The 288,358-nt window shown below is 41.2% G+C and overlaps 4 protein-coding genes and 3 long non-coding RNA genes across 14 annotated transcripts; 4 read left to right on the top strand and 3 right to left on the bottom strand.

Moving 5' to 3' along the window:
• Positions 1 to 73,071: 73,071 nt before the first annotated feature.
• On the bottom strand, positions 73,072 to 95,787 carry cwf19l1 (CWF19 like cell cycle control factor 1). The gene is made up of 14 exons (XM_069908049.1): positions 95,680 to 95,787; positions 91,915 to 91,999; positions 90,639 to 90,723; positions 89,878 to 89,979; positions 89,553 to 89,767; positions 87,983 to 88,101; positions 85,857 to 85,941; positions 84,293 to 84,433; positions 82,617 to 82,722; positions 80,091 to 80,170; positions 77,932 to 78,141; positions 76,640 to 76,759; positions 74,313 to 74,410; positions 73,072 to 73,709 (listed from the first exon to the last, which is right to left on the bottom strand). Exons 1-14 carry the CDS (start codon positions 95,700 to 95,702, stop codon positions 73,565 to 73,567), a joined length of 1,614 nt encoding a protein of 537 aa, XP_069764150.1. The 5' UTR covers positions 95,703 to 95,787; the 3' UTR covers positions 73,072 to 73,564.
• Positions 95,481 to 97,261, top strand: LOC138748228 (uncharacterized). Its single transcript, XR_011347884.1, has 2 exons — positions 95,481 to 95,903; positions 96,993 to 97,261. It is a non-coding gene; the product is annotated as an uncharacterized lncRNA (long non-coding RNA).
• Positions 97,262 to 99,197: 1,936 nt separating this feature from the next.
• On the bottom strand, positions 99,198 to 174,808 carry LOC138748227 (uncharacterized). 6 transcript variants are annotated; one of them, XR_011347878.1, is made up of 7 exons: positions 174,727 to 174,808; positions 143,510 to 143,583; positions 142,190 to 142,357; positions 141,032 to 141,116; positions 100,182 to 100,405; positions 99,440 to 99,822; positions 99,198 to 99,293 (listed from the first exon to the last, which is right to left on the bottom strand). It is a non-coding gene; the product is annotated as an uncharacterized lncRNA (long non-coding RNA). The 6 variants fall into 6 exon arrangements; XR_011347881.1 differs by lacking the exons at positions 99,198 to 99,293; positions 99,440 to 99,822; positions 100,182 to 100,405 and adding exons at positions 105,524 to 106,744; positions 106,975 to 107,020 and having other exon boundaries at positions 174,727 to 174,807; XR_011347883.1 differs by lacking the exons at positions 99,198 to 99,293; positions 99,440 to 99,822; positions 100,182 to 100,405 and adding an exon at positions 104,794 to 105,398 and having other exon boundaries at positions 174,727 to 174,807.
• Positions 115,633 to 122,071, top strand: LOC138748226 (troponin I, slow skeletal muscle-like). The gene is made up of 7 exons (XM_069908050.1): positions 115,633 to 115,791; positions 116,881 to 116,922; positions 117,027 to 117,158; positions 117,583 to 117,672; positions 117,766 to 117,942; positions 119,587 to 119,681; positions 121,700 to 122,071. The coding sequence occupies exons 1-7, from the start codon at positions 115,660 to 115,662 to the stop codon at positions 121,701 to 121,703; spliced, it is 672 nt and encodes a 223-aa protein (XP_069764151.1). The 5' UTR covers positions 115,633 to 115,659; the 3' UTR covers positions 121,704 to 122,071.
• LOC138748663 (troponin I, slow skeletal muscle-like) lies at positions 147,705 to 171,490 on the top strand. Its single transcript, XM_069909238.1, has 8 exons — positions 147,705 to 147,721; positions 152,701 to 152,721; positions 157,004 to 157,048; positions 160,644 to 160,775; positions 161,582 to 161,671; positions 161,769 to 161,942; positions 168,919 to 169,026; positions 170,856 to 171,490. The coding sequence occupies exons 4-7, from the start codon at positions 160,650 to 160,652 to the stop codon at positions 169,021 to 169,023; spliced, it is 495 nt and encodes a 164-aa protein (XP_069765339.1). The 5' UTR covers positions 147,705 to 147,721; positions 152,701 to 152,721; positions 157,004 to 157,048; positions 160,644 to 160,649; the 3' UTR covers positions 169,024 to 169,026; positions 170,856 to 171,490.
• Positions 174,809 to 174,863: 55 nt separating the features above from the next.
• Positions 174,864 to 200,146, top strand: bpgm (2,3-bisphosphoglycerate mutase). Of its 3 annotated transcripts, XR_011348385.1 has the most exons (5): positions 174,864 to 174,924; positions 179,602 to 180,233; positions 189,268 to 189,549; positions 198,936 to 199,035; positions 199,150 to 200,146. XR_011348385.1 is itself a non-coding variant. In XM_069910118.1 (3 exons), the coding sequence occupies exons 2-3, from the start codon at positions 179,636 to 179,638 to the stop codon at positions 189,453 to 189,455; spliced, it is 786 nt and encodes a 261-aa protein (XP_069766219.1). In that variant the 5' UTR covers positions 174,864 to 174,924; positions 179,602 to 179,635; the 3' UTR covers positions 189,456 to 190,492. The 3 variants fall into 3 exon arrangements, 2 of the variants coding, with proteins under 2 accessions (XP_069766219.1, XP_069766220.1); XM_069910118.1 differs by lacking the exons at positions 198,936 to 199,035; positions 199,150 to 200,146 and having other exon boundaries at positions 189,268 to 190,492; XM_069910119.1 differs by lacking the exons at positions 174,864 to 174,924; positions 198,936 to 199,035; positions 199,150 to 200,146 and adding an exon at positions 176,081 to 176,569 and having other exon boundaries at positions 189,268 to 190,492.
• A 45,090-nt stretch (positions 200,147 to 245,236) lies between these two features.
• Positions 245,237 to 253,859, bottom strand: LOC138748957 (uncharacterized). The gene is made up of 3 exons (XR_011348334.1): positions 253,794 to 253,859; positions 246,798 to 246,909; positions 245,237 to 245,718 (listed from the first exon to the last, which is right to left on the bottom strand). It is a non-coding gene; the product is annotated as an uncharacterized lncRNA (long non-coding RNA).
• Between the last annotated feature and the right edge of the window lie 34,499 nt (positions 253,860 to 288,358).

Here is a 288,358-nt window from a genome sequence, read left to right on the forward strand (position 1 = left end):
ACAGAGATGAGGAAAAAATAGTTTTTCCCAGAGTGTAGTGAATGTTTGGAATTCTCTAACCAGGGATGTGGTTGAGGCTGCTTCATTAAACGTATTTAAAATTCGGATTAGATAAATTTTTACATGATAGAGGAATTAGGGGATATGGGGAGAAGGCAGGCCGGTGGAGTTAGGTCATAAATTAGATCAGCCATGATCGTATTGAATGGCGGAGCAGGCTCGATGGGCCATTTTTGGCCTACTCCTGTTCCTACTTCCTACGTTCCTATGTTCCTTGAACCTGACTTCTAAGTTGGCAGCACTACAAGCTCTGCCACTGTGTCTTACCTTATTATTTCAGATGATTTGATATGCAGAAGTACCAGAATCTTAAATGTGATTTATTCATGAAAGCACTAAGTCTGTTATGAAAATTTATTTATTGATAAAGAATGGTTGGCCTGATGTGTGCTATCCCATTGGAAATGCCCAGCGGTGCATCTCGTAGAAATGATCACCGATCCAGCGACCTCTGTTCAATTCTGCTCTCGGGAGCTGACTGTATGCAGTTTAACAGTATGGGATCTCCCCATGATCCAGTGGGTTTCCTCCATATGCACCCGTTTCCTCCTCATGACCCATGAACATGTAGGTTGGCAGGTTAATTAGCCACTGTAAATTTCCCCGTGGTGTTGGTGGGTGGTAGAATCTGGGACCACGATGGGATTCTGATGATTCAAATTTGGGTGCGTAAATGGTCAGCCTGGTCATGGACAACAAGAGATCCTGTTTCTGTAATCTATGACAGACCAATTACTTGACTCTACAGTATAATATTAGTACAGGCCTTTCTTCTTTGGCTTGGCTTGGCTTCGCGGACGAAGATTTATGGAGGGGGTAAATGTCCACGTCAGCTGCAGGCTCGTTTGTGGCTGACAAGTCCGATGCGGGACAGGCAGACACGGTTGCAGCGGTTGCAGGAGAAAATTGGCGGGTTGGGATTGGGTTTTTCCTCCTTTGCCTTTTGTCAGTGAGGTGGGCTCTGCGGTCTTCTTCAAAGGAGGTTGCTGCCCGCCAAACTGTGAGGCGCCAAGATGCACGGTTTGAGGCGATATCAGCCCACTGGCAGTGGTCAATGTGGCAGGCACCAAGAGAATTCTTTAGGCAGTCCTTGTACCTTTTCTTTGGTGCACCTCTGTCACGGTGGCCAGTGGAGAGCTCACCATAGAATACGATCTTGGGAAGGCGATGGTCCTCCATTCTGGAGACGTGACCCACCCAGCGCAGCTGGATCTTCAGCAGCATGGACTCGATGCTGTCGACCTCTGCCATCTCGAGTACTTCGACGTTAGGGATGAAAGCACTCCAATGAATGTTGAGGATGGAGCGGAGACAACGCTGGTGGAAGCATTCTAGGAGCCGTAGGTGATGCCGGTAGATACTCTACAGTATAATATTAGTACAGGCCTTTAATAATTATCTGAATGGCCCAGCAGCATCCAATTCCCTATTTCCTGTTGCAATGCAAAGTGGGTGAGGTGATTTTCCAGTGAAAGGCAAATCATTTAAATAATTTAAATTTTGAGGGTTTTTTTTGTGTTTCCCCAAACCCTTGAGTCAGTGTTAAAGTTTATGTAAGTCATAAGTTACAAAAAGTAAACTTACCATAAAATAGAAACAAACATGGCAGAAAAAAACCATTGTGTCTATTTAGACCTCTAATAACTGCCATTCTCCACAGCATCCACCAGTATATATCCTCTCTGGAAACCTAGATATTTTCCCCATTTTTGTATATAAATGTCCAATTTATCGAACTGTAAGACGTCCGTTCAAACACTGCAACTTTGGCTATTTCTGAGACCACTCCTGAAATGATGTTCTGCCCCAAATTCTTCCACCCTCGAAGTATAAGAAATAACATAATTGCAGGAATCTTAAGTACCGAAATCTCAGTGGCTTCTTTAAATTAATTTTCATCTTTTGACGAGGATGGAATGGGATAAGTCGTTCTCCTTTTGTGGTGGCTAGCAGCCATGCCTCCTTCCCCCATGTCCTCGAGCCTCAGACAGGCCTTGTTGCATCCTGTGGTGTCTCTGAGTCAGCTGTTCAGGTGCACTGGAAGTTCTTGCCAAAGCATGAGGGATTGAAGGTGGAAACTGTCAACTGACATGAGAACAGGGAATTTCCAACTTCCTATTATCTGAGAGGTGTGGGGATCATTCAAGGTTTCCAGCCTAGAGAGTAGTCACATACATTGTACTTACAAAGATAATAACCACAAAGCAAAAATTACCCCTTTAACAACAAATATTGCATATTTCTATGCAGTAAGTGATTCCAGTTAATAATAAATTCAATTCACTTCTTTTGCCAAGGCTAGCAGAATTCCAGGAGAATGTTTACTCTGCCTGATCTAATGTCAGGCATCAGTTTTAAAGTAATGTAATGAATAATAGAGGCATTTTGACATCTGTAATAATACAGCGAACAAATTGTGTGTGAGAAAAATGAGCTTCTTGTGAACAAAGCTTGTACTGGTGAAACAGGTTTTTGCTGTAATGATTGATAACTACTTTGTATTCAAAGACCATGAACAACTGAGTGCTCTCACCCATGCCTCCACATAGCACCAGTAAATAGAAATTAACTATTTACTTAGAAATCAAACTAAATAAAGCCATCTTTTGAAATAATCTCCCTCCGTAACTTTTAATCATTTTTTTGTTATCACAGACATTTGCACACATTATTAGATCACCAGTTTATCTATGCAGTTACAAATTAATTCATGTAACTTAATATAAAAGACCAAATCTAAAATGTCAACTGTGCACAGATAACAATGTTTTTTTTTAACTTCCTTTCAAGTTTTGCAAAGCAGTCATTTAGCTAAATTTTATTCAATATCAGATATTTGAATATATAATATGGTGGAGTGCTGATTGGGGGAAAAAAATGAAACACAGTGAACTCACACAAAATATCTTTCTGATGGAACAAGACAGAACTAAAGTAAAAGTTGATCTTTCAGTCTCTCACGCCTGTTGGCCAATTCATCATGACTATTTTTGTACTTCAGTGCCATTTTCCTCCATTTATTCACTTAATATCTAAACATCAGTCATTTTCTGTATTGAACGTACTCAGCAGTTAAGCAATTTGAGTTAAAAGAATGTCTAAGGTTTGCCTCTTGCTAGATCTAAGTAGTGAATAGCCAAGCACTTGCATTGTGACTGGTAGCCTTGGTTCAAGTGCCCTGGCGAAGAGAAATATTCCTCCTTCCTACTCTGTCCAATCCTTAAGATAAGCTTCAATCAAGTTCCCTCATGGTGCTGTTCAGAGCGCAATTTTAAAAAAAAATTCCTGATATCAATAAGAATCCAATTGTTTGCAGTTGTCACTAAATTGGTGGAGTTGTGGATACTGAAGGAGATTGTCAAAGGATATAAATCGGTTGGAGACAGCAGCAGAAGGATAGCAAGTGGCATTTAATCTGAACAAGTGTGGGGTGTTCTTGAAAGGTAAAGTGTATAGTGAATGGCAGGAGTCGTAGGAGCACTGATGCACAGAGGGATCTTGAGATCCAAGGCCATAACTTGGTGAAAGTGGTCACACAAGTGGAAGGAGTGGTAAAAAAGGCACATCAAAAACATAGGGTGGACTTGAGGTGGCACAGACTTGTTACCATGATGTATGTCTAAATTTAAAATTAATATCACGTGCTTGTCTTCATTGGTCAGGGCATTGGGTATACAAGTCATTGGACAAAGCCGTATACTTCAGCCGTATAAAACTCTAGTTAGGGTACATTTGGAATATTATATACAGTCTCCAACCGTGCATCTTGGCGCCTCACAGTTCGGCGGGCTGCAACCTCCTTTGAAGAAGACCGCAGAGCCCACCTCACTGACAAAAGACAAAGGAGGAAAAACCCAACACCCAACCCACCAATTTTCCCTTGCAACTGCTGCAACCGTGCCTGCCTGTCCCGCATCGGACTTGTCAGTCACCAACGAGCCTGCAGCAGACATGGACATTACCCCTCCATAAATCTTCGTCCGCGAAGCCAAGCCAAAGAAGAAAGAAAAGAGAATACAGTCTGGTAACTGCATTACAGGAAAGTATGGAAGATTTGAAGAGGTCTGCCAGGATGTGGCCTGGTGTGGAGAGCATTAGCTATAAAGAGAGGTTGGCTAGTTTTCTCTGGAGATTTGGAGGAATAGATGAAATAGATGGTCTTTTTTCCCAGGGTGGAAGTGTCAAATATTAGAAGATGTAGCTTCAATGTGAGAAGAGGAATATTTAAAGGAATTGATTGTGGACTTCAAGAAGGGAAAATCAAAAGACTACAAACCAGTCCTTATCGAGGGATCAGCAGTGGAGAGGGTAAAAAAAAACTTCCTATCCTGGGACCATCATGTCGCTGCATTTATGAAGAAGGCACACCACTGGCCATATTTTCATTTGGTATTTGGGGAGGTTTGATATGTCATCAAACACTCTTACAAATTTCTACAGGTGTACCGTGGAAAGCAGTCTGACTGGTTGCACAACTCTCTGCAATGGAATGATTATTAAACATTGAAAAAGGAATGAACTGATGGTTATACAATGGAGTTAAAATTGATAATTTATCTTTCGACCCTAACACCCTGTTTTTTTTTAATCCAGATTTTTAACAAATGTTTCAATATCGGCATATCATATTGCTGTAACAAAATCAAATTCCAACGAAATATAAATTAATATATTTCAATTCTAGATATACATGCCATTTCCACTTTAGCCCAGCTGGGAGGCTGATCCAAATCCATCAATTTACTAATAAACTTCAACTGGGCCGCTTCGTAATAATTTTAAAAATTTTAAAAATGTGGTCATTGTAGTCTGCCCATTGTAAGTCTATGCAAAGCCATTCGGGCTAATTTACCTTTCCATAAAAACTCTCGCACTGCTTTACTAAATTCTTGACAAAAGACCTTAGAAATTAAACAAGGTAGTGACTGAAATAAATAATGAATCAAAGTTAATGGAAGATCTTTCCATTTAACCAAATCTGCTTTAATTCGTCTTAATATAGGTACATAATTTAATTGATATAATGATTGATAATTCATATCCGTAAATATACCTAAATATTTAATTTTACTTGTTCATCTTAATTTTGTAATTGTTTTCAATTCAGAATAATCTCCCACGCCAACTGGTAAAATTTAACTTTTATCCCAATTAACTTTATATCTCGTTAATTCTCCAAATTTCAACAAACACTCTTGCAATTGTTTCAACGACCGTTCCGGTTCTGTCAAATATACCAACACATCGTCCGCAAATAAATTAATTTTATATTCTTCATTCTTAACCCTCATCCTTCTAATTTCTTCATTTTGTCTAATAGCCTAAGCTATCGGTTCAATAATCAACACAAGTAAGGCTGGTGACAATGGTCAGCCCTGTCGAGTTGAACGAGTCAATTTAAAGATTTGGTATTCTAAAGTTATAAAGACAATATAAGATTGTTTTGTAGAGGGGAAACTTCTTTCTTTTAATCATTTGAGAGAAAGAATTGATATACCTGTCAATTTTTTGTTTGCGTATTATCAACTTAGAGCTTTGATAAAAAATAATTATGGTAGAGAGATGATTTTATCTACTTTGTCGAGATTTAAATCTTTGATTTCCTTTATACCGAAAAAGGGTTATATTTCAGTTATGTATATTTTGTTACAAGATAGTATGGATAAACCAGATTGGGAGAAATCTAAACTTAAATGGGAGAGTCATTTAGTATTTATTTTTCATGAAGATGATTGGGCAAATATGTGTCAGAATAATGTAATTAAATTGACTAATGTATGATATGGAATGGTTAATTATAATTTTTTACATCAATTATATTTGACCCCGGAAAAGTTAACAAAATATGGGTTTAGTAATTTGGATTCTTGTTTTAGATGTGGGTCATGTATTGGAACTTTTCTACATCCTGTTTTGACTTGTGTTTAAGTTCAATCATTTTGGCAAGGAATTAAAGTAGTTTTGGAGAAATTATATAATTTTATATTACCGTTAGATCCAACGATTTTGTTGGGAAATTTGTATTTGTTAAGGGGAATGGGATTGGATAAAATTCAAATTGCTTTTGTACATTTGGTGTTATCAGTAGTGCGTAAATGTGTTGCTAGTACCTGGAAAGATGATACTGAGATCAATATAGCTCGTTGGCACAATGAATTGAAAGTATGTATTGTTACGGAAAAAATTACTTATAATTTACATGATAATTTTTCTTTCTTTGTTAGTAAGTGGTCTCCGTATATTTTTTTAAACTTTATTTAAGATTTTATAACATGAATAAAATAGAAAGTTACAGTAAAAAGATTAAACGTAAGATAATAACAATTACTGTACTACATCGGCAGACTAAATAAACTAAACCCCCCCCAATAATTAGTACACAACATTAATGACCTAGCTTAAAATTAGTCTAACCCCCCCAAGATAAAGAGTGAAAGAGTGAAGAGTTAATAAAATGAACAATATTATATAAAAAAAGGCCCACTTACACAAAAAAAGATAAAACATAACAAATAAAGATACTAACAATAAAAAAAAGTTATCAATACTAAAATATCAGACTTAAAAACATATTTAAATCAAACTTAAATGCATATATTTAGCAAACGGAGTCCACTTCAACCTATAAAAAGACATTCCATCCTGAATTGAAAAAGATATCCTTTCCTTAGTCAAACAGGACTTCATCTCCAAATAACATCTAAAGTTAATATATTTCTATCTTTCCAAGTAAGAGCTATACATTTCTTGGCCACAGCTAAAGCTAAATAGATAAAAGAAATCTGATAATCCTGTAAGCCTAGATCAATTAATGATTGCATATTCCCTAATAAAAATATACCAGGATCTAATACAAGACAAATATTATATAAACTATTAAATATAGATTGAATACCCTTCCAAAACTGTTGCAATCGATCACAAGGCCAGACAGTGTGCAAAAAAGTATTAGCCGTCTGGTCACAGCAAAAACAGCAATCCGACTTACTAAGGCCAAACTTTTTTAGTTTCTTCGGTGTTAAATATAACTGATGTATAAAATTATAATTAATCATCGCTAATCTAGCATTAACCAATTTCCGAATACTATTCTGTGGTCTCCGTATTTGAAATATATGCATTTAGATATACTTTGAAATGTTATTAATATTTACAATATTTTTATATATAAAACCTAAATATATTTTTCTTTTATTTTGCTCCCCTTAAGGGAGCTGGCTGTAGGGGTGGGAGGGTGGGATGGGTGTTAATGTAAAATTTTCTTTGATATTTCTACATTGTTTGTTATGTCTTTGTTATCTTTTAAATAAAATTTGGGGGGGAAAAACTCTCTGCAATGGAAGTGACAAAAATTGCTACAGAGGGCTGTAAACTTATCTTGCACCATCATGGGCATTAATTTTCCCTCCATTAATGACATCATTAAGAGGCAGTACCACAGCCTCCATTATCAAGGGCCCTCACCATCTAGGTCATGCCCTTTTCTCTCTGCTACCATCAGGAAGGAGGTACAGGAGCCTGAAGATACACATTCAACATTATCAGATTTCTGGACTGACAGTGAACCGATGGACACTACTTCATTTTTTTCTCTTTTAGCACGAGTTATTAAATCTTTTATTATTGTTTTATGTCTTGTATTTACAAAATTGTTATTTATAGTCATTTTTGCACCTTGTTCTGCACAATACTGCTGCTGCAAAACAAATTTCATGACACCCATTCATGGCAATATGGTGTGGATTGTGGAGCGTCTTGTGACCTCTGTCTGGAACCTGGTTGTGGAGATGCATATGACCTCTCTGGGCAAGCCTGAGATGGGAAGTGGCCTTACCTGCCAATCAAGGGTTAGATCTGCCAACGGGTAAGGCTGACAGGCGATTGGTCCTCGCGGGTCATGTGGATGGGCCCTGCATTTGACAAAGCGTAGAGTTTTACTGTCTCTGTCATTGCTGTTGCATGGAGACCATCGCTGAACTCCAGGCCGCAGGCCAAGAACAGCTCCGGAGGGCTGACAACAAGGGCCCATCCCAATCCCAAGACATGGGTGATGCTGAAGACCAGGTTCATTTGATATATTTTTAGTTGTGATTCATTTGTTGTTTATTAGTATGCTGTGCCTGTGGGAAATAGAGAGGTTTGGTTTGTACTGTTGTGTTTAACTCTCGCACTCCCAATCAGGAGTTGAGAATTTTTAGCAGAAATTAATTTTCACCCTATATGTAGTTATTTGTGTATTATCCTGTGTATATGACCATTCCTGAACTCCAAGCTGCAAAGCACCTTAGGATGGTCGAATACAATGGGTCTCGACCAGCAGCGACACTGGAGAGAATGTTCATGTATATGTACTAATTTAGTTACGTGGTATTCCGTGCCTGTGGGTGGATGGGTACTGAAGAAATTTAACCCTTGCTTATTTGAGTACTCAGAGTGTGTGTGTGTGTGTGTGTGTGTGTGTGTGTGTTTTACCTTTGTGAATTCCCTGTGCATTTAAAAAGAAACTTTGTTAATAACACATGTCCAGCCTTGATTCCCCTTTGAACCCGTCGAATCTATTCTGAACACAACACTTGGCACTGCAGGCAGAGTCCATGGAGTTTTGACTGGACCCACACGGTAGCAATGTTTTTACTCAATACTAACTCAGAGAGTGAGTTTCCTTCATTCACAGGTTGACTCATCTGTGGCCCTGGAATTAGTGATGGTGGCACTGAACAGTTGGTTGTGTGGCTGATGAATGCTTTGACAGAGCCAACAACTTGAACTCTACTGAAGAACTGTCACTAGCACTGATTCCTGCCAGCACTCAGAGACTCCAGTGGGGGAGAAACTGTCCAGCTCTGTGGATTTTGGTATTCCTGTGTGGTGGATGTAATGATCGCCAGTCAACTTTGTCTCACACCAGTAACAGCCACACATCTGGTGACCCCTGGTGGGGTGGGTAGCTCAAGGGCAAGCCTGAGCATAATCTGACCAATACAAAGTCTAGATTCTCAGAGTGAGACCCCAAATGGAGAGCAGGTATTGCAAAAATTTGTGGAGATGGTACAATTGGCAATAGTCCAATAAGTCAGTGGGAAGGAAAGTAGGAACACGAAAGAGTCCGCAGCTGACAGCCCAGCAAAGGTGGGTGCTTCCAAGGGGCTGAGTGATATGTTCAGGATGAGGAACCTGGTCAGAGGCCCATGCAATCTCTCCAGCGAGCCTAAAATTGGAAATGACCTCATCCTTGATAGGGTAGATCCCCAAGCCATCGGCGATACTGGAGACAAGGTTCATTTCATATACTTGTTAGTTGTAATTCATTTACTGTTTAATAATGTGCTGTGCCTGCTAGAGATAGAAAGGGTTGGTGGGTACTGTGTGTTTATTGCACTCCCATCAGGAGTTGAGAATGTTTAGCAACAACTTATTTGCACCTGATGTGTAGTTATTTGTGAATAATTCCTGTATATGTATTCTTTAGTTGTGACCCTTCCTGAACTCCAGCCTGTGAGCCATGGGGAGCTCTGGAGGACCGAGTACCAGACCCCGAGCAGTGGCGACACTGGAGATCAGGTTCACGTTAATGTACTTGTTTAGTTATGCAGTATACCGTGCCTGTGGGTGAATGGGTACTATGGAAGTTTATTTGAGTAGTCAGTATGTGTGTGTGAGTATGTATCCTTTAATAAGACATGTCCAGCCTTGATTCTCTTTGAACTCGTCGAACCTATCCTGAATAGAACAATAAACCTGATTCTGAGATGTTTATTTTGACACAGAGTGAGACAGATGCCTGGAATGTGGTGAACATGCAGGGAATGGAGGGATAGGGATTATGTGCAGGTAGATAAGATGAGTTTAATATGTGCAGAATTTTGGGCTGGAGTGCCTGTTCTTGTGTTGTACTCGTCTCGTTCTGTTTATTGGGAGGGAACAAGACATTAGCTCTCAGCATGAATTGGATGGGAGATTTCATATAGTCATTTGAATTCCTAGTCAACTTTTCCAGTCAGACCAGACATCTGGGCACGAGTTTTCTGATCTTCACTACCAACACTGAGCTCTCTTAAAATGTAACTTCCCAGATTGGGAAAATTGACTTCCATGAGTTTGTAAAGGTAACATCTGGACCACTAATGTCCTTCAGTGAGGAAATCTGGCATCTTTACCCAGTGGGGATAAAGCGCGATTCTCGACTGGCATCTATTTAATTAATTACATTTAGCCTCCTCTCCAAAGGACAAGTATGCCACTCATTTCAGGGATCAGGAAGGAGCTCACAGCTACCCATATTCCATGGACAAATGAATAAAGAGAATAGCCCTCACTGTGTCTTCCTTCTGCCGGAAGGAGACCTTATTAAACTGGAAATTCCCAAAGCAAAAAAAAAGATAGATGCAAGATGATTTGTGTACTGGCCCCAAAAGCATAGCTCTGGAATTTTCAGATGACACTGTTCTAGGAGGTGTATTAATCCTAGGAAACCAATGAAACCATAAGGGAATGGGTGGGAATAGAGTCAATGGAAGCACATCAGAAAGTGTTGACTGGCAGCTGACAAGTTCATGTGGATAATACCAGCCAATCAACTCCTAGCAATCCTGCTGTTTCCTTTTGTGAGAGCAGACAAATTCTAGCCCCTCAGCTATGTGTAACATTTGAGTGGGTCTTGCTTTTCCAGAGGCAGGAAGGTTGAATCCACCGACTAACTGAAACACTACTACACGCAACACTTCTCCTGTCCTGCTCTGCTGTTCCAACACATTATTTTTGTTGTACTTGAAATTTCCATCTGCTAAATTTAGTCTTCTGAATTGGTCCTCCCATCTGAGTGGCGCTCAGATCCCACATAGATATCGCAATTGGTTGGAGAGAATCATTCGGCATCCAGCCCTGCCCTTCTCATTCTGCTTGTTCCCATATACTTTCTACCCAGTCAAACGAGTCCTGCTTCCAAGCTGACTTTCCAGCAGACATTACATCTGGAAATGGCTTCGTGTTTTTTTTAACGCTGCAACATATATTTTCTAGCAAATCCATTGCCAAGAACTATTTTAATTTAGCTTACAGATACAGCAAGGTGACAGACCCTACAAGCCCACACTGCCCAAATGCATCCATGTGACCAATCAACCTACTAACCCCATGCACCTTTATGACATGGGAGGAATCTGACACGCAAAAGAAACCCGTGCAGAGATGGAGAGATCATACAAACTTCTTGCAGACGACTGCATATTTGAACTTGGGATGCTAATGCTTTGATAACATTTGGCTAACTGCGCAGCCTTCTACTGTGACCCTGCCATCTTCAACGTAAACCGTGCCACCTTCCATGCGAACTTTGCCCCCTTCTATACTAACTGCATAGCCCTTTCTTTCATTGCTTTATAGTTGTCACTTTTGAAATTTGTAGTTTTGTCAAGACCCTCAGTCTTTAGCTGTTTCCACTGAAATCTGACATTTCAAGGAATATTTCAAAAGCTCTCTTACACTTTGTACCACGCCCCTAAGATAAATGGTGCTGCCTGAAGTCCTTTGGAGTGCATAAAATGTTGGAGTCCCAGAGCTCTCCAGATCAGGTTTGATCCTGACCTTGGGTGTCAATTGTGTGTATTTTGTATGGGCATCTCACAGGATGTTCCTGTTTCACGTTGAAAGGATGTGCTAGCTGACTATCAGCAGACTTGTGGGAGATTTGAAGTGTGTGGAGAATAGAAAGAATCAGTGAGGATTAATGTAAAATGGGGACTTGATCAAAGTTGACCATGGGTCAGTTTCTGGGCTATATGACTCAACACTAGAAACTAATGACCCTGCCACTCTTCCCTTTTAGTGACTACTGACAAGCCTGTAAACCGAGTTTTAGTCCTTGCACTGAATTATTTATTTGTAACATGTACTGAAATGTGGTGAAAAGTTTAGTTTTGAATGCTATCCAGGCAAGTCAACCCATACTTAAGTACACCAGGTGGTACAATAGTGAAAGTGTAGGGTGTAACATTACAGTATATCAAGAGACCAGGGTATAGAGGTACAAAGATAAAATGTACGATATAGAGAAAGGTAATTCAAACAATGCAGAGGCATCATCTTTTACCAATGAGAGATCTATTTATGGCAGATGACAGCAGGAAATTCCCCATCTTCTCCACACCCCCTACCACCTCCACTCCTACCTTCTCCACACCCCACCTTCTTCACACCCTCCACCTTCAGTACCCCCTCACCTTCTGTACAACTCCCACCTTCACCGCACCCACCAGCTTTTCCACACCCCAACATTTTCCAAAAGCCCCACTTTCTACACATGCCCACTTTCTCCACAACCCCCACATTCTCCACATAACCTTCACCATCTACACACACCCCCACCTTCTCCATACACCTCCACCTTCTTTTAACACCCAACCTCCATAATCATCCCTACTCTATAGCCCCCTGCTTTTCTACACAATCAACCTTTCCATACGCCACATCTTCTACACATGCCCCACCTTCTCCACACCCCTGCACCTACTCCATATCACAGTCCTTCACATCCCCGCCTTCCCGATCTTGAATCTGGAGATGTGTGTTTTCAAGCTCATACCTGCTGCCCGATGGATGGAAAGAGAAGAGAGTGTGGCTGGAGTGGGTTGAATCTTTTCATAGTTGGAAGCTTTCCAGAGACAGTGGGAGGTGTCAACTGACTTGGTGGAAGGGAGGTTGGTTTACATGATAGCATGAGCCACGCTCACAACTCTGAAAATTCTTTGCAGTCTTGGGCAGAGCAGTTCCTGTACCAAGTCAAATCGTTCATTGTCATCTGATTCTACAAGTACAACCCGATAAAACAGCGTTTTCCGGTCCTTGGTGCAAATCATGGGGACATACAACCAGACATAACACATGTACAGACAAATAATACATATGCAGGTCAAGTATTTTATCTATAAAAATAAATAAACAAATATTGTTTTGTACAAATGAGAGTCTTGGATGGTTAGCGAGGGCAGTTCAGCATTCTCACTGCCCGTAGTAAGAAGTTGTTCCTCAGCCTGGTGGTGCTGGCTCTGATCCTCCTGTATCTCTTCTCCAATGGGAGCAGGTGAAGGATGCTGTGTGCAGGGTGGAAAGGATTCTTGATGATTTTGCGCTCCCTCTTCAGACAACGATCCCAGTAGATCATGTCGATGGTAAGGTGGGAGACTCTAATGGTCCTCTCTGCCACTTTTATGGTCCTGTGGATTGATCTCTGATCCATTTCTGTGCAGCAATCACACCATATCGATGCAGCTGACCAGGATGCTCTTGATAGAGCTCCTATTTTCATTTTTTATTTATTTTTATTTTTTTAAATTTAGACAGACAGCACTGTAACAGGTCATTTTGGCCCATGAGTCCATGCTGCCAAATTACATCCAATTAATCTACAATGCCTGGTATGTTTTCAACAGTGGGAGGAAACCGGAGCCTCTGGGGAAAACCCACACAATACAGGGAGAACGTACAAACTCCTTACAGACATCGTGGGATTCGAACTGCTGCGCCAACTGTGCTGCCCCACTCTCTGTGACACAACTGGATAGGATACATCTGTAAAACTTGATGGGAAACTTTGGGGATGTACTGAATGTCTTTAGGCTTCTTAGAAGATAGAGCCATTGGTGTGCTTTCTTGGTTGTAATATCTAACAACTTAAAGCCCTCCTCCATCTCCACCTCAGCACTGCTGATCTGCACAAGGACATTGTGGTCCTCCACACTTCCTCAAGTCAATGATTAGCTCCTTCAACTTGGTGATGTTGAAGTGAGGTTGTTATCCTGACATCATGCCACCAGACTCTCCATCTCCTTCCTGTGCCCTATTTTGTCATTGGTGGAGATCCAGCCTGTGATGTTGGTGTCTTGTAGATGGAGTTCGAGCACTATTTGTGTCTCTGTTTAATTTTTTTTTTTTAAAACTCACTTCTGAGGCAAGTGTAAACCATGGATGGTTCTTATTTCAGTTTCAGTTTCATGCCTGAATCTAGGGATGCCTTCCCCTCTTGTCTTTTAAGCTGCAACCTGAATGATCATCGCATATTCTAAGCTCTCAAGCTTTCAAATAGATGGACCATTCTCATCCCTGTTTCATTTTCTGCCTTAATGGTTGTTTGCATTACGTTGTATTCTGGGGATCAGTAGGGGGTCGGCTTCTGAAGATGATATTCCAATAATAAGGTACATGTTGTGGACAAAGCCAAATCACAACTACTGTATTGCAGAAGATACCAGGAGCAGTATGGGTTTACTGAACTAAAAATTGTTGGACATGACAATAAATAGGCATAACAGCCAAAAAATGTAATAGGAAGATCTACCACTTCCCTGTTTCTAAAATCTGAATGAAATACTGAATAAAATGTATAATTCAAATGAAAAAAGAAATGTGAAAGATGCATTTTTTTTTGTAAAAGAGCTAGCTGAACAAAATTTGACAAATTTTCTCTCCTTACCCCCTTCAAAAATGTTATAGGTAACTAGTGGAGGGATGGACATATAGACTATATGTACACGATCAAATGTATAGTTGGTCCTGAATAAAATTGTTAGTTCTTGTTAAACCAGTGTAACGGAGAATGTTTTATCCTGTCCTGATTGTCTATAGTGTTGCAACACGTCAAGAGATGAGGGATTGGATTATTTATCACAGAATACTCAACATTTGTCCTACAGTTTAGACAGGTTTGCTTTAAGAGAGTTCCAGATGATGAGAGATTCCCTGATGATCATAGGTTTGAAGAATAAGGGGGATTATCTGGCGATTTTTGTGCTATGCAATGCATACCTGTCACTTACAAGCTCAAATTTTGATCTAGTTATATCCACCTGTAAAGCGACAAGGCCATCTCAACAGAGAACAAGTCAGAAATGAAGCAGTAGACTGAGACTAATCGCCTGATACTGTGACTATCTGAAGCAAGGTTGCCTTGTGAAGTGAGGTGTTATCAATTCTGCCGCAGAATTTCTTGTGGAATTGAAAGACATGGACCAGAGTTATGTCATGAGGTAAATCATAATCATCTAGTCTGTAGATGAGCACTAATGTGGTCTTATTTTGTTGTAAAATCTTTTTCCATTTGCTCTGTGGGCTTTGCAACTGTTTTCATTTTTCTTGTAGTAAAATTATGATTATTGCATTTTAGTGAGTTTTCTGAAATGGTCTTCTTCTTTGGCTTGGCTTTGTGGACGAAGATTTATGGAGGGGGTAAAAAGTCCACGTCAGCTGCAGGCTCGTTTGTGGCTGACAAGTCCGATGCGGGACAGGCAGACACGATTGCAGCGGTTGCAGGGGAAAATTGGTTGGTTGGGGTTGGGTGTTGGGTTTTTCTTCCTTTGCCTTTTGTCAGTGAGGTGGGCTCTGCGGTCTTCTTCAAAGGAGGTTGCTGCCCGCCAAACTGTGAGGCGCCAAGATGCACGGTTTGAGGCGTTATCAGCCCACTGGCGGTGGTCAATGTGGCAGGCACCAAGAGATTTCTTTAGGCAGTCCTTGTACCTTTTCTTTGGTGCACCTCTGTCACGGTGGCCAGTGGAGAGCTCGCCATATAACACGATCTTGGGAAGGCGATGGTCCTCCATTCTGGAGACGTGACCCATCCAGCGCAGCTGGTAGAGAAGCAAAAAGTGTATATAGTCGATTCTTCAATGTTGGTGAATTGTGTTGGTGGACGTAACCATGTAACTAAGCTATCGTCTTCATCTTTTGGATTTGTGAGTGTTTCCTTCTTAGTCATTCTCTTAAATTAATGATGTAATTTATTCCCTAGCCTCTTTGTGTGCATAAATGTCAGATTATTCTGCTGTGAGCAGCCTTGGGGCATTTTACTGTGGCAAAGGCATGACATAGATATTCTCCTATTACAGACATTTTTTTTTAAAGGGTTCTGTACATTACCCATTCATTTAATTCAACTTACCAAATGTGGTTTGCCAACTCCATATTTCACAACATCACAAAGAATCCATTGAATTAGCTCAGTTAGGAGAATGTTAGACTGAAGATCTAAAGGTCCCTGGTTCAATCCTAAGTTTTGGCAGTGGTAGGAGTTAGCACAATGGGGTTTGAATCTGGTGCTCTCTGAAAGGACTTTATATGTTCTCTCTGTGTCTGTGTGGGTTTCCTCTGCATGCTCTGGTTTCCTCCCACTCTTCAAAATGTACAGAGTTGTAGGTCAATTGTGTGTAATTGAGCAGAATGGGTTTGTGGGTCTGTGGACATGTTGTATGGCTAAATTTAAAATATTTCATGTATTGGTTTGCTGATATACTGCACTCAATGAACTTTTAGTTAAATTTGACATTGTTAATTACTTCCAAAGCCAGTGGCAAGATAAACAAAGTAAAGTCAGCACCCTCTCCTAAACCAACCACTTGGTCAGTTCCAATGCACATAACTTTTAGATCTCATGCCTAGCCACACATTCCTAAAACAGGCATTCTGTTCCAGATTCTGCCAGAACACAAGTGTATTTAGTTCCCAAATCCTCCTTCAAACTGTAAGTCCCTCACCTATGACTGGGATGTCTGGCCCATGACTGCTTGGAATGGAGAAGCATCATTTGGGATAGTGATTTGAATTTGAAACCTAAAGATATAGTAAAATGCATTATTCTCAATACTGCCTAAGAGGAAGAAGTATTTGAAAAAATAACTGGCTGGGTTTCAATCTTTATGTAAATGGTGAAGAAAAAGGGTAGAATAATCATACAGGGATGGTTATTGTTACGGGGGGGGGGGGGGGGGGGGGAACGGGACCTAGTAGAATTAAATATATCTATGCAAATATTATGTGATCATTGTTAACCACAATGGTGCCACAAGGGTTACATACATGGCTCCTGAGTCAATGTTTCTCTGCTTATGTAAAGAATTGCAAAACCCAAAAATGTCATATAATTCTCCAAATTGTTTCCTTGCAATTCATTCACATTTCTCCACAATGTTAAGCAGGATGTCATTGGCCAATTTTGGACCAAAGGATAGAGGATAATCTGGGGATTATGAATAGTGAATGAATGTGGGACCGACAAGATTTGCCACGAAATGGGGCAGGAGGTGACTAAAGGGACAGGGAAGGGGATTTTTCCTCAATTTAATTTTAGGCTTCCATGTTCCCTTGATACATGAATTCACATTGCTCCATCTCCACCCCTGGAGTGAACGTGGCCCAAGGATACCCAGAAGTAAATGAGAAAGTTGCATTTTTATTAGGAAGCTTTGAATCCTTTCCTCTATCTACCAGGTAATCGTTTGCTGTGGCAGAGCCCTGCCACACTCCTATTGAATGGCAGGACAGGCTAAAGGGGGAATTGGCTATTCCTTATATGATCCTGCTCCTTATATTAATTAGAAGCAGAATTTATTGGTATGAGCAAGTCACAAAAATTGTCGTTTTGTGGCAGCATCACAGTGAAAACATTCATATAAACCACTTAACAAAAATAAATAAAAACTAGTGCACGAAATGTAAGCCAGCGTCTGTAGTTCATTGATCATTCAGGAATCTGATGGCAGCGGAGAAGAAGCTGCCCTTGTGCTGCTGAGGGCTCCTCTTTAGGCTCCTGTACCTTTTTCCCTGATGGTAGCAGTGTGGGTGGTGGGGGTCCTTGAGGATAGAAGCTGCTTTCTGAAGACACTACCTCTTGTAGATCATGCCGACAAAGTATTATTAGATGAATGAAAATGGGGAGCATACTCAACTACAATTCAAATGTCTGATCTTGCTCATGCCAATTCAGTGGCCAAGTAAGTGTACTCACACCATAAGGAACACACTGACAGTGCAAAACAAACAGGCGTAATGTAGAATGCCAGCTGCAGGATCATAATTGGTTGCCTTAAAGAAACAAATATCTTTCTTTTTCAGTCTTTTTATTAATCATATTATAGATAAAAAATACATGAGGAGAATAGTACATAATCAAGAAGGTAAAAAAATCACAATATGATATAACATATTGCATTATACCACAATTAACGAATATGTTTTCATCTCCTCAAACTGAAATCTTCAAAAATCTAAGAAAAAAAAAGCCTTACAGTTTTCATCTCCTGACTGACCTAGAGCCACAGGACATCAGAGAAATGGAGCAGGAATAGGAACAGAAGCTTCGTGGTGGTGGCCTGCATTCTAAGGCTGCCATTATCTACAGGGAGCTGTGACTGAAGCAACTTACAGCCTTTAGCTCAGCATCTCACCAAGGGCATTGAGGCAACTAACCAACATCGCAGGTCAGAGAGCAAGGGGGATGAGGGAGAGAGGTTAAAGTAGATAACCTAGAGACCCAACTGGCCTCTCTACCCACTTTGGTTGGTGATATGATAAATTAGGGGCTCCATAGCTCCCAGGACTTGCACTCTGGAAAAGGTAGACCATGTAATACTTTTGGCCTGCCCACTGCTTGAAGCTGGCATGAGATCTTGTCGATGCCGACTCAAGAGATTATTCCCATCAATAGCAAGATAAATTGACTGGAAAAGAATGTTTGCAGAAGTATAGCATGGACTGGAATGCAAGATAATTATGCTTCTATGATTGATGACTTTAATTTTTGGTCCCTGTACACCTCTGCAGTGATAGCTTTCAATTCATATGTAGTCTATTTTCTGATATCATCTCACAATTGTAATGTGAGAGAACATTTTATTTAATGAAGTCACTCTCAACTTTGGGACTATGATAAATTTTCCACTGAAGAGTTTTATTTAGATTGTTGGTTATAAACCCAAGATTATTTCTTTAGCTCTCAAAGGGATGAAAGCTGGCTAATTTGAGAAGGAAGTGATTTCCTCAAAATAGTGAAAACTTTTATTAACTTAACATTTTGTCCAACACACATCCAAAGGAATATACAATAGAAGATAGTGGAAACACCACGGGCTTGTCTGATGTTGGTCCCCACTCTGGTTCGAAAAAAAAAAGATAAGACAGATATAGAAAAGCACAATGAGAGGCACAATGGAAAACTGAGAAATGGTGACTTTAAAGGGAACTTATCAAAGCAGCGATACGAAATTGATAAACTGTTTTTATATGTCTGACCTTATCAGCTTTTTAATATTTACACCAGGTCAGCAAATCTTGATCATTGGATTTATATTTAATATCTGCGATATAAACCAATAGGAGAAGTGGTAAGCCACTTGATCCATCAAGGTTGCCCTCGACTCAACATGATTATGGCCTCATCTTCTCCTATTCCCCCCATCCCTTACTGGTCAAGGATAAGTCAAACATTGAAGCCCTAGAGCAAATGTAAGACTGATAACAGTGATGCCCATGTCAATGATGAAGAGAAGCTTTATATTTAAAAAAAATGGCTGTAACGGAAGCTCTGCTGCTGGGGCAGACCTGGGAGATCGTGGAGAGGAGATACAGTGCTGCTCCACAGGGTCCTACTGCCTGGCCCTGATGCAAATGGTTCTGTACAGACTTTAAATAACCTGTTAAAGGAGCTGTCTGTTTTTTTTTAAATCCTGCAGACAATGGGTCTGTGGCCAGATGGCTGCACCTGTGCTGGGGCAGTGTTGAAGACTCTGGGAGAGCAGCAGTCCAGTGCAGGGCACCAAAAATGGAGAAAATACCGCCAACCCCCTTTGGAGATAGACCTACAGGACACTGGCCACAGCAGCAGAGAAGCGAAGGATTCAATACTGAAGGATCCAAACAGGATGCGGGCTGTTGGTGACTTACAGTCAAAGGTTATGGGCTACTGGAGACTGGCTCTTGGCAACCAAGTATTGAAACTGGGATTCAAAAAGTGCTGAGGGCAAGAACGGCTTTTAAAGGGCCTTGGGCACTAAAGACTATCATTTGATTAGCACATTCATACTGAGGTGAATGGAAGGAATTTGCATCCTTTACATGGTGTCAAAGACAGAATTCCTGTACTATTGCACTCAACGCACTCCTCATTTTTGTTTTCTTGAACAAAATTTGATGACAAATTGAATAAGAAAGTATTAGAGTGAATGATTAAAAGGTTAATCACAGAGGTTGTCTTCAGGAGTATTTAAAGGAACAACTTTAAATTTTAAATTTAAATTTAGACATACAGCATGGTAACAGGTCTTATCTCCCTTAAACTCCCCCACAACACAACTGTATGTGGCAACAAGTTCCACAAAACCATAACTCTCTGGCTAAAGAAATTTCTCCTCATCTCTGTTTTAAATCGGTACCTTCTAATTCTAAGACTGTGTCCTGGATTCACCCATGAAGTGAAACATCTCATTCACATCTACTCTGTCCAATCCCTTCAGCATTCAAAGTTTATATTCAGAGTGGAATAGACTGGAAATGCTGAAGGGGTTTTGGGCAGCGGTTGGCTCAAAGGAGGTGGAAGATTTGCAATGAAGGTCAGGGGTACATGGCCCAGTCCTCAACGAGGGCTCAGTAGTGGAGAGGATCGAGATCTTCAAATTCTTGGATGTTAATATCTGTCCTGGAGCCTTCATGTCGATGCAATCGCGAAGAAGGCCGGCCAGCGGTTATACTTTGTAAAGTGATCGAGGAGATTCAATATGTCCCCGAAGACTCTTGAAAACTTCTACAGGTGTACTGTGGAGAGCATTCTGGTTGGTTGCCTCACAGTCTGGTATGTAGGCACCAAATCTCAGAACAAGGAAAAACTCCAGAGGGTTGTTAACTCAGCCTGCGACATCACAAGCACGAGACTCCACTCCATCGAGGACATCTACATGAGGCGGCGTCTTAATAAAAGCAGCTTCTATCCTCAAAGACCCTCACCACCCAGACCACGTTGCTACCACTGGGGAAAAAAGTACAGGAGCCTAAAAGCGAGCGCTCAGCAGCACAAGGACAGCTTTTTCCCCACCGTCATCAGATTCACGAATAATCAATGAACCAAATACATTGCCTTACTTTTCATGCACTTTTTAAAAAATGTATTATTATGGTAAGATGGTTCATAATATGAATGTTTGCACTATGATTGCTGCTGGAACACAACGAACTTCAAGACAATCAATTCTGATTCTGATGTTTCTGTGATCGACACGTAGTTTTTATGAAGGTTTTCTCGCCCATTTGCCAGCTATTGTAGCAGAATGCAAATTCTCTGGGCCAGATCATTGTTTTTTTTTGGTTTTTTTATTTTTCACACTATAAACCACATTGATCAAGATACATACATTTTTCTTTTCAAATATATAGTGTCGTTTTCTCCCCCCCCCACCTCTTCCCATCCCACCCTCCCTACCTCCCCTCCCATTCATTTAAAGTACAGAATCTAAGATCCATTAAGTATACTATAACGTCATCTGCAAATAAACTGATTTTATATTCCTTGTCTTTTATTTTTATCCCTTTTGTTTCATTTTCTGTTCTTATCAATTCTGCTAGTGGTTCTATAGCTAACGCGAACAATAAGGGTGATAGTGGGCATCCCTTCCTTGTTGATCTGCTTAAGTTAAATTGCTTTGATATATATCCATTTACTGTCACTTTCGCCAATGGCCCCTTATATAATGCTTTAATCCAATTAATATACTTCTCTGGTAAACTGAATTTTTGTAATACTTTGAATAAATAATTCCATTCTACTCTGTTAAAGGCCTTCTCTGCATCCAAAGCAACTGCCACTGTTGGAGCTTTATTCCCTTCTACTGCATGAATTAAGTTAATAAATTTACAAATATTGTCTGCTGTTCGTCTTTTTTTAATAAATCCAGTTTGGCCTAGATTTACTATTTTAGGTACATAGTCGGCTAATCTGTTTGATAATAGTTTAGCTATTATCTTATAATCTGTGTTAAGTAAAGATATTGGTCTATATGACGCTGGTGCGAGTGGATCTTTCCCTGTCTTTGGTATTACTGTAATTATTGCTGTTTTGCATGAATCTGGTAAGCTTTGTGTTTTATCAATCTGGTTGATTACTTCCAGGAGGGGAGGAATTAATAAATCTTTAAATGTTTTATAGAATTCTATTGGGAATCCATCCTCTCCTGGTGTTTTATTATTTGGTAGTTTTTTTTTATTATCTCTTGTATTTCTACTATTTCAAGTAGTTCTGTTAATTTATTTTGTTCCTCTATTTGTAATTTTGGTAGTTCAATTTTAGTTAAAAATTCATCTATTTTGTCTTCTTTCCCTTTGTTTTCAGTTTGGTATAATTGTTCGTAGAATTCTCTGAAGTTTTCATTAATCTCCATTGGATTATATGTGATTTGTTTGTCTTTTTTCCTTGATGCCAATACCATTCTCTTAGTTTGTTCTGTCTTAAGCTGCCATGCTAGAATTTTGTGCGTTTTTTCTCCTAGTTCATAATATTTCTGTTTTGTCTTCATTATGTTCTTCTCCACCTTATATGTTTGTAGTGTTTAATATTTCATTTTTTAATCTGCCAATTCTCTTTTAGTTGTGTCTTCCTTCATTGCAAATTCTTTTTCTATATTTACTATTTCCCTTTCCAACTGCTCTGTTTCCTGATTGTTCTTCATCTTGGTTACATAACTTATTATTTGCCCTCTGATGAATGCTTTCATTGCGTCCCATAGTATAAACTTATCTTTCACTGATTCCGTATTTATTTCAAAGTACATTTTAATTTGTCTTTCAATGAATTCTCTAAAATCCTGCCTTTTAAGTAGCATGGAGTTTAATCTCCATTTATACATTCTTGGAGGGATGTCCTCTAACTCTATTGTCAATATCAGTGGTGAGTGGTTCAATAATATTCTAGCTTTATATTCTGTTTTTCTTACTCTGTCTTGCATACAAGCTGATAACAGGAATAGGTCTATTCTTGAGTATGTTTTATGTCTACCCGAATAATATGAATATTCCTTTTCCTTTGGGTGTTGTTTCCTCCATATATCCAAAAGTTGCATTTCTTGCATCGATTTAATTATAAATTTGGTTACTTTGTTCTTTCTGTTAATTTTTTTCCCAGTTTTATCCATGTTTGAATCCAAATTAAGGTTGAAATCCCCTCCTATTAGTATGTTCCCTTGCGTGTCTGCTATCTTCAAAAAAATATCTGGCATAAATTTTTGATCTTCTTCGTTAGGTGAATATACATTGAGTAAATTCCAAAACTCCGAATATATCTGACATTTTATCATTACATATCTCCCTGCTGGATCTATTATTTCCTCTTCTATTTTAATTGGTACATTCTTACTGATTAATATAGCTACTCCTCTAGCTTTTGAATTATATGACGCTGCTGTTACATGTCCTACCCAATCTCTCTTTAATTTCTTGTGCTCCATTTCAGTTAAATGTGTTTCTTGCACGAATGCTATATCAATTTTTTTCTTTTTTCAGTAAATTTAGTAGTTTCTTCCTTTTAATTTGGTTATGTATTCCAATAATATTTAAAGTCATATAGTTCAGCGTAGCCATTTCATACTTTGTTTATCTTTCCTTTCCGTTTCCTCATCATCACCTTTCCTTCTTATCCATTTCTGCTTTCTTGTTTTGAACAATTTATAAGACAACATTTCTAAAACATCAAACATTTCCCTTATTCTCCTATTTAAAATTTCTTTAACCCCACTATCCCCTCCCCTTCCTGAGTTGCCCTTTATCCCTTGTCGGGCAACCACATCTCCCCTCTCCATTTGGATTTGCGAAATCACTCGCAAGCATCAACTGATTTCGCAGTTACCGTAACTCCTCCCCACCCAGCACCACCCAGAAAAGATTTCAATTTTCATAAATAACCTTACTTCCTCTCTTCCCTTTCATTCCTTTATTAATTCTTATCTATACTCTATATATTTTCCTTTAAATATGGATGCACTCATGTACACACGTATATACATACACACACATATATATAGTTCGTGGTCACTTTTACTCTCGTTACATGTCTTCATCTCTCTGCCTGTTTTGTAGTAGTTCTGCAAATTTTCGTGCTTCCTCCGGATCCGAGAATAGTCTGTTTAGCTGCCCTGGAATAACTATTTTAAGTACCGCTGGGTACTTTAGCATAAATTTATATCCTTTTTTCCATAGGATCGTTTTTGCTGTATTAAACTCCTTACTCTTCTTCAGGAGTTCAAAGCTTATGTCTGGATAGAAAAAATTTTTTTGACCTTTGTATTCCAGTGGCTATTTGTCTTCTCTTATTTTCTTCATTGCTTTCTCCAATATATTTTCTCTTGTATACTTAAGAATTTTACTAAAATGGATCTTGGTTTTTGTTGTGGCTGTGGTTTCGGGGCTAATGTTCTATGTGCCCTTTCTATTTCCATTTCTTCCTGTAATTCTGATCTTCCTAGGACCCTGGGGATCCAATCTTTTATAAATTCTCTCATATTCTTGCCTTCTTCATCTTCCTTAAGGCCCACTATCTTTATATTATTTCTTCTATTATAATTTTCCATTATATCTATCTTCTGAGCTAACAGCTCTTGTGTCTCTTTAACTTTTTTATTAGATTCTTCTAATTTCTTTTTTAAGTCCTCTACTTCCATTTCTACGGCTGTTTCTCGTTCTTTCACCTTCTCCACTCTTTTTCCTATATCTGACATGACCATCTCTATTCTATTCATTTTTTCTTCTGCACTTTTAAATCTTCTTTTTATTTCACTAAATCCTTGTAATTGCCATTCTTTTACTGATTCCATATATTCTTTAAAAAAAATATATCCATTGTCTTGCCTTTCCCTTCTTCTTCCATTTCTCTGTGTTCTTCTTCTTCTTCCTCTGGGTTGGTCATCTGTTGTTTCCTTGTTTTCTTTTTACTCTCTTCTTTCTTGTTCTCGTTGTTTTCTATGTTCTCTTCCTGTTGTTGTGTTGCAGCTGTCATTCTCAGCTGTGGAGATCGACTCCTCAGCTGGTCCCCCCTCCCGCCAGTGTTTTTTTCTTCATGCGCGGTTGCGCACTTTTACTTGGCTCCGCGAGCCATTTTTGTAGTCCCGAGCTCGGGACTTCCACTGACCTTAGGGAGCAGGCTTCTCTCTCCGTGGCGGGCCTCCTCGGACAGGTAAGGCCTTCACCTTCTTCTTCCGACGTTCTTTCTTCTTCTCTTCTTCCTGTTGCTTTCGACTTTTCTTTCTTCGCTGCCATTTTCTTCCCACCTTTACTTTTACTTTGTTTTAATTTTTATTCTTGTGCCTTTGTGTTTTGTGTATTTTTTTTAAACTTTTCCGGAGAGGGCTGGAGTTCCCTGACCGGCCACTACTCCATCACGTGACTCCTCCAGATCATTGTTAGTGTAAGGTTATATTTTAATGGCACATGTGACATTGACACTGCTGGTAAAACAGGTTGTGAAAGAACAGATCTGCCTGATAAACAAGTTAGATCTGGTTTCTGTAATTGAGTTCACAGTACAAATAACAACCACCTGCAATGTTCTTTTAAAGATAAGTAAAGCTGCATGCTTGTTCCTACAGCAAGTAACTTCTGCAGGGAATGCAAGGAGAGGTGATAGGTTTGTAAAATTAAATAGTCACAGGAGAACTGTGGCCTATTAAGTACAAATGACCCATTGGAGGGGACTGACATTAACTGTTCAAATGCGGCATGTTTTAATAATCAGGGGCAGGGCCCTCATATTAGGGTTGGTTAAAAAGTATTGTTTGTAGACAGGTCAAAAATAGTGCGGATCACATATGGTTATGATCAAGATAAAAGAAACACGGTGTGTTTTGATTTTTAAATACACCAATTAACCTACAACTTGCGGAATGCTTTTTTAAGGGTGGGCAGAAATCCGAGCACCCGGAGGAAACCCATGCAGACCTGGATGAACATACAAACTCCTTGCAGAGAACATGGGATTTGAACCGCAATTCAGTTCGTTGGCTCTGTAACAGCGTTGCCACTACGCCACCCTGTAGCTCTCTGCATCTGCCTGGCTTCATTACGAACGCTCAGTGAGCAAAGGGAGTTGAGTTTTGTCTCTTCTTTATTAGCAGACCTAACCAGTCCCTCCACCTGGCAGACCTAGTAATCATCCTCAAGAATTTCTCCTTTGATTCATCTTATTTTCACCAAGTCAGAGGGGTAGCATAGATACTCGCATGGGTCCCAGCTATGCCTGCCTGTTCATTGGATATGAGAAGCACTCAATGCTGCAAGCCTACGCAGCCAAGGCTCCTCCTCTCTTCCTTCACTACACTGGCACTGCCTCCTGCACCCATGATGAGCTCATCAACTTAATCGACTTTGCTGCCAACTTCCACCTCAACCTCACATTCACTTGGACCATCCCAGACAATTCTTTCCCCTTTTTCGATCAACCTGTCTCCCTCTGGGGAGACAAATTATCTACAGACATGTTTTATAAACCCAGTAGCACCCACAGTAACAAAAATGGGATCACAACACCTCTCCACTTTCCAAAGGGACCGCTCTCTCTGTGACTCCCTCCTCCACCCATCCTTTCCCACCAGCTGCCCCCTTGGTACCTTCCCAAGAAATGCTACACTTGCATTACGCCTCCTCCCTCATAACTATTCAGAACCACAAACAGTCCTTCCAAGTGCAGCAACATCCTTCCAAATGCTCTTGATACAGCCTCCTGTACATCTGGGAGACTGGACGCAGGCTGGGTGATCATTTAATTGAGCACCGTTACTCTGTCCACTGCCACGGCAAGGACCTCTCAGTGGCCAACCATTTGGATTCTACAGCCCATTGCCATACTGATGTCTCTCCTTGACCTCATGTTCAGCCAAATCATGGCCACCTGTAAATTGGAGGAACAACACCACGAAAATCTCCAACCAGATGGCATCAATATCAACCTCCAATTTCCATTAACCACCCCCCCGTTTCTCTCTTTCCCTACCCTGTGTCCTTTCCCAACCCCTTCCCTTTTTTCTCCTATCAGAAAGCTCCCTGCCCTCTCCCTCTTTTACTTCTCAGCTTTGCTCTCTTCTACCCTTCCATCCATATCCACCTCTTAACTGTAAACCTGTTCTCCTCTGGCTCCCTTTCCTTTACTGCTTCGCACTCCCTCCATCTTCAGGCCCGAACCGTTGGTTATCTTTTACTTCCTATGGATACTGCGTAACCTGCTGTTTGTCCAGCACATTTGTGTTCTGCACCAGACCACAGCATCTGCAGACTTCCTTCCTTGCTTGAGTTCTGAGTATATCAAGAACACTGTCAAAACAGTTAGGCTCACACAAAGTTGGTGGTAGAAACTAAAGAGGATGGCTTTGCCTTTCTCAGTACTCAATTAGAGAAAAAAATTGCTGTGCCAGTGCTGGAAGACCTGGATTACACTGATAACTTCAACACAATGAGAGGGGAAGGACAGAGGTTGCCAACAGTCCTGGAGGAGACAGCCTGTATTTATTGAAGGCATTTCTGTCCTGTATGATACCTAACCTATATGTCAATGTATAAGATGGCATTTGAACCTTAACAATGTCACCTCAAAACCGGCAGTTGTCTTATATGCCAAGTATAAAATCCGAACCTTGATATCCTGTGGTTTAGAATGTCCTCCATGGTGGTGGAGAACAGCATAACATACTCACATAACTCCTGAGGTCCTACCACTAAATTATTTTTTTAACAATACATGTTTTGGAAGTTGGATTAATGGTAATATTATATTAAAATGTATTTTAAACCTGCCTGACCTACCTTAAAATAACAGCACTGAAAACAAAGCTCACAGCTGCCATTTGCCAGGGTCCCAGCGTGCATTTTGTTTACACTGCCTCATCCAGTCAATCACAATAAATCTTGCAGTGACCAGTTACCAATACTTTTAAAGACAGGGTTTCTTGGAAAGGGTCAAGTTTTCACTAATGTGCAGTGAGAGGAGGCACTGGACACTGGCCGATTCTAGAGAGATATTGTCCGTGAGCAGTGTCAAAATGGATACGTTGTATTAAGAAGTCAAATATGCATTTTTGCACTAATTGGGCTAAAGACAGCAAAGACCTCAAAGCCACTGCTTCATGGAATTGTCGTTTTATGAAAATAAATAATCTGGTATTGAGGCCGGAATCTAAAATAGTTCAGAAATTACCGGCAGATCTTGATGTTAAAATTACTAATTACCATCGCTAAGTAATACAACAATGCAAGAAACATGATTATCAATTAAGCCACATCGGATGAAACACCTATGAACTTGGTTGGTAATGGTCTATTCGGTAGTAAGCTCTCAGCAGTTAATGCCAGACTTGAGGTAGTCTTGTACAGCGGGTATAGCTCCAAACCTACATTTTAAGTGGAAATTCTGGTGGTCGTCTTACACACCCAGTCGCCTTATACGCCGATATGCATTGTATTTCCAGATACTTCTAAGAAGAGGTACATTGGCGTAATGCAAGTGACAGACACAGCATATGCCAATTTGGTTTAATTTCTCTCCTGCAAATGTGGCCTAACTAATCATCTGGGTACTGATGCGCGAGACCTTGGGTCCTATGATTTTTTTAAAAACATTGAATCTTACTTAAAATATTTTCTGCAAATAATTTTAAGCTCAACACTTCCATGCTCCTTCTGTCTACAGTAGAAGGCAATGGGAAGCACTGATAGATTCTCCACAATTCCTAATGCACCAAAAGTCTCTGCAAATGTTCCTCGGCAAAAAACCTGAAAGCAGAATTCTCTAAAATATTCACTCCATTACTTACTGCAGCAAGTGAAAGTGAGTCATGTTCCGCTCGTGAAATCAGGGCCTATTCCAGGACTTGCGATTGTAATGTTTTTTTGGCTCTGATACTGGAGCACTTTTGTCACTGACCAATATTTTCCAACCCCAGGTCACACCGTTGTGCCATTGTGAGGCATGTTTCTTTTAAATTCTCTGTAATATTCCTTCAAACGGTCTGATTTCCCTGGTAACCTTGGCAACTAAAAACACAATGTAATTACTGATAAATCATACAGCTGACTGTGCCCTATTTCTCATTCATTTACTGGCATCTGTACATAAGGTTTCCTTTGCCTGATTCCACTTAGTCTTTTGACAGAATTAGCACCAGCTTGGGAACTGCCTTCCTTCTCCCCCCCCCACCCCCCCCCACATGAACATTTTCTGTTTCCAGCTCTTCCTCGCTCATACTAATTTGAGATGACTTGTTTGGAAGAGATTTCTTGAATATCGAGCTGCATGTGGTTTGGGAATGCTTTCATAAATTCTCTTTCCCCCAGTCCTGACTGCAGGCCTTTCATTGAAGAACCTTTACTACCAATGCCCCTGGGCATTCTGTCAGCAGATCATCGCAAAGTGCAGGCAGGTGACCATCCTCGACTCCTGAGCATGACTCATTTGCCCAAACACCGTCCCCATTTACAACACAGATAATGAGAGTTAGACAGTATTGCTGATGTAGCCTAGGTTGTTAGACTAGCCCAGGTTTTGAATCATTATCATTTGAGTGTAACGCCCCTTCAAATCCTTGGCAAATAATGTGGTTAGAAACACTCCCTTCCCTACCCTATTTCTTGCAGCTGAAAGCAGCTCATGGCCCCTGACTCATCACTTGCTCTGCCATTTAGCTCGATCCTTCTCCAGTAGTTAGTATGTTTTGCATTGCTTTGAGAAATTACATAAAAATGTTAAGCACATTTGGTTAGTATCTCATAGCAACAGCAAGTTATGATTTTAGTTTATCTTCAAGGGAATTGGTCTTGTGACTAACCCCGTGCATCTGCCTTGTGGGTAGGAGGTACAATGCCAAGCATGGACTAACCTGATTAGGTTTAAACAGTCTATGGTCTATGAGAATCAATCTACAGTAAAATTCCCTGGTATCCAGCATCTACGGGGATTGCAGATACCCAACATGCAAATGTTCCAGTTGCCTGAGACACACTCACACAGTTGCTTCGGAGAACTTTTACAACGTTAAACTTTTTATTTAAATGTTTATTTATTTTGAATGCAATTTATTTATTTCCTCTTTTTTTCACTGGTTGCTTGAATTCCAGATTCTGGGGATGCCTGTGCTCACTCCTTTCACAACACATTTTTAAACTTTTTCAAGAAGACCCCCATTTAACGTGGCACCCACCCACGAGCCCGTGAGAAGGGAGCAATGAGTCACCTTCAGCGACTGCTGTCCAATGGAAGGAGCCAGTGCTATTATGCTGTTGTGTATGGAGTTCCAGGATTTGGAACCAGTGATAATGAAGCAGTAGAGGCATATTTCCGTATAACTGGGTGAATTGGAAGGGAAGCAGTAGGTTGTGATGTTCCCATGAACATGCTACTCTGCTCCTTCTTAGTGATACGGGCTGCAGGTTTGGTCTTGTGTTGCTGGAAAGGCCAAGGAAAGTAACTGCAGTACATTGTGCAGATAAATTTTATTTTATCATAAATTTCAAATTTTCAAAGCATCAATGTCGGGAAGTGCATGGTGATACACTTTAGTAGAAAAAAAATAAACAGCAGATTATTTTTTAAATGGGGAGAAAAATGAAAATACCCAGATGCAAAAGGTCCTGGGTGTTCTCGTGCAGGAGAGCCTGATGGTAAACTTGCAGGTTGAAATGGACTGAAGAAGGCAAATGCATTGCGGGCACATTCATTTCAAGAAGAATAGAATATGAGCAGGAATGTGATGCTGAGGCTTAATAAGGCACTGGTAAGGCCTCACTTGGAGTATTCTGAGCAGTTTTGGGCTCCTCATTTAAGCAAAGATGCGCTGATGTTGGAAAGGATGATTCCGGGAATGAAAGGGTTATCATACGAGGAGCGTTTGTCAGCTCTTGGCCTCTATTTGTTGGAATTTAGAAGAATGAATGGGGATCTCATTGAAACATTTTGAATGTTCAAAGGCGTGGATAGAGTCGATGTAGAAAGGTTGTTTTCCATAGTGGGAGAATGAAGGACAAGAGGGCACAACTTCAGGATTGAAGGATGTCTGCTTAGAACAGAAATGCAGAGGAATTTCTTCAGCCGGATTGTGGTAAATCAGGAATTTGTTGCTACATGTGATTGTGGAGGTCAGGTCAATGGGTGTATTTAAGGCAGAGATTTTGACAGGATCTTGATTAACCAGGGCATCGAAAGTTATGGGGAGAAAGGCGGGCAGTGAGGCTGAGTGGGAAATTGGATCAGCTCATGATTAAATGGTGGGGGAGACTCAATGGGCTGAATAGCGTTTTTCTGATCCTATGTCTTATGGTCTTAAAAATGCCACATTCTCGCAGACCATGAAATATTTCCCCTTCTGTTTGGGCGGGGCGGTTAGCGGAACAGTTAATGCAATGCTATTGCAGCCCCAGAGACCTGGGATTGAGTCTGTCGCTGTCAGTAAGGAGGTGGATGCTCTCCCCATGACCTGCCTGGAATTTGTCCAGTTGCTCCGGTTTCCTCCCCCCCTCCAAAAAAACATATGTTATTGGTAGGTTAATTGTGCATAATTGGACAGCATGGGTTTCAATGGCCAGAATCAGCTTATACCATGTGTAAGTACATTTTGAAAAATAATTAAAATGATATTTATTGTCTACTGACGGTGGAATAAACAAATATTAAGAGTAGTCAAGATGGCTGCATTATCCTGAGTGGCATCAATTGGCTTTGCTGCTGTGGAGAGCACTCCGTCTTACACCAGTCTTGTGTTTTCAGGTGATGGAAAGAATTTTGGTTGTCAGCAAGTGTGCCACTTACCGCAGAATATCTTGTCCCTGATCTGCTCTTGTGGCCATTGTATTTAGATGCCTAGACCAAATGAGTTCTTAGTTTAACTTACTGGATGTGGACAGTGGGGGTCTTGGCAAAGGAAATATAAAAGGGCAGTAGACAGCTTGTCTTGATGGGGATAGTCTTTGCCCAGCATTTGTGTCGTGCAAATATTTATTGCCACTTATTATCACGTCTGACCATGCAAGCAGAAATAGATGGTTCATTTGCATCAGAAAACATCCCCCCCCCCCCCCCCACCCCCTACCACTGAAGATGGTTGTGCCCTGGACACTGCTCCAAGGGAACTCCTCCACTGAGCTTTGGAAAGACACAGATAACATTGTGTTGTCAAAAATTATCCTCTTTGAAAATCTGCGTGGTACATCAAATGATGCCTGACTACATGTTTGCATTTTCTAAATTAGTAAATGAGTTGGTTTTTGTTCAGCATTATTTGATGACCAGTTGTTGCTCATCATTCCCTTGTTTTCAGCTTCGATTTCTAAACACTGAAGGGGTGCAGCGAATGAGTGCAAAGAAACACTGCCTGGAACATTAAGACAAGAGTCATAGTTATCCCTCGAGATCAAGGATGATGGTCTTCATTCCATTGATCTATTTTTGGGTTTTCAAGTGGTTTATGAGGCCAATCTTGGAAAGTGGCCCACAGAGCGAAGAGCCTTGTGTGTGTATTTGTTTAACATGTACTTAATGTTGCACTCCAAGAAACACACAATACTTCACAAATCAACCAACTAATTCCAATGGCATGAAAACCACGATGATTGGAGCTGATGGATTTGGTGCACCCTTCGTCCACCTTCACAGCTGTTGAGTTCAAAGTAACTTTATCCGCCTGTTCCACTGTTGAAGTCTTGGTTGGATTGTTCTTTGTCAGGGATCTCACCCCTCAACCTCACCACCATAGGTGGCCCTACTAGGAGCATAGCTCCAGACGGCCTCGCTCTCGGGATCTCAGGACCAGACAAGCTTCTCCACCGCAACAAGGTGACAATCCATGGAGAAGTCACAAGTATTGTAAATACATAAGCAGAATGAAGGCATTCAATGAATACAAAATATAAATTAATTCAACCATATTCCTTGGAGGTAGTCTTTGGTGTTAGATTTATGAATAATCCATTGTTAATGCAGCAAAGGGAATTTAAAATAAATCTATTGACAAATGAAATGCTTGGAATGAGGAAGTTTAGAAATGAAGTGTATCCTACCAGTCTATTAATGTTTGGATCCTGTTAACTAATTTCAATGATTGCAAACAAAAATTATTGGATAGTTTGAAGTTAACATGGCTCATATACTTGAGCTTCCTGTGATTGATGGTATTGCCCATGATCTGTCCACGTGCTGTACCCTGGGCAGCTATTTTGTCATCCCCATGGGGGATGGCTGGCAAAGGGTCCTTGTGGGGGCCGATCTAGGAGGCCTGGAACCAGAGCTGGAAGCCACGAGGCACAAGGTAATGGAGGAGGCAAGAAACTAGGAAGGACTCACTTTAGTCCCACCTCAACAAAACGTCTTATTTAAGGATCTTAAGAACCTGCACTGCATTGACCACGTGAAGACACCAGCACTCTCACTACTGCATCTCCGGACCTCGCTTGCCACGGCCAACCTTTCCTGCCTTGATCCTACATCGGGTCCACACCTTCAACTGTCAGTTCTACACTTACCTGGTGTCCATTAAGGATCAGTAGCCACCCTGGGGACCTGCTGCTTCTGCAACCTTTGATGCGGGTTGTCACCCTAGCCCCAGTCACTAACCTCGCAGTCTCACCCTGACCTTGGCTGCCCACAGGCTGGAGCTCCTAGCATCTCTACAGTTTTCATTGGCCCCAGCTTCCCAAAGGCCGGAGGCCTCCAGTGCAGGTTTGCACCTCAGTTCCAGCCACCCAGAGTTCCCGGCACCTCCACCCCTGACCTCAGTCATGGCCACCTACTCTTTGGAGCCCTCTCCCCTCCATCGATGCACGTACTTACCTTAGTCCTGACCACCTCAGTTCTGGCATCCATACTGACTCCCTTGCCAATTCCCACCCCAGCCACTGCCTCCTCAAGTCTGACACCTCGGATTCCTCAGCTTCTGGATCTCAAAGCCTCATTTCCTCCCATCACACCTTCCCCTTCCCTATCCCCTCATACTTCTCCCTACTCACCCCCATCCACTCCTGTGAGCCCCCTTTTCTTGCCAGCCCCTAGCTCTCCACCTCCCCACTCTGACCTCTCTTACCCACCATCTCCCCATCCAACTCCCAAACTTCACTCTACCCCCCTATCTTCCCACCCTCCTCCCCCTGACACCCTTCACTCCACTGACCCCTCTCTAACCCTTGCAAGTCTTTACCATCCCCTTCGACCTTCCCCTCTCAGAAATGGAACACTCTGTCCTCAGTAGAGGCCTCACCTTCCTCCCCCTTAACCCACACCTCAATGAGTTCTGTGCACACTACGATGCTGAACTCTTCTTTCATCATCTCTGTCTCCATGCCCACTCCTTCCACCATGATTCTCCTCCCCCCACTGAAGATCCCTTCTCTGGCCTTATGCCATCCTCCTCCCAAAAACATCATCCTGGCCATCTGTCCACTATGGATTTTCACGTTTACACATGCTGCCGAGACATCAACCCTTTCAACTTCACCACCCCCCCCCCCCTCCCTTAGTCTCATCTCACCTCCTTGGAATGCTCTGACCTCCATTCTCACAGCAACAATCCCGACCTCGCTATAAATGCTGTTATAGTGCTGTTGTGGTCTGGCGCACTAACCCCTACCTTGCTGAAGCCAGATGACAGCTCTCAGACGCCTCATCTTACATACCCCTTCAAATGAACCCCACCAAAGAACATCAGGTCACCGTTTCATGCACCATCTCTAACCTCATCACTTCTGGTCTTCTCCCTCCCACGTCCTCCAACCTCATTGTTTCCCAACACTGCAATTGCCGGTTCTTCCTGCTGCCTAAGATCACTGTCCCCTCTAAGCTGTGCGCGTGTGCACACTTGTTTTGCAACCAGCGCACAGAGTAAATTAACAGAAAAGGTTAGTAACCTAAAATAATGTAGTAATTAATAATTATATTGAAAATAATCTCTTCGCTAACTGTTTCTGTAAACTAGTTAGTTTTTAAATATTTTACAAGCCTACATAAACTGTGCTATGTATGAAGACTTTTACATTAAGCACCTGGATAGTTTGTCAACCAGTTTTGTAATTGCATGAGTTTTGATTTAACCATTTCCAGCAACTTCAATAATAATAATCTGTGAATTGATGGGTGTTTTGCTTTTAATTTATTTAGACATTGTATCACATAAAAATAAGAAATACTCATTGATGTTTTATGAAATGGAACAACAAACTGAACAAAGTAGTACAAAGAATAGAGCAAAATCTTAACTAGATACGTTACTTTGTAGCATGTAATCAGACTTGTTTTGTATTAAAACATGCCAATACAGCTTTATTAGGCATGAAAGATGGGCTGTGCCAAAATTATCTTGAAATAATTTTGTTGGTATTTGCACAAGCATTCACAGGAAAAAAAAATTGCACAACTTAAGACTTTTGCACACACTGACTACTAAATATTAGAGGCAACTTTGCCCAAGATCCACAAACCCATTTGTCTCAGTAGATCCATTGTTACCATGTGCTCCTACCCCGCTGAATTAATACCATCTTACCTCGATTGCATTCTTTACCCCTGGTCCAGTCCTTCCCGATAACTTCCAGTTCCCTGAACCCGAGCGCCTCATGTCCAATCTTTATCCACCTTCTACTCTCATACTGAAGCTCTCAAAGTCCTTTTGTTTCTTTCTCAATAACAGACCCATTCCACCATCATTCTCGTCCACCTGGCAGGATTTGTTCTCACCCTCAATAACTGACTCATCCCACTTTCTCCAAGTCAAAGGTGTAGTCATGGGTACCTGCATTGGTCCCAGCTATACAGGTACCTGTCTTCTTGTGGACGATGTAGAACAATTCAAGCCTACACAGGCAAGGGTCCTCAATTCTTCCTCTGCTACACTGACGTCTACATTGGTGCTGCCTCATGCACCCATGTTGAGCTTGTCAATGAGATCCATTTTGCTGCAAACTTTCACCCTGACCTCAGAGACTCTAGGTTCGTCTCTAGCAACAATCTCAAGAAGGGTGACAAGCTTTCCACAGACATTTTCTACAAATGCTCCCACAATTACCTTGACTGTACCTCTTCACACTCTGCACCTTGAAAGGATTCTATTCCTTTCTCTCAATTCCTTCACCTCCGTCACATCTGCTTGCTGGATGAGGCCTTCTATTCCAGGTCATCCGAGATGTCCTCCTTCAAAAAATCTGGATTCAACTCTACCACCATCATCTCAGTCCTTACCCACATATCTTCCATTTCTTGTTCATCTGCTCTCACCCCCTCTATTCCTCGATGTAACAAAAACAAGATTCCTCTTGTCCTCAGCTAACACCCCACCAAGCTCCGAATCCAACATATTATTCCACAATTTCCGTCACCTACAATATGATCCCTCCACCAGACACATCTTCCCTTCTTTTATCCACTCCACTTTCCACAGGGTCTGCTCCCTACATGACTTACTTGTTCACTCATCCCTTCCCACCAATTTCCCCCTTGGTATCTACCCCTATAACCACAGGAAGGGCCCACACTTCCTCCCTCATCACCATTCGGGTTCCCAAACAGTCGCTCCAAGTGAAGCAACACTTCACGTGAATCTGCGGGGGGACAGCATTGCTCCCGTTGTGGCCTCCGCTACATCAGAGAGACTGGAAGCACCTTTGCTCCATTAATTGCACCTGGGTCTCAGGAGGGCTACCCAGGTGCTGCAGCTTAAAAGTGCTTACTGTAACTGCATTGTGCTAACCTCTATGTTAACTGTGCTGCTCTAACAATTACTATTTGTTTGTTTGAATTCTTTGATTCCTTCAATAGCAACAGTTCCCATACTTTCAATGTCTATTACTAACTGAATATAAGATGTTGTTTGTTGGCATGTTTAATTGATTAAATATAATCATATCAGATTAGCACAGATTTGTCCAATTGCTGGTTAAATCATGGCCAAATTAAATGTTTTCATTGAGTGAGCATGTGACTTGTTTTGCAAGGTTTGTTCCCATAGGAGCATGAATGAATTTAGGCAAACAGTATTACAACCATATAACCATTTACAGCACAGAAACAGGCCAGTTTGGCCCTGCTAGTCCGTGCTGAACATCTTCTCCCACCTAGTCTCACTGACTCGCATTTGGCCCATAACCCTCCATACCTCTCCCGTCCATATACCTATCCAACCTTTCCTTGAAATTAACATCGAACTCCCTTTTACCACCACTGCCAGAAGTTTATTCCATACCCCCACCACCCTCTGCGTGAAGAAACTCCCCCTTATGTTTCCCTTAAACTTTTTCCCTTTTACTCTCAATCCATGCCCTCTTGTTTGAATCTCCCCCACTCTCAGTGGAAAAGGCCAACCACATTGACTCTATCCTTCCCCTTTATAATTTTGAATACCTCTAGCAAATCACCCCCCCCATTCTTCTACACTCCAGGGAATGAAGTCCCAGCCTCCTCAACTGTTCCCTGTAACTCAAACCATGAAACCCCGGCAACATTCTCGTAAATCTCCTCTGTATTCTCTCTATGTTATTTATATCCTTCCTGGAATTCGGCAACCAAAACTGCACACAATTTGACTTCCACCACTGCCTTATACAATTTCAATATAACATCCCAATTCCTGTGTTCTATACTCTGATTCCTGGGTGTGTCTCTGGTTGTGGAAATACATGGCTGACGGTTGAGTAAGAACATAACCGTTAACGTCCTTGCTATGTTCTATTGAGTCTGTGTATGCCTGAGGGGAGGCGACTGTCACAGTACCATCTACCCAAATGCCACAATCCTGGCAATAAACATGCAGTTGATACCGTGTATTTTGTCTGTAAACTTCAAACTTCGTAATCTGTCTCACATCAGCCACCAGCACTGAGCGCCCTCCGGTGTGCATGAATGGTGGTTCAGATGGCATACGATCCATCTATTTCTGAAGGACATTCGTTCAGAAGTTAAAGAATTTCATGTAAGTTACAGTTTAAATGTAGTATTATGCGACAATAATGGAACCATACACACCACATACATACATATACATATATATATAGATATCTATATATATGTGTGTGTGTGGGTGTGTGCGTGTGTATGAATGTGTGCGTGTATAAAATTAATCACTTGACCAATATTTTTTTTATTTGGCACCTCTATGTATTGTGAACATGACAGAAAATTATGTTAATATGCCATTTGTAGGGCCTTCTCTCTCTCTCTCTCTTTCTCTCTCTCTCTCACTCTCTCTCTCTCTAGAATCTTGTGATCCATTCTCAGCTTCTGTCTCTTGCCCTCCTTGTAATGCACTGCTGCAGCAGGAAGCATCTACCGTGTATTTTGTCTGTAAACTTCAAACAAAACTTGAGAAAGACTGCACAACAGGCTTTATTCAGTTAAAAGTCTTGGCTCCAGTGGTGGCTCCCGAGTGACTGGCTCAGGAGGGGCCGGGTCAGGATTATATCCCGGGCGGTTAATTGACAGCCAGTCGGGTGGAATTAGGTCTATTCAGGTTGGCTAATTGGTCTATCCTCCGATGGTCTTCCTGCAGGTACAGAGAGTGCTCCCTGCAGTAGGCGAATGGTGTAATACCACACTCCTATCCATGTCCATCTATGGCCTCTTGGCTATTGGTCTGTGCTCCTCCCCCACCCCTCCTCCCAACTTTTTATTCACGTGCCTGCCTGTTCTTTGCTCATACTTTGACAAAGGGCTTAGATCTGAACGTTGATCATACATATTTGCCTCCTTTGGATGCTGTGGGATCTGCTGAGTTCCTTCAGCATTTTTGTGTATTAACTAAAATCACTGAATCTCCAGACTTTCTTGTTTCAATTTCACTGTTCTGAAAGTTTTTATTAAAATTCATTTACACCAATGTCCATTTAAAGAATGGTTAAGATCAAGGCTTGCATACAGTGATATAACAGATGTCAGTGGAAATTAATTTCTGCACACTGCCAAGTTTGAGAATGATCAGTCTTTTGGACTCAAAGACTTTATGAGGGCAAAATAAAACATTTACAGATTGATCCTGCCTTCTGCACCTCTGCTGAAGTTGATGTGTGTGAAACAAGTGTGAACACTATTAATAACTTGAGAGTGAAAAGTTGGGAATGTTGACTTCCTGCTGTAGACTTTGTATCATCCAATAGTTCTCCACAGACAATTAGTCAGTAAGGCAGATTGGTAAGGTGGCAACAGGAAAACAGCTTCTTACTGTTGACGTTGCGGAGATGTCTGGTCTTAGTCTTGGAATTAGGTCACAGCCTCTGGGATTTTTTTAAAAAATTTGTTTAATTTATACATACAGCACAGAAACAGGCCATTTTGGCCCATGGGTCTGTGCCACCCAATTTACACCCAATTAACCTACATCCTCAGAATGTTTCAAACAGTGGGAGGAAACTTCAGCCCCCGCAGAAAACCCAAGCAGACACGGGGAGAAGGTACCATCCTTATAGACAGAACGGGATTCAAACCCTGGTCCCGATTGGTGGCATTTAAAAAAGCGTTGCACTAACCCAGGGGGCTCCAAAGTGGTCGATATCGTACCCTAGGGGCCGATGGGACAATCCATCAGATTGTCAATAAATGTGAGGGGGGGGGGTCAATAAATGCCGTTGGGGGTAGATTGAACTTTTGAGATTGAAAGCAGGGGCCATATCTATGGAAAATAGTGCCTATGGAAGGGGTTGCCAATCTCTTGCGAGAGCTGGCCTTGGTGATTGCCATGTTGTATTTGGCTTCGGCCTTTTAATAAGTAGAGAGTGAATGGGATGATGGATGAGTGGAAAAGAAAGAGCTATGTGTCCAACACCACCTCTGCACCCCCATCCAGTGCTGCAATCATCACTCCCCTGTCTAGTGCCATCACAACCACTCCCCCCGGTTGGGGGGGATTCCAAGCCTTGGGGTCTGTGAGGGGTCAAGGATTCCATGAAGGGGTCAATGATCTAAAAAGTTTGGGGGCTTCTGTGCTATCTGCTATGTAACCATGCCATCCTAAATATCTGAAAACATTTGGAGTATGGGGGGGAGGGGGTGTGGTGTGAAGTTTAATGTTGATACTTTTAGTGTTATGTGATCACCAGAAGAAGGCCAGTTATTTTAGATAAATGTTCAAGGCAGAGGAGTTTTTTTGACACAAAGTGATAGTTTCCTCAAGAATCTTATCAGTTTGCCTGTATAGTTGAGCTCCGGACATTGTGGGAAAAATGGACAAAACCCTTCCACTGAGAATTCTGGCTGAGGGGTGGTAAGTGTTTTTTATGCATGCTTGAGGGACTTCAATAAAAGCATTCCCATTTTGTGGTTTGGGATGAACTCCAGGATCCATATGCTCCACCATCTATCAACGTGACCTGCTATGAAAGCAATCACTGACAGTGGGACTCGGACATTTTGGTGCCCGCAATTTGGTGCTGGAAACTTTGGCCCGCCACCCCACTCACTGTCTCCATCCCACCAGCTGCACTGTGACCGTCCTGCCAGTCACTCTGTGACAGCTCCACTGGCCGTTTTTACCAGGTGAAGCAGTTTCCTAAGGGGAGGGGGTTTCTGTAATGCAGGGGGTTCAGGCTGCGGATTCTGAAACGAAGGAGGTTCAGGCAGCAGTTTTTGAAATGCCAGGGGATCAGGCAGTGCTGGAATGCCACGGGGAGCTGGGCCAGTGCCAAACGCGATCCCAAGTATAACAATAAATGCCAAAATGTTTGCTGGGGAGGGTTGAATTATTCGTATTTTTCAGTTGTCAGATCAGCACCAAACTGTGGGCACCAAAATGTCCAAAGGGCTACAAAATTCCTTTTTTGCCAAAATGTCTGTCACCAAAATGCGAGTGCCAAAATGTCCGATTCCAGCCACCATGTGGGCTGATGTTGCATGGTAATCCCTGGCTAATCTTTGCCAAGGTAGTACTTGAAAGCCAGTAACCTCTGCACCAACAAATTCACCATGTGTTTCTTCAGCCTCACTCACTGCCCTCCTGGTGACCTGAAGGAACAGAAGCTTGGATGAAGCTTATCTGTTTCCTCTATTGTTTCTAAAGGACAACTTCCTCAGGAGGAAAGGAAGGGAAATTAAAGATAGGAATAATAATATTTTCATCAATTTATCTGGACTGAAAGCAAACTTCAGAAGGGACAATATTCTGACCAAATCTGTTGATGTGAATGCAGTGTTTTTCAGTGCAAATCATAAAAAGAGGCATTTTCTGAAAGCAGAAGAAGACAGGTTTCAGTTAAATTTTAGTGTAAACGAGAGGGTTTCATGAGCAGTGATTCATGTAGGAAGTTTTGCTGAAAAATGCATCACATTTGTTGTAGAGCTTGTCGAAAGAACCAAAGGCTTGTTGATCCAAACCAAGGCTTTTATTAGCAAAAGACAGGAGCTCTTCACAGGTGGCCAACCAGTCCAGAATGATCCGACCTGGCTAGGGACACAACCCTTTAAGGCCCAGACAGTAGGCGTGGCTAAGCTCTCAGCCAATCGCTGTAAGCACAGTCATTACATACTCTAGATACTGTAACTATATATATTGGTGATAGGTCTGGACTATCACACATGGTATAAGTATATTGTACGTTGTCAATGGACTAATAAACCTAAAATTGTCAAGATGTTGAAATTATTCTCTTTCACTAATACTATAGAAATATAGAAAATCAGAGCAGCTTAAGGCCATTCAACCCTTTGAGCCTGTTCTAATACAATAATGGCTGATCACACAACTTCAGCTTTCTCTATCCCAGCATTCCCCCTTTGCCCCTTGAACTCTTTCGCTAATGGGGCCACATCCAACCTCTTTCGGGATAAATCTAGCATTCTGGCCTCCACAACTTTCTGTGATAGAGAGTCCCATAAGTTTCTCCTAATCTCGGTCCAAAGTGGCTTCCCCTTTCTCTTAGACTGTGACCCCCCCTTGCTCATGACTTCCCCAAATTTGGGAACATTTTTCCTGCATCTAACCTGTCCAGGCCTGTCAGAATTTCACATGCTTTTTCACTATATCAATCATGCCAGCTTCAAGGAAACCAGCAATGAAATTATTTTAAATACTTTGGCACAAAACAGATCTAAAAATATATTTTTTTAAACACAATATGATTCAATTTCTATGAAATATGCACATTTTCAAAAATTAGGGAAGTATTGTGTGAATTAATGGTCAGCAATTTCACCTGTCCCCAGCTCTCCATATACCTGTGCAAAGATGTATCTTATAGGCACCTAAACCCCTCACCCACAAGCAAATCTCTGTGCAATAGTGAAGCATCTTTTACCCTCTGAGAAGGTTCAAGACCATTAAGTCTGCCATTAGGAATCTATTTCAGGTATGTCCATTTCATGTTTAATATTTAACTCGAGGACTTTCTCCCTTTGAGACCACTCTGCTCGCACACCCATCACCACGAGTAATAAACCCCTCCTCCAACTGATGGTCAATGCAACTTTTCCCCAACTCAAACAGAACTGCCCTCCCAAAAAGTATGATGATAACCCAATACCCCCTTTCCTCAGGGTCTTAGGTCATTTGTCAAGGTAGTGATTTTCCCCTTGGTTACAGTTGAGTATACCATGCCATACTTCTCCTGGTTAGCCTTGCACCCTTTCCCATGCATTCTTCCCAATGCACCATGGACGTGACAGTGAACCTGTACCTCAAAATCAGGGCTGATGGAAAAATGACCTTTCAGCATGTTTAAAGGTGTAAGATTCATGCTCTCGTGTCAACTGTGTGAGCTTCATGACTGATCTCTGGCAAAAGACATCATCCAGCAAAATTCTTCCAGAAACTCAGCAATTCTGAGGTCAGTGCTCTTTGAAGGAACCCTGAGAGACTATGATAAAATTCAGCCGACAGCAAAGCACTGAGATAGGAGGATCAGGAGTTCCTGCAGCCCAATGCTACATCATTCCAGAGTTAAAATGCAGAGAAGGAGTTTTGAGTCCAGCTTGCAGCTCATTGAAATTAATTAGCAGAATTACAATCTTTCCAATACTTTTACATTTCCTCCTTAAAGATCCCAGGCTTTGTTCACTTTTTAAAAATAGCAAGGATGGAAAAAAGTGCCTGGTTTGTACAAAGGGGAGAATTAACTTTGTTATTACTTTGTGAACAGATGCAGAAGGCTGTGCTGATAGTGAGTGAAGGCTGTGGTGGACTTGCAATGCTTCAGTATCCAGTATATCAATGAGACATTCCATGGTGCACTGAGAAACACAAACTGCTGGAGGAACTCGACAGGTCAGGCAGCATCCACGGAGGAAAGTGGACAACTGACATTTTGGGTTGAAATCCTTTCTCTGTGGCATTGTTGTCTTCCCCATACCTTATAATGAATTGGGGGAACAAGGGAGAAAGTTCAGACCCAATGGGCCAAAAAACCTTCTCTGTTATAGACAAGGTATCAGTCGATGTTCTGTTAAAATAATGCAGGATCTATCTGATTAATAAGCACCGGGATTTCTATCTGGGGAATGGAATCACTGTTGTTCCTAAGTAAGCAATGTGGGCATGTCAAGAAGCCAGGGCTGGTCGATTCCCTCGTATATTGTGATAACATTATGGAAGATACAGGCGGAAACGAAAGTGCTATTGCAGATGTATTGTCACTGTTACCAGATGAGAACTTAGAAAAGGAAAATGAAAACCTAATTTTATTTATGAAGGTAACTGAATATGATTCAGCAAGGAAAATATAAAAGCATGTTGTTCAATGAGAGTAGTTGAGAAAACTTTGAAAGAATGGTCTGAATCAGGCAAATGTACAAATTAAGACATGAGACTGTACTATAATCAAAACTATATTCGGCTGGGACCATAGTGAAACCTTTTCATCCAGTGCCACTCATGAATTAAGATGCACTAGGAGCTATGTTGGAGCATTACAGTGAGCAAAAGCTGACACAAGGCAAGTGGATACACAAAGGAGATACTTCAACACAACTCCATGTGTGTAGGTTTCTAAATTTAACTCGGAATGGTTATGTTCTGTTGTCCTTTAATTGAGAATTATGAACAAGCAGGAGGTGAAATGGCCAAAACCTGGGGAAATGAAGAGGCAGGTGTCATTGGGGTATATGGAAATTAAGTTCTGTTGATTAGTAGCATACTTTGATGAATTCAAAGTATGCGGAAGAAGGGACTGTCAAGATTATAGCCTTCCTCCTGCATCTCCCTGTACATACGGTTGGTTGTGTCAGCAAGCTGTGAAGTAATGCAGTGTACTGCAAAACACCAACAGTCTTCTGCCCAGTACTTTTGGATCCCTCCAGGACCAACCAGATAATAGAGCTACTGTTTCAGTGTGCCAGCAGTCTGCTCTATCACCCTTTTGTGTTACAATGTATTGGACATTCATTTGTAGCTTGTGTGACAATGTCAGTGTTTTAACAATGTGAAGATTTTAGAATCAGTGATGACCTTTGGTTTGTGTTGACAAAAGGACAAGCTAAAAAAATACCGTATATACTCGTGTAATAGTTGATCCTGTGTAATAGTAGTTACCCCCCCCACCACCTTTTTTGGCCCCAAAAACATATGACCCAAGTAGAAGTTGAGTCCTTTTATTTTTGGCCTCGGCTGCTCACCAATCCGAGCTCACAATGCCCCAGTCACCCTCCCATATGAGCTCCCGATGCCCTGACTGCTCTCCCATCTGAGCTCCCAACACTCTGGCCACACTCCCATCTGAGCATCTAATACCCTGACCACCCACCCATCCGAGTTCCTTGTGCCCTGGCCACTCACCCATCTGAGCTCCCAAAGCCCCAACCAAGAATCCTTGGCCTGGCCACCACCAATCCCCAAGCACCCAACACCCAAATGCAGACTTTAACATTTTTTAATTAAATTATATTACTGTAACAAGCCAATTCTGCCCTTCAAGTTTATGCGCCAAAATTACACCCTATATCCTGGTACATTATTGAAGGGAGGGAGTAAACCAGAGCTCCCGGAGAAAACCCACGCAGACACGGGGAGAACGTACAAACTCTTTACAGAGAGTGTGGGATTTGAACTCAGGTCCAGTCGTGATAGTGGTGCTGTAAAGGCATTGCACTAACGTCTATGCTAACTATGCCACTCTACCACCTGGTCTCGGCCATCCAAGTTCCTGACCCCTTGAATGGCGTAGGTACTTACCACAGTCAAAAGTGTAAAATTCGCCCCCCCCCCCCTCAAATTTGACTGGAAAAGTTCGTCCAAAAAACTCGACTATTAGACAAGTATTTATGGTATTCCCTGGGAGCAGCAATTTTATTTAGAGGTTTTGTTAATAATTGCACCTGACCACTTGATAGCCCCAGCCAAACTCTTTCTGCCACACTATTGGGTGATCATTGTGTAAGTTCCCCAATCCTGCATTCTTTTGGTTTTACAGTTGGTCTATGGCAGGAGTGTTGTAACACAATGGAAACTGCAGCTTTTCATTCAAGTATAATATTCTGCAAAATAAACATTAGTAAAGTATTCACAAGGTCTCTTATGTTAGAGGACAAGATTAAGTCATGTGGGATCTTCAATAAGTTGGTGAATTGGGTTCAAAATTGCCTTGGTCATAGAAGCCATTAGAATAAAAAGTTATGGACCACATGCAGGCAAATGGGCTTAGTTTAACTTAGCATCATGGTTGGCACAGACATGGTTGACTGAGAGGTTTGTTCCTAAGGTGTACCATTCCTTTTTTTTACTGGGGGAGCTGTTAGTTCCTTGGCTCTAATCCCCCACCTTTGTTTCCTCCGATTTCACTGAGTTTGTTGAACAAACTATATTGGTGTTAATGACGAAGGACATTGCAACATCACCGTGTCATGCAATTTTATGACAGTCATTCCCAGCAACCTGTGTTGAACAAGTTCATACGACCTTACTACATAGCATGAGGTTATTCAGCCCATCGATTCAACACCAACTCACAAGCAATCCCATTCCCTTGTTCAATTTAGCCTAGTTCCATCAACTCCTCCCACATTCTACCATCCTGCCATGCACCAGGGGGATTTTATGGTAGCCATTTAGTCAACTAATGCAGAGCACCTGGAAGAAACACAGACGGAGAACGTAGAATATCCACATAGACAGTATCGGAAGTCAGGAGTGGACTTGCATTGCTCTACTAGCTGCACCTGGTCAGCACCAAATAAGGTGCCTTGCAAGCCAACGTCCTGGGTACTGGTTCAGTGCTGCAGATCTCCTCTCCAGTCATAAGCTCCCTATGAATTTATTCTGAAGATAAAAGACATGAATTGTTTTGGATCAGTCTCCTAGAAAATTCATGTGTGATTCATGTCAAAAATAGCACATTGTCAATAATTCTGGCAACTGTGCCTTCCATAGAATTTAATCATCTGCATAGCAGGAAGGCTAAAATATCTGTCAGCCTCCTGATAGTATACAAGTGACTGTAAACAGTTATATAACAATGTGCCAAAAGCTTTGATGTTGATGTGTATTTACTGTTGGTGATTTTATTCAAATTTAAAAGGAATATCCCTGCGCTATGAGTTGAGTGAAGTATGTACGATTCTCAGGGAGCTTGAAGAAGTGAAGCTTAATCTGACACACGAGAGGATACAGGTGGTGGAATTATGATCAAAAACCAATCTGCTGGAGGTTGAGCAGAATCAGTGGAAGATAAATAACGGTGGACATTTCAGGTTGGAAACCTTCATCGAGACTGAAGGGTGTTACCTTTGTGAAAGAATTTGGAACCAGGCTGCAGAGGTTCAGCAAGGAGCCACCCATTTAACATAGGAATGAGGACACGTGATGTGAAGAAATGTGTAGGGTGGTGGTTTGAACGTTGTAATCAGCTTGAGGTTACGGATGCCTGGAGCTTGAGGGTGAACAAGGTTGTGGGTTAGAGCCTGGTGATGCTGACTGGAGAGTGCAGAAGGGGCATCACTATAGGTGGGAAGGAGAGTATGTAAGAAATTGAAGGATTTACCCAAATAGGGTTTCCATTTCCAGTCAACCCAGGGTCGCCCCCTTTAACTGCCATTAATACAGAAGTTGTTTGGACAGTTCCCAGTGATAGGAACATTGTGTAAAAACTGTCCAAGAGAATATGCAGGAAGTGACAGACATAGCCAACTCCATCGCAGGCACCCGTCCATCAAAGAGATCAACATGAGGTGATGCCTCAAGAAAGCCTCTAACATCATTAACTCTGATTACACCCCCTCCTCACTACCTTCTGTACTGAAAACAATTTTCAGTGGTACAATGCTGGGCAACAAAGAGCAGCAGCAAGTAATTGAGTTTCTTGTCCTGACGTAAATCAATTCTTCATTCTGTCCTTATGAACTCAAACACATTCACTGTGTTGTCTACTATGAAGAAAGATTTATTTCACCCATTTCCTTATTTCCTAATATAATTTCTCCTGCTTCTGGCTGCAGATTAATTGTTGATGAACTTTAAGAACCTTATACCATACTTTCTGTCCATGCTCGTCATAATTTTTTTTGCTGGATGATATTTCTTTGAGGCTTATGCCAATGTACATGGTACTGCTGACTCCCACAGTTTACCCCAACAGGATGCAGTGGCAAATAGCTTGAATTGTCTAATTCTTTTTGGCCTGATCCCAGCAAAGACAAAGAGAAAGAAACCACCAGAGACACCCCTGTAGACATGGAGTTAAACTACTGATGCTGGTGTTGAGTGCAGTGGACAAAAATGCTGGAGAAACTCAGCAGGTCGCTTAGCATCTAGAGGAAGTAAAGGCTGACTAATGTTTTGGGCCCAGGCCTGAAACATTGGTCTATACTTCCGATGGAGGCTGCGTGACCTGTAAACATGGATGAGGTTGATACAATGACTTTGGAATCCATCGTGATTTTTTGTTAAAAGAAACCCAACAGCAACTTATCAACTCTAAATCTAAACAGATTGTAATTTGACATGCGAGCCCTCCTTCATGAAGAGTTAAGAATTCGATTTTGGTAACCCAATGCACACCTGAAGAGTCAGTGTCAGATAATGGGCCTCAAGTTACATCTTTGAAAGCTCATGAGGTGATACGTCATTGAGCTTTTGTTCAATTCCGTAAACCACGCAGCTTCGAACAGTCCCATTTGTCTGTGTACATTGTGAGGACAAGCCTTTGGACACAGAACCAATTGTCGAAGAACAGATAGATGAGTTGAGTCAGGATGGTGCACATTTGAAAAGAACTAAGTAGCCTGTGCAAAAGCTTTAATTATTGTCCATATATGGAAGACTTTTGTTATTATGTAACTAGGTTGTGAGAATGTAATGTAATGCTACAGCATTAGTACTACTTGTTAGGCTGCTATAAAGTGTATTTTGAAACTCCTGGTGCCTCCCATAAATTATTATGGATAAGTACTTATCAGATAGGCTTTTTTCCCCTTGAGAGTAGGAGAGATTTATACAAGAGGTCATGAGTTAAGAGTTAAGGGGCAAAAGTTTAGAAGTAACATTTCTTCTTTACCCAGAGAGTGGGAGAAGTAGTGGCGGCAGGGTCTATTTTGGATAGGTGTATGGATGGGAGGGGAATAGAGGGTTATGGGTAGGATGCAGGTAGGTGGGACTAGAGGAGAGGACTTGGTTTGGTGCGAACTAGAAGGGCCGAGATGGCCTGTTTCCATGCTGTAATTGATATATATACATGTAATGCAAGACTAGATCATAGACACCTTCAAATGCATTACAATAAATAAAGCAGACTTTAATATTATTAAAGTACTTACATTTTTGTGGGAACTTGCAGTTCAAAGTTTTCCTACTGCCAACATCCGAAGAAATGCCACCAGCTCAACAAATGCTGAAGGACCTCAGAATACAGAGGAGCAGAAGATCATCTAATTCTGATTAAAGATGAAGCTGATAGCCAGCCATATTCCACGTGCCCACAGTTATAACCTCACTAAGGACTGGAAGCACCTTAAGTGTTCTGCATATCTGATTAAAGAGAACACCACAGACTAAGCCGGAGATTATTTTCAGCCTTGATTCACTCTGAACACTGTGTCACTGATAACCAAGAGTGCTGTTAAAAGACAAGCTAAAAAAAACAAACTACCTTAGACTTCAGGGAACTTTGTGATGTCAGCCAAGTTTTTATTCACTCATCAGCTAAGCAGCTAAGCTAAGCAGCTAGTTTTAAGCTTTCGGGCTGATATTTTGATGAAGGTGAGGAACCCTGATAGATTGGATAATTATATTGGAATTTGACTCACAAGTATTCTGCAGCGACCCCTCCCGAATGGTCTCTTCATTTGAGCTAGCAGACATTTTAACATCTGAAGTCATATTCCAACCCCTCTTTACTGTAATCGTGGCCTAGCCTCGAATAGCCAATGTATTGTGAAACAGTTTTTTATATATGTTTTATGTAGTCTGTGTGTAATTGGAGATGTGTGTGTAAAAGAATTGGCTCATTTTTAATGATGTTTTATTGTCCTGTGGGGATAAAGCAGCAGCCAAGCTCCAAGTTGGCGACGCAGCAGTCGCTTGTAGCGGCCTCTTCAGATCTGGTGCTTCTGTTCCTGCACTGTTTTGCTGTCTCTAATAGTATGTTGTCTTTATGTAGCACTGCGGTCAAGGGGAAATGTATCTTGTTTTTCTTTTAAAGGCTACTACTATTACTGCAATTTGATTGGAGGACTTTACTCGTGGCATTGTCGAGGCCATGTGCTTTTATTGTTTTCTTGTGTAATTAGAGGAGATTTTTTTGTAATTCATAGTTTCCCTACACTTTTTCTTTCTTTATATCTGATTACATTGCAATATAAGAATGAAAGATCATGTTTATGAAAAATTAATATGATCGATTTTGATGGATTTATTGCTTTCATGATCTTGAAAGGTATAACTAGGAGGATAAGTAATATTTCCAAATTCTACACCATTGTCAGGAAATACAGCTTTGTTGACTATAATTTTCCATCCAATTCCTTTCCTGAAACAAATTTACAGTTATTAATAGTTAATAAAAGGACAGTGTTTGGAATCTCTCCTTTCCAAGACTGGAGTAAGATTCCATTGGGAAAGCAGACAGCTTTCACCAAGTGTGCCTAAAGTGAGAGGAACAAAAAAGTACCAAAAATATTTATTGAATGGCAAGACTGTTATTTTTGGATGAAATATAAAGAACTAATGGCTAATGAAAAGGCAAAATGATTCATCCAAAAATTTCCTGTGTTCAAAAATTATTTCCAGAGGTTCACAACAAAACAACAAACACGTGTCAGCCCAGCAGCATCTGGCAAAAGCTGACTTGCAGAGTCATAAAGTCATGGATTTTTTTTGAGCACTGGGATAGGTCGTTCGGCCCATCGTGTCCATGCTGACTACTTTGTCCACATAAGCTTACCTGTGTTTGGCCCATATCTCGTTAACAATTTCTTATCCATATACTTGTCCAAATTTTTTAATATTTTAAAGTTTATGATTTACTCACCTCTCCCATTTCATCTGGCAACTTGTTCCACATATCTACCATCCTCTATATGAAAACGTTGCCCCTCAAGTCCCTTTTAAATCTTTCCCTTAATTTTAGATTCTCCTCCCTGGGAAAGAGTTGATAACTATGTTATCTTTGCCCTCATTATTTTAGGTATCTCTATGATATCACCCCTCAGTCTCCTACTCTCCAGGGAGAAAAGACCCAGCCGATCCAACCTCTCCTTATAACTCAAGGCCACCAGTCCCAGTAACATCCTTATAACTCAAGGCCGCCAGTCCCAGTAACATCCTCATGAATCTTTTCTATCTGAATTACATTTAGCCCGCTGAGCCGAACTACAGGCAGTGATTTAAGTGTGGTCTCAACTGGCATTTTGTCCAGTAGTATCATGACGTCCCAGCTCCTGTACTGCTGCCCTGACCAATGAAACAGTTTCTCACAACCTGTCTACCACTTTCAAATAACTATATACTCAAACCCTTTGGTTTAAAATTCTCTCCAGGGCCCTGCCATTTACTGTTACTTCTGACCTGCTTTTAACTTACCAAAATGTGAAACCTTGCACTTGTCCAAATTAAATTCCATCTGCCATATTTTTGCAGTGTTGATTGGGGGATATAAATTGGCCTGCACTCCAGAGATGAGGAGTCATCTCTTCTCAATAATAAATCTATAGGGTCCACAGATTTAGATAGAAAAGTCTACAGGCTACTGACGTTTGGAAACTGAAGCAAATAAATGTGAAAGCATCCAGTCATTGCCAAATCCTATAACAAGGACTAATATCCAAAATTTCCAGGACAATGGAGTCCCATTAATCATTCTTCTTCACAGACTAGAAGGAGGCCACTCTGTCCTTCAGCTCTATGCTAGTTTTCAGATTGTATCGATCAATTCCATTCGCTTATTCATCTCCCATGCCCACTACCTTCCCCTTGATTTTCCCTCCACCCAGCTATACCATTGGCAATTTACAGTGGCTAATCAACCTGCCACATCTTTGATCAAGGTTCAATTTATTGTCATGTAATAAAAACCGTGTCATATTACACAAAATTCCTTTTGACTGTTGTTCAGTCAGAAATTGCCTGAAGTGCCTCTTACAGTGAGAAAAATGAGAAGCAAAAGAGTGTGCCCCCCAGGGTCACCAAGTGTCTGTGGATTCGCCTCCAGCGCTCCCACATCCTCCTCAACCACACAGAATCCAGTCGAAACTGTCGGCTACCCGAGCTCCAGATCAGAACCTCTGATGTAACTAGCAAACCTTCAGCACCTTTGGCACCGCATCCTGGCTCCGATACCTGGCACCCCTTCAGCCAGCTTCAAGACAGCCTGCAGCCGAGTGCGAGTCCCTTTTGACTGCAGTCTCCAGCAGCCCACAGCTTCCTTGGATTCCTCGGCTCGAGTCTTGAGCAGCTCGCTGTCTGTGTGGTCACCGGTCTGCCACCACGGTCACTGTTCTGGGGCTCGTCTCCTCTGCTCCTTCTCAGACGGTGGCGGGAGGGGTGGGGGAGGGGTCTCCCCATTTTCTGGTGCCCAGCACCAGTCCTCTGCTTCCCTGGAGTCTGCAAACCCTAGTGGCCTGCTGATCATGGGCGCAGACCCCGCGGTGGCACGGTTTTAAATAAAAGTATCAATGGCTCCTTTAACGGGCCATTCAATGCCTGTATGGAGTTGATGGCAGGTGGACTGAGCGGTTGGGTCCTGCGGGTGAGTGTTGAGACCACTCCCCGCAGGTCTGCACCGGTGGCAGGGCTGCCATTACGGCAGTTTGGCAGCGCCACCATTTATTATGGCATGGAGAAAACTGGGGCACCCAAGGGAACCGCAATTAATCATGGGGAGATCAACCACACTTCATGCAGATAGCAATGGAGGTCAAGATCAAGTCTGAGCCACTGAAATTGCGAATTGTATCACAGAGAAAATATTGGACTTTGAATCACCCTTGTTTATTGTCATGAACATTACAAAATTTGTTTTTTTTTGTGGCAGGTATCACAGTGCAAACATTTCTATAAACCTCAGTTCAAATAAATAAGTGCAAGGAAAAGAAAAAGACAAAGTGAGGCAGTGTCTGTGGTTCATTGTTCATTCAGCAATCAGACAGCAGAGGGGAAGAAGCTGTCCTCGTGCCGCTGAGCGCTCATCTTCAGTCTCCTGTACCTTTTCCCCGATGACAACAGAGTGAAGAGGGCATGGCCTGGGTGGTGGGGGCCTTTGAGGATAGAGGCTGCTTTCTTAAGAAACCATCTCTTGTCTATGAAGTGAAAACCGGTGCCCGTGATGTAGCAGGCCTCCTTATCAACCCTCTGGAGGTTTTTCCTGTCTTGTGCATTGGCTCCTCCTTACCCGACAGTGACGAAACCAGACAGAATGCTCTCCACAATACAACGAAAGAAGTTTTTGAGTCTTTGGTGACATACCGAAGACTTTAAAATAACATGATTTATGAATGTTATTGTATATCTGCAAGTTAAAAAACACAGTGAATTCCAGGCTTGAGTCATTTCCCTTTCCACATTGTTTTAATGCCAAGAATATGATGTTTTATTCCAAAGACAGCAGGAATAAAATGGCCTCTGGATGTCGATGTAAAATAAATATATTCAGGCAGCACAGTGGTGTACAGCCTCTCCCCTACATATGACCTTTGTGACTCTTGCTGGATTAAACCACTATTGCATTAAACCCCGAAGAATTCTGTACAGGTATACAACTTCTACATACCATGCTAACATATGTCCAACTTACATCCATTTCGAGATCCGACCAGTTGGTCAGAACAGAACTCGGACTATGTCAGGAAATGGATGTAGCTGTTTAAAGTTATAAATTTAATCCTGACCTCTGGTGTTAGCTACGTGGACCTTGCACCTTCTCAATGTGGGTCCCTTGGCTTTCTCTGGGTGCTCAATTTTGCAAAGACATGGTGGTTGTAGGTTAATGGCAACTGTAAATGGACCCCAGTGAATGGAAGAATCTTTGGGGAAATGAAGAGGATGTTGGGGTAGAATCTAAAAAATGTAGAATTAGTGCTGTGTGATTGTTGTCATGGACATGGATGAGTCAAAGATCCTGTTTTCTTGGTGTATCCTCATAATGATGATGATAAAGGAATTGCACTCACTTCAAACTGGTAGCTCGGTGGATTAAAAGAGCCTTTGTGATTCTAGTGAAGGAAAATTTTAATGACACGGTCTAATCCTATTTTAGTAAGTCTACAGGAATTCCCTTCCATTCAGAAAGATGGAACATTTAGGAACTAGTCTGGAGCTGGAGTGGGGGTATATATGTTGCGATTTATATAAAGGAGGGTCTTGACTGCCACAACATCATCATGGCAGATCATTCTCAAGGACCTGCCCATGGGAGCAAGGACCTAAGCTTCCTAGGTCAAATATCGGTTGGTCAGTTTCTTGAGCTTTCTCTGCTGCTCATTTGGATCCTGAGTGATTTTCGCCTTAACTCCATTTATCCCTGGGCATCCTGACTAAACAGAATACTGCTGTTCCTTAGTGTGAAGGACTGTTTCCTGACACTATTCCACATTTTGCTATTTTAATATTGCTTTTTTACTTTAATTTCATACTTTCCGGTCGATTTTGTTTATCTCTTGGCCAACTCCTTTATCCGTTGCAGACGAAACAAGAAATAGGAGCAGATGCAAAACATCCTGCCAGTCGAGGCCACACTTGTCATTCAATATAACCATGGCCGTGGACTCAGCTCCACCTACCCAACTTTTCTCTATAACCCTCAGTTCTCCTACTATGCAAAAATTTATCTGCCGTAAATACGTAAATGAGACTACCTTGGGTTGAGAATCAGATAGATTCACTTCTCTCTGGGAGAAGCAATTCTTTGTCATCTCTGTCTTAAATCTACTTCCCCAAAATTTGGGACTATGCTCCCTCGTTTTAATTTCACCTGCCAAGTTTGCTGCCTTTCTCTTATCTATTACTTTCATAATTTTATATATTTCTATCAGATTCTAAATTCCGGTGAACATTGTCCCAGTCTACTCAACCTCTCCACATAGGCTCATCCCCCTCATCTCCAGAATCAATCCCCTCTGCACGACCTTCCAAAGCCAATGTATTCGTTCCCAAGTGAGGAGACCAGAACTGCACACAAGTACCCCAGGAGCAGCCTCACTTGGACCCTGTGTTGTTGCAACAGGATCTCCCAGCTCTTAAATTCATTCCCTCTTGCAATGAAGGCCAACATCCCATTCAACTTCCTAATTACCTGCTACACCAGCGAACCAACGTTTTGCAGTACATATACAAGCACTCCCACTTTCTCTGCTCATCCACATGCTGCAGTATTTAACTTATTGTTCAGTTGACTATTTTTCTTGCCAAAGTGGATGGCCCCACATTTACAAGATCTGATAAAGCCTCGCCAACTCACTCACTCTTGTGTCATTGGCACAATTTACTTTACCACTCACCTGCTCATTCTGCTGAACCCGCACCCTGCCCCAAATGACCTCCAACATAAACCATAGCTGGTATGGTTTCTCCATGCAGTAATTAGTCCCCTGCTCAGTGCTGGAGAGAAAAACAACTACAGGGTAAACGGCACTCCCTTGGATAAAGTTCAATGTTTCTGATTTTTCCTTAAGCTTTTTTGTTTGGACCATTCTTGAATTCAAAGAAAGTTTGAATTCTTACCAGATTAAACAACAAAGATCGCTTAACAAGATGGAAACTCTTGAGAGAAAAAAAAATGTAAATAAGGCAATCTAATTTCTTTTTCCTGATTGGGTTTGACTGAATCAAAATAAATTAATAATCAGCGCAATGAGGCCCTCAACAGATCATGAGATTACAGGCAGCATCTGTGGGCAGCAGTATCGGCAGAGTAGATTTTTTCCACTAAAGTTAGCTGAAATACAAACCAGAGGGTGTGGGCTAAGGGTGGAAGGCCAAAAGTTTAGGAGGAGTGTTAGGGGGAACTTTTTCACACCTAGAGTGGTGGGAGTGTGGAAAGAGCTGCCAGCTGAAGTGGTGAATGTGGGTTCAATTTTCACACTTAAGAAAATTTGGATAGGTACATGGATAGGAGGGGTACGGAGGGGTACGGACTGGGTGCAGGTCAGTGGAACTAGGCAGAATAGTTCGGCATAGACTAGAAGGGCCTGCTTTCTATAGCTCAGCGGTCAGTCAATGTTTCGGGTCGGGACAGACTAGAAGGGCCTGCTTTCTATAGCTCAGCGGTCAGTCGATGTTTCGGGTCGGGACACTTTATTGAGACCGGAGTAGGAAGGGTGATATAAAGTATATCAAGGCAGGGAACAAAAGAAGAAAAAAAATAGGATGGGGAAGATGTTGAGGAGGGGTTTTCGAGAGAAGAGACAGGCGGAGAGGAAGGCCATTGGAAAGGGGAAGATTCCATGATCAGCAGTTTCTGTGTGACCCAGCATGACATTCAATTCCGGCCAATTAACAAGAATCAGAATTCCGAATCCCAAACAAGACTTCAAAAAAGAAATTAACAAAATTATCAAAGTGAAAAGTAATGGATACTTTCCAGACAATATCATAAAATTGTTTAATTTCCTGCAAGTGATTAATGTGTTTTGTTACATGGTAAATTCCCAGAAAAGATGACTGAACAATTCTGCCCAATTTACACCCAATTAATCAATTAGCCAACAACCCCGGTTCGTTTTGAACGGTGGGAGGAAAACAGAGTCCCCGGAGAAAACCCACGCAGACAGGAGGTGAATGTACAAATGCCTTGCAAACAGCGTGGGATTCAAACCCCCCGGTCCCAACCGCTGGCGCTGTAAAGGCGTTATGCTACATCAACGAAAATATTGTAAAATAAATAGTAGAGTCTCTGACGGTTAGTGCGAGCAGTTCATCAGTCATTCAATGGTCTCACTGTCCCTGGGAAGCAGCTGTTCCTCCGTCTGATGATGCTGTCTCCGATATTCCTATATCTCTTTTTTGACAGTAAATAGATGCAAAATTATATGTTATGTAGGGGTGCTCAATGATTTTGTGAGCCTTCCTCAAACAACAATCCCAGAAGATCATGTTGATGGGGGGGAGGAGGAGACCACAGTGGTCCTCTCTGCTGCTATTATTTTCTTACGAGAAAGAAGCAAGACCATACAACCTTAATGTCAGAGATGATGACGTCTCACAGGATCAGTTCAATCAAAGTCAAGGAAATCTCATTGTGATTTTTCTCGTATTCCCAAGCTTCATTGAAATCTATCTGGCTCATCGAGTCGAAGCCAACTCTCAGAGCATTTGCATCCGCCCCATTTCCTCATTTATTTCATTGTAACCTATGCACTGTTATTTGACCATCCACTCCTGTAACACCGAAGGTCACCTCATTGGTTGGCGGTAATAGGACGAAGGTCACTTGTGCCTTAGTAATCAAAATAGATTAACCCTCCCCTCCCCCTTTTAATTGGTCACCTTCCAACCTGAAGTCATGTAACCCGATACCCAGACTAACCAACCTTCCGAATGGGCTTCCTCCTCACCTGAAGTCATGTGACTCGATACCTGGGCCCAGGTTTGGATTAACCATGAAGCAAAATAAGCCTGTACTTTGGGCACCAAGGGAAGGGGCTGCCACAGAGTTTTTATCGTGCCGGATTTACCAACGTTGATTTCTGTAGAAAGAATCATTTTCAATAAATTTTTGTATTTTTCCCTCATAACTTTTTTTTAAAAATGATTTTAAAAAGTGTTGAAAATTTGCATTTTTTCCTATTGCCCTAGTTAATAATTTGCTTATATTACTTCCTGCTATTTAGTGTTAAACAAATACATTTTAAAAACAGGTTATATTTAATATTGCTGTGGGGTCTGGCCTGGAAGAAAACTGAATTTTTAATCTATCAGTTCACATTCAACCCTTACTAAATCTTAACATCTTGTTGAGGAGGAAACCATTGTTGGGCTGCACTTACAGTAGGGCTAAGACCGGAATCGTACGAGGTGGTGCTCACAATGGTAGTTCTTGCGATTGGAGTGGATGGTAGTTCTTGCGATTGCAAGATTGTGGCATGTGTGGCTGTTATGCGGGCAGTGATGTTAGGGGAGCATTCGTGGAAGCCAAGCCACCTGCCCCTCCAAGCTCCCGATGCCCCGGACCCCCCTCCTATCTGAACTCCCAACATCCCAGCCACACTCCCATTTGAGCTCCAAACACCCACCTATGTGAGCCTCGAACTCAGACTTACCACCTGGTCCCGGCCGCCTGTCCATCCCCAAGCTCCCAATGTGGACTTACAACCTGATCCTGCCTGCCCATCTGAACTCCCTACGCCCTGGATGATGCCAGATACTTACCGTGGCCAAAACTATATGCATCTGAGTTCTTGATGATTATTGAAACTAATACAACTTAAGCCATTTACATACATGAATATTATTACGACCATGTATTTCTTAATATTTTTATAATTTTTTGTAACAATTGTGCACATAAGAGTAAAACGTGCGTATTTTTTTCATGCGACCCTCAAACATCTGAAGTTTAATGTATGTGGCTCTTACATTAAGCATGCCTAGCTACCTATTGATTTATGGCAATCAATTAACCCAGCAGTCAGCACATCTTTGGGATGTGGGAGAAACTTGAGTACAATGTTGTAGGGAGAGCATGCAAACTTCACACAGACCAGTCATCAGGATTGAACCTGGGTCATAGCTAGAGAGCAGAGGGGTTCATCGCTGCACCACTGCACCAAAGTCACTGTTGAATAGCAAGTTTGAACTCTGCCTCAGTCGTGCAGCAGTATGGAAATTGGGGGTTCGGACCCAACTCCAGGGACCAGAGCATTGAACCAGCAATTCAAGGTAACACAGACTTTGGATGACACCAACAAGATCCTTTCCATCCTCTTAGGCGGGCACACGACGACCACATCAGTTCAAAGAAGACCAGTCGACAATAATAGATGAAGTTCACCAATTAATATTTACCTCTCAACTAATGTGGTCATTATCTGAGTAGCTGGATCAGTCTGTGGGGAATGACAAGCATCATGTGGGAGAATACACTGAGTTCAAGAGCATTTCTAAGCTGAGGAACTAGATGTATCTAAACCCTCGAGTGTACCCCAATCATATGTCACACATCCTGACACAATGTGGTTATTAGAGTTCACTGAAAAGATGCTGCTTGATTTATTGTACTTAATTTCAATTAATATTTGAATCGATTGTTATAGCAAAGGTCATTTTTTAAATTATTATTAGCAGTGTTGAATTATTGTGTGTTTTAAATGATTTTACCACCTTTTCTAAACATCTGATCACTGGTGATGTTTGCAGACAGTGCAATAACATCGGATAGAGTGAGCTGTCAAAAGACTAAGCCACTGACTCTAGCCTAGCCATTACTTCTGGTCTGTTCCGACTGGTATAACAGGTGCAGCTTCAAGGTTGAGAGGACTCACGCAGCCACATGGTTACAAAAGTATATGTAACTGCATAGATTACAAAAGTGGTGACACCTAAAAGGATTTTAATCTTCTGAAAAGACCTTTGGGCATCCAGAGGCTGTGAGTTAGATGTTAGAAATCAATTATCTGACCATTCTCTTGGCCTATGCACATATCCTTTGATCCTCTAATATCCAGAACTCTATTGATATCTGTTCCAAATGCAATCAATGGCTGCCCTCTGTGGCAGTGGATTCCGAAGGTTTCCCAGCCTTGGTGTGAAGATATTTCTCCTCATTTCAATTCTTACTGACCTACCTCCCGCTTTGATTGTGCACCTTGATCCAAGGTTCCCCCGAATGGAGAAATATCCTCACCATATCGATTTGACTGAGCATCTCTGAATATGGTAAAAGTCACATCAGATATGTTATACATTTTTTTGGGGATCTGGGCATCACTAGGAAAGGCAACGTTTATTGCCAATCTGCAGTTGCCTTGAGTAAATGGCTTGAGAGGATATCCGAGTAGCCATTTAAGAACCAGTCATATTGTTGTGTGTGAAGTAATCTGAAATGGACCACGGAAGGATGATAGGCTTTCTTCCCTGAAAGATATTAAGACCCCCCCACCCACTTCCTATCCTTTTAGTCAAAGCACAACTGACATTGAAAGAATAAAGAAACACCATGTTGTGTTCAATTGTCACAACCTAAAAAAAAAATCAAAGGCCAGTGTTTGAACATGAGGAGTAGGCCATTCAGCCCATCAAGTCTGGCCCACCACTCAATAAGATCTTGGCTGATCAGGCCTCAACTCCTCTACATGAATCTCAATCCCTAATCCTTCAAAAATATATCTTCCCCCTATCTCAATAATTCTTAAGATCTAACCTCCATTATGTTTCGTGCTAATTAATTCAGCCAGAGGAAATTCCATGCATGCCTGATTTAAACGATTGCCCCAGGTCCCCTTATTTGAGACTCTCCACTTGTGGAAATATGTCAATATCTACCCTGTCAAGCCCATCTCTCCCTTGGGACCTTATATGCTTCAAAAAGATAATTACTTTAAATGCTAAAAAGTGCAGAATATTGTTTTGATTGACACCAAAAGCTTTGGTAAGTTTTGAAAACTACCTGTGTTACAAAAGGACGATGAGCTAACACTTCAAGGAGAGGTTCCGAGTGAGCACAAGGTCTAAATATTTTAGTCTGTGGGCTTGTGAGAAAGGACATTTTTATTGATAATATATTTTGTTCTTTGAACCAGAGTGACAAATGGGGCATGGCATATTGCAAACAACAGAAGCTTCTGAGCAGCCATGTATGCAGCCTTAGATGTTCCAGTCAAGGTGACCACAACATGTGACATTGTATTCTGCATTCTATTTTCGGTCCAACAAACGATATGATTCCTTGCAAAACTGTTACTGCCCTGGATTTTAACTAATACTCTCACCTTTAAACCTCACAAAACAAATGGCTTCTAGTGTGTGCACGCGCATGTGTGGGGGTGGGTGGGGGTGGGTGTGCGCGCGCACGTGTACATGCACGCTCGCATCTGCTTACCTGTTTGTTTTGTGTGGGTGTATATTAATGTATCTATGTACAGTAAATGTGTACATGTGTTTTGGTGTGTTTCTTTGCATGTGTCCATGTGTATGTGTAAGGGGTGTGTGTATGTGAATCTGCATGCTTTTATGTAGTGTTTGTGTGCGGACACGTGTTTTGGGTGGACATGCATAAATTTGTGGGTGTATGGATATGTTGATATGTATTTGTGTGTCTGTAATGCGTTTGTGTGTTCTGAGTGTGTTTCTATGCATGTGTCTGTGCTTATGAGATGTATGTGTGGGCGTGTGTGTTTGGGGGGGGTGGTCTGTGAGGAAGACTGAGGATTGCGTGAGACCTGATGAAGGTGTGCATGTAGGGGGGGAGGTTTACAATAACATGTAATGTTTATGAGAAAGAACACATAGGAAGTTATAATGTCTGTCAGCTATTCTATTGTTACCTCTCAACTCTGGAGCAGAGTAACGAACTGGGTGATGAGAAAGAGCTTAGAAAGGGGTTAGAGGAAGTACATACACATGACTCGGGAAAATTGGGTCAGCCAGAGACTCTTAAATCAATTTGTGAACAATGAAAGTGATCACATTAGATGTTTACAGGAAGAAACCAAGCAGAGAAATGGGGAGGAAGTAGCTGAGCAAGAAGATTTAACAGTTACTGCTTCAACAGATACCAGACAAAAGCAGGCAGACGGACTCTAGTGCAAGCGATAGACCAGGGATTGTACTTCCGTGTGCAGAGAGGGTTAGTGTATGTCTCAGGGCTCAAGTCAGTGACCACTGTGGGACCTGGATATGGAAGTCTGGAGCAGATGGACAGAGCACTCTAGGGAGATTTTTGTTTGCTTTTCAATCCAATGGGATGGAACCCAGACAGGCAGCAGACACCAGTGACCACACCAAGTTCATGGCTGCCATGGATTCTATTGAACTCTTCTCAGAGGTTGATAGGTAGAACCTTCTGAATTCTCTGCATTATATTCTCTAGGATCCTATTTTCTCTCTTTGACGACAACAGGATATGAGGAGGAAAGGAAAAGGCTGCTACTGATTCACGCAGTTTCCTGACATAGGAGGGGCTTGCTCTTATCAAGGTGGGAAATAGGAGGCTTGAGAATATAATGCAGAGGATCATCATGTGCTTAGAGGGTTTGTTGAGGTTAGGGTTTATGCTGAAGATGTAGTGAGGGTTTGACGGAGAAAGTGGGCAATGTTGTGTCTGATTATGTCAGACAAAAGTCTTAGACATTTTGATTCTAGTAAAAGCACAGAAACTCTGTAGGAGCTCAAAGGGTTTTGCAGAGTCCATAGGGGATAAAGATGGATAACTGACATTTTGGGCCTGAGCTCTTCTTCAAGGAATGAGTAAAAGTCAGGCCGGCACCTGAATTAAAGGGTTGGGGAAAAGAGAAAAATGAGCAGGGGGAAGAGTGCAGACCAGCAGGCCAAAGGTGTTAATTGGCCATGGAGACAAAAGCAGGAAAGGTAAGAATTGATTGGAGGAGATGAGGTTTGCATATCCAACACCCTTCCCCAATCAATTCTTACTTTCCTCTCTCCTGTCTTACTCTCCACATCCAATGAACACCTTTTGTCTGTTGTCTATGCTGCTCCCCCCTGACCTTTTCCCCAGCCCTTTAATTCTGGAACCTGCCTAATTTTTACTCATTCCCTGAAGAAGGATTCAGGCCCAAAACATTGACTATATTTCTTTACCTCCTGTGGCTGCTGCGAGACCTGATAAATTTCTCTAGCATTTCTGTGCTCTTCCTATAATGTCAGTGGCCGACGAGATGTCATGTGAGTGAATATGCAGGCATTATGGGGAGTAACTTGAAGGTAATCTTGAGATTAAAAAAGTGGGTTTGTGTGTGTGCACGCGTGTTCACTTGTGCATGTTATGAATGTGACTGTTTGATGTCTTTTTGTACAAGTGAGCATGTGGACATCTGTGTACAGTGAGTATCTCGGATGGGATATTTGTACATTGGGTATAGTAGAGAATGAGTTGGTGTGAGTGGGTTGTGGTGTGTTAGATGGACCCAAGAACATAATTTGGCTGCGTGTGGAAGGGGTGTACTGGGATGTGAGTTGTGGGGGAAATGGATGTGGGATATGTAGTTGACTGTGTCCGGTTGTGAGTGGATGTGCTGAGCAGCAGAGGGGTGGGTGGTCTGTTGAGTGTGTGACTATGGGGGGATGGTGTGGGGAGTGGACTTGGAGTTAATTGGTGAGTGAATCTGTGTGAGGGCCTGTGGGTCGGCACTGTGTGTGCACTTTGCATATCTTCCTCAAATTGGAGGGGCAAACCTCACCTGCTCTGGCTGTCCTGAATACACCTAGCACTTTCTGTTTCAGTCAGAGTTGTTGAGAAACTGAGATCCTACTGTACAATGTCACGGAGAAGTGCAACCAGAGTTCAGTAACCAAGCCCGTTCCCACTCCTTTGTAATGTTACACAATCAACCCATTCAAAGCTTCAATAACTAACTGACAAGGCAAATTGTCTTGGAAAACTGCCTCAGCATGAGATTGCTAGCCACCAACCACAATGTGGTTGAAACTGAAGTAGCATCAACTGTGTACACATCCCACTCCCGACATTAGCCCTGCCTTGACAGCAAGTGGCGGCAATAGATTATTGCGGGTTGAAGAGAATAACAAGAAAAATAGCAACAGGCCATCAGGTTCTTCTAGAATATGCTACCAATCTTTATAGTTATGACCGAACTTGGCCTCTGTTTGGAATGAACACAATGACTGAGCCTCCTCTATCCTCCAGAATAGGGAATAGTTTTTTAATATATATCCCTAATCCTCCCCCCATTCTCCCCCAGCCACCCCACCCCAAGCATCAGATATGCAGTGTAGATATGTGAACATGAAGAACTGTGTTCTGTCAGCTTCCCAAGAGGCCGCAGGTGATGACTACTTCCCTTACACATACACATGGACACATGCATTGTTGTTGGGGGGGGTTCAGAACCAGAGCTGGAGAAGGTGCGACTTGGATACGCCAAGCCTTCGATTCACTGTCGAACACTAGGCCTTGCAACTGCAGAGGTTACGGGAGTGTCAGGCTCCGCAGATCAGTTGAGAGTTACTGCTTTTGTAGAAGGTGCTTTTGTATGTAGCTGTCATTCTTTATTTGCTCGTGAAGCACGATTACAAAGGAAACTGCAGAGCAGGGAGGTTGACAGCTTTCCCTTTCCATTAGGGGCTGGTATTCTAAACCTCAGATGGCTCTGCATTGTTGTCACCTTTTGCAATTTGTCAACAAAATCTATTGCTTCTGAAATTGACACGTGAAAAAGATACAGGGAAAAGTAGGCACCGGGGGTTTTTTAGTGCATGGGGAAATGGCTGGAACATAGGAGGAGGAATTAACTAGTTCATGGTTAATCTCCTACTTCTGTGCCATTTTCTTGCTCTGCCTCAATAATCTTTCCTGTAATATTCCTAAATGTATCAATCTTTATTTCAAATGCTCTCAATTCCAGAACTTTCTGGGGTGAAGAGATCCAAAGGTTTACCATAAATGTTTCCACACCTCATTCCTAAACACACAACCCCTGATTGTGACCTCTAGTTCTGGATTCTTTAGCCATCCTACTTGCATCTCAGAACCACCGAATTTTTGTTCTGAAGCAAGAAATTCATAATGATCCAATCTTTGTTTAATCGAACTGCATCAGAAGGTGCAACGAACAGCAGGCTGGAAGAACACAGTGGGTCCAGAAGTATCTGATGCAGGATTCAACCAGAAAAATCAACACACACCTTTCGGCTGCTCAGATGCTGATTGACCGGCTAGTTTGTCCAGCATTCTGTTGCTGTTCCAGATTCCAGCCTCGACAAGAACATAAAAATCTATAGCACAGTGCAGGCACTTTAGCCGCAGTGTTGTGGCAACCTAATCGACAACTGCCCAGAAGTTCCCTGCTGCATAATCCTCCATTTTTTTCAGCTTTATGTACCCATCCAATAGTCTCTCGAAAGATCCTGTACCCAACCTCCTCAACCATCGCTGGCAGTGTATTCCATGCACCCACCAGTCACTGTGTGAAAAATGTAACTCTTCCATCCCCCTCTCTGTACTTACTTTAGTCAATAAAATGGTCTTTAAAACATTTAATACCCAATCTGTGCCTGTCATTAAAGGTAGAGTCTTGCAAAGGTTGAATGGGCTGGCAAAAAAAACCTGAAATCCAAAAAACCTTCCAAATTGTGCCCATATTCTCAAATTTGTGCTTAATATTTAGAGTATCAGTTTAATTTATATAAAGGGGATAAAGAACTTTAATCCTTTAAATTTCAACATACAGCAGGCCCTTCCAGCCCATGAGCCCGTGCCGCCCAAATGCACTAGTTAACTTACAACTCTGATACATTTTCGAAAGGTGGGAGGAGTACCCAGAGGAAACCCACATAGATGCGGGGAGAACGTACATACTCCGTACAGACAGTGCCAAATTCGAACCCGGGTTGCTGGTGCTCTATTAGTGTCTCTCTAACCGCTTTGCTAACCGGGCCGCCTTCTGGTTAGTCGGATGAATTTAAGATTATGTGCCTAAAAAGGACTGTGCCAATTATATAATAAATAAAAAAGTAGAAAGTTTGTGATTTTTAAAAAAATAGAAACAACCACAGCACGTGAAAGGAACATGGAAATGCTTTCCCAGTCAAGTGTTTCTGCTAAACAAAACATTATTTGAATTTTACATCTTCCATCGGTATCTGTAAAAGAATTTTGACCTTTATTATTATTCTCTGTGCCCTGGTAGAAAAGATAAGTTAAGAATGATGAATGGAGTCCAAAAGCCATGTACACAAACAGGAACTAGGCGGCAATGTCTTGTGAACTGAAGTGGGCATGATTCATTTGAGGGAATTGCAGTGTTTTTAAACCTTAGACTGAGGAAATTGCAGCAATGGGTGTTAACCTTATAGTGCTTCTGTCATTAAGTGACTGTAATTTGGGCTCTTTAATTTGGTTTCCTGAATATAATAAGTTCCTGCAAAAGCTGGAGGTAGCACATCACAAACAAGTTAGAAGCTTACCAGGCCAGTTGTTAATGTAGTAAAATATGAAAGTTCGTAGACACTGTGGTTGAATTAAAAACACAATACTGGAGAAACTCAGCAGGTCAAAGTGTTTTTTTAGAGTAAAGATAAAGATACATGACCAACATTTCAGACTTGAGCCTTTCATCAAAGTTTTTTCTGTCCATATTTGCCAAGTGTTTGTCATTGTCTACTGAGACTTGAATAGTGGGTGTTACAACTTGAGATCCAACATGATGCAGAAAAGGAAGGAAATCTCATTATTACCACTGCAACTCTTCTGTTACTCTCCCAGGTTGTCACATTGAGAAATAGAACTGAAAGGGAATGAGTCATTCCAACTTCTCTTCTTTCCCACGTTCCAATGAAAGAGTAAGGATGGGAAGAACATTTTTAAAACACATTGAAATTTCAACATTTCCCAAAGCACTTTGCAGCCAGTGACATTATTTAACAGTGACATTATTTAACAATGTAATCAACGGCAAATAGCATGCTGGCGTAACAATTGCACTTGCCATCCAACACCCCGGTGATCCTCTCTGCCCATGATCATACACGATACATAACAGGTTTGGGGAAATGGAGGAGGCGCGGGTAAGGGTGGAGGGGAAGTCATATATGTGGAAGGAGGTAGATATTTCAGATGATCTGGACTGGAAGATCTTATCATGGGAACAGATGAATTCTGAGAAAGGAATAGAATCCTTGCAAGGGACTGGGTGTGAAGAAGTGTAATCAAGATAGTTGTGGTAGGTAGTGGGTTTGTAAAATATCTCTCTATCTCCCAAGATAGAGATAGAGAGATGTTGCAGGAAATGGACTAGATGAATTTGAGATTGGGGTGTAAGTTTGCAGCAAAGTGAATGAAGATGACGAGCTCATCATGGGTACACGAGGCAGCCCCGATGTCGTCTCAATATAGCGGAGGAGTAGTTGAGGGGCATTGCAGCATGGATTGCTCCACAAAGTCCACAAGCAGATAGGCAAGGTTCTTTCCAAAATAAATTGTTCTTTTCAGGCTGGAGGGGTGCATCCAGTGGATTCCGCAGGGATAGTTCGTGGGGCTTGTTTGTTTAGTATATACATTAATGATCTGGAGGAAAATATGTTTCCAAGTTTGTCAATAATACAAAAATAAGTAGAAGGGCAATATTGTGATTCTGCAGCAGGATGTAGACTGACTGAATGATTAAGCAAAAAATCTTGCAAATGGAGTTTAATGTGGTGACGCAAGCGTGAGGTTATATACTTCATTTGTCGTAGTGGCTATCCCTCGTAGTCGAGGATGATGGCCTTCATTCCATTGGTCCACAGAGCGAAGGTGCCTGTGCGTGTATTTGTTCAATGTGTACTTGATGTTGCCCTCCAAGAGGCACACGATGCTTCACAAGTCAACCAATTCCAATGGCATGGAAGCCATGATGATTGGAACTGACAGATTTGTTGCACCCTTCGACTGCCTTCACAGCTGTCGAGTTCAGAGTAACTTTGTCCTTCTGTTCCATCGTTGAGGTCTTGTTTGCATTGTTCTTTGTCAGTCCTTACCCTCAGCCTTACCGCCATAGGTGACCCTACCAGGAGCACAGCTCCAGCTCCAGGATTACAGGACCACACAAGCTTCTCCACCATGACCAGGTGCAATCCACGGAACAAATCAAAGAGCAGATTATTATCCAAGTGGAAAGAGGCTTCAAATCAGTGAAGGTCAGAGGGATCTAGGTGTTAGACCATGAGATGTAGGAGCAGAATTCATCTATTCAGCCCATCGAATCTACTCTCAAATCAAGACTGATATAGATTTCCTCTCAAATTCTAGTGCATGAATTACAAGTCCAACAAGTAATTAAACACCACACTGTCCTAACCATTGCAGTATATTATATGTTGCCTTGCTCCCTAGCAGAAACTGCTTCCTTGCAATACAAATGTTGCATTGACACTGCACCCTTAATGAAAAGTATCAGCCTGTGGGGTTTAAAATGATAACATTTTCTTTTACAGGAATAACACTTGCGATCCTCGTAGAAGTCCAACTATTAAAAGTCTTTTTTCATGTTTAGACCTCTTACTGTCAGTAGGCGGTGTAAGTAATTTGGAGTAACTCCTTTCCAGCTTTCCTTTTCTCTCTTTGATTTAAATTGTAAAGAGTTTAGCATTTCCTGGACATTCCCTGAGGATAAACTATAATTGCCTGAATAAATGACATTTCAAGTGGCATTCTAAACATCCAAGGACTCTCTTCCATGCTCCTACATACAAATCACTTGGATAATTTATCTCCATTTAGTTACTGATGAACTGCACTGAATTTGCCCAGTGTCAGTTCTCGGATGACTTCCAGCAGTCATTTATCAATAACTAGTCTAGAGCCACTAACCACAGGAATAAAATAAATGTAAATGGCTGTTTCAAGTTAACAGAAGTTCTTTTAGTGGCTAATGGTGCATATCCATTAAAAAATATGAACTACAATCCATATTGATGTGAAGTAAGATAGAAGGAGGCTCACACAGAACATTAACACAGGACAAGTTTTGCAATACAAATAGAACATACTAAAGAACTTCCTGTCTCCTTATAAAGGGAAGCCTGACACTAATTTAGCGCATATGCGTTTGGAATCTGGTGTAGCAGCCAAGAACAGTGTTTAAACAATGACAGCATCTCCAGACTTTTCTTATTGAACAGACTTTATAGTCTTTTTCTCAGACGCATCTGGAGTAGGTGGTAGTGAGCTGCTGCAGGCCTTCTGGTGAAGGCAATGCTACAGTACCATGGGTTAGGGAGTTCTGGGACTTAGAACTATGGTGGCCAAACAACATGACTCTGACGACTAAGACTAGTACCAAATCATGCTTTATTTTGCTTGTACACGAGAGTAGTAGGCCCCATGTCACCAAACTGCTCTAAAGAATTCCACACAGTTCTATAAAAAGTTTATTTGTAAGTCATCAATCATGACATAATTGCAATTATTATTGATTATTCATGCCTTCAACCTATTCAATCCTTTATTTATGCTATTTGATCAAGGCTCCTAGAACGCTTCCACCAGCGTTGTCTCCGCTCCATCCTCAACATTCATTGGAGCGACTTCATCACCAACATCGAAGTACTCGAGATGGGAGAGGCCGACAGCATCGAATCCACGCTGCTGAAGATCCAACTGCGCTGGGTAGGTCACGTCTCCAGAATGGAGGACCATCACCTTCCCAAGATCGTGTTCGATGGCGAGCTCTCCACTGGCCACCGAGACAGAGGTGCACCAAAGAAGAGGTGCAAGGACTGCCTAAAGAAATCTCTTGGTGCCTGCCACATTGACCACCGCCAGTGGGCTGCTATCGCCTCAAACCGTGCATCTTGGCGCCTCACAGTTCGGCGGGCAGCAACCTCCTTGGAAGAAGACCGCAGAGCCCACCTCACTGACAAAAGACAAAGGAGGAAAAACCCAACACCCAACCAATTTTCCCTTGCAACCGTGTCTGCCTGTCCCGCATCGGACTTGTCAGCCACAAATGAGCCTGCAGCTGACGTGGACATTACCCCTCCATAAATCTTCGTCAGCGAAGCCAAGCCAAAGAAGAAGAAGAGATGATCAAGGTGACCAATCACACCTAAGTTTTATTATGGCAAATACTAATTAGTTAGTCTTGTTACTATGGTGTTAATTGCAAGTTATTACAATGTTCTTGTTCATGTTATCTGCACTGCAAGTCATTCTTTTGCTACTTACATCTATTATTGTGAGTAGCACTCCCTCAAGGGCATTTTTATCTCTCATCTCATAAACAAGTTTAGTTATAGCCAAGTATAGCCTGGATATCAATCCAATATATAAATGAACTTTTGATGCCACCTACTGGCCAGATTTCATCAGTGATAAAATTACCGTGATGAAAAATGGCAGTCAGCATTTATTCATTGGGCATTTAAACAGACTTAATGAAAGAGGATGCTAAAGTTTTAATCATCCTCGTATTTGGTTACTATCTAACCAAAACATTCCTTGTTCAAAGTGTATTTAGCTGCATCAAATTTAATGGCAATGTCTCTATCGCTTCCTTGGGCAGAGAATTTCACATATTCACGACACACTGGGAGAAACAGTTCTTCCTCATCTGTCTTAAATCTACTTCCCCAAACCTTGAGACTCCGTCCCCTAGTTTTAATCTCACCTGTAAACTTCCCTGGATCTATCTTATACTCACTTTACATCTACAACTGTGTGGTTCAGTATGACAGCAACACCCTCTACATCAGGGGTTCTCAGCTTTTCTCTTTCCACTCACATCCCACCTTAAGTAATCCCTATGCCATCGGTGCTCTGTGATTAGTGAGGGATTGCTTAAGGTGGTATTCGAGTGGGAAGGGAAGGTCGAGAATCATTGCTCTCGACCCAATTGTTACTGAAATATTTGGCTTGAGAAAAATTGTGATTAGTCCATTTCCTTTGGAGTTATGAACAGAGCACATAACAAGTCAATTAAATACAAGTAAAACAGTGATATTCAACCACATCCCACCTTAAGCAAATCCCTTACTAATCACAGAACACTGATGGTGTTGCTGTCATGCTGAGCCACACAGTTGTAGGTGTGAAGAGAGTAGTGGAGGGGGGCCAAGAACACAGCCTTGTGGTGCTCCGGTTCTGATGGAAATTGTTGAGATGTTCATTGATGAGATGAGGAAATCCATGATCCAATTACATAGTGGGGTGTTGAGTCCCAGGTCATGGAGTTTGCTGATCAATTAAAAAAAAATTAGACATTCAGCCCTATGAGTTCGTGCCACCCATATTACACCCCGTTACATTTTTGAAGGGTGGGAGGAAACCTGAGCACCTGGAGAAAACCCACGCAAACACAGGGAGAGCGTACAAACTCCTTACAGTCAGAGCAGGATTCGAACCCAGGTCCCAATTGCTGGCACTATATCGTCTTTGGCTTGGCTTCGCGGACGAAGATTTATGGAGGGGGTAAAAAGTCCACGTCAGCTGCAGGCTCGTTTGTGGCTGACCAGTCCGATGCGGGACAGGCAGACACGATTGCAGCGGTTGCAAGGGAAAATTGGTTGGTTGGGGTTGGGTGTTGGGTTTTTCCTCCTTTGCCTTTTGTCAGTGAGGTGGGCTCTGCGGTCTTCTTCAAAGGAGGCTGCTGCCCGCCAAACTGTGAGGCGCCAAGATGCACGGTTTGAGGCGTTATCAGCCCACTGGCGGTGGTCAATGTGGCAGGCACCAAGAGATTTCTTTAGGCAGTCCTTGTACCTTTTCTTTGGTGCACCTCTGTCACGGTGGCCAGTGGAGAGCTCGGCATATAATACGATCTTGGGAAGGCGATGGTCTTCCATTCTGGAGACGTGACCCATCCAGCGCAGCTGGATCTTCAGCAGCGTGGACTCGATGCTGTCGACCTCTGCCATCTCGAGTACCTTGACGTTAGGGGTGTGAGCGCTCCAATGGATGTTGAGGATGGAGCGGAGACAACGCTGGTGGAAGCGTTCTAGGAGCCGTAGGTGGTGCCGGTAGAGGACCCATGATTCGGAGCCGAACAGGAGTGTGGGTATGACAACGGCTCTGTATACGCTTATCTTTGTGAGGTTTTTCAGTTGGTTGTTTTTCCAGACTCTTTTGTGTAGTCTTCCAAAGGCGCTATTTGCCTTGGCGAGTCTGTTGTCTATCTCATTGTCGATCCTTGCGACATTGCACTAACCGCCACGCCAACCGTACCGCTCCATGAGGTGGTGATGGTGTTAAATGCCTAATTGTAGTTGATAACAGCATCCTGTTGAATCCAGGTGTTCCAGGGATTTGGGTAAAGCCAGTGACATGGCATCCACCTGTTGCTACAATAGGTGAATTGGAACAGATCCCTGTCGCTGCCTGACAGGAGCTGATATGCTTCAACACCAGCCTTTCAAAAAACTTCACTGATGATGTGAGTAACACTTGTCAATAGTCATTTAGGCAGGTTACCACTCTTCTTGAGCACCAGTACGATAGAAGCCTGTTTGGAACTGGTAGGGGCTACACCCTGTTGGAGAGAGATGTTTTAAGACATCTGTGGAAACATTGGCAAGTTGGTCAGCACAGATTTTTAATTCTCAGCTGGGTATTCCATCCAGAGAGTTACAGCAGACCCTCCCTACTGCAACATTCAATTCACAAGGAGGTGCCCTTTCAGGTGTCCATCATCACAAATGGAAGATCGACTGACACTGGCATGAGTTACCTGTGGGAGAATAAATTCAGACGTGGAATGAACTACAGTATTTGTGCAAATGATTATGTGCAGAAAATCTCTGATTGCACCACAGCTCTCAGGTGCAACTAGGCAACTGTCAGGAATGTAAAGGATCCACAGTAAAAGGAGAGATCTGTTGAGTCTGCTGCACACAGTGTGAAGCCATTACTGAGGGTTTAACCGATGATCCATTTAGACTCCAGGCAGTCTTTTGATGTTTGGAGAGGGATTTGGAGGAAGATTATACAGACTGAGTGTGAGTGAGAGTGATACCAGAGCCATGACGTTATTCCTGGAGCTGGTTAATTTTGGTCAATGAGTTGTAGCCTTGCAGCAACCCCATTGCATCTCCAATTCTGTCCTCAGTGGTTTGTGGGTCATAAAGGGACAGGTTACTGGACTGTACTAAGTATGTGTCCCATGGTCATGGAATTAGTTAAATGGTGAAAGATTGCATCGTGCTGTCATTCACAGGAACTTGGGTGTGCAAATACAAATAACGCAAAAGAACGGTTTGCAGAAGCAACTGGTAAACAACAAGGCAAATGGAATGCTGGCCTTCATTTATATACAGACTGAATGCAAGAGCAGAGAGGTTGTGCTGTGAATGTACTGGGGAAGCTGCATCTGGAGTATTATGCTCAGTTCTGGTCATCTTAATTGAGAAAGAATACACAAGCTTTGGAAGCAGTGCAAAGAATGTTCACCAGGTTGATTCCAGAGATGAGGGAATCACTTGGGATGATATTGGTGGGATTCAGAATTTAAGGGATGACTGGAGGCCAAATCTTGATTAGTAAAGGTTATGTTGAGAAAACAAGAGAGGAAAATTACTTCAACCGTGATTCAAATGGTAGAGGTATTTCAATGGGCCGAACGGCCTAATTCTGCTCATTCATGGTTTCAGTGATAGACATGCAGAGAGGGAGTTATTCATAAGCGAAGTATTGTAGTGCAACTTTTGGAGAACCAAGTTCAATGCTGACTTATGCTGACCGTGTGGAGGTTTCACATTGTCCCCTTGACTGCTCTGGTTACTGTACCGTCATAGTACAGTCATAATTTTTTTCTTCTTTGGCTTGGCGGACGAAGATTTATGGAGTCATAAAGTACATTACAAATAGTACAGACATTAGTGATGGTTGCCAATGCTTTCACTCAACACAATATGGTGATCTGTTACATGAAAAAAAATCATGAGAAAATGCTCAGTCAGATGAAGGACCTATTTCTGAGCTGTATAGTTCTGTGACCAGAAAGCCACATTTTCTTCCATACGTTGGTATTGAATTATATTGTATCATGCATAACCTTGTGTTTATTGTATTTCTCATAGTTCTGGAGCATAGCTTTTCCCATCGTTATTGAATGAAGATCTACCGGGACCAATGCCTGAAGAGGGCGCACAAAATCTATGAGCCGGTGCGGACTCGAAAGGCCAACATGGCCTGTTTCCGCTCCGTAAATGGTTACATGGTTATATTACAGGTGCACACAATTAATGAGACTGATTCTGTAAATTAAGTAATTGTAACGTATTTTTATTACATCAAAATCACAAGAGGAAAAATGCAAGTGAATCTACTGGACAGTGTAAATATACTTCCTACAAAAGTAATTTGCTCATTAAAAAAATGTAAAAATCCAAGTACGGTATTGCTGAACTAGAACTGCATCATCCAGAATCACATTTAGCCAATAATTTCCAATGACACCTTTTAAAAAGTTTCCATACAATTATTTATATTAGTAAACCAGAAGGGATGAATTCTGAAAAAGGAACAATGGGTTTAAATCTCATTCGGGGAAAAACGAGATCCATTTTCACTACATTTTACAAACTGACCTTTGTACACAATTGGTCTCAAAGTCCACCATAACAGAACATCTATAATTCTGCATGAAAATATATCTGTATCAAAGTTATAGCACCTGGAATAATTCCTCTCAAATAGGTAACTTTCAGAGAAACTGACCAATGCTGTTGAAAGCATTTGCAATAAATAAATCAATTTAATCAAGCAAGGAAAAATCATATGGTTGAAAACCCTCCCTGAAAGTTTTGGCAAATTTTTCTTCATCTTCTCGGCTATATTTACATTCCCTCCAATTTGCTCTATCAGGTATATTCAGGACAGCTTCACTTGCCAAAACCTCTCTGTAAGAAATTCAGAAAACATTGTTTAACCACCAAATACTGAGATATCACTGACCAGTCATAAACAGTGCAGAACAAACATGCACACAATTATTCAGACATGACAACTTGTAAGATACAGTACATATCCATATATACAAAGTTAACGGTTACAAATGTGCATAAGTACACAGATAATTCATATTTACTTTATATAAAAAAACATTCTCTTCACAAATCAATTTTTTAATTTCTGATAAAGCCCCACTAGCCTCAATATATCAAGATCTTTTGTGGAAATAGTTCAAAGTTCTGGTTTATTGCCAGAGAACGTACGTGGATTGCTTTAGACATTTTCCTGCCTAAAGTCAAATCAACCACCAAGAAAATTGTCACACACACTCACTCACTCTTTGTGATGCTTTATTGATGTTTATGGTCCAGGTTATATTTTAGATACTTTTCAATTGGAATTAGTTATACTCTAACAAAAAATTACAGATCGCTATTTTAGACTGCAATCCACTCTTCCAAGATTCACCCCTTGATTCAGTTGAAGTATATTAAGCAACATGAGCTCACCCAAACATTAGATACTCAAGACAAATAGCAAACTCTTCCTACCTTCCAAACTGCAAAGGAAATTGTTTTTTTATTCTGTGAAATAACTTCTCTCCATTGTCCAGCTCAACATAGAAATATGCTGATCCAGGTTGAATTATCTGTACAAAATAGATGTACAAATTGTAAACAGAATTTTTCAATTACTTTTAACATTATTGTCTAGGTTCAGAGGCCAAAACAAAAGCTTTGGACAAAAAAATGTGGCAATCTGATCAATAGTAAATCAAAGCTTTCATGACTAAAACCCATCTTCAACTCATCCAGATCAATATTTGCAACACCCCGAATGAAATAAAATTTGGATCCAATTCAATACCTTCAAATACCCATATATTCTCTTTATTCGGGCTGCTGCTATTAATTAAGGATGGCATGAAATTGCAAAGGCATTTCACAATTTGTATTGAATTGGATATGGGCTTGTTATAGATTCAAATGAATTTAAATGATACATCTATATTGGTTATGATTACCGTAGGAAATTGTTTTAAAAAATCACCTATACTATCTGCCTAAGGCTCCTCTCCTCTCTTTACCATCCATATTCTCCCACTAGATACCACAATTTATGCTGTATGAATACTGCTTTTGTGACCTTCAGCTCGTAATATTCATGGTTCTTCAGGAAACATTTGCTGCATAGACAAATACAGCATTAACATTCCACAGAAGGTGGTGACAATGAGTGTTACAAAGCACAGGTGCATTAACCACAAATCACTGATCTGCCATTTGCACTTTTCAGGACTGATTATTAACATGACCTACAAACATAATTCCAAAACAGCTGCAGTAATATTTGTTGCAGGGTTCCAAGAAAAAAAATATCATGGCCATCTTCCAATAATTGACACATCTTTTTCCATGACTACATATATAGTATAAGCTCACAAATTTAATATTCACAGCCTTCAAAAACAAAAATGTAGAGGTTCAGGAATATTTTAATTCAATTTTTAATTTAGAAACCCAGCAGAGTAATTAAAGCCCTTCTGGCCCACGAGCCTGCACTGCCCAAATATATGCAATTAACCAACTCACCCTGTGTGTCTTTGGAACATGGGAAGAAACAGGCACAGGGAGATCAAACAAATTCCTTACATACAGCTCCGTATTCGAACCTGGGTTGCTGATCCTGAGGTAGGGTTGTACTCTAACTGTGCAGCCCCAAGTTTTCTTTTAACTTAACTGATATCATAGCCACTTAGAACTAATTCCTAAATCTCAGAACACCAAGAAATAGATTTAAGAGGCTTAACATTTATAAATTACAGTTGTTTTGATGATTAAAAGAAAGTAGATTACTGAAGATAAATGAGCAAGTTGTAGAGCAGAGTAATGAAGATCACATACAAATATGATATTTATTTTTGGAACCTCTCCCAACCTTAAAATACTCTAATGCAATGCTAGATTATTAAAGACATCAATACAGCTGAGAAACAGGTCCTACAGCCCATCAAGTACTTAAAAAAAAACTAATCTGACACTAACATTGACGTTTGAATGAACATCTTTCAATGCATACTGTACACACTGAAATTCAACTGAAGATTTTAGAGTCCAATTAATCTACCAACACCATCCAAGATATGGGAGAAAACAGGAGCACTCAAGGGAAGGAAGTCCATGTGGACACTGGGGAATGTGCACACTCCATACCGAGAGTACCAGAGGTCAGAATTGAGGCTCTAGGTCAGAATTGAGCCTAGATCACTGGTCTGTGAGGCAACACCTCCAAGAACTCCTCCACTGTGCCATCCTTTGTTTTGTTGCCAGGATGATAGAAAACAGTTTTAAATGGATCTCATTATACCCAGAATCTGAGCTTGAGATTAGTTTACAGTGCAATTAAACAGGATAATTAAACAAAGCTGGATGAATAGATTGGTGCAGCTGGGGTTTTACTCCTTGCAGAAGTTGAGGGAACCAAAAGTATTTAAAATAAGTCAGAACAATGTCAAGAGTCAGAGAACACAGAGTGAAGGCAATTTCATAGAGAACTAAAACATTTCTGTGACTGGGAATGAGAAAACACTGGGGACGGGAATGGGGGAGGCAGATTCAAATGTTCCAAGTTTGCTAAATCTGCCCTTAAATGGAAATAAAGTTTTAGTCCTCACCATAATGCATTTGCATATTATTTTGTCAAAGGGTATCCAACCCTTAAAAGTAAAGATTTTCTGAAAGTTATCAACCTCTTTCTTTATCCTGCCTTTTAATTTCTTGTACATACCATCTATTTCTCTGGAAGAAAAAAAACGTTGCACTTAACTTAAATACTTTGGAATTTAGATTACAAGTATCTGAAGGTTTCCAGAACTCACTTGCTTCAGATCTGAATGTTCAGGGATTTCCAAGAGCTCCATCTGTTGTTCCTCAGCTTGTACAACATAAGCCTCTTTAATTTCATCAGTAGTACAGCACAAAACAGGAACAGGAACCACCTAAATGGAAATATTATTATTTAATGATGTTCAATACAATAAAAAAGGAATTTATATGGAATGCTTAATTTTTTGATCTAGTCAACAACTAATTTAAAGTGTCAGGACAAAGTACATCACTGGGATTTTTACTCCCTCAGGAAAGTTTGTCGTCATATCAAATAGAGAATATCTGGGATTATTTCAGACTTAAACTAATGAAATAAAAATGTACGAGTTAGCAAAACTAAATGTCAAAGGAATATGCTGACTTGGTATTCCTTTACTGCAGTCTTCTCCTCAATGTTACTGTGTGTGGTGTCTTTAAGACTGGCCTGGTGCTTTCAAAACCAATCAAGTTAAGAGCAGCCACAACATCCATACAGTAAATTTTAAAATGTGTTTAGACATTTTTAAGGGTTGAATGATTCAATTTAGAAAATAAATGACAAATGCTACTTTCTTTTCCAATAAAAATCCATCTTACATTCTTCTTTCTTTTTCTTTGGCTTGGCTTCGCGGACGAAGATTTATGGAGGGGGTAAAAAGTCCACGTCAGCTGCAGGCTCGTTGGTGGCTGACCAGTCCGATGCGGGACAGGCAGACACGGTTGCAGCGGTTGCAAGGGAAAATTGGTTGGTTGGGGTTGGGTGTTGGGTTTTTCCTCCTTTGCCTTTTGTCAGTGAGGTGGGCTCTGCGGTCTTCTTCAAAGGAGGCTGCTGCCCGCCAAACTGTGAGGCGCCAAGATGCACGGTTTGAGGCGTTATCAGCCCACTGGCGGTGGTCAATGTGGCAGGCACCAAGAGATTTCTTTAGGCAGCCCTTGTACCTTTTCTTTGGTGCACCTCTGTCACGGTGGCCAGTGGAGAGCACGCCATATAATACGATCTTGGGAAGGCGATGGTCCTCCATTCTGGAGACGTGACCCACCCAGCGCAGCTGGATCTTCAGCAGCGTGGACTCGATGCTGTCGACCTCTGCCATCTCGAGTACCTCGACGTTAGGGGTGTGAGCGCTCCAATGGATGTTGAGGATGGAGCGGAGACAACGCTGGTGGAAGCGTTCTAGGAGCCGTAGGTGGTGCCGGTAGAGGACCCATGATTCGGAGCCGAACAGGAGTGTGGGTATCATTACATTAACATGTAAACAATTGCTATTTTGCAGAATAAGAGCGTTCAAATATTGGAAATTACCTGCAGCTGCAAATGTTGACTCCTGTAGTTCCTCTCAAACATTACAAACCTTTTTCCAATGTTCTTGTAAAACTTCTTCAAAGCCAGTTTACACTTCTCTACTTCTTCAATGGCTTCTGATGGAAGCTCTACCATTGACTGATAATGCCCAATGGGCAAAATGAGCACATGATCAGGGGATAAGCCACCTTTGGCAAGGGCAATATAACACTAAAAAGAGAACACAAGTAGTTGCTAGAAGATGGTTAATGACAAATTTCTCTACATTCAAAATTATCCTACATGTGCACAGTGAAGTAAAGAATGCATGAGGCTATGCACAGGCAATTACATTGTGCAAATATTCATCATGGTTTTTTTTTAATTTTTAGAGATACAGCACTGTTACAGGCCCTTCTGGCCCATGAAATCATGGCACCCAAATAGGCTAATTAACCTACAACCCCCATACATTTTGAACGGTGGTGGACGAAACCGGAGAACCTGGAGGAAACCCATGCAGACACAGGGAGAACGTACAAACTTCTTAAAGACAGCGCTAGATTCGAACCCAGGTCATTGGTTAAGCATAGTAGAAGATACATTTCGAAGAGCATAAACAGCATCTTATTGAGACCAATTCCAATAGCAGGAATACAAACAGAAAGCAAGCAGGATGGTAAAGTTGCCATGCAGTTCATTGGACCAATGAAAATCTTAAATATATATGCGTGTTTGATAAAACACAAGCTGCAGAACAAGGTGGAAAAAACCCCCCAATAAATCTGAGAGAATTGTAGTTAGCTTGCATGATAATTATAGAGTACAAATCCGATTATCCGAAATGGTCGGGACCGGCCTATTTTGGATAAGCAATTTTTTCAGATAATTGGTCATTTATTTTAAAAAAACAGCCCAGTAGCAACAGCAAATCACGTATAACAGTGTTTAAACAACAAGGGAAGGCTTTTTAAGCATGAAATAATGTTTAATTCTCACTTTTAAAAAAACCCTGAACAAAATAAGTTAAATCGTTCGGCTTCAAATATTTTCAGATAAATGAGGATTTTTGATTTTTCAGAGCCAAACAGACATCACTTCCGGGACCAGAAAAATTTCAGATAAATGAGAATTTCAGATAATCTGATTTTGGATAATTAGAGTGTTGGATAATTAAATTTATACAATTTAAGTTGTATTTGACAAACTATAGCACGGATAGACAAACAACCATTTTATACAATCAGAATTAGCAAAAACAATATCAACATCAAACCATTGCTTAAAAACTAATTTTCTATATCATAAAAGCATGCACCCAGTCCTCATTATCCATTAATTTGCTTCTAAATATCCACAATTTTTTTTTTGTTATACAGATTTCAAACAGCCTCAAAACCAGGAAAAATAGCACATCCCATGCACTTTTCCTGCCACTATCTCCCAGCCTTCTTTACTCAAGGCAACAGTGGTTGGTCCCAAGAAGACCAGGCATTATACTCATCTCCATCAATACAAGCAGCATTTGAGAAAAGCTCAAGCACCACATAATCTCTCAAGGTGTGGAACTTTTTTTCTATATTGTTGTGATAACTTATTTCCTTTGAGGTGTTTAACTGCTTTACTGTTTATTAATCTGTGTTAATGCTATTAGAATGTTAAGGAACACATTTATAGATTTAAAGAATGTAACAGGAAGATGAGAGAGGACCTCAGTGGTAATCACATTAAAAAAGATGAATAGGACCGTGGACTTTACAATCGCAAATTAGGTTCATTAGCACAAGAAATTCTCTGGAGGGTCCAATTGTTAAGGAATCAAAGCCACTTAAGCCGGCAAAAATAATATAATTGTAAATGCATAGCTATCCCAAAGTCACAATTTTATTTTCTCACCACTAGTCTGTACTAGTAGGTCAAGCGCCTAGTTTACATGCAGCCTCGACAGCTGACAAACATTACCACTGGATGCAGGGTGATTTCAGCAAAAAAGATTGCATTTTGCCTAACTGTACAGTTACAGAGAGCAAATAGTGGCTTGGCATCAGAATGCAGGAAATGCCATCACAGCAGATGCTCAAGTAATTAACTATGACGTTAATGACTTTTCTTTTACCCCAGTGACAACTAACCTCAAAATACTCAGGCAAAGGGCATTGAAACAAATAAACAGTACTTACATGTGTACCAATACTGATTATCAAATGTTTTTCTACCTCAGGACTAGCAAGGCAGAACCAGCAAGGGCTTGTTGGCTTAGCTAAAGAGGAAATAAAATCCCAAAGTGAAATTAACCTTGCCACATGCATAAACCTTGAACAAATGCATAAAGTACACACACAGGGAGTTAAGAAACTCACAATAACCAATATCTTCAAATAATAAATCAAACATTAAGATTTATGAATTGACACACAACACTGTTACAGTACAGGTACTCCTGACTTGTGACCTATGTGACTTGCATCCATCCACACATACGACCAAATATTTGTTAAAAAAAAGAAAAATATATAAAATTTATACAATTTAAGTTGGATTTGACAAACTATAGCAGGGATAAGGCCATGCAAGAGCCAAAATGTTCATTCTTGTCAGTTGGTATCCAGAGGTGCATAGGCTGGGCATAGCCATCTTGATTCCTGTGCTCATGTATTGGAGTTCAGTTGGCACATGTGCGAGAGTTAAGTGCCCTAACGATAGTGAATTCACGCCCTTAACTCTCGCGCATGTGCCAACCAAACACCAATATGCAAACCTACCATGTACGCACCAATCGAAGACTCGTGCATGCGCACAGAAAAAAAGATGGGCATGCCCAGCCGACAGACCCTGGGACGTCGACTAACATGTATGCACATTTTAGCTCTTACATACCCAGTATATCTGTTATAGTTTGTCAAGTACAAGATAAATGCGTAAATTTTATATTTTTTAAACAAATGTATGCAATTCCAACATGCATCCATTCTGAGATACAACCAATCCTTTGGTCTGAATTACGGTCGTAAGTTGGGGAGTACCTGTACTTTTATGTCCTCCCAAAGGTTTTTCACCCATCCTAAGTTTTATCCTTTCAAGAATTTTGAACATGTTTAAGATGAGGTTTTGCACAAATCAGTACATGTCCTGTGTTGCATGGAAAACCGTCTTCAGAGTACTATGGATGCAGACAGCAGTGATGGATTCCTCCATACAATATTTCTTGGATTACTGCAACAATAAAGCTAGAAAGATTTAAAAATGCTGTTTTGTCACTTTCCATGCCGATTAGGTGATGAATGAAGAATGTGTATTCCTCCTGCAGCAGCTTTGCGAAGTAATAGTTACCACCACAGGAAATGTGCTTCACAAATCAACAATCACAATATCACAAGAAAGGGAAAAATTAAATATTTCTTCAGGGTGCCACTATTTAAAAATTGCACGACACCAAAAAAGTTGAAAGTAAAAAGTAGAATTGATAAATCATCTGGTTTCAGAAATTAATGAAACATGAAAATATTCTCCCAAACTCCACATTTTCTCCTCCCATTTAAAAAAAATTGATGCAAGATTTCCAAATCCATAAGAAAATATATCCTTATCCATAAAGGTATGATTTTTTTTTAAAGTGTAGCTTCAATTACACTTATATTTTTTTCCTGGGGAGGAATACTTGAAAGCACAATCTATTCGATGATACCTTTGATCAACAAAGTTGGAATTTAAAAAAAAGTCACAAAATAAAATTCATCCAGCTAATAAGATAACAACCAAAACTGAAGTACGATGTTTATTTAGGTTCACACCCAAACAGCTGAAAAGAGGGCAAGAATTTGCACAGGCTGGGAAAACATTTGAAGAAACATAACAGAACTACTTGGAGAATCAAAAGAATGCAAATGCTGGAATCTGGAGCCAAATATAAAAACCAGTTCTTAAGGAACTCAGTGGGATGACAGACATCAATGGGACTAGGAAGAAAGAAAAGGAATGTTCAACGTTTCAGGTCAAAACCTTGCATCAGGTCAGAATTATTGAACTTCTCAATTACTCTGGCTTTTGTTCTGCTCAAGCTCTGGGTTTCTTCTTCAATTCAAATTGCATTATGGTGCTCAGCATTGACAACCCAGGAAAAATGCAACCTGCCCAATCATACATCATGCGAGGCAATATGTCTTGTTTTTTTAAAAAAAAAATTTTTAATCAAATAAACAGCTCAAAGTTGTAATCGCCCATTGAATTGAAAGAGCCACAGGATTTAAACTGTAAATCCTACAAGCAATTTAGCTCAACTTTAAGGCAAATTGAAAAGATGCCCAAGTCTCTTTTGGAATAGCTGAAAACTATGGCATATCTCAGATTTAATTATGGATATCACAAGTCATAGAGTAAATACCTAATTCTTAGTTTTTAATTTATAGAGTGTAGAATAATGATTTAAAAGAGAATAATATCCATCACTGCTAATAGACAAAGTAGAACAAAAAGTTGACAGGTTTTGTACAAAAGTAGATGGTGATCACACTTTTTAAAAAAAAGTACTTTTAAAAGATTTTCCAACAATTGTTTTCAAACCTTTGCCTCTCATATCAATGGGATATCATGTTATTCTCACAAGACAGAAACATCAAAATTTTCATGGATTTCCTTTGAACATTTTACTTAGCTATTAATTTTCCTGATTGGAATAGAGAAGGACTCAAGGTCCAAAGTTTACTTACGTGGCTTTCGAGGCTGTTTTGATTGATGAGAGGGAGGTCCTCCTTCTCCGGATGATCTTTTCTTTCCCTCTCGTTTACTTAAGTCAAAGAAGAACTGAGCATTCTCCTGAGCAATAAAAATGTGATTTAAAATACATCGATCAGAAGACATCAATCAATAGAATCTTTTATAGAAAAGGAATAACACAAGCAAGTGGACTTTGTCCTAATTCGTTCTTATGGCTATTAATCCCCCAGCAAATCCTCAATATTCTGCTATTCTGAAAAAGCAAAGATGTCAAAAACACAAACACTGAATCCTGCATCAATCACAGCCTGTCTGTCTAAAAAAGATGTATATTTCTGGGTTTTTTTTTTGCATTAACTGTCAGTTTCTGCTTGAATATTATCCACAATTCCATGTACTCTAACTTTGTGCATCAAGCTCTTTTGTGCAATTTGATCAAATGTCTTCTGAAGATTCAAAAATATCACATTTACTGGTTTTTCCATATGTATTCTATCCGATTTCTACCTAATAAATTAATCAAATACGTTCCCCTTCTCTATTTGTCAAGATCTCATGCTTTATTACAATTTCCAGTATTTTCCCTATTCCTAATGTCTCTTTTGACAAGCCTTTTATCACAGCTATAGGCTCTAATCCCAAGACATGTCAAGAGACCGTTAGCCACAGAATGTGAGAAATGTTAATTTACTCTAATTTTGAGTGCAGATTAGAGAGACTAGGCAGAAAAATAGTTCAGCACAGACGAGAAGGGCCAAAAGGGCCTGTTTCTGTGCTGTAATGTTCTGTGATCCTCTCTCTATCATTTAGCCTCCACTTGACAAGATGGATCTTTTTTTTAATTTTAAATCTTGAAAGAAATTTCTTATTGGCCACTTTTGAAACTCCAAATTTATTACATCCACTGCATTCCAATGGACTTAATAAGTATCATATTCATCTCAACTTTAATAAATACATAGATTAATTTTCAGGATAAATAACATGCTATAGACATTTTCCATGTATTAATTTGGTTCCATTTCAAATAGACTTAAAAACAAACTTTGTTCTAGTCATTTTCTCAAATATTTCTTTAAAATAACATTAAGTGTATTAAGAGTGACAAAAAAAGCCAATAATATTATGGATCAAATAAGATGAAATAAAGGAATTTCACATCAGCGTACAAAAGCAAATGAATCTAGAGTAAGTTGAAAACAATTTTGTTTCAAAGTTCACAGAATTCAGTAAGCTATGATATTATACATGGTTAAAAAATATATAGATTACATTAGGGACCCTGGAGATGAAAAAAGTATTAATTGCCTTTAAAATTATTGATCACATTACACTACCAAGAAGCAACCAAATATTTAATATCTTTCAGGACTTGTTCCTGAGGAAATGGAACTTTACAAAGTTTAAGCTCTAACAAAGGGTTATAGACCCCAAATTTGGACTGTTTCTCTTTCTATAGAGGCTGCCTGACTTGCTGAGATTTTCCAGCATTTTCTGATTTTGTTTAACCTAAGTTCAGTTAATAGGACTTGCTCTAATAGACACACACAGTTGGCAGTTTTAGAAAATTTTGTGGCTCTCTTTTGTTCTTTTTAAACAACTTTTAAATTTTTTTAAAAATCTGGCGCCAAACCTGGCAACCCTCACACACACGCACACACACACTTACGGATGCAGATTCTCCTAATTTTGTTTTTTCAAATTCCTTGGCTATTTTCTTGTATGGACTTTCTGTGACATCAAGAGGCTGTTTCACTAATTCAGTTAGATCCATGGAACTTATAGGTATAATATTAAATGCATACAAGTACTGTGAATGGAAAAAAAAATAAACAATTAACATGTTAACACATTTGATCTTGTGATTATCCCTGGAAAAAAAATCATACAAAAAACAGAAATGTAAACAGGGACAAGTTCTAGCAAAATGTTTAAATTTCCATCAGTGGTTACTTAGTAACAAGTCACTTTAAGGCTAGAACAGTGACATATCAGGGAGGGGGAGAATTATTTGGATAAGGTATTTCAGGAGGCATTCATATTTCCTTTGATTAACTCCCTCTAAATTGGCAAATGGTTATAGAAAAAAGTTTGACTGCTAAAGAGCCAGGTAGGGATCTGGAGAACAGTTCCAGGTGAATCTTAGCCCTTTACCCTGTCCAACAAGTTCAAAATTCCTGCTCTGTCTTGTTGAAATTTGGGACTGCAGGGGACACAAAGTCTCCAGTAGCACAGGGAGCAATTCAACTGGAAAAAGAAAAATGTAATCGCCAAATGTTGTAGAAATTATGAACCCATTGACTGAAACATTTTATAACTTTCTGAACTAGGAGGATATCACAAGATTGAAATAGTCAATTTGACTCCCTTGTTCAAAAGCTGTCGGAAGCCAAAAACTACAGGCCAGTTAGATCAACAGTTGTTATTATTGGAAAGATGTTACATTCAAATATCAAAGTGGAAATAGCTCATTATTTATGATAGCTGAACATAATTAAATCGAGTCAAAATAGTTTTAAGAAATCATGTTTGACAAATTGGTTTGAATTCTTTGACCATGTAACAGGAAGGTTTGAAAGGAATTTGTAGTCACAGTGTATTTAGATTTCTCAAAGGCATTTGGCAAGGTGCCATATGGGAGGTTTTTGTATAAATAATAAAACATGGTATTGGAGGAAGATTGTTAGAATGGATTCAAAACTGGCTGTCACACAGAAAACAGAGTTAGAATAAATGGAAGGAGTTACTATCAGATTATTACAGGGATCAATTGTTGGTCCACAATTATTCACATTAATCACTCTGAGGAAGGAACAGTATACAAGGAGAAAGGAACAATATGTCATATGCATATCCTCTCCTTGTCTGCCTTCCCATAATCCATCACCTCCCATTTGTTAGGATTAAATTCCATTTGCTCAGTTTTCAGCTGATAGTAAACTCTCTATAGACACCCAAGTTATTAGATTACACAAAAATTGTGCTGTCACAAGCCTCATATGCTTAATGAGCACATGTGAGGTTTCTCTTCACTATTTAAATTGATCCAAAATGAGTTATACCAAAGAGTGCAACTACTTTATAAGCATATATTATTAGAATCAAATGATATTTTATGTGCACTAATTTAGAAAAAAAATGAGAAATAAACTCACTACGAACATTCAAAATGCAAATAGACATGTTCTGCCAAAGCTTAATTGTGATAATAATTCAGGATCTTGTTTACTTGCCTTCTTCTTACTAGAATTGGTGATATTTGCCAATGCTATGAACCTGGTGACATGCTGTGCATTTTCCTGTAGTATTACATGGTTTCTAAATTAAAAAAAAAAGAAAATTGAATCATAATTTGTGTTCAGAAGGATACGCACCTCGAGCTCCAATATAGTATCAATATTAAGCTATACAGAGCAAGATTTAAGGTTCAATCATTGCTGGCTATTGGTTTGCAGCTGGCTGTTTTGGTTCATGTACAATTTTCCATTTGGACTAGGTAACAGAAGACAAGGATAGACATTCCTTCTTATCATCCATTGACCTATAACATACAAAGCTCTAACAGACAGATGGCTTTCAAGGTCGAAATCAGACATGGCTGAATTAATCCTACAGTCCAAACGTACAGCAGTGCTCTGATACTTAAAAACCAATGGACCTGTATTCTTTTACTTCAAATGGCAATATACCACATTATTTGTCTTCAAGGATGTATAATGGATGTCAGGACAACCTTTGAATAATTCAGTTTCTGATTACCTACAATTGCCAATTTGAAAATTATATTCAAAAATGCAGATTTTATGGTTAAGTTTCTGCTCAAACTAATAGCAGTTTACAAATGATCCATTGTGTGACAAACTGTTATTATTAATCTTTAATTATCAAATACTATATATTTTTTAGCAAAGTTATTTTGTGGTTTTGGACACAAACACACCCTTGCACACAGAAACCATTTTCAGAATCACAAAATCTGGTAAAGCAACCCCAATAAAACTAGAAGAGTTTGTTCATTGGAATATCGAGAACATTGGGGTTGCTCAAGGAGGACATCTAATTAAACAAAAGACTCTGCTTGTTTACCTATGTTGTTAGAATGAAAACTCAGATGGAAGCTGTGCATACAAGGAAGCCATTTGCTAGATGGTTCGCAGACATATTAGCTTCTAAAACGTTTGGAAGAAATAAAGTCATATGCTTGCAGCATATAGATGTGAAGTAATTTAGAAGAAACTTCAAAAGACAAGAATGATGTCATGTCATATGGTAGACACTTCATTTTTGAATATTAAGGAACTAATTTCAAACTGAAACCAGAAGATGCCTTACCATCCTGAAGGTGCTTGCCTATCATGTAAGTCACACAGGATTGAAGATATGGTAACCAGAAAGGTACTGTTACATGTTACCTCTGGTCAAAGGAGATCACAGAATAAGTGGCTTTCGAAAGAGAATGACCACTTCTGACTGTCTCTTACATGACACTTCATGTAACCCTTACCTGGGTTTGTGAAATCAGCGTGGAAGAAAAACAAGTACTCAAACCTCCATGCAAGAGGGGGAAATTATTCGTATGAATAATGAATTCTCTGGAAACTACTCTACAAGAAATTTGTGAGTTTTGAGGTCTGATGTCTCACGTCTACTCCATAATTGCTGTTGAGCAACGATTTAAAGAATTTGAGTTTTAACACAAAAGCTTTCTGAGACTGAACTTTAAAATCATGTCTTCAGAATTAAGCTTAAACTGTAATGGTTTGGGATTTGACACAAACACACACATTTGTGCATAGTGGGGTTCAGTTATAGTTAAGTTTAGAGTTAAGAAGTGTGTTATTAATAAAAATGATTCTGACGATATCATTGTCTTGGTGAATTTCCATTGTTGCTGATCTAGTACATAACAATTGTAATGTAATTGCAGTAGTTATTTATTTCATGTTAAGATGATGCAGTTTATCTATTGAGACGGGTTTAAATCAAAAATTATACTCATTTGTTATGAGCATCCAATTTACTTCTCATAAGCAGCCAACATTAAATAACTTTAAATAATTTAGAAACTAGATTTGTTTGTTCTGTTAAAACAACCAAATTAAATAACTACATTACAATTCAATATACTAAAATTCATAAGAATAATCTCATGTTGAAGTGTTTCTACTTAAATAGCTTCAAAAGTGCAGATAGTTTCATTTCAGTTTCATTTGTAGTGCAAAATGTATTTAAACAAGGTTCTGTTAGCTCCCACACAAAAAACAATGGCAAGTGATGAATGCAGGAAAACAACTGCAATTAATATAGGAATTTACAAGTACATTTCAACAGAATGAAATGATTGAATACACGATGATACCTGTAAGGTAATCTTTCATAGTTTGCTCCTTCCAATGCAGCAAAATGATATCTGGGTTTTAGCACAGATGCAAGATCTGCTATGGCCAAAGAGCCACATGATTTTGTATCAATATCTTCCTGTCAAAGATATTGACATAGTTAGCCATACATATGTTTTAAACATTATACATGTATTAACAATTTTCAATACATATTAAAATATTCAAATTATTTCAATGTACACACAAATGCAACCCCAAAAAGTGGAAAAAATCTAGTTGTATGAAATTCATCACATGCTACAGTAAACCATTGATAATGCAGCACACTTGAGACTTCAGTGCCAGACTGGCTTATTTTTCAGACTATTGTTTACTATTCCTTATTAAGATATTATTTCATGAAAATATTTTCTAATAAACTTGAAGCAACAACATTTCCTGGAGGAATTCAATAGGCCAAGCAGTATCAGTAGGACAAAAAAAAGTCAGTTTTAGATTGGAAACCCTCATCAAGACAGTGTCAAGAGGAGACAGCTAATATGAGGAAAGAATGGGAGGGGTTCTACAGGGGCCAGTGAAGGATTTGTGAAACAGGGAAGAATGAACAGTTGATTGGAAGGTGAGAGAGCATGCGAGAGAGAGACAAACACAAAAGGGAAGATGAGTCATGCAGGGTGCGGGAAAAGAGGGTGGCGATGAAAATGTCTGAGCTGCTGGATGGAGGAAGGATGGAGGTAGCTCAGCAGGAGTGAGAGGGGTCAAGTTACCTGAAAGTGGAAATTTCAATGTTCATACCACTGGTCTGAAGATTGCTCAGGCAGGAAAAGGTGTTGTTTACAATGGAACCCACTCTGGTAGTAGCAAAGGCCAAGGATGGATAGGTTGGTGTGGGTGGGAAGGAGAGCTGAAATGGCATTTGACCGGAAGCTCTGGATGGCCACTGCTGTGTCAGCCCAGATACTCTGCTCAATGGGCTCCAAGACTGTATTTGACTTCACGTAGAGGCTTCCACATTGCGAGCACCAAATGCAGTAGAGGAAGTTGCACACAAATCTTTGCCTCGCCTGCCCACTCTTCTGAGGTCCTATTCTTCTCGCACCCCATTTTCATCCCTCTCCCTCTTTAGTTTCATCCTTTTTAACCCACATTTCCTTCCCCCTACCTCCGGTTCCATCTAGTATCTCAATGTACCACTATTGTCATTTTCTCTTCTTCTCAGATACCAGCACTGGCAGCCTACATCTCCAGCTTCACCATTTTGCCAAACATGGACAATCTCCTTTCAAATGTCTTCTATGATATATTGTCCCTTATTATCACAGTTTTACTGTAGTATGCAATTTTCCTTAAATTTAGACAAGCTACTGGGAAGGTTCACAAATACAAAATTTATTTTCTTGCCCAATGATTCTACTTTATTTTAAATAATGCAATTAATAAATATATTCCAGCTTGAATTCTACAATTACTTCATTTAAAATACTCGAGTACATATATTTAATAAGCTTTCTTTCAATTTGATGCTATTTCAATTTTCAGTTGCTCTTTTTAGAAAATATTTAAATCATCTGAAGGTAATAAACTGACCAGGCTGTTTCCATATCGCCATACTCCTTTTGGCCACTGTGATGTCAGTAGAATATCCACACCCTTGAATTTGGAATTAGCAGTTAGTGACCTCTTCAATGTTGTCAAATCTTCAGATGTAAAGCAGTAAGCAGGGGCAGGCTCATTTGGGGCTTCTGTACCACTCAGATAAGCAATGTGTAAACCTGATGTTCCTGTAAAAACACCTCTCCGACCTATAGGAGTGTAGTATTCCAAAGCTAACTGGTTTGGCATTAAATATGTTCACTGGATCATAAAATGCTAATGTAAAGCATGTCCACATCTACAAGAATATTAAACATACCTAAATATGTAATGTTTTCTGCCAAATCACATCCATCTATATTTGGGAAATACTTTGTGATTTCTTGAGTGTTGGCCCCCAGTATATACGTTTGCATTGGAGCTGAAAAAAAATCCATACATGTCAAAAAAGTAGAATCCAAAAAAATAAAATCTACAGATAAGGAAATGCAGATCTACCATGTTGTTTGTACATTTAATAACTTATTAAGCTTTCTTCCACTCTTCCTTTTATATTAATAACTTTTTTTGGCGGTCTATTATCATTATTGTTAGCAGGTCTATGTACTTGGCAAGCTGCAATACCTTGTGTACATAACAATAAATGCTTCATTCATTCAGCTGACAGCCCGTTGAAACCAGTAACTATTAAAGAAAACAAATTGGGAGTATCAAATATGCACAGTAGCTTCGATGATAGAGATTACTTAAGTAGCCAAATTTTCACTCACTTAAATTATTATATTGCACCTCTCAGTAGAAATTCCTCCCACCTTACATTGACATTACTGTTATGTTTCAACATCACGCTATCAGATCCAGAATTTGCTATGAGCACAAGGTGAAACTTGATGACACTGATGACAATCTGGATTTTGTTGCACAGTTCACAAAACAAAAGTGGTCTAAAATGATTTTCTACCCCCTTAGCAAGGTCCTTCACTTAGGTCGGATGTTCTGCAACATTATGGAATCATGCTCTGGACACCAAGACTCATTCACAAAAAGAAAGCAGATATGTTCAAATAATTGTTCATTTACCTTTCTTGGCTCCAGATTTGTATTCAGCCCATTCTGATTCTGCCTCTGCTGTGGTTCCAAAGAAGTTGCCTACACACAATAGTAGCTACAAATATAAAAGTGAATATGATGAAAGCATAATTTCTCCCCCCTCCATAATGCTGATTAAAATAAGTTAACTGAAATGGTTTTGAACATGTCCAGTTTTTAAATCAGATTAGCTAATTCATAAATGTACTTGAACTTTGTAATTACTGAATTTCCAGTCCAAATTGTGTATTCACCAGTATACCACTAAAACAAAACTTTTAACAAATTTTTCACACAAATTCTGCTCAATGCTGTTAAAATTTTAATTGCATTGCTAGTGTACCAAATAGAGAGAAAAGAGAATCATAAACAGAAAGTTGTTGTATTTCGGTTTGTCTGAAAGGACAATTAAAAACATCACTGCTCATCAGCTCATCTTCAAATGCAATGTATTTTCTTCCCAAATCAGATAAAAACCATAGAATATATTCAGAAGAGCAGCTTGCCCTATTTTTAAAAATAAATATTTTTAATGTGGTCATGAATCCAGAATACAAATCCTGCAATACTTTCCAATTCAGGTATTGCAATCTCCAGAACATGCTAAGAATGAATTCAAGATTTAGCTACAACATACATTTGTATAGAGAATATGGTGTTAATACAAATGCCTGCCAAGCCCCTTTCACACTGTCAACCCTCCTAGGAAGCAGGAAAACTTACACCCTTTCCCACTGTACCATGATTAACCTGGCTAATCGGCAACCCGGCATTTGAAGGGGAGACCCTCCTCCAGCAGTGACAATGCGAGGGCAGGTTGTGTTTTCACACCGCCAGAAGGCGATTAGTGAGTCAACTCAGCCAGGCTCTGACACTTGCCCCCACCAACTGTCAGAGCAAGGCTGAATTTAACTCGCCAGGTTGGGATGTTTCACCACAGACCCGCTAAATTAGCCAGTTAACCCACATGGAATCGGCAGTGTGAAAGATTACCATCCATAATAAAACTGAATACTACACCAGTTAAGGACAAGCTTTGGATGTTTTGAAATGCAACTTACAAATTACCTTTTAACCAAGGCAAAAGGAAAAAAAAAATCCTAAATTAAAGTAAAATGTACATGTTTAGTCATGACCAGCACAGCTTGGCACAAAATTACAATGAAATGCACAGTAACCAGCTTGATAATACATGCAATATTTCTATATTTACTTTTAGCACAATATCACTTAACAAAACCAGTTTATAAACAAAAAATGTTCTCACATCAAAAGCTCCACTTTTCTTTTGAATTGACCGTACTCTGTTGAACAATACATTCAATTTCCCTTCAACATCGCCACATGCCAATCTGAAATGTTAAAGAAATGTACACCGTTATTTTGTTACACTAATGCATCCTTGTCATTGGATAAAGCAGAAAATGGTTGTCAATTACAAGTAAAATTAAAAAAATATTGTTCAATACAAGCCAAAATACCAATTTGGTAACAGGACTTCTCATCATCAACTATTCAGTATGTTAAGAAGCATTAAATAAAATGACCAATCTCTCCTGATGGAGCAATTTCCAAAACTTTTCAAGGTTCAAGATCTTTTGTCATGTAATATAACAGCAAATGTAATATTACACAAAATTTCTTTTAGTCTACCGCAAGGTAGACAAAGATTAACCATCAGAAGAAATTGCTACAGCCAGAGAAAGAGAAGAAAAAGAGGGTCCACTCCAGTTACTGTGTCCATGGATTTGCCTCCAGTGTGTTCACAGCCTCTGGAGTCACACAGCCATGAGTCCAAACCATTGGCAACCTGTGCTCTAGATCCAAACCTCTGACACGATTAGGAAGCCCTCATCACCCTTGGCACCCTCTTGCATCTTGGTTCTGATACCTGGTACCTCTTTAGCTAGTCTTGAGCCAGTCCCAACCTGGTGTGAGTCCCTTTAATGCAGTCACTAGCTGCCTGCAGCCTGCGTGGGTTCCTCGTTTGGAGTCACTAATAGTTCTTTGCCTGCATGTTCTTCAGCCTCAGAGCCCTTTGCTGGTCCGTCACCACTATCACTGTGCCCTGAGCCAGTCCTCTGCAACCCCTCATGGCTGCTGCCAAACATAGGCGCCGCCATCTTGGGCCCAAATTCCGCAGTCACAGAATTTTAAAATAAACCATTCACTCAAAAAGTAATAAAGTAGAACTACCTGTCATTCATATAAATATGTAAAGGATGTCATTGAAGACAAGGAATAGAGGAAGAAGTAAAAACACAATGCTGGAGAAACTCAGCAGGTCGAACAGTGTACTTTGCATAGCAAAGAGAAAGATACATAACCAACATTTTGGGCTTGAGCCCTTCATCAAGGAAGGCATAAAGGATGTTATTGAAGACAAGAAGTAACAAACACATGCTGCCCTCATGGCAAAATATACTATAAATTATACATTCATATAGTTAATTCAAGCAATTCACAAGCCATACCACTATATCTCTTACAATCTGAACAAATGCAAATCAGGGACTGGATGAATGTACCAATAAACAAAAGTGCTGGAGAAATTCAACAAGCCACGTAACATTTTGGGCCAATTGCGTGACCAGCTGAGTTTGTCCAGCACTTTTGTGCATTTCACTCGACCCCAGCATCTGCAGCTTTTCTTGTGTCACTGGCGGTTACATGGGCTTTCTGGATATACCCAAGCACAAACAAGTTTTTAATTTATTGATCAGATTCATAAACACTTTCTCCAATCAACGAGACTTTCAAGCCTATGCCTCGTTTCTTTCAAGAGTTTTCTCCTAGTTGCTCTCAGCAGCAGGATAAGATTTTAAAGCCTCAAATCTATCTTCGTGTTACTGCCTCCTATTTCGAACATAGAAAGCAAAGATAGATATACTAAAGAGATGATGTGTTGAGAGGATCCACAGGAGCATGGTGTAGGCACATGTCACCCTGCTCCTGGATAGGCTCCTGGCCTACTGGCATGTTGGTCATTTAAATCTCTCCACAATAAAACGCCCCAGACGGTCCGACCCGGGTCAACCACATGCGCCCCGTCTGACTCTGGTCAACTACAAGCGCCCGGTCCGACCCGGGTCAACCACAAGCTCCCGGTCTGACTCCGGTCAACTACAAGCGCCCAGACTGACCCGGGTCAACCACAAACGCCCCATCCACCTCCAGTCAACTACAAGCGCCCGGTCCGACCCGGGTCAACCACAAGCGCCCGACCGACTCGGGTCAACCACAAGCGCCCGGTCCGACTCTGGTCAACTACAAGCTCCCGGTCCGACTCCGGTCAACTACAAGCGCCCGGTCCGACTCCGGTCAACTACAAGCGCCCGGTCCTAACCGGGTCAACCACAAACGCCCTGTCCAACTCCGGTCAAATACAAGCACCCAGTCCTACTCGGGTCAACCACAAGCGCCCTGTCCGACTCCGGTCAAATACAAGCGAAGCGCCCCATCTGACCCGGGTCAACCACAAGCGCCCAGTCCGACCCGGGTCAACCACGAGCGCCCGGTCCGACCCGGGTCAACCACAAGTGCCCGGTTCGACTCCGGTCAACTACAAGCGCCCAGTCCGACTCCGGTCAACTACAAGCGCCCGGTCGGACTCCGGTCAACTACAAGCGCCCTGTCCGACTCCGGTCAAATACAAGCGCCCGGTCCTACCCGGGTCAACCACGAGCACCCGGTCCGACCCGGGTCAACCACGAGCACCCGGTCCGACCCGGGTCAACCACGAGCACCCGGTCCGACCCGGGTCAACCACGAAAGCCCGGTCCGACCCGGGTCAACCACGAGCGCCCGGTCCGACCCCGGTCAACCACGAGCGCCCGGTCCGACCCGGGTCAAATACAAGCAAAGTGCTCCGTCTGACCCGGGTCAACCACGAGCGCCCGGTCCGACCCCGGTCAAATACAAGCAAAGCGCCCCGTCTGACTCTGGTCAACTACAAGCGCCCGGTCCGACCCAGGTCAAGCACAAGCTCCCGGTCTGACTCCGGTCAACTACAAGCGCCCAGACTGACCCGGGTCAACCACAAACGCCCCATCCACCTCCAGTCAACTACAAGCGCCCGGTCCGACCCGGGTCAACCACAAGCGCCCGACCGACTCGGGTCAACCACAAGCGCCCGGTCCGACTCTGGTCAACTACAAGCTCCCGGTCCGACTCCGGTCAACTACAAGCGCCCGGTCCGACTCCGGTCAACTACAAGCGCCCGGTCCTAACCGGGTCAACCACAAACGCCCTGTCCAACTCCGGTCAAATACAAGCACCCAGTCCTACTCGGGTCAACCACAAGCGCCCTGTCCGACTCCGGTCAAATACAAGCGAAGCGCCCCATCTGACCCGGGTCAACCACAAGCGCCCAGTCCGACCCGGGTCAACCACGAGCGCCCGGTCCGACCCGGGTCAACCACAAGTGCCCGGTTCGACTCCGGTCAACTACAAGCGCCCAGTCCGACTCCGGTCAACTACAAGCGCCCGGTCGGACTCCGGTCAACTACAAGCGCCCTGTCCGACTCCGGTCAAATACAAGCGCCCGGTCCTACCCGGGTCAACCACGAGCACCCGGTCCGACCCGGGTCAACCACGAGCACCCGGTCCGACCCGGGTCAACCACGAAAGCCCGGTCCGACCCGGGTCAACCACGAGCGCCCGGTCCGACCCCGGTCAACCACGAGCGCCCGGTCCGACCCGGGTCAAATACAAGCAAAGTGCTCCGTCTGACCCGGGTCAACCACGAGCGTCCGGTCCGACCCCGGTCAAATACAAGCAAAGCGCTCCGTCTGACCCGGGTCAATCACGAGCGCCCGGTCCGACCCAGGTCAACCACGAGCGCCCGGTCCTGCTGCCCATGAGCCCGGGCGGCGGCGGCACCATCACCTGACCCGGGCCGGGTCCGCTCCCGAGCGCAGGCCGCCAGTGTTGACCAACCCGAATGAGCAGGCACTGACGGCAGTGGGAGTGGGAGTGGGAGTGGGAGCCCCGAGCCCCGCCGCCCACCCGGGCCGCAGCCTCACGCACTCACATTCGAAGCGGCTTCGCCGACATGACGCACCCGCGCGCCGGCTCCCGCGGGCGGGCGTGCGGCCTGGGTTCAAAGTTCACGCCGGCGACTGTCCGCCAGCCCGAGGCATTGTGGGTAACGGCGCGAGAGGGAGACGCGGACGTTGTTCCTGGTAGCACCATCATTCCCCCTGCTTGACATGGCCGGAACTGTTGATGGAAGTGCAACGGCCACGATGATGCCAGGTTCAGACAGAAGGGCGGCATGTCAGCACCGGCATGGGGGGCACAGGGCGGGGGGGGGGGGCACAGGGCGGGGGGGGGGGGCACAGGGCGGGGGGGGGGGCCACAGGGCGGGGGGGGGGGCACAGGGCGGGGGGGGGGCACAGGGCGGGGGGGGGGCACAGGGCGGGGGGGGGGCACAGGGCGGGGGGGGGCACAGGGCGGGGGGGGGCACAGGGCGGGGGGGGGCACAGGGCGGGGGGGGGCACAGGGCGAGGGTGGGAGTAGAGGAAGAGGGTGGGTGTGTGTGGGCACAGGGTGGGGTGCACAGGGCAGGGTTGTGCAGGCACAGGGCCAGGGTAGGTACAGGGATGGGCGCAGGGTGAGGGTGGGGATATAAGCACAGGGTGGGTGTGAGTATGGGCACAGTGGGGGATGGAGGAGGAGGTGTGAACATGGGGCTGGGATGGAGGAGGGGGTGTGAACATGGGGCTGGGATGGCACAGGGTGGGTGTGAGTGTGTTGACACAGTGTGGGTATGCAGACATGGGGTGCGCAGGCATGGGCCATGTCAGATTAACTACCACCCAGGCCCTTAGGCTGAGCTTTAGTAAGCCCCCCCCCCAACTTTGACCCCCCAGGTGATGCGCTCCCCTCACATATTCTAAATTTATCCGCTGGGAATGTACTCGGAGTGTGTGTGTCTACACTGTACTCGGCGATGACAGCTTAGAATTTATGGGCTGGGTGGCAATAGTCTGGTGAAGAGGGTGCATGAGGAGGGGAGGGGTTGGGCCAGTAGTGGGGTGCATTGGTGCTGGCCGTTGGCAGGGACCTCACGCCGGGCTCAGACACAGGGCTGCATTTGGGGCAGTTTGTCCTTGTTCAGCTCTCTGCTGCAGATCACACCCCCACCACAGCTTGTACCACGGTGGTTTAACATTAATTAGTAACTGATGTGTCTTGCTCTTCTGCACAAGAATCAAGTAGTGTGTAACTCACCATGTAACTTGCCACCACTCAAGAAGATCGATAATATACACCACACAGCCATTCACTGACTCCACCACGGATGCCTGTCAATAATAGTTTGTAAATTTGTATCATCTGCAGGCTGCAGCCCCCACTCAGAAATACTCCTTGGGCAGGATCTTTTAACCCACCACGACGTTCCATGAAGATGGAAGGACATGGTTAGCAAAAGCATGGGGATTCCAGCAGTGGATGTTCTATAACAAGCTACATACAATCTGACTTGAAATACCCCTGCCTTTCAACCATTCAGTGGCCATTGCAATTTGCAAGCTCTGGGTACAGAACAATTTCCAGAAACTGTTCTGTCATCCGTAATTTAAACAGCATAAATAAAATAATTAAAGTGATCACTTACTTCGCTCCCATGGCAGAGTCCAGGGTTAATTAAATCAGTTGTCCCTGACTTTTCCGTGAGTGACGGTAGCGCTGCAGGAGCCGAGCTCTGCTACAGGAGGCAGCCCTCAAGCTCAGACTTGAGTGCGCTTTGTACAAACATGCAAGCAATGATTAACAGGTAGCATTAGGTCTGGTAGAGCCCGAGACCCTGCTGCAGATTGGGTGAATGCGGTACTTCCGCTACTGCGAGGCCTGAGCCTTGATTGAGCGATGAGATGAGTAGTACAACTATACTACACTTCTATGTATAATGTTGTACTAGTACTACATGCATAATAAAATATAAAGACAGGTTATATGAATCAATTACTGACCTGTTATTCCATCAGTATTCCCTTGGTATGGAAAGTGAGTGTCTTGTTGGGGCCCAGTATGCTGGAATAACAAAGAATAGTTTAGGAGCTCCCCCACGAGTCCCGATGAGCATGACATGACCCAACTGCAGGCTCCGGACTACCTATTCCCCAGGTGGTAGTTAGTTGCCTGCTGCCGGGTCATGTCGTGTTTGTTGTGGTGAGCTTCTAAATTCTTCCTTGTTATCCAGCATAGTGGAGTTAATGGGCAGGATTCAACCCCCACACCTCACCCCACCCCCACCCCAATCCTCCACCTTTCCACCAAACTATTAGATTTTTAACATCTCTGACCAATTGGATGATAAAAATGTAAAAATATAGTTTGGTGGGTAGGTGGTGGATCGCACACACGCTGCAAATCTTCATGCTGCCTGCTCCCAGAAACATCCATAGGCCCACCTGCTTCACCCATGCAGGCACAGTAAGTAGAAACCAGGTGCCTCCCCTTCACTGAGTAGGCTGAACCATATTGGCTTTCCTGCTGGGCCCCTGGCCTTCAGCCTACTCAGCCTAATGATTAAACTGCCACTAGGCACAGGGTTTGCAGGCAAGGGGTGGGTGCCCTCCTGTAGGTTCTCGTAAGAGTGGGTGATGGTGGGGGTGTGGGGACACAGTAGGTGTGCGTGTGGTTGTGGGCACAGGTTCGGTTTGCAGGCATGGGGTTGGTGTGCATGCACACATTTGTGTATGGTGGGTGGACAGACACGCAATAAGAATGTGTATGGGTGTAGGGTGCGTGTGTGGACATGGGACGGGTGGTGGTGCGGGCACAAGGCGGGTGTGGGTGTGAGTATGGGTGGCCACAGGGTGGATGTGGGTGTGAGTATGGGTGGGTGGGCGGATATGGGGTGTGGGCACAGGGTGGTTGTGGGTGAAAGCACAAGGTGTGGGCAGTGTGTGCATAGAGTATGTGGGCTTGATGTGTGTGTGCAGGAGGTTGTGTCTTGGCAGAGGTGTGTGTAACTGGGCAAGCTGTGTGTGTGCATTGGGCGTGTGTGAGTGGGCAGGCATCTGCAATGTACATGTGCGCTGTCTGTGTTTGGATTGTGTGTTTATGTGTGGTTATGTACTCGTGTGTATGAGGGAGGGTGAATGTATATGGTGTGTGTATGCATATGCATGTATGTGGGTAGGGTATGTATGTCTGTTTGTGTGTGTGTGTGTTAGGGTTGGTGGGAGTGGGAGGAGGTGGTGTGTGTGAATGAGAAGGTTTTGAGTGTATTGGGGCTTGTGGATTGAAGCAGTACGAGTTGACTGTACTCTTTAAGGTTCTGGCATCTCTCATGTTGTTGGTTTTAGTCGCCCTGTCAATTTGATACATCTTTGTGACTGAAGATTATTAAACATATCCCAAGATTGCTTGGCATCATGCCAGGGAGATGCCAAAAAAGCAGCTACCCAGAAATCCCATTCTCCAGCTGTCATTTCTGTTCTCGCCCATTCACCCTGTACTTGACGACAATAACTGAGGATTCTTGAAAAGTGCAGTGTTTTTATGCAACACACAAAACTCTGGAAGGACTTCAGCAAGTCAAGCAACATCATGGAAGGTAATAGAGTGTTTTGGCCTGTGACCCCTCATCAGGAAATACTTCTTGCAGTATTCTTGTATTGTATACAATTTCTCCTAATGAAGTGGAGACATTTAAAAACAATTAAAATATTTTAATAGTAAAATTAATGAATGAAGTTATAAAATATAAAATAATTTTAACCATATATAGGGATTAGAAATTAATTAAGACAAAAGAAAGAAAATTAAAAAGCACTTACTTTTACTTAGCTTTATAATTGGTCAGACGGAGTTGCTCAAAGCAGCTATGGAATGGAGGAGTTAGGTACAAGGTTCATCCAGTTTCCCGGTGTATCTCAATTATGCCACTTGATGAAGATTCCTGTAGTGAGCAGACGGTGAGGTGCCTCCGATCTTCAGCTTGTCTACATTGGGAAGGCTTGATGTCTGAGATAAGCTCTTCCACGAAGGGTACCTCTCCAGTGGTTTTCCACACACCATCTGTTCAAGCCAAGTACTGTATTTATTTTGCCAATTATCTCTTTGAGGATGCAGTGTTGTCTCATTGGTCCCAGTTCTAATAAAGATGTTTTGATCTGAGATGCTAATTCATTTTCTCTTTTGATGAATGCTGTCTGGCCTGCTGAGTGTTTGTTAAAAAAAAAATCCAGAATTTTCTTTTATATTTCAGATTTTCAGCATCTAGTTATTTATTTATTTGTTTCCTCACCTGTGATATGAACTTGTTCATGTAGACTCAGGCAGCTTGAACAAAAAGCCCCCATCAATCTGCCAGGACTTACTTGTGCCCACCTTAGTCAAGCCCCTCTTACTAATCTGCCTGCTTCTCCCCACCAGAAATCAAGTATCTGGGTGTTAAGTGCAATTAAATGAATGAGGTGCCTCAACTTTTCACAAGGTGCATAGCTAAAGGATATTTAGGCATTTGTATATCTGATATAAATCACTTGCTGATTGATGGCATGAAAGATAACCCCTCACCTGGAGTAGTTTGCTCTTCTCCATGGAAGACGGAGTTTCAAGAATTATTGAAGTCATTGGAACAGATGGCTGCATCAGTGGATTTTGGCAAATATTCTTGAATCTAGGCAACTGAACAGTTCTTGTGCAACAAATTGTAGTACTTTGCTTTCAGGCATACTTAAAGTCCTTTAATACTTCAGACACTTTACAGTGTCTTTAATGTTAATCAATGATCCAATGTGCTATGTAAAAGATAAACAGGGAAATGAATTATTTCTTCCAGTTTTTTTGTTAAAGATAAAAAGTATTGAAAGTCATATTTTAAGGAAAATTGTTAATTTACTTTATATTTGAGTTTACCTGACACAAGAAGGAAAAATCACCAAAGCAAACACTGAGAAGGAAGATTTACATATCTTTTTATGATCTTCAATCTATATGATGCAGTATATAATAAAAAAATGTTTAAATAACTGCAATCACACTTTTTTAGCTAACACCATGAAATAAACTTTTTCAAATCTTTAACTTCTTCACATGTTACTATTGAAATAGTTTGCTGACTGTTTAAGAATATTAAAACTCTGGGCATTTTACAGTGAATCAATTCTCTTTATGCTGGGCTGAATGCCCAGAGTTAAAAGAATAGTGATCTAGATTTAGCTTCACACGGCAGAATTTCCAAGTTAGTAACAATGTTGACACCCTGCAATGTGCTCTACCCTCATTGGAATAAAACTACCACAAATACAGTGACTTCCAGAAGGTAGCCAAAGGTCATATTTGAAGCAGCTGGTGCAACTCAGGCATTTCAGACATTGTTGAAAGTTACTTCTCAGATGACCTTCATTTTTGCTTCTGGTTTATCTACGAATGGATAGAATGTATGTCTCTAAAACTTTGCTCTAAGGTGACCATGTTTTAGGCATGAAGGGTGTAAATTTGGTTCCAAAACAGTGCAGTTCGAGATGATTAAATCTAGGCAAAAGTGTCACCAGGTGATTACTGATACTTGCTAGTATTATACAGAATAGATTGTGACATCATTTGGAATAAAATGCTGATTTCATATCCTCATCCAGAAAGCCCTCCCCCCCATTCCTATCTTTCCCCCTCCCCACAGCAGTATTTAAAGTAGAATTCTGTGCTCCTTTGATTGCTCCTTTAAACAAGTCTTAAAAGCACAGTCTAAAGTGTTCTTTAACTTAAAGGCTTTCAGTTGTTCACTGATGTGCATGCTCATTCCCATTAAAACAACAAGTTATATATTTTACTGAACCCTGAGTCAATTTTGTCCTATCATTGCAAAAAATCACTTGGTTATCATAAAACACACAAGACTGATAAGAAAAGACATGTATTAGAAGTGGAGAGAGAAGAAGAAACCTGTTCTGCCATTCATAGGAATGAATGCATGTATGTTAGTCAGACTTTTGAATTTATTAATATGGGAATTCATTCCTAAGGACAGGTGAACAGAAGTCTGTCTTCTCTTTGGAGTCCAGTATATTTGGGAAAATTAGCAAAAGCAGCAAAGAACATTTCTAGCTGTTGGAAGAGGAGACAGGGAGAAGGTCTGTGTTACTTATGACTTTCAAGGTGACTTGGTCAATTATCTTGTATAAATTGGGCTCCTCCAAATTTAAGTGGAGATATTGGCAACACTATTGTTTGCACCCTCTGTTGCCTAAGAGACATAACTGATACTCTGTTCAAAGGGCTGAGTACATTTAATCCTGCTTTGTCAGACATCAGGTGAAAACAATATGGAGTGTCACAAAGGTTGCCATCCTCCATGATGCACAGTGCGATGGACTGAACACATGACACATTGCAGATGCCAAATAGCTCTGACTTGACTTCCATGAGCATCAAAATATATAGGTTATTGCTGGGTGTCCTTGTAGTTGTCATTTTGTTTGCATTTAAGTAAACAAGACACCCAAAGGATAGATACTGGGGAAACCAAGGACTACTTGCTGGTTACATGCTCAAACTATCCTCAAGTAGAAAATAAATCTCACGGAAAACTCTGCAGTTTGAATGTGATGATTAAAAATAATTGGCATGTTAAACATATATTCCTGTGGCCTGGAGAAAGAAGAAGGGAAGTCTTTTACATATATATATAAATCTTTAATGGGTTATCCATGAATAATTCATTCAACTCCAACATTCATAATTTCCAATGTCACCAAGATTAAGGAGCTGATAGTGAACTTTAGGAAAGGAAAACCAGAGGTGTACGATTGCGGATAAGAGGTGAAGATGGTGAGCAGCTTTTAATTCCTGTGGGTCACTACCTCAGAGGACCTCTCCTGGACCCATCATACTAATGCCATCATGAAGAAAACACATCAGCGCCTCTACTTCCTCAAGAGATTGCGGACGTTCAGTACGTTGTCAGAAAGCTTGGCAAATTTCTACATATGTGTAGTGGAAAGTGTGCTGGCCAGCTGCATCACAGCCTGGTAGGGGGGGGGGGGGGGGGCACCAATACCTCTGAGCGGAAAACCTTGCAAAAGGTAATGAATACAGCCTAGTATATTAAATGCAAACCTCTCCCCACCATCAAGAAAATCTACATGAAATATTACTGTCGGAGAGCGGCAGTAATTATTAAGGATCCCCACCACCCAGGACATGCACTGTTTTTGTTGCTACCATCAAGAAAGGTACAGGTGCCACAGGACTTGTATCTCCAGGTTCAAGAATAGTTGCTCATCTTCAACTGTCATACTCCTGAACAATATAAATTCAAGGATTCATTAAAGATCTCTTTGCTCATTATTTATTACTGAATATGGGGTGGCATGGTAAGCATAGAAGTTTACAATGGCTGTCTGTAAGAAGTTTGTATGTTCTCCCAGTGTCAGCATGGGTTTTCCCCGGGGGCTCCAGTTTCTTCCCACCAATCGAAAGTACTGGGGGTGTAGGTAAATTGGGTGGCACGGACGTGTGGGTGAAAGTGACCTGTTACTAAGCTGTATGTCTAAATTTAATTTTTTTTTTGCATTTGCACAGTTTGTTTACATTTCTTTCTTCTTGAGTAGTTCACAGTTACTAATAATTAGAAATTCTGCATGGCTCACAGAATAAAGAATCTCATGGTTGTATGTGATGTCATGTATGTACACTGACAATAACTTTGAACTTTGCTACCTCACTTCACTCAGCATCAACAATGCTTTCTTTATAGTGACCATTTCACCTCAAAGCAAAAATAAAAGCCAACAGAAAATAAATACCTCAAACCAAGTTTGAGAATCAGAGCAAGAGGTGCTGCACAGAAAAATGCTATCTACTTTGGTTACAGGTCATTTATGTCCTGTGTTTCCAGCATATTTCTAAATTGCTTACCACTCATTGGCTATCTGAAAGGAGAATTAGAGTAGACATATGATGAAGGGAGGGTGCAAAAATAAGAGCTTTGAGTATAAATAATTTGCAATTTGGAGGCGATTGAGCGAGTGTGAGATGTAAGGAAGTGGAATTGTTATGGGGATACTGTCATCTATCATTTCAATTCTTTGGCCAGAGCTCCAACAATGGACAGTTCTGCAATAGCTTGCATTACCTCTTTCATGGAGGAAGGGCATCCAGCTATGCTGCTCTTTGTTGGTTAGCTGCCCCTTCTTCCAATTATATGCCATCTTTCCCTGAAGAGAGGGGAATGCGTTTTAAAACACTGTGTTTGGATATGTTGAGTTTAATCTAACAGGGTAGCTAGTGTTCTGTTCCAGCTGTAAGATACAGTTGTGTGGATTAAAACCATGCTAATTGAATGATTATATGGGGGAATAATGAAAATTAGTCCTGAATTTTTATTGAAAGAAATTGTTGGTGATTGATGGGACGAAGCTCTAAACTCTGTCATATTGAGCAGTGTATGAGATAAGTAGTACTGGTGGAGGGATGAGGCTTTTGAAAGTCTGTTCATTGACCTTATGTCAATTCATTGGGTCAGATCACACTGGATTTGTCCCACATGTATTGTCGTTCATTGCATTAGTTCCATGGACACATGGTTTCTAATGGCATTTGCTTTAGCAGTGTGTGAGCTGCAGGTACCACCAGACGCAAGTAAAAATCTCCCCAAGGATCAGAGACATTTGGAAACTTGAAACTCTGAATAATTACAAAAAATAAAAGTTATTCATCAATTTGTTTTAAGATGAGTTGGGATGAGAGTTTATTGTCATATACATAATAGGAATGTATAGATGCGGCACACCACTAGTCACAGGCCTCCAGTCTGAGAAGCTATTGTCCACGGCCACTCACTGGCTTCTCCCACACAACCAATGTTTTTGAATATTTTAATATGAGATTTCACATCCAAAGTACAGAGTACCTGTGGATAGATGTTAAAATTCTCAAAGATACACTACACTTAAAATCACCAATGCCTGAAGAAGGCACACAAAATCAGTGAACCGGTGTGGACTTGAAAGGCCAACATGGCCTGTTTCCGCTCCGTATATGGTTATATGGTTAATAATTTAAAAACTCAGTTAAGATGCAAATTAATAATAATCACTCAAAAAGAAGTCAATTACTTTTATTTATCTTTTTGTTTCTTTTATTTTATTTTATTTACAGGTACACTGACAAACTGAACTGTCTGGCCCCTCCCCCCACCCTGGCTGATGTTGTATAGGATGGACTTTTTTGCATCATTCATACCACCTTGATGGAAAGCATCGGAGTAAATGATAGGACACATTAAACAAAAAGCAGCAGTGGTGTGGACCCACGGTGAGTGAAGTACAACTGGCCAGTTCAACTGCTGTTGGCTCTGTACAGGCCTAAACAGCCTATTAAAGGAGCTAACAATAGTTTATTTTAAAATCCAATGACCACAGGGTATGGCTCAAAATGGCAGTTGCAGACTCTGGGGAAGCAGAGAACTGGTGCAAGGCCCCAGAAAATTGGAAAAGCAGAGGAAATGGCCTATGGGATGGTGACCTTGGTGGTGGACCAGTGAGCGGCTCCGAGGCTGAAGAACACACAGGAGGGGGCTGTTGGTGACTTGAAGCAAGGTGCCCACGTAGGATGCATGCTTTTGGCAACTGCAGTCGAAAGACTTCTATCAGGCTGTAGACTGCTGGTGACTGGCTCAGACTGGCCAGATATCTGAACCGGGATGCAAGAGGGCACTGAATGATTCCTGATCATGTCAGTGGTGTGCATTTGGAGTTCAGGTGCCGATAGTTCAGACTGAAGGTTGTGTGGCTGCAGGAACACAAGAGGCAAAGCCATAGACATTCAGTGACCCTGGGTTGGGGGGTGGGGGGGGGGGAGGGGGGGAGAATCTCTTTTATTTCTCTTTCTCTGGATACAGGGGTGCTGGGTATTTTTGCTGTTAATGAATCTATCTTAGAGTAGACTAAAAGAAATTTTGTATAATATCACATTCTCTGTTTTATTACATGACAATAAAATAATCTTGAATAAAAATTAATATTGAAAAAAGCCAACAAGTAATTCTTTACTGACCTGCTGTTGTCATCACCACACTCGGCCCACTGACATGCGGATGGTGCTGACAACTATTGTGATCTCTGAGCTATTTTTAAAGACTATTTAATTTAATTCACAACCCTTCCCCTTCATAAATGCAAGAGAGAACATTTAATTATTAATTTAACGACCCATCTTAAGAAAAATCCTTAAAGCTGCGCACTCACCTTTGTTACATTGGAATCCCATTTGTGGATACTGTAATGGTAGTAGAGTGGGAGGACCTCCAAAAGAATAAAGTTGTTCTGCCTGTCTAGATAATTCAGCATATACCATGGAAAAGAGTTTTCCTCTTAACTAACAATATTCAAATAAATATTAAATATTGTATAATGTTCTGTTTTTGTACCTGGCCATTCACAAGATTACTGAGTTGGCTCATTAATAAGGCACTGTAATTTAAAAGTAATTGATTGGGTGTGAAACATTTCTGGTCAACTCAATAACTGCAGGCTTTTTTTCTTTGATAGGTTTCTTGAAAGATCCAATAATGTTACAAGAGGGAATCTTATCGTCCTCAGTTCTTTTGTTGATAATGTTTAGTTTTAGATTTGTTTTTAACCTTTAGCTAGGTATTTCTGTGAGTAGCAAAGAATTCCTGCCTGTTATTGATTAGTTTGTACTTGTCCACAAACTTTCTATGAGATTTTTCTTTGTGATTTGCTATCAAAAGGGGCATTTGAACTAGCAACAGTCTGCCACATTAAGCAATCTTAGCAGTATATCTTTATTAGCAGTGTCAAGTCTCAACGAGGAAATGTCAGTTCAAATAGTGAATTTGATGCCAAATCATACACAGAAAGAAAGTGTGAAATGAAAGAAATATTTGTAAAATGTCCAAAATATAATTAACTTGTGAAATAATTGAACTATTAACTCGTGGAAGTTCATTTTCAATGACAGAAATTAAAACATAATTCTGCTTCATTTTAACTTGTATCTACAATGTCAATGCAAGAACATTATTGCTGTTTAAACAGGAGTGACAGTTCATATGGCAGGGTACCCTTTAGATTGGAACTGTTGAACTTAACTTCACACCTGGCTCATTGTAATACCTGCACATTAAAAACAGTAAGGGCTGTTAGTCTTGTTCATACATGAACAACAAGATCTTGAGCATTATCTGTAGATAAAATGTATCTATAAATTCTGGCACTAAATAAAAAGTGTATCAAGTTTGTATTATACCTTTTAAAAACACAATATGTACTAAGATGCCAGAAGTTAAGATAAAAACAAGTTTAATATAGACAACTGAATGACAATTGATTAAAAGGTGGAATACCTTGGATGAAATGATATGATTTAATTGTGACTTTTAACATACATCTCTGTGGACACAATGTGAAATTTTAATGTTAATAAAAATATTGACAGAAACAATAAAAAAGACAATTGAAATAAATACTAAGAAAAGACTTTCAGACTTAAATTCCTTAATTTGATAACAGCATGCCTTGCATTCCTGAATTATCAAATATTTTAGCAAAACCTCATCACCCCAAATTATCCAAAGTATTCAAATAGTATGCTCTAAAAAAACATTCTGATTGTTAATATATTCAGACAAGAGATATTACCAATGAAGTATTTTTACCTCTGACTGCAAATTCTGAATTTGTTTAAATGCCATCTTCTCTTTCTCAGAATGTTTAATTAAGATAATGAGACAAAGAATTGCATTTTTAGATACATTTCATTCAGGTAAACATCCAGTGAAGTACATGTTGCACCCTAGAAAATCTATATCTGAAGTCTTAAAACAATAGCTGTGATTGCATGGATCATGCTTTTACTACTTCTTCATAATTGCCTAATTTAAATAAATTTATATATTTAGGCAAGCACTGATCTACTTTTGCAGTAACAACCAACCATTTTTAAAATTTCATCTCATCAGTAAAAATAAATAAGCAAATAGATTATTGCTGAGACAGCCTTTCATTGCTTTTGATAGGTCACATCGCCCTTAGTTGTACTAAGATGGAAGGCTTCTTTTGTTCTCAACTCGTGTATTTCCATGGGTTGTAACTTAAAGAATTTTCTTCAGAACTATAAAATCTATTAGAAATTTATCACTATGTGCAAAATTATATTTAATTTAATTTAGTCATATAGCATGGTAATAGGCCCTTTCGGCCCAAGAACCCATGCTGCCATGAATGGTGGGAGGAAACCTGAGCACCCGGAGGAAACCCACGCAGACACAGAGAGAACGTACAAACTCCTTATAGACAATGCCAGATTCAAACCCAAATTGTTGATGCTTTAACAGGATGACACTAATCACTACATTAATCTACTGCCCTGCAACAATACAACATCCAAAATGCTGCACCCAGATAAATAGAATAAGATAGATTTCTTAAAATACTTAGAGTGCATTAAAATGGAGTTCTTTTTCCTCGTGGATGGAAAGATGTAAAAATTACTTGCACAAAGAACTTGTAATGGAAAGGTTGATCGACATCTCAGATTAATGATCAAAGAGTTTTCCTCCTGGTGAAATAAGTATCAAAATTCCCTGATGCAAAATATTATTATTTCAATGTGTCAAAAAATAGGGGATATTTTATTGTATTTTAAATGCTAATTTACATAGGCTTTAATTCATTTCAAGTCCTCTGTTCAAAGACTTCTCATTAAAATAGTTTACATGTTGCCTGTGTAAATGTATTAGAATGTAAGCAAAAGATAACAAAGTGTTTCCTGAGTCCATCTGACAATTGTGTGTCAGATGTTGAATGATTGCTAAAAATAAACTATGACATCTTTTCATGTGTTACTGCTAAAATTATTATCCAATCAGTTAATGGTTCCATTTGGGGTTTTATCATAAAAACCACCATGTGTCCTTTCACTCTTAGTTTTGTTTCCCAACTAAGAGAAGTCTGATAAGTCCCAAGGAAGGTAAGAATGGTTCCAACATTTCTTACAATGAGAACTGAAGTTAATAACAGACAAATCTATTCATTTCAGAAATAAAAAGCTTTATACTATAGTTTCTTGGTGGCTATTGAATTGTTAGTGTTATATATCTATATATAAATCTATATATAGATATATATATAAATATAATGTTTATAGTACAAGTTGTGCATGTCTGATGTAGATAATGTTGTATAATAGTGCAGCCCAACTAAACCTAATGGACAAAATACTTTCGAAGGAGAATTATGTTTAAGCAGCTGGGAAAAGTATGACAGATGACAGTACCAACCAACATGCCAGCAATCCATTGTTAAAAGATTGCTGTTAAAACTGATTGCTGAGGGAAAAGTTTTCCTGTGGATTTTAAGTCAAAATAGATTTATTAAGTAGCTACAAAGTAAGATGTGGTGAACTTAAGTCATCTAAACTAAAATGTAAGAGTTCCAGAGTCTACATTGTAACTTTAACAGCCTTGTTTCGCCACATACAATATTGGTGAGTGTGTGTGTGTCTTGGAATTTTGAAAAGGATTTTATGGTCTTATGTCTTTAGAAACACAAATATCAACATGTGCAAACATCAGGATTGGAAATATGGGTTTAAGCTTTTTGAGATCCAGAGATAAATATTGTAGATGTGTGGTGAGGCATAACTACAGATTTTAGTTAAAACATTGACATTTTCTGTGAGAGATATTAATGACATTAAATAATGATTCGAACTAATCCAGCTGAGATACAAATAGCTACTCATATTTAGCAACTATTGGTGAAATCAACCAAGTGTTTTCAGCACATATTAAGTTTTTCTGTTTTGACAAAAGGAGAGGATATCTACTTGTACTAGATTCTAGGCTGATAATAAAATATCCTCAGCGTGATATTCATCAGTACCTTCAAAGGAAATCCCTGCTTTAAACAGTGAAGCTCATTCTAATGTGCACGGTCAGCGTAGCGATTAGCGCAACACTTTTACAATGCCAACGATCGGGATTGGACCGAGGTTCCCCCGCTGTTTGGAAAGAGTTTGTACATTCTCCCCGAGTCTGCGTGGGTTTTCACTAGGAGTTCTGCCATCCTCCCACCATTCAAAACATACCAGTGGTGTAGGTTAATGGGGTGTAAATTGGGCAGCATGGACTCACCGGCCAAAACAGCCTGTTACCATGCAGTAGATCTAAATCTGCAAGCTATCATAATATTAGTATTCTTCTTTGGCTTGGCTTCGCGGACGAAGATTTATGGAGGGGGTAAAAGTCCACGTCAGCTGCAGGCTCGTTTGTGGCTGACAAGTCCGATGCGGGACAGGCAGACACGGTTGCAGCGGCTGCAGGGGAAAATTGGTTGGATGGGGTTGGGTGTTGGGTTTTTCCTCCTTTGCCTTTTGTCAGTGAGGTGGGCTCTGCAGTCTTCTTCAAAGGAGGTTGCTGCCCGCCAAACTGTGAGGCGCCAAGATGCACGGTTTGAGGCGATATCAGTCCACTGGCGGTGGTCAATGTGGCAGGCACCAAGAGATTTCTTTAGGCAGTCCTTGTACCTTTTCTTTGGTGCGCCTCTGTCACGGTATTAGTATTAGTATTATCCATTCCTTAAACAGCAATGCATAGTACATGTATTAGCTGAAGGGGATCCTAAATTTGTGATACTTTCATCTTACATTCTAGATAAAAAGCCCATAGAATGGTTTTACACATTGGTTAATATTATTCCCTATTGATTTAAATGGAGAATAAAATGTAAAGGCAAATAAACCGAGATTAAACTTTATTATATATTTTCAGATTGCTGAAATTCCATGAAACCCTCAAATATGTCACTGCAGACAGAACACACACAACCTTTGGAACTGAAAAATATTAATCCAGCAAGTTGATGATATAATTAAGCCATTCTCCCTCCACCCCCGCCTGAGGGCCACACCACATTTAAGTAAAAGCCTTATTTTCTTTTACTTTTTATGGTTTTTTGAAAAAGATTTAGTCAGTACAAGCTAAATACAGAAGATTCCAAAACTGACAGCTTCCCACGGAAAGGGGCCCATAAACTGAGCAAAGTCCTTGGGGGCCCATAGCTGAAAAAAGGTTGAGAATGGCTGATCTAAGTAATCTGAAGGTTCTCAGTCATTTATCTGAATTGAATAAACAGGATAAGGCTGGGGAAATACTAGGAAACAGCATTTAGCCTCAAAGTCCATGGATTAGAAAATATATTGCCCTTCAATGTTGTCCTTCTGGATTTCTATTCAGTGACCTCTGCTGGAATGGTGTGGATGTCAACAGCAGCAAAGGGATCTGTTATGTTCCATGTCTACTGATAGTGTAATCAGGGCAGGCAAATATCTCTCAAGATGCGTACATGAAAAAAAACTATTAGAGTGAGGCATCAACCTAAATAAAGAGCATGTTTGGCAGAGGAGAAAGAATGATGTGATGGATAGCCTTGTAAAATTAAAGGGAATTGGCAATCGCTCGTTTTATATAGTGAATATTGAACTATTTAAATGAGGAAGTTACTCATTCACCCACCTTTTTGTGGTACGTTATTCCATGTCAGTGAAGACAATAATTGTTGGTCAGTAGTTGATTCTTCTACATACTTTACTCAAAGGACTGAGCTAAACTCCTGTGGTTTGGTGGTCTCAAAGGCAAAGCTGACTTAATGGGTACTTTCTACTGGGTAAGATGTTAGTGTGAACATTTGGGTTTGACTGGAACATTGGCTTCCTACTTACATGGTAGGAGGTCATTTGGGCCATCCAATCCATACTTGCACCTAACAAAAGAATTCCACCTGTCTCATTCTTCCCTCATTATTTTCCCTGTTGCCCTGCAATTTATTTTTACTCAACATATCCTTAACACCCTTTAATACCATTGTTACTTTAATTCAAGTTCATTATCATCTGACTGTACATTTACAGCTAGATGAAACAGTGTTTCTCTGAAACCCCTCTCTCACACACACACAAAATACATATATTAGAATCACAAAAATATAATTTAAAATAAATATATATCTATTTTGGAATGATTTACTCAGTTACAGGATACCGTCCATCATTCTCACAGCTTGCAGGAAGAAGCTATTTTCCAGCCTGGCATTCCTGGTTTTGATGATCCTGTACATCCTTTTTAATGGTAGTGGGTCATAGAAACTGTGTGCTGGAAGGAAAGGGTCCACATAATACTTTGAGCCCTATTTAATCAATATTCTTGCTGAATGTCAATAGAGGAAGGGTGTCCCCAGCCCAATAATATAGATAATTTACAGTAGCCAATTCACCTATCAACAAACGCAAGAGAAGCAGATGTGGGAATATGGATTTTTTTTAAAGTACTGGAGAAATGAATTGAGCAGCATTTACGGGAGAAAATAATTGTCAACAGCACTTTTTTTTTCGAGTTCACCTACCAACACATCTTTGGGAAGTGAAAAGAACAGGAGCAGGCATGCACTCTCGAGAAAATCCAAAGCCACATAGCGCAGGAGGTTCCGACAAATTATGCAGTAGTACTGACTACATCACTCTCCCCTTCTTGCCCTCAGCTGAGTAGAGGAGAGACAGCAAGAAGATACAAAAAAATAAAACTCAAAAGAAAACTACGTTTCAGTTGCCTGCCATGTGACTTTCACACTTATAACAATAGAAATGAACTGAACAACAGTTCTATCTGCCACTGACAGTTTGAAGCTGATGAGCATCAGTTTATGATTGCACAGGTTCATTCATGGTTTCCAACCATTGCCCATACTGGAGGTAGTAGCATGCTGCACATTACAGTTTAAGAAAAGACACTTCATGGAAAATATGGGTATCTGAAACTTTGTTCCAGGGCTTTGGACTGTTACAGTTCTACATCAGAAGAACATATTTCTCTGCAGGAATTGCAGCTTTTAGAATATTAAATAGGTCCTATTAGTTGCAATTTCCAATGGGCAAAACAAGATGATAACAATTAAAAGTCTTGCATTTAGGTAGTGCCTTCCATCCACTCTTCCCAAAGAGCTTTCCAGCCAAGGAAATAAATTTAGTTGCTGGTATAATCAAGATCAAGGTTCCTTTGTCTGCTTAAGGCAGACAAAAACTTGCCGTTAGTATTGCCCAGCACTCCCTACAGTAAGAGAAAGAGAAGCAAAACTGAATGTCCATGGATTTGCCTCAGTGCTCCCACAACATCTGCAGCCACACTGGTTCCTGTTTGATCCATTGGCAATTCAAGCTCCAGATCCAAAGTTCTGATATGATCAGGAGGTTTACAGCACCTGAGGCCCTTCGGCAGCCCTTCTTGCCCTCAGCACCCTCTTTTTTTTCTATTTTTTTATTGGGTGTGGAGTTGCAGGGGGTTAGCACCCTCTTGATTCCTGGTTCCGTTGAGTCAGTCACCAACGGCCCTCAGCCTGTGTGGAGTCCTTCAGCCACTGAGCTCCTTGCTGCTCCTCTGCCTTGGTCACCATCAAGTAAGGTTGTCCCTTATGCATCTCTTTCTCAACAGGAGGAGTTCCCTCCATTTCTGTTGCCATTTGCTGGTCCGCTGGTCCCCAGAGTCTGCACAGGCACCATCATCTAACATACAAATCACTCTTAGAAATAGCAAAAGGACAATGGCTAAAAATTGTCTTGGATTGAGTGAATTTTTATAAAAAATATGATTGCCAGATGTGATTGTACATATAGTGTGCAGGTAGCACATGTCTGACCTTGAAATTTTTCCCATGCATGCATGGAAGTTGACAGGTATGTGCCACAAATATTCTCTGCAGACCCAAATTTAGATGGTTCCTGTAAGTCTTCATTTTTGTTACAAAGAATCATACTCAGCCAACAAATCATATTTGGTCTTATAAGAAGCAGCAATGTTAAAATTATTTTTATTATTGAGATGAATGCACTACAAAGATAAAGGATGGGGAAAGAACGAGGAATGTATTTACCTGAAGCAATTAAGATATTTATGTCTATATCATATGAGACATGTATAGCTGGTTAGAAATGAAATATGAAGGCATTTCCATGCCAGTCATCAATTTCCAGATTATGCTGCAATAAACTGCATTAAGACCAGATATTCTACCTTAATGATGCCAAATTCAGAAAGTACAGCCACCTCTAAAATTGCTGGTACTTGTCCATACTGTGACTTGAACAATCTTTATTATATTAAGGAACTTAAAACCATTAGAGGCCAGAAAATAACAAATAATGCAAACAATTGGAGGAAGAATGAATATGACAAATGAGAAAACTTTCATGTTTCAGGGAAATATAGGACCTGGGGTGGTTTATGAGGTGGATTTTTGGGGAAAAAAAGAAAGGTTGGTGGGGGGGGGGGGATTTCCTAAATGCTGTCAAATGTGGTAGATCATGACTTGAAATAATTCCACAAGTCAAAGAATAAAAATTGCTAATAACAATTTAGTTTAAAAAAATTGACTCATTTGGGAATTATCAAAAAGAAATAGATTGACTGAAAACTTGGTCAAGTGTGATTTACTGAGCTGTTTCGAACTTGTTGCAAGAATTTCTCAAAGCATGGCATTGTGCAGTGAAAAAATAAACTTCAACAGTAAACTAACTTCTCTCTTTGCTGTTCCAGGTTTAAAGAAGTAACTCCAAAATGTCTGAACAGTAAGTTAAATTTTGCTTCAATTTTGAGATTAGATTTGTGCCTTATTTTATAGTCTGAATGCCAAACATTGAAGTATCAGCACACAGTTCCTTTGTATCTACCATTTCTTTGCAAAAGAAATCTTTTTTTTCTTAAACTCAGAAATTACACCAAGTATATGTTTTGTTTTTATGAGTTAATTAACACAAGATTCTTCCACTGTCTCTTTAGAGAATTTTTTTTCACAATATCTGGCAGACAATCTGTTCCAAAAGATGCATGCCTCTAAATTTCACTGAGCTGGATGGATTTTAATATTGTGATCCAACTCATTCTGCTCCCTTTGTGCTTCATCCTATGTTTAGCACTTGCTGCACTGGGAATTTATATCGTAATTATAATTTTAACAATTCAGCCTGGTGGAAGGCCCTTCCAACACACGAAACCCGTGCGAGCTGAGTATTTAGTAGCTAACAACCAGTTTTGTTCTTAGATTCTAGGGCTTTGAAAAGTCTCTCAGTTCACAATATGGTACCAGAGGACATTGTGCTTACGTCCAATGCGCTGACACTAATCACTGCTCAAATTAGAGGACTCCTCAACTTGAACTGCTGCAATTTTACCATTTCTTTAAAATGGTGGCCTTTGAAGATTTTATTTAACTTTAACTATTGTCATCTCATTCAGTTAAGTTGGGTATATACAAGAATAACGATAGCTAAAAAAGTACAGATTTTAAAAATTATGACTAAATATTGACAATAGTTGAATAGTCTTGTACCCTGAAAGATCAAGTATAAAACTGATACTTAATAACCGATAAAATTTGAAAAATGTCTAAATCACTATATAGCTGGTACTAAAATGAAATTATAAATAGAAGTAGGAGAGATTATGGTTATATTTTATGTTGTTAATCTAGTTGGAATGATAATTATGATGTTTTTTTCTAATGAACATATCTCTCTCCCTCTCTCTCTCTCTCTCTCTCTCTCTCTCTTTTTCAGGGAAGAGGTAAGGCACATTGATAGATGTGGAGTTACTCTCTGGAGCAGTTCTGTTTACTCACCAATTTCTTATTTAATATCCAACATAGGAATCACTTTTAAATTTAATTTTAGACATACAGCATGGTAACAGGCCATTTCGGCCCACGAGTCCGTGCCGCCCAATTTACACCTAATTAACCTACACCCCCGGTAATGTTTTGAATGGTGGGAGGAAACCAGAGCCCCCGGGGAAAACCCACACAGACACGGGGAGAACGTACAAACCCCTTACAGACGGCACAGGATTCGAAGCCCGATCCGGCTCCGATCACTGGTGCTGTAAAGGTGCGGCGCTAACCGCTTCGCCAACTGTGCTGCCCTTGTTGCCTATCTGATCATTTGCCTCCTGATGTTTTAGCAGTATGAAGAAGAAATTGTGGAGGAAATGGAAGACGATGAAGAAGTTCTTGAACCGGAACCGGAGCCAGAGCCAGAGCCTGAGCCCGAGCCACCAAAACCAGCGCCTCCTAAGCGCATTACTCCTCTCTCAAAATATCATCATGAAGTTACTGCTAAAGTAAATACCCCATTTCTTTATCTCCTCTTTAATACAATTGTTTTCCTATTTCCATGCATTTGTTATTTTCTCACAATTTTGGTCGGATTAAATTTGAATGGACTTACTTACTTAATAACTACTAGTAAAGTCTCTCAATCTCAATATAAAATCTGTTAAATATTATAACACATGGTCCTGTACTAGAATTGTAAAATGCAAGCTTTATTACGATTTAATTTAAAGATTTAATAGAAACAATCTTTCTGCAAACTTGTGTGTGGAATTCACTCTGGACAGATCCACAATGATTAAAAGAATAATCAGATGTTTTTCATCCTATGATTCATTGCAGGAATTATTGTTAAACTAAGATTAGATTTTGAGTGATGTAATATATATTTGTTAACAATTTATCCTTATTTACTTTGGAGAGCTTAGAGGTGGGATCGTGGATAAGGGGCTGCTTCATGGATTGGGCAAATGTGGAGCTCATGACATTTGCTAACTGATGGGAAGAGAGGTGGGGAAGACGGTTGCAACAGTCAGATCAGTGATGAAGAATAAGAGATAAATATGGGACTTACCTTATTGAGGACCCCATCTATTACTGCATTGTGAAGTCCTAGTTGACTCTGAAATGCCCTATGGTACTTTGCTCCTGGAACAACTGGTACAATTTCCTCCACGGTGCCCTGATAAATTTCTGAAGTGGAACTGTTCAACCTGTAAATGGTCACAAATCTATTCCACTCCAGATTTGATTGATTTTCAGATGTAGCATGCTGTTAAAAAAAGACCTTTCAATTCAGAATTTTTGGCTTTTTGTTTGTATTTGGTCCAGCCCATAATGATGAATCCAAATGCCTTCAGGAGAATCCTTTAAGGCAAATAATGGTTATCTTGAATATCTTTGTATCATAAGTTGAAACTGAACAAATAAACAGATACAATTAGGAGAATGCTGGATAAATGCAGGGGGGGGGGGGGAAATAAATGTGAGTAACAATGTATATCCTTTTAAAGTTTCTCATTCCATTGGTTGAATGGTCAAATGTACTTATCTAATCATATGGACCTAACAATGTGAAATTTTATTGCCCATAACAGAAAAGTAGCAAGATCTCAGCATCTCGCAAACTCCACCTAAAGGTGAGATAACTTATGTTTTTTTTTCCTTTTATTTGGAAGATAATTTTGGAAGGTTAATCTTGCAATTTGTTTTACTGTGTGAATTAACAACATTTCTTACACAGATCTTAATGCTCGGCAAAGCCAAAGAAGACCTGGAGAATGAAATAGAGGAACGGAATGAAGAGAAGGAAAAGTTCCTAGCAGAACGTGTACCTCCTCTCAACCTTCATGGTCTTTCTCTTATTGACTTGCAAGTAAGAGCATTTTACATACTGGTAATTATTCCATTGAAACCAGGAACATGTAACATCTACAATTACAATTTAAGTAACAATTGTTTTTCCAGAGAATGTTCAATGAGCAAGCATTTCAATGGTTACCCATCTCCAAAAAATGTTGGGAAGATGCAAGCTCAAATCTACTTCAAAGTCAGATTAACATTTTAACAGTTAAAGGAAAATTTCTGGCTTTAACTCCAATAAAATGAGTAGCCCATGAACCATCAAACTAGCAATGAACTTGTGAACAGAATGAGCTCATTGGAGAGGGATGTCTGGGATAGTAACTGCCAAAACTTTCTTCATAGTGCCCTCTCTCCAGGAAATTTTTAACTGACTTGACTGGGCATTCACCATATCTTGCAGTCACTAATATTTACCATAACCTATATTATTCCAGAACTTGTGCAAAGAACTCCATCAAAAAATTGAAATTGTTGATGAAGAAAGGTATGACTTTGAGTTTAAAGCCGGCAAGAACAGCTATGAGGTACATGACAAATTTTATGTTTTAACCTGCATCTTATCAGTGTACCATGGATGCATCACCTTGAACATTTTACATCCAATTTTCTGCCAACAGATTCATGATCTGTCCCTGAAAATTCTTGACCTTAGAGGGAAGTTTAAGCGACCTCCTTTACGCAGGGTCCGTGTTTCTGCTGATGCTATGTTGCGTGCTTTATTGGGATCCAAGCACAAGGTGTCTATGGATCTGAGAGCCAACCTGAAGTCAGTTAAAAAGGATGATACAGAAAAGGTAAGAATTAAATAACATCTCTATATTTTCATATTAGGATTTTTATTATGTTTTGTTATCTGCTTCAATGTTCATTTTCAGCAATACTCAGATGCAAAATAATTCTACATTTGGAGTTAATCATCATTTGTTTGGTAATGCCAAACAAAAGTTTAATAAGTACACATATTAATATTGAGAATATTTTTGGTAATTATCATACCTTTTAAAATGCATAAATGCATACGTACTCACAATTTGTGGTTAAATAAAAAAGCAGAGTGCCCTTGATCGGCACTGTAGAAATACACAGCTTAACACTGTACTCCAGATGTTCATCCTTGGCTCTCCTTAGAGTGCCCTGCAGTATTCAAATCTGGTACAGTCAACAGTTCTCTGCCAATTACCAATAACAATCTGTGTAAACTATTTTATTTAGAAAAGAAAAATGTTAGGTCACGGAGTAGACTGCACAACTGAGCTTATTACAGTTATTATAGTTTAAATAACAATTTTAAAATGTTATTTCTTGTTTTTTTTTAACTTCGACCTTATATGCCTGTCCCAATCTCCATTTCACTCCCTGTCAAATAATTTAAATTTGATTAAAATTAATAAAATTTCAACTTCTGGCTCTTTGTGAGAAATTATTCATTGGTTAGTTTGCATCATGACATCATTGTTGATGGATGCCAGATGTCCTTTGCAAGTAACAGCAGACAAGAACCGATATACAAATGAAAGGGGGATGCTGCACTGCAATGGTTTTAGTATCTGTGGCGAGTGTGCCTTGAGGTCACTGATCAGCACCATCCCTTCTCTATGCTTTTACCGAAGGGACCAGAATACTCTTGCTCTGCCCCTGGTCTCACCACTGAGGCCAAAAGTATTTTGTGACGTTGTGCTGAGGGACAGATGTGCTTCATACCAGATCCTTAATGCCTGATACAACCAATTAATTTCAATGGGCTCACTGGACTTTATTGAATTATATTTTTTTTTGTTTTTCTTTAATTCACTGCAGTTTCATGAGGTTGAAAATGCAATATTTATAATTTAAAATATTTTCTTTATTATTTATTTTATCAACTGTTGTAAATCATCAACGATCTATGGAAATAGTAGTGAACAAGCCTTCACATATCATATATTGTCCAGATTGACTAGACAACTTTCTTCTTCCTGTGTCCCAGTCACCACTGGCTTTACCTCACAGAATGGCTGTTCCTCTGACCCCAGCTCTGCAATGGGAACAACTCAACAGTAAACATTTTGTACAGCTACAGCCTTTGTTCTTTTTCAGGGGGATTAGTTTTTATTTGCATTTTAATCACTAATAACTAGAATCCTAAGCAACTTAAAGCTTTCACCAGATGTAAAATGGACCAGGATGGGCAGGTTGATTTAGCCATCAATTGGTTTGTTTATGAGATCTTGTAATTTAATTCCCACAATAACATTTTAAAGAGCTTTAATTGTCTCATTGGATTGTAGTTGGATCATTATCCAAAATTAATAGAACTGAGAATCAGCCAGGGTGTATAAACAGTTGTATAATATGGTATCACCTGTTTTACACTAATGGTCATCTAAACTTTATCTGGGCTTGATCCTAAACACCTGCCCTTTACTCTAAATGTACACTGTTTTGCCAACTCTTAACAGGAACGTAATGTTGAAGTAAGCGACTGGCGTAAGAATGTGGCGGCCAAATCTGGCATGGAGGGCAGAAAGAAGATGTTTGACGCTGCCAGTGCACAGTAAGTATTGGATGAATTGAAGCACTGGTTTTGGTTTAAATTCAACATCAGGGATCTGAAAACTCAAGTGGTATGTCAATTCTCCACTGGAGAAGGGATAACACTGGAGATCCTGCTGCCAAAAGAGCTTGGGAAAGTGACTAGAGTGTCAGTCGGGGAACACTTTAGGACCAGTGATGTTTAAATTAGTGACAGGAAAAGATAGGTCTGGTCCAATAGGGCAGACTGATTTTGATGGCATTAGTTAGGAACGTGATGGTTCGTCAGAAGAGGCTGTTCCAGGTAAAGGGACAGCTAACAAGTCGGAGGCTTTTGAAAGTGAGATGGTGAGACCTCAGGGGCAGCATATTCCTGTTGGAATGAAGGGAAACATTGGACAGGGTGAGGGAACCCTGGTTGACAAAAGATATTGAGGTTCTGAAGAGGAAAAAGAAGAAGGCATATGTCAGGCACAGGCAGCTGGAATCAAGCAGATCCCTTTAGGAGTTAAGAAATGCACGAATAGACATAAGGTGGACATCAAAAGGGCAAAGAAAGGGGATGAGAAGAATCATAAGATTATATAAGTATAGTTGGAGCAAAAGGGTAACTGGGGAAAGAATAGGTCCCCTTCAGGATCAATGTTGTTTGTCAATGTGTGCAACCATAGGAAATGAGTGTAGTTTTAAACGAATATATTTCTCATCCATATTTACTATGGAGAAAGTTATGGAAGTTAAGGAATTAAGATTAAAAATTCAATTTATTGTTATAGTAATAAAACTGTGTCATATTACATGAAATTTCTTTTTGCCTGCTGCAAGGCAGACAGATTCACCACCGGCAGGAATTGCCTAAGCACGACTTGCAGTCAGACTTGTGGTCAGTGAGAGAATCAAAAGAGAGTCCGCTCCAGAGTCACTGAGTGGTCGTAGATTCATCTCCAGTGCTTCTGTAACCCCTGTGGCCACACAGAGTCCAGTCCAAACCTTTGGCAACACAAGCTCCAGATCCGAACTTCCGACCTGGTCAGGAACCCTTCAGCGCCCTCGGCACCTCATCGCATCCTGATTCTGATACCTGGTATCTCTCCAGCCAGTTTGAGCCAGTCTCCAGCAGTCCGCAGTCTGGTGCGAGTCTCCTGACAGCAGTCCACTGCTTCCATGGGATTTTTGCCTCGAGTCACTAGCAGCCCATTGCATGCTTGGTCCCTCAGCCGCAGAGCCCCCTCACTGGTTAGCTGCGGTGGTAACCGTCCCTGCGGGTCATCTCCTCAGCTTCTCCTTCTTCTCAGACAGGGGTTGGGGGGGGGGGTGGTGATTCCCCAGATTCTGCAGCCCCTCGTGGCTGCTGCCGATTAATAGGCTTTGCCATCTTGGGCGCAGACCTATGGATGCGGGATTTCAAATAAAAACCCTTGTTGGCTCCCTCAATGGGCCATTCCAAGCCAGTTCAGAGCTGACGGCAGTTGACCCCGCAGGAGCGCTGCATCTGCTCTCTCTCCCCCCGGGTCTGCCCAGTGGCAGCGCTGCCACTGCAGTGGCTCTGTCAGCACCACCATCTCACATATTAAAGGAAGTGAACAGTGATGTCTTGAAGCTTATCTACATTACAAAAGAGAAGCTCTTGGCAGATGTAAAGAGTATTAAGGTGGATAAATCTCTGTGGCCTGACCATGTGTATCCTCGGACATCATAGCTAGGGAAGAAGCCACAGGTGAGGAACCAGAACATTGGAGGGCGGCTAATGTCCCTTTATTTAAGAAGGGCTACAAACCAGGGAACTATAGACCAATGAGCCTAACATCAGTGGTGGAAATTTTACTAGAAGTTCTGAGTTCTATCAGAGGAACCAGTTCATTAACAACATTTAACATACATCTTGACAGCTACACAGTTAAAGAAGGTTCAGATAGATATGGGCAAATGGGAATGGACGAGTTGGGCCAAAGGGCCTTTGTCTGTATTGTGTAACTCAATTAGTCTATGATGTAATTTGATTTTGATGAGAATACTTATTTATGTTTTGCTTTTCTACAGGTAATCCACATGGAATATTGCAAGTGTTAACCAGTAACAACTTTTAACTCTCCAGTGTTTGGTTTATCATTTTCATACATGGTAAAAACATCTTGGTTAATAGTTTTCTTATTCTCAACCATCCTACTGAATTTTAGGCGTAGTTTTAGACTTCTTGCATATTTGGTGATTAGATTTTGGAAATAATCAACTTTGACAAGATATGTTTGCAATGACCTTCTATCCTGTAACCAAAAATGAGCAGTGAAATTGCTTCTCCCTGGATAATGTCATTGTCTAATTTTTGTTACTAGAGTTTTAATTTCTGGAAAGAGAATTTCAAATCCTATTACCACAACTGGGATTAAAAAAAAAATAAAAAGCTTCTATCAATAGTGGCTTATGCTGGATTTTTTCCACATCCTCTGAAAGAAAAGGTAGAAGAGACTGCAATGTCTTAGTTCAAGAAACCTCCTATTGACTGCAATCAATTCATAAATGTTATTTGGCAATAATAGTCTTATTTACTGCATCAGACTCAGAAAAGAAAATCAGAATTTTCATTAAATATGATCGTAGAATTAAAGATAAACATCAAAGACACAAGAATCTTCAGATTCTGTGCCTGGAGTAAAATCAAACTGGAGGAATTCAGTAGGTAAGCAGCATCTGCGGAAGCAACATTTCAGTTCAAAACCCCGCAACCTAGAGTGTAAAGAGGTGATAGTCTGGGGGAAAAAAAAATGGGCAGATGATAGGTGGAACCAGATGAGAATGGAGATGCTGGACAGTTGGAGCCAGATGGAGGGAGGGAGGATGGAAACAGAGGGTGGAAGATGGGTGAAAAGAGGAGGCTGAAGTTGCGTATAGTTAGAGTGAGTAAGGTAAATGGAAAGTGGAACCGGATAGGGGAGGTTGATGGAGCCACAGATAAGCCCTGTTGGAAAACCAGAAGGTGTGCTGTGTGAGTGACCGAGAGATGGAGTCAGGTGGAGGAGGGAACCAGGAGGGAGAAAGGAGCACAGGAAGTAAAAAAAAAAAATTAAATGTGAACAAACCCCATACGTTTTTGGATGGGAGGGAACTCCAACAGCCACAGGGAGAATGTACAAACCTCACAGATAGCATTGGATTCGAACCCAGGCCGCTGATGCTATAATATTATTGAGCTAACCGCCACTTGATTTGTTCTTTCGCAATCCCCTTCCAAAAACAAGTAAACGAAACTCTTAGCTGCCACAACAGTTCAAAATGGAGAAAATGCAGCTGTGTTGGGCAATGTCACCTTTTGGATCTGAAGTTAAACCACTGCCCCATCCTTTCCTGCAGACTATTTCTGAAGAGCAAAGGAAATATTGTTGATGTCCCTATCCCACATTTACGCCACATTAAACAATCCCACAATAGATTATCTTGTTATTGCACCAAAGAAAAGGTACAAGGACTGCCTAAAGAAATCTCTTGGTGCCTGCCACATTGACCACCGCCAGTGGGCTGATAACGCCTCAAACCGTGCATCTTGGCGCCTCAGTTTGGCGGGCAGCAGCCTCCTTTGAAGAAGACCGCAGAGCCCACCTCACTGACAAAAGGCAAAGGAGGAAAAACCCAACACCCAACCCCAACCAACCAATTTTCCCTTGCAACCGCTGCAATCGTGTCTGCCTGTCCCGCATCGGACTGGTCAGCCACAAACGAGCCTGCAGCTGACGTGGACTTTTTACCCCCTCCATAAATCTTCGTCCGCGAAGCCAAGCCAAAGAAGAAAGAAAGAAACCTCATTATTACTGTTGGAGCCTGACAGCAGTGACTACTTTTTAAAAGAAGTGGTTCATTATCTATAAGTGGTGAGGAATGTTGTGAAAGCTGCTTTTCTCTCTTGTTACAATAGAATAAGATTTGGAATGTGCTAAATATAATTATACCATTTTGGGGAACAACTGCACAAGTCCTATCCATTTAGTTTATTTTAAGCACAACAGATGTTTTACAATTAGCCACAAATGGCAGAATCTCAAGAAATGTGTTCACATGCAATGCTTCTATAAAACCGGAATATTTAGGAGGAATGCAGAATCTGCTGTGAAGGCTTTTTGGCCAGACTGACAACAGATGCAAAACAAAGTAGCATTAATGTCCTCAAGTAAATCCGTTCAATGAAGTAAGGACCCATTTGGTCTATTCGTTACCAATAGAGATAAGAGTCAGGATCATAGGCGTTTCTAGCATCTGGCAGCCATGGCACAAGCCCTGGGTGCCACTTGAAGTGGCGGGGGTGGGTGGCAGGGGTGGGGGGCGGGGGGGTTGCCACTGTCCTCGCCTCGCCTGTTCAATATCAAACTCCCGAGCCCAACAGAGAATCTCCATCTGACAAAAGGACTTTGAAGTATGGATCTGATGTTCTTTAATGACATTGTCACATTTGGAAATCAAGCCAGTGTCTGTGTCAACGAGTTGAACTGATTTGAAAAAAGGGCAACCATGAGACCCTTATCAACTAGTCTCATTGCAAAGTTAATCCTAGCCATGAATAGATCAACAAGCACATGTAAATGTTAGATCACAAATCATTATCACAGTGTTAAGTCAAACTCCCAATCAAAATTTCATTCCAGGAAGTCGCGCCACACTTTTATGTTTGCATGGATTATACCTTATTTGTCTTGAAGCTAAGGGATGTGGTCTGTGGCTGAAAATGCTGAAACTTGGTGGAGACGCTACACCACGCCACAAATTATGTCACATCTATTGTCCAGATGCTAAACTGTGCAAGCAATGCTTCATTAAGATAATAAATAATCTATGTGTTATCTGAAGGTGCTCTCTTTAATTATTAATAAAAATATTTAATAAAACTTATAGTCTGTGCAAAACAAACTTTAGGAGTATTAGAAGGGACTCCGAATGTTTACATTCATACACATTACCACATAATGTTTCCAGGAAAATAGGTGGCGTTTTACATTTAATTTACAGTTCAATACGTACAGTCAATATAAAGCATAGCAAACATATACACAATGCATTACCATCTGCTGGAATGAACAAAATGGCTTTGACCATCAGGACCGTCACTCATCTGGGTGAAGATCAGCTGCCCTGTGATGCTCAGGATGGCGGAGCTCTTCATCTCTGGCACCCATGCCCTCCCCCAAGTGTTGACAAAGTGGTTCACCAAGGAACACACCAGTGCCAGGAGAAGTGGCAATATCGCCACGGCCAGGCCAACCAGCACCGATGCTGAGTGCTGGGCTATGATCGCCGTGCGTGTGTGAGTGTTGCCACCTCCCCTCGTCGGCAAGGGCTCATCATCTCCGCAGTGCCACGTGAATGCGAGCTGAGTGAGTGCTGTCTACACTCACGTTTCCAGTGTTTTTGAATGCAAGTGCCAGCGGCTGATTTCATGGCAGCTATCTGTTGTTATAAAAAGCGTAATCTATACTTGCGCAAAACAATTTTTAAAAATGTATTTTCATGTGATTAGACATCACACGTACAGGCACAGGTCATCTTGTGAGTGAACAGATTGTTAAAATGTTAATCAAAGTGTGCACATTGGAGACAAGAACATAGAATTGAAAAGACAAAAAAAAATGTATGTTAGAATTCAAAGGATTCTGTCTGCGATTTTTAATTTTTGAATTGAGATATTCACATACCCCTGGGCATGGGTAAACTGAGCAATGGCCATCTTCTTTATCCATAATCCCCCACGCAACTGGAACCGCTCTGCCAGTGCCAGGGAAACGCATAGATTGTAGTGTACGATGATTGTGATTGGCTGAATGTGTAGCCACACCTACTGGCAGGTCTTAAAGGGTTGCTCCTAGCCAGACCAGATCATTCTGGACTGGTCGACCTACATGTGATACGCTCCAGTCTTCTAATTAATAAAAGGCTTGGTTTGGATCAACAAGCCTTTGATTCTTTCAACGTGCTCTACAGTGACTGGGTCAGTAATGTCTAAAACTAGTGGTGCAGTGGTAAGATAAGTCAATCACTGACCTTGACACTCTACGTGTGGCAGAACTGCATTCAGGTCATCTGGAATTGATTACCATAGCTGCTTCCTCCCACAGAGTTGTACGGACGCTCTCTTGACCCCTGTGTAACAGTTCACACTTTTGCTTCTCTCTACCTCCTGCACCAAGGACACCAAGCTGCACTCTGGGAAAAAGGTCAGACTGCCTTCTTTTTCAGTGCAATCCCAGCCATCTCTCATCTGCCTGGGAGCAGTGCTGCCAGCACAATGCACATGACCTCTTGAAGTAATGCAGGGCAGCTTTGACTAATGCCGGCTGACAATAACTGGTGATTAGCACTGGCAATCTTCCCAGCAATTCCAGTAAAGAGCAATGTGACTGGTGCTACTAGCATACAGCGATTGGACAAAAAAACATTCAGGGGTAAATCGAACATTACAACCCCTCATCTATTTCCAGGCTATCAAATTTAACCACTTTTCTCTGAAGGTCTTGTGCAGATAAATCATGTCCATATATTTTTTTAAATCACTTTTAATAGTTTCAAATACTTTTGAACATTAAAATCCTTTCAGCATTGATGGATCTGTAACTGGTAAGCTTGGGGATAATGGACATGCTCTCCAAAATGGGCTTTAGGGTGGAAATCCGAATTTGGATTCCAGTGCTCTAGGGGACATCCATAGTGCAAGGTAAATCAATGGGTGGGAAATGGATAGCTTCCCCATCAAGTCTGGAGTCCAGCAGGATTGCACATGCTCTTCTGTCTTACGTGTATTTGCTGAATCCATCAGAAAGGATAAATGACTTTACCAGACAGTGGAGGGTCCCAGGTCAAAGCTTTCCTGTAGATGGACGATATCACCATCATCTGTTCAGGTCCATGATCGGTCCGCAGAAAGGAGTATCAGAGCCAGCACCACCAGGCTGAGGAGCAGCTTCTTCCCATGGACAGCGAGAACTCTGAATGACTGTTGAACTGCTAAAACAATTTCCTGTGGCTCTACTATTTATTAAGAATATTCTAATGTAGCATGTATGTATACATATAGTATATATATATATGTATTGTCTGTTTGAGTGTTATGTCTGTATGTGTTCTGCACTGTTCTGCACCAATGACCGGACAGTGCTGTTTCATCCGGTTATACTGATACAATCGGATGACAAATAGACTTGAATTTGAACTTGATCAGCATCTATGGACAGTTTGAGTTTTCATCGGAGGTGGAGTTAACTGGAAGAAGAGTGAGGCTATGTCGAACAAAGCAGGAAAGTATGGGTAATGGGCTCGAATCACATTACCATGGCTCAAAACCATACTTTCCAAAAAGCTAATCAAAGCTGGATCATGGAATGGAGAAAGAAAGGATTTGAAGGGTGGTTTGTTTAGTCGCGCTGATTGCAGAGATTCCAGTTTCAGACTGTTGACAAGGGCAGTAAAATTCATTGGGAAGCCTCAAGAAACAGTTTGCAACAATAAGAAAATATAGCGATGGAGAGACTGCCGAAGGAGCCTCTTCTGAGAGGAAAAAACCCCTCTTTGCCTTTCTCCCAAGACAATTGTGCCTTGTTGACTGTAGTTCAAGAGTATGAAACAATGACATCTGCTTGTCAATTTATGTTGCCAGTTTACTATCTTAATTGTATGTTCCTGTCTGATTGGGCAGTTCTGAATTTGAAATGCTATTCAAAGGACACCTACTGTGCTCAGGCGCTCAATGTGTTATCAATGTATTATCAATATGTTAAATTTGGTTCCTAACCAGTTACTTCCTAGAATTTTTCTACATGATGAGCAACATCATTATTACATCCTCATGGATGTGTTTTATCACCACAGATAGAATAGAAATGCCCCAAAATGCAAATAACATTTATGCACAGTAAACTTTCACCGACTCTAGATAATCAAATCTTGTGATAGTGTTGGAGTGCAAAATATTTGTCAAGATTTAGGAAATAACTGCCCTGTTAGAACCATAGAACATTACAGCACAGAAACAGACCCCTTAGGCCTTCTGGTCTGTGCCAAACCACTTTTTTTTTTGCCTAGTTCCATTGACCTGCACCCAGTCTATGGCCCTCAATACCTCTCCCATCCATGTACCTGTCCAAATACTTCTTAAATGTTAAAATTAATCCCACATTCACCACTTCAACTGGCAGAGCATTCCACGCTCCTACAACTCTGTGTGAAGATGGTTAAATTACCTAGGGTCATTATTGGCTAGGTGCCCTGATCAGAATTGTATAAAACATTGATGCAAAGCACATTTCTTTCTCTCTGCCTTGTAGTCCAAGTCCCGGATATCACTCCATACCAGGTCGCTACTGTGGACATTGCTGGAAGTGTTGTGGGTAAGGTATGGACTACTTTACCTTACGACTGAGCCGTAGTACTGTGACAGATCAGTATTTGCAGAGAGCCACACTCCCATTGGTACAGGGAACCGGGAGTGTGTGTGAGCGTGTAGTGTACAGGAAGCCACCAGTATTGGAGTCCAACCTGAATCTGATGTGAATGTCTATGTGCTTGTTTAGTAGTAGAGTAATTGGGTACTTCTCCCCTGTTTGTATCCTGTGTGTTCATTAAAGTTACCTGTGATTGTAACACTTGTGTCCAGACTCGTCTCTCTGTGAACCCACCAAACCTGATACTCTTCCAGTACACAACAATGTCTTCTTCATTGCTTTTGAACCCACCATCAGTTTGACCAAAGTGTCACCTCTAATTCAAATCTATGAGACTGTCAGCAGCATACAACTAGGGTATGAATGGATGTACTGTATATACATGTGCCATACTATGCACTGTAGTTGAATTTTGTTGACCAGTTTTTAGGGTAAAATTTAGGGGGTTGACTTTTGCAACCATATCACTTTTGATCGCAGTTAATACCTGCGTCACTTGAGGCGTCGGAAGTGGATGGGCAGGCCGGCGGTCGGGGCCGGGTGGTAAATCTGTGGCAGGACCTAGGAGAGAGTCCTCAGTTGGGGCCTCAGTTGGTGGCTGAGGCGAGGTTCTGTGGTCAGGGCATTGGGATCTCCAGTTGGTGGGTGGGTGGCCAGGACCAAAATTGGTGAGGGGAGGAGTTGACTTTTACACACAATATATGGAAAATATCAGATTTTTGGGCCAAAAATAGGCAGTTGACTTTTAAACAGTATTGGCTACTACACGCGTATATATGGTGGTTTGTGTAATGGTGGTGAACATCTCCTTCCTGTCTTTGCAATGGAGAAGATATGAGTCACAATCCAGTTTGCGATTATGGACACAGTGACCTTGACAGCCACTGGCAATGTGGTTATCACGTGCTCTGAGAATGAAACAATAACTGGATTGGAGGCATGTTGCAGAAAGGAAGTCCCTACTGAAACTCAGGTGTCTCACATGCTGTTTCTTGCAAGGGTTTAGAAGCTCTGAACTCTTCAGATTTCAGATTTATTGTCAGAGTACATACATGACATCTCATACAACCCTGAGATTCTATTTTTCCTGCTGGCAGGGCAGAATCACCACTAATTGGGAGTGCAATACAAAAGACTGTACACACCATATACATGCAAACAAATAATGAACAGTAAGTAGATAATGAATGTAAACAAACTGACTGTGCAAATTGGAGAATGAAAAAAGGGAAGAAAATCAATTAATTGCACAAGTAAGCATCCTTAAATTAGACTCTGATTGAGTTTGTTGTTGAAGAATCTGATGGTGGAAGGGTAGCAGCTGTTCCTGAACCTGGTGGCATGAGTCTTGTGGCACCGATATCTATTTACTGAGGGTTTTGCCTGTGATATCCTGAGCTGTGCCCACTACCTTTTGGAGGGCTTTATGCTCAGGGGTTTTGGTGTCAGCACACTTTCCACCACACCTCTGTTGAAATTTGCCAGGGTTTCTGGTGTCATACCAAACCTTTGCAAACTCCTGACATGCTTTCTTCATGATGCCATTGGTGTGTTGGGCCCAGGAAAGATCCTCCGAGATAGCCACAAGCAGTACACTTGCAGCAGTTGTGAGGCACACTGTGCACCAATGAACGCAATGATATGACATCAAGGGCCACAGTAGAACTGTTTCATTATTTACAGTGCCCAAGAAACCCATACTATAGAAACAAAGTTTGCATCCTGAGTTTACCAGCCAAGAAGCAACATTAACACTTTGCATTTCACTCCTCCCAGAATAATGGTGCAATGTAATCTTTCCCTAACATGATTCTAAAGTACATTAAGTTAGGCAAGGTAATTCATGGCAATGACAAGTATCTCAATATAAAGGGTACTAAGCATTATTTTCAAGCCACTATGTGCAGCTGTTATAAACCACAGCATTTACAACTGTTATGCTTTCTATAAACACACAGGGCAAGAATACATAGCCTTGAATGTCATTTTGGGAGCTGAAAGGCAATGTGTGCATATTGCTTTTTCCAGTTGGCATTCAAAGCATGTCCTGGCTCAACATCGGAAGGCTGGGATTAACAGCTGTTGTCTTTTTAATAAAAGATCAGCATACATCAAAGGGAAGAGTCTGCCTGTCTCCATTCAAATCACTTGTTCTCAAAATGTAAAGACCCCATCATCGCAATGGGACATTTGTCCATGTTTGATCTCTGTAGAGGGTGGTCTGGGAATTTATCATCTCCTGATTCTGAAGATAAAAAGTTAAATATTTCAAATTAAATGATCTGGCATTCACTGTCTGTAATGGAAATGGGAACAGAATCATTCAGTAGCATCAAAATGGTATTGGACAGGCACTGAATTCCCTATCATATAACTTGAGGGGAAATGATTTGCAGGACACTGGGGAAATAGCATTGGCATTATCCAACTAAGAGCTGGCATTGACTAGATGGACCAAATGGCCTTTAACAATTCTATTATATGTCACTGTGCAGTGCATTCATGAGAATTTTGACAGTGGACCATCATTTTAAAAAAGCAGTAGTGTTTCAAGACAATATGATCCGCTGAATCAGGCCCACTTTCTTGTGGATACTGTGGCTGTACAGAATATATGAAGGGAAACAGACATCTGGCTGGGAACAGTTTTTCTTAATGACTTAAATTTTAAAATTTTTTTAAAATTCCCCAAACCTTTTAGTCAGTGTAAAAGTCATGTAAATCATGTTACAAAACATAAACATATGCATAAAATAGAAACAAACATGACAGCAAAAACTATCAATTATAATAACCATGTGTCTATTTAAACCTCTAACAGAAAAAAAACTTTCATTCATTAATATGCTTCACCACAACATCCCCCTCCCCCAACCCCCCAGGAAACCTAGATATTTGCCCCATTTTTGAGTATAAATGTCCAATCTATCAAACCGTTTGTAAGACATTTGTTCAAACGCAGCTACTTTGGCCATTTCTGAGACCCACTTCTGAAATGATGGTTCCCCCCGAATTCTTCCAACCTCTAAGTATAATTTGTCTTTCCTATCATTATACTTGTCTGAATCCAATTTTGAGAGTTATTTATCCCCAAATAACCCAAGTCTCCCAAGATAAAAAGAATACCTGAAACTTCACCTACATACTTATGAAGATTCAATATTCAATTTATTATCATAGTAAATAAAGTGTTGTATTACAAGAAATTTCTTTTTGCCTGCTGCAAGGCAAACAGACTTGGCACTGGCAGGAACTACCTAAGCACCTCTTACAGTCTTACAATCAGACTTACAGTCAGAGAGAGAGAAGATAAAGAGAGCCCCCTGCCCCCCCCCCCCCCCCAGAGTTACCAAGTGTCTGTAGATTCACCTCCAGAACTTTCGCAGCCTCCGCAGCCACACAGAGTCCAGTCCTAACCATTGGCAACCTGAGCTCCAAACCTCCAACACGGTCAGGAATCCTTCAGCGCCCTTGGCACCTCTTCGCATCCCGGTTCTGATACCTGGTACCCCTCCAGCAGGTTAGAACCAGACTCCAGCAGCCCATAGCCCAGTGTGAGTCTCCCAATAGCAGTTTCCAGCAGCCGGGAGCATCTGTGGGATCCTCGCCTCGAGTCGAGCCGCATACACTGGCCCCTCAGCCGCAGGGCCCCCTCAATGGTCCGCCGCTATGGTCACTGTTCCCTGTGGGTCATCTTCTTCTTCTCAGATGGGGGGTGATCTTCCTGTCCTCTGCTGCCCTGCTCCCCGGAGTTGTCCACTTCCCCGGAGTCTGCAACTTCTCGTGGCTGTTGTCAATTAATCAGAGCCACCATCTTGTGTGCAGACCAGTGGTGGTGGTGGGATTTCAAATAAAACCACCGTTGACTCCCTCAATGGGCCGTTCAAAGCCCATGCAGAGCCAGCAGCAGTTGACTGGGGAATGGACCCCGCGGGAGCTTCATCTCCCATCCCTGTGGGTCCACCGCTGCCGCTACAGCGCCCCAATTTCCATCTGATTATGTATCATAATCCAAAAGTCTTGAATTCTGGGACAAGACCAAAGCACACGTACTAAGTGTCCTAAATCCGCCTCACGGCGCCAGCATTCAGAGGTATTTTCAACCCTACTCTATATAACCTTGCTGGAGTACAATATATACAATGCAGAATCTTAAAATGAATTAGGAGCACTCTCAGGTCTCTTGACATTATTTTATATTTTCCCAAATTTTGTTCCATTCTTTGGTCTCAATGGCTGAGACCTGTTTTGATAGTGAATGAACAGAGATGGAGACCAAGGAAAAGGGATGTAAACTTCATGGGGGGGGGGCAAGGTGAACGCCACCTGCTGGCAGCCAGGGGTAATATGCCCTTATCAAATACTGCTTATAGAACATAGAACATTACAGTACATTACAGGCCTTTTGGCCCACTGTTGTGCTGACCTATATATACTTACCAAAAAAAAACGAAACCCTCTCTATCTCATAACCCTCTATTTTTCTTTCATTCATGTACCTGTCTAAGAGTTTCTTCAATGCCCCTATTGTTGTCATGGGATCGAGGAGGGATGGAATCACCCCTGATTCAGGGGTTTTCATCCGATAGGGGTTAGGGGAGGAGTTGCCCTTGGGTGGCTTTGAAGTGGTGGCCAAGTTGGCAAGTCAGAGGGAAGTGAGTGAATTGCTAAATGTTTTGTTGCTCAATGGAGGGTAGCTTTGGGCTGCCAGATGGTGAGGTTGCAGGGTGGAACAGTCAATAAGACACAGGTTTGAGTGGGGTGGAGGAGCATCACGTAATCAAGGGCCTAAAATTGGTCATTTCTACTCAGCTTGTGCTCAATAGAGTGCTTGAGTAAACTGAAGGGAACTGGGTCTTGACCTGCTCAAGCATAACTGGTTATGTTGAAATGTAAGACATTAAGACATAGGAGCAGAAACAGGCTATTCAGCCCATTGAGTCTGCCCTGCCAATTAATCATGAGTTGATCTATTTTCTCACTCAGCCCCAATGCCCGGCCTTCTCCCCATAACCTTTGATTCGCTGGCTAATAAAGAACTTGTCAATATCTTTCTTAAAAACACCTACTGACCTGTGGCAACAGATGCCGCAGATTTACCACTCTCCGGCTGAAGAAATTCCTCCGCACCTCTGTTCTAAGCAGACATGCTTCAATCCTGAAGCTGTACCCTCTTGTCCAAGACTCTCCTACCATGGGAAACAACCTTTCTGCATTTCCACACATTTCAACATTCAACATGTTTCAGAGAGATCCCTCCTCAACAAAAACAGGAATAAGATCCCTTAACAAGATGATGCAATAGCCTTGTTGCTTCCCTCGGATGCAAGGATCGACAACGAGATAGACAACAGACTCGCTAAGGCAAATAGCACCTTTGGGAGACTACACAAGAGAGTCTGGAAAAACAACCAACTGAAAAACCTCACAAAGATTAGCGTATACAGAGCAGTTGTTATACCCACACTCCTGTTCGGCATCACCTACGGCTCCTAGAACGCTTCCACCAGCATTGTCTCCGCTCCATCCTCAACATTCATTGGAGCGACTTCATCTCCAACATCGAAGTACTCGAGCTGGCAGAGTCCACAAGCATCAAATCCACGCTGTTGAAGACCCAACTGCACTGGGTGGGTCATGTCTCCAGAATGGAGGACCATCGCTTTCCCAAGATCGTGTTATATGGCGAGCTCTCCACTGGCCACCAAGACAGAGGTACACCAAAGAAGAGGTACAAGGACAGCTTAAAGAAATCTCTTGGTGCCTGCCACATTGACCACCGCCAGTGGGCTGATATCGCCTCCAACCGTGCATCTTGGCACCTCACCGTTCGGCGGGCAGCAACCTCCTTTGAAGAAGACCACAGAGCCCACCTCACTGACAAAAGACAAAGGAGGAAAAACCCAACACCCAACCCCAACCAACCAATTTTCCCTTGCAACCGCTGCAACCGTGCCTGCCTGTCCCGCATCGGACTTGTCAGTCACCAACGAGCCCGCAGCAGACGTGGATATACCCCTCCATAAATCTTCGTCCGTGTGAAGCCAAGCCAAAGAAGAAAGAAGAATAAGATCCGTTCTTATATTGTGTTGGCGCTCATCAAAAAACTTATGAACTAATTTATCTCAGCAATGCTCTACAAGACAGCTCAAGTGAATTCCACTCCAGAGAATTCCATTTTTGTACACTGAGTACTGGGGAAAAAAAACAGGAAAACAATATTGAATTTCCTCTTCAAACCAGCATGTGATTGATACCTTCTTGTTGCACTAGGTGGTGGTCTACTCAATGAAGAAATAGTTAACTGTAAAATGAAGATTTAACTGTCATAGTTTAATTATACAATATATTCTCCACTTCTGATTGTAACATTTCTTCAAGATATTACACACGTTGGATTTTTTTTCAAATATTCTTTTTATTTGTTCTCTCAGACTAAACTTGAAACTTAACAAGATGATGCAATAGCCTTGTTGCTTCCCTCTGTCCTGGCCCACCTGGAAAATGGCACCTCATATGCCAGGTAGCCGTTCATTGACTTCAACTTGGCGTTTCATACACTCATTCCCCAGAGGCTGATAGAGGAGCTGTCCTCGCTGGGACTGAACACCCCTCTCTGTAATTGGATCCTGGACTTGCTAAGAGAAAGACCACAGTCTGTCTGGGTCAGTAGTAGAATATCAAGCACTGTCACACCAAGTACTGGCACACCTCAGGGCTGTGAGCTCAGCTCACTCCTGTTCATGCTACTGACCCTTGACCACAATGCCAGATCCAGCTCCAACAGTGTCATCAATTTGCAGATGACACAATAGTAGGTGGCCTCATCATCAACAACGATGAGTCGCACCACAGAGAAGAGGTGGTAATCTTGTGAAATGGCGTAAGAGTAACAACCTGAGTCTCAACGTGGACAAGACTAAAAGATGATCTTGGACTTCAGGAGGATCAGGAATGACCACACTCCACAACACAACAACTTAACTAGTGACCAATTGTGGAGACTCAACATCTCCTCACTTGCCAGGAAGGCGCAACAGCGACTGCACTTCCTGAGAAGACTGAAGCTGGAAAGGCTACCAGCCACCATTATGCCAACCCTCTATAGGAGCTCTATCAAAAACATCCTGGCTGGTTGCAACCCTGTGTGGTATGGTTGCTACAGAAAAATGGATTGGAGGTCAATCCACTGGACCATAAGAGTGACAAAGAGGATCACTAGATCCTCCCACCCAACCCCACTGATGTGATCTACCAGATGACTGTCTGAAGAAGCCACATTAAATCATTGTGGACCCATTCCACCCTGCACACAGCGTCTTTCAACTGTGCCTCTCAGGGAAGTCAATATATAGAGGTACCAACTAGTGAGAGTACAATATTGGATCTCCTACTAGGGAACAAGATAGGACATGTGACAGAAGTACAGTATGTGTATGGGAACATTTTGGGTCCAGTGATCATAATGCCATTATTTAATTATAGAGAAGGACAGGTCTGGGCCTTGGGTTGAGATTCTAAATTGGAGAAAGGCGATTTTGAGGAAATGAGAAAGGATCTAGAATGCGTGGAATGGGATAAGTTGGCTTTAGTCAAGGATGTGGAAGACCTTCAAAGGTCAAATTTTGAGAGTATAGAGTTTGTATGTTCCTGTTAAAGGCAAGGTTAGCAGATATAGGGAACTTTGATTTTCAAGGGATATTGGGAATCTGGTTCGGAAGAAGAGAGAGCTGTACAGCAGGTATAGGAAATGTGGAACAAATGAGGTACTTGAGTATAAAAAATGCACGAAAAACCTCAAGAAAGAAATCAGGAAGGCTAAAAGAAGACATGAGGTTGCTTTGGCAGACAATGTGAAGGAAAATCCTAAGGGTTTCTACAGGTATACTAAGAGCAAAAAGATAGTTAGGGACAAAATTGTTCCCCTTGAAGATCAGAGTGGTTGGCTTTGTATGGAACCAAAAGAAATGGGAGAGATCTTAAATGTTTTTTTTTCATCAGTATTCCCTCAGAACATGGGCACAGAATTGTGGGAAGTAAGGAAAACAAGGAGTGAGATCATGGAACCTATACAGATTAAAGAGGAGGAAGTGCTTGCTGTCTTAAACCAAATAAGGGAGGATAAATCCCAAGGGCCTGACAAAATATTCCCTTGGGCCTTGAGGGAGGCTGGTGTAGAAACTGCAGAGATTCTGAGCTGTGCTGAAGATTTGGAGGGTAGCTCACGTTGTTGCCCTGTTTAAAAAAAGCTCCAAAAGTAACCCTGGAAATTATAGGCCTGATATCAGTAGTAGATAAATTAATGGAAGGGATAGTCAACATGGCTTTGTGCTTGGTAGGTTGAGTTTAACCAATCATATAGAGTTTTTTGAGGAGGTTACCAGTAAAGTTGACAAAGGAAAGACTGAGGTTGTTGTCTACGTGGACTTTCGTAAGGCCTTTGACAAGGTCTGTGTTGGGAGGTTAGTCAGGAAGATTCAGACGCTAGGCATTCAAGGTGAAGTAGTGAATTGGTTTTATCAATGGCTGGACGGGAGAAGCCAGAGAGTAGTGGTGGATAATCACTTCTCAGACCAGAGGACTGTGACTAGTGGTGTGCCTCAGAGAGTGATACTTGGACCATTGTTGTTTGTCATCCATATCAATGATCTGGATGATAATGTGGTAGATTGGATCAGCAGGTTTGCTGATTTCCAATCTAAGATTGGAGGTCTTGTAGACAGTAAAGGCTTTCAAAGCTTGAAGAGGAATGTGGACCAGCTGGAAAAATAAGATGAAAATGCCAAATGAAATTTAATGCAGACAAGTGTGAGGTGTTGGACTTTCGAAGGACAAACCAAGAAAGGACATGTGCGGTAAATGGTAGGCACTGAGGAGTGTGGTAAAACAGAGGGATCTGGGAATATGGATACATAATTCCTTGAAAGTAATGTTACAGGTCAATAGGGTTGTAAAGAGAGATTTTGACATATTGGCCTTTACAAATGAAAGTACTGAGTATGGGTGTTGGGATGTTATAGTAAATTATGATAGAAAGAGTGCAGAGAAGATTTGCTAGGATGTTTCCCAGATTTCAGGAACTGAGTTACAAAAAGAACGAGGAGAGATTTGGGCGGCATGGTTGGCATAATGCTTAGCGCAATGCCTTTACAGCTCTAGTGACTGGGGCCAGTGTTTGAATTCCGTGCTATCTCGAAGGAGTTCTTTCTGTGTTTGCGTGGGTTTTCTCTGGGGGCTCTGGTTTCCTTCCACAGTTTGAAATGTACCAAGGTGCAGTTTAATTGGGTGTAAATTGGGTGGCACAAACTCATGGGCCAAAATGGCCTGTTCCCATGCTATATGTCTACATCGAAAAATAAAATTCTAAAACATCTAAATTTGATAGAGGTACTGTATTTAACATTATGAGTGGGATAGACTGAGTAAATGTAGGTAGGCTTTTTCCACTGTGGATAGGTGAGATACAAACAAGAAAACATGGGTTAAGGGTGAAAGGGGAAAAGTTTAAGGGGAATATGAGGGGGAAATTCTTCACACAGATAGTAATGGGAGTGTGGAAAGAGCTGCCAGCTGAAGTGGTGAAAGTGGGCTCAATTTTAACATAAGAAAATTTGGACAGATAGTAATGGGAGTGTGGAACGCACTGCCAGCTGAAGTGGCAAATGTGGGCTCAATTTTAACATAAGAAAATTTGGACAGGTACATGGATGCGAGAAGTATGGAGGGCTATGGATTGGGTGAAGGTCAGAGGGACTAGGCAAAAAAAATAGTTCAGCACAGACTAGAAGAGCCGAAGGGGCCTGTTTCTGTGCTGTAATATTCTATAGTTCTATGATAGAGATACAGGAGGATCAGACCCAGCACCACCAGCCTGAGGAATAGCTTCTTCCCACAGGCAATGAGAACGCTGAACGACCAATGGAACTCCACACACTAACCAAGCGAGTCGATCATTTGTACAAAGCAATATTTATTTATTTATTTATAGCGATAAAATACTTGTCCTCCATATGTGTGTGTGTGTTATTTCTGGTTGTGTGTCTGCATGTTTTGCACCGCGGACTAGAGAATGCTGTTTCGTCAGGTTGTACAATGTCCCCCAAAGTTCCTCAACATGATTATCCAACTGCACGAAAACCAACAAGGTCGGGTCAGATACAGCAATGAGCTCTCTGAACCCTTCTCCATTAACAATGGCGTGAAGCAAGGCTGTGTTCTCGCACCAACCCTCTTTTCAATCTTCTTCAGCATGATGCTGAACCAAGCCATGAAAGACCCCAACAATGAAGACGCTGTTTACATCCGGTACCGCACGGATGGCAGTCTCTTCAATCTGAGGCGCCTGCAAGCTCACACCAAGACACAAGAGAAACTTGTCCGTGAACTACTCTTTGCAGACGATGCCGCTTTAGTTGCCCATTCAGAGCCAGCTCTTCAGCGCTTGACGTCCTGCTTTGCGGAAACTGCCAAAATGTTTGGCCTGGAAGTCAGCCTGAAGAAAACTGAGGTCCTCCATCAGCCAGCTCCCCACCATGACTACCAGCCCCCCCACATCTCCATCGGGCACACAAAACTCAAAACGGTCAACCAGTTTACCTATCTCGGCTGCACCATTTCATCAGATGCAAGGATCGACAATGAGATAGACAACAGACTCGCCAAGGCAAATAGTGCCTTTGGAAGACTACACAAAAGAGTCTGGAAAAACAACCAACTGAAAAACCTCACAAAGATAAGCGTATACAGAGCCGTTGTCATACCCACACTCCTGTTCGGCTCCGAATCATGGGTCCTCTACCGGCACCACCTACGGCTCCTAGAACGCTTCCACCAGCGTTGTCTCCGCTCCATCCTCAACATCCATTGGAGCGCTCACACCCCTAACGTCGAGGTACTCGAGATGGCAGAGGTCGACAGCATCGAGTCCACGCTGCTGAAGATCCAGCTGCGCTGGATGGGTCACGTCTCCAGAATGGAGGACCATCGCCTTCCCAAGATCGTATTATATGGCGAGCTCTCCACTGGCCACCGTGACAGAGGTGCACCAAAGAAAAGGTACAAGGACTGCCTAAAGAAATCTCTTGGTGCCTGCCACATTGACCACCGCCAGTGGGCTGATAACGCCTCAAACCGTGCATCTTGGCGCCTCACAGTTTGGCGGGCAGCAGCCTCCTTTGAAGAAGACCGCAGAGCCCACCTCACTGACAAAAGGCAAAGGAGGAAAAACCCAACACCCAACCCCAACCCACCAATTTTCCCTTGCAACCGCTGCAATCGTGTCTGCCTGTCCCGCATCGGACTGGTCAGCCACAAACGAGCCTGCAGCTGACGTGGACTTTTTACCCCCTCCATAAATCTTCGTCCGCGAAGCCAAGCCAAAGAAAGAAAGACAATAAATTTAACTCGACTTGACTAAATACATCCATTGATTAGTTTGAAATCATTGATCAGTTGAACTTTTATTTCTTTCCATATGGACAAAAGGGATAAATTTAGATCAAATTAATATGAAATGGAGACCACAATAACTTTGTGAGTAACCTAATAACTTAGTGCATGAGTAGTTTTGTATGAAAGGTTTATTCTTTCCTGACTGTCACAAACAATCTTAGGACTACCACAATCTTCCAAGTTCACATATGAAATCTTCTAAATCTTGTAAAATGTTCACATATGATCCTGTACATACTAAAATTAATGCTAAACCAGAAAAGTCCCACAGAAGTAGACCCCTGACCTGACATTACCTGAGACATAATGAAATATGTTGATTCTTTTCAGATAAAGTGACAAAAAATAATGCAACTGTCCACACCAACTGCAAGCTATAAACAATGATATAACTCAGACCCTCTCTGTAACCCCTTTTCCACTGGCACCCTTGCCCAAGAATTAACTGGGAATTTACTGGGACAGGGTCCAGTGGAAAAGGAACATTGTCCCATACCAGCATCAAATGACATCAATTCACACTGGGGATTAACCACCTCTACCCCTACTCATTTCCCTGGCGTTTGCTGATGCCTGCGTACTGATGAAACCAGTGGAAAAGGGACAGCAGAAAGTCACCCATTTCCAGTTGAAGGTAGAACACTCCAATCCCCGGAGATGAGTTGTGTTCAGTGGAAAAGCAGTTAGTGTCCCAGTTAAGGGTGGGCCAGTAGAAACTGCACAGCCAATTAACTGGGATGCCAGGGGAAAAGGGGTTTGTGATTGCTATCTGGCATCATCTGGATTAATAGCACTTGCATTTCTTATATTCAGCCATTGATAGTCATTTCAATACCAAATTCCTTCAAAATCAAACTCCATTTGACAAAGATATCCTTTTAAGTATTTTCAACAAAACATTTTCATTTACGATGCTACCAATTACTGATCTTGCAATGCCAGAGTTCAGGACCATAAGACTGATTCTACTCAGTTGCAAATGTGTTGTAAACTTCCAGAGTTTTACTTTTGAAAAGTAAAAACAGAATTACAGATGCTGGAAATAAAGGGAGAAAATGCTGGAGATATTCCGCAGGTCAGGCAGCATCCATGAAGAGAGAATGATAGGTAATGTTTCAGGTCAATAATCCTTCATCAGAAGTGATAAAAAAAAAGGTGTTTAGTTTGCAGCAGTAGGGCTTGAGTGGAGAGGAAAAAGGGAAGATCAGTGTAACAGGGAGACCAAGGTTAGCCAGGCAATGTTGTGGAGGGGTATATATGTAGAAGAAGATAGAAAAAAATGTCATCCACAACATGCTGGGACTGTGAAGATGGAAAACACAGAGGGAATTTCAGATGTACTCTGGAGATTAGGCGTGGAGAGAGAAGACTTGGCATCTCCAGAATTTCCTGACTATGTTGGCGATATAAAATGATTTTTTTGTTCTCTGGAGACATGGACCAAGAAATTGCATTACATAACCTTGAGAGATACATGTAATTGAAGATTGATTTAACATTAACTTACCATAATTTCTAGGTGCCTCACTGGGAAGTTTGACTCCTGGTGAGATTTTTGTTCTTAGAGGCACCTTCTTCCCAAATAATGTCCACTGTAGAACAGAAATGAAAATTTATTTTAGTTGAGTTTTAGTTTATTTGAGTTGTAGTAAGAAAACTGGTTTTACTAAATCCCGTTTCTCTGAAAACTGTATTGGAAGTGCAACACTCAAACTGCATTTGTTGTTGTCACTGAGATTTGTGACATCCTGGACCTCAGGTATAATCTTCTTTGCCTCTGAGGATAATGTCATTGGCACCATCAACTTTCTAGCATCAGGGTCATTCCAAATGACTATTGCCAATCTATTACATGCCTTGGTATCTTTGGGGACGATACCCATACTGAGAGAGAGGAAACCTTAATTATTTTTCAATCAGTCCTGAGTAGGAAGAGGGATGTCTTCATTGCTTGTTCTCTCAAAGTGCAGGTCTTCATAGACCATATTCATGTACTTACAGAGGGTCACCAAAGAAAATACTTCTCGCAGGCATGTTCTTGACCATCTACCTCTGGGAACACTCTCCCATCATTGCAGCATCCCTTCCTTAGAAATACTCTCTGAAGTTGGAAGAGCATCACTTGTATAGTGTTATAACCCAGTCAGTACCAGGAGTGCAGTTTGCCAAAATGCAAAATGCCAGCAACTATGAGAAGTTGCAATCGATACAAAAATAGGAATTAAGAATAGGAACACATTCCTCAGCCTCTCCAGCCTGTTGTGAGTCCCATTAAGATTGAGGGTGATCTGATTGATACCTTAGCTCCATGGTGTAGTGTTTAAAGCAGAGACAGGTAGAATGGGGTGTATTTCCAATGCCAGCATGTCCTCTTCAAGTCATGCTGAAGCAGGCAGGAATATCAAGAGAAAAATATGAGATTCGTGTAGGATTTGTGCGAATGGATGTTTGATGTTCAGCACAGAATTGGTGGGCTGAATGGCCTCTTTCCGGGCTGTGAGAATCCATGGCTTTCACATGAGAAGTCTGTGGATGGCACGTGTACCTAAACAAGGACCAACTGCACATCACTGGATGTCAGAGTGCTTGGCGCACCCTTCTGCACAGTAACAGGTCAAAACACAGGGGACCGGAAAGGGAAATCCCAGAATGAAGCACCACTCACAGTTGCTGATTTTCCATCCTGTTTTACTTTTCATTGAAATACACAGCATACAAAAGTGCCATGGAGTGATATTTCCAGGCTCTTGAGTTTTCAGGACAAAATATTTTGGTTCCAATTCTGTCTCCAGCTATGCTGAGAGATGTTAATAATTTTCAGATGTCAGGCATTCTATGACAAATGAAATAAATACAATTACTGAATATCATTACTTTCAAGCAAAATAATTTAAATAAATAACAGCCTTCTCTTCACCTCCCCATTCACAATTCCTATAGGGACCTTGGATCCTGCATCAGCTCGGATCTGGCATGCGATCCATGAGGCCATTGCTCAGGGATCTGCGCGAGTTAGACCACAGCTTGGCGACAGGATATAGTTCCAGTCACCATGTTACAGGAATGATAAGACTGCAGTGGAGTGAGCACAGAGATTTTTAGGGATGGAAATGTTTAGCCATCAGGAATGATTGAGCAGACTTTGATTGCTTTCTTTTGAATAGTGAAAGCTGAGGGAAGACTGCATTGAAATATGTAAATTCATGGAAGGTTAAGCTGAAATAAATAGGAAAGGACTATTTTCCTTCACAGAACAGTCAAAAACCAGGGAGGCATATGTTTAAGTAATTGGTAGAATAGCTGAGAAGAATATTTTCTTCACCCAGAGGATCTGGAACTCATTAGCTTCAAGGCGAAAGGGTAAAAACTCTTTTCATGAAAAAAAAATACATTTGCATTTGAAGAGCCTGCAAAGCAAGAACAAAAACATGTGATCAAGCTGGGTAGTCTTGTTGGGCTATCTCAGGCACCATATGATGAATGACCACTTTCAATGTTGTAAACTTTCTATATTTCTATTATCATGAGAAATAAGAAATAATTGGAAGTGTTAGGAAATGGATGAAGCCATTGATGTAAAATGGAAAGAATGCTGGCTCATGTTATTGAAGAATAGAGGTCAGCATCACGGAAGTAATTGTTGGAGAAAAAAAATGTCTATCTGTTTGCTACCATCCTGGTGGAGGAAGCAGCATTGAGTAGGTTTCATTATTCACCTGCTCGACACCAGACGCCAGTCACAAATACTCTATTCCATCCTGTGTCATGGGAAGAGATTACCAGATGGTCAGAGGAAAGAGCTTCCTAGGAGAAATGAAATGTCTTCATTGATTCCTCGGAACCTCTGGATCATGGTCACTCAGATTGGAGAAGGAGAATTTGTGATGGAGAACCTTGAAACCAGGCAGCAGGAGTGAACAGAAGCCCCATTGTCAAAGGCGTGCACAACATCATGATGTACCTTCTCAGCCATCACAGCACTCACCATTTTTTCCATCCTTTGAAGGGGCTATGGCTCCTATAGTGGCTTTATCATCCAACTTGGAGTCACCCTCACACCTGAAGGATTGTCAAAGAGAAGAACAATTTTATGACTGACTCAAATAAGTAAGTGGACCTTCAGGTTAGGGTATAGAATATTGATAAAAAAATATCTATTTGTGGAAAGACTGAGGACCACAGGTCCACAAATCATCTGTTCCTCCCAAACCTGCTACATTTTCAGCATTTTGCCTCTCCAGTTATTCAAAACATCTCACTTGAACTTGAAAGAATTAATACTATCTGCTTCTTAAAGCTGTCAATGCAGAATGTCCATTCCATGAATGTAACACTCAATTGCTATGTTAATCTTTACTGGAAATACAATGGAACCATTCCAAACCAGGGAGAAGAGCAAACCTGCTGCAAACTCTCGTGGAGTAGACAATTACCAGAATTAATCCATAAATTACACATTCAGTTTCTTGACCTGTAGATCAATCTAGCAAATTCCATGTATTTTTAACAAAAAGAAAATGCAAATGAATTGTTTCTACTTTTCACTCAGGGAAATGTTACCAAGTACACTCTTTTTAATTGTAACTTTCTTCTTACAATAGGCAAATTAAAACATTGTCTCTGGCAGCTTGTGCTAACTATTTGTGCTCTTTGTGATTTTTATAAATGGCCCGGGATGAAGAAGTAAAGGATAGGTCTGTAAGTTTGCAGATAAAGATGTCATGAGAAGATTTGTGGTGTTATGGATAGCGTAGAAGATTGTTGTATGTTACAACAGGATATTGACAAGACCCAGAGGTGGCAGAAAAGGGGCAGAATGGAGATCAGTCGGGATAAGTGTGAAGTGATGCATTTTGGAAGGACAAACTTGACAATTGTTGCCAATCTCCGATGGTGGTGTTCCACATAAATTTTCTTGATAGTGGGGAGAGTTTTGCATGGGATGAATTGGGCTGTGTCCACTATGATCATATGGCTTTCCACTCAGAGGAATTGGTGCCCCCACCCCAGGCCATGATGCAACTAGTCAGTGTACCTTCTATTACATACCTGTGGATGTTTGCCAAGGTTTTCGCTGTCATACCAATCGTCCGCAAACTCTTGAGGAAATATAGATGCTGATGTGCTTCTTTATGTAAGCATTCATGTGTTGGGTCCAGGAATGATCCTCCAAATTAGTGACTCCTGAGAATTTAAATTTTCTCATCCTCCACACCTCCGATTCCCCAATGATCACTGAATCGTACACCTCTGGTTTTCCCCTCCAGAATCAGCTTCTTAGTTTTTGTGACATTGAGTGTGAGGTTATTGTTGGTGCGCCATTCAGCCAAGTTTTCAATCTCCCTCCTGTATGCTGTCTTATTGTCCCCTTTTATACAACTCACTATCATGGTATCGTCAGCAGATATGTAGATGGTGTTATCGTCGTTACAAGCTACACTGTCATTGTATAAAGTGAATAGAGCAGAGGGATAAGAACACCACCCTGTGGTGTTCCAGTACTGATGGAGATTGTGGAGTTTTCTTACCAATCCACACTGATTGAGGTCTGGAGGTGAGGAAATCCAGAATCCAATTATACAGTGGGATACTGAGGCCCAGATCTTGGAGTTTGCAGATCATTTTTGAGGGAATTATGGTGTTGAATTCTGAACTTTAGTTGATAATGACCCTCATGATGTATGTGTCTTTGCTGTCAAGGTGTTTCAGGGCTTTGTGTAGAGACAGTGAGATAGCATCTGCTGTAGACCTGTGGCTGTAGAAGTCAAATTGGAACGGATCAATTTCGCCCCCTCAGACAGGAGCTGATATGCTTCAACAGCAGTTTCTCAAAGCACTTCCATTACTATCAGTGCCTCTAGTAAGTTGTCAGGTTGCCACACTCTTCTTAAGCACCGGTACGATTGAGGCCTGTTTGAAACAGGTAGGTACCATGCCCTGTTGGAGTGAGATGTTGAAGATATCCATGAATACAATGGTAAGTTGGCCAGCAAAGGTTTTTAGTACTTGGCCAAGTACTCCATCTGGATAGGATGCTTTCCTTAGATTCATTCTCCTGAAGGCAGCTTGCATGTCATTCTTCGATACTGACAGAAGAGGATCATTATTTCAAGAGGTATTGTTACAGATTTATAAACTCTGGTTAGCCCACACTTGGAATATTGTGTTCACTTCTGGTTGCCTCATTACAGAAATGATTTACCAGGATGTTGTCTGGATTGGAGAATGTGTCTTATGAGGCAAGATTAGCAGAGCTAAGGGTTTTCTCTTTGTAAAATGAGAGGCGGCTTAATAAGATTATTAGAGGAATAGACTGGGTAGACAGTCGGCATGTATTTCCCAGAGCGAGGGTAACAAGCACCGGAGGACGTCTGAACAAGGAGAAGGGAGGAAGGTTTAGGGGAGACGTCAGGGATAAGTTTTTTTTTTCACAAATTGTAGAGGGTACCTGGAATGCATTGCCTCAGGTGAAAGTGGAGGCTGGTACAATGGGGACATTTAAAAGACTCTTATTCAGGCACATGGATGAATGAAAAATAGAGGGTCATGGCTGTGAGGTTTAGTTTGTTGAGTAGGTTTATATTGATTGGCACCACATCATGGGCTAAAGGGCCTGTACTGTGCTGTCATGTTTTATGTCCTATCGGACGGACTCCCTTCCACCCTATTGATTTGATACGAATTAAATAGTCTATAATGGATGGAGGTGATTATAACCTATGGTCATTATCTTTCCATAAATTTATATCCAGTGAGCAACCTCCAAATTTTTTCTCTAATTGTAACCCAATTATGGAAGATTTAACAAAACTGGTTCTGAGGGAGAAGGGGTATGAGGATTTCTGTATGAGATCCAGGCTGGAGCAAGGGTGGTTTGTTTTGTACAAAATCTCTCAAGTATAATGAATTTTACTGATAAACCTACTCAGTAAGAACTCTTTATGGACACAACCATTGAGACACCTGGTTGTCAGTTCAATATATACTGAGGCACTCATTAACACTTGATTTTGAGTAATTGGACCTTATCTACATTGACACACTAACCAATATTTGCATCTAATTACATTGGACAACAATTTTTTTTCAAAAGGTTTGCTTCCTGAAAAATAATTGGGGACTTTTTTCAAGCTGAATGCCAAGATTTTTTCAGATTTGCTGAAATTGTAAGAAGTTGGAGAAACATTAAATTAACTTTTATTGAATTTAGCATGTTTAATTGCATAATTGTGTGAGTTCAACGGATGTTTTGCCACTGATTGTATTCAGTATCTGATGCCTCTCATGTCAGTGTCAACAATAGTCGGCCAGCATTGCCCTGATATCACTTTTCCACGTCCACAATGTCCTGGTGAAACCTTTCACCATCTTCATCACTGATCAGTATCAGAAACAGAGTTTATTGTCATGAAGAAGTCACAAAATTCATTGGTTTGAGGCAGTATCACAGGGCAAACATTCCTATAAACCACCTTACAAAAATAAATAAAAATAGTGCACGAAAAGTCAAATTAAGCAGGTGCGTTTGGTTCATTGACTGTACTGACATGGGTTTCTGATGAGGAAGTCAAGGATCCACTTGCAGAGGCCCAAGGTTTGGAGCTTCTTGACCAGCTGTTTAAGGCTGAGCTGTCGTCGATGAAGAGCAGCCATATGCTGATATCGAGGTGATCCAGAGCTGAGTGGAGAGCCAGCGATATTGCATCTGTTGTGGAGTGATCGTGACGATAGGCGAATTGCTGTGGGTCCACATCTCTGCTTAGGCCTGCGTTAATTCTGGCCATGAACAACCTCTCAAAGCATTTCATCACAGTAGATGTTAGTGCTACTGGGCGATAGTCGTTGAGGCAGGTTTTTATTCATACTTTCACCAAGGGCTCAGGGTTGAAACGTTGGTTACCCTTTACTTCCTAATGATTCAGTGTAACCTGCCGAGGTTCTCCGGCACATTTGTGTATTGCATGCCTATATAAGGCATGGGCCTGAAAAATGCTGGCAGGTATTTGCAGATCATTGGACTACATGAGAGAAAATCACGTTCTGCAATGTCAGGACAAAGCAATGTCAATCATGTGGCGCTATTTTAACCAACCACTCATGGAAGGTTAGAAGTAAGAGCCACAACAATAAATGCACAAGCTGCCCTTATTACTCACTACATTACAATTCTTCATTAGTCTTCCCAACACAGAACGAGGTAAGATTGACTCCTGCGAAGGGTTGCTGGTGTTTGTTAGATTTAACCATGTCAGGGTTTTGAAACAATTTTTAATACATCAGTTATGATTAACACATACAGGTGTAAAATTTTGCAATTCATTTTTGAAATTTGACACGTTGTTTAATTTGGTTTGGAATATGAAGTGACAAAAGAAAACATCGAGCTTGGCCACAAACAACAAGAACCTTTCAGTTTGTGGGCAAAAGCTATTAACTCCATTAACAACTATTAATGCTTGGAGTTAAATATTATATTGAAACAATCTGCAAATAACTGTTTTTATGACATGAATCAGTATTTTCCTGCTTTAGCTACTGATTTTTTACGTGCAGTGCTTGGTTCTGAAATAAAATGACTTGCATGAAACATTTAATGGGGACATTGTACTTCAAAAGCAAACTAACTTACCTGTAGAGCACCATGTGGATAAAGGTAAATAACTAATTCTTTCTGGTCTAAAGGAAATTAAAATCTTTGAATAATCGAAAGAGTTGCAGCCCCAACGTGGGAATTTTTCTAAAGATTGTTAGTAATAATAATAACTATGAATGTGATTTTAAAGGAGAACAAGTGAACAGCACGGGCATGGGGTTCATGATAACAAGGATGCAGGTGATTGGTTAAGATGAAGGAGAAACTAGGCAGGTCATATAGCATCCATAGAAAGAAAAAAGGCAGTCGATGTTTTGGGCCTGAGCCCTTCTCCAGGAGAGCCTTCCATGACCTGCTCAGTTTCTGCATTAAACCCCAGCATCTGTAGATTTTCTTGTTTATTCTGTCTCTACATGTTTGTGTAGCATAAAACTGCCTATATTAGAGGAGCAATCATTCGGTATCCATCCCATCAACTGTTTACAAAATCTCCATCCCTCCAGGAAAGCCCAGATAACTGCAATTTTAAATGCCAACATTTTACAAGCTCCTTGGCCTCTGAAAACCTGGGTTCATGTTCAGTATGGATTTTTAAGTCTCTTCTGATTCCCCTCTCTAAGGGTCATTTCCATGAGTTCTCAACAGTAGAACAAACCCACTTAGGCAAATTCTGATGCCAGCATGAGGCGTCCGTCAATATTGTGGTGTGTAAAAGTCAGTTGTCAGACCTTTCTGTGTTAGACACTCGAGAGAGAGGTCACCAACCAAATCAGAGCTGGAACCACCATCCAGAAGATGAATTAAAAATTAAGGTTTACAAATACGTGTAAGTACTCTGGGGAACAAAGGAAAATCTAACAAATCATATTCTGTTGGAGTTAATGGCAATGTTTACTGAATTGAAGCAATGTCATCAGTGAATGAGAATGATGGGTTGGCCAACATTTGAAACATGAGTGACCTTGAACTTTCCTAGCATTTTATCACATCATCAGGTTGGATCAAACTGTTTTGTAGTCAATTACTTTTGGAAAACAGTTGCTGGTGTTAGATATTTAAAATGCTGCCCTTAATGGTGCATAATTACCACAAACACTCCCTGATACTCTGTTGCTATATGAGATAAGAACATTAGCCAAAATAATAAGGGAATTCTTCAAACAGTGCATCATCCAACTGATCAAACATAGAACATACAGCCCCTTTGGCCCACAATGTTATGCTAACCAATATAAACCTACTCAACAAACTAAACTTTCCTTCCCTTTCTTGCATCATGTGATTGCACGTTGAAGAGTCTTTTAAATGTCTCTTATTTTAACCAGCCTCCACCACTCCCAGCAATGCATTCCAGGCACCCACTCCTCTCGATGTAAACAACTTACCATTCTTGTCTGTCCTTAACCTTCCTCCACTTTCTTTGTATAGATGTCCTCTGATGTTTGCTATGCTCTCATCCAAGAAAATGGTGTTGGCTGTCCACCGATCATGAGAGACTATCCATGTCTCTCATAATTTTGTAGTCCTTTCATCCTTGATTGCTCCGAAGTGAAAAGCCCTAGCTCTGCTACCCTTGCCTCATAAGACACGTTCTCTAATCAAACATCGTGGTAAATCTCCTCTGCACCCTCTCCATAGCTTCTATATATTCCAGAACTGAACACAATATTCCACGTGAGGTCTAATCAGAGTTTTCTAGACTGAAACATTACCTCGAGACTCTTGAATTCAATCCCATGGCCAGCATACCATAATCCTTCTTAACTACACTGTCAGACTGCATGGCAACCTTGAGATTTATGGATTTTGACCTCAAGGTCCTTCTGTTCTTCCACACTGTTAAGAATCCTGCCATTAATCATATAGTCTGCCTTCAAGTTTGTCCTTCCAAAATGCATCTCTTCACATTTATCTGGATTGAATTTCATCTTCCACTTTTCTGCTCAACTCTGCAACCTGTACCAAATGGATAGTCAAATGGATTGAACATTGGCTGAAAGGGAGAGGCCAGAGAGTGGTAGTGGATAATTGTCTGTCAGGTTGGAGGCCAGTGACCAGTGGTGTGCCTCAAGGATCTGTATTGGGCCCATTGTTGTTCGTTATATACATTAATGATCGAGATGATGGGGTGGTGAATTGGATTAGTAAATATGCAGACGATACTAAGATAGGTGGAATAGTGGATAATGAAGAAGGTTTTCAAGGATTGCAGAGGGATTTGGGCTGCTTAGAAAAGTGGGCTGAAAAATGGCAGATGGAATTTAATGCTGATAAGTGTGAGGTGCTTCATTTTGGTAAGAAGAATCAGAATAGGACATACGTGGTAAATGGGAGAGCATTGAGGAATACAGAAGAGCAGAAAGATTTAGGAGTAACGGTACATCGTTCCCTGAAGGTAGAAACTCACGTGAATAGGGTGGTGAAGAAGGCTTTTAGTATGCTGGCCTTTATCAATCATTGCATGGAATATAGGAGTTGGGAGGTGATGTTGAGATTGTATAAGACGTTGGTGCGGCCTAATTTGGAGTTCTGTGTGCAGTTCTGGTCGCCTAATTATAGGAAGGATATAAACAGAGTGGAGAGAGTGCAGAGAAGGTTTACCAGAATGTTACCTGGGTTTAAGCATCTAGAGTATAGGGAGAGATTGGACAGATTAGGTCTTTATTCTTTGGAGCGTAGAAGGTTGAGAGGGGATTTGATAGAAGTATTTAAGATTATGAAAGGGATAGACAGAGTGGATGTGGATAGACTATTTCCGTTAAGAGGAGGAAAGATTAAAACAAGAGGACATGAGTTAAGAATTAAGGGGCAGAGGTTTAGAGATAACATGAGGGGGAACTTCTTTACTCAGAGAGTGGTAGCCGTGTGGAATGAGCTTCCGGGAGAAATAGTGGCGGCGGAGTCAATTGTATTATTTAAGAAAAGGTTGGACAGGTATATGGATGAGAAGAAGATGGAGGGTTATGGGCATTGTGCAGGGAGGTGGGACTAGAAAGGGGTGTTTGGTTCGGTGCGGACTAGAAGGGCCTAATGGCCTGTTTCCGTGCTGTAATTGTTATGTTATGTTATATGTTATGTTATGTCTATATCCCGTTGTAACCTACCACAGCCTTCAGCAGTATCTACAACACTTCCAACCTTCGTATCATCTGCAAACTTACTGACTCATCCTTCTTCATCCAGGACATTTATAAACATCACAAAATGCAGGGGTCCCAAAACAGAACCCTGCAGAACTCCACTAGTCACTGATCTCCATCTACTACTACCCTCTGCTTTCTGTAGCCAAACCAATTCTGAATCCACATAGCCAAGGTTCCATGCCACATGACTTTCTAAATGAGTCTGCCATAGAGGACCTTGTCAAATTCCTTATAAAAATCGATCTGCACCACCCTATCTTCTCAAGTTCTTTTGATACTTCTTCAAAAAATTCAATTGGACGTGAGGCACGACCTACCCTTCACAGAGCCATGCTGACTATCTCTAAGAAGACAATACTTCTTTCAATGTTTGTAAAAGCTATCCCTAAGAATCCTCTCTAATAATTTTCCCATCACTGATGAATAACTCACTGGCCTCTACTTCCTAGGATTCTCCTAATTTCCTTATTTTAAACAAGGGGACCATATTTGCCCTCCTCCAATCCTCTGGTACCTTCCTGTGGTCAGAGAGGATGAAACGATCATTGCCAAAGCCCCAGAAATCTCTTCTCTTGCATCCTGTAGTAACTTGGGTGTATCTTTCTGGTCCCGGAGACATCAATTCTACTGTTTTTAAGAAGATCCGGCACTTCCTCTTTCTTAACCTCAACATGCTCCAGCACATAAGCCTGTTCTATTCTGACCTCACACTGACCAAGATCCCCCTCTATAGTGAAGCAAGGTATTCATTTAGGACCTCCCCTACCTCCTCTGCCTCCAGGGTGGGGTAAACAGGAAGGCAATTATCCATGCCACCCCAATCCCTTATCTCATGTAGACTACACTGAGGCTATTCTTTCTGGGTTGGATACCTTCCCAGCAGTACAATGCAGCAATAATGTGCCAACTGGAAGTTCAAACGGGAATTTCCATTAGGAAATGTTTAGGTAAAGAATTTGTGCATGATTTAGGCTTAAGACCAGCTTAATGGTTGAATTTTCACTGATTTTCCAACAGTTTGCTGGTCACCAAAAGCGAGCACTTCAAATAAGGGTGAACTCCAATTTTTCGGCACGCATGGTCAATGTCTGGAATGTGGCTTGAATCAACAACTACCTGACTTGATAATGGGAATGCTGAGCAGAGCCCCAAATACCGTATATACTTCTTGATGCATGTGTATTCCTCTAGAACTGGTGCTCCAGAAGATTCATATTGTTCAAACTTGGTACAGTAATGAACCTGTCTGCAGGCACTTTCTGTTTGAGCAATAGGAAAGTAGGATCCAACCATTCTATACAATTCTAATTGCTCAGTAGTACTTGTGTCATAGAATATAGTGTACTTCTTCAGGTTCTCTGAAAGCAGTGCTGCAAATATTGGAAGATAAAAAAATTATCTGAAATGAGTTTAACAGGCCACTATTTTATTGTTGTACAGGTTCAAAATGTCAGAAGGAAAGTAAGTATAGATTTCAATTTAGCATTTTTTAATTCTCTGTACAAGTACAGTTTTTGATCAATTAAGTTCCAAAAGTGATATTAATGGCAAATATCATCTTTCCTTTCCTCCAAATATATAGCAATGAACAGGTGAGTTTTGGAGTTCTTTCAATTCCTCTCTGTGAAGAATATTTTCAAGGTCAGGGTCAAGATTGCCTGCATTGTCCTGTAATAAGTCATTAAAAATATAACATACATAATAGACTTTAACTTTTGCCTGACTTAAGGCAAACAAAGAGTCGCCGTGAGCCTGGCACCCCTAACGATAGGAAAAAGAGAAGCTAAAGAGAGACCCTTCTGAGTCGCCTCCAGCATTCCTGCAGCCGCACAGACTCCCATTCAATTCATCGGCAACCCACACTCCAAATCCAAACCGATCAGGAAGCCTTCAGCACCCATTGCCCTTTGGGACCCCTTCTTGCCCTCATCACCTTCTTCAATCCTGGCTCCGACACCTGATTCCCATGAGTCAGTCTCCAACAGCCCGATCGTAATTCACTTGCAGACTGTGCGGGTCCCTCAGTGCTGAGCTCCTCGCTGGAACACTACCGTGGGGTCATCTCTCATCTTCCTTCTCAATGGGGCGGGAGGAAGCGTTCTCCTCATTTCTGGAGATCTGCACTGGTCCAATGCCCAACACAAACACTGCTATCTTCGGTACAGGACCTCGCGGTTGCAGGATTTTACTTACAAACACCGGCAGCTCCTTTAACAGGTCTGTGCAGAACCACTAACATTAGGATCAGGTAATTGAACCCTTCAGAGCAGCAATGTGTCACTGCTCCCCACTTTCCCAGGACTGCACCACCTGACTATAAATTACAGCTGAAAATAAACAGGTATAGTTACTTGTAAAAATAAATATTTAATAATAATCAATAATTGGCATTTTATTCATAAAACATACTGCTTTTTGATGCTCTCATTTAATTTGAAATCAGAGAATGGAATATACAGGTTTGAATTCCTGGGGGAGGTGTTCCACCAGTTCATTAACTGGGGAACCCTGTCTATCCTAGGCCAAAACTCTAATGCATCAACTTCCAAGGACAAAGTAGATACACCTATCTCAGGCTGCAGTTGTTAGATGCATTGGATCACATCTGTTTCACACAAGATGCACTGAGGCCTTTCCAGACCATAAAGAAAAACTCCACAAATGTCAATGGAAATTAAGACAAGATATAATCAGTTGTCAGCTTCAGGATCATTCAGAAGTCCTCAGCAGAACCTGAAGCAGCTCTCTCCTTGCAAGAAACATACTACCTAAATACAGATGGTGTGCAGAATTCCTGGAATAGTCAATCCAACCCTTGGCATTAAGGGATAGTATGCAGAAAAACCATCCTTTCCCGACCTAACTGAAAATGACAACTGAGAAAATGAAAGCTCCAGGATCGAACTGAGCTCTCCTTCTAAACTTTGGACCCAACAAGTGTCTGGCTAAGTCTCCACACAGTGTCCTGTCTGGAATGTTGGCACTTCACTGTAATTTACAGCTAGTAAAGGAGAAAGAGACCCAAAATAAGTTTCTTCTTGACTGGTTATAAAAATCACTAACAAAATCAGGAAATAAAGTGCGATTAAAAAGGAAGAATGGCCAAATTACACCTCAGGAGATTTTGGCAACAACATTAGAGAGGAATATCTATCATGTACTTGTCTAAAAGATACATCACTTTATCCTTGAGTAAATGACTAAACAGATAAAATTATGGCTGAAAAGTTAAGCGTTGAGCAATTATTTAGATGTTAGGTTAAGGAACAATGGCTAGTTCTCTGGAGTTTTATTTGAGCCCATAACTTGGAGAGCTAATATGATAGTCAGCACTCTTGTCTTTTCAATAATGAAAAGCTTTGGCTGTGCATTACATCATTAAGAATTCAATTGATTCTGTCCAGTTATTTCACTTACAAATGGCATTGGAGGGGAAACATTCCATTCAATGTTAGTCCATGCCGTAACAAATCCCCACCCTCCTAGTCCCACTGACCAGCACCCGGTCCATACCCCTCCAGTCCTCTCCTCTCCATGTAACTATCCAGTCTTTCCTTAAATGGAACCAATGATCCCGCCTCAACCACATCTGCCGGAAGCTCATTCCACATCCCTACCACCCTTTGCGTAAAGAAATTTCCCCTCATGTTCCCCTTATAATTTTCCCCCTTCAATCTTAAACCATGCCCTCTAGTTTGAATCTCCCCCACTCTTAATTGAAAAAGCCTATCCACATTTACTCCGTCTGTCCCTTTTAAAATCTTAAACAGCTCTATAAAGTCCCCCCTCAATCTTCTACGCTCCAGAGAAAAAAGCCCTAGTCTGCACAACCTTTCCCTTTAACTCAAACCTTGAAATCCTGTCAACATTCTCGTGAACCTTCTCTGTACTCTCTCTATTTTGTTTATATCTTTCCTATAATTTGGTGACCAAAACTGTACACAGTACTCCAAATTTGGCCTCATCAATGCCTTGTACAATTTCATCATAACCTCCCTACTCTTGAATTCAATACTCCGATTTATGAAGGCCAACATTCCAAATGCCTTCTTCACCACACCATCTACCTGAGTATCAGCCTTGAGGGTACTATTTACCATCACTCCTAAATCCCTTTGTTGCTCTGAACATCTCAATAGCCTACGATTTAATGCATATGACCTATTTAGATTTGCCTTTCCAAAATGTAACACCTCACACTTATCTGTTCTGTAGTGGATTCAACCTCAAGTTTTGTACAATGCGTACCCTAATCATATTGAGTATTTAAGGGCTATAGATAAGGAAAGGTTAATGGTCCTTAAGGCCTTCATGTAAATTATTGACAGAAATTACTGAAAGTATAGAATCATTCAAATTAGGTTCCCAGTTTAATATAAACATATTTCTTCAGAGGGAATAAAGAGTATATACTGTATAATAGCCTCAGGATAAGATGTTTCAGCTGAGATTGGAAATGACCCGTTGATGAATAAGTTCAGGACCGAGTCTGAGAGATGGTGGGACACAAAGGGAATTTAGGGAAGTGGTGATTGGCCAAGAAGCTGATCTGTGATCTTATTGATTGGCAGATCTAATTCAAGAAGCCCAAAGGCACTCCTGTGCTGTTTTCATCTGTTTCCTATTATGTGGGAACTCGACTGCAAAAAAATATAGGATCACTGAGCTCTTGCTGAACTCAGGTTTAAGGGGAACTTCGTTAGACTGGAAATAGTCCCATCTATGGTTCAGGAATATACTGAATGTTCTTGTTTAGGTTCCACCATACTGGCTATTGGATAATGGAGGTAGGTCATTGGTTTCTGAATCAACGACACTGAATAACTCCAACAATGAAAGATGTCTGATGGTTAAAAAAAAAGGTCAGTCCAGACAGTGCTTCAGCAGAGATCAGGCATCCTGAAAACTAAATACTCATCCCTACTAGTGCCACCTGAAAGAACAGCTTTCAAGGCCATCACCTTCTTAGTCAGGGGATGGTGGTGTTTCAGTCCACAACCAGTTTGACTCTACAACCAATCAAAAACATTGATTAGAGAGCCATCTTAAAAATAGCTGAACCAACCTGCAATTTAAAAGATACTGCTTTCGATGTATCCAACATACTTATAAAAAGCATATTCATGGAACATAATTACACCCCATGTGGAATATATTTCTAAGGTAAAAAATGCATTTTGCCAGTTGCAGTCCATTAATATCTCCTCCTAGATGTCAAGACAATCCTACAGGAATGTGAACTTGTAATATTATCACTCAATTACAAACACTATATTATACGACTATTCTTTAAGGCTGGTTCTGCAGCAATAATGATAAAGAAATCTTAATTTTTTTTAAAGAATGTAGACATACAGCACGGTAACAGGCCATTTGGGCCTACACGTGTCTCTCAATAACAACCAATTAACCTCAACCCCCAACAATGGGAGGAAACCCAAGTTCCCGGGGAAAACGGGGAGAATGTACAAACTCCTTACAGACTGCCCGGGATTTGAACCCAGGTCCCGATTCCTGAACCTGAAATTGCATTGCTCTAACTGCTATGCCAACTGTGCCACCCCAATAAATTGTCTACCAAGTTTTTCAGAGCAGCTCCTCCATAAAATAATTTAAGAAAACATAGAACTCTGAGAGTCTGCAAGATAGGGATCTGGTGATATTTCATCCAACTTACTTCTGATTTATTTACACTTCCTTATTTTTGTGTGACTAAATAAATATTTATTTTTTAATTTTATAGCAGAAAAGAACCAAAATCCCAACTGCACGTAAAATTCATCTCAAGGTAAGAGCTTGACACATTTCCTGTGCTGTACATTTGTTGATGGGTTGTTATTCATTCCAGGAATAGAGACCATCCCAAAAGAATACTTCTCACCATCAATCTGAAATTCTGCTCTGCCAGACATTACATCAGCCTGTGGGTATTTAACAGACAATGTTGTCTATTAAAGAAACCCAGAAGTTTTTAATTCCAGAGTTATATCATGAAGCAATTCTATTGCCGATGCACATAAACATTCACTACTGAACATTATTTCAACTAAGGGTGGATCAGAAGCAGTGATAACAGAGTACAGCTTGATTACTGCAGATGTCAAACTGGTTCAAATAATGGTTACTTTTAAACAGGCACATTTATGGTGCGAGTCATGCTGGTTTTCAAATTGGTAAGGATTTGGTGAACATGATTCTAAGGGGGGCAGAGGTTTGTGGAGTCACAGTAAAGCAACATTTTGGTGGGACTGTACTGGAGCTCAAATCTTCTACTTGCACATAATTACTGAGAGGCGCTAGTGGTTGTGTGGGTTTCCTCCGGGAGCCCTGATTTTATTTCCATCTCCCCAAACCCTGCGGGTTGGTAGGTGAACTGACTACTGTAAATTAGCCTGAGTGAGTGGTGGAATCTGAGGGGGGCAGTTGATGAGGATGTGGGGAGAATAAAACATGTGGGATTAATGTAACTAGGTGGATGATATTTGGACTGGATCCGATGTTCTGAAGGGCTGGCTTCTGTGCTGTATCTCTCTATGACTCAAATACTGCAGCTGTCGTCATTCCACATTTGATGCTTTGTAAAGATTTCTAAAATTGCTAAAATGTGTTAGGTGCTGAAGAGCTTTGACTTGACTTCAAGGTTTTTGCACAAATGAATCAGGTCCACACTGTAAAGTCTGCCTAAATAAACAACATTCGCCTGCATTACTCTGTATCTCCCATTTTATGACCAATTGCTTAACCTATCTATCTTTCTTTATAGACTCTTAGTCCTTGTCACAACCTGTCAGTAAAATATGCAATCATTAATATTAATAATAAATAATTGAACTCTCAGCACTGTTCCTTGTCACACCCTATTACTTACAGCTTAACAACCTGAAAATAATCCATTTACCCTTACTCCGTTTTATGATCATGAGCTCGTCCTGTGTTCCCCAATCTCATGACTTTGTCCATGTATGACAGCTAGCCCGAGATGGGTGTCAACAGCTGGCCAAAGATATGTTAAGCATATGCAACTCGTGCAATAGTCGAGGCCTTTCAAGGTGACTCCTGGGTTGGTGTTGATCCCCTGCCATCTACCTGTTCTGCTCCTTACTTTGACGTGAGTTTCCATTCAATGCATACTTTCCTGATCGTGTCCACCCATCTCTCTCTCTCTCTCTCTTTCCTATAATATCACCCCTTTTCCTGTCTCATCATTTCCCAGCCTGTTCAAACTTTTTGATTGCCTTCTCTTTACTTGTCATTTTTATCACGTCCTTTCTTTGACACCTTATAGCACGATTCAATTACCCTGTTACGCTTTATTCATCCTCTGCTCACTTTTCAATAACCCCCCCCTCTTCATTTTCCCCTTGCCATTTATTCTGATCCCCCCTCCCCTTCTTATGCCTTCACTTTCTTCTACTAGATTCGCCATTGTCCGCTTCCCCCATTTCTCCACATAATTTGTTATCCTGGGCCATTCTTCTCTTCCACCCTTCTTTCACTTCCCCCGCCCCTTGCAATCCCTATTCTTAGTACTCCAGCTACATCTATTCAAATCCAAAAGCTAATGCACAGTTAAGCTGCTTGTCTCTTCTCAACATTACACTGGCTATGGTTTTCGAAGCGTCTCTAATAATTGAGAGAATGGGTTCATGAATTAGGTTACTACAATATAATCACATTAAAACAGCACTGTGCGTCTCTCGAATGTTGATTTGTATAATTCCCTTAGAGACAGTGGTTTTCATCTGCAGTATTCACAAAGCAACATTTTTGGATTTCCATATAAAACACTATTTTCTGTCAGCTTCAACATGCTGAACTATTAATTTATGGCAAGTTATCAGCATTTACCCCAGCACTAGGACTCTTAGTGAGATACTCCATAACTCAAACAGCCCTCTTCCATCTACACGGGAGTACTGAAGCTTAGAGTAAATGTTCCAGTAATGTAGGTAATGTAGACAGCTGGCTCCTTTTCCCAGAGTGGGAGAGGCAAACACCAGGGGATGGAAGTGTGTGGGAGAGTGCTTCCTGGGTGACCTGGACAGGCTATTAGGAACAGTGCTATCAGAAGGCATTTCTTTTGCATATGGGAACCATGGAGACCTACTAGATCCATTCTGACAGTGGATAACCAGGGACACCTCTGTAAGGAATAACATTACATGAGCACAGTTGATGATCTGCACTTTGAGGGAGCCTGTAATTCTAGCAATTCGCTAAACATTCTCCTGTGGGCTGAATGAAAAGTAGGTGAAGTTTTATCTTCTTGAGGCTAGAGCTTTTGTACTCTCAGCAGTGAAAAGCAAACAGAAATGGAACATTGATCACGGCAAAAGGTTGAGATGACGCTGAGGATACAAGGAACCTGGGAGAGACTGTGACAATGGGCCAGGCATGTGTGTGAAGTTGTATTTGAGGTCAGGGAAAGCAAAGAAAGCACTTTAAGTGTTGCTCCCCCCCCCTCTTAAATAGCATGAACTCAGGGAAAAGGAGAGCAGGTTAGCAGAAACCAGAAAAGTCGATATTAATGCTATCTGGCTGGAGAGTGGCCAGATGAAAAATCAGGTGTTCCTCCAGTTTACCAGTAGTCTTGGTGGAATAGTGCATGAGGTCATGGACAGACGCACTCCAATTTACAGGTGATCTTCTCTGCCTATTACCTCTTGCCCTTGCGACTACGCCTCCCCTTACCCTTTTATTTGGATGGGCACTCTCCAGATGGATGGCATTAACATTGACTTTTCCTGTTTCCACTTAACTTGCTCTTCTTTCCTCCCTGTCAGCTCTCCACCTCTTCCCTCTCTATTCATCTAGCCATCCCTCCTCCCCGTGCTTGCTGCTTCACCTGCCCTCCCTTCTCCTGCCTTTGCAATCACGCCTTCCCCCCTTACCCTTTTATTTGGATGGCTGCCGACATTTTTCCGTACCTTGATGAAGGGTTCAAGCCAGAAATGTTAGTTATGTATTTTTATCTTTGCTATATAAAGTACACTTTTTGACCTGCTGAGTTTTTCCGGCATTATGTTTTTATTTTAACCAAAGTGTCTGGAGACTTTTGTGTTTTACCCCTGATGCTTCCCATAAACCTTCTTCCCTTCACTTTGTAGAGATATCCCCTGGTGTTTGCCTCTCCCACTCTGGGAAAAGGAGCCAACTGTCTACATTACCTATGCCTCCCTCTATTAGCTTCACTGCTAATCTCGCCTCATGAGACATATTTTCTAATCCAGGCAACATCCTGGTAAATCTCCTCTGCACCTTCTCCATAGCTTCCACATCCTTCCTGTGACGAGGTGATCAGAACCGAACACAATACTCTAAGTGTGGTCTCACCAGAGATTTTTAGAGTTGCAACATTAATATTTCTGCATGTTTCGTATTAGAGTTTGATGCTTGCAAATGCATCGAAGAATCTGGAAAAAGAAAAGATTGAAAGAGATTCCGAAAAAAACCGTGTGCTTAAGGAAACTGTGCCACAACTTAACACATCGAGCCTTTCTGTTCAGGAATTGCAAGTAAATTATGGATTATTATTCTGTGAAAGCTGCAATCAGTATGAGTTCATAAAAAGGGGATAACTCCACTGTTTTAAGTGAGTTAGTGTCACGGACTCTTTGACATTTGGCTCAGAGAGCAGTGTAGCCCTCTTCAGGTGGCATGCTTATTGTAGCAGTTAGCACAACGCCGTTACAGCACCAGAGACCCAGGTTCGAATCCAGTGCTGTCTGTAAGGAGTCTGTACCTGCTCTGGTTTCCTCCCACCCTTCAAAAGAAAAAAAATATGGTGGTTGTAGGTTAACTGAGTGTAATTGGGTGGCATGATATTGTGGGTTGGAAGGGCCTATAGGTCTAAATTTTTTAAACTTGGAAGTATAACACTGGAGAGTCAGCAACTTACTGATTCAAGATAAAATTGTCCACATAGGCAATAAATATTGAAGGTTGGTGATCTTAAATATCTTCCCTGTTTGTTCCTCTGATCTGCAAAATATTTCCCCTACTTTTTGTTTAGATGTCAGGTTGATGCAAGGTAAGAGGCAGGGAAGTTGTCATTAGTAAAGAGGAAAGGTAAATTGAACGGGATCGCTATAATCAGTGTTGTTTTGTGCATTCCCATATAGATCTGGCTCTTTTGAGAAATAGACCATTTCACCATTATCACTTGGGTTGTTATATGATTGGGCAGATCCAGCAATTCTTCCTTTTGTAGTCAGGCACTGAAAATGGAAAATATCTTCTTTTGAATGATATAAACCTCGACTTTTGATGAGGCTTTTGGATTTTCTGACCTTCATGTTCATGTTGTTTTGGAATATTTCAGAATATGTGCAAGCAATTCCACCAGATGATCGATAGTGTTGATGCAGAGCGCTATGATGTTGAAGTTAAAGTATCCAAAAATGCCAATGAGGTAAATCTGTTCGTTCTCACTTTGTCGAATAAAAAAAAAACCTGGAGCTGCAAAATCTCACGGATCGGTTAACAGAATATGTTTCACTGTTATTTAGATTGAAAGCTTAACCCAGAAAGTCCTTGATCTTAAAGGCAAATTCAAGCGCCCCACCCTGCGTCGAGTCAGAGTATCTGCTGATGAAGTGCTGGGTGCTTTAGCGGAGACCACCTACAAAACTTCCTTGGATTTGAGGTCAAATCTAAAATCAGTAAAAAAAGAGGATGAAAAGGTATGATACTCTTCCTCAATCTTACTTCAGCTTACTCTCATTTAGTTTATTTTTTATGCTGGTTAACATGTTATCATCATTTTAAACACCATTCTTGGAACATATTTTGCAGATTATCTCATACCTGTTTTGATTAAACAACCAGACTTAATTTTCTGCTCTACATATTTTGTCAACGGTTTAATACAATGGAAAACTTCTACACAGAATCCGTCTGCACTGATGGAAGCAAATAAGTGTTCATTATTCTGTACTCTTCACCACCTCATTTCACTTTCTCACCATCTTTTTTTTTGTGAATTTTTTTTCAATGATACAGCACAGTAGAAAGCCATTCTGGCCCATGAAATCCATACTACCCAATTCCATCCAATTAACCTATCGACCCAGTGGAAACTGGAACAACCCATACAGGTTGCAGGGAGAATGTGCGAACTCCCTACAGACAGTGGTGGATTAGAACCCAGGTCACTGGAGCTTTATTCTTTCTTTGGCTTGGCTTCGCGGACGAAGATTTATGGAGGGGGTAAAAAGTCCACGTCAGCTGCAGGCTCGTTTGTGGCTGACAAGTCCGATGCGGGACAGGCAGACACGGTTGCAGCGGTTGCAGGGGAAAATTGGTTGGTTGGGGTTGGGTGTTGGGTTTTTCCTCCTTTGCCTTTTGTCAGTGAGGTGGGCTCTGCGGTCTTCTTCAAAGGAGGTTGCTGCCCGCCAAACTGTGAGGCGCCAAGATGCACGGTTTGAGGCGTTATCAGCCCACTGGCAGTGGTCAATGTGGCATGCACCAAGAGATTTCTTTAGGCAGTCCTTGTACCTTTTCTTTGGTGCACCTCTGTCACGGTGGCCAGTGGAGAGCTCGCCATATAACACGATCTTGGGAAGGCGATGGTCCTCCATTCTGGAGACGTGACCCATCCAGCGCAGCTGGATCTTCAGCAGCGTGGACTCGATGCTGTCGACCTCTGCCATCTCGAGTACTTCGACGTTAGGGATGAAAGCGCTCCAATGGATGTTGAGGATGGAGCGGAGACAACGCTGGTGGAAGCGTTCTAGGAGCCGTAGGTGGTGCCGGTAGAGGACCCATGATTCGGAGCCGAACAGGAGTGTGGGTATGACAACGGCTCTGTATACGCTTATCTTTGTGAGGTTTTTCAGTTGGTTGTTTTTCCAGACTCTTTTGTGTAGTCTTCCAAAGGCGCTATTTGCCTTGGCGAGTCTGTTGTCTATCTCATTGTCGATCCTTGCATCTGATGAAATGGTGCAGCCGAGATAGGTAAACTGGTTGACCGTTTTGAGTTTTGTGTGCCCGATGGAGATGTGGGGGGGCTGGTAGTCATGGTGGGGAGCTGGCTGATGGAGGACCTCAGTTTTTTTCAGGCTGACTTCCAGGCCAAACATTTTGGCAGTTTCCGCAAAGCAGGACGTCAAGCGCTGAAGAGCTGGCTCTGAATGGGCAACTAAAGTGGCATCGTCTGCAAAGAGTAGTTCACGGACAAGTTTCTCTTGTGTCTTGGTGTGAGCTTGCAGGCGCCTCAGATTGAAGAGGCTGCCATCCGTGCGGTACTGGATGTAAACACCGTCTTCATTGTTGGGGTCTTTCATGGCTTGGTTCAGCATCATGCTGAAGAAGATTGAAAAGAGGGTTGGTGCGAGAACACAGCCTTGCTTCACGCCATTGTTAATGGAGAAGGGTTCAGAGAGCTCATTGCTGTATCTGACCCGACCTTGTTGGTTTTCGTGCAGTTGGATAATCATGTTGAGGAACTTTGGGGGACATCTGATGCGCTCTAGTATTTGCCAAAGCCCTTTCCTGCTCACGGTGTCGAAGGCTTTGGTGAGGTCAACAAAGGTGATGTAGAGTCCTTTGTTTTGTTCTCTGCACTTTTCTTGGAGCTGTCTGAGGGCAAAGACCATGTCAGTAGTTCCTCTGTTTGCGCGAAAGCCGCACTGTGATTCTGGGAGAATATTCTCGGCGACACTAGGTATTATTCTATTTAGTAGAATCCTAGCGAAGATTTTGCCTGCAATGGAGAGCAACGTGATTCCCCTGTAGTTTGAGCAGTCTGATTTCTCGCCTTTGTTTTTGTACAGGGTGATGATGGTGGCATCACGAAGATCCTGAGGCAGTTTTCCTTGGTCCCAACAAAGCTTGAAAAACTCATGCAGTTTGGCATGCAGAGTTTTGCCGCCAGCCTTCCACACCTCTGGGGGGATTCCATCCATACCTGCTGCTTTGCCACTTTTCAGTTGTTCGATTGCCTTATATGTCTCATCCAGGGTGAGAACCTCATCCAGCTCTAGCCTTAGGGGCTGTTGAGGGAGCTGGAGCAGGGCGGAATCTTGGACTGAGCGACAAACGAGATGTGCTCCACACCAGGGTCATGCCTAGGACTGAGTGACAAACGAGATGTGCTCCACACCAGGGTCATGCCTAGCGCGGAATGCCACACTGACCACCGGATGGTTCGCTGCAAGCTCAACCTTCACTTCAAGCCAAAACCCAGGAACAATAAAGCCCCCAGAAAGAGGTTCAATGTTGGAAACTTGCAGTCAGACGAAGCGAGAGGAAACTTCCAGGCAAACCTCAAAGCAAAGCTCGACGATGCAACCCGCCTCACGGACCCGTCCCCTGAAACCCTCTGGGATCAGTTGAAGACTACCATACTGCAATCCACTGAAGAGGTACTGGGCTTCTCCTCCAGGAAAAACAAGGACTGGTTTGACGAAAACAGCCAGGAAATCCAGGAGCTGCTGGCAAAGAAGCGAGCTGCCCACCAGGCTCACCTTACAAAGCCGTCCTGTCCAGAGAAGAAACAAGCCTTCCGTCGCGCATGCAGCCATCTTCAGCGCAAACTCCGGGAGATCCAAAATGAGTGGTGGACTAGCCTCGCCAAACGAACCCAGCTCAGCGCGGACATTGGCGACTTCAGGGGTTTCTACGAGGCTCTAAAGGCTGTGTACGGCCCCTCACCCCAAGTCCAAAGCCCGCTGCGCAGCTCAGACGGCAAAGTCCTCCTCAGCGACAAGATCTCCATCCTCAACCGATGGTCAGAACACTTCCAATCTCTTTTCAGTGCCAACCGGAGCTTTATTAACAGTGCACTAAATGCTCTGATAATCACGTTAATGTTTCTGCTCTTTATCTTAGCCACCTCTCTACCATTGTTTTCTTTTGCTTTATATTTTCGGCTTACTTAAGCATTCTCTTTCCTCACATGACTGGAGGATAATCAATCAACGTGCTAATGAGGGTAGAAATAGGAGGATAGGACAGATAAATAGTTGGTGAAAGAGCTGGTACAGAAGGAAGGGCTTTAGGTACATGGATCATTCTGGGGTAGGTGGGACATATATAAGAAGGACAGGTTGCACCTAAATGGGAAAAGGCCGTTACCCTTGCAGGAGGTTGTTTCATGCTTCCATGGAGGTTTAAACCAAATTAAGTTTACTTGTCACAAAATATCAAGTACAGTGAGAATGGTTCTTCTGTGAGCAGACTAACAGGTCAGCTGTAACACATACATCTGTGTAATGAGCACAATTAGAAGGAAGCTCAATTTGCCATGAAAAGGAAAATAAATTAGCACCAAGAAAGGGCAGCATAATAGCATTTATATAGGAATTATTCAGGAGTCTGATGACTGCAGGGAGGAAACTGGAAGCCTTTTGGTGCATCATACTTTCACACTCTTAAGCCCTCACTCCAGAAGGAGGAGTTCAAATTCTAGGGTGTCAACATCTCTGAGGATCTGTCCTGGAGCTTCCATTTTGATGCAATCGTAAAGAAGGCTCACCAGTGGTATGTCTCATAAACTTCTACAGGTGTACCGTGGAGAGCATTCTGGCTGGATGCATCACTGCCTGGTATGGAGACGCCAACTGTCAGGACAAGAATAAACTCCAGAGGGTTGTTAATTCAGCCTGTGACATCTCAGACTCATGGAGGACATCAATATGAGCTGGTGTCTTAAAAAAGCAGCCTCTATCCTCAAAGACCCCCACCACCCAGGCCACGGCCTCTTTGCTCTGCCACCTTCAGGAAAAAGGTACAGGAGCCTAAAGACGAGCACTCAATGGCACAAGGACAGCTTCTTCCTCGCTGCCAGCAGAATCCTGAATAATCAATGAACCAAAGACACCGCCTTATTTTTCGTGTACATTTATTGTTATTATTATTTTATTTTTTATAGTAATTCATAAGATGATTATAATATGAATATTTGCACTGTCATGACAATAAACTCTGATTCTGAGAGGAGAGGAGAGTCTGTCTATGGTGTGACGAGTAAGTTGGCTGCTCTTCCTAGGTAATGGGAGATGTAGATGGAATCCCTGGAGGGAAGGAAAGTTTCCCTTACCCGTATAGTCTAAGCAGTATTCTCTGTGTTCGGTACCTTCTTCCATCTTGAGCAGAGCACTTTGTGGTTCATCCAGCAAATATGTTTTTGATGGTGTATCTGGAGAAATTGTTGATAACCAAGGAGGCCATGCTGAGATTTCTAAGAAAGTTGAGGTCTTCAGCTGCTTTCTTGACATGCTTGACCCTGGTCAGGTCATTGAAAATATTTATTTAAGCTATCTACGCTTTTGACTTTAGCACCATTGATGGGCACAGGAGGGTCATTGATCATCTCCTTTGGATTATTGGGAGAGAGAGAGAGGTCATTATCTTGGCACTATGCCACTAGACTTTCAATCACTTTCTCTACCCCGCCTATTACTTTGGTCGAGTATCAATTCTTTTCAGTGGAATGGGAAGCATAGTATTATGGCAGTAGGTGGGGAGAAAACATGGATAGAGCAGGCAGAGGCAGGTTAGGTGCCATGGAAGGGATGGCAGGCTTTAATGCAAGGAGAGTCACGAGTAATACATATGAGCTTCATGTGTAGATCAGCACTTGGAATTATATTATTCCAGTCATGGATATGCATTTGAGGGAAGGGTAGCCAGTGTTCCATCGAAGCTGTGCACGTGCACAAACAGTCTGTGTGCGCGCACACTCACGCTGAAAGCGAACCGTGACCGCATGCACAAACGCACAAATGTGTGCTCATTGATGTCCTTTGTGCGTGTGCACACAGCTTCTTTGAGGGAACACTATTGGCAGCTTAATATTCTAAGGTACAGAAGCTTCAGATATGACGGAAGGGAATGCAAAAGAGAAGGAGGAGAACATATGGGCAGCAATTAGGGACTATGAAGAAGGGCAGCAGGAATTAATCATGTAACTATGAGCCAGTAGGCCTTAGTCAGCTGTAGGGAAATTATTGGAGAAAATCCTAAGAAATGGCATTTACCTACATTTATTTGGAAAGGTGGGGCAAATCGCAATATTACAAAACAGACACTGTTAGGCTGCCCTTGGAGTATTGTGTGCAGTTTTGGTCACCACACTTTTGGAAGGATGTGGCTTCATTAGAGGGAGTGCAGAAGAGATTCACCAAGATGTTGCCTTGATTGGAGGATTTTAGATATGGGAGTGTTTAGATAGGCTTGGCTTCTTTTCTCCTATTTCCAATATTTTTCTTGAGTTTTGTGATAGTATTCGTACATAGGTAATAATAAGAATATATATCCAACAAAGTAAAACATATATTAACATATAGCTGTAAGCAACCTATGAGACAAAAAAACCCCAAAATGTATATAAAACAACAACTATTCTAATGATCTAACCCCTCACTTGTGAAGTTATGAATGTAGATAGGCAAAAGGATTGGCGTGAATTTGGTGGATCAAAGAGCCAGTTTCTGTGTTGTTCAACTTTCTGATTGTGACTTAGAGCTCTAGTAGAAATAATAAGACTGGGCATCTGAATGATAATGTGGTGAAATTGGATCAGCAAGTTTGCGATGACACAAAGACTGGAGGCATAGTGGAAAGTGAGGAAGGTTTTCAAAGCTTGCAGAGGGATATGGACCAGCTGGAAACATGGGAGATGGAATTTAATTCAGACAAGAGTGAGGTGTTGCATTTTGGAAGGACAAACCAAGAAAGGACATACACAGTAAATGAAAGGGCATGAAAGAGTGCTGTAGAAGAGAGATCTGGGAATACAGATACATGATTCCCTGAAAGTGGCGTCACAGGTGGATAAAGGTTGTAAAGAGAGCTTTTGGGACAATGGCCTCCATAATTCAAAGTATTGAGGACAAGAATTGGGAGGTTAGGGTAAACTTGCATAAGGTATTGGTGAGGCCAAATTTGGAATACTGTATGCAGTTTTGGTCACCTAACTACAGGAAAGGTATCAACAAAATTGAAAGAATGCAGAGATTTATTAGGATGTTGCCTGGACACCAGGAACTGAGTTACAGGGAAAGTTTAAACTAGTTAGGACATTATTCCCTGGAGAGTGGAAGAATGATAGAGATATTTAAAATTATGAGGGGGATAGAGTAAATGTCGATATGCTTTTTCCACTGAGGGTAGGCGAGATATAAACCAGAGGACATCAGTTAAGGGTGAAAGGGGAAAAGTTTAGGTGGAACATTAGGGGGAATTTCTTCACACAAAAAATGGTGGGAATGTGGAACGAGTTCCCAGCTGAAGTGGTGAATGCCGGCTCAATTTTAACATTTAAGAAAAATTTGGACAGGTACATGGATGGGAGGGATATGAAGGGCTATAGATTGGGTGCAGGTCAATGGGACTAGGTAGAATAATAGTTCAGCACAGACTAGAAGGACCAAAGGCCCTGTTTTCCGTGCGGTAATGTTGTATGATTCTATGGCATCACCACAGCAGGAAAGGGTGCATCTTGGAACCCTCCAGCTCTGAGCCTCCCAAAGACATTCTGCCTCCTCAATCTTTACTCTGGAGAAAGGCATCCACAGGAAAGAAGCAATCAGCTCAGATGTTGTAGTGAATGATGCATTTATAGTTCAGCAATAGGCATGATTATGCTAATTTTTTATTCAAATTTTGATTTAATATATATGTATACAATATACATATGTTCTATTCTATCTAAAGGAACACAAACAGGTTGAAGTCCATGATTGGCGGAAGAATGTCGAAGCCATGTCTGGTATGGAAGGAAGAAAGAAGAAATTTGATACTGGTGCTCCCCCTCAATAACAGGTACACACCCAGAAAGGAGCCAGCAGAATAGGTTTTCAGCCTCCACTTTGCAAAAATGCATGCTCTCAGTTAAGGCTCAAAGCAGAGGATTTGAAAGTTCACTGTGGGAAATCTATATTTCTTCCAACTCTGTACATTCTGACTATCAAATTAGTCTCCTATGTTTAAGTTTAAAAGCATCTGATAGAATAAGTGAGCATGAAAGAAATGTTGAGCCCCATTCCCTGAAAGAAGATCAGTGTCTTGTGCACTCTCGAATGTTTTGAAAGCAGGGAGTTGTACCGAACATGAAAAAGCTGCTTGCTGCATTGTTCCTCTACTATCTCCTTAAAAGGCAGGCGAGTGGCACAGAAGTTTGTCCTATTCCCACCCAGCTCTACCTATCTGGGTTCGCCCCTCACCTCGGGAGATGTCCGTGTAGAGATGGAATGTTCCTCCTGTGATCGTGTGGGTTTCCCCTGGGTGCTCTGGCTTTCTCTCACATTCCAAAGGTAGATTGATGGGAGAAGATTTGAGGCGTAAATGGGCGTGTAAGAGAAAATAGGTTACAGGGAAGTACAGGGAATAGGACTGATAAGAATGCACTGAGAGTTGGCATTGACTCATTCGGTTCAATGGCCAACTTTAATGTCTTATGAAAATATGTTTCTAATTAGTCCCACTCTCTCACTCTTTCCCTATAACGCTATGATTTAGTATTCTGTAAATTTATTTATTTATTTAGTTTTCAGGTCTGAAATTATTTTAATTGGTTTGTAAAGCCATGTGGAATCTTTTGAATATTGAATATCCTTTTTTCTAGTCTTGCTGAGTACATCAGTAATTTTCAGACTTTGTCTCATCACACTTCTTATTATAGTCAGTGGCTGATCATACTAGTGAATCGTACATTGGGTCAAGAACAATGCTTACATACTAGGAGATCTACAGAATACCTGCCTTACAATTTTTTTCAATATGCAGAGCACATAATGAATTGGAATCCTAAACCGTTGTAGAATTTTCACCTTCGCCAAACGTCTACGCACTCTTTGTGAATCTAAACTTTAAGTTTCCTGCAGCCAACCTTTTTTCTTTGGCTTGGCTTCGCAGACGAAGATTTATGGAGGGGGTAAAAAAGTCCACGTCAGCTGCAGGCTCGTTTGTGGCTGACAAGTCCGATGTGGGACAGGCAGCCAACCTTTTTAACACCCCAACAAATCCTGCAATGACATGCCTGCTCTTGGCCTCATTCATTGTCGAGGTGAGACCAAATTAAACTTGATGAGCAGCAGATCACATTCCTTCTGGTCACCCTTAAACGTATAAACATTGATTTTTCTACTTTTTAGCAACTCCACCCTCATTGATTCCACTGTTTCTATCTCTTTTTTTTTAAACCAACTCCTGTTAGTTAATATTTTCCCTCTCTTCTTCCCTCTTCCCCCACTCCCACAATGGTTTCTACCCTCCCTGACTCTCCACATCGCACAACTTGTGTCCTATCCCCTCTGGGCTCCTCCCCAGCTTCCTTTCCCCTTTATATACACAATTATACTCTCTCTCCTCTAGTCTTGATAAAGGTTCCAGATCTGAAACATTAATCTGAATATAAAGGTTCCAGACCTGAATATTTCTTCCCTGCTGAGCTCCCCCAGCAATTCTTTGCTGGACTGTGTCCATTTGTTTGGATGCAATTACATAAGGAAACACTGCCTGGTCCTTGGTTCTGGCAGCTAATGGTTATTTATTCATTATTTATTATTTATTCCACCAGATCTAGAACGAATAGCTTGAACATTATTCAGCTATAATTCACAATTCATTACAATAAATCTCTTTTCTTAAAGGTCATCTTGGAAGGTGGATATTATGAGAAGCATATCTGAAAGATAATAATCCAATTGAGATGGAACATCATTGTGAAATGTTGAATGAAACGTTCCACAAGAAGAGGCTCTCGTGAGACTGTATTTGAATTTATGTTAACGGAAATGAAGAAAGACTGTGAACAGGCAGCATTCATTTCCTCAGCTCCAAGACTTTTCAACTTTGGAAATAAGAAAGGACTTGCCTTTAATAGATGTTAACTCATGTAGCTTTGCACTGAGAAATGTCCTAATGTTAGAGAAATTCTAGAACCATAGAGAACTAGTTAACTCACAGCCTTTAAAAATAATCCAAATACTTGGTAACATTTGGAAAGTTCAAAACCAGCCAGTGTTAAGGTGGACAAGGGGGTTGTGAGATCAACATTTGCTTCGGTCTCTTGAAAAAATTCAGGATTCGTGAAATATAGGAACGGATCACAGTTTTCATTTAGTTTTTACAAGGCACATATTTATGACATTTCAGCACAAATAATTCAGAAAATATGTGAAAATGGTGTCTGTTGTGGTTAGATTACCTTAACAAAAAACAGGCTTCTATTATTTAATTTAAATGCATACATTGTTTTCTTTGTAATAAAGCTATGCGCACATTAGACATCTTTGTGTTTTGTTTAACAGAAAATATTTTTCATGAAAATTTTGATTTTGCTCACTTTGGAGAAGGCAAGTATGTGTTAAGGACACAAGTGTCATGCCCCTCAGTGCACAGTATGGACATAAGGAGAGCAAGTGGAAGTCCTCAATTAGACTGAAACCATCCTTTCTTTTTTTTTCTTTTTTTTTAGTATTTTATTTTACTGGACCATCCTTTCTGATGGCATTTTAACCAGGGTTGGCGTCAGAACAAATCTACTCAATGATCCCTATTTTAAGGAAATTTTAAAAGTAAGTTATCTTTACTTAGAACTCAATGATAATGGAGAGGCTTTACCTCTTTATTATGGAATACTCTGAAGGCTGTCTTAAGAGGGAAAATTATTGCGGTATCTTCATATAAGAAAAACATAAGGAATAAAACATGAGAGGAATTACAAAATAAGCTGAAATAAGTGGGAAGAAAACACAAATTGAGTTTGGTACAGGATACATTAGAGGAAATTTTTAAAAAGGAATGAAATTAATAGTTTGGCTACACAAGAAATCAGGAATAATGTACTGTTTCTGATACACCGAAAGAAGGCAAGGATAAAATGGAATGTACGGCATACAGACAATATCTGTTCTTAATGTAGATTATGTTATTTACCTCCATTATGACCAAACGATTAGAAGAGTTTTTACCTACACTGATACATAATGATCGGACAGGTTTTATACAACAACGCCAAACACAAGACAATTTAGGAAGGACACCTCATTATGGATCATATACCAAAAATAATTACATCATTAGTTATTAGCGTGGACGCTGAAAAGGCATTTTATTTGGTTCATTGGAATTTTCTTTACAGAGTTTTACATAGATTTTGTTTACATGATACAATTATTAAATCCATGCAGGCACTATATGACAATCCTACTGCTAGGATTAAAATCAATGGATATTTATCAAATAGTTTTATACTAGAAAGGGTCTGAGACATGGTTGTGCCTGGTCACCACTACTTCTATATTGTGCATTATATTTGGAAGCATTTGCTCAATTCATCAGGCAGGATGAGGATATGAGGGGAATTACTATTAAAGGATCAGAGCATAAATTGGCCTGTTATTCCCGTTAAAAATAAGGTAGTAAGAGAGGGAAAAGTCAGCCTCGGTTAACTAAGGAAATAAAGGAAAGTATAAAATTAAAAGCTCGTGTACAAAGTAGTCAAGAAACTGAAGGATTGGGAAAACTTTAAAAAGCGTCAAAGGACAAATAAATGGAAAATAAGGAAAGAAGAATTATAAAAGTAAATTAGCACAAAATATAAAAACAAATCTTTGTGGTCAATATGGCCAGTCCATACTTTGCAATACCAGGGACAGCCAGGTAGAAACTTAAGCTCACGGCGACACTTGCTCCTTGCATACTTTGGTGCAATGCACAAGATGCAGCCAAACACTAAGGGGACCATCAGAGTACATGTGTACCACCTAAAAAAAGCACTGCAGCTCCACACCTAGCTGGTCCAAAAGCACCGTAGACTTTCAATATTTATCATAAAGTCCTGGAAATGGAACTGATGGTGGTTTTATTTTAAAATACTGCAACGGCAAGGTATGCGCCCAAGATGGTGACGCCAAAGATCTGCAGCAGTCTATGAGAGGTTACAGACTCGGGAGAAGAAGAGGACTAGTGCAGGGCGCGAGAAAATGAGGAGACCACTCTCACATTTGAGAAGAAGCAGAGGAGACGACCCATGGGAGGGTGACCATGGCGGTAAACCAGTGAGGGGCTCTGAGGCTGAAGAACACACAGGATGTGACTTGAGGCGAGGAAATCATGCAGGCTACGGGCTGCTGGTGACTGCAGTCGAGAGACTCACATCAGGCTGTGGACTGCTGGCGATGGGCTTGACTAGCTGAAGGGGTACCAGGTATTGGAAATGGGCTGTGAGAGGGTGCCAAGGGCGCTGAAGGGCTCCTGATCATGTTGGAAGTTTGGATCTGGACCTCGAGCTGCTGATGGTTTGGATGGGACTCTGTGTGGCTGCGGGATCACTGGGGGCAAAATGGTGAATCTGTCTGCTTTCCGGCAGATGAAAACAAATTTTGTGTTATATTGAACTGTCTTAATGTAAACTGAACCTTGAATTTTCAATTACTAGCCTCTCCACTGTTGGGTACATCTACAGGGAACGCTGCCATCCGAGGGCAGCAGCAATCATCAAAAACCCACACCACCCAGAACATGCTCTATTCTCGCTGCTGCCATCAGGAAAGAGGTCTACGTGCCACAAGTCTCGCACCACCTGGTTCAGTAACAGCTGCTCCTCCTCGACCATCAGAATCATCATTGACGAAGTCAATCAGAGACTCATTTAAAGACTCTTACTTGTGCATTTTATTGATTTTTCTTTACTCTCTCTCCCAGTCATTTGTTTACATTCGTTACCTGTTCACCGTTCTTTTGATTGTTTACATACTTTATGCTGTGCAGTTTACTTTTTGCTCTACCAATTAGTGGAAATTCTGCAGGGCCCGCAGGAAAAATCTCAGGGATGCATGCGATGTCATGCATGCACTTTGACAATAAATTTCAAATCAGATTGCACAAAATGAGCAGAGGTAGGTGGGCGATGGGAGAAACAGTGGAGTTGATGAATCTGTGATTACTAAGGGATTGCTTAAAGTGGTATGCGAGTGGGAAGAAAAAGGTTTGAGAACCACTGGCTGACATAAAAGTGAGCAATGGGATGGAGAGGAGTTCTCTGAAAGCTGTATGGACAGTGGGCCAAATGGTATGAGAAATGTGAGGGTGCTGACGAGTATCAGGCACGACTCAGCGACCACCTGATAGACTTACAAGGTGCTCTTCCATTCTGAATTGGCTGCAAAGTATCCAGTGCAATGGTAGAGTTAAGTGGGGAACGATGAAACCACAGGTTTGGGATGCAATGTCAGCCTTTGAACCTGTCCAGGATTTTAAATAGACCACATTATTAGAAACGCTTGTGGCTGGAGTTAGTGCATGAAGCCTGCAGGCTCCAGGTCTCGGATAACAAGCGTCCTCCAACGCCTAACACCGTTTGAACTTGAAGCGCGGGCGGAATAAGGAGTTGCTGAGGGTTTGCAATACTTTCTGCTTTCATTTCAGACACACAACAACCGTCCTCTTCCCTCCCCCCCCCCCCCCCCCCCTCCTTCCTTCCCTTCCTTTTATTTTCAGAGCCCAACACTCACGTACAAAACGGAACTGTTTCCAGTACTCAGCAAAGCCGCCTTTGTAATCTGCACGCTGATTCGTCCGTTTCGGGGGGGGAGGGGAAACGCTGAGAGGCGGTCTCTGATTGGCAGCGATGGTTGCTGGGAGACGGAAACAAAGGTTTTAAAAAGAACCCCACTGCGCATGTGCGGTGCCCGTCGAGAGCAGCGCGAAGGCGGGGTAGGTGGCTGTGCTCAATCTCCGGTGACGGGATTGAGGAGGAGGAGGAGGGAGGGAGGGAGGTAGAGAGAGAGAGAGAGAGAGAGAAAGAGAGAGAGAGAAAGAGAGAGGGGGAGAGGAAGGTAAAGGAGGGAAAGGAGGGAAAAGAGGGAGAGGGGGGGAAAAGAGGGAGAGGGAGGGAAAAGAGGGAGAGGGAGGGAAAAGAGGGAGAGGGAGGGAAAAGAGGGAGAGGGAGGGAAAAGAGGGAGAGGGAGGGAAAAGAGGGAGAGGGAGGGAAAAGAGGGAGAGGGAGGGAAAAGAGGGAGAGGGAGGGAAAAGAGGGAGAGGGAGGGAAAAGAGGGAGAGGGAGGGAAAAGAGGGAGAGGGAGGGAAAAGAGGGAGAGGGAGGGAAAAGAGGGAGAGGGAGGGAAAAGAGGGAGAGGGAGGGAAAAGAGGGAGAGGGAGGGAAAAGAGGGAGAGGGAGGGAAAAGAGGGAGAGAGAGGGAGGAGGGGAGGGAGAGATGGAGGGAGGGGAGAGGGGGAGGGGAGGAGAGGGAGAGAGACGATGGGATGCAGGGAGAGGGAGAGAGACGATGGGATGCAGGGAGAGGGAGAGAGACGATGGGATGCAGGGAGAGGGAGAGAGACGATGGGATGCAGGGAGAGGGAGAGAGACGATGGGATGCAGGGAGAGGGAGAGAGACGATGGGATGCAGGGAGAGGGAGAGAGACGATGGGATGCAGGGAGAGGGAGAGAGACGATGGGATGCAGGGAGAGGGAGAGAGACGATGGGATGCAGGGAGAGGGAGAGAGACGATGGGATGCAGGGAGAGGGAGAGAGACGATGGGATGCAGGGAGAGGGAGAGAGACGATGGGATGCAGGGAGAGGGAGAGAGACGATGGGATGCAGGGAGAGGGAGAGAGACGATGGGATGCAGGGAGAGGGAGAGAGACGATGGGATGCAGGGAGAGGGAGAGAGACGATGGGATGCAGGGAGAGGGAGAGAGACGATGGGATGCAGGGAGAGGGAGAGAGACGATGGGATGCAGGGAGAGGGAGAGAGACGATGGGATGCAGGGAGAGGGAGAGAGACGATGGGATGCAGGGAGAGGGAGAGAGAGATCAGTGGGAAATGTTATCGCATGTCCCATTGTGTAAGGTTCTGTAATGTGCAAAAGAGGTTTCAACTTGCTGAAATTCTGATAGGAGAACAGCTATAATGCATTTAAATTTAACAGCAAATTATGACAGATGTTGGCTATCTGAAGTGTCAGAAGGAGCAGGTCAGGTCATGCTTTGTGGAGGAAAATCTTACAATGTCAGGTGAAACAGGACTCGTGAAAATGAGGAGAAAGCATTGCTTTACGCTACAGAGAAGGACAGGTAGAGAGAGCCAATACAGATCAGGAGAGGCTGTGGTGTTGCTGTTGTGTACTCTATCTCACAGTCTTGCAAGAAATTGCAAGAAGAGGATCAAAACAAACTGATAAAACCATTTGAAATAGAGAAAGTACAGGATATATTAAAAAAGCTGCCGAACAATAAAACGGCTGGAGAAGATGGATTCCCAATAGAATTCTATAAACCATTTAAAGAGTTATTAATTCCTCCTCTCCTGGAAGTATGAACCAGATAGAAGAAACACAAAACTTGCCAGATTCATGTAAGACAGCAATAATTACAGTATACCAAAGACGGGGAAGGATCCACTAACACCAGCATCATGTAGACCAATATCTCTACTTAATTCAGATTATAAGATAATAGCAAAATTATTAGCAAACAGATTGGCCGACTGTGTATCAAAAATAGTAAAACAAGATCAAACTGGACTTGTTAAGAAAAGACCAACAGTGGATAATGTCTGTAAATTTATTAATTTAATTCATGCAGTTCAAGGAAATAAGATGCCAACAGTCGCTGTTGCTTTAGATGCAGAAAAAGCCTTTGACAAGGAAGAATGGAATTATTTATTCAAAGTATTACAGAGATTCAATCTACCAGAAAAATATATTAATTGGATTAAAGCATTATATAATGGACCATTGGTGAAGGTAACAGTAAATGGATATGTATCGAACCAATTTAAATTAAGTAGGTCAACTAGGCAAGGATGTCCATTATCTCCCTCACTGTTCGCTTTAGCAATAGAACCATTGGCAGAACTGATAAGAACAAAAAATAAAATGGATAAAAATAAAGGAGAAGGAGTATAAAATCAGTTTATTTTCAGATGACATCATAGTATACTTAACAGAACCAGAAATATTAATAAAAGAACTACATAAGAAATTGAAGGAATATGGAGAAATATCGGGGTACAAGATTAACGCAAATAAAAGTGAAATGATGCCCCCAATGAGTAATGCGGATTATACAGAATTTTTAAAAGAATCACCATTTAAATGGCAAACACAAGCAATCGATACCTAGGTATTAGGTTAGATAATAATTTAAGCCATTTGTACAAATTAAATTATCAGCCACTAATAAAGAAATTGCAGGAAGACTTAGAACATTGGAAAGAATTACCGCTAACGTTGATAGGGAAGGTAAATTGCATTCAAATGAATGTCTTCTCAAGGATACAATACTTATTTCAATTGTTACCAATTCCCTTGACGGATATTCTTTAATGAACTAAAGAGAATAATAAGGAAATTTTTATGGAAAAGGAGGAAACTGAGGATAGCATTAGATAAATTAACAGAGAGGTACAACCAAGGTGGTTTGCAGTTACCAAACTTTAAAAATTATTATAGAGCAGCACAATTAAGGTATTTATCAGATTTTTATCAGATAAGGGAAAACCCAGATTGGACTAAGATAGAGCTAGATAAAATAGGGGAGAAGGTACCGGAACATATAATTTATAAGTGGGATGAAAAGCTGGTACAATATAAAAGCTCACCAGTATTGCATCATTTACTCAATATATGGAAGATCAGTCGGGGTAAGTGTGAAGTGATGCATTTTGGAAGGACAAACTTGAAGGCAGAGTATATGGTTAATGGCAGGATTCTTAACTGTGGGAAAAAAATAGGGGTCCAAATCCATTGGGGATCACTCAAGTTTAATAGAGTAGTGAAGAAGGTTTATTGTATGCTGGCTTTCATTAGTCAGGGGATTGAGTTCAACGTTCAGATTTATTGTCAGAGTATGTACATGACATCACATGCAACCCGGAGATTCTTTTTCCTGCAGGCCAGGCAAAATTTCTACTTGTCAGTAGTGTAGAAAAAACTGTACTCACCCCCTAAAATGATAAGAAGACAAAATGACTTGATCTAGTGTGTAAAAGCATTTGACACATGTTTATTTTTCATTATGTGATGACATTGTTTAATGGTTTTATTGTATTGTATATGTTAAAGGTTTATTGGTTTTGGAGGGGGGTGGGAAGGTGGTGGGGGGGGAAGGGGAGAAAATCCCAATGTCACTTGTGATGTTCTTGGTATAATTGTCTTGTGATTCCAGGCCCTCAGCAATCTGGATGACTGTTAATTGCCTTTTGAAATAACAAATCAAGCCATTTAATATTTTAAACCATTATGTCAAAACTTATCAACGTTTGGCATGAAATTTGAAAATGGCAAAAGCATGCCCTTCTCATTGACCCCTTGCGGATTAACGTGACATTTCTGGGGATCAAGCTTGTATTGGGAGAGTGTCCCACAATGAATGGCATGATGATCTTTGACTGAAAGATACAATTCTGTCACAATGTCCCACACTCTTCTATTGCAGTCAGTTAGTATCAACAGTCTCAGCAGCTAGCTCGACCCACCAATGTTTGACATTGTGGAACACCGTTAGGACTAATTTGCCCTCTGTGACTTGAATAATGAGTCTTAGCCCTTTTAAGTTCCATGTCATTCAAGTTGGTGGCATTTTAATGTTGGATTCTACTTGAAAGTACTGAATGGCAAGGACACCAGATGTTCACTGTCTACTAGTATTCTTGCTAGCCCTTCACAGGACCTCTATTCAGTGTGAATCCCTTTGAATGAATCAGAGTTCCCTTCTCTTGTTGAAGGGATTGAGCCCAAAATGTTGGTTATATATCTTTGCTATACATTTTGACCAGCTGAATTTTCCCAGCTTTGTTTTTACTTCCCTTCTTTCTCTACTCTGCAGCAGCCCTGTTTGCTTTACTGGCAATGGGAATGCATTAAAAGGACGGTCTCTTGATGTGCATCAAACAATCACCAGCTTGGTCTAGAAAGAAACTCTATACATTTCAGTGCCCTTTTCTGGTTGTAGACCACCCTTGTCTATATCTACTGTATTTTGGGGCAGTTTTACTTTTTTTGTAACACGTCCAATGTGTAGGCATTCATTTTCTAATTTGGCTGCTGCTTCAAAGATCACAGTGGGACTAAATTGCATGGGAGAAATTACACAAGACATGAGTGGAGGGGATATATTGAACCTAAACTAATAAGGTACTAAATAACTAACTGGATGAACTTGGATCTTGTCCTTTTAACCAGATCTAAAATAGCAAACTGTTTAAATATAGTATGATTGAGATATTTGCTGATACAAGAATAGCTGTCTCCATTCTCCCCAGAAGGAAGTCTCTCTGTATCTTAAACTGCTATGCTTTTAATATATCAAGTGGCTATGCCTCCAATCTGTAATGACTGTCATTCTATGCAGTACCTCTAATAGTTTGTATTGTCTATTTTTCAGAATCTTTGAAGTTGTGCGCTCAATTTGGATCAACATGACATTCAAACTTGTGTTGCTTAGGCACGGTGAAAGTGCTTGGAATAAAGAAAATCGGTTTTGTAGTTGGGTTGATCAGAGGTTGACTGAAAATGGTATAAAAGAAGCCCAGACATGTGGAAAACATCTGAAAGAAGCTGGATTTGAATTTGATCTTGTTTATACATCCATTTTGAGTCGATCTATTCAAACTGCATGGATTGTATTATACGAGATGGGGCAAGAATGGGTAGAGACAAAAAGTTCATGGCGTCTAAATGAACGTCATTATGGTGCATTAATAGGTCTCAACAGGGCAGAGTTGGCCTTGATTCATGGTGAAGATAAAGTCAGACTTTGGAGAAGAAGTTATGATGTCACACCTCCTCCAATTGATGAATCACATTCTTGTTACCATGATATTTACACTGACAGAAGATACAATGTTTGCGACGTTCCAAAAGACCAACTCCCCAACACAGAGAGCTTGAAAGAGGTTCTTGATAGATTGTTGCCTTATTGGAACAATGTAATTGCTCCAGAAGTAAAAAAGGGAAAATCCATTCTAATCTCTGCTCATGGAAACAGTGCCAGGGCTCTTCTTAAACATCTGGAAGGTAAAATTACATTTGTTCTTGTATTGAGATTTAAATAAATTTTTAGTTTGCTGTTGAAGTACCAGTTGATGAAGTAGACAAAGACGATGAGGTCAAACAATAATCATGACTTTTATTAGCAGAAACTCATGGTACAATAAAGAAAGAGAATAGATGCATATACAATTATATCCAAGGGGAGTGTCCTTAGCAGTAGAGATAAAGCACAGCCAATGTTAGTACAGCAAGGCTCGCCAGAGGGGAGACCGGCAGCTTGGCAGACATTCACCACAGCTATGAAAAGGATCTCAGGGTTGTATGTGATCTCATCAATGCACTCTGACAATAAATCTGAACTTTGATTTTTAAATTGGATGGAATGTTGAAATGTAGATTTTTTTTTGATGGCCTCTTTCAACTATGGCTGACATGGGGAAACTCTGGTTTGGATAGAATTGGTGGTGGAACTTTTCCATTGGCCCCCAGGATCAAAAGGACCAGAGGGATTAAAAAGGAAATGAGCAAGACATGATTTGGGAATTTTTACCACTTTATAGGCAATCAAATTGTATAGATTAGCTTCAGAGCACCATGAATGAAATGAAACTTGGTAAATCCTGTTATGGAGATATTGCTGAAAGTTCAGCTGTATTACCAACTTGTTGGCTACTTAACTAAAATAATTATTTCGAAAGTTAGGGAGCAAAAGTTTACAGGAAACATAATGGGGAGGGGGGCATCTTTACTCAGTGTAGTGGGTGTGTGGAATGAGCTTCCAGATGAAGGGGTGGAGGCAGACTTGATATGTATATGGATGGGAAAGGAATGGAATGGAGAGTTATGGGTTGAGTGTAGGTCAGTGGGGTTGGGTGGGAGAAAATGTTCGGCATGGACTAGAAGGGCCAAGTTGGACTGGTTCTGTGCTGTAATTGTTCTATGATTATAGAAGCTGGTAGGAAAGTTGTTAAACAAAACCAGTAAAAAATGCTAGCTAAGATTAGATTATCTCCATCTATTTGCTGAATCCCTACACCAGCTGAGGATTGGTTGTTTCTTTAACTTTACCTACTTCTCACTTTTATGAACAATTGATGAAAATGTGAAACATTCCTTTTATATGAAACTGCTTTGTTTTTCTCTTCCTTCTGTCTTGTATCAGAGTCAAAATCAATTCTCACCCTCCCCTTATCCAATCATCACCTTTTGTTGGTCTGAACTCCTCCACTAGCCAGTCTTCATTCTCTTTATTCTTGTGCCTTCCTGCGCTTTGCTTATTTCTTGAAGGGCTCAGGCCTGATACATCAGAAATGTATCTAGCTTTGAATGCTGTAAGACCGGCTGAGTTCTTCCAGCATTTGTGTTTTTACTACAATTATAGTGTCTGCAGACTTTTGTGTTTCATTACATTGTCTTTAAGAAGCACTTGAATGACTGCATAGATGAGAGGGGATTGGAAAGATGTGGGTCTTGTATGTGTACAAGGATGTAAAGAAAGCTTTTGGTATCCCTAGCCTTGAAGTTGAAGTTTAAGACATTGGTGAGGCCAAATTTGGAAGATTGTGTGCAGTTCTTGGTGCCTAATAACAGGAAGGATATCAATAAGATTGAAAGAATGAAGAGAAGATTTACTAGGATGTTGCTGCTGGGTCTTCAGGAGTTGAGTTATAGGGAAATATTAAACATGTTAGGACTTTATTTCTTGGAGTGAAGAAGAATGAGGGGAGATTTGATGGAGGTTTACAAGATTGAGGTATAGACAGTGGCTTTTTCCATTTGAATTGGGGAGATGAATGGCAATCTCCCCCATTAAGCTGAAGGGGAAGGTTTCGAGGGAACATTAGAGGAAGTTCTTCTCTTGGAGAGTGGTGGGAGTGTAGAATGAGCTGCCATCTGATGTAGTGAATGTGGGCTCGATCATGTGCTTTAAGAATAAATTTGATAGATACATGGATGGGAGAGATCTGAAGGGTTATGGAATGGGAGCAGGTGAGTGGGATGAGGGAGATGGTTGGCACAGAGTAGAGCAGCAGAATGGCCTGTTCTATTGCAGACAAGTGGGATGAAACCACTTGGATAAGCTAAGCCTGTGGACCTATTCCTGTGTTGTAAGCTGGGTTGAATCAGTGTGGATGTTATTAATAGTGGATGCAACATGACACATTTCCAACTTGGAAGGCCACTTAATCCAAATTTCAACAGAAATGTCACAATAGCTTGTATTGGCCTTAAGAATGGAATTGTAGTTCAAGAAAGCAGCTGGTCACCTGTAGGAATAGGCCCTCTTCACATTACAGGCCTACGTTTAGTGCTCTCTTTGGATATTGTCCCTCTCCATTCCTACCCAACCACCCCAAGTTAATTATTGCACCTCATCCAGCCCTCTGATATTAGCTTTTTTAATTTTTGTGCATGCTCCAAATTTTAATTCTGATAATGGTGGCACTGATGGCTGTTTTCATCAAAAGCTCAAAGTAGGGAAGCCTAAATATTTGGTCTTTTAAATTAACATCCTTGACAAGGTTGTTGATCATCTGTCCTGATATCTTGTCTTGTTGCTAGTGTTGTATGTATGGGGGGGGAATTGTCTCGGGATTTTCTTTACATTATGTGGCATCTTTAAAGATGCAGTGGTGCAGATATCTGTGGCGTGTAATAGATGGTAAGATGGCCATTTTATTGCTCGGACTTGGTTGTTCGACCATTATTTTGTGAAATTAAATTTGAATTTAAGACTGTAGTTTTCAGCTTTGAAGGCATTAAACAGTCACACTTTTCAACCCAAGTCAGTAATCATTTGGAAATATTTTCCTCTGCTGGGTCAGGAGTCATTTTGGCTAGAATGGGGGCATTTAAATCAGTAGGTGAGAATTTAAAAAATCTACTGTAGATTTTTACTGTACAATCCAATTTTTGGTTTATTAAAATCTAATGTTACCTGGCATCTTAACCTTGCATGCTAAACTCAAATCTATTTAAAAGATTGTGTAAACTGTCTGCATTTTAACATTTGGATATGCCATTACAGCTGATATTAGTGAAATGGCCTTTGACATTTAGAGATGGCAGTACATCCGAAACCATGCTTGCTTAACCTTTATTAATAGATTACTGTGGAAATGTAGGCAGAGAGAAATTAAGTGCTGGTGTGAGAAAAGGCCAATGAACCAAAGTTTATTTTAAATTGTTCTTTTGCACAAGCACATTTAATTGCTTTAGAACTGATCATGCTATAGATTTTCAGTGGCATTGATTTTTCTCCTATCCACTGACTTTCCTCTATATTCTTGAACATACTGCAGACTTCGTTAAAGTGAATCAAAAACCTAAATTTCTTTGAAATTTTTAAAAATTATAATCTTGGTGTGAGAAATCACATTATAAATGACTAACTGGATTGAATAGGTGTGATGAGCTGCTTTCTTAAGCTTAAAGACCAGTACAAGCTGTTGTAACCTCTCTGCTGAAAGTTTGGTTAAGTAGACTCCAGAATTAGAAGCGTGTTATGTTGCATCCAATGTTAAGCATTCACATGTCAATTAGCTTGTTGACTTTCTCCACTTTGCTGCCAACTTGCACCCTGACCTTAAATTCACATGGTCTCTCTTTATTCCTCTCCTCTTCCCCCCCACCCCCCCCAACCTCATGCATCTTGGGAGACAAACTCTCATCAGACATTTTCTACAAACCCACAAACTCCCACAGCTATCTCAACTACTCTTTACACCTGGTACCCTGTAAGGATTCCATTCCTTTCTCTCAATTTCTCCATAGCATTGCCTCCCAGGGCAAGATGTTCCATGCCAGATCATCCATGATGTCCTCCTTCAAAAAAATGGCGTTTTCCCTTCTACTCCCAGCAACCCTGCCCTTGCTTCCATCACCCACATATCTAGCCTGGCCCCTTCACCCACTACATTTAACATGGACATGATTTTCACCTGCCACCCCATTACCCTCTGCACCCAGCATATTATCCACTGTCATTTCCACCACCTATTGTATGATCCCAACATGATACATCTTCCCTTTCCCTCTTCCAGGGACTACTGCCTCTGACTCCCTTGTCCACTCCTCCTTCCTACTTTCCCACCAATTGTCCCCTTGGCATCTACCTCTGTGACCACAGGAAGTGCTATACTTACACCCACACCTCCTTCATTGACACCATTCGGAACCACAAACAATCCATTCAAGAGAAACTACGCTTTATTTGTGAATCTGCAGGGGATTATCTTCTGCATCCAGTGCTCCCATTGTGGTCTCCTCTATTTCTGAGAGGACTGGATGCAGACTGGAAGATCGTTTCATTGAACAACTCTGCTCTCTCCACCATAATAGCAGGGATTTATCAGTGGGAACCAAATTCAATTCCCTGCCAATTTCCATGCCAGCATGTCTATCTGTGGTCTTGTGCACTGCCGGACTGAGATCACCTGAAAATTAGAGGAACAATGTCTCGTATTGTGCCCTCGAACCAGATGGCATTAACATCGACTCCCCTGGTTTCTGTTACTCCCTGCCATCTATCAATTCTATTCCTATTTCTCCTTTCCTCTAACTCTTCACTGTCTCCTTTTCTCCAGCTCTGCATTCAGAGTTGCCCCCTCCCCTGATTGTTTCACCTTTCCTCTCTCCTGTCCTATCCATCTCCTTAGTCAGTTGATCTGTGCTGCTCCTCTTGCCCTTCCCTTCTTCCCAGCTTTTTAATTCAGGTGCCTGCCAGCTTTCTGCTCATACCTCGAAGGGCTCAGGCACAAAACATCAGCTATTTATCTTTACCTTCTATGGATACTGCAAAACCTGTGGAAGTGCCTCCCGTTTGTGTCAACTATTTGAAAGGTTTGCAACGTTCTATTCTAAATCGCTTGTTTTGCAATATTGATGTTTTCTGTTGCGGAGTATTTGTATTGAACAAACCAGGGGATGAAAATATCAACTCTAGCTTTGAAGCTGGCTGTGAATGAATGGAAAAATGAGGAATGCATCTTGGCCAAGGTTAAAAGGGTGGCAAGGTTGGTGTAGCAGTTAGTGCAACACCTTTACAGCGCCGTTGATTGGGACCGGACTGGGTTTCCAGTCCTGCACTGTCGGTAAGAAATTTGTATGTTCTCCCCATGTTTGTGTGTGTTTTTTCTCCAAGGGTTCCAGTTTCCTTCCACCATTCAAAACATACTGGGGGAGTAGGTTAATCGGGTGTAAATTGGGTAGCACAGATTCATGGACAGAAATGGCCTATAACCATGCTGTATGTCCAAAATTAAATTGTGTAAAAGACACTGTAATCTGTCTGCCACCAGAGGGTGACAGAGTATTATCACAATATCATCAAAGAATTTTAATTGCTCTGTGTTGGTCCAGGGTGAATTCTATAAATGAAGGAATACTGCAGTTTCATTGGGAAGGACAATAATGTCTTTACTCCATAAATGAATTGAGGGAAATGTCAAAGGAAAATGACTGTTCCATTTAATTCTCTGGTTACCTCCCTGGAGAAACAAGAGCCTGAACTACTTCTGAAGTGAAAGTTGCCATTTGGTATGAATATATTCACAGCAACCACTTCTGAGGCAGCCTGCTATATGATAGGCTATATGGTAGGTCGTCATGAAAACGATGATCAATTGTGTAAAGTCTGGAGACCATGTGTTGAGGGTAGTCTTTAAGATTCCATGCTCTCTACCCTAGACTGAGGGTGGTATTAAATCAAAATTTGCATATTTTTTCTAGACCATACTGGCCTGGAAAGTCTGATCTATTTGGTTTTACTAAATGGTAACTCGGCCAGAGGAAAATTTATTGCAGATTTCAAGTGAGGGCACATTTTCAAAGCTAATTTTTGCAGACTAACAGAATGGAGAGCTCCATGGCTACAAACATTCATTAATAAGAACACTTGGCACTGTCCTTTGAGTTATCAGTGTCTTGTGGTTGACGTTATTTGAATGATTCATTCCCGATTGTGATACTTCATCAAATCTGTGGTTCAATATATTGACATTTGTTTTGGTTCTTCCACCCAAATCCAAGACTGGGGAAGAGTCCCTGTACATTCCCAGGGTCTTGCTTTCAATACTCGGTATTCCAGGTGTAGCATAAAATGGAGCCTGCCTTGCCTGCCGATGCAAAGATTGGGAGACCAGTGAACTGACAGTCTAATGACCTTCTCACCTGAAAAGAGCACATGCAGTTATGGTGGTGACTGCTAGTTGTCTGGCTAGAGATTCTGGGACTATTTGCTTCAGCTATTCAGGAAGGGTTTGGGTCCCACTTGAACATCACTGAGACATCAATCTAGCTCATTACTAAAGGAATTTTGGATGAACATGTTTGATTGCATTGTCCATTAAAGGGTTAACCTTGATTATGAACATTCAGTGCGATGGCCAACTGGTTTTCTGGGCAATAGTGATGTGGCCTTTTATGGAAATCATGCTTCGTCTGATGTTTACGGCAGATCGTGTTTGCGAAATTCTGTACAGAGGGTTATGCAGGAAGTATTTAAATATATTTAATGTTTGATTGCAGCAAATCTGAAATGATTTTTGCTGTTACAAATCCTCCACTTGTGAATGCAAGTTTATTAAGTGTTTGTTTCAGACAGTGTGAAAGACCGGGGGCGTTTCAATTAAACACACTTTTTGTTTTCTGAATCTGAGTGTTTGTAGCTGAATAACTACTTTATCAATGTCATTATGGCACATTTAGAAACCAGTTCAAGACCTACCACTGCAGCTGTCAAGTAATTAAATCTATAAATTAAATGAATTACGAGTGAGCATGAAATCACTGGATGCATGAGTTTCAAATTTTGCTTAATGCCTTTCCTAACAGGCTTAGGACCTCTTCATATGGACTTTGGGTTTGTGTGTCAAGCCTCATCGAATTGAGGTTCCACATTCAAAGTAGTTACCAGCAAAGTTTGGACTTGCTTCATTTATGTACATTTGATCTATAATGGAAAACCATTAAATTACAGAGTGTTTCAAGCAGACTAAAATTGTCTTTTTGTTGAAAATGTGACTTGTTAATTTTATTAACGTGTGTTCTGTCACCTACTTGCTGTGTGTTTTCAACCATTTTCATATTTATGGACTCTGCAGGCAGTATATAAAACTTTCAACAAGTCTCTGAATTGTATTTTCTGTTTTCCATCTATGAACAGCATGCTTGACTGGGAGGGAAAATACATGGTGCAGGCAATATTTTAAGCATGTTGTTGATTGTAGTTTAAATTCATTCTAACAGTGTATATTTTAAATAGCTTGGAAAAATGCAAAGCTATGTCATGCAGTATAGAGCCACATCAAGCTGTGGAGTTTAGTGCTTTCATATTTAGCTGTCTCAGTACTTTGTGCTTTACAGGTTATTTAAACTTTGTGGGTTTTGCAGCATATGGCTTGTTCTGCAAGCATTACCAAAAAAGCACTATTCTTTTTAATCTGGGCTAGTGAGGTGTTCTATTTTGGGAGATGAAATGCAAGGGAAATGTATACAGTTGATATTACAGAAGGTCCTAGGGATTCCGATCCATAGCTCATTGAAAGTAGCCATGCTGGTAGATAGGGTGGTTAAAAATGGTGCATGGGTAAAATGAGAGTCTGCAGACATCATAATTGAATTGAAAACACAATGCTGGAGAAACTCAGCTGTAAAACATTGCAAAGATAAAGATGCATAACGAACTTCAAGCTTCAGTCGTGATTTATTGTCGGAGTACATACGTGACATCACACAACCCTGATTTTTACTGCAGGTGAGGCAGAATTACCACTTATTGGTAGTGGGGAAAAAAACTTACTCAATATAGGCATGGAAACAAACTGAGTGCAAACCTGAAAAAAATCAATGAAGTGCTAAATTAAGGAATATAGTGTTTGTGAAAGAAAGTGAGGCAGAGGTAAAAGCTGACTAATCTTGTTGCATGATGGAACAAGATGGGGTTAATGCCACACTCTATTCTATTTCATATTTTTGATTTTTTTAAATTGGGATATTCATTTTATCTGGATCGTATTCTGTAAAATTCAAATCCTTTTGTACTTGGGATGTTAGTAGTGGACTGCCAAATTTTCCATACTTGTGAATGCTACTTCTATTAATTTCAAATACCCTAAAACTTTTGATATGTTGCTCAGTATTATTTCACAGTGAGCGAGTTGGTGGAAAGCATCTATTAAAAGCCAGATAGAGAAACAATGGAATTTCTGAGCAGTTTTACTGTAGTCCAATTCTGCCCCTGAAAGCATCTTTTGCCCTCGTTGTCCTTTAAGACACAACTTCCTCTTCGACGGTGGCATGAAGAATGATGTCAAATCCAAAAATGAAAATTGTTGGAAATGCTCAGTTTCTTGGGTGCCATTCATAGAGAAGATAAATCTGAGCTTGTGTTGGTTTATAACTTTGGGTTGTGTTTTGCTATGTTAAAGATGCCAAATAATGAATCAAGTGTAAATATCTCTTATTTTAACACATCATAAAATATCTGAAATTGAACAAGGTTAATTTGAATTTCTGTACAGGCAAACCATGCATTATGGCCATTTAGATTGTAGAAAATTGTCTTATCAATTTGCAATCATTACTCAATAATTTGACTAGAATTCAAATTTGCTCTCAATTGTTGGAAAGAGAACTCAACAATCTATTTTCTTTAACTTGCATCTCTTAATGTATATTTAGATGACACTGCTGTAGATTACAGAAAATTATAATGTGGAGTATTCTCTAGGAATGCAACCCCCTGCCATAAAATTGGGGCCACCTGTACATTTGTGCATTTAGGCTTTTCCCTTGTATGAATGACTTGGTTTTTGAAAACAGCTAATTTTTTTTATAGGCGTAATTGATTTTAGTTGCAGGTGTGAATCATGCAAGTCTGAGAATTAGTTGGATTTTTTAAAAATCGGAGTTTATTGACAGCTTTTGCAACTGCAGTCCACATACGATGAACCTCTGTTTTAAAAAAAAATTTCTAGTATAGTATTCTTAATCATGTCTCTTTTCAGGGATCCTCTGCTTAATATTTATTTTAAAGCTTCTTCTTGCTATTTTCCAGGGATCCCAGATGATGAAATAATTAATTTAACCTTGCCCACTGGAGTTCCAGTTCTCTTGGAGCTAGACGAATCCCTTCGTCCAGTTAAGCACCATGAATTTCTGGGTGATCGACAGGCTATTGAGGCAGCAATCAAGAAGGTGGAGGATCAGGGCAAAGCAAAGGCCCCACCTGCTACTGTCAATTAACTTTTGGAAGAGTTTATAAACTGAAATCCAGTGCCACCTCAATTTAACACCCCTTGTTGGATTACAGTTTTAAATACAGTATATCCCAGTACAGGTATTGTCATATCTCCCAGGACATGAGTGAGATAAATGTTAGTTTCATTTAAATAGATGTTCACGTTTCAAAAACTATTGTATCAAGGTTGGATTGTTTGTGGCAGAAATGTTCTGCACAGTGAGAATATCCTTGCACTGAATGATGTGGCTGTGTTGTTGCCTTGTGCCAATGCCATCAGATTATTTATTTAAATTATAAATAATGTCTTAATGTACAGTTACAGTATTGAAAGCATTCTAATTGCATGATAAAAACTGAGTACTATTACACTTTGAAATTGCAGTATCTGCAGAGTTCTTGTTAATTGGAATACAACATTTAGTCTGGGCTATCAGAGACTTGGAAGTTGTAATCAATGCCAGATTTAGTGTTGGGGAAATGGAACCATGTGAATGTTTCTGGATCTCTGTAGCTAGTCTGAGGTAGATTCCCTGCAGGTTTGACAGTTTGACTCAAAAGTAAACAAGTATAAGCATTTCTATGGACTTGTCACCCCTTTCATTCAATAAAAAATGCCAAATTAGTGTAGTGTGTTTGATCCAGGCACCCTCAAGAGAAACCAGAGGAAATTTTTGGTATTGACTTCCTTTCAGCTGGTGGTCCTGATTGTATAATACACATTGATAGACTTGACTATCAACAACTGATTGGATGATATGGTTCATGCATCTTGGGCTGTAGTCCATGGATTATGCTTTTAGGTGTGTAGGGATAAATAAGAATTAACACCTTCAAATAATGGACACTGAATTGTAAAAAATTATGATTGATCTATTATACTGTTTAATTCTGTACTTTACGAAGTGGCTCTTGCATAGTTGTAGTTGACTGGTTCATGATGTGCTTTAAAGGCTAACATTTGTCCTCTTTCCTCTTTAACTTGATGGAAGAATTACCCATGTCATGTCTGTTGAATAAAAATAAAGACTTAATCTCTTGACTTGTTCAAAACTTTTAATTCAATCGCACATCACAAGAGTTCAAAGTCACCATGATATTTTCAAAATTTAGAATTTAATTTAAGGAAATGTTGGCTACATAAGCCCTTTTCACACTTTCATTTGACTGAATTGGCTGTTTAGTATCCTGGGATAGGAATGGGGGTTTCACTTGACCACTCCTAACTGGGACACTGAATGCTTTCACATTTGCAAGGAGCCATTCCTGGGGTTAAGACTGTTCTACCTTCTGATGATGTCATGATGCATTGAGTGATGGTGGACCTGCCCTAAATCCTGATCCATATGATCTTATAATTAGGCATGATTAATTTTGTACAAATATAACATAATTAAGCTTTATGTACAGCAGTTTGAGCCCTTCAGCCCTTTGTTGTGTTTACCTAAGGGGGTGTGGGGAAAGAGCAATAGCAGACTAATTTTAAATGGTTGGAAAGTTGGTAGCACTGAGTACAATTTATAAATACCATGAGGGAGAAGGAAAGTGATGGTGGAACTGCCCTCCCAGAATTCCATGTGGCAGAGAAAGGGCTACATGCATGGAGCATTCATGAAGGGGTTTCTCTGCTGCATGGTGTTCTGGGAAGTCGGGTCTGCCAATGCTTCTCCCCCCCCCGCCACCACCACTACACTGTGGTGCTACCAATTTTCCCATGCTGTTTAAAAATTGTTCTCTATTGCCACTTATTTCCTCTCTCTCCTGCTGCAACTTTCCCATGGCAAAGTTTATACCTTTACTTTCATCTTTTCTTCCTTCATGGTCCTGGACTCGAGCAAAAACTTGGCTCATTTCATTCCCACAATGTAATTGCCCATTTCACACTTGCCTGATTGCAACCCTGGCATCTGCAGGCACCAGGGATTGTAATAGGGGTTGAGGCCGTCAATCCCTAGTGTGAGATAACAACGCTGGGATATTAGGCACTTTAAAGGCCAATGGGCAATTAATTCCTGGAATCACTTGCTAGTGTGAAGTGGGGGGGGGGGGGGAGAAAGAGGGGGGATAGTGATCACTGAAGAGTTGGTGAGTTATTGAAGCAAGCAGTTGGATTTTTGATGTTGGAGGAAATGTGTATGCCTTTAGTACTGCATTTTGAAGTAGTCGAACAGGCTGTTGTGCTAAAGCTCTGGGCACCTACACTGATGGCCAGGGTGAGAGAAATGTCAACATTTTCCCCACTTGTCTGCAACAGTAGCCATTTAGCCTTCCCATTTGATTAAAAATTTAAGTGTGAGTATTACCACAGCTATTCAGTATTCAACTGTCTTCAAACTACAGTAAAATCCCTATTATGTGGAATTCAATCAACCGGCATGAAAAAATTCAAATAAGACTCCCCGGGGGAGTGCTGAGATTTTGTTGGACATGCGCAGGTTCGCCCCACTGAATGGGCAATACCCCTCAATTCACGCATATTTTTTTCCCACTTACACGGAGGTGAGCTGGGTTGGCGGGAGGAAGGTGCGCCCTGGGGGACGGGGGGAGATTCGGGTTGCGCCAGGGGCCTGACCGGGACACCAGGATGAAGAGTTGGTTGATGCTGTTGGGGCAACTCCCGAAGTGTCTCTATCCCTGCCTAGTAAATGTGTTTACTTTCATTTCTATTTGGTATGTTAGTAAGGCTTTGTTGTGGCATCTAATGCAACAATTTTGCAGCGCCTGCAACAGGGAAATACTTGATTAAAGTGAACTTTACATAATTAAAGACTACAATGCAGATTTTTTTTCAAATTACATTTTGCACTGTCTTTTAAATAGTATATTCTTAATGCAGGGATGTGTTGGTTAGGCATTGTAAGCGTGAGTCTCAGTCAAACAGAAAATTTGTATAATTCCTGTAGGTGCCAGATAATGGAGATTTTGCTGTATTCTGTTTATACAGAATGTCTGTACCTGTATGATTTTTGTTTAATGAATATGGAAGCTAACAAGTAAAACTATTTATGATAGCTTTGTATGAAGCAATGTGATTTGCCCCCCCCCCCCCCCCCGCCGCCCCAGTCAAATAATTACTGGTAAAATCATTTGGGTGGCAATTTGATCTAACGTTTTAATAGGGAGCTTCAAAATTTGTTCATATGTTTTGTTGAATTTAGACATACAGCCCAAGAGCCCATGCCGCCCAAATACCTCAATAAACCTTCGTCTCCTGTACGTTTTGAAGGGTGTTGAATATTCCTGGTACACCACAACATATTTTAGGGTTGAGAGCTCCTGTGTCTGGCCCATTTCGTCCAAGGGTCCTACAACCCTTTTGCTTGTGCAAAAATCAACCTTCATGAAGCTAATCCTAGTCTTATTATCAACAGAAAAATAAGGTGAATTATCCCTATGGAAGGAAGGGATCATGTGTTTTGACAAATATTTTTGCAGCATTGGAAAACTCCTCAATTCAAACAATGTTGGGAAAATTATTAAATGTCAGGTAATTGTTATGAGATTGCTAGTCTGAGAGAAATGGAAAATAAACAAAATTTGTTCCTTTTTCCGAAAGTTTCATAGAACTTAGAACATTACAGCACACTACAGGCCCTTCAGCCCTTTATGTTCTACCAAAAAAATACAAAACCCTTCCAACCTCAACCTTCTATTTTCCTTTCATCCATGTGTCTGTGTAAAGACTCTCTTAAATGTCCCTAATGTTTCAGCCTCCAACACAACCCCTGGCAAGGCATTCTAGGGACCCAGAACCTTTTTTAAAAAAAAACACAATTTTCCCCTGATATCTCCCCTAAACATTCCTGCCTTTACTTTGTACAGATGTCCTCTGGCATTTTTTCCTGCCCTGGGAAAAACATGCTGGCTGTCCACCTTATCTATACTGTTCAGAATCTTATAGACCTCTATTGGAAGACTATAAATTCTTGTCTGTTTTTTATCAAACAAACACACTTCATCTATCTGCTTCAGGATCCAGTACAAAATCAGGTGAATTTTTAACATTTTAAATTAAAACACTGGCCAGACTTCAGCTGAAGTAATGTATACATTAAACACTATAATGCTCCACTTCATGAAAAGCAAATACCTTGAACTGCAAAGGGGAGGCTTGCTTTGGTATTAAAATCTGAAATTTTAAAACTTCAATTTCACGAGGTAACAGGTTGTTCTCCTTGGTGCTGAAAAAAAATATAAAGGTTTGAAAGTTTTGATAAAGCAAATGTTTCTAACGTCACGATAGTCAATCATTAAAGTTAATTTGATTGAATATTTTCTGCCACCTACACCTTTTCAAGTTGTTTCTGAAATATGAACTGCATTCAAAAGGAAATGGGTACAAACCTGATGACGAATTTTCAAGTCTATCAGATGAATAGATGTGAGGCTTATTGGATATTCCAGTCAAAGAGATGACATCGTCACAAGGCACCAAATGGTCGTCTGAATCAGTACCTCCCTCCAATCCTGATGAGAAAATGTAAAAAAAAATGATTTGTGGTAAAAGTTGATAATGAAAGTGAATATATATATAAAATATAGGAAGTGGGGTGAATCTGTACAGGAACTAAATATTGTACAAGTGTTTTATAATTGATTTATTTGGTTGTAAGTATTTCAATAAGGATCTCTCAGAGCAGAAAAATGGTAATTGTTGATAGTCACTTATTCTGATCTTCCTTTTGTGGGAATGTTCTTATCTTTCACAAAAAAAACTGGAATGCACTCTGATGGCCTTTTATCTGGTTATCAGCCAGGCACATTTTCCTTGAGCTCTCTTTGGAATCTTCAAAGTGAGTATTATCAAAGCTGATTAAATGATTTGATTTCTTGGAAAAAGGCAAAGAAGGTGAAGGTCAATTTGCTTCCACTCTAGATATCGGCACTCAGATAGCTTCTTGATAGATGATGGTTGAGTTCTTAAGGAATTCACTAATAACTCAATACATCAACCAAGTTGAATCCTCATTCTCACCAACCACCATGACTGTCTGTGATATGACTGATTAACAAATTGAGTTCTTTCAATTCAGTGTGGTCTGCAGTACCCATAAACTGTCTCTATAATCTTTTCAATTAATTGGCAATTTTAAATAATTATCTGGAATATTATTTACCTTTTTTTCAATCATCATAACTTTGGATATTGAGTTAATTTAACTTTTCACAACCTTTTTAATCTTTTTCTGAATGTTAACACTGTTCTGTTATAATTATCAATTTTTGAACCTCTAGTCCTTATTCTTTCAAAATTTGGAAATTTGTCATCCTTTTTTTATAAAGCAAGTTGCAATGCAAATTTAAAGTTATTTCTGAACTTTTCTTGAATAGACTAATGCTTTGACTCCCATTTAAGGGCTTACCTATCTTACAATTAGAATCAGAGAACACTACAGCACACAAAGAGGCCTTTTGGCCCATCTAATCATTGCTAAACTATTCTTCCTAGTTCCATCAACTGCACTCAGACCACTCCTCCTATCCATGTACCTATCCAAGTTTCTCAAAGTCGAAATCAGACCTGTGTTTACCACTACACACATCCTCTAGTTCTCTCGTCCAACCTCTAGGAAAAGCCTAGTTGCATTTATCCTATCTCTACACCTCAATTATGTACATCTCTAATGAATCTCCCCTCATTTTCTGATGTTCCAGGGAATAAAAACCTAACCTAGTCAACCTTTCCCTAAAGGTCAGATCAAGATCTAGCAACATCCTTGTAAATTTTCTCTGCATTCTTTCAACTTATTGATATCTTTCTTGTAGATGACCAAAACTGCACACCTTACTCCAAATCTGGCCTCACCAATGTCTTGTCTCACTAACATTAATGCAACCCCCAACTCCCGTACTCCTGATGAATGATGGCCAATATGCCAAAGCTTTCTTTATGAATGTTAACACAGTACCATTCTATGTACGAATACAGCCTGGGAATGCATCCTTTGAGCCACTATGTATAGGCCAACCAAAACCCATTCTTCCAATTGATCTTATCCCATATTTCCTTTGATCACTATTGATTCTCCCTCTTCCCCATCCCTTTTCATCCTCTTGCCCTAAACTAGGGAAAATGTTGTGGTAGTCAATTAACCTATCAGCCAGTATGTCTTCAGCTTGTCCAGAACAGTGGTTTTCAAACTCCCCGCCTAAACTTGCATACCACCTTAAGTAATCCCTATGCCATAAGTGCTCTGTGATTAGTAAGGGATTGCTTTAGGTAGTATGTGAGTGGAAAGTAAAAGGCTTAAAAACCACTGTTTTAATCATATCTAATTGACTCATTATGTGCACAGATTTGGAACTCAAAGGAAATGGGCCAATGACAATTTTTCTCAAGCAAAATGTTTCAGTAACCATCGGGTCTAGGGAAGTGGTTCTTAACCCAGCACTTAAGGCATAGGGATTGCTTAAGGTGGCATGTGAGTTTAGGGGGTCAGTTTTAAAATCGTGGGTGTAGAAGGAAAAGGAGATTCATACAAATAGATATTGCTCTTTAGATTTGAAACAATGCAAAGTTCAGGTGAGTCAAGATTAAAATGGTCTCAGGAGGCAGTAGCATAATAGCTCAAAGCTTTTGTTAGCAAAATGAAAAGTTGCATTAACGAAGCACACCATTGGTTGGAGGTTCATGAATGGAAGCTGACAGCATATACATTTGTCCTTGTGCTCCACAGTTTTAAATTTGTAATCACACAATTCACATGTAATTAAAGGGCACATTCCAGAATTTATAAAAGATTATTTATATTTCTTTTCTTTGGCTTGGCTTCGCGGATGAAGATTAATGGAGGGGTAATGTCCATGTCAGCTGCAGGCTCGTTTGTGGCTGACAAGTCCGATGCGGGATAGGCAGACACGGTTGCAAGGGAAATTTGGTGGGTTGGGTGTTGGGTTTTTCCTCTTTTGTCAGTGAGGTGGGCTCTGCGGTCTTCTTCAAAGGAGGTTGCTGCCCGCCGAACTGTGAGGCGCCAAGATGCGCGGTTTGAGGCGATATCAGCCCACTGGCGGTGGACAATGTGGCAGGCACCAAAATATATATTTTGGTTTAACCACGTATTACAGCACTTCTTAAACATAGTTCCCTCATTTCATAATGTTTGCGACATTTGGCTTTACAGGTGTGTGTGACTAAACAGGTTTCTTTCATTGCTTCATTGATGCAGGTATAAGAGAGCTTGGATTGGCTTCTAAGATTTTGATCTCCTTTGGAATCTGTAGTTGCCATTTTTCAACAATGAGGGCCAAAGTTGTGCCAATGAAAGTCAAAGAAGCCATTAATGAGGTTGAAAACTAAGGATAAAACAGTAAGATACATCACCCAAACCTTGGGATTACCAAAATCAACACTTTGGAATATCATTAAGAAAGAGCATTTTGGTGAGGTCAAATCACAAAGGGATTGACCTTCCAAGGAAGGTCTCTACTGATGATGACAGAAGAATTCTCAATGGGGAAAAAAAATCCCCAAATGGCTGTCTGATAGATCAGAAACACTCTTCAGGAAGCAGGTGTGGATGTATCAATGACTAATGCCCGCAGAACACTTCATGAACAGAGATACAGAAGCTACATTGCAAGATGCAAACCACTAATTGGACACAAACAGTATGGCCAGATAAGTTTGCCAAGAAGCTTTTAAAAGAGCCTGCAGAATTCTGGAAAAAGGTTTGTGGGCAAATGAGACCAAGATTAACATGTATCAGAGTGATGGCAAGAGCAAAGTGTGAAGGCGTAAAGGAATCGCCCATGATCCAAAGCATACCACCTCAACTGTGTTGGGGGTGCTATGGTCTGGGCACGTATGGCTGCCACAGGTACTGACACACTTAGTTTTGTTGATGTAACTGCTGATGGCAGTAGCAAAATGAATTCTGAGTGTATAGAAACATCTCATCTGCTCAAGTTCGAGGAAATGCCTCCCAACTCATTGGACTGCACTTCATCCCATAGCAAGACAATGATTCCAAATATGTTGCTAAAGAAAGGAGTTTTTCAAAGCTAAAAACTGGGAAATTCTTGAACAGCCAAGTCAGTCACCTGATTTAAATCCAATTGAGCATGTCTTCCATATGTTGAAGAGAAAACTTAAGGGCCAAGAAGGCTGCAGTAGAGAACTGGCAAAGCATCACCAGAAAAGATACTCAGCACCTGATGTTTATGAACCACCGATTTCAAGCAATCTTTGCATGTAAGGGATTTGCAACGAAGTATGAAACATGTCTACTTTAATATACATATCCATTGCTATGTCCCAAATATTATGGCCCCCTGAAATGAGGGGACTATGTATATTAAAAAAAAGCTGTAATTTCTACATGGTCAAACCAAAATGAACATAAATATCCTTTAATAAAATCTGGAATGTGCGATATAATCACGAGAATTGTTTGATTACAAATTTAAAACTGGAGCACAGGGGCAAATGAAGGAAGAAAATGTGCCCTTCACCCAAACATTATGGAGGGCACTGTATAATCTAGAAAGTGATAAGTTGATCACAACTGTGTTTGGAATCACAGTCGTTTGAAGAGGAAATGCAGTTATGATTTGGGAATGTGCACAGAGGTGAGGTGGGCAGATGGGTCACAGCCTTGTAATTTGATACATCAGACACCTGGGTAGTTTGTTCAGAACAAAGAAAGCATGACAAATCTGTGGGAATCAAACTCCAAACAGAAGTGAATGGAGATTTGAGTAGGTGAGCTTGAAGAGAGATGATATAAAGCAGGAAATTTAGCTCAGCTGGTAAGCTTTTCTCACCATTGTGACCTGAATTGAAGCAAAAGTGTTATTGTTTTTAATTTTTTTTAAAGGGGATTTTGTGTGCCAAGATGTTAAGCGGGGGGACTGGTGTCCTTTCTTTTGAGGGCAATTATTTCTGTGAACAAATGTGAGAGCATTGGAAAATTTCATCCTTAATTTTTTTTATTTCAAAAATTATACATGGTCACATTTTAAATACACAATATATTGGATAAAGGAGCTTTTTTTTAAAAAAAAGACTTGGATGAAAAGTGATAAGGTGAAAACTGCTGAACTAATATTGACGTGTATAATGGCATTTCGCAAAGGTAATGCCAGCATCTTCATCCTGTTAACTTCACACAGATGCACATTCTATTCAAAGCAAAATGAAAACAACAGAAAATGGCAGAAATATACAGCTAGTTTCCAACTATCTGATAGAAAAAGATTTGGCAATAAGTGCCACAATTCCTACAAATAGCTGTCCAAATGGATTCCTTCTATTAAAGATGCAGTGACAAGAAAGAAGCTCTTTTTCTATCAACATTCCAGTTACAGTTTGCAGCTTAAAATCTTTCTGTGCATAACTGCCCAACCAAACAATGTACATCTTTCTAATGATTCAGTAACTGAGGATTGTTATTAATGCAAACCTAACTTAAGCAAAATGATAATGATTGTGCAGCAATAAGATGTCTTAGTAAAATAATTTATCAGCATTATTTTCCATTCTCCAGATACATTGGAAAAGCAGCTATGTTTTTATATTATCACAAAATGAAAACTATCTGCAGATCTTGGAACATTGAAATTTAATATTCTGTTAGTCGGTTTGTGGTAAGTAAATGATTGATGGCATTCTTTGATTACATTTGGTGTAATATTTGTTTGCATATCATGAACAAGCCAAAAATGATCCCCTTCCACCTACTGTATCCTCTCATCTTGTAGGTAACAAAAGCAGTCAGAAACGAGAAGCTGAGTAATTCTCTCCATCACCAATTTCTTCTGCACACGTGAGCACTGATGTCAAATGCTGGATAAATAGTATCACTCATCAGGGTTCATCTAATTTAATATAGATCAGAAATACAACTCAACTTTCTGGTTTGTACAGTTCATGGAACTTGAGCCACCTCCATCTTTTGCTTCCATGAACCAATTCTGACAATTTTTGTTTTTTTTTTTAAAAACTGTTTTTTGCTTTTTTTTTAAAAAAAACAAAGCCATGTTCCACCTAATAGACGTGAAATTTCTATGAGGAATACAGTTATACTGTTGCATGCAGGATATGCTGGGTTTGATAATGCGCAGTATACTAGTGTTTCCTTCATAACGTTAATGTAAACAGAGATGTATTAATTCCAAAGAATCGCACAATTGATTGCAATTGCTTGGTGCTTGTAAGAGTGTTGTTCGGGTTCGTGTGGGTCCTACAGGTTAAGAACCAGACCAAAGTTGAGGTATAAAGCACGTTTATTTTGGGGATGCAAATGGGACAACAGGGTCAATATGCTAAGCAAACCTCTATATATACACACATACACAATATGCAAGGGGTAAATGTACACTTCAGATAACGAGGGAGGAACCGACAGAAGACTGGGGGAAATGACATGAACATACACATTCAACAGTCAGGATCAAGGTGATACTACGTGCCCCCTATCCCTTGACCAGTACGGACATGGCTCTTGCTACCTGACCTTAGTACTCACCCCAACCCTTAGGTGCCACGAGGAGTCCAAAGAGGCAGGACAAAGGGGCACATGGTCCTTTATAGTTCTGCAGGCAGTACTGGAGGGGCCAATCACTCAGGGCAGGCTTGGCCCCGTTGGCTGCTGTGGCCAATGGCTCAAAGCCAAGTGCAGGGGTCAGCCGAGGTGATTCACCTGGGCCAATTGGATGAAGGTCAGGCTTAAATCTGGGTGGGCTGCCTGGACTGCAGCACCTGGTGATTTAGGTGGGCCAATTGCAAGGGTCACCTTGATGGCTTATGGTGAGTCTTTGACTTTGATTGGCAGGGAGTGTGTCCTCAGAACAGGAGCACAACAGCACCACCAGGTGGTGGACACTGCCTCTCCATGACAAAGAGGACATGCTCAAGGAGTGAAATATGCCACAAAATGAAGCAGATTTAATGCAACAAAGTGGCTTTCAACTTGACCTGCTGTTCATTGATCTTTTCAGTAGATGAATTCATCTTGGATCAATAATGAGTTAATGTGAATATTAGTCCTTTCAATCTGGGGCTGTTCCCAGTTTGCAATTAGAACATTGTTATAACAAAAGGGAATTCATTTGTATAAATGATATCGATTCAGGCCTTGCATAGAATTTCACAATCTTGTGATATTTTATTCTGCCCTGTTTCCTTAAAAAGTCCAAGTCATGAGTAAAAACAGTGATGTGGGCGGAATTTCATGCATTCATACTTCAAATTCCACTGAGATGTGGTTGGATTGTGCATCCATATTTGGATGTAGAATGTTATCTATTGTGGTGGTACACTGCAGGCGGACATCCTCCGTACCTGTGGAAAGGTAAGGGGGACAGGACAACACCTGGCCAGCTGTCAATCAGTCAACCTGAATGGATCAAGCCCCACCCGGTCAGGTGTCAATCACCCTCCGGGATACAAGCCTGCGCTGGCTACCGAAGTCTCTGAGTTACTGCAGCCACAGCCAGCCTGGCTCAGTGGAAGTCTCTGTTGATTAAAGCCTGTTGTACAGTCTTTACCTTGTGTGTCTGGTTCTGTCTAACAGCGCAACACACCTATGAACTTCTGGGTTTTGATTTTAATAGATGGCCTATCAAGCAACCATTGCAATGCCCTTACCTTTGGTTCCTGTGCTCTGCCCTCCCTGTGTGCATCTCCACATAGGCAGCAGTAACTTGCAGATCAGATCGTGGGACAATAAACTCTTCTGAGCTGCTTCACATCCTCAGCAGGTTCAGCAGGTAAATCATCCACTAAACAAGTGCATCAAAACATGCTACAAAAAAAAAATCAATAAAGGGTCCTGGCTTGAAGTGTTGACTGATCATTCTCTCCATGACTGCTGTCTGACTCAGAGTCCTGCCAGTTTCCCTTTTGTTCACTCTTTAATGTCACAGCTGCACAGGGCTGCCATATTCAATCATAGCTGATAGTGGATCACTAATTAATGGAAAGAAAAGGTTTCCTGAACACTCTCAAATGTGGTCAAGACTAATGCTGCAAGCACAATTCTTGTGTCCCCATCATAGCAGCAGCCATTTTTCACTCCGTAATATCTAGAACAGTGGTTGTTAACCTCTTTCCACTCACATACCACTTTAAGTTCCCTATGCCATAGATCCCAAGTAAGGGATTGCTTAAAGTGGTATGTGAGTGGAAAGGGAAGGATGAGAATCACTGCTCTAGACGCAAATGCTACCGAAATATTTTGCTTGAGAAAAATTGTCAATGGCCCATTTCCTTTGGAGTTATGAAACCATGCACATAATGAGTTAATGAGGTACAATAAAAACAGTGGTTTTCAAACATTTTCTTCCCACTCACATACCACCTTAAGCAATCCCTTACTAATCACAGAGCACCTATGGAATAGGGAATACTTAAAGTGGTATGTAAGTGAAAAGAAAAAGGTTGCAAACCACTGATCTAGAAAGAACCAAATTTGACTGAGCCCTGATAGCATGCTGCAGAAGGCCAGTGGCCCACAACAACCTGCAAGTTACTCTAGAGGTGAAATGAATGTGTATGTTTGACATCAAAGTATTATTTGGCCAAGTATGACATCAAAATGTTCTAGTAAAATGGAAATTAATTGGGATCAAGGGAATAGCACATTACTGACTGGAATTTTAACCGAGTGCAACTTAGCTTGCAGTTGTTGGAGGACAATTATCTCAATTTTAGGATTATAGCTGCAATATTTCCATATGGCAGGATTTGCCTTCATCTGTTTCAGATAATTCTCCTTCTATTGCAAGGTTAGAATTAGGAATGTTTATTGATTATTGCACATGTTCATCTCCAGTGAAACACTCCAGAAAAATGTAGCACGTGTCTACATACTGATAGATAGAGAGTGTAATAAGACATGCCTGCAATTAACCATTTCAACTAAGGAAACTATTGCCATCCTCAGTCTTCTGGTCAGATCCCCTTCATTTGCCTGAATGAATGGTGCTCCAAAACGCACAAAGCTCAGCATCAACTGGGGGTGGGGTGGGTGGGGGAAGAGGAGCAGTCCGTTTGAAACCATCCACAATCATGGATATTAGTTCCTTTCACTGCTGGTACATCAATTCTGCAGCATGTGTCACTTAGTAACCATAAATTCTTCCACAGATGGGCTAGGAATGTGTCTGATGGGGTGAATGGAGCTAGGTAGTTCTGAGGTGGTGGATGACTTCTGCTGTTTATGTGACAACAATTAAACCTTAATTAGTACCATTAAATAAATTATTTGTGTAATTGATGTTAGTGAGATCAATCAGTGGTCAAATTAGTTAACAAATTCTCATAATACATTGTTTGCTACAAATCAAAATATTTAACAGGTTATAAAATTTTTTTGGGTTGCCCTTAATTTGTTTTAAAAAGTGAATGCGAGACCCTTTATTTTCATAGCCAACCTTAATATCTGTGAACACGGCACCATAAATGAAACTGGCAATAACAAGTGATACATCCCAGAGCAGTGACATGTTGAAGCCAGGGAAATGAAAAGCAAACTGCTATAGTTACAAGAGAGGTGGGTTTATAAACGTGAGGCAGGCTCACCCACCAGCTGTGCACATTGGGAATTCCAGGCAAGCTGCCATCATTTTCCATTCTGTTGAATAGAAAAACTTGGGTCGTGGACCCACCAGTTTCCTGATGCATAACTGCCAGTACAATGTAGTCATTTAAGTTCTAAAAAAATGGGCAGGAGATATTTCTTTCACACATTATAAATTGGAATTATTTCACAAATTATCCATCAACACTAAATGTACTGCTATATATGTTTCCATTTATTGCAAAAGAAGGAGGGTTCTTATGGGGATATTATTACCATATTTCTGTATTATTGAGGAAAACAAGGGATATCTGAAATATATTTTGTAAATATGGCACTTATGAATACCAGGTACTCCCCAACTTGTGACCTATGTGACTTGTGTTCATCTGTTCATATGACCAAGATTTTTAAAAAAAACACGCGATTATGGAGAAAACCGGGCCCGTCTATGGTGGCAGCCATGTTGGCTGATGGCCAACCTCTTGCGAGAGCTGGCCTTGGTGTCCACCATTTTGAGATATTTCACTGCAATTTAACTCATTGCGTCCTTTTTCTTCTGATTCTGTTGGTCAATATTTTGACGGTCAGACAGATTTTAGAGGCCAGTGGTATCCGCTGAAACAGAGCATGAAAAGGATTTGGAGATAGAGAATGGAAGGAAATCAATCATTTTACACTTCAGTATCACAGTTAGGGAAATTCCCTGACACACATCCATTCTGAGATATGACCGGTCATCCAGAACGGAACATGGATGAATATCAGGAAATACCTGAATATGACTTGCAGATTTTCTTAATGCCAGTAACCTGCTCCTTTTGGGGACATTGATTTCTTCTGGAGCTATGCTTACTTTTCCTTTGCACAACAATATCTGGCATTCATCTTTCATCTTTACAGTTAGAATCATTGAAGCTTCCAAAAGAAAGTTTGATATTGCGTGAACAAAAGCTTGGTGAAAGAAATGGATTTCACGGAACGTTCTGAATGAGGCAAAGGGGTGGAAAGGTTTAGAAGGGAATATCGTCCTGTGAGCCTGCTCTTTCTCGGCCTGGGCTTCATTTTCCTGCTGTTTCTCATTGATTATTTCCCTATTGACCATAAATCTGTCTACCTTGGCCTTGAATGTGTTCAATGGCTGAGCTTCCACATATCTGAGACAGAATCTTTCAAAAGATTTGACATCCTACTGATGAAAAAAAATCTTCCCCATCTTGGTCATAAAAGGGAGAAAAAAATCTATAATATTTCGATTTTCCTTGCATGCAACCCTACAATCCGCATTCGAGTGAAAGGACTCACAGAACCTGAGCCATCCAACTCGGCAAGGAGTCTGAGAATAGCTTCTCCAACTTAAATTCTCATTGTGTTGGAGTCTTATACTGAGTAATGCCAAAAATTAAATGCAGAACTGCCAATAAACAGCAAAATCTGAACAGTTGTTCTTTCTCATCATTGAGTTGAATTATTAAGGCTGCTCCTCCCTCTGTCCATTTAATTGCCTTGTGTATACCCCTTAAAACTGATACATTTTAGCTCCCATTCCTGGCATTGTGTACCCATGTATATATCCAACTCTGTTCTACCCTTCACAAGGAATTTGACTATTTGATTCAGCTGTCAGTACTGCATCTGATGCGCGAGTCCCAATTTTGGAAAGTGCATCAGTGTATTTGACACTTGTGTCTCGTGGAAACACACAGATTGCTGGTACAGGAAACAATGAAACTTCGTTGTGCTGAGTAAAACAGGTTGCATTTACTACTATACTCACATCCACAAGCTCTTTAGCCATGATACACTTCCACTTTAATAGGTGTGGGATGGCTTTAAGTTGTGCAATCTAGCCTCAACCTATGGCAGCACTAAATTACTTTAGGGACAGAATTCAGTGACTTAGAGTTCATGCCTAATCAGCAATGCTTCAGATTCAATAGGGTATGATTGAATCAATTGTTAAGTTAGCATGAAGTTAGTATACTGTGCACCAGTTTGTATATTTGAGATTTTAAAATTTTTTATTCTTTTCTTAAAACTTGCTAAATATTTAACCTTTGCCAATTTTAATGAATATTTTCTGCTTTCATTTTTGTTTCCCAAAACATCTTACTTGACACTGCCAATTGTATCCCATCTCAGGCTTTTCCTATTTCAATAGGAGCTGTTCTGTCCATTCTCATGTTGACCATTAGTTTTACCAAATCCATATCCAGCATCGTCCTTCTAATAAAAGCCTTGGTTTGGATCAACAAGCCTTTGATTCTTTCAATGCGCTCTACAAGAGGTTGATGCCCTTGTGTGACCTGCTTCTGGTGGGATGTGCATTCAAATCTTCCAGGTCCCAGAATAAAAGAGTGCCAGCTCACTGTTAAAGGTAGAGTTGTGAGATGTGTGCCTGGGACACCCAAATATTTGGAGGAGCAACACAGTATTCCATTTGGCCATCTCCAACCAGATAGCATTAACATCGACTTCTCCAGTTTCTACTAGCCTACACCCTGTTCTCCCCCTCTCCTGCATTCCTCTTCTCCCCATCCCTATTCCCTTTCCTCCATCCCTTTCCCTCTCCATTCACAAAGCCAACCCCCCCCCCGCCCCCCCCCCCCCCATTTGCTAATGTGTGTTCTCCCTCCATTATCCACATATTACTGCCTGCCTGTGGGGCCTGTGCTTCTCCCCCGCTCCTCCTCTCTAACATTTTGCTCATACCTTAATGAAGGGGCTCAAGCCTGAAACATTGATTTTGTGTCTTCATCTTTGCTATATAAAGTAACAGATTGTGTTTTTACTTTAACCCCTTGAAGAGGTGTGATAGTACAGATTCTATCACCAATGTGTATATGTACAGATGGTAGTGTAAGATGACTGTGATTGGCTGAGAGTGTAGCCACACCTACTGGCAGGTCTTAAAGGATTGCTCCTAGCCAGACCAGGTCATTCTGGACTGGTTGACCTACATGTGATATGCTCCAGTCTTCCTAGTTAATAAAAGCCTTGGTTTGGATCAACAAGCCTTTGATTCTTTCAACGCGCTCTACAAGAGGTTGTTGCCCCTGTGTGACCTGCTTCTGGTGGCATGTGCATCCAAATCTTCCAGGTCCCAGAATAAAAGAATAATTTGCATGCTAAATGGAGGGTGCTGGAGCAATGGAGGGGCATAATGAGAAACAGCAACATCTGTGACACCCCTATCACTAAAGTATCTTCCACCGGTGAAATAAAACTCAAGAGTGCACAGAAAACCTACAGTCTGATATCCATTCTTTGCCAGACATACAAGTAAATGAATAGTAAAAATACCACCAGGTGCAGAATTTTATTGAACTATATAATTTTACAGAGAAAGGAAGAGAGCACAAATCAAATTGGAATGGCCAAAGCAAAGGCAGCCAAAAGCTGTAGACTTCAGAGCAGTTGTAAAGAATAATGAGTTTTTCAGCTCAGTGCCATGAAACCACATGAATTCAACATTAGGTATAGCTTGGGCATCCAAGCAGCAATAATTTCACAACAATCTGTTGGGCCTCAGTACTGACAAAACTCCAACATTTGATATCATGAAAGATATCACGACTTTATCACTTCAATATGACTATTGCCAAAATGTAATAAAGAAAGCTTCTATAAAGCAGAAGGACATTTCTCTGCATTGATGTATTGCCATAAATTGCTTCTTCCCTGTACCACCAGAAATTCACAATTCTTCATAACCTGCCTATAGTAGATGGCATTGGATAATGTTCCTTTAAGCATTAACAGAAAGACAAGCCAGTCTCAATGGATTGATCGATCCCTCCCTCCCTCCCCTTACTGGTTGAAAGCCAGATTTCTGACTTTCTAGACAAATTCTGCTGGGGGATCTCGGCGGGTCGGTCAGCATCAGAGGGGGATAAAACAATGGTCAATGTTTTAAGCAGAAACTATTGAGACTGGGGAAATGTAGTGTAGAGGATGGGATGGGTGTGAAACAGGCCGCAGGTGGGGTTGGTGAATGAGTGAGATGCAAAACATGATGATCAAAGGCAATAGATTGGCAGATGTGGCAAAGAGAGAGAGGCAAGGAAAACACCTGACCCTTTTGCCTTTTTTGGCTCTCTCCCTCTGCCTGGCATCTGCCAATGTACTGCTTTCTTAACTTCAACATGTTGAATTCCAAGTGGGGACCTGTCCCATCACTCGCACCCTATCTTCTCTACACTGGCTTCTGCACTACATTTCTCCAGTCTCCATGAATGGTTATGGCTCAATATGTCAACCATTCTTTTTCTCCTGCTCTTGACCCACTGAGTTACTCCAGCAGAATTTATTTAGCTTAAGATTGCAGCATCTTCAGTCTCCTGTGTGTCTCCTTGTTAACTTTTTTTGTGCTCTGTACATCTGTGATTTGTGGAGGAGAGACCCCTAAAGTCCATTAGCCCAGGAATCTCTCCATCTTCATTTTAAAAGGCCATTGTCATTCGTGTTTAGCAAATTAATGATGGGGATGAGGTGGCCAGGACCTTGTAGAGCACTAATAAATAGTTAATGACCTCCATACTTGGTTAAAGGCAGTGAAAAGCTCAATGTCCCATCAATCTGCAGCACTAGGGTATATTTCATGGAACGATCAATTACCACCAATCATACCTCTTCCCAAGTATTTAGTTGTCACACATGCTTACAACTACTCTAGATAGATAGATATCTAGTTCACCAATGCTAAAGTTGCACAATAAACAAGCAATGGGGCAATGCTTGCCACTTTAAATACATGTAATGCTAAACACTGACTACTGTTCATTCTGACAAGATATCACATACTTTTAGTAGGAATAACACTGACAACAAATCTAGGCTCATCAGTGGAAAGGAGAGTGATGAATGTTGCTGGGACATTAACCATATCATCACAGAGATTATTGATCACAGAAAGTGAGGGTAGAGTATCCTCATACTTATTTATGAAGGCACACCAATCTGTACAGATGCCCTTTAGTTTGACACAATATCTATTTTAGTGGTTCTCAACTTTTTTTCCCCCATTCACATACCACTAAGTATTCCCTATGCCATAGGTGTTCTGTGATTAGTAAGGGATTGCTTAAAGTGGTATGTGGGTGGAAAGAAAAAGGTTGAGAACCATTGAAATAGATCACACCCACAACAGTCACATAAATTTGTCATCATTCACTCATCTTTGCTAATACCACTATTTAGATTTTGGAATATAAACTTTTGACATGGTCTGGGCTTACCTGAAGAGACTGTACAGAGGTCATCAAGAGTTATCAAATCGCACCTGGAAGATCTGAAAGAAAGTCTTGGTGAGACCCAAACCAGGCCTTTACAAATCAAGGCAGAGGTGGGCATTAGACATAGGATGAGCAGTGCTGTGTCGGACAAGTGTGACTGCAATCATTAATGTGCGGCATAGGCTGGAGCAATACAATTTTCTGCACCAGCTGTACCTGATGCTGCAAAAATTGAACAGATCTAAACCAGAATTATCAGACCAATGCTCCAGATGCAGCGTTGAGACAAGAACCTTTGTGTACGTCACCTGGACATGTATCAAGGTTAGGCCCTTTTGGGGAGAACTAGGTCAAGTCCGAGGAAATATAGGCAAAGAATTCCCGCAGGACCCAGAGTTGTTCCTGTTGGGAAACAATGGACATAAGACTCACAATGAATCTGTCCAAATTCCAAACCTGATAGGTAATGATCGCATTGGCAGTGGCCAGGAATTGCATAGCGGTTACCTGGAAAACCGACTCCTGCCTGAGCATTATTCACTGGAACACAGAAATGCAAAGCTGTGTTCCCCTGGAGAAAATTACCTACAAGAAGAAAAAAAGTATGATGCTTAAAAAAAATTGGCAACCATAGTGTGGTCTATTGCACATTGCCACCTTACCTTCCCTACCTATCCTTCAACTGGTTGGTGGTTGGAAAGAGAACCTCCCATCCCAGCCAGGTAAAGTCAAGAATAGGAGGCAATGACAAACCCTGATACATTTTTCACACCTTTGTTGTGAGCCTCCTCAATATCATGCACAACTGTGGTTTAATGTTGAGGGTGTGGGGGAGGGAGGGGAGAGGAAAGAGCTTGAACTCTATAGAAAGCTTTGTATAGAATTGATAATTGTAAATTGTAGTCAATGCCAATATTGTTAACATCGACACTGATAATGTTGAGAGCTGAGTTCAAATTTGGAAAATCATAAATAAAATCTTTAAAAAAAAGAAAATCTTGGTGAAGTATTTATGCAGTTTGAAGAGCTGCTTAAAACTGACCTTGCTTCTCATATTGGCACCAAACAAGACCTTGTAGAGTTAGTTTTACCTCTTGATAACTGACAACTCTTGTTTTCCAGAAGTAGAAACTGCCTTGTGCATGTATTTGTCGCTCTTGGTTACCAACTGCAGTTCTAAAATGAACAGGTTTAAAAATTAACTAAGGAGCACCATGGGTCAGAATAGATTGAACAACCTCACTCCAACAAACATTGAACATGGACTTCTGCATGAAATAGACATTTCCATTATCATCAACAAATTTAGAAATTGCAACTTTTAAATTGTAATTTTGTTACTTTTGACATATGAAACTGATACCTACATGTAGGTGAATTCTTTTTTCTTTGGCTTGGCTTCGCGGACGAAGATTCATGGAGGGGGCAAAAAGTCCACGTCAGCTGCAGGCTCGTTTGTGGCTGACCAGTCCGATGCGGGACAGGCAGACACGATTGCAGCGGTTGCAAGGGAAAATTGGTTGGTTGGGTGTTGGGTTTTTCCTCCTTTGCCTTTTGTCAGTGAGGTGGGCTCTGCGGTCTTCTTCAAAGGAGGCTGCTGCCCGCCAAACTGTGAGGCGCCAAGATGCACGGTTTGAGGCGTTATCAGCCCACTGGCGGTGGTCAATGTGGCAGGCACCAAGAGATTTCTTTAGGCAGTCCTTGTACCTTTTCTTTGGTGCACCTCTGTCACGGTGGCCAGTGGAGAGCTCGCCATATAATACGATCTTGGGAAGGCGATGTGAATACTATTCACTGAAAGGTCAGACATTTGTCATACTGTATTACTTGGATGTATAGCAGTGGTTCTCAAACTTTTTCTTTTCACCCATGTACCACTTTAAGTGATCCCTATGCCATCAGTGCTCTGTGATTAGTAAGGGATTGCTCAAGGTGGGATGTGGGTGGAAAGTTTGAAAACCACTGTTTTAATCATACCTCATTGACTCGTCATGTGCACAGTTTCAGAACTCCAAAGGAAATGGGCCAATGACAGTTTTTCTCAAGGAAATATTACAGTAACAATTGGGCTAGAGCAGTGATTCTCAACCTTCCTTTCCCACTCACATCCCACCTTAAGCGATCCCTTACTAATCACAGAGCACTGATGGCATAGGGATTACTTAAAGTGGGATGTGAGTGGAAAGAAAAAGGTTGAGAACCACTGCTGTATAGCAAATGAAAAAAAAATCACTTTATGCAAGTTAAAAAAATTTTAATATTTAGGTGGGTTTTTTTTAAGTTTAGGTCCCCTTTATAACACTAGCTTAAACCTAATCAGTCGTGGTTTAAGGCAAGCCTCTTGCTAGCTGTGCTGAAGAATCTACCAGAGGTTGAAGGCCAGACCAAGTACAAGTTTAAGGGTTCATCAGGTATGGAATATAAAATTCTCACTTGTGGAACAATGCCTCCATGCTCACTTCTGCTTTCTTTGTGCTGTGGGAGGAGGGGGGGGGGTGTCCTGATTGTTGGTTTTCTTTGAAGCCTCTTCATTTTTAGACACTATGACCTGCTTACCTTATCTGTACAGCCTCATGACATTATAAACCTCTACAAGCACCCCCCCCCCACTTTAATCTCCTACATTCCAGAGACAAACTAACTAGGTCTTTCCTCACAATTTAAGCCTACCTGTCCCAGTAACATTCTCATGAATCTTTCCTGAACTATTTCCAGTTTTTAAACTGATATCATTCCCTCAGCTGGGTGGCCTGAACCATGCACAATACTCCAAGTGCAGCTTCACCAACATCTTGGGCAGTTATAACATGACATCCCTGCTCCTGCACTCAATGAAGGCAGGCTTGCCAAACACCAGCTTCACCTTGTCCACCTGTGCATCTACTTTCATGGAACAATGTACCTGTACCCACCCCCCCAAGTAACACTCTTCAACACTCTCCAGGGCCTTACCATTCACTATGCAAAGTCCTCCCCTGGTTTCACTTTCCCAAGTACAACACCTTCCACTTGACTGAGATAAATTCTGTCTGCCCTACCTTGGCCCACTCTATCATATTTGCAACCCCATTTCATGATACATCTCTGTTATGAAAACTCTCAAGTTATTTCCATTGAAGAGTGGCACAGCTCCAGCAACCCAGGTTTGAATCCAGCATTGTTTGTGTCTGCAGGAGTTTCTTCCCACATTCTAAAAACATAAGGGGTTAGTAGGTTAATTGGAATGTTTGAGTGGCACAGGTTCATGGGTTGGAATCTCAGAAGGTAAATAAAAAAAAGTAATTTAAATACCAGTATATAAACTCAAATTTGGCAGTTTCTAAAGGGCATTTAGTCCATTTTTTAAAAACTCTTGTTTTCATGGATTACAACAATGGCAGAATTGCTCATCAACAATGACCTCACATCATTCTGTAGAGGAAAAGACACTAGTTCATTGTGAATTTCCTACTCACTAGTAGATGTCCAGCATGGAACTCCAATCAATAACTCTGCCTCCAAACTACTGAGTTGAAGTGAACCTAATATAACCAGGTATCACTATTTCATGGAAAACCACAGAAGTCCCCTAAATCACTTGATCTCTACTGTCCAATCAGCTTCCTGCTGCTCTGAGCTGATCAAATCCAACTGCCTGATTCACCTGACTCCAATTGCCAGGTGCAGCCTTCAGATTAAAATCCCTGCTCAAGTCTGCTTCAAATTATATCTGAGTCACTATACCTCTGGATTGATAGCAGGTTTTTGAACTCCCTCACACGAAAAATATCTCAAGGTAAATGACAAGGTTGCCAGCTGCATTTCTAAACCTCACTGCTCCCCTGTAATCTTTATAAAAAATGCAGCACTCTCCCATAACTTGCAGATGTATATTTATTCCTGAACTGCGATTATATTGGCTTAAAGGAACATGCAAAATTGGTCAGGGCTATCTCTGGTTAGGGGCCCTTTAAATATTTAAGTCATTACATTTTGCTTTTGTCATTTCAGCCTTTTCCTGCCAGCACTTTTCAAGAATTGAATCTATCATTTGCTATGTTTTCTGATATATAACTATTTATTTGTTTCCTTTTATTTACATGTATGTTTCCTCGTTTTCTTTTATTTGGTGGTGGTGGTGGTGGGGGGGGAAATGCTTACATTTTATTTTCATAAGTGAATTCAGCAGGTGGAATTCAAGCTGGCATTGAATCTAATTATTTATTCTGAAGAAAAATGTAAGCTCTGCTTGTACATGTGCAACCATGAGGATAAAAAGAGTTTTTCTGGGTAGGCTATGTTGTGTACATTGTGGTTTAAATGCTGAAGTTGTACCCATTTACACATCAGCTTTATACAGATTATAGGCATGAACGATAGATATTGTTAATGGCTGAATTGCAGAATGGGTTGAAGGTGAGAGACCAACTCAAATGCACAGCGCCCATAACATCTTGATTTAATATCATACACTGTTTTGTGTTTACTGTTGCCTCATGTCAAGATTTGCCAAGTGAATTAACAAATGACCACTGACTATAATAGTACCATTTCAACATTCAAGCATCATAGCGGTGGTTCTCAACCATTTCCTTTTCAACTCACAGACCACTTCAAGTAATCCGTCTGCCATGGGGGGGGGGGGCGGGCTCTGTGATCAGAGAGAGATTGCTTAAAGTGGTAGGTTGGGTGGGAAGAAAAAATCTGGAAACCACTGTTTTAATCGTACCTCATTGACCCGTTATGTGCACAGTTTCAGAACTCCAAAGGAAATGGGCCAATGACAGTTTTTTTTCAAGCAAAATATTTTAATTACAATTGGGCCTCAAGCAGTAATTCTCAACCTTCCCTTCCCATTCACCCACCACCTTAAGGAATCCCTTAGCATAGAGGTTACTTAATGTGGTATCTGAGTGCAAAGAAAAAGGTTGAGAACCACTGCTCTATAGGTTCCATAAAACTAGCTTTGCTGATCAAGTTAAGGAATTGTGTGGGGAAAAATGCAGATATCTTCCTATACAGTGGAGCATGTAAGAAAAGCTACACTGAAAACAGTTTGTACAGTGGTAGAGCTGATTACCAGTGCAAGAAGATACAGAAGCCTGATATCCAGCTCCTCTAGGCTCAAAAACAGTGTATTTTCCAACAACTATCAGGCTCTGAACCTCTCCTTACTGTTAATGCTTATTCTTTCAAGAAGAATGACTTTATGTGTGTCTAACACCTAACCGACTTATATTTGTTGAGCTGCTTCAACCGACCTCCCTTTGCATGTCTCTTCCTGTTTCTGCCCAATCATGTGCATTCATGTGGCCAGTCTCTTTCCACTCAGCAGCTTTCAATCAGTCTCTTAGGTGGTTTAATAGTCCTTTTTGGGCTGCTCTTTGTTTCCACCAGTGTGTTGTTTGCATTTGCTGCATTAATGTCTTTCTGTGGGCTCTGAACCACATTCCTTTTTTTCCTGTTCTAGACCCTTTTGCATTCTGACAGGTTCGAGGTTGTGGTCTAGATCCACGTGGTTTCTTCTCAGAGGTGTCCTTCCCTCTATCTGGATCTGGTAGGAATGTGGATCTATTCCCTCTTGCACAAGTCCTGGCAAGGCCCATGTGCCAGAATTGTGATCTCAGAGTCGCAGCTGAACTCTGAGCTTCAGAACAGGTTGTCTTTTTGCAGCCTTATCGTGATGCTGTTCCTTTTTTATTTTCTCTTCCATTTTAGCCTGTTTGACCTTGTGTGCCCCTTTGAGAGGTTCACACAATCTCATCAGGCTCAGCTCCACACTGCTCAACAAGTGGAAGACGCTGAGAGCTGAGGAGAAAATTTAATCATCAGACATCTTTCCCACCTTCGGCTGATTTCCAAATGAAACTGTACTCCAAGAACTGTGCCATGGTCTGTTGAAGGATTCGGAACGTGAGGAAGAACCGAGTGATGACCCATAAACAGGAGGTGGGTACATGTGACATGTCACTCCTGAGAAGAAAACCAAAAAGGATCAGAGAAAGGAAAAATTCCTGAAAGAGCAGGAGCAAATGCAGGTGAAGGAGAGGCAGCTGCAACTGTTTCGCCTCAGATCCATCAAGGGGGAGATGAGGCAGCTGGAGTTCAAGCTAGCAGAGAAGAAGAACTGATCCAAGCACAGCAACGTGAGGGCAGTGGAGGAGTTCCTGGAGGGTGTGCAGTTCCAGGAGCAGACCTATATTGGAAAAGACCAGTGACAGCCTGTACTTTGTGGACACAGGAGATGAAAAGAAAGACCTGATCCACAGGAAAGAAAAATTGAAGCAGCTGTGGGTTGACCTCATTCTACCATCAGTTGCCAAAGTGCCAGTTCCCAAAAATATTTTAGCCTATCAGATGCCCAATGGTCTGAAGCAAAGAAACAAAGCAGAGCAAGAGAAGCATTTGGGAATTGTCCCTCGGAAAGAGCGGCTGCTGTACGCCAGGCGGAGGAGACCTGCAAGAATAACAAAGCACCTCCAGATAATTTCACAACCTTTGGTAAAAACACAAATCCTCTTGACAAAGAGCTTGAAGGCAAAGAAGAATGATTCCTGGAACAGATCAAGAGAAAAAGGCAAAAGTGCCCAGACAATCCAACCCAGAAACCCACGCAAGTGTCCGTGATAGAAGTGAGTGACCTGTGAGGTTCATACAATTCCACATCTGATACCATGTTTGTTCATTCAAGAAGAAGGACTTTACATGGGTTTAACATTTAACTGACTTTATTCTCCTTGAGCTGCTTCAACTGACTTGCCTTCATATGTCACTTCCTGTGTCTGCCCAACCATGTGCATTGTATGCTCGGAAATGTAGTTCTTATTTACATACTTGTAACTGGTCCAGGACTGCAAAGAAACTAGTCTGCACTATTGCACTATTTCATTTACTGAATTTTTTTGCACTAACTGTGAATATTTATTCTCTGTCTGTGTTATGTTATCTCTTTCCACGCTTGAGTAATTTAATGTATATATAATTTTTTTTAAAATTTAGACATATAACATGGTAACAGGCCCTTAGGACCCATGAGCCCGTGTCGCCCAATTGCACCCAATTGATCTACAACCCTGGTACATTTTGAACAGTGAAAGAAATCAGAGAAAACCCAGGCAGACGCGGGAAGAACGTGCACGCTCCTTACAGACAGTGTGGGATTTGAACCCCAGCCCCAGTCGCCTGCGCTGTAAAAGTGTTGTGCTCACCATGCCCCTACGCTTAACCGTGCCACTGTACATATAACTATATACTGTTGTACGTTTTTGAATTAAAACCATGCATCTGTTTGCAGGAAGGAAGAATTTTGATGCACAAGTACGTTGTGTGTTTGACAATCAACTGATTATCTTTACTCAATTATGAATTCTATAATTTTGTGAAACGGGGCCATGTCATGCCTGAGAATATTGTATCTCTTCTGGTTAACACTTCATTTTTAACAAGCTCATGCCACACCATTAAATTTTAATGAAGAACCCTTGGTAATATTAGAATGATATGGGAGTCCTCGTAACATTAATGAAGCTGTTCTGCGAGTCTAATGGAGCCTACAAGCATCACAGGGAAACTTGCCGTTTACAATTATTAAAGAAGCAAGTAGCAGGGTAACAGTGAGTGCCATAAATTGTACATTATGTTAACTGGAAATGCTGAATTATAATTTGTAATTGAAACTCTGTACTAGCAAGGAGCAGGAATAGAAAGGGGTAAAGTTATGATTAGTGTGCAGGCTGGAACTCACTTCAGCTGAGCAGCTCCCTAATCATCATCAAATGCCTGTTACAAGTGGAACAAGGCATAGTTTGATTGTACGACTTTAAAATGACCTTGTAAAATGGTTGCAAGTTTTCCTTGGGGATAATTTTAAACTAACAGTTTGGTAAAATGGCTGATGTTAGACTGGCCACCCATTTCATACAATAAGGAAACTGGAATTTCTTTTGCCTTTTTATGATCTTCTCTGCCAGCACTGATACTACATGAGCAAAGGACACAATTGTTAATCCAGGCATAAACCACATTTAAAATTGTGTATGTCAGAAGGAATTCGGATTGAAACAATCAGGTAAAACAAAAGAACAAATTTATTGCAACCTTTTTAACTGTTCTAGTACTTTAACAATCAACAAAATAATTTTTTTTTTTAAATGTGAAGTTTCAAAATATGATCTTCAGTGTACTTGTGTCGAATAATCAGCTGAAGTTTAAGACACCTTCCCCTCCAACCATCCCATCCCACTGCACCATCAACAAGGAATGCAAACAGACACGTGGCTTCAAGATTAAATCAATCTGGGGATGTAGTCACTTTAACAGTCCACTTAAAGCGTGACATTTTAAATGACTAAGATGTTAGAAACATGATTTGTTCTGGGTTGAGTGACTATGGTAATTTGGGCAAACTAACAATATTTTTTTAAAAGTGCTATCTTCACATCGAAGTCTCACTATTCAGTTCATACAAACTTTTAAATAATTAGAGTATTTAGTTATTACAAATATTTTTGTAGTTGGTTTAACGTGACAATTATTGGAATTCAGTGATTAATTATGCTGATACGAATGGTTCTTTTGGGTCATTTCAATGAAGAAGTGAGATATGAACGTATCACTGTACAAATTAAAGGTAACTTGGCCTTTGAGGCCAATGACTAAGGACCCCCTGAAATTTAAAAAAAAATTCCACCATCTCAACCTTGCATTTTATCTCTGCCTTAGTTTTGTTAATTGAACCACCCGAATTTCCTCCACTTGTACCCTTAATTTGTTTGTGTGCCCTGAGCATTACTTTGACCTTCACAGCCGTAAAGACAGCATAAAAAGCTAAACAATGCTCACTCTTCCTTAATTACAACAAGAGAATCCAGAATTCAGCAACATTATCTACCAAGGCAAAGGCCAGTTGTGTAACGACAACCAGATAAGGGAGGAGTTGAATGGCATTTCCACAACATCTTGTTTATGATTAAATTCTTTTAAAGAATGCAGATAATCTTTCACTTCTGGGTGAATATGCCAGGAGGAATCCACTGCTATCTAGCACAGCCAAGAAACAAACAAGTGAGATTTGGAAAGGCACAAAAGTACTGGAGAAACTCAGCAGGCCCCATGGCATCTATAGGAGGCAAAACTATAAAGCCGAGTGCCTTTTGTCGAGGTATGAACGAAAAGCAGGCAGGTGCCTGAATAAAAAGGCAGGGGGCGGAGAGAAGAAGGGTCAGGGGAGGTGGACATAGCAACAGACAAGAGACCATTTGGTGGACCTGGATAGGAGAGAAAATCAGGGGAGGCGGGTGGCTCTGTGAATGCAGAGCTGGGGGGAATAGGGAGAGACAAGGTTGGGGGAGCTGGAGAAAGGAGATATAAGACTAGACAACGAGAGACTTGGGTGGAGGGGTGGTGTCTAATGGAAATTGGAGAAATTGATGTTCATATCATCTGGGTGGATGGTGCTAAGAGCGAATAAGATGTACCTCCAGAAGATCAGACTTGATTGCGAGATACTTGGCTTCTTGTGTGCTCCGATAGCCATAACATTTCTGTGGCTGATCCATTTGAGTTTCTGATCAATGGTATCTCCCAGAATTTTGTTGATGGTGCACTCGGTGATGGTAGTGATCTGCTGCATTATTTTTCATTGGATCAAAGTGTTAATCAGAAAAAACAATGAGCAACAGATAGAACTAAATGAATCTCCCCCCCCCCCCCGCTTCCCCCCCAACCAATAGTTTGAATCAAAATTCTGCTGCCCTGCTACATCTGGTCATGAAGGTTCCATGAATTTTCCATGCTCAATGTAGATTTCCTCGGTGGTAAGGAGAGATTTGCCTCTGATGTACTGGGCTGCATTCACTACCATTTTGCGGGGCATTCCACTAAGAGGTATTGGTGCCCCCATGCCTGGCCATTATGGAACTGGCCAGCACATTTCCTACTACCCAGTTTGCCAAGGTCTTTGATGTCTCCACAAACTCCTGATGAATTAGAGGTGCTGACGTGCTTTCTTCACGAAGACATTTGTGTGTTGGGTCCAGGAAAATTCCTCTGAGATAGTTACTTCCAAGAATTTAAATTTTCTCACCCTCTCCACCTCTGACCCCCACCCCCCCCTAATGATTACTGGATCATACACCTGAGGTTTTTCCTTCCTGAAGTCCACAATCATTTCCTTGTTTTTGGTGACACTGAGTGAGAGATTGTTGTTAGAAACCTTTGCCTTGTGGTCTACTATCTCCCTCCTCTCCTTTGCTTTATGGTCTACTATCTCCCTCCTCTCCTTTGCTTTATGGTCTACTCTCTCCCTCCTATCCTTTGCCTTATGGTCTACTCTCTCCCTCCTGTGTGCTTTCTCACTGCCCCTTTTTATAAAGCCCACTACAGTGGCATTATCAGCAAATTTGTACAATCATAGATGTAAAGTGCATAGAGCTAAGAACGCAGACCTGTGGTGCTCTGGTGCTAATGTTGATCATGGAGGAAATGTTCATGCCAATCTGCACTGATTTGGGTCTGGATATGGGAAAATCCAGGATCCAATTACAGTGGAACTCTGTTATAACGCGATGGTTCAGGTCCAAAAAATTTGATCGCGAAAAAGCAAGGGTACACTCAATCTGGGTTTCTCTACTATGTACAATATTTACACACCCCCCCTCCCTCCCCGTTCGTGGCAGCTCTCGCCCCCCTCCCTCCCCGTTCGTGGCGGCTCTCGCCCCCCTCCCTCCCCGTTCGTGGCGGCTCTCGCCCCCCTCCCTCCCCGTTCGTGGCGGCTCTCGCCCCCCTCCCTCCCCGTTCGTGGCGGCTCTCGCCCCCCTCCCTCCCCGTTCGTGGCGGCTCTCGCCCCCCTCCCTCCCCGTTCGTGGCGGCTCTCGCCCCCCTCCCTCCCCGTTCGTGGCGGCTCTCGCCCCCCTCCCTCCCCGTTCGTGGCGGCTCTCGCCCCCCTCCCTCCCCGTTCGTGGCGGCTCTCGCCCCCCTCCCTCCCCGTTCGTGGCGGCTCTCGCCCCCCTCCCTCCCCGTTCGTGGCGGCTCTCGCCCCCCTCCCTCCCCGTTCGTGGCGGCTCTCGCCCCCCTCCCTCTCCGTTCGTGGCAGCTCTCCCCACCACCACTCCCACCCAAGATAAACATTATTTACCTTAATCATTTAGATGCACCACTTCTAAACATCCACTGTGCCACAGGGTTGCCATCCCTGGTATGGCATCTTTTAAACTGGGCTCGCTTAGCATCCTATCTTAAAGAACGGAACGAGGATGTTTTGGCGTTCCATGACTCATCGCGTTATATCCGAATTCGTGTTAAATTGGGGTGTTTTAAATCGGGGTTCCACTGTACTCAGTGGGATATTGAGGCCCAGGCTTTGGAGTTTGTTCATCTGTTTTCAGGGGGTGATGGTGTTAAATGCCAAACTGTTGTTGATAAAGAGCATCTTGATATATGCATCTTTGCTCTCCAGGTGGTCTAAGGTGTTTAGAGCCAGTCAGGTGGCATCTGTTATTGACCTGCTGCTGCGTTAGGCAAATTGGAACAGTATCAAACCGATAACAGCTGTATTAGATACAGCAAAGACCATTGCACCTGAAAACACTTTAGATGCAAAGCAGCATTTCAGAACTAGGCACACCTCAAACCAAGCTGTACCACCTCTTCACAGATCAAAGAACAATTCTTGAGAAGACACAAAGAATCATTGCATGTTAAAGATTTCAAGTTTACCCTTGGAGACCCATTGATGATTGACCTCAAACTGGGGGACAAATAATAAACAATAAATGTCCATTTACTGATAACACTGATAAAACAGAAGTCGCTGGGAATCAATAGAAAAACATTCCAGTAGTTAGAGTCTCACTTCATATTAAGGGAGATAGCTGTGATCTTCAGCCACAAACTATCACGGCAGGAATTTCATAGAGCATTTCAATGACCTCATCTCATCAGAAGTTCAGAAATGGAAATGTGTACAATACTTCATTTCCTGTGACTCCTTGGTAAATAAAGCAGATTGTACCAGAATACTGTAAGAACTTGTCAACATCTTGGCATGCACTGATAAAGGAGAAAATGCATTCATGCTGGGTATCACTCAGTCTACTGTATTCAGTGTTGCTAGCTTCTCAATTGAAGCAACTAATTTTGCTTCCTTTTCCTGTACATTTCTGCCTTACACATTGTAAAATATTCTATCTTCTTATGAAAAGATTTTTTGCTTCATTCAAGATGGATAAATAATTAGATTTGTGTTGAGGGTTTGATTAGCACATTTTGAATGTCTCATTGCTACAGTCAGAGGTTCCCACCTGCTTCAAAAGTACATCGATCATTCCGGTGCCAAGAAGAGCAGGGTGAGCTGCCTCAACGACTGTCACCCAAGAGCATTAGCATCTTTTATGATTAAATGCTTTGAGAGGTTGGACATGGCCAGAATTAACACATACCTATGCAAAGGTCTGGGCCCACTGCAATTCACTATTGTCACAGTCGCTCCACAGCAATGTCGTGGGCTCTCCACTCAGCTCTGGATCATTTAGAAAACAGCAACTCATCCATACGGCTACTCTTCATAGACTGCAGCTTAGCCTTCAACACCATTATTCCCTCCGTGCAGGTAAGAAGCTCCAAACCCTGGACCTTTGCACCCCACTGTGCAACTGGATCCTTGACTTTCTCATCGGAAGGCCACAATCAGTACAAATTGGGGGGAAAAACTTCTTACTGACTATCAACACAGGCGCACGTCGACGATATGGGCTTAGCCCACTGCTCTACTCACTATACACCCATGACTGTGTGGCCAGGCACAATTCCAATGCAATCTACAAATTTACCAATGACACCACAGTTGTCGACAGAATCACAAATTGCAATGAGGAAGCGTACAGGAGGGAGATGGATCAGCTCGTTGAGTGGTATCATGTCAACTACCTTGTGTTCAACATTAGCAAAACCAAAGAGATGATTGTGAGCTTCAGGAGGAAGTCAGGAGAACATGATCCAGTCCTCATTGAGAGCTCAGTAGTGGAGAGGGTCAAAAACGTCAAATTCCAGGGTGTCAACATCTCTGAGGATCTGTCCTGGAGCCTCCATGTTGATGCAATCACAAAGAAAGGTCACCAGCAGCTATACTTTGTGAGGTATCTAAGGAGATTTGGTATGTCACTGAAGACTCTCAAAAACACCTACAGGTGTTTTGTGGAGAGCATTCTGGCTGGTTGCATCGCTGTCTGGAGTGGAGGTCCCAACTCTTGGGACAAAAATGAGCTTCAGAGGGTTGTTAACTCGGCCTGCGACATCACTGACACCAGACTTCACTCCATCGAGAACCTCTTCAAGAGGTAGTGTCTTCAGAAAGCAGCCTCTATCTTTAAGGACCCCCACCACCCAGGCCGTGCCCTCTTCACTCTGCTACCATCGGGAAAAAGTTACAGGAGCCTAAACACGAGCACTCAGTGGCACAAGGACAGCTTTTTTTTCCCTGCTGCCACCATATTCCCTGAATGATCAATGAACCAAAGACACTGCCTTACTTTGACTTGTCGTGCACTATTTTTTGGTGAAAGGTTGGTTGCTATAAATGTTTGCACTGTGATTTTGGCACAAAACAACAAATTTTGTGACTTGGTCATGACAATAAATGCTGTATCTGATTGTGATATCAAAGAGTTTCTCTTAAAGAATAAATCAGACTTGGCAAGCAGCTCTTTCTGACTTGTTCTCAGCTTCAGATCTCCAGTGTCTTGCTCCTTCTGTCTGCTCCATGTGTGTTGTCATTCAACCCTGATATGAGAAGCATAAGATTCTCATCACAGTTTTTGCATTCATCATTGTGTGTAACCTGTACACTTGCCCACCCTCTCCAAACTTCCTAGGGATTTCATTTATTCTGGATTTTAAAAATTCTGGATTTTTAAAAAGTCCGTGACTTCCTTGAGGAAAAATTAAAACCCTTTTGCCAATGTTGGAAATGTACTGATAGATTCAAACTTTGTGGTGAGATGTGGCTTTTTTGTCAGTGCAGCTTATCGTCTCAAGCAGTGTCTTGCTTCTAAAATAGCATCCCAGATGAGGACTGAAGATACTGTTATTGTCCTGTTTGCGTCTGCTGATTATAATTGAATGATCGGTCTAATTATGATTCTTCCTGAGGCTTTTGTTAATAGTCAGACACACTAGTGTGTGCGCGATGATGGCAATTCTGGTTACCTTCAGTTCCTCCTTTGAGGCCCAACGGATAATTGACCTCAAACTGTGGGACAAATAACAGCAGTAGCAATGCAGAGAGAGCTTCAAAAACCAAGTGCCCATTTTTCAAACTCAGCCAGTGATCTTACTATGTAATTCTTCTTTCTTTTTCTTCTTTGGCTTGGCTTCGCGGACGAAGATTTATGGAGGGGTAAATGTCCACGTCAGCTGCAGGCTCGTTTGTGGCTGACAAGTCCGATGCGGGACAGGCAAACACGGTTGCAGGGGAAAATTGGTTGGTTGGGGTTGGGTGATGGGTTTTTCCTCCTTTGTCTTTTGTCAGTGAGGTGGGCTCTGCGGTCTTCTTCAAAGGAGGTTGTTGACTTGTATTCCTGTGTAGCAAAAACACGGAGTGGCTGGAGATCTGGGTGAAGATGATCCAAACTCTACTGACGCTCGTGTATGGGTTTACAAGCTCAAGCACAGTGTCATAAGGGGGTTAAGATCGGAATGAGAGACCTGCCTTTTACCCACCTTGTACTCGGGAGAGAAAATTGGCAGACTCTCAGGCTCAGTCGGCTGCTTGTGGAAAAGGGAAATAGAAGGACACAAATGCTTTGAATTTTCACAGTAAACCTGCTTACTGGTTATTTTCATTCAGCAATGATCAACTGGTACCACTTAACTCCAGGTCTAGTCTCATTCTCCATGATATTGCTAGAGAGACCACTCTGCACGCAAAGGAGTAATTTGAAACTATTGGCCTATTCCTTCTCTGTCAGGGAGATGGTCAACAAACAGAGAAAGGCAATACGTTACCTGCTCCGAGTTGTCCTCTTACTTGCTAAGTATTAGCAGCTTTATCTACAAAATACTAAAGGTTCTGATGTTCCCTTTCCTGTTCTGATTCTTCTCCATCGATTTGCTTTCTTCCAGACAGATAAGGTATGATTAACAAGTATTTACTTCCCTCTCTTAGTCACTAATCATAACCAAAGAAGCTTGGTTTCAACTGCCAAATATATTCCCTCTGTTGTCTCCTCTCCCTCTAGTGGTGTGATAAATCATCTCCTAAATTTAGCTTCTCTCCTAGACAGCCTAGAAACCCATCTTGGGGGTTTCTTCCCCTTTTGTCACATAACATTGGCAGAAACTCACTTCTATCTCCAAGCACGAATGGTTTCAGTAGACGTTTGACCAAGTTCTATCAGCAGATTCAGGACATCCAGGAATTTCAGGAACTAGTGTTCCTCGAGTATTTGATGATTTGTCAGTATCACAACTAAGCCAAAGCATCTACCTTGAACATGAAAACCATCACTCAGCTTGGTCACTAATCAACAGTGAGGGTTGGTCAATTTTCTGTCCTGCTAAATGGTTCAGCCTAATTGAAGTGCTGCTATAACAGGAGGTTAATGAAAATAATTAGTATTTTGATGAGGGGAATGATAATGAGGGCAGCACCGTTAATGTAGCGCTTAGCGCAATGCTGTTACATCACCAGTGACTGGACCGGGTTCAAATACTGCGTTGTCTGTAAGGAGTTTGTATGTTCTTCACCCACCCCCCCCCCCTCCCCCCCGTCTGAGTGGGATTTCCCTGCGGGCTCTGGTTTCTTCCCACCCTTCAAAAACGTACTGGGTGTGTAGGTCAGTTGGGTGGCACGGGCTCATGGGCCGAAAGGGCCTGTTACCATGGTGTATATCTAAAATTAAAATTAAATTAAAGAAAATTAAATACAATAGTGTTCTCATCAGAGTCCACATCTTAAAATGTTGGGTGTGGTGCTCATTTCCTGGTTATTTGCTTTTATTTCCGATTTTGTGCATTTGCCACACCTTGCCTCTTATTTCTAAAAGTTGAATACAAGTGTTATGCAGTTGTAATGGAAACACTTTCAGATTTCAATATTTGTCAGCATCAATCTTCCACAAGCAAAGATGGATTATCTTTAATATGGCAGCATTCAAGGTCTCCATAAATCCACAAACTCTTCAGCTAACAAAATATTCTTGCACTGGTGGTTGTGTGAGAGGGCCAGCAGCCAATTTGAACACAGCCTGATCCCAGAAACAGCCATGTGACAATGACCAAGCTACTTAATAGAAAATGCAGGGTCAAAAAGAGTGCCCAGGTCTGGCAGGATCGGAGGTGAAGAAACCATGAAGGTTTCATGTCCATGGGGCTAGAACTGACGAGAAGCAAGTTTGTGTTCAGTAGCAGCCTGACCTGCTAAGAATTTCTGGTCACTTTTTTTCATTTCAGATCTCCAGTGACTTCAGTATTCTTTTTGATTTACAGACATCTTATTTGAGACATGGCCGCGGCGTGCCAATAATGTGCGCGTTCTAATCCACCAGCTGAAATATTTCCATGGTTTGAATGAAAACAGTGGATGGTTTCGTTCTGAGGGCCACACCCAGTAGGAAGCTGATTGAACCACGCCAATCTATTTCTTTGCAGCTGGCCGGGAAGAGCATATAGAAATCAGACCAATTTTTTTTGGCATCAATCTCAGCAGGATTTCAACAAGAAATCATTCCAATAACAGCACTTTCCACTTCCCTTAAATAACAATTTCAACATTTGTCAAAAAAAATCCACTCCTTCACCAGAATATAACATGACAAATAATGCACATCTTGAAAAGGTATGTTTTTCTAAGCAAGGCTAGAAGTAACTTTTCTTTCACCGATAATATCCCAAGAGTGATACAAAAGTAATTCAGCTTGTGGGCCTCTATTTAAAGGCATTAAGTTGGCATTTAAGGCATGGAATATTGGATCAGGAGACAGACTGTGATTTCCACTGCAGCAGCTACATGATATAAATGAAGTCAAGTAAATAAAATAACTTGTGTCAATAGTGATGGCCATGAAATCATGGCATTGTTGTAAAAGCCAAGGCTGGCTTCAGTCCCAGAACAAAATGGTTGACTTTTAACTGTCCTCTGAAATGAAGGAACACTACTTTATTTTCTGTCTTGGCAGTCTCCAACCAGACACCATCAACATCGAATTCTCAAATTTCCGTTAAACCCCGCCCCTGGGTCTCTCGCTTTCCTTTTCTCTCTGCTTCCTTTCTTCCATGCGTTTAAATACGTTGAGTACAGGTTTTGTTTACATTACCAATAAGTGGTAATTCTGCCATGCCCACAGGTAAAAGAATCTCAGCGTTGCGTGATGTCACGTATATACTCTGAGAATAAATCTGAAATCCAGCTTCCCACCTTTTCCCTTCTGCTATTAGAGAGCTCTTGGTTTTTTGTCTCTTCTACCCTCCCACCAGTATTAACCTATGACCTCTCACCTATTAATCTGTGCTTCTCCCCCTGCCCCTTTCTCCCTCCTCTCTTGGCCTCCTCCCCTGCCCCTCATCAACCTTTTTATTCAGGTGCCTGCCTATTCTTGCTTATACCTAGGACCGAAATGTCAGTCACCCTTTACTTCCCATGGATGCTGAATGGCCTTCTGAGTTACTTCAGCACATTTGTGAACTGAACTTGACCCCGGTATCTGCAGATGTTTTTGTTTAGCATGATATGGGAGCTACTCTGCTTAAGATTGGAGGAAGCTACAGAAGGAATACAAACTTCCTTCCTCTCCATGAACTGCACCTGCATTCCTGCTGCCAGTGAAATACAGCGAACATACTGTAAGACCCATCACACCTCAAACACCTCTTTTCTCCCATTGGGAAGAGGCTTAAGCGTGTGAAAGCATCCACCAATAAGCTGAAAGAGAGTTTCTTGCCTGCAGCCATCAGGCTCCTGAATGAGCCCCACAACACTGCTATCACACTCCCCTTGTTTGGTGCTAATGTTCTTCCTTTTCATTGTTACATTATATTTTGTAAGTTGTGCTTTTTTTTTTAATATGGCTGAATGAATATTAGAGGTACCTTGTTAGAATGCTCACAGAACTTTTTTTGCATTTCATTAGGTAAAATGTGACAGACAAAAAATAGTTCACAAAGAGTGAATGTTCCAGAAATCTTCTACATCTGTCTCACTCTGGAAATGCTTTGAGATGACTACCCCCTGACCCTCCCCACCCCCTTGATGTCTCCCACTTTACTTGGACAAGGGTCAGTGCAATGTTGGAAAGAAAGTAGTCTTTATTCCTACTAATCCTCCATTTCAGAATTCAGAATTATTTGGCATGAGGAAAAGCTACAAATATGAATTAGTGACTGGATCAGTGAATGAGAGCCTCAGTTTATCATGTTGCTTTCAAACAACACTAAAAATGTAATATTGCAAGCTGGTAGTTGCCAGGTATATTTACAACTCCTTCATACATAAGTTTTTTTTAAAAATCTACAGATCATTGTTTTATGGATTTACATATATAGTAGTTGACTTGGAGTAGAAAGGGCTTGACATCTTCTTGAAAATGGAATGACCCAACCAATTCCAGGCGCTAACTGGCGTGGCAGGCGCTAACTGGCGTGGCAGGCGCTAACTGGCGTGGCAGGCGCTAACTGGCGTGGCAGGCGCTAACTGGCGTGGCAGGCGCTAACTGGCGTGGCAGGCGCTAACTGGCGTGGCAGGCGCTAACTGGCGTGGCAGGCGCTAACTGGCGTGGCAGGCGCTAACTGGCGTGGCAGGCGCTAACTGGCGTGGCAGGCGCTAACTGGCGTACCAGTAATACCCCAATGTATTAAGTCTCTGTTTGGGGTGAGGAAATGTTAACCAATGAGCACAAGTAGAAACCACATGAAACAAGAACTTGAGTATCATGCTTGTAGACCGCCAAGAGGAGTCAGAGATGAAGTGTGTAGCATCTGGGGAATATTGCATCTTGGGAATGCTGTTGCATCTTGGGTAGAGATTCAAGATGGTGCTGTTTGCTTAGTTAATAAATCTAATTGTTTTAAAAAGAACCCAAGTTATTTTATTGTAATAAAAGAAACATCACATGGTACCAGCAGTGGAAAAAACAGCCAAGTTCTGGTGTGCATGGGAGTGAAAGGAAAAAAAAACACTGTTCATAGTGAGTAACAGTCAATATCAGCAGAGAAAGTATGGAGGGTTTAAAAGCTCCTAACACTGTAAATTTGACTGGAAATGTCAACCATGAGTCGAGGCTGTTTAAACAAAGCTTTATGTTGTACCTGCAAGCCATTGGAATTGGTAGTGAACTGGATACATGGAAAATTGCACAGCTACTTACCATGGCAGGACCTCAAGCACTAGAGGTTTTCAACACATTTATTTTTGCCGAGACAGAAGATCAATTTGACAAGGTTATTGAGATGTTTGATGAACGCTGTTCACCAAATAAAAATGAAACTTTCGAGTTTCATTTGCACATGCAGATGCGGGAGAGAGCTTTGATACTTTTTCTTAAACAGACTTAAAATTAAAAGCAAGATTCAATGATCCTTGATCAAATTGTGTTCAGAATTAATGAAAAGAAAGTGAGAGAGAGGTTGATGCAACAGACTGAGCTTACCTTAGCTGGAGCTGTAAAGATATGCCATGCCAGTGAATTTGCTCTGCAGCACACAAAAATATCCAGTGATAGTGTAAAAAGCCAGTGAAAATGAAGGCATAGTCATAGCCATGGTGTCTGGACAAGCACACAAACAGAAAATGAGATACAGGGACCAACAAAAAGATGTAAACGATGCAGCACTAAACACGCACAAAAGCAATCCCCATCTTATGGAAAAGTCTGTAACAAATGCACTATGCAAAGAAATGTTTTTCCAAAGGGAAACTAAACAGAAGTAAAAGTGTACACACTAATGAAGAAACTGCTCTCAATTATTTATTTTTTTGTCAGCATGGTGTTTCAGGAAGGGAACAGTGTTTTTTTTTTAATTTAATTTTTTATTTTTTACACTATAAACCACATTGATCAAGATACATACATTTTCCCTCTTGAACATATACAGTGTCGTTTTCTCCCCCCCCCACCTACTCCCCTCCCTCCCTCCCTACCTCCCCTCCCATTCATTTAAAGTTCAGAAAATAGGATACATTAAACCCGTCAAACAATGTTGTCACTCAATAAAAACAAATAAGAAATTCCAATGAGTCAGTTCTTTTCATTCTCTTCTCCTTCTGTCATTTTAGGTGGTAGATGTTCCCGGTAGGTTTTCTCTATTATGTTTCATGTATGGCTCCCATATTTGTTCAAATATTGTAATATTATTTCTTAAATTATATGTTATTTTTTTCTAATGGAATGCATTTATTCATTTCTATATACCATTGTTGTATTCTCAAGTTATTTTCTAATTTCCAGGCTGACATAATACATTTTTTTGCTATAGCTAGGGCTATCATAACAAATCATTTTTTGTGCACCATCCAAATCAAGTCCAAATTCTTTGTTTTTTATGTTACTTAGGAGGAAGATCTCTGGGTTTTTTGGTATATTGCTTTTTGTGATTTTATTTAATATCTGGTTTAGATCTTCCCAAAATTTTTTCACTTTCTCACATGTCCAAATTGCATGAATTGTTGTTCCCATTTCCTTTTTACAGCGAAAACATCTGTCAGATACTGTTGGGTCCCATTTATTTAACTTTTGAGGTGTAATGTATAGCCTGTGTATCCAGTTATATTGTATCATACGTAATCTCGTATTTATTGTATTTCTCATAGTTCCTGAGCATAACTTCTCCCATGTTTCCTTCTTTATGTTTAGATCTTGTTCCCATTTTTGTTTAGTTTTACCATTTGTTTCCTCATTCTCCTTTTCTTGTAGTTTAATATACATGTTTGTTACAAATGTTTTGATTATCATTGTGTCTGATCACATATTCAAAATTACTTCCCTCTGGTAACCTCAGACTGCTTCCCAATTTGTCCTTCAAGTAGGATTTCAGTTGGTAGTATGCCAACACTGTATCGTGAGTTATATTATATTTATCCTTCATTTGTTCAAAGGATAATAATTTATTTCCTGAAAAGCAATTTTCTATTCTTTTGATCCCTTATTTCTCCCATTCTCTAAAGGAAAGGTTATCTATTGTAAAAGGGATTATCTGATTTTGCGTCAGTATTAGTTTTGGTAGTTGGTAATTTGTTTTATTCCTTTCTACATGAATCTTCTTCCAAATATTGAGCAGATGATGTAATACTGGAAAATTCCTACGTTGTACCAATTTTTCATCCCATTTATATAATATATGTTCAGGTATCTTCTCCCCTATTTTATCTAGTTCTAATCTAGTCCAATCTGGCTTTTCCCTTGTTTGATAAAAATCTGATGGGTATCTTAATTGTCCTGCTCTATAATAATTTTTAAAGTTTGGCAGTTGTAAGCCTCCTTGTTTATACCATTCTGTTAATTTATCTAGTGCTATCCTTGGTTTCCCCTGGAAGGGAACAGTGTTGAGCGGGATAAATGGACTGTTTCATTGCATACAAATGGGAAAAAAAAAAAATCCTTTCAAGTTAGACACAGGGGCAAAGGTCAATTTGATCTCTGAGTGCAACATCAGGACAATGAAGATAAAGCCATACATCCTGTACTGCTCAGCATACAATGGACAGAATATCAACACGAAAGGTACATGTAAACTCAAGGTGAAAGTTAAAGATAAAGAGCACAGCTTTAGGCTCACAGTAGTCCCAGATGGACATTATTCACTGCTTGGTGACAAAGCATGAGAAAACATAATTAGTCAAGAGGGTGTATCACATTAACAGGGACAATGCGCAGAACAATGTAGAGGAAATACTGGATCAATTTCCCAACACCTTCAAGGGGTTTGGAGATCTACCATTCTCCTATAAGATATAGTTAAAAGAGGACACACAGCCAGTAGTGTATGCCCCAAGATGGGTTTCAGCACCATTAAAAGAAAAGCTCAAGCAGGAACTCAACTGAATGATGGCACTAGGGATCATAAAGAATGTGGATGAGCCCACAGAATGGATGAATTCAATGGTCTGTGTCAAAAAACAATGACCTGCGTGTGTGCATGGATGGACCCAAAAGACTTGAATGCCAATATAAAGAGGAAACATTATTGTATACCAACCAGGGAGGAAATTACAAGTGAGATGGATGGTCCAAAGGTTTTCACTAAATTGGATTCATCTCAAGGCTTCTGTCAAATAAAGTACAAAATACTTTACATTTAATACACAGTTTAGCCAATACTCCTGTCTGAGGATGCCTTTTGGAATTTCCTCAGCTCTGGAAGTATTCCACAGGACAATGGGGCACTTCATAAACGGAGTATGTGTGTACATGGATGACATAATCCTATGGGAATCCACACAAAAACAACACAAGGAAAGGATCATCAAAGTGCTACAACACATCCAGAAGTATGGATTAAAATTAAACACAGAAAAATGTCAATTTGGTGTGAAGCAAATCACCTTCTGGGAAATAAAGTGTCAGAGGCAGGTGTAGAGCCAGACAAAAGCAAGATGAAAGTAATTTTAGAGACACCCAGACCCACTGACAAAAAATGTGTATTGAGATTGATGGGAATAATCAATTTCATTGGTAAATTCATACCAAACCTGTCTTCCAAGACAATGTAGCCAAGGAGAATGTTATAGGACAAATGTGAATTCAAGTGGACAGACAACCACAAGGAAGAATGGAGATGACTGAAGACCATTTTAACTACAGAACCAATACTTTTGATGTTCTTTGACACAAGCAGAATGACAATAATATCCACGGATGCTTCAAAAGATGGAATAGGTGCCGACCTACTTCCAGCTATAGGAGAAGATTGGAGGCCAGTAGCATATGCATCAAGGACGATGACAACATCTGAATGTTGATATGCACAGATCGAGAAAGAGTGTCTAGTTATGGTCTATGGATTCGAGAAATTCCACAGTTATGTGTATGGTCAACCAATATTCATGGCAGTGACAGACCACAAGCCATTAATAGCAATAATCAAGAAATATCTTGGTGAAATGTCATCGAGAATCCAAAGACTGATGATGAAGCTATGACATTATGACTTTGAATTGGTGAATGCACCAGAGAGACTTATTGCATTAGCAGAGTGAAGCACACAATGAGAGTTCCACAGAGAGAGATGTGAATCTGATCACTGAATCTCTTCCCGTATCTGACATGAAATCCAAGAGATCACAGCTGAAACAGAAAAGGAAACTGCTCTACAGAAGATCATCAAGAATCTGAATGAAGATGAGGAAGCGGAAATAACAGGTAAACAAAGTATGAAATGGCCATGTTGAACTATATGACTATAAATATTAATGGAATACATAACCAAATCAAGAGGAAGAGGCTGTTAAATTTACTGAAGAAAGAAAAAATTGATATAGCATTTGTGCAGGAAACACATCTAACTGAAGTGGAACACAAGAAATTAAGGAGAGACTGGGTAGGGCACGTAATGGCAGCATCATATAATTCAAAAGCCAGAGGAGTAGCTATATTAATCAATAAAAATGTACCAATCAAAATAGAGGAGGAAATAATAGATCCAGGAGGGAGGTATGTAATGATAAAGTGTCAGATATATTCAGGATTTTGGAATTTGCTCAATGTATATGCACCTAATGAAGAGGATCAAAAATTTATCCAAGATATATTTTTGAAGATTGCAGATACACAGGGGAATATACTGATAGGAGGGGACTTTAACCTTAATTTGGACTCAGAGATGGATAAAACTGGAAAAAAGACTAGCAGAAAGAACAGTAACCAAATTTATGGTTAAATCGATGCAGGAAATGCAACTTTTGGATATATGGAGGAGACAACACCCAAAGGAGAAGGAATACTCCTATTATTCAGGTAGACATAAAACATACTCAAGGATAGACTTGTTCATGTTGTCAGCCCACATCCAAGGGAGAGTTAGGAAAACGGAATATAAAGCTAGATTGTTAGCGAATCACTCACCCCTGTTATTAGCAATAGAGCTGGAGGACATCTCTCCGAAAACGTATAGATGGAATTGGTCCTCTACCGGCATCACCTACGGCTCCTAGAACACTTCCATCAGTGCTGTCTCTGCTCCATCCTCAACATTCATTGGAATGACTTCATCACCAACATCGAAGTACTCGAGCTGGCAGAATCCACAAGCATCGAATCCACGCTGCTGAAGACCCAACTGCGCTGGGTGGGTCACGTCTCCAGAATGGAGGACCATTGCTTTCCCAAGATCGTGTTCTATGGTGAGCTCTCCACTGGCCACCGAGACAGAGGTGCACCAAAGAAGAGGTACAAGGACAGCTTAAAGAAATCTCTTGGTGCCTGCCACATTGACCACCGCCAGTGGGCTGATATCGCCTCAAACCATGCATCTTGGCGTCTCACAGTTCAGCGGGCAGCAACCTCCTTTGAAGAAGACCGCAGAGCCCACCTCACTGACAAAAGACAAAGGAGGAAAAACCCAACACCCAATCCCAACCAACCAATTTTCCCTTGCAACCGCTGCAACCATGCCTGCCTGTCCGGCATCGGACTTGTCAGTCACCAACGAGCCTGCAGCAGATGTGGACATACCCCTCCATAAATCTTCATCCACGAAGCCAAGCCAAGCCAAAGAAAGAAGAAGAAACTTAAAAGACAGGATTTTAGAGAATTAATTGATCGACAAATTAAAATGCACTTTGAAATAAATACAGAATCAGTGAAAGATAAATTTATACTATGGGATGCAATGAAAGCATTCATCAGAGGGCAGATAATAAGTTATGTAACTAAGATGAAGAAGGACTACAATCGGGAAATAGAACAGCTGGAAAGGGAAATAGCAAGTACAGAAAAAGAATTAGCAACAAGGGAAGATACAACAAAAAGAAGAGATTTGGCGGACAAAAAAAATACAAAACACTACAAACGTACAAGGTGGAGAAGAACATAATGAAGATGAAGCAGATGTATTATGAACTAGGAAAAAAAATGCATAAAATACTAGCTTGGCAGCTTAAAACAGAACTAACTAAAAGAATGGTATTGGCATCAAGGAAAAAGGACAAACAAATTACATATAATCCAACGGAGATCAATGAAAACTTCAAGGAATTCTACGAGCAATTATATCGAACTGAGAATGAAGGGAAAGAAGACAAAATTGATGAACTTCTAGCTAAAATTGAACTACCAAAATTGCAAGGAGGAGCAAAAGAAATTAATAAAATCATTTGAAATAGAAGAAATACAGGATACATTAAAAAAAACTACCGAACAATAAAATGCCGGGAGAGGATGGACTCCCAATAGAATTCTATAAAACATTTAAAGACTTATTAATTCCTCCTCTCCTGGAAGTAATGAAGCAGATTGGAGAAACACAAAACATGCCAGATTCATGCAAAACAGCAATAATTACAGTAATACCAAAGATGGGGAAAGATCCACTAACACCAGCATCATACAGACCAATATCTCTACTTAACTCAGATTATAAGATGATAGCTAAACTATTATCAAACAGATTGGCCGACTGTGTACCAAAAATAGTAAAACTAGATCAAAGAAAAGACGAACAACGGACAATATCTGTAAGTTCATTAACTTAATCCATGCAGTACAAGGAATCAAGACGCCAACAGTGGCGGTTGCCTTAGACGCAGAGAAAGCCTTTGACAGAGGAGAATGGAATTATTTATTCAAAGTACTATAGAGGTTCAACCTACCAGAGAAATATATTAATTGGATTAAAGCATTATATAAGGGACCATTGGCGAAGGTGACAGTAAATGGATATATATCAAACCAATTTAAATTAAGCAGGTCAACTAGGCAGGGATGTCCACTATCTCCCTCACTGTTCGCGTTAGCAATAGAACTATTGGCAAAACTGATAAGAACAGAAAATAAAATAAGAGGGATAAAAATAAAAGAGAAGGAATATAAAATCAGTCTATTTGCAGATGATTGTCATAGTATACTTAACAGAACCAGAATTATCAATAAAAGAATTACATAAGAAATTGAAGGAATATGGAGAAGTATCGAGGTACAAGATCAAGGCAAATAAAAGTGAAGCGATGCCAATGAATAATACGGATTTCACAAAGTTTAAGAAAGAATCCTCATTTAAATGGCAAACACAAGCAATCTGATACCTAGGTATTCAACTAGATAATAATCTAGGCCATCTATACAAATTTAAATTATCAGCCATTAATGAAGAAATTACAAGATGACTTAGAACTTTGGAAAGATTTACCAATAACACTGATAGGAAGAGTAAGTTGCATTAAAATGAATATCTTCCCAAAGATACAATACCTATTTCAATCGTTAACAATTCACCTAACAGAGAAATTCTTCAAGGAGCTAAAGAAAATAATAAGGAAATTCTTATGGAAAGGGGGCAAACCAATGATAGCACTAGATAAATTAACAGAATGGTACAAACAAGGGGGCTTACAGCTACCAGACTTTAAGAATTATTATAGAGCAGCACAATTAAAATATCTATCAGATTTTTATCAAACAAGGGAAAAACCAGATTGGACCAGGTTAGAGCTAGATAAAATAGGGGAGAAGGTACCTGAACATATACTGTATAAGTGGCATGAAAAGCTGGTGCAACATAGGAATTCACCAGTATTGCACCATCTGCTCAACATTTGGAAGAAGATTCACGTAGAAAAGAAAAAAACAAATGATAAACTACCAAAATTAAAATTGACGCAAAATCAACTAATCCCTTTAGAGAATGGGAGATAAAAGGGATCAAAAGAATAGAAAATTGTTTTTTGGGAAATAAATTATTATCTTTTGAACAAATATGATATAAATCACGGTACAATGTTTGCATACCACCAACTGAAAGCCTACTTGAAGGACCAATTGGGAAGCAGGTAACCACAGGTTACCAGAAGGAAGAAGTTTTGAATATGTGATAACAGACACAATGATAATTATAAGATTTATAACAAACCTGTACATCAAACTGCAAGAGAAAGAGAACAATGAAATAAGCTGTAAACCCAAACAAAAGTGGGAACAAGATCTAAACACAAAGATAAAGAATGAAACATGGGAAAAGCTATGCTCCAGAACTATGAGAAATACAATAAACATGAGGTTACGCATGACACAATATAATTGGTTATACAGGCTATACACCATGCCCCAAAAGTTAAATAAGTGGGACCCAACAGTATCAGATAGATGTTTTTGCTGTAAGAAGGAAATGGAACAACAGTACATGCAATTTGGGCATGTGAGAAAGTGGAAAAGTTTTGGGAAGATCTAAATCAGGTATTAAATAAAATCACAAAAAGCAACATACCAAAAAACCCAGAGATCTTTCTTCTAAGTAATATAAGATTTGGATGAAGCACAAAAAAGATTTATTTTGATAGCCTTAGCTGTAGCAAAAACATGTATAATGTCAACCTGGAAATCAGAAAAAAGCCTGAGAATACAGCAATGGTACATAGAAATGAATAAATGTATTCCATTGGAAAAAATAACATATAATTTAAGAAATAACATCACAGTATTAGAATTAATTTGGGAACCGTACATGGAACACAACAGAGAAGTCCTACCATGGACCTCCACCACCTAAAATGACAGAATGAGAAGAAGATGAAATGAACTGACCCAGTGTGTAAGAGTAGATGACACAATTTTCTTGTTTATTTTCATTGTGTGATGACATTGTTTAATGGGTTTAATGTATCATATATGTTTAATATTTAGTGGGTGGGGAGGGGGTGCGAAGGAGGGAGGGAAGGGAGGGGGAAAAAGGGGAGAAAATGACACTGTGTATATTCAAGAGGGAAAGGCTTATGTGTATTTTAGTCAATATGGTTCATAGTGTGAAAACTAAAAAAAAATTTTAAAAAACAATCTGAATGAAGAATGGCCAAGAGGTGAATGTCAACTATACTACAACATCAACGCTGAGCTGAGTGTTGTCAATTAGCTTCTACGCAGACAGCTGAATTTTTATTCCTCAATTACTGTGACAAGAGGTGCTGGAAAGGGTGTATGAGGGACACCTTAGAATTGAAAGATGCAAGATGAGGGTCAGAACTGCTGTTTTTTGGCCAGGAATAAATGCTGATATTGACAGTGTGGTTTCAAGTTATGAAACCTGTTTGGAACAGTCAAAAAGTTGCTCAAGAAAGCACTAGACACTGGCTTAAATCTGTATCTAGCTCTATTGAGTTACAGAGCTTCGCCACTTGAACGTGGCATGTCACCCACTGAGCTTCTTTTGGAACGTAGACTACACACCACAATTCCCTACTCTGCATACCCAAACAAGAACCAAGATGTTGAATGGAAATAAAAGGCAAACTATGACAAGTCAGTGAGGAACTTATGGCCACTGACACATGACACAGTGAGACTTGGAGATTCCAACACTTGGGACAAAAGTTCTACTGTTCTTGGAGAAGTAAATCCAAGATCCTGCACTGTCAGAATAGAGGAGGGACATAGACTGAGGAGGAATTGAAGGAGCCTACTGAAAATGCCAGAGATACTGAAGGAACAGATAAATGCAGAGGATTCAGATTGCACAAAAACAGAGGAAACTCCACCCATGTTAAACAGTAATGGACCTGCAGAGCCGACACAATCACCTGGTGTCAAAGCACCTGATAGACTGAATCTATAAAAAAAGGAACTGCACCCTTAAAAGTTTGTGCTAATAATGTTCATGTTACATTTGCGTTGAACATTCAATTGAAAAAATACTATATTAATGTGTCATGCTTGATTAAACATCTCAAGGAAAGGGATGACGTGATAGAGTGCTACCACCAGGGGGAGTCAGAGATGGTGTGTGTAGCATCTGGGGAATGTTGCATCTTGAGTAGATTCAAGATGGATGCCTCCACATGAGGTCTGGCATGTGTATGCTCTGTCCTTAGTGCTGTTTGCTTAGTTAATCTATTTGGTTTTTTTTAAGTTTCTTTATTGTAATAAAAGATACACCATCATGCTGGTTCCTGGTGACTGTGGATTGTGTCGCACAGTTAGAAATCATGGGTAAAAGCTATGGATTTACTGAACTTGCACCTGTCTTAATCTGGAAGTAGGTTTAACAAGGTTTGTGATGACTATCCATTTAATCTCTGTACTTTGGCCATGCATTTTGCATGTTTTCATACATTTAATTGTTTTTAACTGAGGAAGATGAAACATCATGAACTAACTTGTTCAGACTACACTAAAATGAAATTTCTTGACAGTAAAGTCCAGTAGGGCTGCTTCAATTTCCATTTATTAATTTAGTCCATGATGTTGCTCAAAAATGATTCAAGAGTATCAATCCCAAAACCTGTCTAGATCTTTGGCTAATCATTGGTAATTTTTGAAATTTAAGGCTTGTTTCTACAATTTTCAATAATGATTTCACTCTGTTGGACTTCCTTACTTCATGTAATGGATTGCACGCACTTACTGAGTTGCCAGTGACTGATTTATAATATCTCAACAATTGCAGGAATGTTCAAAGTAACACATTTTTCAAATTAATTTATACCAATGCTCATCTTGAATGCACATGTTTGTTCTTGAGACCCTTCTGTGAAATTGATTTATTGGTTCTTTGCAAATGGGTTGTGAACAGAAATGTGACCTGCTTTCAGATCATGGGAGTTTGTAAATTCTATGATGGTCCTGAGTTTAAATGAAACAATTTCCCTTCACTCTGAGCAAATTCGGAGAAAAGGATGCATTCCTCATGATTGTGCAATTGGTTGAGCTCACTTTGGTTGTGGCATTTAACTTGATTTGCTATAAATATTGTTTTGACTCTGAGAGAAAACTGATAAACTTTTCATTCCTTTCAAAACTGAACAGACCAGACAAATCAAGTCTTGAGGACGGGTCCCCTATCCTGAAATGTTGACTGTCCATTTCTTTTCATGGATGTGGCCAGACCTGCTAAATCACTTCAGCTTATTATTTGCTTTAGATGATAGCGTCTGCAGTTTCTTGTATCTCAAACTTTCCAAGAGCTCCCAGATAGTGACATGTGCATCACTCCTTGAGAGGAAACCAGAAACCGATTGTTACCATGAAGTGTTAGTTGGCCAATGAGAATGGTAGGGTGATTGAAATGGGGAGATGCAAAGGACTGGTATGTGGGAAGCCCAGCACAAGTGAGGTGAGCTGGATATACAGGGTTCCTCTACATTGGAGAGACTGGTCACAGAATGGGAGATCACTATGTTGAGCACCTTGGCTCTGTCCGCCACAGTAGCACGGATCTCCCTATGGCAATTCATTTCAATTCCCCATCCCATTCCCTTGCTCACATGTCTGTCCATGATCTCCTGCGTTGCCAGTCTGAGACCATTTGCAAATTGGAAGAATAACTTCTTATCTGGGTACCCTCCAACTGGATGGCATTAACATTGACCTCTCTGGTTTCTGTTCAACTCCTTCTTCCCACCCCACCTTTTTCTTCCCCTTGTCACCTTACCTCCAGCTCACTCGCTCTCTCTCGCTCGTTCTCCTCTTTTCCCCTTTTCCTTTCACAGAGCCAAAATAAATTCTCACCTTTTCTCTTATCATATCCAACACCTTTTGTTGATCTGGACTCCTCCCCATGTCAGTCTTCAGATATCTTCCTATTATTTGTCTAAACCTTGAGGAAGGCTCAGACCCAAAGTGTCTGTAATATATCTTTACCTCCTATGGACTCTGTGAGACTGGCTGACTTCCTCCAGCATTTCTGTGTTTTTAAAACAGGACTATAAGCCCACTAGAATTAGCATCTGAGCAGAGATAAATGGTGTTAACATTTCGCGTCGATGATTTTCATCAAAACCTGTCAAAAGTTTCTTGATCTGAGACATTAACTGTCTTTCTTATGTCACAATTCCAACATGACCTGCTGAATATTTCCAGCAAATGTATTTCTTTTAATTTAGGATTTTTTTGCATTTGTATATTGAAATTTACAGTTTGAAATACACAGCAAGTGTATTATTAACAAAGGTGTTTTGAAAGTGCTGTAAATTCACCTTAATATTACAACATAAAATGTTGCATATTTGTCAGAGACAAACGAAGATGAAACACCGAGACAAGTGAGGAAAAAACATCTTGGCCCAACATAAAGCAGGATTGCTCACCTGATGTTTCAGAGTACTGGAGCTGCAGGGTGGAATTATCAGCGGTTGAAGACATCATGTACAAAGGAAGCAATATCCTTATCCCAAGGAGTCTGAGAAAAGAGATGCTAAAAAGGATCCATGGAGGACATCTAAGAATCGAAAAGTGTAAGAAAAGAGCACAGGAGGTGATGTACTTGCCAAGAACAATGATATAACAAATGAAGTGTCAAACTGTACAATATGCCGGAAATATCCTGCAGAACCACTAGAGCCACACCCAGCACCATACAGACCTTACCAGAAGGTGGGCACTGACCTAGTTGAATGTCAAGGGAAGGACTATCTTGTAGTCACAGACTATTTCTCCCTGTATCCAGAGGTATGTAGACTGAACACCACCACTGCAGACACTGTAATAACAGGTATAGAAGTCATATTCTCCAGACATGGCATGGAAAGTGAGGTCTTCACAAACAATGGACCCCAGTTTTGCAATTTAAAGTTCCGAAAGTTTACCAAAGAGTGGGACTTTGTACACATCTCGCCAACTCTTCATTTTCCACAGTCCAATGGTCTAGTAGAAAAATCAGTACACTCAGTGAAAGGACTTATGAACAAGGCAAAAGACAGTGGAAAAGATTCTTCCAGGGCATGCGAGAATACTGTACAATGCAGCTCGAGTGTGGTATGTCACCAGCACAACTCCCTATGGAACGTAGGCTAAGATCAAACCGACCAATTCAGGAGAACCTCCCAAAGAACAACAGAAAGAAAAGTAAAAGTATTACTTTGACAGAGGAACAAAAAACCTACTGGAACTCCACACTGGTGACCAAGTAAGACTAAAAGACAAAATTAACTTATGGACAGAAGGGAATTGTCCTCAGTGAAGTCCAACCAAGATCATACACCATTCAGGCAGATGAAGGTACTGTTCTGTGAAGAAATCGTTGAGATCTTTAAATGGGACCAGCCACAGTAGATGGAAAGATGGATAATGTTGAACAACCTGAATGCACATCTGAGAAGACATCGTCTGAGGCAACAACTCGGATACAAGGACAATCAATCAGGAGATCGTCAAGAAACGTGAATCCTCCCAAGAGACTCATAGAGCAAATTTTGCTCGTCAGGTTTTAGTGTATGTAAATGTGAACACACAAAACAAGTTTAAAAAATGTTAACAATGTTGATAATAATGAAAATGTAAGTTCTTGGGGTTAATGTTAAAATTGCAGTTATACAAAGAAAACATTTCAGTTAAAAGTAAGCTCATTTTGTCTTAAGAAAGGGAGATGTAATGATAGTGATCATGGTTGCAATGCAACTAGTAATGCCTTACTGTTTGATTAGACTTGGCTGCCAGCAGGGGCTGACGCACAGAGCAAGACACACAGTATGCAGATCTGTAATGGAGGCTTGCAGCCTCATGGCATGGCTCATGTGCCTTTCATATCAACTTTAAAGTAAAGAACCTTCATCCATGTATTGTCTAAGAACTCACACATATGAATACTAGATGAAAGCTTGAGGAACTAACTAGCATGGACTCAGTGCATAGTCTTCATTTGCTCTGTAATATCCATACTTCAATAAAACAATGATGAGATAAAACAAAAAGGTGGTAAAGATGACAAGACAGAGAGAAAAAAAACAAGTGGGCATGGGATTTTTTTGTGAATTTAAATAATCAGATTGTGCTTAAAAGGAAACAAATCTTTGGAATATAGAGATTCCAGTGTAAGAAAAGGCCATTGGAGTCCTGGTGCTTCTGTCAAAGTCGGCTCATACACTGAGAGGAAAATGCAAAATTTTCCTTCCCATTTATTTCATTTTTGATAAATAGTAACCTAAATTTAGAAGAATAAATTTAGTTTGCAAAAAATGAGTCACTTCTCTGAACTATTTTGATGCATTGATAGAATGTGGGCATTATTGGCAAGGGCAGCATTTGTTGCCAGTTCTAATCCACCTTGCAACAGGACTGATGCAGGGGCTCAATCCAAAATGTCTACCCTTCCAGTGGCTGAAAACTGGTTTCTTTGTTGTTGAGACACCTTAGGAGGAGGGACCTCCCATGAAAGTTGTTTGCCTTTTCTTTCACCTTGTTTAATTTTTAAAACTTAGACCTTCGGCACAGTAATGGGCTCTTCTGACCTATGAGCCCGTGCCGCCCAATTAACCTGCAATCTTTGTACATTTTGAAAGGTGGGAGGAAACCCACGCAGACACAGGGAAAATGTACAAACTTGTATATTGTGCTGGATTCAAACCTAGTTTTCTGGAACAGTAACAGCATTGTGCAGCCCCTCTACGCTAACCGTGCCACCCTTGTGTTTGGAACGTTGTTCCACCATTATTGGGTATGGGGATTTTCTTGAAACTCTTCCTTCTGGCAGTTGCTTGACTGTCCAATGCTCACCACAACTTTTTATGGAGACTTCATTGCTTTGAGTTATTCTGTTGATCATGGATCACTCAGCTCTGTCCATTGGATTAAGATTTCCATATTTAGCAAGCATCTCAGTGTTGCACATTCAGCAGGCTGGCACATCCTTTTGTGCAATTCCTGGCAGGCCACACAGCTGACTGAATTAGTTAATTTGCTTCTAATCACTTTAAGATTTCTCCTTTGTTTCTCCTTTGAAGTTAACTTTTGCCCTCAACAAATCACAATTGATTGCACTATTGTAATATTTCCATTGCAGTACTTCGTAAAAGCTTTGAAAATAGCTAAAGCAAAAAGGGAATCAAAATCTGTTGTGATCTGAGCAGATTGCAAAATTCATGGTTGGAAATAATGCCAAGCAGAGAAAGCTGGGACCCTTGGGCAATGTGGACGTGCGGTTGATTAGCATTTGTTGCCAGCATCTGTTTGGTGTTGCATTCAGGTGGCTGATTAGTCATTTAGGGAGAACTTGTTGTCAGGCATTGGAACTGGCAAAGAAACAAGTGTAATCCGGAAGGAAAGTCCTTTCAATTGATGTAGAGTAATTTTAACTGTTGGTAAGACCCAATTGCCAAAGCAGACATTGAAATTTGTGGCCTCCGCCCTTCTTCTTCCTCCAAGAGACCAATAAAATTTCTAACCTCCTGGATTTAATTTGCGTCCTGTAAACTGACAACTGCTCAGAGAGCCTTAAAACAAGTGAGGGCATAGAAACTGTCCCCAGCCAGGTAAGTACAGGATAACAGGCAAGTGAAACCATCAACAACTTGTGATCTGCAGAGATGGGAAGGTCTGCTATGGCAGGGAGCAGGTTGAGAGTTCTGCCTGAATCCATCCACTTCTCTTCTGCCACCCTTCACATTGCTCTTACAATGCAGATAAAATCATAGCGTGTAGAAATAGGCCATTCTGTCCTTCATACCTGTTGTACTGTTTAATTAGATCATGGGGCAATATTCCTTCATTAATGAGAGGTTAGGTGACTAGGATGGTTGCTAGGATGCCAGTCAAGAGGGCTCCATTGTCATGGGTTATGTGAAGATTTATGAATGTTGTTAGGACTGCACTCATCCAAGCAACTGGTGAGTGTTCCATCTCCTCATTTGAGCCTTTTCTCGAGTAAAAATGTTTGGGAGTCTGTCACTGCAGTCACCTACTGTTGTAGTCTGTGGAATTTATGTGGATAGTCCAGTTCAATTTACAGTCATTGGTGACCTTCAGGATATGAGGCACCATTGAATGTCAAGGACAGATGTTTGGACCTCCAGCTGTATGTCTGGCACTTTTATGATAGTTGTTAGTAATAACTCTGACAATGAACGTGCATTTGATTCCTTTGTCACCTGACCACATTGGCAACCTTCCAATCCTCTGGAATCTCTCCAGAGTCTATCAATTTCTGGAAGATCATCGCCAACGGATCTACAATCGCCAACGGATCTACAATCGCCAACGGATCTACAATCGCCAACGGATCTACAATCGCCAACGGATCTACAATCGCCAACGGATCTACAATCGCCAACGGATCTACAATCGCCAACGGATCTACAATCGCCAACGGATCTACAATCGCCAACGGATCTACAATCGCCAACGGATCTACAATCGCCAACGGATCTACAATCGCCAACGGATCTACAATCGCCAACGGATCTACAATCGCCAACGGATCTACAATCGCCAACGGATCTACAATCGCCAACGGATCTACAATCGCCAATGGGTGGAGTTTTTCAAGTGAACCAGTACGGACTTGAAGGGCCGACATGGCCTGTTTCCATGCTGTAAACGGTTATATGGTTATATGGACATGGTCTTAAGTGTCATTGCAGAAACGCATCTATAAGCTACCATTTCCACAGTCACTCATTGCCCACTGTAAGTGCAGCAGTGGTCTTTGGTGAAATAACTCATCAGTCGTGACTCTTGGTGTCTATTTGAATCAGATGACAGAGGTACCTTGTGTAAACTCCTCTGGATCTTGATGATGACGCTCTTGGAAGCTTTGAGGATTCTCAGTGCCTTGAATGAAGAAGGCAAAATCTGTTCACTGCAGACACTTTCACAAAAATTATCCGATGGGCTTTTGATATGCTCTAGTTACTTTCAGGACAAGTTTAAAGAGTGAAATGTTTGCTCTTCTGCAGTCCAGGCTTCATATTGCACTGTGCCTTGTTGCAGATGAATAGTATGACCTGGGAAACATCCTAATACAAGATGGTATTTAAAAGCTGAAATGATTCTGTTGCATGCATTGCAACAGCAACAGGTGTCCTAGTAGATCAGTGGATCTGATTATTATTTAAATAGCAAGTGATTGCAGAGGAGTTGGGAGTGCTTATGCATGAAATGCAAAAGGTTGGTTTGCAGGTGCAGCAGGCTATTGAGAAGGCAAATGGAATGTTGATCATCCTTGCTAGTAGGATTGAATTAGGAACAGAGTGGTAATGATGCAACTGCACAAGGTACTGGTGAGGCCACATCTGGAGTACTGCATGCTGTTCTGGCCTCCTTGCTTGAGGAAGGATGTATTGGCTTTGGAGGCAGTGCAGAGGAGGCTCACCAGGTTGATTCTAGAGATTTGGGGGGTGATTAGCCTATGAGGAGAGATAAAGTCATCTGGGGGGTGTAACAACTTGAATTTAGAAGAATGAGAGAGAATCTGATAGAAATGTAGAAAATTACAGAAGCCATAGATGAGACAGAGGTAGGTAGGTTGTTCCCATTGGTGGGGGAGATGAGAACTAGGGGACATAGGCTCAAGATCCAGGGTAGTAGATTAAGGACAGAGCTGAGGAGGAACTATTTTTCTCAGATGTTGGTGGATCATTGGAATTCACTCCCCATTGAAGCAGTGGAGGCTACCACAGTAAATATATTTAGGACAAGGTTGGGCAGATTTTTACATAGTAAGGGAATTAAGGGATATGGGAAAAGGCAAGTAGGTGTAGGTGAGCCTATCATCAGATCAGCTATGATCTCATTGATTGGAAGTGCAGGCTTCAATGGGCTGGATGGCCAATTTCTGCTCCTATTTCTTATGATCACAAAAGTCATAGAATATATCTCTGATTTATTTTTAATTTGCACATCCAGATCCCAACTGGGTGCAGGAAACAGAGACTATTCTTGTTTCCACTTGGCCTTACTAACCATTGTTCTCTGATCTGCCTGTCTTGTTGGAAAGAAGCAGCCTTCTCTTTAGTTGAAAGGGAAACATGAGTAGCCAAGTTTGAACACAATCTTGTTGATGTGTTGGATCCTGTCCAGAACAAACAAAAGGCCCAAGGCTTTTGACAGCAAGACCATGCCGAACACAAATGCGACTGACAACAACTAATTGTAAAGCCTGGGCGTTTTTATTTGTTGTTGTTGTGACATTAATAGGATTTCATACAGCATGAGATTTCTGTGGTAATGAAGAGTCTTTTGGATGTTGTTCATCAGCCTCTTTAAGTATTCGAAGCAGCTGTTTTATGTTTCCGTGCATGCTGCCAAATGAAAGGGTTCTTCCCATGACATAATGGTTGTCAAAGTACTTTGTAACTTCGCATATCCTCCTAAGGTCATTCCTGTCCAAAGTAAGCTGCAGCCAGGTTCTCCAGAGGTCTGCAAAATTACACATCACAGTCAGAAGCCACTGAGTTCATTGTGCCTGTGTACAACATGGTGCTGGTGAGGGAGTAAGGGTGCTCTGCATATTGACTTGCCTTTTATTAGAGCCTTTATATTTTTATTAGTGGCTGAAAAGTAGGGTCTGCATGAAGTGATTGGTTCAGTAGTCCCCCATCTTCCAACAAATTCACTCTGTAAATTCCAATTTTTCAATGACTCATCGATTTACTTTGTCATAGCATCTGCTCCCTGGGAATGCTTTCCAGATCATAACTGTCAATTAAATGAAAAAAAAATCTAGTAATTCCTCTGGATATTTTCCCAGTTATATTAAATCTCTGTCCTCTGTTTACCCACCATCCAGTGGAATCAATTTTTTTAAAATCTCCACTAAAGACCCTCATAATCTTCAGGACCTCTAAACTTCACTACAATAATTAGTGCAAGCCCAGTTTCTCTCTTCCTTCCATAGAGCTGGTTTCTCATCCCTAGTCAATCTTAATAAATTATTTTAGTCCTCCCCCTCCCCAAAAGCTCTTGAACTCCTTAAAGTAATACTGTAGAGCTCGTCGAAAGAACCAAAGACTTGTTGATCCAAACCAAGGCTTTTATTAGCAAAAGACAGGAGAATCGCTGTAAGCACAGTCTAGATAGGGTAACTATATACACTATGTACATTGGTGATAGATCTGTACTATCACAAATACGCTGGCAGGAGCCTAGTTTTTAGCATCTTACATGCTCACGATTACCAACTTGGGTACAACATTTTTGAAGAAAATTTCTCCCTTTTTTAAAAAATAACATTTATTAATCATCTCTTAAGACCTCCATCTTTCAGAGTTCCGCATCTTGAAATTTGAGAGTTAAGTATATTTTTGACCTGAATTGTGAAACCTGGCTTCCCATCTGTGGGCTTTGGAGGACATTATGGTGAAGGCTAAGACAACGTCACAGAAACAGCAACGAAGAGATATCAGACAGTGGCCCTGGGGATCGTGATGGTTGGAAATCTGGTTGACGGGGAAATGTTTGGGAGGTGGAGACCAGGTATGCTGACCAAGATTTAGTCTGACTGATTTAGGCCTGTGACTGGAGCCTGTGCTCAAGAGAGGCATTGAGGTTCCTATTGTGCAGTATGCAAAAGGGCTGGAGAAACACAGCAGGTCATGCAGCATCCCCACATAGTCAAAAGCAGTTGATGTTTCAGCAGATTCCTGTTGTGCTTGATTCCAGACTTAAACTCCCAGATGGGCCCAGTTGATGTGCCTGCTACTCATGAGAAATAAGTACTGAGGAGTGTGTTTGAGACATGATTTAGGCCATTATTTGAATATATAAAAACCTCTTACCGATATCAGGGATGGCAAAAGCCATAGCTGAGGCATCACTGCATTGATTGGAAAGTTCAACCTTACTTCCTCGCCAGTGAAGAATAGATATCTTCAGGACATCAAAAGGTAGCTAAATAGACATTATCTTATCACAGCAGGAAAAATAATTTTAAGATTTCAAATGTATTGTCAGAGTACATGCATGACATCACAGACAACCCTGAATTTATTTTTCCTGCGGGCGAAGCAAAATTAAACTTATTGGTAGTACAAATAAAACTGTACTCAATGTAGACATGCAGATAAGAAATGTAAACAAATTAATTGTGCAATACAGAGAGAAACAAATAATAAAGTGCAAATATAAGAGTCCTTAAATGTCCCTGATTGAGTTTGTTATTGAGGAGTCTGATGGTAGAGGGGTAGCAGCTGTTCCTGAACCTGCTGGTGCGAGTCTTGTGACACCGATACCTCTTTCCTGATGGTAGCAATGAGAACAGAGCAGGTGCTGGGTGATGTGGATCCTTGATGATTGCTGCTGGTCTACAACGGCAGCGTTCCGTGTAGAATTTTCCAATGGTGGGGAGGGTTTTGCCTGTGATGTCGTGGGCTGTGTCCACTATCTTTTGAGGGCATTATGCTCAGGAGTATTAATGATCCTATACCAGACTGTGATGTGGCCAGTCAGCACACTTTTCACCACAAATCTGTAGAAATTTGCCAGTAAAAATTCAAAGCTGAAGACACTCAGCTGGTCAAGTAGCATATTCTATCTCTTTGGCTTGGCTTCGCGGACGAAGATTTATGGAGGGGGTAAAAGTCCACGCCAGCTGCAGGCTCGTTTGTGGCTGACAAGTCCGATGCGGGACAGGCAGACACGGTTGCAGCGGCTGCAGGGGAAAGTTGGTTGGTTGGGGTTGGGTGTTGGGTTTTTCCTCCTTTGCCTTTTGTCAGTGAGGTGGCCTCTGCGGTCTTCTTCAAAGGAGGTTGCTGCCCGCCGAACTGGGAGGCGCCAAGATGCACGGTTTGAGGCGATATCAGCCCACTGGCGGTGGTCAATGTGGCAGGCACCAAGAGATTTCTTTAGGCAGTCCTTGTACCTTTTCTTTGGTGCACCTCTGTCACGGTGGCCAGTGGAGAGCTCGCCATATAACACGATCTTGGGAAGGCGATGGTCCTCCATTCTGGAGACGTGACCCACCCAGCGCAGCTGGATCTTCAGCAGCGTGGACTCAATGCTGTCGACCTCTGCCATCTCGAGTACTTCGACGTTAGGGATGAAAGCGCTCCAATGGATGTTGAGGATGGAGCGGAGACAACGCTGGTGGAAGCGTTCTAGGAGCCGTAGGTGATGCCGGTAGAGGACCCATGATTCGGAGCCGAACAGGAGTGTGGGTATGACAACGGCTCTGTATACGCTTATCTTTGTGAGGTTTTTCAGTTGGTTGTTTTTCCAGACTCTTGTGTAGTCTTCCAAAGGCGCTATTTGCCTTGGCGAGTCTGTTGTCTATCTCATTGTCGATCCTTGCATCTGATGAAATGGTGCAGCCGAGATAGGTAAACTGGTTGACCGTTTTGAGTTTTGTGTGCCCGATGGAGATGTGGGGCGGCTGGTAGCCATGGTGGGGAGCTGGCTGATGGAGGACCTCAGTTTTCTTCAGGCTGACTTCCAGGCCAAACATTTTGGCAGTTTCCGCAAAGCAGGACGTCAAGCGCTGAAGAGCTGGCTCTGAATGGGCAACTAAAGCGGCATCGTCTGCAAAGAGTAGTTCACGGACAAGTTTCTCTTGTGTCTTGGTGTGAGCTTGCAGGCGCCTCAGATTGAAGAGACTGCCATCCGTACGGTACCGGATGTAAACAGCGTCTTCATTGTTGGGGTCTTTCATGGCTTGGTTCAGCATCATGCTGAAGAAGATTGAAAAGAGGGTTGGTGCCAGAACACAGCCTTGCTTCACGCCATTGTTAATGGAGAAGGGTTCAGAGAGCTCATTGCTGTATCTGACCCGACCTTGTTGGTTTTCGTGCAGTTGGATAATCATGTTGAGGAACTTTGGGGGACATCCGATGCGCTCTAGTATTTGCCAAAGCCCTTTCCTGCTCACGGTGTCGAAGGCTTTGGTGAGGTCAACAAAGGTGATGTAGAGTCCTTTGTTTTGTTCTCTGCACTTTTCTTGGAGCTGTCTGAGGGCAAAGACCATGTCAGTAGTTCCTCTGTTTGCGCGAAAGCCGCACTGTGATTCTGGGAGAATATTCTCGGCGACACTAGGTATTATTCTATTTAGTAGAATCCTAGCGAAGATTTTGCCTGCAATGGAGAGCAGCGTGATTCCCCTGTAGTTTGAGCAGTCTGATTTCTCGCCTTTGTTTTTGTACAGGGTGATGATGGTGGCATCACGAAGATCCTGAGGCAGTTTTCCTTGGTCCCAACAAAGCTTGAAAAACTCATGCAGTTTGGCATGCAGAGTTTTGCCGCCAGCCTTCCACACCTCTGGGGGGATTCCATCCATACCTGCTGCTTTGCCACTTTTCAGTTGTTCGATTGCCTTATATGTCTCATCCAGGGTGAGGACCTCATCCAGCTCTAGCCTTAGGGGCTGTTGAAGGAGCTGGAGGGTTTCTACGAGGCTCTAAAGGCTGTGTACGGCCCCTCACCCCAAGTCCAAAGCCCGCTGCGCAGCTCAGACGGCAAAGTCCTCCTCAGCGACAAGATCTCCATCCTCAACCGATGGTCAGAACACTTCCAATCTCTTTTCAGTGCCAACCTCTCAGTATATTCTATATAGCAAAGATAAAGCTACATAACCAGTGTTTCTGGTTTGTTCCCTTCATCAAGTATGGAAAAAATTGTCAGGGTTTCTGATGTCTTAACAAACCTCTGTGGGATGTCACTATGACATTTTGAGTCACTCAGTTTTAATGATATTAATAATCCTTTTTTTCATTAGATGGAAAAGTAATTACTTTTAATAGTGTGCTGGGAACCATATTCTAGAAATGTGACAAATTTTCGATGAAGATTTCAAAATCGTTATTAGGTTGCTATCACCTTTCCCAGTTCTTTGCCTCACTCAATCCTTATCTATATGGCTGGCTTCAAGATGAACAATTTTTGGAACTTCTGCTCTACTTCTGAACTTTTGTGTTGGTGACTGATAACTGAGTATGTCCTTTGGTCAGGTTTTCTATGAACCTCACTGGTGGATCTTCTCGGGGCTGGCAAGTCAGAATGTGCCAGAATATCAGAGACCCAGGTGAAAAATCTGTCCAGGCATGGTCTAAAAATTGCCCTTTAAGAGTGACATTAGGATGTGGGAATAGTGAGGGGTTTTGTTTTAAAATGGCAAATGATTCAATTAATTAAGTGTTAATTTTATTACTAAAGTCTGATAGGTATTTATTAATGAAAACCTTGTGGAGAAAGATGGAGCAATGGCAAAACAGGACATCGGTGAAACAACTAGAGGACATATTACATTTCCCTGTGTTCAATGTTGCGTGTCTTTTTATTCTACAGTTCATTTTTCACCATTATCGCTCACACTTCCAATTATATAAACCCTTTTCATCTTTTTTCCCACTGATTGTGGTGACCCTTTTCTATAAACCTAAATATAATCTACCTTAATATAGATCAATGAAATCTCATTGACATGAGACATTAACTCCTTGCTTCACTCTCACAGATTCTGCCTCATCTGCTCAATACTTATCTTTCGATTTTCAGTTTTTTTGTTGTGCAGGAGAGCAGGGGTAGAGTTTCTGGACGAGTGTAGAAGAGGTGGGTCAATGATCTGGAGATGTGACGTTGAATGCCACCTTGGCAGGGTTGGATGCTTAAGTTAAGCAATTAAATAAAGATGGAACAAAAGACGAGCATAAATATTAGTAAGCAATTATTTATGAAAATCCAGCCATTCATTAGTATCCTTCAAAGAAGGAAATCCAAAATCCTTACCTGATCTAATACCTTTGCGACTCCAGGCAAGCAGTATGATTGGATTTTAACTGCCTCCTTAAATCATGGGCTGATTAAAGGTGGACAATAAATGGGAACCTTATCAGCCAAGCCAATATCCTGTTGGTGAATGAAGCTTGGGACAATTTTGCTGTAATGTCTTCTCACAGGAATAGGAAAGTCCTATGTTGGGGAATTTCAAATTATTGGAATGTTTTGGTGCCAAGAGTCAGTTGCACTCATTGAGTCATTACTTTGAAAAGCCTTTGCTCTTTGCCCCACGAACATCTTGCCTTTAAGAATGAATCTGATCCTCTTTGAATGTTTTTATTGCATCTTCTTCCATCACCCTCTTACTCACTGCATTGCAAATCGCAATCATGCATTGAGTAAAAGGAAATTTCTCCTCCGCTACCTTCTGGTCATTTTATCAATCTCTTTAAATATGTGATTCTCTCTTTAATTATTTTTAAAATGTAGACATACAGCACTGTAACAGGCCAATTTGGCCGTTTGAGTCCATGCTGCCCAATTTAAACCCTATTAATCTACACCCCAGTACATTTTTGAAGGGGTCGTGGAAACTGGAGCTCCCGGAGAAAACTCACGCAGACACGGGGAGAATGCATAAGCTCCTTACAGACAGCGCCGGATTCTAACCCAGGTTCGGTCCTGATCGCTGGAGCTGTAAAGGTGTTGCGCTCACCCCTAGGCCAACTGTCATTGTCTTTGTCTTGTCACTGACATTTCTGGTACTGCAAGCAATTTCCCCTAATTTGGTCTGTCAAAGCTGTTCTTGATTGTGAGCAACTCATTCAATTTCCTCTTAATCTTTTTTGCCTTTCCTGAGGGAAGAAAATTATCAGTAGCAATTCCATTTAGACAATTGTAGATTTTAAGAGGGATGTCAGCTACAACATGTGGTGTTTTAATGGTTAAATAAAATTTTCAAAGCCTGCAGAGATTTTTGAAAAGTATTTTATGTTTGGCAGGAGTGAAAACAATTGTTCTGGTTCCTTTTGCTATAGTACAGGGTGTGGTTTGTGGGAGTTCATACTCCCACAATTACATTGCACAGTCAAAGGAAGGAAACAGTCTGTGCACCAGGCAAAGGTCCTGGATCAGGTTTAATGTTAAGACTGTAGGGTAAAATCATTGGTTTAATTCTCTGAATCAATGGTTTCTATAAGATTCTACATAAACTATGGGCGGCACTGTTAGCACAGCGGTTAGCTCAGCACTGTTACATCTCCAGCGATTGGAACACGACTTCGAATCCCGCGCTGTCTGTAAGGAATTTCTATGTTCTCCTTGAGACGGCTTGGGTTTTCCCTGGGGGCTCTGGTTTCCTCCCACTATTCGAAATGTACTGGGGGTGTGGGTGTAATTGGGGCAGCACAGGCCTCGTGGGCCAAAATGGCCTGTTGCTGTGCTGTGTGTCTAAATTTTAAAATTAAGAATTTATAAATTTAACTAAACAATGAATTAGGAATGAAAGGGAAACAGGAATACATATATTCGTAAGAATGATTAGGTGAGAGTTTACAAGTGGATAAGGGAAAGTTGTAAAACATGCATCTATGTTTGCATTAGTGCTGTTAATGTCAGTTCAACTATATGGCTGTATGCATATCAGTATTCTGATACGTCAAGATGTATGGTTTGAGGCGATATCAGCCCACTGGCGGTGGTCAATGTGGCAGGCATCAAGAGATTTCTTTAGGCAGTCCTTGTACCTCTTCTTTGGTGCACCTCTGTCACGGTGGCCAGTGGAGAGCTCACCATATAATACGATCTTGGGGAGGCGATGGTCCTCCATTCTGGAGACGTGACCCACCCAGCGCAGCTGGATCTTCAGCAGCGTGGACTCGATGCTGTCGGCCTCTGCCATCTCAAGTACTTCGATGTTAGGGATGAAGGCGCTCCAATGAATGTTGAGGATGGAGCGGTTGGCGGGCAGCAACCTCCTTTGAAGAAGACTGCAGAGCCCACTTCACTGACAAAAGACAAAGGAGGAAAAACCCAACACCCAACCCCAACCAACCAATTTTCCCCTGCAACCGTGTCTGCCTGTCCCGCATCGGACTTGTCAGCCACAAACGAGCCTGCAGCTGACATGGACATTTACCCCCTCCATAAATCTTCGTCCGCGAAGCCAAGCCAAAGATTCTGATGTGTTTCATTCTTATTTAATACAAAGCTTAGTGTGTAGTCATGAAGTTCGCACTATGTCTGAATACAAAGACTAGGTAAAATGGCAGAGAGCATCAAACAAGGCTGAATAGCCTTGATGATTTCAGCTTAATCTAATTTACTCGCTGTTGATTCGTCTGAAGGGTGACAACATGCTGGTAAACACAGGCTTATTTAGTGGCTGGTTCATTTAATTAATGCATCCTGTGCAGCTGCTTGAGGCCATGAAAGACAAATTACACCCAGCAGTGGTTGTTTTAATGATTATTCCTGTTTCCTTTCACTATTTTTTAAATCAGTGGTATTTTGCTCTTTTTCATTGGGCCAATGTTGTGTGGAAATTACTGGGAAATGTTTCCAAAATCCTAGCATCCCAGACTGCAACAGTAAAGTGTCTGTAAAAGCTAGGAAATTGAGCAGAACTCAGTCCCTCCAATTGTTTGCTGCCTTTGCTGTCTGCCAACAGGCTAGAGCTTAACTAGTGTATGTGGAAAGAGCAGTGGTGCCTAGTCAGATAAACAGACAAGTTGCATGATAAGATCCTTGAATTCCTAGAGAAATCTAATGGAAAGGCATGTTTGAGTTGACTTGCCCAATGGTTTACACACAGCAATAGAGAATAAGTTGGTAAGAACCTGAGGTGATCCATACTGGCAGAGAGTGAAACATGAAAATCTGCAGACGATAGGATTGATGTAAAAGCACAAAATTGCTGGAGGAACTTAGCAGATCATGTAGTGTTCATACGAGGCAAAAATATATAACCAATGTTTCAGGCCTGTACCCTTGCAGAGCTTAAAATGATATCCAGAAGAGATCGAGAAAGTTTTGCATCTTTGATGCCAGACATGGTTATATATCCTTACCTCCCATGGACCTGCGAGACCTGCTGAGATCCTTAAGCATTTTACTGGCAGAGAGATGTTATCCTCCTTTTAAAAAATTAAGAAGAGATAGTCAGTGCCACAAGGCACAGCCCAAGGAGCTCGTTGCAAATAAAGATTTGTCCTTGTATCTAATCCTTCTCAATTTCCTGTTCTCCACCCCCCCACCGACACACACACACACACACACACACACACACACACACACACACACACACACACACACACACACACACCCCCCCCCCCCCTACAATACTCACTGAATGAAGTTTCAAAGCCTGTTTTTCCCAACTAAACCACCAGCCTCAGGCACTGCATCAACACTCCTGCAGAACTTGCCAACCAAGAATCCCTCAAGCCCCACAGCAGAGCAAATCTCACAGCCACGCCCCCGCATCTCCTCCTCTGAGTTAGCTTTTCAGCCAAGACCAGTAGACTTTTGGTCCATAGGAGAATTTGGATGTAACTGTATTTAAACCTACTGGTGGTGATTTCACACACCTCCTTCCCAATTAAAGGAGGGAGAAGAGAGTGTTTTCGGGATGGATGGGTCCTTCTGTTCGTTGACTGCTTTTCCTAAGCAGTAGTAGGCGTCATTGCAATTGATCAACAGGAGGGAAATTTTGTGATGTTCTGAGGTCCATTCATCACCACCTTCTGATCTTGGATGGAGCAGCTCCCATACCATTCTGTTTGGTATTCATCTAGGATGCTTTCGATAGAGCTCCAATAGAAGTTGTTAAAAGACACAGGGGACATGTCAGATTTGCTGAACTTTCTATGGGAGTAGAAACTTTGCTGTGCTTACTTGACTGTTCCCTTAATATAGATGGATCAGGTCATGTCACATGAAATGTTTACTCCCACAACTTGTCATTCCCTACTTCAGTGCCATTAGTGTGAACAAGAGACTGGGATCTACATCCTTCCCCTCCTGATGTCTATGGCTTTGTCTTATTGATGTTGAAAGAGAGGCTGTTATCTGGGCACGAAACCACTAGACTCCCAATCTCCTTACTGCATTCCATCTCATCATTGTTTAATATTCAAACAATGACTGTGGTGATGTTAGCAAACTTAGAGATGGAGTTGGAACAGTATTTAGCTACATAATTTTAATGGCTATGTCAAAATATTGAGTATTGGCATTCAAAACCCAGAATGATTGAACAGAATGGATCACAAACTGATCGGAAAGTAATTTGAGTCAAAAAAGATCTGGAGGGATCTTGATAGGAATGGAGGGGAGAATAAGAGTCTGTGAATGCTGTAACCCAGGGTGAAAAAAACAAATTGCTGGAGGAACTCGGTGGGACATGTAGCATCTGTGGAAGCAGAGAGAGATGGATGATGTTTTGGGTTGAAACACTGCATCAGGATCTCGAGCCAAAGCATAGTCTCCCTTTGCCTCCAGAGATGCTGCATTATCAGATGGATATGGAGAGGATGTTTTGTCTTATGGGAGAATTTAGAACTAGGCTACAAGGTTTAAAAATAAGGAGTTGTTCTTTTAAGTCACACAAATCAAAACGGTTTCTCTCAGAGGATCATGAACCATGCAACTCTATTCTGAGTCTTTGAATGTTTTCACCTCTTAGCAGGAATCTACAAGCAAGCAGTTGAAAATATATCAGTTGTTGATGAGGAAGAGAGTGAAAAGTTACCAAGGGACAATCAGATAAGCCAAGATTTTATCAAATAGGGAGTAGGTTTGGTGAGTTTAGTGCCTCTAGTTCCATTGTTTGAATGGAAGAAAGTGCCTTATTTTGTATGCTCTTGAAGGCAATTAAGAATGTAAAGTCAAAAATGTTTTTAGGCAATATATTAAGGTTGAAGAAATTCATTGTACTACCTCTGATTACAACTGGCCACAACTCACCAGATAACTAATTCTCCAACTTGCCTTTCATTTTGTCAGAAATGTCCTACCCTCACCTAGCAACTCAAATGAGACCAGGAACCTGCTGGAAGATACAATAACTAGTCCACAATCTGAATTGCCAATACACGTGCCGTGGAATAACTAGCCGCAGCACCAAACTGTTCATCAAAATGACCGTTCACTTCCAAACCTGAGCCAAATAAATAAAGCAAAGTTATGCACAGCAAAAAGCTTGGGCCCCATTTCATGCACATTAAAAACTTAAATTGCAGAAAAAATTCATTTTGTATTTTGGCTTTTAATTGTATGATTCAAATGCGCACTAATTAGACTTGCAGGGCTGTACAAATGCCAAATTATTTTGAAAATCAAGAGTCAGGGGAGTTAGCTCATGAACTCAGTAAATGATGTCAAAACTAACGTTTCATTTTTTTTCCAAGTTATGAGGGTCCATTGTTTTGGCAGTTATTGCTCCAAATGTAACAATTATTTAATCATGTTCCTGATTATATCCACTGTAATTGTTACTTTCTCCATGCAAGGAACATTCTGTGATTGGCTGATGCCTTCTGAAATGTAATCAAATAAAAACAAAGACAAAAAGCTGAAAACACTTTACAAGTCAGGCAGCATCTGTAAAAAGAGAAATGGTGAACATTTCAGGCCCTGGATTCTTCTTCAGGAATACAAGTGGCATTATTCTGAACAAAATTGTAGGTACAGTACATCAAACATGTTTGTGAATTAAACTGTCAGCTCTTCAGTGCCTCTACTTCCTCAGGACTTTGCAGAGGTTTGTCATGACATCGGAAACCCTGGCATATTTCTGCAGATGTGTGGTGGAAAGTGTGCTGACTGGCTGCATCATGGTCTGATATGGGGACACCAATACCCCTAAACGTAAATCCCTGCAAAAGGTAGTGGACACGGCCCACGACATCACAAGCAAAACCCTCCCTACTATCGGGAACATCTACGGGGAATGCTGCCATCAGAGAGCACCAGCAATCATCAAAGATCCATGCTATCAAGAAAGAGGTATAGGTGCCATAAGACTCACAACACCAGGTTCAGCTGCTCCCCCTCCACCATCAAACTCCTCAATCAGGGACTCATTTAAGGACTCTTACTTTCACACTTTATTTTTTTTTCTCTTTGTATTGCACAATTAGTTTGTTTACATTTCTTTATTTGCTTGCATGTGTACATTGAGTACAGGATTTTTTTTAATTGCGCCACCATTAAGTGGTAATTTTGCCTTACCCACAGAAAACAGAACCTCAGGTTTGTATGTGCTCTGCCAAGGAATCTGAAACTGGGGCTGAAAGCATACAAGTTTGGAGTTTAAATTAATGCAGTTTTTCTTTGAGACTTACCTTTCGTCAGCCAACTCAGGCCACATCAAAACCCTGAATAGCCAATGGGTTAGGTTTTGTATTGCAGTTTATAGTGACATAAAGGTGATAAATGCAGTCATTTTTGGCATTTTGCACACCCAGAGTAGTTGGACTTTTTTTTAGTGGTGTTAATTGAAAAAGGGAACATAGGAGACACCCCCCTCTTCTTTTAACAGTGTGAAGTACTGTGAAAAGCATAAAAATACTTTCCTCATAGATTCCTCAGTATTGAATAAGAGGTTTTATGCTCAAACATTGGTGGGGTTTGAAATTGTAATGTAGCATATTGCTTAACCCCACTTAAAAAATATATATCCGAGTCATCTTTTAGTTATTCCTCTGTTGTTTACTTTCAAAATTGCCAGAAAGCTCTGCTCTTTGGAGTTAGCCATAGTAAGAATTCCGTCTTGACACTCTAAGCTTTTCTGTTATCTAATAAAGTACCCTTCTTAGTTTAAATTATTGACTATTTTCCAGTATCTCAGAGAAATACTGAGACATGGCAGGTCAGTGAAATTAAAGAACTTGGATGATGCACTTCATGTGAAACAGTGGACTGTAATCAGTTCTTTACACAGAACCAGCAGTAAGGAGAATCCTTTGAAACTTGCTTAACAGAACTAAAACTGTTAACAGACTTGAAGGACTCGCAGAGATTAAATTATTTGTGGAATCCAGGAGTTCAGCCTGAGGGAAGAGCTACCAGATTAGATTGTGCTAACTCAAGAAAATTGCATACAGACGTGCAAAGCTAGAGAGCCATCCAAAGTGAGGCTCGATATGTTGGATGACCACCAGCAGGAAGTGCATGCTGAGAAGCGTGAGACAAAAGGCAGGAAAGGAAAGCACAAGTCAGGTTGCTTAGCAACCTACGCAGCTGAAAAAAATTGACCTTCGCGTGGGGAAAATTGTGCTTGATGTGGATTGGAAAATCTTTTTAGACTATACACAATGGAATACACAAGATGAACAATTCAGGAAGAGAAGTGGCATCAGACTTAGAGCATCTGTTAAAAGCAATGTACTGGTACAGCAAACAAGGTGACTGCTGTGAAAGGATCTGCCTTGAAGAAGGGCTCAGGCCTGAAACATCAGTTATGCATCTCTACCTCCAATGGATGCTGCGAGATCTGCTGAGTCCCTCAAGCATTACTACAATTACAGCATCTGCAGACTTTCATTATTCACTCTGCTGTGAAAGGATCACCCACTGGACATTTTGACGGTGTGACGTTAGTACAAGACTCCAGTGACTTTCAGATTTGAGCCTAGAACATGCTGTGACATCCTCTTGAAGCAAGTCAACAATCTTGAGGTGGTATAATTAAAATCAGTAGATCATGTCATGTGGATGTTCAGCAGGACTGACTGAATCCCAGTGGAAGATTCTCTCTAATGATGAACAGAAAGAGAGAAGATATACATTTTATAGTGGCTGACCCAAAGGATGTCCACCTGCAGTTGAAATTGGTATAGTGCATGGCACATACTAAGGTACACCATTTCAAGATTTTGAAGATTGCTTAATTCAGGCAGTCTGGTTCCCTAACCCAGATCTTACTAAACAGATTTCTTTCACACAATATTGAACAGGAGGCTAAATATCAACATTCTCGCTGAAAGAAAGCAGCCGATTGTACGTTTTTTTTTAAAACATATGCACAAGAACAAATTTAAAATCAAATTGGGGAGATTGATTGAAGTGGAGATAATATCTCCAGTGGGCATGCCTACCCTCTGAGTGAAACACGGAAGTCTGCAGACGCTGTGATTGTAGCAAAAACACACAAAAGTGCTGGAGTCAGGCAGTCTCGGAGGTAAAGATATATTACTAATGTTTCAGGCCTGACCCCTTCTTTAAAGAATAAGAGCAGGAAGGAAGACATTTCTCTCGGTCTCCTTTCACCTCTCTCATCATATCCAATTCACACTTTTTGTTAGTCTGGACTCCTCCCCCTGCCAGTCTTCAGTCTTTATTCTTTACACCTTCCCATTCTTATACTTTGAAGAAGGGCTCAGGCCTGAATTGTCAGTAATATTTCTTTACCTCCTATGGATGGTGTGAGACCGGCTGAGTTCCTCCAGCATTTCTGTGTGTTTTTACTACCTTCTGGGTATGTGGAATGTGTCAGGAAATCAAGTGGAAATCTGATGAAAGATACTTTAATGGAAGTTATGAAGAAGAGCCCACTACCTGTGAAGACAATAGAAGAAATCTTGGCAGATCTGAGTAGGACAAACGTTTGATTGTGCAGCCTACAAAGAAAAAGTAGTGGAATGTGAAGGGTGACAAGAGGAGCTCATGGAGACACGAGACTGTGGCAGGTGGAGCAAGAAACAAACCTGGAAGAACTCACAAGATAAAGGAACAGAAGCAGACCACTAGGCCCATTGAGTCTGTTCCGTCACTCTACACTAAGCTCAACTATGCTCACACCTAGTTCCAATTTCCAGCCTTTTCCCCACATCCCTTGATACCTTTACTAATGAGATATTTATCCATTTCCTGTTTAAATACTCCCAGTGATCTTGTCTCCACAGATCCATGACCCTCTGACTAAAGAAGTTCTTCCTCCTCTGTTTTAATTGGACAACTTCTAATTTTAAGACTATGACCCTTTGTCCTCGATTCACCCATCAAAGGAAACATCTTACCGCATTGACTCTGTCAAAACCTTTCAATAATTGAAATGTCTCTGAGATCCCCCCTCATTCTCCTATACTTCAACGAATACAACCCAAGAGCTGCCAAATGTCCATCATATGCTAGCCCTTGCATTCCAGGAATCATCCTAGTAATCTCCTCTGCACTCTGTTCAACAACATCACATTTTTTCAAAGATAGGGGACTCAAAACTGTACACAGTTCTCCAAATGGGGTCTCACCAGTGCCCCACAGAGCTTCATTAACACCTCTCTACTCTTATACACTATTCCTCTTGAAATGAATGCTAGCACAGCATTTGCCTTCTTCACTACCAACCCCACCTGGGCGTTAACTTTTAGATTATTCTACACAAGGGTGCCCAGGTCTCTTTGCACCTCCGAGGGTTGAATTTTCTCCCCATCCAGATAGTTCTCTGCCTGTTTATTTCCACTGCAAAAATGTAAAACTGAAGGCTTCTCAACATTGTACTTCATCTGCCATATGTGCCCAGTCTCCTAATCTGTCTGTATCCTTCTGCAATTTTACTGTTTCTTCAACACTTCCTATTTGCCACCTATTTTAGTGTCATCCGCAAATTTGGCCACAAAACCATTCATTCCACAATCAAAATTGTTAGCATAAATTGTAAACAGCAGCGGCCCCAATACTGACCCCTGCGGAACACCACTAGTTACAGGCAGTCATCCAGAATGGGATCCCTTAATTTCAACCCTTTGCTTCCTGCCTATCAGCCAATTAGCATCTCTGTAATTCCATGGGCCCTCATCTTATTTAGTGGCACCTAATCGAAAGCCTTTTGAAAATCCATCCTACCTGAGATTTCTTCAAAAAAACTCTAATAGGTTGGTCAGGCAGGATCTACCTTCAGTAGCATCTGTGGGCATCAGGTGCCGGGGTGCGGAGAGGGAGAATTTTGCCATATTGAATCAGAATTGAGAATGGAGAGGGAAAATGGCGTACCAAGAGGAGAGATAAGTGAGGGACTGGTAAATAGTAGGTGGCCCATAGAGGGGAGAAGGATGATGGCAGAAGGATCCAGGTGGCAGGAAGTTGAGGGGTTCAGTTGGGAGGTAGAAATGAGTGGGTGATAGGTGGATGCAGATGAAGAAGGCTGGCTGTGAGGAGTGTGAAAGACAGTGCCTAGAGGGTGATAGCGTAAAGGCTAGAGGCACTGGAATCTGAGAAGAAAGGAAGGTAATACAGTGCTCCTCTACTTATGATGGGGTTATGTTCTGATAAACTGATCGTAAGTGGAAAAAATGTCAAAAAAAGAAGACTGCACCTACCTAACATCATAACCTAGCCTATCTTAATGTGCTCAGACCACTTAACACAGGGTATAGTTGGGCAAATTTATCTAAAACAAAGCCAGTTTTATAATTAAATGCTGAACACCTTTTATTCCACACTGAAAAAAACAATTTTTAATCATAACATACAACTCCAACATACCATCATAACTTAGAAAAATTTGAGGTCGAGCCATCTTAGGTAGCGAAACACCTTGCATCAGTCCCTGCAGGCTTTCTGACTGAACTAAAAGAAGTGATTGGCCAAGGAAGCTACAAAGAATTCACCTTAGAGGAAGTATCAATGTTTATTAGTGAAATCAACAAAGCTTGTGATGACCTGACTTTAACGTATTACATGAAAGTAACTATTGTAAGGACAGTCACGCTGTGCACCATTGTATCTTTGAAAAATGGTTAATTTGGTCATCATAAGTAGGTCACGTCTCCAGAATGGAGGACCATCGCCTCCCCAAGATCGTGTTATATGGTGAGCTCTCCACTGGCCATCGTGTCAGAGGTGCACCAAAGAAGAGGTACAAGGACTGCCTAAAGAAATCTCTTGGTGCCTGCCACATTGACCACCGCCAGTGGGCTGATATCGCCTCAAACTGTGCATCTTGGCGCCTCACAGTTCGGCGGGCAGCAACCTCCTTTGAAGAAGACTGCAGAGCCCACCTCACTGACAAAAGACAAAGGAGGAAAAACCCAACACCCAACCCCAACCAACCAATTTTCCCCTGCAACCGCTGCAACCGTGTCTGCCTGTCCCGCATCGGACTTGTCAGCCACAAACGAGCCTGCAGCTGACGTGGACATTTACCCCTCCATAAATCTTCGTCCGCGAAGCCAAGCCAAAGAGAGAAGAGAGAAGTAGGGGAACACCTGTATTAGAGAGGAATGGGATGGAAGACCCTCTGGGTTAATTGTGTGGGTTGAAGGTGGATGGAATCAGGAGGGTGTGAAGCGGGTGGTTGGTCCTGTGGGGGGGGAGAAAGAATATAATTTGGAAGATCAGATCAGATGTGAATCAGAAAGTGGGGGTGGTGGACTGGGGACATGGGAAGTGACCTGAAATTTCAACATTAAATGTTAATGTCTTTTGGCTTCAGGCTACCCAAGTGGAATATGATGTAGTTAGTACCAGGCATTTTTGTACTTAGTGCTGGGCATCATCCTTTCAGGGGAGAAGGCGGAGGGCTTATCATCCTATTAATTTTTGCAGCATTTTATTTCTCCATTGTTAATTTCTTTCAGCTCATCATTCACTCCAGATCTGTTGTGTTTCATTATTTCCAGGATGTTTTCTGTGACCTCTCCATTAAGAAAAGCACAAAATGTTTGATTAGCTTCTCTGTCATTTCCTTCTTCCCCCAATATACTTCCTTCTGTATTAGTATACAGGGGACCCCTGAGGATATCACCTAATGATTTCCTTATTATGCATTTATAGATGCTTTTATTTCTTTCACTAGATTATTCTTCTACTTTCTCTTCTCTTGGCGCTTGACAAATTCTTACAGTTTCCCAATCCACAGTATTTTTTGAAACATCCTTCTGCAATGAGATTTTCCTACTTGGATTGATGTATGAAACACTTGTAGGTTGTTAATGTGGGAAGGGTTGTAAACAACATCTCAAACTTTAACTCTGCCAATCACATGAGATGTGAATATGAAGTCGGAGAGTGTGTGGATTATCCGTGGAGTAAGTCGTTGGAACCTGTTGACAAGCCAAACCATGAGCCGGACAAATGGTGCACAGTGATCTCACCTGTGGTGTCCTTTAAGATGTACAAACTTGTGCTATAATTCCAAGTAAGGTGATGAATCTTCACCTTTTGATGGGTTCAATAAGTGAGCTGTCCTTTTTAAAAAAGATCGTGTGGGACAATTAGTATTAACAATTAGTGCAATTACTGTGTCAATGTCCCATGTTCGGATCCAGTCTCATCTGTAAGGAGTCTGTATGCTCTGCCTGGTTTTTCTCTGGTTCTTCCCACCGTTCAAAATGAACAGGGTTGTAGGTTAATTGGCCAGCAAGGGTTTAAATGCCCAGAGATGCCTTCTACCGTACTGTAAATAAATTTAAAAAAAAGATTATGGAGGATCTTTATTGAACTCTACAGAAGCACGTCCTTTTGTAAGCACCTACATTGTCACCTATTTCCCCTCACTTTAATATTGTCCAGCTCACACTGCCTTGGCAAAGCATCACTCGCAATCAAAATCCATTATGAGCCTGTTTGAGAGCTGAACCAATATTTGCCCCCATATGCAATCACTTACTTTTATTTGGGCACGCTCATTTATGTCAGAGCCTCTGGCCAGATTTTCCACATGGCCCAATAAGCCCATCCTGGCGCCAGGACACAGTTGTGCACATGCTAACTATTCAAGTGAGCTGACCGCAGAAAATTACAGGCAATCAGCTCCTTGGGCTTTTGGCTTGCTCTCTGCCAGCAGCCCAATTGTTCCTGACTTCACTCTTCGGTCAGGGTTGCAACACTGGCCCTCATGAATCAGAGTGAAAACCAACAAGCACGGAAGATTCAATTGTATCATGATAGGAAACTATTTTCCCCATCCTTAGATGTCATGTACAAGCTATTAACATTTTGGTATATCCATTACCTTGTCAAAGAAATGCATTTTTCAGCCACATGACCAAAATATCCAGCACTGTGCTACATCTAATGTTGTACTCGCCTTTCAAAGTTTGGTTCCTTTGATGGCAATAGGACCAACATTAAAAGCTAATTTAACACACACTTTACTGTATTATGCACTTAGTACATGTTGCTGTAGACACATCTTTCCAACGTATGAGCACCTTCATTGTCTGTACAGCAAGTATGGTGCTGGGTGAGAAGGTTGAGCAACAAAGGGTCACGAGTACATTCAGCAATTTTTTTTCCGAGTTAAGTTAGCTGTACTAGTTAAGATTCATTCATTTATTGCTTACACCTTGAAGAAGGGCCCAGAACCGAAACAGTGGTAATATATCTTTTCCTCCTATGGGTGCTGTGAGACTGGTTGAGTTCCTCCAGAATTTTTGTGTGTTTTTAACTTTAAGCCACATTAATTGTTTTGGAGCCTTATCAGATAAGGGCATAGACTGGAGATAAGGGCTCAACCACTTTTAACTCTGGTTTAATACATATTTTCAGTACTAGAAAGGTCAAAGACCAGAAACAAAAGCTTACCCTGTTTCCCGGTTTGGTTTTGTCAGTTACCATTGTCAGTTTGGCTGTGGGTGGCGGCATCCTGGGGTCCATAGTGCGCATGCACGAAGGACTGGGGGTTGGCACATGTGCAGGGGTTGCATGCAGTTGGTTGGTGTAGAGCACGTCGAAAGAACCAAAGACTTGTTGATCCAAACCAAGGCTTTTATTAACTAAAAGATGCGAGCATATCACAAGTAGGTCGACCAGTCCAGAATGACCTGGTCTGGCTAGGAGCAATCCTTTAAGACCTGCTAGTAGGTGTGGCTATGCTCTCAGCCAATCACAGACATCCTACACTACAATCTGTACATATACACATTGGTGATAGAATCTGTATTATCACAGTCAGTTGTTAGCCTTCATTGACCATACTGGCAAAATAGACGATAGGTGAGTAAGGATCCGATATTTTATGTTGACCGTTATCGAGGGAATTGAACGTTTCATTACCGAAGAGACTAGTTGTTAGACATTTACTATTAACAAGTTTAAGAAAGTTACCATGGATGTTATGAGTCCATTTCTGTTAATTAATAAACCATTTTTAAAAAAATACTCATCTGGACTTTGAGTAGGGTAAAGATGTTGTGCCATGCTTTCTTGACAGTGTTTGTCTGGGCAGAGAAGGGAAAAGTGGAAGCAGGAGTATTCATCAACAATGTTGAGGAAGAACACGTTATGGTTAGTGGAGGGCAGGGGTCCCTTGAAATCCATACTGAAGTGTTCAAAGGGTTGGGTGGCCTTTACCAGGTGTGACTTTTCTGGAAGGTAGAAGTGTGGCTTCCCCTCCATACAGACCCGGCAGTTTCTGGTCAATACCCTGATATTTCAATAGAGGAAGGGAGGTTTTGGGGTTTAATGAAGTGGAAAAGCCTGGTGACCTTGGAATGGCAGAGGGCTTGTTGTCGGTCAGGCTGTGTGCTGGTACAGGTTTCCTGGGATAGGGAATCTGAATGCTTGTTGAGCTTCCCAGGCTGGTACAAGATGTCATAGTTGTAGGTCGAGAGTTTAATTCTCCACCTCCAAATCTTGTCGTTCTTGATTTTACCCCGCTGCTTTTTATTAAACCTAAAAGTGACAGCAAGTTGGTCAGTCAGCAGGATAAATATTTTCCTGGCTAGTTAGTGCCTCCAATATTGATCTGCCTCAACAATGGCCTTGGTCCTTTTCTTAATCGAGGAGTGTCAGAGTTTGGGGCCCTGTAGGGTGTGGGAGAAAAAGGCTACAGGTCTGCCTGCTTGGTGGGCAAAGTCAGAGGCATCGCTCTTCACCTGAAATGGGGTGAATTCATTATAGTCGGTGATGTCTCCTTTGATGTGGAGGCCTCCTGGGCCTCTGTTGACAGGGGAAAAGTGGTGGCTTTCTGCAGGGGCCGGACCTTATCTGCAAAATTGGGAACCCTCTGAACATGATACAAAAAGGATCCCTGGCACCTTTTCAGAGCCTTGAGGCTGTGGGGTAGTTGGAGTTCCAACAGGGGGCGTATGTGCTCAGGTTCAGGGCCAATGACTCCATGCTCCACAACTCAGCTGAGAAGAGCCAGGTGTGAAGTGTGGAATATGCACTTGCTTTTTTTTTTAATGTGAGGTTCAGTCTTTTGGCTGGAGGAATTTGGCTAAAATGTTGTCATGGTGACATTGTCTAAGTAGGGGAATGTGGCAGGGAGCCCATGGTCATTCACCATTTGGCCCATCTCCCTCTGAAAGACGGAGAAACCATTTGTGACCTTGATGGGGACGCGTTATAAGTGGTAGAGGCAGCTGTCCACCTCAAATGCAGTGCACTGGCAGTCCTCTGGGCAAATGGGGAGCTGGTGATAAGCCAACTTAAGGTCAATGGTGGAGAGCACCCAGTACTGAGCCATCTGATTCACCATGTTGGCGATGTGGGGAAGGGGGTAGGTGTCCAGCTGAGTGAAGCAGTTGATGATTTGGCTATTGTCAATTGCGGTGTTTCTCCCCACTCTTGACCACTACCTCCTGAGCCCACCAGGGCTTGTGCTGGGTTCAATGATCCCCTCAGACAATGATGAATCAGTTTTCAAATGATGGAGGCCTATAACAAAAAGAATGAAGCGGCCAAGGCAGAGCTAGAGAAAATAACAAAAGAAAAACAGCAAGTCTTAAAGGAGATGAATTCAATTAAAACATATTTTTCTGAGTTGTTCAAGCGATTTGAAAAACAAAAGAATGTATAAGAATGGATGTGTTGGATTCAGGATCTTCATCAAGCCCAAAAGTTTTGGAATGGTGACATCTGCTCAACTGAATCATTTTGCGGATGTGTGTGAGGACAGTTACGGAACTGTTAATTATCTGTTACTGCTTAATAACCATGGTGAGAAAATGAGCAAACATAAGAAGAATTACCCAGATCCAATTCACATTAACACCTATGATGCATTGAGGCTGTACTTTATTAATTCCCCTGTTGTAAGAGCGGAAAATTTTCAGTTTAAAGGAGTGGGAGATGTCCTCAAGGATGTCTTCCTACCTTGGTACAGTGCATACTATTCCTTACTCAGAATATTCAGAGATTGCAGAAGGAAGAGGGTATTCAATTTCATTTCTTTTCATTGGAAGTACAGTTGAGAACAATGACAACATCATGGCTAAATGGATGCTTTCATTCACATAATCCCTAACCCAGTTGTTCAAATCAGAAATGGAAGCATCAGTCTCTACACTGAGGTTAGTCAAATTTGTGGAAAATGCTCACAAACTGGAATGTGCAAATGAAGCGTAGAAGGTTAAAGGGTGATAATGGTTCTGAGAATTGTTTGGTGTTTTATTTGTCATGCGCAGGCTGGTGGAACCTATCACCGAACGCAGGTACCAGAACAGAAGGCACTTGGTTGATCCATCCCTTGGAGAAAATAAGGATACACAAAGCTTTCACTACCTCCTGCTCCCTCAAGTAAACGTATTGAGGCAGTAGTCGCCCAAATGTAGTCAGTCAGTTCTTGAGCTTGGAAGAGTGATCTGAGACAGAAAGATCCTTCCTGTTAAGTACCCTTTGCGGTCATTCAACAGGATTCAGAAGCACCGAAAGAGAAGAGCTGTTCTATGATCCGTAGATGGGCAGTCTTCATCAAAATTGTCAACACTGCAGAAAATGAACTGGAAAATCTAAAGTCATTTTTCTCCAGGGAGGTGGAAGTGGGCGGTACAGTCCTTGTTGGATTAAAAGAAGAGAGGAATGAAGACTATGTGCAGCCTGGTCTGAAGAGAAATATGCAAAAGTGAATATTGTTCACCCCCAATGTAAGCCTGATGCTTACAGAACTATTCCTAATCCAAGCAATCGGAATTTGAACCCCAATGGCTCTCATATTTACTGTTGTGTCGATGAAACTGTTCATGGTGTGGAATTCCCCTTTATCCCAGACATAAAAGGAACTGTGACGGTCGGTTCTGTGACGTGTCCTCAAGTTTTGTTTCAAAGCCAGTGAATGTAACCAAGTTTTTCATTTTTTGCTGGTGCTCAGAAAAGTATTGAATGTTTTGGGGTGATCAGAGAGGATCTTCTAGCATATGCACTGAAAGAATGTCCAGTCATTTTTACTACAAAGTGCAAGGGAGTTCCAGTTCTCTGCACAACACTCCAGCCACCTACAGTATTTACATCTGGGATTGGTCTTGTCATGGATCAAAAATTCTGGGGGTGCTGAAGCGATGGGCCAGAACAGTGCTGTGAAATCAAAGCTGATTTATGATGTAATTGATGGATCTGTGTTTGGCTGCCTCCACCTGCAGAAGCACAATGAATATTCCTATACACATTGGGAATGCAAACAGAGACAGTGTTGTTGAAACCAAGTTGCTTGACAAAGCTGCTAAAATAACATATTGTTAAAGGGCCACAGGTTTGTTGGTGGAATTTGAATTTCCTTATAAAATGCTGTGACTGTGGAAGAAACACAAAAACTGGCTGAATTTATTTTTGGACCTTACCCCTTGCCCACCACATAGACCATCGACTTTACTGGTCTAGAATGGTGGTAAAGATCACTCTTTTCAAGACTATTGCTGGTAATCTCTGGAATAATGAACAAAGAAGATCTACATAATATTGGAATTTACTATATTTGATTTTAATTTATAATTGTGTAATTATTATTTGAGACTTAATAATTAGGGGCCTATGTAAGAGCTCATTACTTATCATTGTTGGTTTGGCTGCAGGCATCAGCAGCGTCCCAGGGTCCTTATCTCCCAGTGCACACACCCTATGGACTGGGAGTTGGTGCATGCATAGGGGTTGAACAAGGTTGGGGAGTCGTAAGCCTGCATTGACTGTAATGGAGGAATAGATGATGGATGAGCGAGGCTCCGATATTTTCCGTTGACAATTATCGAGGGAATTGAACATTGTTACATTGACACATTTACCGTTACCAAATTTAAGAAAGTTACCACAAGTCTTTTTGTGTTAATTAATAACCATTTTAAAAACTCTTCTGCACGTCGTCGTGCATTCTTCGAATGTGTTAAAGCAAAGAATGCACTTAGCCTCTGAGCACATTTTTTATGGATAGTAGTCGCTACAGGTTTATTCAAAATTTTTGGAGAAATTATCAGGGTATTGATATATATTACAGAATTAATATTATGAATCTAATGATGGACCCCAATGAGATTTGTGGTTCAACAAAAACCTGAGAGAAGGAGAAATTATATTATGTTTTGCATTTAGCAATTGTGAAATTCTTTCTGGATACATGGAAAGGAGAAAACACAAGGACACATGTGGTTCCATACAAAAAGAGACAGGAACATTTGTAATTGAGGACAATGAATTAGAAAAGAATTACTTCATGGAATAGCCATGCAAACAAGCTGGAGATACAAGATTGAGGAACAAGAGGTGAAGGATAGATTAGGGTCTGCATGTATTTATGAGAAGAAAATGATATTTGACAAATTTGTTGAAGTCCTTTGAGGACTCCAGAATAGAAAAGAAGGACCCAACAAAAGCAGAACAGGAAAAAAAAAGCCCCGATGTCATGATGTATCTCTGGTGGCCTGGGTCAATAATGTTCCGAGGATGGAGGAATAGCATGAACATCCGGGTTCATAGTAGAGCGAGAGTAGAAGGAGACTGGTAAGGAGGTCAGTGCCAAGAGTGACACAATCAGCACATCGACGCAGGGCCTGAAAACGTGTTAAGACACCAGATAGGTTGGAAACAGTCAGTGAAGACTCGTCTCACAACTCTGTGTTGTATTCCCCCATCATTCACTTGCAGTCATTTTATCAGTCGTGGCTCTGACCTTCCCTTCACGTACCCACACTCAAGCAGGTTCAAACGCTTACCTTAGCACTCATGTCCCGGCTGTTGAGGATACAGTCTATCACCCACTGGTTTAATGGGCCTAAAGAATTACTGTTGCTTCGCAGCTATCACAGAGTTTATGGCTGGCACTGATGTACAGATCCTTGAAAATTATGAAAATCCAGTACATCGAACACTACAGCACAGCACAGGCCCTTCGACCCCAAATGTTGTGCCAACCTATATATTCCTTTATTTGATATTCTCTTAAGAATCTCTTAAATGCCCCTAATGTTTCATCCTCCACCACCACCCATTCCAGGCACGCACAATTCTCTGTGTTTTAATAAAAAAACTTTCCTTCTTTTACTTTGCTGATGCTGGGCAATACGAAATTAAACAAAAAACAATGCGGGAAACCCTTCAGTCAGTGACATCTGTGCAAAGAGACATAGACCTGGTGTTCAGATTGAAGATCCTTATTTGAATTTGTAGAAGAAAACAAATTAGCTGGAAGTTGAAAAGAGGGTGGGAGAGGGGGATAGGATAAGAGAAAATCTGGGGGTGGGGGGGGTGGGTGAGGATAGGGATGCCTAAAGGTGTCTGGTTAATGACAACAGTGTAGTGAGTCTCATCCTTTTTCTTTCCACTCACATCCCACTTTAAGTAATCCCTAGGCCACCGGTGCTCTGGGATTGCTTAAGGTGGGATGTGAGTGGGAAGGGATGGTTGAGAATCACTGCTCTAGACCCAATTTTTACTGAAATATTTTGTTGGAGAAAAATGGTCATTGACCCTTTTCCTTTGGAGTGAGGAAACCGTGAACATAACGAGTCAATGAGGTACGATTAAAACAGTGGTTTTCAAACATTTTATTTCCACCCACAAACCACCTTAAGCAATCCCTTACTAATCACAGAGCACCGATGGCACAGGGAATAGTTAAAGTGGGATGTGAGTGGAAAAAAATAAGGTTGAGAACCACTGAGTTAGAGAGAGAGAACATGGACAACTAAAATTACAAGGCAAGAGGATACTGCAATATTCAGGACAATAGAGCAATATCAAGCAAGTCACACTATGTTAGCAGAGAGAGAGAAAAACTGTGGCAATGTATGGACAGATTGTCTTTGGCAGAACTGCCAAATTCTGCTTATAAAATGAGAGAGTGAGTTAGCTGTAGCTGTTGAATTCAATATTGAGTCTGGAAGACTGCAGTGCGCCCAAATAGAAGATGTTTTGATTCAAGCTTACATTGGACCTTTTTATAATGATGCAGACAGCCACAGACAGATAAATCAGGAAGGGAGGGGGATGGAGAATTAATGTGTCAGATGACCAGAAACTCAGGGTCAGCCTGTATCTGTGGACTGAAGCTAAAATTGATAATGTCTTCTCCCCACAAGTATTGTTTTTGGGTGACCACCCTTATACAACAATTAACAAAATGCGAGTTTTGGCAGAAACAAAATAATGATGAGATAAGTTGCTGTTCGTAAAACTGAAGTGCGAAGAAATTTCATCTCTCAGAGAATGGTGAATCTCTGGAATTCTTAACCCTTGAAGATGGTGGTGCTCAGTTAATTAGACATATTTAAGATGGAGATAGGTGATGCCGGTAAAGGAGCCATGATTCGGAGCCGAACAGGAGTGTGGGTATGACAATGGCTCTGTATACACTAATCTTTGTGAGGTTTTTCAGTTGGTTGTTTTTCCAGAGTCTTTTGTGTAGTCTTCCAAAGGCGCTATTTGCCTTGGCGAGTCTGTTGTCTATCTCGTTGTTGATCTCTGCATCCGATGAAATGGTGCAGCCGAGATCGGTAAACTGGTTGACCGTTTTGAGTTTTGTGTCCCCGATGGAGATGTGGGGGGGCTGGTAGTCACCTACGGCTCCTAGAACGCTTCCACCAGCGTTGTCTCCGCTCCATCCTCAACATTCATTGGAGCGACTTCATCTTCAACATCAAAGTACTCGAGATGGCAGAGGCCGACAGCATCGAATCCATGCTGCTGAAGATCAAACTGCGCTGGGTAGGTCACGTCTCCAGAATGGAGGACCATCGCCTTCCCAAGATCGTGTTATATGGTGAGCTCTCCACTGGCCACCGAGACAGAGGTGCACCAAAGAAGAGGTACAAGGACTGCCTAAAGAAAGCTCTTGGTGCCTGCCACATTGACCATCGCCAATGGGCTGATATCGCCTCAAACCGTGCATCTTGGCGCCTCACAGTTCGGCGGGCAGCAACCACCTTTGAAAAAGACCGCAGAGCCCACCTCACTGTCAAAAGGCAAAGGAGGAAAAACCCAACACCCAACCCCAACAAACCAATTTTCCCTTGCAACCGCTGCAACCGTGTCTGTCTGTCCCGCATCGGACTTGTCAGCCACAAACGAGCCTGCAGCTGACGTGGACATTACCCCTCCATAAATCTTCATCCGCGAAGCCAAGCCAAAGAAGAAGAAGATGGAGATTTTAAAGATCAGGGAAATGAGGGCATAGAAGAGGAGACGGGGTCAGCATAGATCAGCCATGATGATGTTGAAAGGCAGGGTAGGCGTGAGGGTCCAGCTCATATTTTCTTGTGTGATAGAAGCAGCTGCCTAGCAAGCAGCAAGTGACTCTGACCTTCACAGGCAAAGAAGTCAAGTCACTTGTATGAGATTTTATGTGAGATCACAGATGGTTATAGATCACAGACAAGACCAAAAAGGGAATTTGCACGTTGGTCCTTTAAATAACATTATTTCAGAGGAAATGGAGTTCTGCCTCACCAATTGACTAACTGATGGTACTTTCCATCTTCAACCATGCTATGGAAAGCTGGCTGGTTCAGTCATCACATTATTACCACAAGGAAGTACAATTGGTGCAAACATCCATCACCGGAATTGTCATGGGGCATTTCAGCCTAAAAATATAACTCCTGCAGGTTCTGGGCAATAAAACACTTCATTTTATTTGAGACATGAACTGAGAATTGGAAGCATGTTATCAGATTTAGATGTCAGTATATTGTATTTATCATCCTCATGCCTCAGTTCCAGTATCAGATAAAATGCACATAAATCATCTTTGATTTCCTGAAGCATCACTGTGGACCCTCTGAGAGGGAGGGTGACAGTTTAGCGGAAAGTTCGTGTTGCGGGTTCTCGACGTTTCAAACCTCCTTTCTTGGCTTGCATATCATGGAGGGACTGAAGCAATCGCTTGTCATCAGCTGAGCCATGAAACTTCAACCAGTGATTTTAACTTGCATCTTTTCTGCCATTGTCTGCCTGTCGGTACCAACAAAGAAAATATTTACCAAGGCCTGACTCACCTTGAACCCATCTCCCATCCAGAATTCAGTGTAAATGCACACTCTACATCCTGACCTCATAAGAATGTTTTTATTCAATATAGACAATTAAACTATTCTGTGCACTGCTAAAGTTTTTAGACCTTTTTCCATGTTGTACAAGGAACAGGATACTGTAATTTTGAAACAGCAACACTCCATTTCAAACGCAGCTGACTGTGCGTTTTAAAGGCATTTGCCCTTCCAAGAGAAATAAAAGATTGCTGGCATATGTTTTCTGGAATATTGATTCCAGACTTAGTCATAAAGAGATTGGTTTGAATAAACTATTTCCTTAATCATACATGGTCGCTCTCAAATTTACATTCCTCTCTGGTTGAATTATACTGTTGTAATTTGGAGTGATGGCAAATCTGTTAATTGGCAACTAAAATTAGACTACTTTCCATTTAGAGAAATTACCAGTAAATAATATATTTTTTGTAGGCAGTAGCCTTTCAGCCCATTGGAACTCACATTAGCAAATGATTCTATTATTAATTCCAATACGTAACCGTAGTGGACCTGAGATGAGCAGAGATGGTGATCCACTTACACTCCCAGTTTGCTGATCAGTTTTGAGGGGATGATAGTGTTAAATGCTGAACTGTAGTTGATAAAGAGCATCCTTGCTGTTCAGGTGTTCCAGGCTTTGAGTAGGACCCGTGAGATGGCATCCGCAGTGGACCCGTTGCTACGATAGGCGAACTGGAATGGATCTATGTCACCACTTCGACAGGAGCTGATAGGTTTCATCACCAGCCTTTCAAAACATTTCATCACTGTTGACGTAAGTGCTACTGTTAGATAGTCATTAAAGGTAGGTTACTGCCCTCTTCCTGGCCACAGGAATGATTGACGCCTGATTGAAGCAGGTCGGTACCACACCCTGCTGGAGTGAGATATTGAAAATATCTGTGAATAGCTTGGTAAGTTGGTTGGCACAGATCTTTAATACTTGGCCAGGAACTCCATCCAAGCCTGATGCTTTTCTCGGATTCACTCTCCTGTATCTGCCATCCTGAGATACAGACAGGATGGGGTCATCAGGGGACATGGGGGGGCTGCGCGTGGAGGGATGGTTCTTTGCTGTTGCTATCATCAAATCAGACATTGAGTCCCTCTGGGAGAGAAGCTTTGCCCTCTGCTACTTTACACCGAGAGTGCATTTTCTCATAAGAAATACTTTAGTTGCTTAATTTCCATTCTACAAACAATAGACACAGAACATAATTCAGGTATGATGTTTTGATTTTATTGTGTTTTGGTAAAAGAGCATTAGTATTCTGAATTATTGCTCTCATGTGAGAGGGAGCCTTATTGAGATATCGAGGTTGATACATGGTATAATATATCGGACACAGACTGTTCCTTTAAACTCAACAAACTTCAGAGTGTTCTCCCTGCTCTGTTCCTGAAGCCACAGCGTTCTTATCTTGTTTTCTTTCATGCAGTTTTTGATCTCATCGTGTCTAGGAGATCCAACTCCTATACCTTTATTCTCATTTCCTCAGAGCCACCAGCTCCTCATCATCACAACCTATCCTTATATTGGATGGTCGTCATCATTCTTGTTTCCTCATCTACTGTACTCCTTTCCTTCTCAACTGCTGCCATCCCCACTTTCCTCACCTCTTCACATTTTGTATTACCTTCTTTTTGTCTTCAATCTTTTCATGTGTGATTTAGCTTCCCTAAATCAACCCCATTTTACCTGTTTTCAGATTGTTTGTCTCTAACTCTCCAATGAGGTTTTGAATCCTGGTCTAGAACTTATCAAAGTTACCAATACAATTTTCTGTATTTGTGATATAAGTAATATATCCTTTCTTATCCTTTTGTTGCTTTTGACACAGTTGGCTGCATCATTTTCCTTCAAAGATGTTCAGCTGTCAACCAGCTGGATGATATTGGGTGTCCCTAGTATTGTTGTTTTTTAGCCAGTTCTTCATACCAAGACAATTATTTCTTTTCATCCTCCAGGACTTGTATCTCCCAAGGGGATACCAACCTCTCTCTCACCATATGACTGCATCTCCACCACATCATCCAGAAAAACAGAATCATGTACACTGACACTTGGCTCTAAACTTATCAAATAGTACTCCGATGGACGTAAAACCTGTGGGATATCTTGAATTTGTGAAAGATGCAATCTTTCTCTTGAACTCTCCACTATTTCTAAATTCATTAGGCCATTTCATGTCAGGCCTCTGCCTGGAGGCCAGCTAAAAGAATGGATCAAAAAATTAAAACTTACCTTTCAGACAGCAGCCCTAAAAGGCTGCTCCAGTGTCACATTCATATAGAGAGGCAGCTCGTAGCGCCCTCCAGAGCCAATGGAGGCAGGGCGACTGGTGCCGTAGTGCCACCCATCATAAATACGCGGCAGAGCAATGGCTGTCTTCCCTACTGTAAGGTAAAACATCATGAGATGGGAATGTGTAAGGAGTTACCCTGCCCTGTACAGGGCTGTAACAAGATGTAAATGCATCCTTGTACTTACAAGATAAGAGAGACATTGATGGATTGAGAGGCAGGAAGCTAGCAGGGAAAGGATAGCAACAGTTTTAGTCATTGGACAAGTAATGATATGATGATGTTCTAAGCATGTATCCAAGGGTATAAAAAATCACCATTTTGCTGATAACGGCAGAATGCATTCTCCGACTAACATGTTTAGTCGCAAGTGTTACAATCCGGTAATAAAGAACAAAGAACCCTGATTTCGACTCAGCCTGGTGTTTGTCTCACTCATTCATGAACAAAGCAGACCTAACACTACCCATAATCCCCCCATGCAGCTGGAACTGCTCTGTGTTTCCCAGAGCAATTCCCGTTGCATGGGGGAATTATGGGTAGGGAAGATGGCCATGGCACTGCCACGTTTTGAGCCACAGAGAGTGGCCCCGAAAGCCGAAGCGGCCCGGTGAAGCATACCGGCCACCCCCTAATGCCCCCACTGCCCGCCAGCCCCCGCTGCCCCTGCCTTGAGGGGGCCATGGGAGTGAGAGGTGAGTGGGGAGATGGGTCGTGGGCTGACAGCATCATCAGCTGGCCTCTAACCAGCTGCTTTTCAACGGCTGTACATTCAGGTCAGGCGCTCCACTGATGATCCTTCCCCGAGAAGGGTTGGAATCGACGCCTTGGAGCCGGCCATGGCGCATTCAGAAAGGGCAAGGAACCTCCGCCTTTACAAATGGATGTTTTCCCTGCTTGAAAGTGCCTATGGTTACCTTTCAACAGATCAGTCTATGCTCATTTACAGAGCAATCCCATTCCTCCACCAAGCCATTATTTTTCATAAAACCTATTCTTTCCACACTCCCATCAATTTTCCCAGTCATGTGACACCACAGGCATGCCTCTGGGATGTGGGCACAAATTGGAGCACCTGCAGGAAAATGACATTGGAAGAACATGTAAGCACAACAAAGATTGGAGTTGAATCCGGACTGTTGGAGACTGCAGGCCTCCTAGATATCCAGATATGGATGAGCAGAAGAACTTTCCTTTAGCTAATCCCAGGAATGACCATAGCCAATGAGTTGAAGTGTGTTGGACTGAGCCAGCGACCTAAAAATCTGTGCCCACATTTTTTCACATATAACTTGACCAGGTTAGGTTGGAACAACGTTCTCATTGGGTCTCCATCCTTCATCCAGTGGAGAGGTCTGGATGGGAACTAGGTCAAAGACAATGTAATGTGAAGGTCCTGCTCCTTAAACACATTGATTGAAGTTAAAACAGGGTGGAGATCGAAGTTAAAACAGGGTAGGCGTGATTGAAGCAGGATAGGATGGTGTGCTGAGGAAGCAGCAAGTAAGCACAAACTCAAAGACTTTACATCAGGCTTTATTCCAGTAAAGGTCTGAACACCGGTTCAAGCCTTGGTGGCTCCCCATGTGACTGGCTCAGGAGGGGCCGGTTCAGGTTTATCTTCAGGTCAGCTGATTGACAGCCAGCCAGGTGGAGTCAGCCCCTTAGCTGGTCTTCCCGCAGGTACAGAGATCGCCCACCTGCAGTAGGCTGTTGGTCATTTCACCACAGGTGGGAAGTGAAGTTAGCTGTAAAAAAAAACCATTAAGATCTTTAACAATTTCTAAATCTCAATATTAAGAGATATTTAAAACCTGTTAAAATTCAATTAATGACAGATAACAACATGCAAATAATTAAAAACCAATTTAAAGTGAACTAATTTAAAAAAAGTTACCCTTCCATTTGCTTTCCATAATCTGAATCCCTGAAGAGTTACATTGGCCAAGTAATTTCTCTCTTCTTCAAAGATCTTTCCCATCTAGATATGATAGCAAATGGTGCCTTACCTTATTACTTTGTAAGGAATACAATGCCCCTGTCATTTTTCACAGCCGTTGCTCTTTTTATGAATGTGGTGTGTTCCTGAAATGTTTTGTAACATGAAAGTATGTAAACTGAAAAGGTAGAACAGAATGCATTTCAGTAAAATGTCTTTCATGCATTCAGAGTTGTGCACAATTCATTATTTCAAGAAAACTATCTTTGTATATTGAAGACAGGTTCCCATAAGATTCAATGAAATGAAACAATAAATTGATAAATCAAATGTTTGTAAATTTACCTGCATTTTATTTTAATTCCACCTAAACTTGCATGTTTGAGTCTCTTGATGTTAAAACAAAGTCAAGATTGCATTATAAGACTCTTTCCATTTTCAATTTGTTCATTTCAGGTTCAAGTTTATTACAACTAGATGAAACAACATTTCTCTAGACCACAGTGTGCACACATACATGCATTTTTCACATGGTAATAGAGTTATATAGCATGAAAATAGACCCTTCAGCCCAAATGACCATGCCAAGTCAGCAGGTTACCTACCTGAGTTGGTTCTATTTGCCCCATAACCCTCCAAACCTTTGTAATCCATATACCTGTCTAAATGTCTTTTAAAATTTATAATTCTATCTGTGTCAACTATTTCCTCTGGCAGCTTGTTCCTTGTACCCATTACCCTCAATCTAAATAGGTGCCCTTCAGGTCCCTTTTGAATCTTTTCACTTGCTCTAAACCTATGACCACTAGATTTAGACACTGTCCCCCATGTCCTAATGAACAGCGATTTCTAATTTCCTCTCATCCCTCTGTTCACTGATCTGTGCTCAGCAATGCCTCCCTTTCCTGTTTTTAAATGCATTCATGCCCTTCTCTCCAGTTCGGCATCTTACAAGCAATCTGCACGCTACCAGTCCTGATCTCTGGATTACTCACAAATTTAATTGTATCATGGCTTTCATTTAGTTCTCATGCCACTGGTCATTTTAATTTCCTTTCTAGACCTTTCAAACTCTTTAATCCTTTTAAGACACTTAGCTGAGTTCTGTGACAAACCTTTGGTCATCTGCCATATAATACCTCCATATGTGGTTTGATTCTGGGTTTTTTTGATAACAAGATACCTCCGTTCTAACAAATCATCCTCGACCTTGAATGCTAACTCTATTTCAGATGTTGCCTGATTCACTGAGTGCTCTCAGACTTTTCTGGTTTTGTTTTAGATTTCCTGTATCTGCATCTTTTATGAATTTCTTTAATTTTATGAGACATATAAATGCAAACCGTGGTTGTAGTTTGCAAGAACAAGACAAGAGGATACAAATTCTTCAGAGTGTAAGTTATATGTGGGACTAACGTCAGTGAGATTTTTACACCATAAGTGCTTGACACCTGGAACTGATAACTATCTGGAATGACTGAGATTAACTTCATGGAGGTATTTTGCTTCGGCTCTGCAGGAGTGGGCAAGTGGCGAGCTGGGACCCAGAATAAACATGCTCTTACTGCTCCCCCCTATAAACACTAGAACAGACATGCGTGCACATGGGTGTGTAACACTGGACAACAAAGATTTTGTTTCCTTAACACTTGTGGGTGTATTTTATGAATTTTGGGCTGCTGATCATGAAAAGCACCGTAAAACTTTCCTATTATGTTCAGGTTTTTTTTTTAAGATATAACCTATTTTTGTGATTTTTCTGTATTGTTTTAAGTCTACTAGTTTATTGCCTACAAAGCAAGCTGTTATGGTCAGTCCAAGCATGCTTGGGTATGCACTCAGTGCAGGTACTATGCAAATTTTGTTTTAGGCCTGGGCATGCTTAGTTAGGATAGATGTAGACAGGTTATAAAAGAAGCTCACATATACTGATGCTGTGCATTACATTGATTATAGATTGAATACATTTTGATGCACATATTCTTCAGACAATAGCATAGTGAGTGTACTTTAAAATAGCATTTATTGTCTTCAGGAAGATTCAATGCAGAAGAAATATCTTGTCAATGTTGCAACAGCTGTAATACATTCTGTTACATTTGTGGCAAGTATAAACACAAGGGTAAAAAAAAACAGCATGATTGCACTTATTAAGAAAGCATATGAGCTCTACTTCAGTTGTAAAATTGATGAATAAGAAAAAAACACATTTGTTGTACCACATCCTGTGAGGTTGGCTCAGAGATACTCAGAAGTCAATGCCATTTTCAGTCCCAGTGATATGACAAGAACAGAAGGATAACCTGACGGACTCTTATTTCTGCCTGACCGATGTATCTGGCTTCTCTGCTAAAAATAAGAAATCTCTTAAATACCCCAATCTGCCTTCAGCCATGAGACCAGTACTGCATGATGACATTTTGCCAGTTCTAAAGCCACCAGAGACATGGAAGCTAGATGAGGCAGATGAAGATGCCATAATGCACAAACCAGATGTAGAAAACGACACTGATCCAGATGTTGAACCGTTTATGCTTGGTAATCCTCATCGGCTAACAACCAGAATTAAATGACCTGGTCAGGGACTTAGGTTTGTTAAAAGCAAAAGCAGAGCTACTTGGTTCAAGACTGCATGGATGGGATTTGCTGTATGAAAATTTCAGTCTTTCAGAGCCATCAAAAACATTTGAGAAACTTATGCAGATTGACAACCTCTGTTTCTGCACTGACATTGATGAATTGTTCACGGTTTTGGGTTGTGTACATGACCAACAACAATGTTGCCTTTTTATAGATTCATCAAAGTTAAGCCTAAAAATGGGTTTAATAATCCAATTAAGAGGAAAAATGTTTACATTTTGGCATATATTAAAAAATTGAAAGTTGATACTGCATTTTTGTAAAGAAAAAAGTTAAGCCTAAAAGCTGTCCTGTTACACAATGCGATGTCCTCCATTCAGTGCCCATTGGCTATGCAGTATGCATAAAAGAAACCTATGATAACATGAAACTGTTGTTGATGCACACAGTACAACAAGTACAATTAGAATATCTGTTGTGATTTAAATGTATTGGCATTGCTACTAGTAATGCAGCTCGGCTAGACCAAGTACTATTGTTTCATTTGTGAATGAGATAGCCACGTTAAAGACTCACACTACATTAAAAAAGAATTAAAGTTCCAGGTCAGAAAAGAAGGGTATCTGGGCAGGATGAACTCATGGCCCAGTAGGGCCTATGGCCATGTTATATGTATGTCTAAATCACTATCTCAGCACCATTGATGCTAACAAAGGAGTGAGCTCCACTCTTTTTTCAGAAGTCTATGATCATTTCTTTAGTCTTGATGAAACTGAAGTATTTTGTCCTGGCACCAAGACTCTAGTCCCATTATCTTTATTCTACTTTCTGACTCATCGTTGCCTGAGATAATGGTGAAGTCATCCACAAATTTATAGATGGAGTTGGAGTGGTCTTTGGCCACATGGCATGTGTACAAGCAGTAGAGTAGGGGACTAAGTTTGTAGCTATGTGGGGCCCCAGTATCGAAGATGACCAAAGAGAAAGTGTTGTCATCAATCCTCACTGATTGCAGCCGGCAGGACAGGAAGGGGTGGTGAAGCAAGGATGATGACTTGGGGATGACTTGATTTGGCCCTCTTGTGTTGAAGGTGGAGCTGTAGTCAATGAGTAAAGAGCATAGGTGACCTTGTTTCTGTGTATGAATTAAATGATTGGGCCATGTGATCTCATTCATCTCCACTTTTCATGGTTAACTAGCCTCTTCTATTAGAAGGATTATTTTCTTTGGAAAAGTTTTGTGATGACAAAGCTTTTCAACCACAAGGCAAGATAGAATCATTTGCAAATCATAACCCTTGCTGTCCAACTTTATGAACATGTTGTCTCTTTAATAATGTTAAATTAAGGGTTTGCTTACCAGTGGAGAATAGGATTTAGTGTATTCCTGTTAATGATCGGGTTATAAATAGAAGTAATGCACTATCAGGAAAAAATTCACATATTGTAAGCCATTTTGCTGGTGTCATGCCATGTTTTCAAGAATCCTTCCAGTAATACATGTGTTATGTTTTTAACTGAGTTTTAGAATGTTTAGTAACAGTTCTTTTCAATACAGTACCTCTAAATGTTATCAATTAAGTAAAGGTTTAATTTATAGATGGAGTTGGAGTGGTCTTTGGCCACATGGCATGTGTACAAGCAGTATAGTAGGGGACTAAATTTGTAGCTATGTATTAACCATATACAGACCACCTACCTGTTAATTTTTAAAACTTTGGATCCCAAGCAAAGGAAAAGCAGAAACTTAATATTCCTTTAACATTTTTTTTTAAATGTTATTTTCAGTTGATTATCGTCTTTTGATAGGATCTTCCAGTGGCATTTGTTTAATCAGAAGTGGCTTCCCCGTTTACAATGGAGTCTTCCCTCAAACTATTTTAAAAACTTATAGACTGGCTATTCATTAAGATTTAGAAAAGAATCAGAATTTATTGTCATGAACATGTCATGAAATTTGTAGTTTTGGGACAGGATCACACAATACAAATATTTCTATAAAACCACCTTACAAAATAAATAAAAATAGTCAAGGGACAAAAGACAAAGTGTCTGTGTTTCCTGTTCATTCAGAAACCTGATGGCAGAGGGGGAGAAGCTGACCTTGTGCCGCTGAGTGCTTGTCTTCAGGCTCCTGTACCTTTTTTCCCATGGTAGCAGAGTGAAGAGGGCATGGCCTGGGTAGTGGGGGTCCTTGAGGATAGAGGCTGCTTTCTTAAGACACCATCTCATGTAAATGACCTTTTTGGAGTGAAGACTGGTTGTCTGTGATGCCGCAGTCTGAGTTAACAATCTTCTGGAGATTTTCTTCTTGTCTTGTCTTGAGTGTTGGCACAACTGTAAACTTGTCTTGAGTGTTGGCACCACTGTACCAGACAGTGATGCAACGATCCAGAATGCTCTCCACTGTAGAAGTATTCAACAAACTTCGGTGACGTACAAAATCTCCTCAAATTCCTCACAAGGAGATCGATAGCACTGGTTTCTCTGCTGGTTTCCCCTCTCTCCTTTTCCGCTTGTTGAGCCCCTTTTAAAGAACGTCCTGAGCCTGGCCTTTTAGCCACCTGTATGTTCATTCTGGTATGTGTTATTGATTTTATTTTGCAAATTTCTATCGGCCTTCACAGGCTTTCTCAGATCCATCATGGATTATTCTCTATTTATCACTTTTAACACTTCACTAACTCATTCTAAAGAGCTTTACCTTTTCTTTAATAAGGTTGGTTTTTAAATTCCACTCCCATAACCTCAGGTCATAATCCAGGTGAGAGAGTAGCTCCCTTTAAATCCAAACTCTCTGTACTTGGGAAAGTGTCCAAAAGAACCAGGATGTTTCCTGAATTTGAATGTATGAGCTTTGGAAAAAAACTGGGGTTGATTTCTGTGAAACATTAGAGGCTGATGGGTGACCTGAAAGAAGTTTATAAAGTTATGGGAGGCATTCATAGGGTAGGCGGTCAGACTATTTTTCACAGGGTAAAAGAGCCTTGCACATGAATGCAAAATGTTGGGGGGGGGGGGGTGAAGGATAGGGGGTGTAAGAGGGCAGGAAGTTTAAAGGAAAGGTGGGAGTCACATTTCTTTACTCAGTGGTGTGTGCCTGGAACAGTCTACTGGAAATATTGCTGAAAGCAGACACTATCATGATGTTTAAGAGGCTGTTAGCTAGACACTTGAACATTCAGGGAATTGAGGAGCTGTATGGTGAACAAGCACCAGAGCCTTACTTTAATTTGGGTATCATGTTTGGTGTAGATGCGTGGGCCAAAGGACCTTCCCGTGCTGTTCTAAGCTTTATATTAAGTGGAAGTAAAAACTCGAGTGGCACCATTTCAAAGAGGAGGGGATTCTTGGCCAATGTATCTTCGTCAATGCTTATCCCCAACCATGCTACTTTTTACTGTGTGATTGTGCTGAATGAATTCTGTACTACAGTAACTACACTAAAAACATTTTTAATTGGCTTTAGTCCACTTTGGAACATTTATTTATGAAAAGCTGCACTTTTTGAGATTAAAATCAAGAATGTTTGCATTTAAAGTAACTCTAAGAACGGCATTTGACATTTCGTTTTCTCTGGTAATTCATCAATGGCTTCAGGATGGGGGCAAGTGTTATGTAAAAAGGGGCCATCCAAGATGGAGAAGCCTCACTTTGCTACATCAGGAAGATAATATTTCTGTTCTCTCCTTTCCTGAAGTAAAAAAAACAACCATTTAATCAAGACTGCCCATCATTCTACTGTGTCCCACAGGACTAAATTGAATGGCCTGCAGAATTACTGCAAAGGGATAGCTGCAACATAATATAATTGTTATTCCTGGGCCTGCTTTAAATCCAAGGAGTTTCTTCTAATTGTAGTAAGAGAAGTGGGACTTATCAGTGACCCCCCCAAAAAAGACACATTCACATTAATGGAAGAACATGTTGCTGGAGTCTCAGAATGGAGTTTCTGAATGGACTAAAAATGATAGAGGGAATAGAAGGGCTTATTGTACAAAATGGGTAAAAACCGGGTCCAGGTGAAAGGTCACCCAGCCTGTTGAGGAATCTAAAGGAGGAACTAGTAGAAATCCTTACCATAACCTTTGAAGCATTTATAGATTCAGGGTGGTGCCTGCAGACAGGAAAAGAAGGGTTTGCTGGGATGAACCCAGTAACTGCAGAGAGATGGTCTACATATATAGTGGGGAAAATGAGAACATGAAGGCCCCTTCTGCCTGCTGTATCAAGCAATGACAGTATGGATGAGCTTCTGTCCCAGTGTGATTCCTGCACTGGTCCCACATTCCTTTTTCTCACTGGTACAAAAATAATCTGTGGATCTCTTTCCAAAACTTTCTAAGCAATGGAATCTCCACAGTCTGCTGGTGCAGGCTTACTAATCTCTTGAAGAAATTCCTTCTTATCTCAGTCCTGAATGGCTAGCTTCTCACCGTGACTCCTGGTTCTGGACACTCCCACCCAAGAGGAACATCAATTCCATTTCTACACTGTCAAGCTCCAGAATTCAAGGTTCTTACCTCTTGGCTCATCCAAGGAAAGGTTCCCAATGCTGGCCACTTAAGTCAAGTCAGAGCCAATAGAATTGGAATTTCAGAGGGAACTGTCTTAGAAGAAACAATTGACGACAGGGAAATAAAGGCAAGCTGATGGTAAGGGTGAATTCATTGCTGAGAAGTGTAAAGTGTTACACTTTTGGAAGGAGGAGACAATATAAAGGTTGGACAATTCTAAATGGAAACAAAATAAATAAATCTGGATGTATATTAGCATATAATTCATTGAAAGTGGCAGGCAAGTTGAAAATGCAGGTGGGATCATGCATATATAAATGGAGACAAGAGCAAGAAAGTCAGGATGAATGTCTATAAAGCACTGGTTCACTCACAACAAGAGGGCTTTGTCCAATTCTGGGTATCACCCTTTTCGAAAACTGTGAAACTTTTGGACAGGATGCAGGAAAGAATTAATGGAAGAAGGACAATAATTGCATGCATAGACTGGAACATCTTGGTGTGCTCAGCTTTGAACAAGGGGATACTTCACAAAGGTTACGGACAGAGACAAACTGCTCTCGTTGCTGGATAGATAGAAGTAATGGATATAAAATGAAGGTGATTAATTAAAGAAGCAGTCGTGAAATAAAGAAAAAAAATGTTGGTTAGGGACTGGATTGATGCTATAGAAGTATTGTTGCGTTCAAAATGGAGCTGGAAATGCAGATGAAAGGAAAGAATCTGCAGGACTGTGGGATGCAGACAGGAAATGACTAACTGGATTGCTCCAAAGTTAGTCTAACTCAGTGGGCTGAAATGACTCTTTCCTTGCTTTATTTTGTGATAATGTGATGGTTATAGTAAATTAGATGCAAATCTCTATTAAGATCCAACATTGTTTTGTGTTTGTATAAAAAAAAGGGGAAACTGAAAGCAGCAAAGTTCTACAAGTCTATTCTCAAGTTTCATTCCGGAGATTCAAACAAGTAATTTAATATCGTTGGTGATTAATATAAATTAATTCCCATCCCATATGCAAAGCTTATGAACTCCAAGTTATTAATAACAAAATAAGCAGCATGCAAAAAATGCACTGTACAATATCTCATTGAATGGTCAATCTGTTTCATTAAAGCAGCAACATGAATTAAATAAACTTCAAACAAAGGAATACTTAATTAATGCATTGGAAAGAATATGCTGTCTGTCTCTAAAATGGCATGGCATTGACTGTGTGCGTTTTGGAGTTCGAGACACTTTACCAAGTGACTAAAAATAAATACTAAAAGTTCCTAAGAAATCAGAAGGAGCTCAATAGGAAATGTCTGTTCTCAAAAATTCAGCAAGCTTGCAAGTTCCATTTACACAAAATTTGAATCGCATTAGACTTCTGTAGACCCTCCAAGCGGAGCTGGGTACTTGTGGTCATGAACTTTACTGACAGCGGAATGTTTTCTTTCTACCTTCCATCTATTCTGCATTTCCAATCACAAAGTTAGCTGAATTTACCATTCAGCCTACCATTATTTTCCTGCTTCTCTCTGCAGCATCACCTTCAGACTTGGACTAAATTGCGTCTTCCATTGTAAAGGTGAACAAGTCGTCATCAATCTGATTCATACAGCGAATGCAATAAAATTTCCAATAATACTCTATCCAATTGTTCAGGAATCTTGGTGGCCTGGCACCGTGCTCATCCATTAGTTTTACTTGTAAGCCAATGGTCAAGAGTGCATGTCGGATATGCAACCAGATGTGAGGATTTGGAATCTGGGCCAAGCAGGGGTCATAGGTGAGGATAATTGCAACAGTAAGGGTCCAGAGGGTTTGCTTTCTTCCACTACCTTTAAACTGGAATCACTGAAAGAAAACTAACGAACAACTGAGTAGCATTTTAAAAAATGAAATAGGTGGTAGTGATGACAAGAAGTTCAAGGTTATTATAATCCGATTGCACAAGTATAACCTGGTCCTCGGTGCAAAACCTGCAGGTACACAACCAAATATAACACTTTAGTGAATATTAGAGTCTCAAATGGTTAGTGTGAGCCGTTCCTTTTGGCATTCACCATTCTCACCTACCATTTCTCAGCCTGGTGGTGCTGGCTCTGATATTCCTGTGTCTCTCTCTCCCCACAGGAGCAGCTGAAAGATGCTACGTGCAGGGTGGAAGGGGTCCTCAATGATTTTGTACCTCAATGGGTTTACTTTCACTGGAAAATAAGAGGCTGAGGGGGACCTTCTAGAGGCTAATATAATTACGAAGGGCATAAGGAGAGTAGATAGGTGTCTAAATCTAGAGGGTACAGATTTTAGGTGAGGGGGGAGAAATGTAAAAGTTATCTGAGTCTGTTTTTCATGAAGAGTGTGGTGGAACAAGCTGCCAGAGGAGGTGGTGGAAGCAGATAAAATAATAACATTTGAAAGATATCTTGGCAGGTACTTGGGTAGGAATGGATATAGGCTTGATGCAGGAAAAATGGGATTAGTGTGGAAAGACATTGTGGTTAGTGTGGACAAAGTGGACCAATGGGCTTGTTTCTGTGCCATACATCTCTACAAGTCCATGTTTGATTATATCAGAATAATATCCAACATTCCAGAAAATAGTGCCAAAGACCTAGTGTTGAATTATTGAAGTTCTTACCTTTTTTGCCTATGAAGATGACAGATAACAGCAGTAAACAGTTTTATCAATTTTATTATTTCATTTCAGGAGGGAAGGTCTGAGAACTTGACCAAATTTAAAGGTTGGTTGATTGCCTCGTCTGAATTTTTAAGCAAAATGATAAACTTTTGTTGAAGGTTCACTTCCAGAATGAGGTTGTTCAGGGCCACAGAGATCTGCACACTGGTTAGCATTTGCATAATTTGCTGAGTTGATCTGTGGGAAGAAAGCCTGGATTTTGGTCAATATCTCCTCCTTCCGAGATTAATAAGGCTTACAAAATAGTTGGCACAGAAATAAATTCTGCAAGGATAAAGTTATATCGATGTAGGAAGGACATAAAATACATGTTCAGTTTAAGTTCCTTTCAGCTGAATATAAAAGATGGCAAAGCAATTTTCAAAGAAGAACAGTGAGTATTTTCTGCTGGATCAAAGAGCTGCAATTACTGTAAATCCAAAACAAAAACTGAGAATGCAGGAAGCACTCAGCAAGCTGGAATCTAGCTGAGTTAATTTTTCAGTTCGGGAACCCTTCATTGAAACTGGAGAAGTGAGAAAGCAAGCGTGTAGGTCAGTGGTTCTCAACCTTTTTTTGCCCACTCACATACCACCTTAAGTAATCCCTTACTAACTACAGAGCACCTATGGAATGGAATGGAGTGGGAAAAAATAAAGGTTGAGAACCACTGAGGTTGGGGAAAAGAACAGAGAGGTTTTCTCCAAGAGCTGGAAATCAGGAGATTTTGAATGATGTACGAGATTGGTGTCAGTAGTGTTGGCCGATATTTATCCTTAAACCATGGAACCATTAAGCAGCTGCTGGAAAGCCATAAGAAAAGTGCTGGGAATGCTCAGCTGGATAGGCATGTGTGGAGAGAAAAACAAAGTTAGCAGGTTCAGGTGACCTTTCATCACGACTCTATCCCCACGAGATCACCTCCATTGATGCTTCTGTCTGGTCTGGATAATCCGAGTTCCTTCATCTTTCCTAACACCTCTGACATCAAGGGTCAGGTATTATTGCTCACATCATCTCCAGTGCTTGAATCTCTCTGTTTCTGGAAAATCTGGGCACATGAAACCACTTGTAGTCTGACCCGGGGATGATATACCTCAGAGGTACAATCTACTGTTCTGGCTAAGTGAGTGCATATTTTATTGACCGTTGCTGTTTACAGCTGTTTTGGAACGGTTGAAGATTGGTTTTTAAAGTACTAGAGTAATTGTTTTTTCAATGTCTTCCTTAATTATTTCATCGCCATTCATGGAACATATTTGCGCTTATTTTCCTTCCTAACTACAATATTTTGCATTTGTTAATTTAAAAATTCATCTAAAACTTTTCCATGCACGTTCAGTTTATTTTTTTAAAATATGTTCCGTATCTTCTGAGTTGTCCTGATTGATTTGATACCGTCAGCAAGTTTGACAAACTTGAAATCCTTTAGTAGAGTACAAGTCATTGA

This window comes from Narcine bancroftii, chromosome 13 (assembly GCF_036971445.1).
Source record: "Narcine bancroftii isolate sNarBan1 chromosome 13, sNarBan1.hap1, whole genome shotgun sequence".
Taxonomy (NCBI): domain Eukaryota; kingdom Metazoa; phylum Chordata; class Chondrichthyes; order Torpediniformes; family Narcinidae; genus Narcine; species Narcine bancroftii.

Bases quoted from the DNA above. Each gene is read 5' to 3' on its own strand.
- cwf19l1 (XM_069908049.1), bottom strand. From the start codon at position 95,702: ATGTCGGCGAAGCCGCTTCGAAT. The intron at 84,434-85,856 runs GCAAGTAAACAA...TTCCATTCACAG, and splicing joins CCAATTCTAGTAAGAAGAAG to TACTTGTATGCATTTAATAT. The intron at 78,142-80,090 runs GTAAGTACTGTT...TTCTCTTTTTAG, and splicing joins TAATCAGTATTGGTACACAT to TGTTATATTGCCCTTGCCAA.
- bpgm (XM_069910118.1), top strand. From the start codon at position 179,636: ATGACATTCAAACTTGTGTTGCTTAGGCACGGTGAAAGTGCTTGGAAT. The intron at 180,234-189,267 runs GTAAAATTACAT...GCTATTTTCCAG, and splicing joins TCTTCTTAAACATCTGGAAG to GGATCCCAGATGATGAAATA.
- LOC138748226 (XM_069908050.1), top strand. From the start codon at position 115,660: ATGGAAGACGATGAAGAAGTTCTTGAACCGGAACCGGAGCCAGAGCCA. The intron at 117,159-117,582 runs GTAAGAGCATTT...ATATTATTCCAG, and splicing joins TTTCTCTTATTGACTTGCAA to AACTTGTGCAAAGAACTCCA. The intron at 117,673-117,765 runs GTACATGACAAA...TTCTGCCAACAG, and splicing joins CCGGCAAGAACAGCTATGAG to ATTCATGATCTGTCCCTGAA.
- LOC138748663 (XM_069909238.1), top strand. From the start codon at position 160,650: ATGCTTGCAAATGCATCGAAGAATCTGGAAAAAGAAAAGATTGAAAGA. The intron at 161,672-161,768 runs GTAAATCTGTTC...ACTGTTATTTAG, and splicing joins TATCCAAAAATGCCAATGAG to ATTGAAAGCTTAACCCAGAA. The intron at 161,943-168,918 runs GTATGATACTCT...TTCTATCTAAAG, and splicing joins TAAAAAAAGAGGATGAAAAG to GAACACAAACAGGTTGAAGT.